This window comes from Dendropsophus ebraccatus, chromosome 3 (assembly GCF_027789765.1).
Source record: "Dendropsophus ebraccatus isolate aDenEbr1 chromosome 3, aDenEbr1.pat, whole genome shotgun sequence".
NCBI lineage: Eukaryota > Metazoa > Chordata > Amphibia > Anura > Hylidae > Dendropsophus > Dendropsophus ebraccatus.
Window position 1 is genome coordinate 5,871,315 of NC_091456.1, and position 288,358 is coordinate 6,159,672.

A 288,358-nucleotide genomic window follows, 5' to 3' on the forward strand; every position below is an offset into this window, starting at 1 on the left:
TTTTAAGAAACTTTGTAATTGGGTTTATTAGCCAAATCTGCCATTATCTGCATTCAAAAAGCCTTTTCCTAGGTCCCCCCCCCTCTTTCTCATTCACTGCTCATTATCAGGAAATCTCGACTCTTTTACATCAGTCGGGCCCTGTGTAACCTATGGAGAGGGGAGGGGGGAGGAGGGTGATTAGTCATCACCATAGAGCAGAGAACAAAGCATTACACAGCGGGACCTGTATGAAAGACGGTATTCAGAGGTCAGAGAGGTCAGTGCTGACTTCAGAGGAGATGGCCCAGTGATGTAGCTGTAAATTAACTCTTTGTTGTCCTGTTTTGGTGCCTCATCTCCCTCCACCCCTCCCCTCTCCATAGAGAACAATGAAGACAGGGGGGAGAGCTTCAAACTGCTTTTTCATGATAAAAATGCATTTTTTGGCTAATAAACCCCATTACAAAGTTTCTTAAAATCACCTGTACTATTGATTTCTGCAAAAAAAAAAAAAAAAAATTAAACAACAGTGACACGTTAATAACTTAGTTGTTTGAGAAGAGCCCAACCAGAATCCTTTGTCGCAGGTCCTGATAAATCTCTTCGGACTTAATTCACTGAAGTTGCTTTTATAAACCGGATTGGATTTCTGTTCGGCTTCTTCTATTAGGCCGCAGTTGACGCCCCGTGTTTGTGTATTTGTCATTTATTATGTCCTTTCATTACGATGCTTTTCATATCATAACAATCCCGATGTTCTTCCCAGACGGCGCGGGTCGCACAGGTTAATTTTTCCTCTTAGTGGAGTCCTTGAAGCGCTCGGCCCGATGGCTTCCGTGAGCGCAGGGTTCAGCAATTTCTTTCCTCTCATCTACAGGGATTTCTTAGCATCTCACACCGCCAGCTTCCCGCAATGTTGGAGACTTTTGAACGGTTTCAAAGATTGTGTTATATAAAAAAGAAATATCATCACAAAAATTATTACAATGCTTAATAGTGGAAGGTGATATGGAAGGCAGGAGAGATGGAGGACGTTATATGCCTCATAGCACATAGGAAATCCTGATATAATAACGCACCGGAGAACGTAATAACAAACATACAGTAGTCCAATAATCAGAGAAGATAGAAAGATAGAAGAGAATGAGAGATGAGAGAATAACAAAGTGCAGCCCGATGTTATCTCTGCAATCCGCTCATAATCTGGCTGCCTTATAACTGACTGCCTTATAACTGGCTGCCTTATAACCGACTGCCTTATAACCGACTGCCTTATAACCGGCTGCCTTATAACCGACTGCCTTATAACCGGCTGCCTTATAACTGACTGCCTTATAACTGGCTGCCTTATAACCGACTGCCTTATAACCGGCTGCCTTATAACCGGCTGCCTTATAACCGACTGCCTTATAACCGGCTGCCTTATAATTGACAGCCTTATAACCGACTGCCTTATAACCGGCTGCCTTATAACTGACTGCCTTATAAATGGCTGCCTTATAACCGACTGCCTTATAACCGGCTGCCTTATAACCGGCTGCCTTATAACCAACTGCCTTATAACCGGCTGCCTTATAACCGACTGCCTTATAACCGGCTGCCTTATAACCGACTGCCTTATAACCGGCTGCCTTATAACCGGCTGCCTTATAACCGACTGCCTTATAACCGGCTGCCTTATAATTGACAGCCTTATAACTGGCTGCCTTATAACTGGCTGCCTTATAACTGGCTGCCTTATAACCGGCTGCCTTATAACCAACTGCCTTATAACCGGCTGCCTTATAATTGACTGCCTTATAACTGGCTGCCTTATAACCGGCTGCCTTATAACCGACTGCCTTATAACCGACTGCCTTATAACCGACTGCCTTATAACCGGCTGCCTTATAATTGACAGCCTTATAACTGGCTGCCTTATAACTGGCTGCCTTATAACTGGCTGCCTTATAACCGCCTGCCTTATAACCGACTGCCTTATAACCGGCTGCCTTATAATTGACTGCCTTATAACTGGCTGCCTTATAACCGGCTGCCTTATAACCGACTGCCTTATAACCGACTGCCTTATAACCGACTGCCTTATAACCGGCTGCCTTATAACCGACTGCCTTATAACTGACTGCCTTAAAACTGACTTCCGCTCCTTCCGGGGGCTGGGAAAAGCTGGATCCAGTCCTAGGAAACTCCTCATGGTTTCCCAGGATTGGATCCAGCTTCCTGGCAGCTTTCCTAATTCACACGTCCGCTGTTCTGTCTGCAATTGCGGACAGAACATAAAACCAATGTCGTTCAATGGCCGCGTTCACGCATCCGTACGTGTATACGGGGCTGCGATTCATGCTGCAAAAAATCTGGACATGTTGTACTGCGCACTGTTTTTTGCGGCACGAATCGCTAGGGTAAGGAAGTGGAAACATAGGGCTCCGTGAAGCACAGAGCACTACGGATGCACATTCGTAGTGTGGGCTGCGGGTCTGCGGTCGCGGACTGCACTACGGGTGTCTGGCCGCTCTGTGCAGCGGGTGGATACAGCGGGAGGACTATGGCTATGGCTGTATCCCAGTTTTCCAGGCGTTCCTCCCGCTGTATCCACCCTCTCCATGGAGCGGCCAGACAGCGGGAATCTGATGCCGAGCGTTCGGGTTCGTACGAACCCGAACCTCAGCAGGTTTGGACCATTCCTATTTTGTAGTAATCATGGCTGTTGTTGCTGATTTGCAACAACGGCCGTGATTACTACGGAACTTACATAGTGCCAGGGCCGTCTTAACCATTGGGCATGGTAGGCGGCTGCCCGGGGGCCCATGCGTCCTAGGGGGCCCCTGCCCTGTGACATATTCCCTGGCCCTTTAACTGGGAGTGCTCCTGATCAGCGCTGGTAGATAGGGGCTGTGCACAGCTCGCTCTTGTGGCCGGAAGCTGCATTCTGCTTCCGGTCACTAGAGGTCTCTCTCACCCCCTGCATTCCCGTGCGGAGCAGGAGAGTGACGTCACCAGCAGAGCCCTGAGAGGAAGGAGAAGCTGGAGGCCTGAAGCACAAAGCCTGAGTGAGTATGTGCTGATACCAGAGGGGGGAGGCTAGCTGGCAGGGAAGGGGTTAATCATGGGAGTGCTCTCTGCAGGGATGCAGACAGGGCCGTGGGTGAACTGGTAAACAGGGAGGGGGAGGGATCGGGGGTGTAACTCCTCTGAGTGTATATATATCTCCATTCAGTGTATACAGCAGTGTATTATATACTTATCCTCCTCCTGAGTGTGTATATATATCTCCATTCAGTGTATACAGCAATGTATTATATACTTATCCTCCTCCTGAGTGTGTATATATATCTCCATTCAGTGTATACAGCAGTGTATTATATACTTATCCTCCTCCTGAGTGTGTATATATATCTCCATTCAGTGTATACAGCAATGTATTATATACTTATCCTCCTCCTGAGTGTATATATATCTCCATTCAGTGTATACAGCAGTGTATTATATACTTATCCTCCTCCTGAGTGTGTGTATATATCTCCATTCAGTGTATACAGCAATGTATTATATACTTATCCTTCACCTATCGCTCCATTGTTGTCTCCCTGTATGTATACTGTATAATACAATATACAGGGAAACAACATGGTTCATATATAGAGAAGGGCAAAACAACATGTCTCATATATAATAGTCATGTTGTTGCCCCTCTGTATATATAAGACATGTTGTTGCCCCTCTGTATATATGAGACATGTTGTTTTGCCCTTCTCTATATATAAGCCGTGTTGTTTCCCTGTATACTGTATAATACAGTATACACAGACTCCCTGTATTATACAGTATACAGGGAGACAACATGGCGTATATGCAGAGGGACAGCAACATGTCTAATATATAGAGAGGGGCACCAATATATATTAATTAGGCTTTTACCCACCACCTGTATACCCCACATATACCTGTACCCCCCATATATATATTTGTACACATATATCACTATTATAGGCTATATAACCACCTACCTACTGCTCCACCCTTATACCTGTATCTATATGGTAGATAAATAGGTGGTAAGGTATATTGCCTGTAATAGTGATATACTGTATGTGTGCAACATATATGACAATCACTATTATAGGCAATATACAGTGGTGCCTTGGATTACGAGCATAATTCGTTCCAGGACCGTGCTTGTAATCCAAATCACTCTTAAACCAAAGCAAATTTTCCCATAAGAAATTATAGAAATGCAGACAATTGGTTCCACACCCAAAAAATAATGATTTATTATTCTGAATAACATGTAAAACAGATGAAACAAACATATTGTGATATTATAAGTTACTGTACAGTAATGGAGCGGATGGGAAACACAAGGGCTGATAGAGACTGCAGGGAGCATGAAGGAATGAGCAGGGCAGATGTGGGCACATACATGCAGCGCTCTCTGTCCGGGGAGAGAGGGGTTACAGCTATGGAGAGATTACCCCCACAGTCCTGTCCCCTGATGTAGGCCCCAGCCTGAAGTGGATCTGCTATGATTTGGCAGGTGAGGGAGACTTCCTGGGTCAGAGTACAGGGCTGTAGACACCGCTATTCAGACCATGTCCCTCCTCCACCCGCCCTCCCACCCAATACAGGGAGCTCTTAAACCAAAACAATGCTCTTAAACCAAGTCACAGTTTTGAAAAACTGTGATCTCTTAAACCAAGTTACTCTTAAACCAAGGTACCACTGTACCTTACCAGATAAGAGGGGCGGCGGCCGCTAGGGGGGGGGGTGTAATTCGCACCTCTGCCCAGGGGCCCATAATGCTGTTAAGACGGCCCTGCATAGTGCTGGCGTCTATGGAATCCCGGCCGGAGTGTATACACATAGTACATATATACATACACATGGTATGCACTCTGGCCAGGATCCCCAGTGGCACCGCAAAAAACTGACATGTCAGTGCGCAAAGCCTGTCAGTGCACACAATGGAGCGTGTGGCTCCGGGTGCACACTCCATTGTCAGCGGGGAATTCAGATGCGGGCGCACACTGATGTACCCATGTCTGCATTCAGCGCCAGTGATGATCATCCGTCTGGTACTGCAGTACAGAATGGCCGGTGTCTCACGTTGTGTGAAGATGGCTGCATCGTTCCTTTATTTGCTGAGATCAGATGGAGTAACCGATCGTTGTAACTAACGACTATCATTCTGTGTAATATGGGGAACGATTTCAGGTTAACGAGAAATAATCTTGTTTGCGATTGTTTATTATTAATCGTTAAAAATCGCTTTGTCTCATAGGACTCCTAGGTTGTTATTAGACGAAACAATTTTTAACGATTATAGGAAAGAGTTGTGTGAGCTAAACCCAAACTCATATGTACAGTATATGTTAAGTATAAACTCAGAATGCTAAACGATTAACGATCCCAAACGAGCTGTCATTAAATATCGGCCGTTATTTGGACTTAGGCTATGTTCACACTACGTATATGTCTGGCCGCATATTTTACGCGGCCGGACATATACGTGTGAAACTCCGGCCGGGATTTACGTAAGTTGTGGCCGGCTACGTACGGTCCGTGAACTTACGCCCGTAGTCTACTTACGCTTCCCGAGCGGCGTACGTAGCGATCTGACAGCGGTCTTGTACTTGGATATCTTCGGCTAGCCCCGGACACCCCACAGAACCTTTCGGATCGGCAAATCAAAGTGCAAAAATGAAGAAATCACCACTCCGTACGGGACCGCATGTCACGCTACGGGCGTAAGTTATGGCATTTCCTTCCTGAAACAATGGTTTGGTTCATATTTTACGGCGCTGCGTACGATCCGGGCGTAAGTTCGTACGCAGTGTGAACGGTGCAGCCGTAGACCCTATACTTTCCATTGTACGCAAACTACGTAAGTCTCCGGCCGCTTATTCACAGAGCGCGCTACGGCCGGAAACTTACGTAGTGTGAACATAGCCTTAAAATGTTTTGGACTAAAAATGATTGTGTCAAAAAACGGCCAAATAAGGTAAAATAAATATACAGTAGCGTATCTTTTATTTACAGGCATAAAAAAACAAAACATGCAGTGAAGGAAGGAAGGTGAATCGCTTGACAGCAGCTGCAGTGGAGATGTATGTGAAGCTGATCACCGGGGGGGTAGACGTTCAGTCCCTGATCAGCATCTAATAATAATAATAATAATAATAATGTAATAATAATAAATAATGTAATAATAATAATAATAATAAACAATGAATTAATAATAATAATAATAATAATAATGTAATAATAATAATAATAATAATAATAATAATAAACAATGAATTAATAATAATAATAATAATAATAATAATAATAATAATAATAATAATAATAATAATGTAGTAATAATAATAATAATAATAATAAACAATGAATTAATAATAATAATAATAATAATAATAATAATAATAATAATAATAATAATAATAATAATTGCTTCATTGTAGCGATATGTTTCACCTTTGTCACATTACTGTACAGTGTCTGGTGTGAGGACTATGCAGCCCAGAATGCTTTATTTTTCCGAGAAATAATAGTACAAGTTTTGAGACAGCAAGGAATGCTGGGAGATTTTTAGGTCTGAAGACAGAAGAACTGTTATACTGTATCCGTCACTTCAAATCAATCCATAGTACAAGTCAATATAAGAACCTCTGTTACAGAATCTTACTGTAGTCGTGAGGCTGTTGCCTCCCACCCGCCTTCTTCTCTGTTCATCAGTAAAGGAAAATCTTCCACAGTTTGAAGGAGTGTGAATACAGGCCCATACAAGTCTATGGAGGGGGGAGGGGCCAAGGGGGATGAGCGAGCAGGAGGTGCTGACAAGTCAGAGAGGATCCAGGGTCACAAAACACAGGTCAGATTGATGAATACTGGTCTGGAAACTTCTAAAAGTTTAATACAGTGAATAGTGTATAGGAGCCAGACATAGGCCAGTGTATATTACAGCTGAGCATAGGGGAAGCAGACACAGAGATGGTAACCAGGAGGGGACATGGTATACAAAATCAGTAGTCGGAAGAGCAGAAAGTAACAAAGAAGTAAACTCACCCATTCTCCTGCCTTGTAGCCCGCTCCCAGCAGCCGGGGTCCTTCAGTTATGATAGCTGCAACGTCACGTCCCTGGCTGAGTGATTTCCCGCCCAGCCAATCAGTGACTGGGGCGGGACACCATCATTCTTTGCAGCCGTTCTCCTAATATGCAGGAGAATAGGATTCTTGCCGCACCCCTCCCCCACCCTCCAGCTGCTGATTGACAGGTGACTGCCTATACACTGCATGGATAGATAACTGCCAATCAGCAGCTGGGGGGTGGAGTTTTCTGCTTCTCATGAATATCCAGGACTACTGAGCTCATGCACATAATGGAGAGGACTACTTATTGTCCATGTTACTCAGGAGGAGATCTCTGGATCAGCTGCACAGAACAATGTAAGTGATCCATCATTCTGTTCAGCCTCTCTGTCACTAGTTTATATAGGATAGGAGACCATATTAATATTAATCCTTCCCATAAGTCTTTGCTTTCATTCTACTGTCGGTTTGGACAATGTTTTCCTTTTGGCTCAAAACAAACTGAAATATCAGGAGGAAAATATCAATAGGAGGAAGCAGCAATTCAAACACAGAAACCACTAAAACAGCTCATAGTAAGACAATTATAGACCAGGGCTAGGGACCTCAGCTCTCCAGCTATTGTAAAACTACAACTCCCATCATGCCTGGACAGCCAACGCCTTATCTCCCCCCCCCCCATATATAACGGATATAGGCACAGGCCGATCAATAATCTGTATTGGAATAATCTGCTGTAATCCGGTATAGCTGATTAAGTTAACGAGCAATTACCAATGCTTGTCAATGGCTAATGATCTGATTTATTACAGGCCGGTGTCCAGGAATCAGCACTGTTCACCCACTTTATCCTTTTGCTGCCAGACAATTTCGCTCTTGATCGGCCACAGCGAAGTTATGTCCGTATTGCGTGTCAAACCATTAGACAACAGTTGTTATCTTCATACAGGTAATGTAGCCGATTCAGAATTTATTTTAAAGTGTTAAAGGGGTATTCCACTCAAACATAACTTTTGATATGTTGTTGCCCATGATGAGACTAACAATTCCTTCCATACTTGTTATTATCTATTCAGTCTCCTTCCCCCAGTTCTCAGCTGCTGATTTCTGCTGAAGACACAGAAATCTGTGTGTGAGCTTTTCTCCCTGTCTCCTCCTCCTCCCCCCTCCCTTCTGAGACAGATGATGTAAACAAGTCCCTGGCAGGCTGCTCTGGACAGTTCCTGACATGGACAGAGGTGGCAGCAGAGAGCACTGTGTCAGACTGGAGAGAATACACCACTTCCTGCAGGATATACAGCAGCTGATAAGTACTGGACTTGGGATTTTTTAAATAGAAGTAATATACATATCTATATAACTTTCTGAAACCAGTTGATTTGAAAGAAAAAGATTTTTGTCGGAGTGCCCCTTTAAAACTAAGGAAGATAATCGAAAATGTCTATGTAAGGTTGCAGGAAGGTTATTAGAGAAAAACCCTCTCATGTCAAATTTTGAGTTTGTCTTTAATTTCAAAAACATAAACTAGTGTGCGCATTGGCACCGTCCTGCACAGATGGTAGTAGTGTATGGTAGCAGGTAAATTCCCAGCCAAAAAATAATGTGCTTAATCTGCAATAGAAATGTCTGCCAAAGAGGCAGCCGTCCTGCAACCAGAACAATCGTCTGGAAGAGAACGCAAAAAATCCCTCTATACACCAAAAATACCGACTCCTATCCTGTCATCTGGTGGTGTAGTGACCCTCCCGGACTATCGGAACTGCCCCCCACAGGAAGGGGAAGTGTCCCTAGGATGTGGTGTGTGCTGTGTCGGTGTAAGGCGAAAGATCACAGAGTCTCTTTACTATAAATAAATTGGTCTTTACTAGGAAAGGTACTCGCTTGCAGTAGGTTACAAGGTTATGACGTTTCTCTTGATAAAGCTGGAGAATACACTTGATAACACTTGTAGACAAATACTTGATCACACAGCAACCAAATCTCCGATAGGAATGTAGTGTGAGATATAGTCGTGCCGACTGAGTAATTTGTGTGCTGATACAGAGAAGCAGCGAGGAGGATGTCATGAGAGTCTCAACCCAAGTAGTACCGTGCTCTGCCAGGATGTTGTAGGATGAGGTAGAATAGTGCTTTTTAAGAAGAATACCTGTGCCCGTGTATTAACCACCTAATGCCCACTAGATTTGGCTGAACCATCCTAGAGGGTGACACAAGCCCCAGACCTTGTTACCTGGGATGAGCAGAATGCTGACAACCGTGCTGCAAGATAGAGTTCCTAGGCTTACTGCAACTTTGCTCTATCTGGATCAGTTCCTAGCTTACTGCTGTCTTTGGATACTGTCCTGCTCTGTGACTCTCCTAGTCCACGGCGTGGGTTGAGGTTGTCTCTGACTTATCTTCTCCTGAAAGGGGTTTAACACTGCATAGTGTTGTGTAGCATCACTGAGAAGAAGCTGTTAGCCGTGTCCTGTCTGATGTCCTACCCATACGGGGCTCTGACTAAGACTGAACCTTGAGGGAATGGGGACCTGGCAGCTTGCCAGGGCCCAGATAGGACCACTGTAGAGAGCTGTCTAGCTTGAATACTTCCTCTGTAATGTCCAACACGAAAGACCCATGCACTTCCTCCACCTATGTGACTTCCTTCCTCCAGGGCATCTAAAGTGCGCTGTGAGTGGGTGAAAAGTGCAGAACAAAAGAAGTTAAGAGAGAGGTGATAGGAGAGAAGAAGTACAGATTCCTATTGGTTTGCAGATCCATGTGACATACAAATAAACAATAACCCTTTACACACTTCAGCTGTGCAGTATCTGAAAAGACATATCTAATACAGTGACATCTAGTGGCAAAACTTTATCACTACTTTTATCACCACATAAGTACAATAAGTACAGGCTTTTAGGAAGGGTGTATATAGTAGTAACACCCGTGGTAGGACACCACACATAAAGCCGGGCCACTGCACATGAACAAAACTACACCGAGTGCGGGAACCGGTCACCGGGTTTGAAAAAAGGACCATGCCCCCGGGGACCCTGCAACGGAATTTCCAGAAGGGCCACGAAGAAGGTGGCTAAATATAATAACATGCACCTACCCATGGAGGAGGGTCCACGGTTCCTGGTTCCACGGCCGCTTCCTGGTCTGAGCGGGGACCCGGGTTGTGACGTATATACTCCGCTTAGCCAGGCAGCGGCCGAGTCAGGACCAGGAACCGGAGCGGAGATCAGTGAACCCCAGCGCTGGAGCCAGGGAGGTAGGTGCATGTTGTTATGTTCAGCCCCTGCCACCTCCTCTGGCTCCAGTCTGAGCCCGGACTTCTCCTTTAAGAAAAGAGCTGGAGGGAGAATATGGAATGTTGTAATTCTCACATTTACACTCAGCATAAATAGTGATTATTCCTCGCTACTAAATCCCCGAGCCGTGGAAAGGACGAGGGGCTCCGGGAAGGCAGCCTGAGCATCCTGAGACGGATTAGCAAGGAGTGGAGCCGGTCCCCTTTATTTTGTGTGAAGGAGGAGATTGCTATGGGTGCTAGCTCCGCACACAGAAGGAAGCTTCATCCCAGCACAGTCCCCGTTCCACAGGCAGTAACGCAGCCACAGGACTCCCACTGAGTAATAAGCACTTAGGAACTCCAGATGGAAGAACGTCCCTGATAAAGGTGGGGGCAAAGAAGAGAGAGAGGACGTGAGCCATGGCCGGACAGAGTGATCGCATCAAAGAATCCTGAAAGTAAGCCTTTACCTCTTCTTTGTCTCTGCGGTCACATAGTCTGTGTGTTATATTGCATTGCCGCAAGTAACTTGTATTAGACGCCGAGATTACAAGTGACAGCAAAAGGTCGGCAAAAACAGCAACTTTCTTTGGAATCTAACATTTACATGAAGATGAAGATACAAGGATGTCCCGTTAGTTGAGTCATGGTGGCATTGAGGGATGCACGGGGAACGCTGCGTCCCCAGATATATGACCAGGTGGGGCAGGGTATACCTGGGATTGCATGCTGTAACTTGATGGATGGAAAGACAGGAGACAGGAGGTCACGGTGATGGATTTGTCCTTGTTCAGACCCCACCCATCCTCTTCCTGCTCCTACGCAGATGTCACCCTGACATTCGCTTTATGTGACATCACACCCAGGAATACTGTTACTCATATTAATGTAATTTTCCAGTTCTGTAATAAAATGCGACAATGCCCGTGTGTTACCGGCCGCCATCTACCTGGTCTCCAGGTACACAATGGTGTGCAGGGTTCCTATTAAAAAAAAAGAAGAGACGCTGGTTACTAAAAATTTTAATTCTTCCCCTGTATGTAAAACTGAGACCTGTAGCCGTCAGACAGTCAGCGCATTAGTCACTATAATAATGGAGAAGCAGAGACGTCTAGGAGTGGGATGAACCTTCCGGAACTTGCTTAGAACTCTGCGAGATCCTGACTATAGAACATGAGAAATGATCCAATCAGAAAGTTATTCATAGATTCGGCTTTATGAAATAAATGGTGACCAGGGTCTTAAAGTGAATGTACCTCTAAGTACAACGCTTTGTGTTCCCGAGCACTGGCCGGGCATGAAGCATTGGGGGCAGATCTGCCCTCTGGTACGCGGCTTCATTGATCTAATGGGGGAGGGGAGAGGGGAGGCCTTCCCCTTAGTGCTTCATGCACATGAGTCGCAACCAGGCGGCGGTTCAAAACAAGGACCACGGCACCGGCATCCTTGCACCGGCATCAGTCTGTAAGTATAAAAAACCCATATCAATGTATTTGGTGGTACATTGGCTTTACAGGGAATCTGTCAGCTGAAATTCTTGTTCCAAACTGCTGACACTGTTAGATGCTGGTAGGTCAAGGAGACACATGGTGCCCACATATATCTGTCTGTGCTTCCAGGATGTAGAAAAATGCTTTTATTGTTTAGTACACACAGTCAGAGAGGATTTCCTGAGCTCTTGGAGTGCAGCAAGCTGTAAAGCCTCTTTGACTCCTTGTAATAGAGAATGAAAACATTTCTCTACATCCTGGAAGCACAGACAGATATATGGAAGGTACCAGGTGTCTCTTGATGTAACAGCATCTAAAAGTAAAATACTGACAATGAGAGAAAGGAGCTGCTGCACCTCACACCTATGGCTGACACTAATGCCTCTCGGCTACATTTAAAAACCAACGCCAGGATGTTGGTATATAATTTGATCAAACCACATTGCCCCATGTACCACATGCAGGTCTCCTGGTTCACATGGGTCCCTCAACACTGTGTCGGTCTGTGATCGCCAACCATGCAAGGCGTGCACACACAGAGAAAAGGGGGGCCATGGAATGGACCCGCAACCCCAACGTCACAGGACCAAACCCCAAGGGCCCCCCCCAAAACCCTGCAGGCACCACCGGCGGAGTATAATTATGGTCTTGCTACTCACCATTACTCCTGCAGATAGAATGGGATGGATAGGAGGTACTTGCCATGTGTGCACAGGTGCTTCCTGCTAATTGGGGTCACATGGGTCTTACAAGGAGGAGTGCCAATTGCTCAGAAAAAAGAGAAAAGTAAAATGCGACATGGAGAGAAAGGAGCTAAAAGTGTCTGCGGTTTGGAACGTGAATTACATCTGACAGATTCCCTTTAAGATTGGGATATCTACTGGGCTGACAGGGGTAGTACTGACAGGAATACAATGAGGTCACCAGATCAAAGTAAGCATGCTTAATAAGAGATACCAAAGTTCTCTGAAAATAAGACCTACCTTCATTCTGCAGGCTTCTTGGAGTAGACGTGAAATATAATCCCTAGTTACAGTCAGCTGACCCGACCCCTGACACTGGGTACTGAGCGTCAGCCAATTGGGGCCAGACTTGTTATGCTCCACCCCCAACTGCTCAAGACAAGCTGCAGGGGAGGCAAGGGGTAAGGAGATGCACAGTATATTGAATATGGGAGTATGGAGGCCAATTATAGAGGGGGAAGGGCAGTAGCGTAGCTACCATAGAGGCAGGGAAGGCGGTTGCTATGGGGCCCGTGGAGGGAGGGGGCCCAGGGAAGATAAGAGCCTCCTCTGTCCTTCTGCTTAACCCCTTACGTACTGCAGTGTGTAAGTGACCTAGTGTTCTCTTACATGCTGCAACACAAAAAGGGTTAATATAAGCTCAAGACAATTAGCTCTCTGATAACCTCTGACCTCTGAGCTCCTGCAGAGGTTAGAGGTTATCAGTGCAGGAGTAGCAGGAGAGAGCTAATTGTCTCCTGCATTAACCCTTTGTTTGTGTTGCAGCATGTAAGAGAACACTGGGTCACTTACACACTGCAGTAAATAAGGGGTTAAGCAAAAGGTAGTCTGCTCCCGCACCTATGTATATAACCATGAGGCTCCTAATACGCTGTTATAGTTAAATACAGTGGATGGACAGAACAAGCAGACATTGGCTTTCTCCTCTGCCAGTCACTGTTGTGGCTGCACGCAGGATTCTGACTCTGGCCACAAGAGAATTTATATAACATACCGAGTATATATATAACATACAGTTTTTTTGCTATGGGGCCCCATGAATTCTAGCTACGCCCCTGGGGAAGGGGTAGACAGTATGGGGGAACAGCTTGGGGGGGGGGGGGGGGGGGGGTAGGAGGTAAACAGTATAGAGGCCTGACTACAGGGGGGAAGGAGGTATATAGTATGGGGCCTACCTTCAGGGGGGGTATGTATACAGAATGGGGGAACAACTACAGAGGGGGGGAGGTATACAGTATGGGGGGAACAACTACAGAGGGGGAGGGAGGTATACAGTATGGGGGAACAACTACAGAGGGGGGGAGGTATACAGTATGGGGGAACAACTACAGAGGGGGAGGGAGGTAAACAGTATGGGGGAGGGAGGTATACAGTATGGGGGAGGGAGGTATACAGTATGGGGGAATAACTACAGAGGGGGAGGGAGGTATACAGTATGGGGGAACAACTACAGAGGAGGGATGTATACAGTATGGGGGAACAGCTACGGGGGGGGGGGGGGGGTAGGAGCTAAACAGTATAGAGGCCTGACTACAGGGGGGAAGGGGGTATATAGTATGGGGCCTACCTTCAGGGGGGTATGTACACAGTATGGGGGAAACAACTACAGAGGAGGGAGGTATACAGTATGGGGGGGGGGACAACTACAGAGGGGGAGGTATACAGTATGAGGGAAACAACTACAGAGGAGGAAGGTATACAGTATGGGGGGGGGACAACTACAGAGGGGGAGGGAGGTATACAGTATGGGGGAACAACTACAGAGGGGGGAGGGGGGTATACAGTATGGGGGGAGAGAGATATACAGTATGGGGGGAGGTATACAGCATGGGAGGGACAACTACAGAGGAGGAAGGTATACAGTATGGGGGGGGGGACAACTACAGAGGGGGAGGTATACAGTATGAGGGAAACAACTACAGAGGAGGAAGGTATACAGTATGGGGGGGGGACAACTACAGAGGGGGAGGGGGGTATACAGTATGGGGGAACAACTACAGAGGGGGGGAGGTATACAGTATGGGGGAGCAACTACAGAGGGGGGGAGGTATACAGTATGGGGGGAGGTATACAGTATGGGGGAGCAACTACAGAGGGGGGGAGGTATACAGTATGGAAGCATGTTACACCTATGTGGCCTGGGCTATGGAGCTTCCCTGTGCTCGGCCATGTTAGGAGGCTCTGTAGAGAATGAATGGAGCAGGTCTTTCATTCTGGGGGCTAAGTCACATCCATCCTCATGTTCCCGGGGTCCCAGTGATCAGACCCCCCACTGATCAGCTTCTTATTCCCTAACCTGTGGATTGGGGATAACTTCTTGAGATGAGAATACCCCTTTCATATTTTCTTTCCATATTGGATCTCAAAACCAAGCAAATATTGGAAATAATATGTCCGTCACAGAACATGTAATATATGTAATGTAATATAAGCCTAATGTAATGTAATATAAGCCTATTGTAGTGTAATATAAGCCTAATGTAGTGTAATATAAGCCTATTGTAGTGTAATATAAGCCTAATGTAATGTAATATAAGCCTAATGTAGTGTAATATAAGCCTATTGTAGTGTAATATAAGCCTATCTGATTCTGTCATCTTTTGATTTTATGCTGTAAAACATTATTGGTTGGACTCAAAGCTCACCTCATTTCAGCCTCATTTACCAGTGTAATGTACAGGAGTTGGGGGTCTCAGTGTTGTGTACAGGAGTTGGGGGGTCTCAGTGTAATGTACAGGAGTTGGGGGGTCTCAGTGTAATGTACAGGAGTTGGGGGGTCTCAGTGTAATGTACAGGAGTTGGGGGGTCTCAGTGTTGTGTACAGGAGTTGAGGGTCTCAGTGTTGTGTACAGGAGTTGGGGGTCTCAGTGTTGTGTACAGGAGTTGGGGGGTCTCAGTGTAATGTACAGGAGTTGGGGGGTCTCAGTGTAATGTACAGGAGTTGGGGGGTCTCAGTGTAATGTACAGGAGTTGGGGGGTCTCAGTGTAATGTACAGGAGTTGGGGGTCTCAGTGTTGTGTACAGGAGTTGGGGGGTCTCAGTGTAATGTACAGGAGTTGGGGGGTCTCAGTGTAATGTACAGGAGTTGGGGGGTCTCAGTGTAATGTACAGGAGTTGGGGGTCTCAGTGTAATGTACAGGAGTTGGGGGGTCTCAGTGTTGTGTACAGGAGTTGGGGGTCTCAGTGTTGTGTACAGGAGTTGGGGGTCTCAGTGTTGTGTACAGGAGTTGGGGGTCTCAGTGTTGTGTACAGGAGTTGGGGGTCTCAGTGTAATGTACAGGAGTTGGGGGTCTCAGTGTTGTGTACAGGAGTTGGGGGGTCTCAGTGTTGTGTACAGGAGTTGGGGGTCTCAGTGTTGTGTACAGGAGTTAGGGGTCTCAGTGTAGTGTACAGGAGTTGGGGGGGGTCTCAGTGTAATGTACAGGAGTTGGGGGGTCTCAGTGTTGTGTATAGGAGTTGGGGGTCTCAGTGTAATGTACAGGAGTTGGGGGTCTCAGTGTTGTGTACAGGAGTTGGGGGTCTCACTGTTGTGTACAGGAGTTGGGGGTTTCAGTGTTGTGTACAGGAGTTGGGGGTCTCAGTGTTGTGTACAGGAGTTGGGGGTCTCAGTGTAATGTACAGGAGTTGGGGGTCTCAGTGTTGTGTACAGGAGTTGGGGGGTCTCAGTGTTGTGTACAGGAGTTGGGGGTCTCAGTGTTGTGTACAGGAGTTGGGGGTCTCAGTGTAATGTACAGGAGTTGGGGGTCTCAGTGTTGTGTACAGGAGTTGGGGGTCTCAGTGTAGTGTATAGGAGTTGGGGGGGGGGGTCTCAGTGTTGTATACAGGAGTTGGGGGTCTCAGTGTAATGTACAGGAGTTGGGGGTCTCAGTGTAATGTACAGGAGTTGGGGGTCTCAGTGTAATGTACAGGAGTTGGGGGGTCTCAGTGTAATGTACAGGAGTTGGGGGGTCTCAGTGTTGTGTACAGGAGTTGGGGGTCTCAGTGTAATGTACAGGAGTTGGGGGTCTCAGTGTAGTATACAGGAGTTGGGGGTCTCAGTGTAGTGTACAGGAGTTGGGGGTCTCAGTGTAATGTACAGGAGTTGGGGGTCTCAGTGCTGTGTACAGGAGTTGGGGGTCTTAGTGTAATGTACAGGAGTTGGGGGTCTCAGTGTTGTGTACAGGAGTTGGGGGTCTCAGTGTAGTGTATAGGAGTTGGGGGGGTCTCAGTGTTGTATACAGGAGTTGGGGGTCTCAGTGTAATGTACGGGAGTTGGGGGTCTCAGTGTAATGTACAGGAGTTGGGGGTCTCAGTGTAATGTACAGGAGTTGGGGGGTCTCAGTGTAATGTACAGGAGTTGGGGGGTCTCAGTGTTGTGTACAGGAGTTGGGGGTCTCAGTGTAATGTACAGGAGTTGGGGGTCTCAGTGTAGTATACAGGAGTTGGGGGTCTCAGTGTAGTGTACAGGAGTTGGGGGTCTCAGTGTAATGTACAGGAGTTGGGGGTCTCAGTGCTGTGTACAGGAGTTGGGGGTCTCAGTGTAATGTACAGGAGTTGGGGGTCTCAGTGTAATGTACAGGAGTTGGGGGTCTCAGTGCTGTGTACAGGAGTTGGGGGTCTCAGTGTTGTGTACAGGAGTTGGGGGTCTCAGTGTAGTGTACAGGAGTTGGGGGTCTCAGTGTTGTGTACAGGAGTTGGGGGGTCTCAGTGTTGTGTACAGGAGTTGGGGGTCTCAGTGTAATGTACAGGAGTTGGGGGTCTCAGTGTTGTGTACAGGAGTTGGGGGTCTCAGTGTTGTGTACCGGAGTTGGGGGTCTCAGTGTTGTGTACAGGAGTTGGGGGTCTCAGTGTTGTGTACAGGAGTTGGGGGGTCTCAGTGTTGTGTACAGGAGTTGGGGGTCTCAGTGTTGTGTACAGGAGTTGGGGGTCTCAGTGTTGTGTACAGGAGTTGGGGGTCTCAGTGTTGTGTACAGGAGTTGGGGGTCTCAGTGTTGTGTACAGGAGTTGGGGGTCTCAGTGTTGTGTACAGGAGTTGGGGGTCTCAGTGTAATGTACAGGAGTTGGGGGTCTCAGTATAATGTACAGGAGTTGGGGGTCTCAGTGTAATGTACAGGAGTTGGGGGTCTCAGTGTTGTGTACAGGAGTTGGGGGTCTCAGTGTAATGTACAGGAGTTGGGGGTCTCAGTGTAGTGTAAAGGAGTTGAAGGTCTCAGTGTTGTGTACAGGAGTTGGGGGTCTCAGTGTTGTGTACAGGAGTTGGGGGTCTCAGTGCAGGGCCGCCGATAGGGCAGTACAACCGGTACTGCCATATGGGGCCCGGACCCTAAGAGACATGGTGGGGGGCCCGGCGGCCGCCGCCCCCCCCCCGACCGCTACGCTAGGGGGGCCCGCACGGCCCCCCTTGCCACCTGGGGGGGGGTTGTGCCGCTTCGGTCCGGTGAGCTTCCGGCACACGCTGCCTCTATTAGTGGCCGGAAGCTCACAGCTGCAGCCCTGAGGTCCTTCTCTCCTGCTCGGCAGCGGCGCACGTGACGTCATCGCGCCGAGCAGGAGAGAAGTTCCTGGACCGCGGGGCTGCAGCTGTGAGCTTCCGGCCAGTGATAGAGGCAGCGTGTGCCGGGAGCTCACCGGACCGAAGCTGCATGGGAAGGGGGGACCTGCCTCACCTGCCTCACCTGCCTCTGCTCCCCCGGCCGCTCCCTCTTCCCCCAGCCTCTCCTCCTGTACCCCCTTCCAGCCTCTCCTCCTGTACCCCCTTCCAGCCTCTCCTCCTGTACCCCCCTCCAGCCTCTCCTCCTGTACCCCCCCTCCAGCCTCTCCTCCTGTACCCCCTTCCAGCCTCTCCTCCTGTACCCCCTTCCAGCCTCTCCTCCTGTACCCCCCTCCAGCCTCTCCTCCTGTACCCCCCCTCCAGCCTCTCCTCCTGTACCCCCCCTCCTGTACCCCCTCCTCTTGTACCCCCCCCCTCCAGCCTCTCCTCCTGTACCCCCCCCCTCCAGCCTCTCCTCCTGCACCCCCCTTCCAGCCTCTCCTCCTGTACCCCCTTCCAGCCTCTCCTCCTGTACCCCCTTCCAGCCTCTCCTCCTGTACCCCCCCTCCAGCCTCTCCTCCTGTACCCCCCCTCCAGCCTCTCCTCCTGTACCCCCCCTCCAGCCTCTCCTCCTGTCCCCCCCCCTCCAGCCTCTCCTCCTGTACCCCCCCCCTCCAGCCTCTCCTCCTGCACCCCCCTTCCAGCCTCTCCTCCTGTACCCCCTTCCAGCCTCTCCTCCTGTACCCCCCCTCCAGCCTCTCCTCCTGTACCCCCCCTCCAGCCTCTCCTCCTGTACCCCCCACTCCAGCTTCTCCTTCTGTACCCCCCTCCAGCCTCTCCTCCTGTACCCCCCCCCCTCCAGCCTCTCCTCCTGTACCCCCCCTCCAGCCTCTCCTCCTGCACCCCCCTTCCAGACTCTCCTCCTGTACCCCCTTCCAGCCTCTCCTCCTGTACCCCCCCTCCAGCCTCTCCTCCTGTACCCCCCCCCTCCAGCCTCTCCTCCTGTACCCCCCCACTCCAGCCTCTCCTCCTGTACCCCCCCTCCAGCCTCTCCTCCTGTACCCCCCCCCTCCAGCCTCTCCTCTTGTACCCCCCCTCCAGCCTCTCCTCCTGTACCCCCCCCTCCAGCCTCTCCTCCTGTACCCCCCTCCAGCCTCTCCTCCTGTACCCCCCCCCTCCAGCCTCTCCTCCTGTACCCCCCCTCCAGCCTCTCCTCCTGCACCCCCCTTCCAGACTTTCCTCCTGTACCCCCTTCCAGCCTCTCCTCCTGTACCCCCCCTCCAGCCTCTCCTCCTGTACCCCCCCTCCAGCCTCTCCTCCTGTACCCCCCCACTCCAGCCTCTCCTCCTGTACCCCCCTCCAGCCTCTCCTCCTGTACCCCCCCTCCAGCCTCTCCTCTTGTACCCCCCCTCCAGCCTCTCCTCCTGTACCCCCCCTCCAGCCTCTCCTCCTGTACCCCTCCTCCTGTACCCCCTCCAGCCTCTCCTCCTGTACCCCCCCTCCAGCCTCTCCTCCTGTACCCCCCCCTCCAGCCTCTCCTCCTGTACCCCCCCTCCAGCCTCTCCTCTTGTACCCCCCCTCCAGCCTCTCCTCCTGTACCCCCCCTCCAGCCTCTCCTCCTGTACCCCCCCTCCAGCCTCTCCTCCTGTACCCCCCCTCCTGTACCCCCTCCTCTTGTACCCCCCTGCCTCTCCTCCTGCACCCCCAGCCTCTCCTCCTGCACCCCACAGCCTCTCCTCCTGCACACCACAGCCTCTCCTCCTGTACCCCTCAGCCTCACCCCTTGCACCCCACAGCCTCTCCCAAGCCTCTCCTCCTCTACCCCCCCTCCAGCCTCTCCTCCTGCACCCCCCTTCCAGCCTCTCCTCCTGTACCCCCTTCCAGCCTCTCCTCCTGTACCCCCCTCCTGTACCCCCTACAGCCTCTCCTCTTGTACCCCCTCCGCCTCTCCTCCTGCACCCCCCAGCCTCTCCTCCTGCACCCCCCAGCCTCTCCTCCTGCAACCCCCAGCCTCTCCCCCAGCCTCTCCTCCTGCACCCCCCAGCCTCTCCTCCTGCACCCCCAGCCTCTCCTCCTGCACCCCACAGCCTCTCCCCCAGCCTCTTCTCCTGCACCCCCCAGCCTCTCCTCCTGCACCCCACAGCCTCACCCAGCCTCTTCTCCTGCACCCCACAGCCTCTCCCACAGCCTCTTCTCCTGCACCCCCCAGCCTCTCCCCCAGCCTCTTCTCCTGCACCCCCAGCCTCTCCTCCAGCCTCTCCTCCTGCACCCCACAGCCTCTCCTCCTGCACCCCACAGCCTCTCCTCCTGCACCCCAAAGCCTCTCCTCCTGCACCCCACAACCTCTCCCCCTAGCCTACCCTCCTGCACCCCCAGCCTCTCCCCCAGCCTTTCCGTCAGCACCCCCCCAGCCTCTCTGTCAGCACCCCCCAGCCTCTCTGTCAGCACCCCCCAGCCTCTCCTCCTGCACCCCCTAGCCTCTCCACCAGCACCCCCAGCTGCTCTCCCTGCCCCCCAGCTGCTCCTCCTGCCCCCCATCTTCTCCCCCTGCCCCATCTGCTCCTCCGCCTGTCCCCCATCTTCTCCCCCTGCCACCCCAGCTGCCCAATCTTCTCCCTGCCACCCTAGCTGCCCCCTATCTGCTCCCCCTGCCTGCCACCCCAGCTGCTCCTCCTGCCCCCCATCTACTCCCCCTGCCACCCCAGCTGCTGCCCCCGAGCTGATCCCTCTGCCCCACATTGCTCCCTCTGCCCCCCCAGCTGCTCCCCCTGCCCCTCTCACCCCAGCTGCTCCCCCTGCCCCCATCTACTACCCCTGCCCCTCTCACCCCAGCTGCTGCCCCTGCCCCCCATCTGCTCCTCCTCCAGCCCCCATCTACTCCCCCTGCCCCCAGCTGCTCCCTCTGCCTCCCCAGATTCTCCCCCTGCCACCCCTAGCTGCTCCCCCTCCCCGTCACCCCAGCTGCTCTCCTTCCCCCTGTCACCCCAGCTTCTCCCCTTCACCCCAGCGGCTTCCCCTGCCACCCCCAGCTGCCTCCCTTCCCCAGTCACCCCCAGCTGCCTCCCTTCCCCAGTCACCCCCAGCTGCCTCCCTTCCCCAGTCACCCCCAGCTGCCTCCCTTCCCCAGTCACCCCCAGCTGCCTCCCTTCCCCAGTCACCCCCAGCTGCCTTCCTTCCCCAGTCACCCCCAGCTGCCCGCTTGCAGACTAGTTGTGGTCGGAGAAGTCTTCTTGATCGCTGCGCCAGATGGAGAAAGCAAGAAGCGACGGCAATCGGAGAAGACGTCACCTGTGAGTCATTAGTAACTGCACTGTAATCACTTCTATAGTGTGCAGAGCCTGTGTACCATTGGGGTCTAAATGGGTCAGTGTATTGTTTGCGGTAGTGTACTGACACAGCCCCGCGGTCACTACAGTACACTAGTGCAAACTTTTAAACTAGGACCCAACTACAACAGCCGCAGGCACTACAACTCCCAGCATATGCTGAGGGCTGCAGACTGTCAGTAAATGCTGGGAGTTGTAGTGCCTGCAGCTGTTGTAGTTGGGTCCTAGGTGCATTATACACTGGATGCTTTGTAGCATATAAGAATACATAGATCTGTGGGGGCTCAGTGCAGGGAAGTGACCCCAGAACATCACTCATAGGGGATAGGGGGAGATGTTGTTGTTCTATCCCCTATTAGTGATGTTCTGGGGTCACTTCCCTGCACTGAGCCCCCACAGATCTATGTATTCTTATATGCTACAAAGCATCCAGTGTATAATGCACCTAGGACCCAACTACAACAGCTGCAGGCACTACAACTCCCAGCATTTACTGACAGTCTGCAGCCCTCAGCATATGCTGGGAGTTGTAGTGCCTGCAGCTGTTGTAGTTGGGTCCTGGAGGCGTTGTGGGAGATCAGAATACATAGATCTGTGGGGGCTCAGTGCAGGGAAGTGACCCCAGAACATCACTAATAGGGGATAGGGGGAGATGTTGTTGTTCTATCCCCTATTAGTGATGTTCTGGGGTCACTTCCCTGCACTGAGCCCCCACAGATCTTTGTATTCTTATATGCTACAAAGCATCCAGTGTATAGGACCCAACTACAACAGCTGCAGGCACTACAACTCCCAGCATGTATTGACAGTCTGCAGCCCTCAGAGTATGCTGGGAGTTGTAGTACAGTGTAGACAGATGTATTGCTGGACCTTCAGGGCTGATGGTTGTCACCCACAGATTGCAGCCACCAGGAGCCTCTGCACACAGTGATTTATTACAGGGTTGTCCTCTCAGAGACTACAACTCCCAGCATACCCTGAGAGCTGTATAAATGTAGGGATTTGTCACAGATACAGATGAATTCAGGAAAGGAGCGGGTCAGCATGTCGTGTCTCACTGGTTCTATATTGGTGGGCCCCAGGTCCCCCAGTCCGACACTGGACAGAAGCGGCCCCCAAACTAAGACGTCCCCGGCCTCCTTCCTTCCTCCATCACATTATGGGGGCATCACAGTGTATGGGGGCACCTCTGGGGGCATTATTAGTATATGGGGGCACCTCTGGGGGCATTATTAGCTCATGGGGGCACCTCTGGGGGCATTATTAGTGTATGTGGGCACCTCTGGGGGCATTATTAGTATATGGGGGCACCTCTGGGGGCATTATTAGTGTATGGGGGCACCTCTGGGGGCATTATTAGTGTATGGGGGCACCTCTGGGGGCATTATTATTGGTGAACATATACAAATCAAACAGCCCCCCAGACCCTCGAAATTCAATAACCCCAAACGGGGCATTGCCTAGTACTCAACAGCATTCTGAATACAGGGGAACCCCTACCCCACTCTTGTATAAGTTTTAGTCTCCATCATAATGAGCCCCGCTGGGCTTGTAGACGCGCTATAAATTGTACGTTGCAGGGGTGAATATAATGCACTGCATACAGAGCACAAGAGGCAGCTATACAAGTAAGTGTCTGTATGGTGACATTTAAATTGCACCTTGTTCACATTTAGTTTCTACAATTTTATAACTGTATAACAGAGGTTACATTTTAAGCCACTGGGGAAAATGGGATATATGAGCCAGTTCTCTAGAATTGATCGGAACCAAATTATACCTCCCAGCAAGGCGTGGGGCGAACACACTATTTTTTTTTTTATTAATGTGGGGGGCCCAGACACTTTGGTTGTATGGGGCCCCGAAATTCCTGATGGCGGCCCTGTCTCAGTGTAATGTACAGGAGTTGGGGGTCTCAGTGTTGTGTACAGGAGTTGGGGGGGTCTCAGTGTTGTGTACAGGAGTTGGGGGTCTCAGTGTAATGTACAGGAGTTGGGGGTCTCAGTGTAATGTACAGGAGTTGGGGGGGGGCTCAGTATAATGTACAGGAGTTGGGGGTCTCAGTGTTGTGTACAGGAGTTGGGGGTCTCCCTAAGGTCGGGCAGAGAATGGACCCTGTATTATACTGACATAGATTTATTAATATATTGGTTATTCTTTATTGTATTATAGAGAGGAGCCATGCTGGAGATGGGTCACCATAGATATACAGTGGGATTTGTATATACGTGTGTGGTTGACTCTTGATTTAGATCTGACCCTAAAATCGTTAATCGTTCAGTGTATTTGCATAACTCGCCTTAAAGGGGTTATTCAGCATTAGAAAAACATGGCCACTTTCTTCCAGAGACAGCACCGCTCTTGTCTCTAGTTCAGGTGTGGTTCGTACTTAAAGAAGAAATCCATTTATAAAACACGGCAGGGGCAGAGTGGAATTTGATACCGAGTAGGGACTTACCTGTCGCCGTGCCCTGTCGGTGGCGGGACCCCTCTGGACCCCTGCCAGGCTCCGGGATCTCGGGCGCTGCACACATCACGACCTGGCTGATGGACTGTCTGCTCTGCCAGCAGGGATTAGGGCGGGACGCCATTCCAGTCACTGATTGGCTGAGCAGCTGTCCATCAGCCAGGACAGGCCTTTTCCCCCAAGTCGTGAAGTCATCACAACTCGGGGAAATATGCCTTCTGGTGGGGGTCCCGAGGCCGGTCCATCTGCTCACCACATACATGGGGAGAGGTAAGTGCCTACTCATTATTTCCACCCTGCCAGGTTTTATAAATGACCTGAATTCACGATAACTTCAATGGAAATGAATTGCAAAAGCTTCATCCAAACAGGAGACAAGAGTGGAGCGGTCTCTGGAAGAAAGTGGCCATGTTTTTGTAACGCTGGGGATTCCCTTTAAAAAGTCAAGTTCTAAAAGGAGGTTCTGGTAATAAGAAGCAATCGGTGCGAACTTTCCCTCTAAGCACAGAAAGCCGCGGCCTTTAGGGCATGTTACAAATATCTGCAGCTTGTTCTGTTATTGGTTGTAATTCACCCGCTCTCATTGTATCATATCCACATCTAGTTAAAGTGTCACTGTTGTATTATTATTTTTTTTTTTTTTGCAGAAATCAATAGTCCAGGCGATTTTAAGTAACTTTGTAATTGGGTTTATTAGGCAAATATGCCATTATCTGCATTCACTGCTCATTATCAGGAAATCTCCACTCTTTTACATCAGTCAGACCCTGTGTAACCTATAGAGAGGGGAGGGGGGAGGAGGGAGATTAGTCGGCAGAAGAGAACAAAGGATTACGCAGGGGGATCTGTGTGAAAGCCAGTATTCAGAGGTCAGAGAGCTCAGTGCTGACTGTCAGAGGCAGGGCCGGCGTCAGCACCCGGCTTACTCGGGCAAGTGCCGGGGCCCCCCGTGCCTCCAGGGGCCCACCCCGGCCGCCCGGTGCTGCGCCTGGCTGTCAAATTTTGAGCGCTCATAAGGAGCACTCACAGTTATCTAATACAGCACTAGGGATCGTCGCAGCATCAGTGCCGCCGTCCCCCCCTTCCCCCAGCGCTCTGTCACTTTAAAGGTCCCGCTATTGGCAGCAGACATACCTCAGCGTGGCTACCAGTAGCGGGACTTTTAAAATGCCTTGACTGCTGCAGAGAGGAGAGGGATGTGGCAGCGCTGCGTGCTGGAGGAGAGAGCTTCCGGTTCAGACAGCTGTGTGTCGGGCCGTCTGCACCGGAACCTCTGAATAGATGCTGCAGATCAAAGGAGACAGAGACTGCACGGGAAAGAGGTGAGTAAACTTTTTTTTATTGTTTTGTCTTACTCAGCAGGGGCCACAGTGGGGGATTATACACAATAGGGATGAATGCTGCAGGGGGGGAGATATACTCTATAAGGAATGCTGTAGGGGGGCTATACAATACATGGGGGATGCTGTAGGGGGGGCTATACAATATATGGGGAATGCTGAAGAAGGGGGGGCTATACAATACATGGGGAATGCTGTAGGGGGGGGGCTATACAATACATGGGGAATGCTGAAGAAGGGGGGGCTATACAATACATGGGGAATGCTGAAGAAGGGGGGGCTATACAATACATGGGGAATGCTGTAGGGGGGGCTATACAATATATGGGGAATGCTGAAGAAGGGGGGGCTATACAATACATGGGGAATGCTGTAGGGGGGGGCTATACAATATATGGGGAATGCTGAAGAAGGGGGGGCTATACAATACATGGGGAATGCTGTAGGGGGGGGGGCTATACAATACATGGGGAATGCTGAAGAAGGGGGGGCTATACAATACATGGGGAATGCTGAAGAAGGGGGGGCTATACAATACATGGGGAATGCTGAAGAAGGGGGGGCTATACAATATATGGGGAATGCTGAAGAAGGGGGGGCTATACAATACATGGGGAATGCTGAAGAAGGGGGGGGCTATACAATACATGGGGAATGCTGAAGAAGGGGGGGCTATATAATGTATGGGGGATGCTGTAGAGAGGGACTATATAATGTATGGGGGATGCTGTAGAGAGGGACTATATAATGTATGGGGGATGCTGTAGAGAGGGGACTATATAATGTATGGGGGATGCTGTAGAGAGGGGACTATATAATGTATGGGGGATGCTGTAGAGAGGGGACTATATAATGTATGGGGGATGCTGTAGAGAGGGACTATATAATGTATGGGGGATGCTGTAGAGGGGGGCTATACAATATATGAGGGATGCTGTAGAGAGGGGACTATATAATGTATGGGGGATGCTGTAGAGAGGGACTATATAATGTATGGGGGATGCTGTAGAGAGGGGACTATATAATGTATGGGGGATGCTGTAGATGGGGACTATATAATGTATGGGGGATGCTGTAGAGGGGGGGCTATACAATATATGGAGATGCTGAAGAAGGGGAAGCTATACTATAGGGGGGATGCTGTTGGGGGGCTATACAATTTATGGGAGATGTTGTAGAGGGGGGACTATATAATGTATGGTGGATGCTGTAGAGAGGGGAACTATACTATAAGGGGGATGCTGTAGAGGGGAGCTATAAAATATATGGGGAATGCTAAAGAAGGGGGAGCTATACTATAGGGGGGATGCTGTAGAGGGGGGCTATACAATATATGGGGGATGCTGTACTATATTGGAATACAGAAGAGGTCTAACTATTATATGGAAGCTCAGAGGTATCTAACTACTATATGGGAGCACACAGGGGATGAACTTATTAAATGGAAGCACAGAGGGCCGTTATTACTATATGGGGGCACAGATGTGCTGGAGCAAAGAACCTAAACTGTTGCTCTTGCAGATTCTGGAGAGAAGAGTTGTGGTTCGGGCCGGATGGAAAGAAAAAGAAAAGTGAGCAACTCCGATCAGAGAAGACGTCACCTGTAAGTCACTGGATATAAGTCTAAAACATTTTTCAAGCATGCCAGAGGGGGCCTAACGACAAGATGGGGGCATGCAAAATATTTTGATCTCTGTAGTACTTACTGTAGCCACGTTATTTGCTCCACAAATGGGGCCCGCTGAGGCTCTGTCGCCCCAGGGCCCACAGAAACCTGGAGCCGGCCCTGGTCAGAGGAGATAGCCGGTGATAGAGCTGTGAATTAACTCTTTGTTGTCCTGTTTTGGTGCCTCATCTCCCTCCACCCCTCCCCTCTCCATAGAGAACCATGAAGACAGGGGGAGAGCTTCAAACTGCTTTCTCATGATAAAAATGCATTTTTCGGCTAATAAACCCAATTACAAAGTTTCTTAAAATTGCCTGTACTATTGATTTCTGCAAAAAATAAAATAAAATAAAAATTAAACGACAGGTACACTTTAAGTAGTGAAAGATCTTTACTTGTTATGTGTAAGATGGAAACATCCATTGGGAGACTGTTACCTGTTCTGACCCGCTCCTGCTCACAGCTGAGGGTTTCCTATAATGTGTCAGCATAGTATTTCCTTTATGAGCTAAAAGGTAAAAAAAGAAAAGAAAAAAAAAAAGCAAAAGCTACATCTCTGTTCTGTCCTGGAGTGCAGAGTGATGTCTCTTCTTCCCCTCCCTGATAGATTGGAGCTGCTGTGTTTAGCTTACAGAGGATTACTATACACATTCATTGTAGTGAACCTGCCAGAAAAAGACCAGATCAGGTTCTCATCCCGGGACTACTGACTGCAAAACCCTTGTATGACGTCACGGACAACTGTGACCCTCGGTGTGTAATATAGTAAATATAATAACCGTTATATATAACACAATACATCTGAAAAGGTTTGATTTACATAAACCCAACAAACACCAATATGCCGGACAAATAATGATGTATGTGCTGTATATATTCACCTAGCATCATATGTAACATTGCTACTCCATTGCCGTATACTGATTGTGTTATAGGTGCCTGATTATACATACATATATATACTTTCTAGGATTGTAGTGTAATACGGCTGCCAACAACGTCCATGATGTACATCCCCCCACCCCCCACCATCCACTGCCAGGAAAAAGACACAGACACCAATATAAGGTTTATTTCGGGTCATGATCGGCCATACAAATAACCAGACACGTAGCGCCAAAGTCTTAGACCGAGGGGTGTGAGCAAATTGCCGTACGACAGACTCCTGCCATGCACGTCAAGCCTTGGGTCCTATTAAACGAAGTGATTGTTAACGAGAAACGATCGCAAATTGGATAATTTAGGATTAACCTGAAATCGTTCCCCATATTACACAGAACGATAGTCGTTACTACGATCGTTTCCTGAATAACATGGACAATAAGTAGTCCTCTCCATTATGTGCATGAGCCCAGTAGTCCTGGATATTCATGAGAAGCAGAAAACTCCGCCCACCAGCCGCTGATTGGCAGTTATCTACCCATGCTGTGTATAGGCAGTCACCTTTCTAAGGGGTGTGGCCAGAATCCTATTCTCCTGCATATTAGGAGAACGGCTGTACAGAATGATGTAATACACCAATCTGTCCAGCATTTCTGTTACTAGTTTCTGCTGCCCTCATTTAAGGTGGCATAAACCTAGTGACAGATTCCCTTTAAGACATTACTGTCATTGTTCCAGTCGATAGTTGAATGGGCAGTGCTGGCATTATGCTTTCCTATGTTGATAGTATTCTAGAGAGCTGAAATACAAGCGATAGCACTGTGGAGATGCGGCAAATATTACAAGCTATTCTGTGACTCACACGTCAGCTGCCAACACGTCCTGAATTAGTCTCGTCATGTCGGAGCTGTTAGTGTGGATAATGGTCTTCAAACCAATGTAGCAAATTGTGCATCCGTCTCTGCTTCTGCCCGGCGCTGCCAGAGTCCGCGTCCCCAGTGTAACACAGCCTGAGTGTCGGGTGTTACATCTCTTCTGACACCTCTTCGTGCATTAAGTTGTTTCTTTTTTCCCTCATATTTTTATAATAATTTTTCATTAATCTTGGTTGAACTTGTCATAACGTTCAGGCGTTCCTGGAGAGACATGATTTATTTCTGTGCTTATTTATAGAATTTACTATAGAATTCATCACTTACTGTATGTAGTAGGTACCGATTGATAGGAGGTATACAGGAATGGAGATGCAACAAGAAAATCTCTTAGATATTGCAGGATTTTTATACCATTTAATGTAGACGTATATACAATGAGGTTACAATTCTACAATTCTCCCCGGTTGCCTTTCAGATCTGTTGAACAATGGATTGATGATCACAGATCTAAAGGGGTACTCCGGCGAAAATCTTTTTTTTTTTTTTTTTTTAATAAACTGATTTCAGAAAGTTATATGGATTTGTAATTTGCTTCTATTTAAAAATCTCCAGTCTTCCAGTACTTATCAGCTGCTGTATGTCCTGCAGGAAGTGGTGCATTCTCTCCAGTCGGACACAGGGCTCTCTGCTGCCACCTCTGTCCATGTCAGGAACTGTCCAGAGCAGGAGAGGTTTTCTATGGGGATTTACTGCTGCTCAGGGAAATGGAGCATCTGGGCTGCACAATCGATCACTATTTGCGCGGCATTAACATTCATTGTTATCGGCCGCATGTTTATACAGGGAGATGTGCGGACGATAATGCTAGATTTTACAAAAGACGCGATCAGCTGATGAGCGGGTGTTTTCTTGCTGATCGCTGACACTCATACCCAGGCAGATTATCAGCTGAATGAGCCTCTCTAGGAACTCTGGGCTGATAATCGGCCGGTGTAAAAGGCCCCTTACATTTCAAAGTATTTTACGATTTTATTTCTCGTGGGGTTTCTTTAATCTCGGGTAAAATAAAGCTGCACAATACTCTGTATTACTGATCAGCATTATAGAAGAGCCCAATGCGGTGTTCATGTTTCTGAAGATTTCAGAGCACAAGAGCAGTAACTTCATTGAAAAACTTTTCCTCTTGAACATGTCATTCACCTGCAGGCAGACTTTATAACTTAGCTCCATATTGTGTGTATACAGTATATAAAGATAGAGAGAGAATACTGAGAGTGTTAGTAGTGTGCACATACAGTACCCCTGAAAAGGAACTCACAAGAACACTAAAATTCGGCAGGGAAAATATTGCAAAATGTAAAACAAGCAACCATTTTGACACTAGAGGATACATACGGTTAAATTATATCCCAATGTTTTTGTACCCAGGTTAAAGGGAATCTGTCACCATGATAATGCTCCCTAATCTATCTCCATCATGTTATAGGGCAGGAGGAGCCGAGCGGAGTGATATATATCTGTATGGGAAAAGATTCAGTATAACCTGTAATTTATTGTTTGAAATCTCTGATGTTTCCAGGCTAAAGAGTCCAGTCTACTGAGTGACTCCGCCCACTGGACTCCTTACCACAGAATGATCAGGGATTCAATCAACATGTTACAAGTTATACTAAATCTTTTCCCACAATGATATATATCAATCTGCTCAGCTCTTCCTGCTCTATAACATGATGGCGATACATTAGATAACATTGTCTGGTCGACAGTTTCCCTTTAAGATAGATGGCTGTCTGCTGACAAAATGACCCTCAGATATCAAAGACTACAAAACGGTTAAAAAAAAGTTTTTTTTACCAGGAAAAAGTTTTTAACACTGATCTAGCCGACATACAGAGCTGCACGATACGATATAGAACTCGGTTTGTAAAGTAATATTCTATGCAAAACAGAGAGAAAATTGTGTGCGCCAGTTCAGTGCATTGCAAATGATAGAACAAGAAAACAAACAAAAAAAAAAACAGCTGTATTCTGAACTCATCCAACAAATTATGTAGAAAAAAATAATTGCCGATCCAGGGAACGTCCGCAGGGCTCATTAAGCAGCGATGAACATTGCACTTTTGTCGTAACTACTTTTAAAGTCTGGACTCTTCCTGCCGGGCTGCGCGCTCTCCGTACAAATCATTTGTCTCTCACCAAATGGAGATATATATTATGGAGAGGTAATTATTTTCCTGCATGTACATTTATATAATAGGAGGTGGATGGCGGGGAGGGGGGAGGGGAGGGGGTGTCGTTGTCGAGAGGCCACAGAATTATATGGCAAGGCACATGGCGAGTTTGAATTTATTTTTTTCAAGTTCAGAGGAAAACTTTACCTTTTGATTTCGCTTTGATCAGTCGGGGATGAACAGCAATTTGATCAACAAAGGTAAAAATTGTGGTTACTGGAAAAATGTCATCAGAAAATAAAGGTTTTATGTTGAACATATTTTACAGACTTTTTGTTGATTAAAAAAAAATATATATATATATAAACTGTATATTTTATAAAATCTTCATGAAATATTGCAGTTTTTCATTCTGGCTGTTAGGCTTAAGGCTATGTTCACACTCAGTATAACAGCGGCTTAGCAACGGCCGTTGTTATACTGGCTTAACACCGTCCGGTGTTTGTATGTTCCCGTGGCCGTCAGAGCTCTGACAGCCGCAGGAACGTTTATTTCCATACAGCCCATTCAGGGTGTGTATTCATTAACCACTGATTTCCATACACACCACTGATAAACAGACTGCGTCCGTGTACGTGGAAGATTATTAACCACCACTGTTCGTGAAACAGCGGCTGTTATTAATGGACATGGTCGTTCTTTTGCACGGCCGCAACAAACAACGGCTGTCGTTAGTGCGGCATGTGCATGGAACAGGAGGCATTGCTTTCATTTCAATGCAATGCCGCCCAGGCTGAAAAGAACGGACACTGTTTTTATTGAAAACAGTGGCTGTTCTTTTAAAAAACAATACATTGTGTGAACATGGCCTAAAAGGGTATTCCCATCTGGCCGTGTTATTCCCTATCCATAGGACAGGGGAGAACAAGCTGGCTTCTGGAGGTCTGACTGCTCGCCCCCCATTGGTCCTCCGTCCTGAGACTGGGGACTCCTTCGCCTTACAATCAGTGGAGTGTTGAGTGCGTCTGTGCGGCCTTCGCTCCATTCATTCTCTGTAGAGCTGCCGGAAGCTTCTGAGAGCTGAACTTGGAAGCGTTTGGCGGCTCCATAGAGAATGAATGGCGCGGTGGCTGCACTGGCGTCTGAGCGCGTCATTCATTGGGGCAGTCGTGTTTGCGTTCTCGGGATTGGTGGGGTCCGGGCAGTTGGACCCTTAGGGATCAGTTTGTTATCCTCTATCCTATGGTAGCGTCAGAGGATATCCTGAGCTCCGCGAGTGCTGAGGGCTATGCCGCGCGGAATTGGAAAAAAATGAATGAATTTGATTGAATGAAAAATGAATTTGCGTGGAATTCCACCAGAGGTGATTCCGGGCGGAACAATTTCCTTGCAGATTCCAGGCACAATTCCATGAGAATTCCACGAGAACACTTTCCTCGCTGATTCCGCAGTGATTCCTCAGTGTGAACTGGCCCTAAAAGTGGAAAAATGAAAAAAAAATATATAAAAAAGTAAAAATAAAAAGTAAAAGTGAAAAGTATGGTGGCATCATCAGCAAATCAGCTGCACTGCTGTGGTTGTATCCACCATTTTCTATCCCTTCTATATCCAATTTACCCCATTAAAGGTCTAGTGAAAGAAGCTGTGAAGGAGCCAGGAAGGGATTTTTCTCCCTGTGATGGGGCCAGGGCTGTGGAGACGGTGAGCTGCAGCTCCAACTCCGACTCCGACTCCTGAATTTTAACAGAACCGACTCCGACTCATGGCCGGTCATATACCAGGGGAGTTCTCTATCACACTGGCTCAGCAGCTTCTCCCTAATGTCCTACAGGATCCTGGGGCGACTTCTGAGGGAATATATACTGTATATACAGCAGCTTCTCCTGTGTGTGCAGTGGATGCAGCCAGTCTCCAGCCTCCATGTCCTGAACTACTCACAACTAGACTAGATGGAGCAGGTGGTCTTTTCCTGCTGACATCTTCTATGTTTCTTACTAATATTCACCATACAAAACACAGTAATCACTGAACTCAAGGAGAACAGCGAAAGGGGCCACCCTGTTGTTTCCCTGTCTATGTTCCAATACTCGCAACCGAGTGGGACTTAAGGGGCTATCTATCAGGGTGGTGTGGTGCTCTCCCCATCATGGAGGCACCCCGTTGGCAACAGGCTAGAGATATCTGGCTATCCCGTGTTTTGAGACTCGTACCTGAGGCTCCACGGACTCTTGTTTTGCATAATATTCACCATACACACAGACACACTGCTAACACTGCCAGATCCCTGTGATATAGAGGTCAGCCATAGTGATATACAGGGGGTCACATATAGTGATATAGAGGGGTCACACATAGTGATATAGAGAGGGGTCACACATAGTGATATACAGAGGGGTCACACATAGTGATATAGAGAGGGGTCACACATAGTGATATAGAGGTCACACATAGTGATATAGAGAGGGGGTCACACATAGTGATATAGAGGGGTCACACATAGTGATATAGAGAGGGGTCACACATAGTGATATACAGAGGGGTCACACATAGTGATATAGAGAGGGGTCACACATAGTGATATACAGAGGGGTCACACATAGTGATATAGAGGGGTCACACATAGTGATATACAGGGGGGTCACACATAGTGATATAGAGGGGTCACACATAGTGATATAGAGAGGGGTCACACATAGTGATATAGAGAGGGGTCACACATAGTGATATACAGAGGGGTCACACATAGTGATATAGAGAGGGGTCACACATAGTGATATAGAGGGGTCACACATAGTGATATAGAGAGGGGTCACACATAGTGATATAGAGGGGTCACACATAGTGATATAGAGGGGTCACACATAGTGATATAGAGAGGGGTCACACATAGTGATATAGAAGGGTCATACAGTGATATAGAGAGGGGGGTCACACATAGTGATATAGAGAGGGGTCACACACAGTGATATAGAGGGGTCACACATAGTGATATAGAGGGGTCACACATAGTGATATACAGAGGGGTCACACATAGTGATATAGAGAGGGGTCACACATAGTGATATACAGGGGGTCACACATAGTGATATACAGAGGGGTCACACATAGTGATATAGAGAGGGGTCACACATAGTGATATACAGAGGGGTCACACATAGTGATATAGAGAGGGGTCACACATAGTGATATAGAGGGGTCACACATAGTGATATAGAGAGGGGTCACACATAGTGATATAGAGGGGTCACACATAGTGATATAGAGGGGTCACACATAGTGATATAGAGAGGGGTCACACATAGTGATATACAGGGGGTCACACATAGTGATATACAGGGGGTCACACATAGTGATATAGAGAGGGGTCACACATAGTGATATAGAGGGGTCACACATAGTGATATAGAGGGGTCACACATAGTGATATAGAGGGGTCACACATAGTGATATAGAGAGGGGTCACACATAGTGATATAGAGAGGGGTCACACATAGTGATATAGAGAGGTCACACACAGTGATATAGAGAGGTCACACATAGTGATATAGAGGGGTCACACATAGTGATATAGAGAGGGGTCACACATAGTGATATAGAGAGGGGTCACACATAGTGATATAGAGAGGGGTCACACATAGTGATATAGAGAGGGGTCACACATAGTGATATAGAGGTCACACATAGTGATATAGAGAGGGGTCACACATAGTGATATAGAGGTCACACATAGTGATATAGAGGTCACACAGTGATATAGAGAGGGGTCACACATAGTGATATAGAGGTCACACATAGTGATATAGAGAGGGGTCACACATAGTGATATAGAGGTCACACATAGTGATATAGAGAGGGGTCACACATAGTGATATAGAGAGGGGTCACACATAGTGATATAGAGGGGTCACACATAGTGATATAGAGGGGTCACACATAGTGATATAGAGGGGTCACACATAGTGATATAGAGGTCACACAGTGATATAGAGAGGGGTCACACATAGTGATATAGAGAGGGGTCACACATAGTGATATAGAGGTCACACATAGTGATATAGAGGTCACACAGTGATATAGAAGGTCACTGTGGGAGCACGCAATAGCATGCACACCCACACCCACACAGCCTGCTGCAGCCATAGCACACACACACACACAGCCTGCTGCGGCCATAGCACACACACACACACACACAGCCTGCTGCAGCCATAGCACACACACACACACACACACACAGCCTGCTGCAGCCATAGCACACACACAGCCTGCTGCGGCCATAGTGTGCCCACACACACACACACAGCTTGCTGCAGCCATAGCGCACATACACACAGCCTGCTGCAGCCATAGCACACACACATAGCCTGCTTTAGTCATAGCATACACACACAGCCTACTGCAGCCATAGCACACACACACACACAGCCTGCTGTAGTCATGACACACACACAGCCTGCTGTAGTCATAGCACACACACACACACACACACACACACACACACAGCTGCAGCCATAGAACACTGAAGAAAAACACACAATCTTCTTCCAGAGAGAAAACTGCACACTGAGGACAGAGGTTACAGCTACACTACTTATGTCTTCTCCTCCACTATATTACACAGGATATCTCCATATTACACTGCTGCTCATATACAGTCATCCAGCATCCAGGGAGAGAACAGCACAGATCTCCCCCCACACAATGGACTCTTCCAGCTCAGAAACAAGCTGCCAAATAGTGACCGACAACTTTTCCCCGACCACCCTCATCTAATAGGGCCAGTGTCCTATTACTGATCTATCCCCCGACCACCCTTATCTAATAGGGCCAGTGTCCTATTACTGATATATTCCCCGACCACCCTTATGTAATAGGGCCAGTGTCCTATTACTGATATTTTCCCCAACCACCCTTATGTAATAGGGCCAGTGTCCTATTACTGATATATTCCCCGACCACCCTTATCTAATAGGGCCAGTGTCCTATTACTGATATATTCCCCGACCACCCTTATGTAATAGGGCCAGTGTCCTATTACTGATATATTCCCCAACCACCCTTATGTAATAGGGCCAGTGTCCTATTACTGATATATTCCCCGACCACCCTTATGTAATAGGGCCAGTGTCCTATTACTGATATATTCCCCGACCACCTTTATGTAATAGGGCCAGTGTCCTATTACTGATATATTCCCCGACCACCCTTATCTAATAGGGCCAGTATCCTATTACTGATATATTCCCCGACCACCCTTATGTAATAGGGCCAGTGTCCTATTACTGATATATTCCCCGACCACCCTTATGTAATAGGGCCAGTGTCCTATATCTGATATATTCCCCGACCACCCTTATGTAATCGGGCCAGTGTCCTATTACTGATATATTTCCCGACCACCCTTATGTAATAGGGCCAGTGTCCTATTACTGATATATTCCCCGACCACCCTTATCTAATAGGGCCAGTGTCCTATTACTGATATATTCCCCGACCACCCTTATGTAATAGGGCCAGTGTCCTATTACTTATATATTCCCCGACCACCCTTATGTAATAGGGCCAGTGTCCTATTAGAATGTTGCTCATAATATATATTCATGAGCAAAACTTGTAAAATTCATATCAAAACTCAATTCTACATTTTTTTAAAGCTGGAGTCGGAGTCGGTACATTTTTTTTCGACTCCAACCCCAACTCCGACTCCAGTCAATGCTAGCTCCAAATCCATGACTCTGACTCCGACTCGACAGCCCTGGATGGGGCAATTGGCATCTGCCTCATAAGGGTTTTTGCCTCCTCTGGGTCAGCACAGTAGGGTTATAGGGGGAACTTAGAGAGAAAAGTTGACAAAAAGAGTCAACTGTCTCCCCCTCCTCCCCCCCTCCCTTCCAAGACAGCCCATATAAAAAGTCCCTGGCAGGCTTTATCTGCAACATTGTAGCTTTTTTGTAAGGCCGGGAGGGTAATTTTGAGGTCAAGTTGCTGATGAACTCACTGTGATTAATTCTCCCAGCATTACAACTACAATGTTGAAGATACAGCCAGTCAGGGACCTATTTACATCAGCCGTCTCAAAAGGGAGGGGGGAAGGAGGAGGAGACAGTGAGAAAAGCCCTCACACAGATTTTTGTGTTTTCAGCAGAAAGCAGCAGCTAAGAACTGGGGGAAGGAGACTGAATAGATAATAACAAGTATGGAAGGAATTGTTAGTCTCACCATGGGCAGCAACATATCAAAAGTTATGTATGAGTGGAATACCCCTTTAAATGGTTTTGAAGTTTTGACTACTTTCATAACTTTTTCTTTATTTATTGGTTTATTATTCCTTTTCACCTGTTCATATCTTATTTTTCAGAGGTTTACTTAGCTTAACAAGAATCTGATCTTCAGGGCATGGGAATTGATCTTTTTCTGAGTTTCCAGATTGTATAGTCAGCGAAAACCTCACCGATGGTTTGTGGTTCATTCTCTTTGTTATTTTTTAAGGCTTTTTATTTCTTATTTGTAATATTTTTTATTACATTTCCTTATTCTTGTTATCATGGCAATATTATCAGAGCTGTTACCTGTAGTCCTGTCCACATTTGCTTGCTAGATCTGTTAGTTACTGCTCTTTGTCAGATTCAAGGTCTCTGATTGCTGTGAATGAATAGGAACCTGCTTGCTTGTATTTGACTCATAGAGATGATAAAGGACGTGAGCACATTAGATGCAGCGTTGTCAGGTTTACCACAAATGATTAATATATTGCTCATACTGTTCTCTTTATTCTTCCTGCACATATACATATTATGGGCTCATGCTGTACAGGGCCACAATAGGGCAACTACAGACCTGCATTCTGCTCTACTGTATGACTCTGTATGCATGTTTTATTTTTTTAAAGGGGTACTCCAGGTAAAAAAAAAAAAAAAAGGCAAAAACCATTCAAATCAACTGGTTTCAGAAAGTTATATAGATTTGTAATTTACTTTTATTTAAAAATCTCCAGTCTTCCAGTACTTATCAGCTGCTGTATGTCCTGCAGGAAGTGGTATATTCTCTCCAGTATGACACAGTGCTCTCTGCTGCCACCTCTGTCCATGTCAGGAACTGTCCAGAGCAGCAGCAAATCCCCATAGAAAACCTCTCCTGCTCTGGACAGTTCCTGACATGGACAGAATATAAATTTAGTGGTAGAAATTATATATTATTTTATAAAGCTATACATAGGTATTATTATAACTTCATAATAGTTATTTTTTCTTACACTATGTACTGTAGTAGCATTTCCAGCTATTCTCTACTATATATCAGTTACTCCCTTTGTTTGGTTAGTAGGGGTCATTTAAAGGGAATTTGTAAGCTGTAATTCACATTCACAACTGCTGACACTGTTATATGCTGCGAGGACAAGGAGACACATGGCACCTTTCATATATCTGTCTCTGCTTCCAGAATGTAAAATTTTTTTTCCTTATTTTCCTAATTTATTTAAAAAATATTTTTTAGCGATAGGCTGCCAATATAACTGAATGGCTGGCAATGGACTCCTACCTGTTCCACGTCCTGATACAGTATGTTACAGTAACCCAGCACGGCCATACTTAGCTATGACGCTGGGGCTCCACACTCCCTGGCTTTGCTCATGTCGGCCGTCGTAGACATAACTGCTGTCACACGATCATTTTTGTGCTTGATATATATGTACTTACATGAGCGCAGCAGTCACAGACCATGCTCATATACCACTGACTGTTTACTTTGGCAGACGGGTGAATGAGGCCATCTGGATTTGATATTTTATGTATAAAAATTTAAGTAGTAAAATATTTCTTGACATAAACAGGCAATAAATTCTGCTGAAAAGAAAAAACTTCCATAGTCTTATGTGTTATATGTTTAGAAATCATTTTAGTCTGTAGCTAACTGTGTCAGAGAGAATAAAAAAAGGTTAATACGATAGAGGTTAAAGGGGTATTCCACTTAAACATAACTTTTGATAAGTTGCTGCCCATGGTGAGACTAACAATTCCTTCCATACTTGTTATTATCTATTCAGTCTCCTTCCCCCAGTTCTGAGCTGCTGCTTTCTGATGAAAACATAAAAATGTGTGTGAGCTTTTCTCTCTGTCTCCCCCTCATCCCCTCTCCCTTCTGAGACGGCTGATGTAAACACGTACCTGGCAGGCTGTATCTGCAACATTGTAGCTTCTTTAGGAGTATTAATTCTAAGGTCAAGTTGCTAATAAACTCACTGTGATTAACCCTCTCAGCATTACAAAGAAGCTACAATGTTGCAGATAAAGCCGGTCAGGGACTTGGTTACATCAGCTGTCTCAGAAGGGAGAAGGGGGAGACAGACAGAAAAGCTCACACACAGATTTTTTTGTATTCAGCAGAAAGCATCAGCTGAGAACTGAGGGAAGGAGACTGAATAGATAATAACAAGTATGGAAGGAATTGTTACTCTCACCACGGGCAGCAACATAGCAAAAGTTATGTTTGAGTGGAATATTCCTATTAATATAATATAAGAAAATACACCTAGATTAATTGGTCACTTAGAAAACATTCATTGGGTTACGACTGCCAGATGGGCAACTAGGCTGCTAAAAACTACATGTGTTATGGACCTCTTTTCTTCTAGTATTTCCTCTTTCCTTAGATTTCTCTTATGGCCATTGGTACTGTCCGTGTTCCAGAGATTTTTTTCTTATGACCTAGTGGTGGCCCCCAGTAATGGGAGAAGATATGCAGTGATAAAGGCCAGTCATCCTTCTGTGGTGTACCCGCGGTTTGGTGTTATATCGGAGGAGCGGCCGGTTACCTGCCAGATGGTGAGGTGTGCCGGAGGTGGTTGGCCAAGATACAGCCAGACCTTGGAGTGTTACTTCGTGACGCCATACCGGTTGGGCACACAGGTGTGATGGCACGCCTGCTTTAAGTTGACAAGGTCGGTTGTACCTTTTTCCCCTGTGGACAGTGTCCTGCTGGGCTGCTATGGGTTCCCTTGGGTGAGTGTGTTCACAGCTGGCCAGAGTGGTGTAGTGACCCTCCCCGACTATCGGAACCGCAACCCACAAAAAGGGGAAGTGTCCCAAGGTTATGGTGTATACTGTGTCGGTGAAAGGCGAAAGATCACAGAGTCTCTTTAACTTAAATAAGCTTGTTTTTACTGAAGAGTACGTGCTTGAGGCAAGGTTACAGGATTATGATGTCTCTCCTGATAAAGCACTCGATAATACACTTGACAATACTTCTAGACTAATACTTGATAATACAGCAACTGAATCTGCACTAGGGATGTAGTGTTGATACAAGAAGTAAAGAAGCTGAGAGGAGGATGTCACGAGAGTCACAAGAGAGTACAAGTAGTACTGCGCTCTGCCGGGATGTTGAAGGATGAGGTAGAGTACTAAGAAGAAGGAGAAGAACACCTGTGCCCGTGTATTGACCTTTGACTTTAGTCTTCACACCACCTTATGCCCACGAGACTCAGCTGAACCTTCCTAGAGGGTGACACAGGCCCCAGACCTTGTTACCTGGGATGAGCGAAATGCTGAGGGTTCCCTGCTGACACCTGACCTGCGAGTTCCTGGGCTTATGGCAACTTTGCTCTATCCGGATCAGTTCCTAGCTCTTTGGCTTTGTTGTGGATACTGTCCTGCTCTGTTACTCTCCTTGTCCCTGACGTGGGTTGAGGTTGTCTCTGGCTTGTCCTCTCTTAAGAAGGGTTCAACAGTGCATAGTGCGTTGTAGCATTGCTAGTAAGAAAGTTGTCAGAGGTGTACTGTCTTACATCCTCTTGAGGGGTATAGGGACCTGGCAGAGAGGACCACTGTAGAGAGCTATCTAGCTTGCGTCCTTCCTCTACAATGTCCAACACGAAAGACCTTCACACTTCCTCTACCCATGTGACTTCCTATCTCCCAGCATGTGGGTGCGCTGTGAGTGGGTGAAGAGTGCAAACAGAAGAAGTAGAAGAGAGAGATGATAGGAGAGAAAAAGAACAGGTTTCCATTGGTCTACAGATTTGTGTAACACAGAGAAACAATAACCCTTAATACACTTTAGCTGTGCGTCTTCCAAATACACATAACTAATACAGTGACATCTAGTGGCGAAAATTTAGCACCACTTTCATCACCACACAAGTACAATAAGTACATACTTTTGCGAAGGGTGTATGTAACTGTAATACCCGTGGTAGGACACCACACATAGTCCTACAGAGCCAGGTGTAGTCATGAATGAGCAATCGGCAGTGGACGGTGAAGCACAGAGATCATGCACAGATGTGACCAAACAAAGGTCAAGCTGTAAACAGGAATACAAGGTACCATGGTTCAGAGGAAGGTGAAATGAGATTGGTCAGATGTAAATCAAGGGTCAAGGGTTATTTACAGACATGCCATAAAGTCTAATATTAGCAGCACATCACTATATTGGGGACGTATTTATAGGCCAGGGTTGGAGTTCTGAAGTAGTGTATGTTGGGCATCTAGAGCCATTCCAGAGTTCTTCTTACTTCCTGCAGTAACCAATACCCCTGGTTCTACAGACCGTATTACACCAAACGATTATCATCCGTGCTTGGCTGACTACCGCCTGTTCCGGCCGATAATCATTTGGTGTTAAAGGGTAACGCTCATATGTAGCGCTGACACCAGGAACTTCTGCCGATCAACTGATCAGCACATTGCACCCTATCGATCGACTATTCAGGACCGTGGATAGATCATCAATAACATTTGCCTGGAAAATCTTTTTAGGGTAGCCTCACACGTTCCGGGTTCGCAGCGGATTTCACGCTGCGAGTTTGAAACGAAATCTGATGCAGATCCTGGTGCTGTGAGCTTCAATGGGGTTACATACCTGCAGCCGGCCCCTTTAACCCCCCGCCGCCCACAACCTACAGCAAACATTACCTGCTTGGCGCAGCGGCTGCATGTAGGCTCACGGCTCCCGTTGGTCCGGCTCAGCCAATCGGTGACTGTGGCGGGGTCGCGCACTGATATGCATGCGGGCGGCAGGGGGTTAAAGGGGCCGGGTTACATACGTGCAGTGGAATGAAAGTTCCGCTGCGGGTATGTAACCCCATTGAAGTTTACAGTACCAGGATTCGCTGCGGAATTCGCTACAAACTCGCTACAAATTCGCTGCGAATCCGGTACGTGTGAAGCTACCCTTAATTTGTATAAAGAATAACAGGACTTTATTTAGCTACGATCAGCAGTTGTATAAATGTTTTAAATCCCTTGAAGACAGCAAACAGCGCTCTCCCTCCCATGTTTCCGTCCCACCGTCCCTGCGCGCTCTCCCCACCTTGTAAATAATAGTGGATACACTTTAATAAAGGGGTTACCAGGGAAGTGACATAGCTAAATACCAGCCCGGCCCCGCTAGGCTTTCTTTATCACAATCGACTTTCCTTGTTAAAAGGGAAAAAAAATCCGTAATGAAGCAAAAAGAAAATGTCATTACTGCTATTTCCAGTGGATTTAATGAGGTATTGCTGTTCCACTCGGCGATGACATTAGGATTTAATGTAGTCTACAGTGTTTTACTTAGAGGAGTGGAGAGTAGAAGTCACGGCTTCCCGATGCACGCTACATTAATTAGATATTATTTGTATTTAAGACGTCTTAGTCGCCGGCATCTACCGACCAAGGACTATGAGGACAGGTGATCCAAAGTAAATGGCAGCATTAATCTACAGATACCAAGCGGTTCACTTCAGGGTATTCCCATTTTTTAAAAAAAAGCAAATTTGGAGCCGCAATGTTTTTTTTTGGCTAGTGATATATTCCTTTTGAAATAGAAAAAAACAACAATCTTACAAAACAAGCAGGCGTACATGTTATATCCTATAGAGCAGCTTGACCTGCTTATTTATTTTCCCCTCTTCTCTGTAAATGTTGTTTTTTCTCTATAACTGTGCTGGGTGGGCTGACACTTCTTGGTGTGTTGTGTACCATAAAGGCAGACCACGCCACTGCTATGGGGCCCGTGCACTAAGGGACCCCACAGATTCCTGGCCTTTTATCTGTGGGAATTTGTAAAGGAGTTAAATGCTGCTGCCCTCTGCTGACAAAGAAAGAAGCCATTGGATTCCTGCCCTACCAGTTTCCAAGTCACAAGGGGGGCGCCCCCCCCCCCCCCCCATACACATACTCACCTGTCCTGGCACAGTCCCCGGCAATTGTTTTTTTTTGCTCCCAGCTTGGAGATCAAAGGAATGGCAGGGGACTGTACGGGTCAGATGAGTATGTCTGTATTTGTATGTGTATGTGTGTGTGTGTGGGGGGGGGGGGGATCATAGCAAAAAACTGCATGGCTCCCTAGGAACCCCAGCTATGCCTCTGGCCTGGACCAATCTGCTGGCTGCCCTTACAGTTTTCCCTCTTCTTCCAGCATGTATTTGTGTGCAGACTGAGGCATCACTTACGCAGCATCTCCTCCATCCGCTTCCTACTTGACCTTGCTCCTTGTCTAGTCTATTCACTATACTGGTATGCAATGAACATTTCCTAGATCAGAACCTAATGACATGTTTATAATTGACGGCCGTTCTTTATATCTCTATCAACCATTATCCTTCACTTTTATCTTAGCTCATGAAAAAAAGTAGAAAAGAGGAATCCGCACACCCAGACTACACACAGCGCTAACTGAGCAGTTTATAATTTTACCGATGAACATATTCGCGTCCCACCGTCCTGTCACTGGGATTTCCTCTGATTCTGATGGAAACGTCTTCCAAGCAATTACATCCAATTTATAAGAAGTCCTGCATTCTGGTGTTATATCTTCTCACATTTATGAGAATAAACTTTTCTATAAAGCGAATGTATCGCTCAATTAGTGTTTATCACATGAACAGACCGCCCATGCACAGGACTGTATTATTCCCGAGCACCGGCCCAGTATGAAGCACTGGGGACAGCCCCGGCGGCCCCCTGTGTGATTATCTCCCCTCTGTGATGCGGCTCCATGCATTCTAATGGAGCAGTATCACCGAGGGGAGGGGGTTTCATCACACTGGGGGCCAACGGGCCTGTGCCCAGTGCTTCATACTGGGCCGGTGCTCGGGAATAAACCGGCCCTGTGAGTGGAAACTGGGAGGCGGTTCAAAAAAATGGTCCGAGCCACTGGCCTCCTTGTGCCGAGACTGGTCTATTATAAAGAAAACACAAAGAGGTGTATCAAGAGATGAACAGTTCGGCCTCTCCGCTCAGCACCAGTCATTAGCCTTATCCTACAGTCCCCAAACCTGCACCCGCTCAGCGCTCCTCCACCATAACCCCTTCTCCCGTTATTAGTGATGAAAGCTCCAAACCATCTCATGTGCAGGTGACCCCCGTCCCATCCCATTTCACCCCTAACCTTACTACTGTCTTCATCTTGGTTAAACTTGCAACCATCACACTCGTCCTCAAAAGGTGCCCCGTGACCTGTCCTCTTTGTCACCATCCCATCTCACCTCGAAACTTATTGAACAACATGTCTACCTCGGGCTGTTTTTCCAACCCTCATCCAACAAACCTTCTGTGCGGCTTTATTCCGGCTTCCACCCCCAGCACTCCTTTGAAACCCCCCTAACCAAAGTAGCCGACCATCTGCTGACCACCAGGCCTCCCACCACGACTCTCCTCGGCCACCCCCTCTGGTGTCACAGACCTCGTCCTCTTCTGGATCTTCTCAGACCTCTACAATCGCACAGTCAGTGTCAGCCACTCGCAGACCACCTTCTCATAGGACCCCATGGCTTCCATGGAGTCCTTCACTCCTAGCCATGGACCTGCATGGATATGGCAGGACTAGCAGTGTCCTATATAGTTTCTTATACAGCCCTAGACTACACAGGACACAAAATAGTAGAAGACAAAGCAGCAGCCGCCACCACAGACCCTCGCTCCTCCTGCAGGCGTTGGTATCCGGCCAGCCTTGCCAGGTGCTGACAGTGGTCTTGCATAGAGGCATATGGCAGTACCCAGCTGGCACCATAGACCACAATTACAAACTACCATTGCACTCTATTTTGTTACATACTCATCATAAGATGTACAGGAACGTGATGCGTCATTTTCTCATGGATTCCGAACGCCAGGTTACTTTTATGTAAAATATAATATAGTCATAAATAATTATTTGGATCCTAAATGTAATTGCACGCATGGGATCTAATAACTGGGATTTAAAGGGGTTATCTGGTGTTACACAACTTTTAATATACTGTTGCTGCTATATGGAAAACAATAAAGAGCCCATACTTATCTGTCCGTGCTCAAGTCTTCCAGTGCTTATCAGCTGCTGTATGTCCTGCAGGAAGTGTTGTATTTTCTCCAGTCTGGGGAGCAGGAGAGGTTTTCTATGAGGATTTGCTACTGCTCCGGACAGTTCCTGACATGGACAGAGGTGGCAGCAGAGAGCACTGTGTCAGACTGGAGAGAATACACCATTTCCTGCAGGACATACAGCAGCTGATAAGTACTGTAAGACTGGAGAAGTAAATTACAAATCTCTGGCACCAGTTTATTTGTTTTAGTGAACTATCCCTTTAATAACAGATGTATATTAGAGAATTGATGCCTATGCAGTTCCCTAATATACAAGTGTAGGACCCTGGACCTATACTGGTAGTCAGTGGAAGATCCGATGAGGTAAGCCAAGCGTAGAGACGTGGAGAGTGAGCAGTCCATGTGTGTTACTGTTGACTCACCCTGTAATTTCTCTGTGTGGTGGCAGAAAGCTTTAGTCATTATAATTAGCTTCGCCTTCACAATCAACTAGTTATTACAATTACGTTTGTTTGTGTTTTTATTCTCCGGTTTATTCATCTGATTTATGATTTATATTGAATTTAAGCTGAGGTGAAGTTCTCCGCAGAACGTTTCCTCAGGGTGGTAGCAGTAGGGGGTTTAATATCACCTCTATATTAGTAATTAAACTGTATAAAACTGTAATAAAAAAGATATTCAAGCCTTTGTAGTCTATTGTAAAGGTGTACTAGATGTATTAAGAGATTGTATGTGCGGTGTCCCGGTACAGGTGTGCCACTTAGTCCTGTATTCCACCTGTAATAAGGTATCTCCGTCAGGTGCCACACTCTGAGGTGGTGGGTGTCATTCCACACCATCACCACTTGGTGTCCCACTCTCCCTAGTTTACTATGCACAGCTGAAGGAAAAGGGTTAACTTGTTTGGTATACTGGGGTTTCTGTTTGCCAATCACTAGCTTGGGTGCCCCACACTGTTCCGTACACCTCACTCTTTCTAGCACTTTCCCCACCAATAGGGGGTTAGTCAGGGCCCACAGCACCTCGAGGGGCCCAGTGTTCTGATGTCCAGCCTGATCACTGTAGTGCAGGGTGAGCGCTGAACATCAGAAAACAGAGAAAGAGCAGGACCTGCCAGCATCCTGGAGAGAGAGAGATATGAAGGATCTGATCACATGACCCACAGGTCCTCAACCTAATTACAGTGTGGAGATCGGCCCAGCAGAGAGGAAGAGGAAGAAGACTGAGCTGTAGATGCTGTGTGTGTGTATGTGTGTGTGTCAGTCAGTAATGTGTGTGTCAGTCAGTGTGTGTGTCACTCAGTGATTTGTGTGTCAGTTAGTGTGTGTGTCAGTCAGTAATGCGTGTGTCAGTAATGTGTCAGTCAGTAATGTGTGTGTCAGTCAGTGTGTGTCAGTCAGTAATGCGTGTGTCAGTAATGTGTCAGTCAGTGTCTGTGTCAGTCATTAATGTGTGCGGCAGTCAGTATGTGTGTCAGTCAGTAATGCGTGCGGCAGTCAGTGTGTGTGGCAGTCAGTAATGTGTGCGGCAGTCAGCGTGTGTGGCAGTCAGTAATGTGTGTGTCAGTCAGTAACATTTGTGTGTGTCAGTAATGTGTGTGTCAGTCAGTAATATGTGTGTGTGTGTGTGTCAGTAATGTGTGTGTCAGTCTGTAATATGTGTGTGTGTGTCAGTGTGTGTCAGTCAGCAATGTGTGCAGCAGTCAGTAATATGTGTGTGTGTCAGTAATGTGTGTGTCAGTCAGTAATATGTGTGTGTGTGTGTGTGTGTGTCAGTAATGTGTGTGTCAGTAATGTGTGTGTCAGTCTGTAATATGTGTGTGTGTGTCAGTCAGTAATGTGTGCAGCAGTCAGTGTAATGTGTGTGTGTGTGTCAGTAATGTGTGTGTCAGTCTGTAATATGTGTGTGTGTCAGTAGTGTATTTGTCAGTAATGTGTGTGTCAGTGGTGTATTTGTCAGTAATGTGTGTGTCAGTAGTGTATTTGTCAGTAATGTGTGTGTCAGTGGTGTATTTGTCAGTAATGTGTGTGTCAGTAGTGTATTTGTCAGTAATGTGTGTGTCAGTAATGTGTGTGTCAGTAGTGTATTTGTCAGTAATGTGTGTGTCAGTAATGTGTGTGTCAGTCTGTAATATGTGTGTGTGTCAGTAATGTGTGTGACAGTAATATGTGTGTGTGTCAGTAGTGTATTTGTCAGTAATGTGTGTGTCAGTAATGTGTGTGACAGTAAGTGTGTGTTTTTGTATGTTAGTGGTGTCTCAAGTCATTGTGCATAGTGGATGGATGAGGGGCCCGCTGAATCTCTGCCTGAATCTCTGCCAGTCCTGGGGTTGGTCCCAGTCACCTCTATTTAGGATGGTGGTTCTTGGTGGGGGGATTCTTCTTTAGGGGATGGTGAAGGAGAGAGTCAGAGTTCCTGATGAAGTGTATGCCTGGGCCTGGCCTGAGGGCCGGAGCCTTTGTCAGTAACAGATTCTTATGAGAGACTTGTAGAAGAAACTATGCAGTGCTCAACCCAAAGGTGAGGTAACTTTGACCTGGGTTCAGCCTACGCCTGGGATTCCTACAGTCAGGACAGTCCACCAGGGAGGGATTGATCCACAGTGGAGCAAATAGCATAAGCTGAAGTACTCCATTGGACCTTACCTGGCCTACTGCTGCAGCTGCACATCCCCCGTTTCCTCTTTGCTTAATTTTATTCTAGATGGTATTTTGAGAAAATGTTCAGACTCTGTTTGTTTTGAAGCTCTTACAGGCCTTGTTCACATAGGATACAGCCTAAGGTATTAAAAGACCGGCCCGCCCCCCAGTGGGAGACAAACCCGCCCCTCTGTGATGCGGCTCCATTGATTCTAATGGGTTTCCTCCTATTGGGAGCGTGCTGGCCCACCTCCAGTGCTTCACCAGTGGTTCAGAAGAAGGACCGCTGCACCGGCTTCCCTGCACCGCCGTCTATACATGGGTAAAACGTAAAGCCAATGTACCTGATGGTACATTCGCTTTAAGCCTTGTTCAAATAGGATAGGGTTGGAACTAGAGATGAGCGAACCTCGAGCATGCTGGAGTCCATCCGGACCCGAACGTTCGACATTTGATGAGCAGTGGCTGCTGAAGTTGGATAAAGCTCTAAGGTTGCCCGGGTGATAACAACATGCAGCAGCTGAGAAGTACCGGAATACTTGAGATTTTTAAATAGAAAGTAAAAACAAATCTATATAACTTTTTGAAACCAGTTGATTTCAAAGTAAAAGATTTTTGCCGGAGTACCCCTTTATGGCTGTTGTTTTGCTCACAGTGGGTTTTTTCCGACCTGTTCTTTGCATTAAAGTCAATGGAATTTTAGTTCAGGACCACAATCAATATTAAGCTTAAATAATGTTCCAATGGCTGATATTACAATGTCAGCCATAGCAACATGCTATACAACGGCCGTTGTTATTACATTGTGTGAAAATAGCCTAAGTCCAGAAATTATCCAAAAAACCCTTTTCCAGAAACTTAATACACCTGTCATGTGTAGAAGGATTCATCGTGATAGGAGACAATGTATTTGTCCGTCGGTAATGAAGCGGACCCCAGCGCACTGACTCCCACCCCAGCGCACTGACTCCCACCCCACCGCACTGACTCCCACCCCACCGCACTGACTCCCACCCCACCGCGCTGATTCTGGCAGGACTTCAGATATTTGTTAGACCCTGGGATATGTGAGGATTGCATAGAGAGTAATAAATAAGGTCAGATACAGTATACAGTATACAATCCATGATATACAGCACGGCCAGGGACAAGTGTGCTACTTCCCAGATCCTTGCCTGGGATGATGGACGGGATGTCGTGTCGGTATATACAGACAGCGCTGTACATGTGACTAGCACATAGCACATTGCAGCCTATGAGCATCAAACAGAATGGCTGAATAAACAGTGATTATATGGCCAATGATAGCATTGAAGGTGATTTATAGCTCTCTATAAGATTTTATATATTTATTTTTCACCCATAATTTTCTATTGTAACAGATGATAATGCTGTCATAGAATCTGTCTCCCCCTCCTCCCCCTCCCTTCTGAGACGGCTGATGTAAACAAGTCCCTGACTGGCTGTATCTGTAACATTGTAGCTTCTTTGTAATGCCGTGAGGGTTATTTTGAGGTCAAGTTGCCTATGAACTCTCTGTCATTAACCCTCCCTGCACTACAATGTTGCAGATAAAGCCTGCCAGGGACTTGTTTACATCAGCTGTCTCATAAGGGAGGGGGGAGGAGGGGTAGACAGGAGAGAAAAGCTCACACGCAGGTTTTTGTGTCTTCAGCAGAAAGCAGCAGCTGAAAACTGGGGGAAGGAGACTGAATAGATAATAAGAAGTATGGAAGGAATTGTTAGTCTCCCCTTGGGCAGAAACATATTAAAAGTTATGTGTGAGCGGAGTACCCCTTTTGGGTAGCTTCTGAAAACACCGTATCGCAGCGGATTTAATCTAATTAACTGAACACAGCATCAAATCTGCTGCGGATCCGGTGTGTAAACGCAACCTTAGGCTGGGTTCACACTACGTATATTTCAGTCAGTATTGTGGTCCTCATAGCAACCAAAACCAGGAGTGGATTGAAAACACAGAAAGGATCTGTTCACACAATGTTGTAATTGAGTGGATGGCCGCCATATAACAGTAAATAACGGCCAATATTTCAATATAACAGCCGTTGTTCTAAAATACTAGCAAATATCTGCCATTAAATGACGGCCATTCACTCAATTACAACATTATGTGGACAGAGCCTTTCTGTGTTTTCAATCCACTCCTGGTTTTGGTTGCTATACAGCCTCAAATATACGTAGTGTGAACATAGCTCAATCTGTATTGCAGGTTTACTAAGACGATTTAGTTGTAGATTTCAAGTGACTACCCCTTTAGTGATTGCCCTTTCAGGGTATATGATGTCATAGCGGGGGGCACTTTAGCTCTCAGCCCATTCACATGGTCGGGCAATAATATTGAACAGCTGGAATATATCGCCACATTTCCCGTCCAGCGACTGTTTCTCTCCGTTATAACAGCTGAGAGTTCACACTGTGTTTTATGTTTGCAGGATAGTATTTTATTATGTCTTTTTCCGGCATAGAACAGCATTGTAGTCTGCGCTATTGTGTCCAGCAGAAAATAATGTATAGGTTGTAATGCAGGACAGATCAGGAGCAGCCTTCTGCCGTCTGGTGTTTACTATCTGTATATCCATTTTTATCCTTTTTACATACATTAAAGCTTCACACAGGAGCTCAGCGACTTCAGACTCAGATTTACAGCGATCGCTTAATTTCTGGACTTCAATCAGAAAAATGAGTTGCCGTCATGAGATATCCACTTTAATGGACTAAAAGGCTTCTATATACTGACCGGCCATAACATTAATCCCTAGGGGACGTATAGTCAGTAGGCAGATTGGAGTTTTATACATTTTGCAGCCTTGGGTTTCCTGATTATATTGTTTTTATTTTGTTGCCATCCCCCTCCCCACATTTCCTGAAATCTGTTACTATTCGGGTGACTTCCTTCATTTTTCTTTGAATAGTCAGATGGGGGGGGGGGGGGGGCAACTTAAAGGGGTTATCCGGAGAGCAGAAAGGGTCCTACACCTCTTGTGCCCTCCAATGTTCCACTTCCTCCCCTGCTCATCCGTGCTGACACTTCCTCCCTCTGTCCGTCCACGATGACACTTCTTGCCCTGCTTGTCCGTGCTGACACTTCCTCCCCTGCCCGTGCTGGCACTTCCTCCCCCTGCCTGTCTGTGCTGACACTTGCTCCCCTGCTGACACTTCCCCCCCTTCCCATCCATTCTGACACTTCCTCCCCTGCCGGTGCTGGCACTTCCTCCCCCTGCTTGTCCGTGCTGACACTTCCTCCCCTGCGCATGCTGACACTTCCTCCCCCTGCCTGTCTGTGCTGACACTTCCTCCCCTGCTGACATTTCCTCCCCTGCCCATGCTGACACTTCCTCCCCTGCCCGTGCTGGCACTTCCCCCCCTGCCTGTCCGTTCTGACACTTCCTCCCTCTGCCCGTCCGTGCTGACACTTCCTCCCCTGCCCGTGCCGACACTTGCTCCCCTGCTGACACTTCTTCCCCTGCCGGTGCTGACACTTCCTCCCCTGCCCATGTTGACACTTCCTCCCCTGCCAGTCCGTTCTGACACTTCCTCCCCTGCCCATGTTGACACTTCCTCCCCTGCCCGTCCGTTCTGACCCTTCCTCCCCTGCCAGTCCGTTCTGACCCTTCCTCCCCTGCCAGTCCGTTCTGACCCTTCCTCCCCTGCCAGTCCGTTCTGACACTTCCTCCCCTGCCAGTCCGTTCTGACACTTCCTCCCCTGCCCGTCTGTGCTGACACTTCCTCCCCTGCCCGTGCTGACACTTCCTCCCCTGCCCGTGCTGACACTTCCTCCCCTGCCCATGCTGACACTTCCTCCCTCTGTCCGTCTGTGCTGACACTTCCTCCCCTGCCCGTCCATTCTGACACTTCCTCCCCTGCCCGTCCGTTCTGACCCTTCCTCCCCTGCCAGTCCGTTCTGACCCTTCCTCCCCTGCCAGTCCGTTCTGACCCTTCCTCCCCTGCCAGTCCGTTCTGACCCTTCCTCCCCTGCCAGTCCGTTCTGACACTTCCTCCCCTGCCAGTCCGTTCTGACACTTCCTCCCCTGCCCGTCTGTGCTGACACTTCCTCCCCTGCCCGTGCTGACACTTCCTCCCCTGCCCGTGCTGACACTTCCTCCCCTGCCCATGCTGACACTTCCTCCCTCTGTCCGTCTGTGCTGACACTTCCTCCCCTGCCCGTCCATTCTGACACTTCCTCCCCTGCCCGTGCTGACACTTCCCGCCCTCTGTCCGTCCGTTCTGACACTTCCTCCCCTGCCCGTGCTGACACTTCCTCCCCTGCCCGTCTGTGCTGACACTTCCTCCCCTGCCCGTGCTGACACTTCCTCCCCTGCCCGTCCGTTCTGACACTTCCTCCCCTGCCCGTGCTGACACTTCCTCCCTCTGTCCGTCCATTATGACACTTCCTCCCTCTGTCCGTCTGTGCTGACACTTCCTCCCATGCTGACACAAGAAAATATTACTTTACCGAAAGAGTAGTAGATGCTTGGAACAAACTTCCAGCAGATGTGGTTGGTAAATCTACAGTAACAGAATGTAACCTGTGTGGTATATATATATATATATATATATATATATATATATATATATATATATATATATATCCTAAGATAATAAGAAGGGGAATACTAATAGGGCGACTAGATGGACCAGGATTTTTTTTTTCTGTTGACAATCTTCTATGTTTGTAAAGTCTTGTTTATTCCTTTGAGTTCCCTGGGATCCAGCTAGTGCAGGGATAGGAACCTTTAGCTTTAGCTGTGCAGGCATGATGGGAGTTGTAGTTTTGACACAGGTGGAGGGTCAGAGGTTCCCTATCCCTGCACTAGTGCTCTGCAGCATGGGGCACTATCCTTCTGGAAGATACAGCTGGTCCTAGGACTATAGCAGTGCACACAAGCTACATTGTCTGCCTGCAGGAGCATCTATGCATCATTGCAAGTAGTGATCTCCAGGGTCGCCTCTCGGGGGCCACTTTGAAGCTCGAAGCTTATTACAAAAGGAGATGCATCAAGCATTACTGCAATTAAACCACATGACACCTTTAATGGAGTTAATTGATTGGAAAAGGAAAAGGCTCAGCAAAGAAGTTTTCTAAACATATAGGTGAATCCTTGAACTACTGATGATACAGAACTCATGGCAACCTTAAGGGTGCATTCACACACACCTGATCTGCAGCAGATTTGATGCTGTGTTCATTTATTTAGAAGTAATCTTCTGCGGATCTGCTGCGGATGTGCAGCAGAAAATCCGCTGCGATACAATGTGTGTGAAGCTACCCTAAAGGGGTATTCTGTGCCTGCCTGTGTCTGAGTCTTTCTCTCTGTCTCCCCCTCCCTTCTGAGAGGGATGATGTAAACAAATCACTGGTTGGCTGTATCTGCAACTTTGTAGCTTCTCTGTAATGCTGGGAGTGTTATTCTGAGGTCAAGTTGCTGATGAACTCACTGTGATTAATCCTCTTAGCATTACAAAGAAGCTACAATGTTGCAGATACAGCCTGCCAGGGACTTGTTTACATCAGCCATCTCAGAAGGGAGGGGGGAGACAGAGAGAAAGGGTCACACACAGATTTTTGTGTCTTCAGCAGAAAGAAGCAGTTGAGAACTGGGGGAAGGAGACTGAATAGATAATAACAAGAATGGAAGGAAATGTTAGTTTCACAATGGGCAGCAACATATCAGAAGTTATGTATGAGCGGAATACCCCTTTAATAGTGCACTGATATCTTTAGAAATGAAGAACATGTCATATTTATTTGGCGCGCGGCAGAAATTGTATTTAATATTGTGATGGAACTGGCAGATTGTCCCTGGTACAATGCTCCGGCTCCTGCCAATATAACCACAGCCAAGCCCTGTGGGCGGCATGAGAAGCCAAGGAGCCATAAAAAATGTATAATGAAAAAGGCAGCACTTCCCTAACACTGTATCAAACCGGCTTCTGTGACCGTTGTATCACGTCCACTATAACAGTTTATGGCGTTTGCTTTTATCTCACCCGTCAGCTTCAGTGTTGTATCTGGTCACTGTATATATTGTACATTATACGGCTGGAGCATTGGGTTAGTTACACTGTATATATTGTACATTATACGGCTGGAGCGTTGGATTAGTTACACTGTATATATTACACGTTATACGGATACGGCATTGGGTTAGTTACACTGTATATATTGTACATTATACGGATACGGCATTGGGTTAGTTACACTGTATATATTGCACATTATACGGCTGTGGCATTGGGTTAGTTACACTGTATATACTGCACATTATACGGCTGCAGCATTGGGTTAGTTACACTGTATATATTGTACATTATACGGATACGGCATTGGGTTAGTTACACTGTATATATTGTACATTATACGGCTGCGGCATTGGGTTAGTTACACTGTATATATTGTACATTATACGGATACGGCATTGGATTAGTTACACTGTATATATTGCACATTATACGGATACGGCATTGGGTTAGTTACACTGTATATATTATACATTATACGGCTGCGGCATTGGGTTAGTTACACTGTATATACTGCACATTATACGGCTGCGGCATTGGGTTAGTTACACTGTATATATTGTACATTATACGGCTGCAGCATTGGGTTAGTTACACTGTATATATTGTACATTATACAGATACAGCATTGGGTTAGTTACACTGTATATATTGCACATTATATGGATACAGCATTGGGTTAGTTACACTGTATATATTACACATTATACGAATACAGCATTGGGTTAGTTACACTGTATATATTGTACATTATACGGATACGGCATTGGGTTAGTTACACTGTATATATTGTACATTATACAGATACGGCATTGGGTTAGTTACACTGTATATATTACACATTATACGGCTGCGGCATTGGGTTAGTTACACTGTATATATTGCACATTATACGGCTGCGGCATTGGGTTAGTTACACTGTATATATTGTACATTATATGGATACGGCATTGGGTTAGTTACACTGTATATATTACACGTTATACGGATACGGCATTGGGTTAGTCACACTGTATATATTACACGTTATACGGCTGCGGCATTGGGTTAGTTACACTGTATATATTGTACATTATACGGCTGGAGCATTGGGTTAGTTACACTGTATATATTGCACATTATACGGCTGCAGCATTGGGTTAGTTACACTGTATATATTGTACATTATACGGATACGGCATTAGGTTAGTTACACTGTATATATTGTACATTATACGGCTGCGGCATTGGGTTAGTTGCACTGTATATATTGTACATTATACGGATACGGCATTGGGTTAGTTACACTGTATATATTGTACATTATACGGCTGCGGCATTGGGTTAGTTGCACTGTATATATTGTACATTATACGGATACGGCATTGGGTTAGTTACACTGTATATATTGCACATTATATGGATACGGCATTGGGTTAGTTACACTGTATATATTGCACATTATACGGATACAGCATTGGGTTAGTTACACTGTATATATTACACGTTATACGGCTGCGGCATTGGGTTAGTTACACTGTATATATTGCACATTATACGGATACGGCATTGGGTTAGTTACACTGTATATATTGCACATTATACGGATACGGCATTGGGTTAGTTACACTGTATATATTGTACATTATACGGATACGGCATTGGGTTAGTTACACTGTATATACTGCACATTATACGGATACGGCATTGGGTTAGTTACACTGTATATATTGCACATTATACGGCTGCTGCATTGGGTTAGTTACACTGTATATATTGCACATTATACGGCTGCGGCATTGGGTTAGTTACACTATATATTGCACATTATACGGATACAGCATTGGGTTAGTTACACTGTATATATTGTACATTATACGGCTGCGGCATTGGGTTAGTTACACTGTATATATTGCACATTATACGGATACAGTGATAACATCCGCTCGCCGTATCCTGTGCCGTCAGAGGAAGCTGCCAGACATAGCAGAGAAGGTACTGCTAAGTGAACAGAAGTCCCCATAGAAAACCTCTCCTGCTCTGGACAGTTCCTGACATGGACAGAGGTGGCAGCAGAGAGCACTGTGTCCGACTGGAGAGAATACACCACTTCCTGTAGGACATACAGCAGCTGATAAGTACTGGAAGACTGGAGATTTTTGAATGTGTTAGCAGCTCCCAAAGCAAGCCAAGGTATTGCGCCCCCTCCAGGATGCCCGTAGTATTGTAGCCATAAAGAGACAGAAAAGGGAGGCTTTGTGGTCAGGGTGGGACACTGGCGACACCAGAGGAGGACACAGGGAGCACGGACAGGTGTTTATTGTTTTTCATGCACCAGCAGCAATTTGTTAAAAAAAAGCCGACTGCCGGACTACCCCTTTAATATTCTTGGAGGATTTTTTGCCTTTCCTTATCAGGCTGGGTCCACCCTATGTTTTTTTTCATCTGTTTTACGTATTTGTGTGCATCCGTTCTCATCCGTTTTCCATTTACTTCCATTATAAAAAAAGGACTCAAATGTATCCGTTTTTTTAACGTACACAATACTGTGGTCAAAACACTGATGTGTTTTGATCCATTTTTTTTTTATAATAGTCAATGGAAAAACTGATGAAAATGGATGTACACAAATGTATCCGGTTTTCCATCAGTTTTTTGCAAAAATGGATGAGAAAAAGGTAGTGTGAACCCGGCCTTACATTTTATTGACTCTATGGGGGGGATTTATCAAACTGTTGTAAACTAGAACTGTCTTAATTGCCCCTAGCAACCAATCAGATTCCACTTTTTGTTCTGTGGTGGACCCCCGAATGATGTTATAGCGGTGGGATGGCCGGTCACTTGCTAGGTGGATGGCCGAGATACAGCCAGAACTTAAGGTTTTGTCACGTGACGCCAGTGCCTGGTAGGCACACAGGTGTGAGGGCACGTCTGCTTTTAAGGTAGAAGGGCCGTTGTACCCTTCTCCCCTGTGGTCGGTGTCCTGTCGGGTTGCTGCCGGGTCCCTTGGGATAGTGTAGTCACAGGTGGCCAGAGCGGGGTAATGATCCTACCGGATAGTAGTACCCGCCCCCCACAGAAAGGGGAGAGGTCCCAAGGTTGCGGTGTGTATGCTGTGCAGGTGGTGGCGAATAATCACAGACTCAGGTGATAACTTTGACTTGATTTACTATCGGCAAATGTGCAGCAGGTGATACAGATGAGCTCGGATATACACTTGATACAGTTCCAATAAATACTTGAACATAGAACAAACAGATATGTGTGATAAGTGCTGATATGGTGTAGTAGAGTTGGTAGAACTGTACTGAGGTAGAGTAGTAGAGAGGAGGGTGCCGTGAGAGTCTCAACCCAAGTAGTAATGTGCTCTGCCGGGATGTTGGAGTAGAGAGAATACTTTTAGAAGAAGAAGAATGAAACCTGTGCCTGCGTATTGACCTTTATAGAGTCTTCACCCCACTTTATGCCCACTAGCTTTGGCTGAACCGTATTAATGGGTGACACAGGCCCCAGACCATGTTACCTGGGACGAGCAGAGTGCTGAGGGCTCCCTGGCTGACACTCGTGCTGCGAGATGGAGTTCCTAGACTTTACAGTAACTTTGCTCCACCCGGATCAGTTCCTAGCTCTTTAGTTCTTTAGTGGATACTGTCCTGCACTGTTGTAACTCCTAGTCCTCAGTGTAGATTGAGACGATCTGTTGGCTAGTCCTCTCCTGAGGCGTTTAACACTGCATCATGCACAGTTTAGGCACTGAAGAAGAAGTTTGTAAGAGGACATTGTCCTGCGTCCTTCCCACTGACTAAGACTACGACTACTCCTCTTCCTGTCTCTCGTGTGACTCACTTCCTATCCAGCGTGTAAGGCGCGCTGTGGTTGGGTGGAAAGAGTGCAACAGAAGAGCAGAAAGGGAAGAGATGATAGGACAGAAGAAAGTAAAGATCCTACTGGTTCACAGATTCTGGTGCACATAAACACAATAACCCTTTAAGACACTTCAGCTGTGCAGCTTCCATACTTCAATACATAACAGAGTGACATCTAGTGGTCATCTCTTAATACTACTTTGGCTGCAATAAGACCACAAAAAGTACAGACTTTTGCGAAGGGTGTGAACAACAGTAACCACCCTAGTGGGACACCACAATTCCTTACAGACTCTTTGGAAAATAAGAGGTGCAATCTGATTGGTTGCCAGGGGCAACTGAGACAATTCTACTTAACACCAGTTTGATAAATCTCTCCCCATGTGTTTACAGCATCACGTGCTTTTATTATTATGTCTAATGCTGCCACATTATATTATATATGCCACCATAGCAAGCCCTGACTCTCTGCCCTCTATCAGGGTATATAGAGACCGTTCAGTTGTTGTAGTTGTAGAGGAATATCTTTCGCTCTTTCTCGTGTCTCCAGCGCTGACTCATTTTCATTCGAGAAGGAATAAAAGCTTTTACAGTATAAAATCCCAAGGACGCAGAGAGACAAAAACACTCAGGATTTACATGGTTTCAAGGGGTCGCAGTTAAATGACAGAACAGATGGTATAAGCTTAGCTTAGATATGTCCGTTTAAAATTCCCGGTGCCAGTGAGAGATTTCCGCACCACGAAGAAATGTCGCTCTCCCTGAGAGATAGTGTATGTAGTGGCTGCGGCTGCCGAGCTCTCACACCGTGCCAACACGCTCGCAGGCTTTGTTAGTGTAGAGAGAGTACAGGACGCTGCCACCTGGTTCTCTTCTCACACTACCCCCAGAGCTGCGCTCGGCTTGGCCATGCGTTGGCCGGTGCCGGTCTCCAGGATGTTTACTGTACCGAACCCATCCAGCAAATGAGAGGACCATGTTCTCTCCGGAGAACCGGAACCGAGAAACGGAACCCGAGCCAGTCCGTCATACTGATCCTGCACAGGTAAGAGGACTGAGATCTACAGTCACCTGTATGCATGTGCTTCTGTACTACTGATTCTTTGCATTATCTGTGTACTTGTGGCTGCTGGATTATACCCGTATGTATAGCTATATGTGAGCGGAAACGTCGCTCGGCACCTGATAGAATAAATCCATCTGTTCCCCAGTGCCCATAATACAATATGCAGCCAGTATATACTCCTTTATGATGTAATATCTAATCTGAGCTACAAATAACACATATAAAAGTATACATAAGTCATAGTAAATATTTATACGTAGTATGTTTATAGGAATACGTTGTTCGTATGTAGAGGGTATGTAATAGGATTATATTATAGGATGCATGTGTGCAGAATAGGTGTATGTAGGCAGTGTACTGTATTTATAGAGACTCTCAGTAAGATTATGGCGTTCTATCTCAGGGTGGCATAAACTAGTGGCAGAGAAGCTGAACAGGATGATGTATCACTTACATTGTTCTGTGCAGCTGATCCAGAGATCTCCTCCTGAATAACATGGACAATAAGTAGTCCTCTCCATTATGTGCATGAGCCCAGTAGTCCTGGATATTCATGAGAAGCAGAAAACTCCTCCCACCAGCTGCTGATTGGCAGTTATCTATCCATGCTGTGTATAGGCAGTCACCTGTCACTCAGCAGCTGGAGGGCGGGGGAGGGGTGTGGCAAGAATCCTATTCTCCTGCATATTAGGAGAACTGCTGAACAGAATGATGTAAGTAATACACTGATCTGTTTAGCATTTCTGTCACTAGTTTATGCTGCCCTCATTTAAGGTGGAATATACCTAGTGACAGATTCCCTTTAAATAGTAGAATTTACATAACATACATATGCAGTTAATGCTCACCTATTTGTGTAGGGAAAATATTAGAAAAGATGAATACAGATAATAAAGACATTTATATATATATATATGTGATATTTTATTGTTATATGAAGAACTCAGCACTGAACCTGTAACTGCTAACCGGACCATTGTATATAGAGGGGGACAATGGTTTAGCTGACCAATCACATACTGGCATCATCTGCAAAGAAATTGGCTTTGAAATGTTCAGCTTATGGCTATGTTCACACAACATATTTTTTATGACAAGAACGTCCGTTGAAACGGTGAAAAAAGAGAAAAACTGTGTGTGAAGAACTAAAAAATAACGTCCACTGTTTGCAAAAGACCGAAATTATTGTTGTGAACATTATTTGATTTCAAATATGTCAAAGATGTCCGTCATTAAATACACTGTGTGCGAATGACGTCCGTTATTCCATAGACTTCAATGCAACTTCAGTGAACAGAGCCTGGGAAAGAATATACTCAGAAAGTCAATGTTCCTGCAGCACCTCGAGCTCTGGTACAGATTGGTTTTGCTGGTTGGATTACTCAGGACTATGCAGCAGTATGAGAGCTCTTAAGTAGACGTTACAGAATTGGACGTTTTATGCTGCTCAAATCCCCAGAAAATGATTTTTTTTTGGTGGGAAGAGAAAATGACATTTGATGGTGGATGTTTTACTCGCCGAGGAATGGGTTACTTAGAAATTTTGATCTTTTGTTGTATATATAAAACTGCTGTTCCTTAGCCAGTCGCTGACTAAGCGGATTCTGCAGCGCTTGCTTCACACTATGTGGCTTCAGTATACATCGGCATTAGATTACAGCACAGTGGGATGGGAAGTAACCCGAGGCAGATGGAAGGGATTGCTGACAAAAGTTGTGCACATAGCGTCTTCCTGGGAGACTGTAAACTGTCCTGACCAATAAAGAGGAGGAAAAGAAAAGTCAGGCTGGGTTCACACTGTTGCAATCTGTTTTTTTTTTTTCATCCATTTTTTCCAAAAATTGATCTGTTTTTCCATTGACTTCCATTCAAAAAATCAAGCAAAACCAAAGCTCAATATGCATCCTTTTTTTGCGTATGCAAAAGTATAGTCGACCACATTTTTGTGTACGCTAAAAAAAGAAAAAAGAAAAAAAAAAGATGCATTTTGATCCTTTTTTTAAATAATGGAAGTCAATGGAAAAATGGAACCAAACGCATGCATTCAATTGCACCAGTTTTTTTTATCCCCCTTTCTTTGTGTGCATAAAACGGATGTAAAAAAGTGGATTGCAAAAACACAGTGTGAACCCGGCCTGACTCGGTTCTCTCTCACCCTGTAATCTCCTGGAATTTCCACTTACGCTGAGAAGTTTAAGAATCCAGAATGTGAAAAAGCACAAAGGTATTGCGTTTAGGCTGGCTTAGAGTATTGCGTCTAGGCTGGCTAAGATTATTGCGTCTAGGCTGGCTTAGAGTATTGCGTCTAGGCTGGCTAAGATTATTGCGTCTAGGCTGGCTAAGAGTATTGTGTCTAGGCTGGCTAAGAGTATTGCGTCTAGGCTGGCTAAGATTATTGCGTCTAGGCTGGCTAAGAGTATTGCGTCTAGGCTGGCTAAGAGTATTGCGTCTAGGCTGGCTAAGATTATTGCGTCTAGGCTGGCTTAGAGTATTGCGTGTAGGCTGGCTAAGAGTATTGCGTCTAGGCTGGCTAAGAGTATTGCGTCTAGGCTGGCTAAGAGTATTGCGTCTAGGCTGGCTAAGATTATTGCGTCTAGGCTGGCTAAGAGTATTGCGTCTAGGCTGGCTAAGATTATTGCGTCTAGGCTGGCTAAGAGTATTGCGTCTAGGCTGGCTAAGAGTATTGCGTCTAGGCTGGCTAAGATTATTGCGTCTAGGCTGGCTAAGATTATTGCGTCTAGGCTGGCTAAGAGTATTGCGTCTAGGCTGGCTAAGAGTATTGCGTCTAGGCTGGCTAAGAGTATTGCGTCTAGGCTGGCTAAGAGTATTGCGTCTAGGCTGGCTAAGATTATTGCGTCTAGGCTGGCTAAGATTATTGCGTCTAGGCTGGCTAAGAGTATTGCGTCTAGGCTGGCTAAGAGTATTGCGTCTAGGCTGGCTAAGAGTATTGCGTCTAGGCTGGCTAAGAGTATTGCGTCTAGGCTGGCTAAGAGTATTGCGTCTAGGCTGGCTAAGATTATTGCATCTAGGCTGGCTAAGAGTATTGTGTCTAGGCTGGCTAAGAGTATTGTGTCTAGGCTGGCTAAGAGTATTGCGTCTACGTTGGCTTAAAGTATTGCGTCTAGGCTGGCTAAAAGTATTGCGTCTAGGCTGGCTAAGAGTATTGGGTCTAGGCTGGCTTAGAGGGGATCCATTCAGTTACTATGTGCTGACTATAGCAGAACCGTCAGCGCCCTGAGGCTACGGACACAATATTATAATTCTGACCAAATCTCCAGTTAGCCAGTAATACGGTGCGGAGGATAAGAATCACTCGGTAAATGCAGAATGGCCTTGAACAGGGAATGGGAAAGGAAACACGTGGACTTCCCTTAATTGTTCAAATAGGACTAGTATTTCTATGGGCAAACAATGGTCAGAGTTATAGAGCAGCTAGTATACAGAGTATATAGAAGTGATCAGCTGACATTTGTCTATTCAGTCTGCGCTGTATGCACGGGCGAAATGTGACCTCATGACCCTGCGGGGATTGCTGGGCTCAGCCAATCACTGATGGAGGTGATTCCTGCATAATGTCACAGGAAGAAGTACTGGGGAAGTGGGATGAGTATAACCCCCCTCCATTACTCCCACCCGCCTATGCAAAATCTGTTTACTGTGGAGCTTAAAAGAGAACTCCGCAATCTCAAGAAAAAATAAAATGCACAAAAAGCATATAGTTGCACTTACCGATTCCCCACTGATCATTTAACACATCTCCAGTCTGTCTTTGCTGCTCCTAGCCTCGCTAATGATCCCAGTTTTACATCATGGCACCCAGTCCAGAAACTACATCTCCCAGCATGCATTGCACCTTTAGAGCCAATGGCAAAGTATGTTCCTCATCTTGTAGTATATGCCCACCAATGGCTCAAGCTGCTTCTGCTTTACACTATGCAAATAAAAAATAAAATAAAAACAGAGGTACTAGTGGTCAGCACTGCCGTCAGTTGAAATAACAGATACGATTTATTCATGAAAAGCAGTGACATGACGCGTTTTGGAAACAAACAGGCTTCCTTTCTCAAAATAAAGTGCATGGCAATGATAGTGACAGTACAAGTGTAAAAGCAGGTTTCGCATAATGGCTGCTTCTTCAGGGGACGTCATGTATAAAATACTAGTGTTTATTTGAACATCATTTAAAAAAAAAAAGAAAACCCTTCATTAACAAAGGCCTCTCATATTGATGTAAAAGACCTCTACTTTTTATTAAATTTTTTTTCTTATATACTATTTTAAAAATCAACCCAAAAAGAAAAGAAAAAAAAAGATTTTTTTTTATATACTTTTATTTTTATAATGGGAAAGGGGAAGGGGGCCTTATCTGTTAGGGTACATTACACAGAACGATAATCGGCCGAATTGGGCCGATTTGGACGATTATCGCTCCGTGTAATAAATACAACGATTGGCCGATGACAACAATCATCGGCTGATTGTTGATATAGGTTTGAACCTATAATTGCCGGGCACCAACCGCACATCGCTATATATAATAGCGGATTTACATTACCTATCCAGGCTGCAGGGCTCCTCTTGCGCTCTGCTTCTCCCCGGGTCCCGCTCGCTGCAGCTTCAGAGCAGCCTGTCTCAACTGACAGGCCGCTCAGCCAATCATTGGCTGGGACCACCGCAGTCAGTGATTGGATGAGCGGCCTGTCAGTTGAGACAGGCTGCTCTGAAGCTGCAGCGAGCGGGATCCGGGGAGAAGACTGCAAAGGAGCCCTGCAGCATGGACAGGTAATGTGTAAAGTAAGCAAGGGCTGCAAGGACATCGGTAACAATGTCCCTGCAGCCCTTGTTAAACGATAATCGGGCAGTGTAATAGGCCCAGTAAGCGAGCGCTGATCTAGCAGATCGGTGCTCGTTTACAGGTATTATCGGGCCTTGTGTAATAACACTCTTAGACTAGGAACTGCACAATTTTACTGACCTTTATTGACACTGTTGATCGGTTATTATTATCGTTGCTATTTTTAGAATCCCGAGCACTTACATACCCCGGCTAGCATTGGGCGGTCGCCTGGTGGAGAAAATCATTAAAAAGTATTTTATAGAATGCAAGAATTTGCTGAGGTGGAAGAGGGGACGACTCCGAAATAAGGCATAGAGAATAGTCTGCAGAGCTGCGCTCCTCCAAGATGCGTATCACCCGTTCACCACGAATAATGTGACTACCTGACTCCACCGCAATGAAATATAGAAACTCCGGCAGGCTTATCTGTCACCACATGGCCAGGAGCTGTCCGTCATTATTATTTTATCCTGGAATAGCTCTGTCAGTGCCCATTCAGATATAAAGCAGGGTGCAGATCCTCGGCGCGTTCACTCATCCCTGTTCTCAGCCAGGGAAGGGGGCAAAGGTCATATGCATAAGGCACCCACATCTTTTTCTGGTTTAAAGGTCAGTGTCGCAAACAGCAATATGTCTGCTTATCAAAGCTGATGCCAGTCATAAATAAGAAATGGAAAATTCTTATTTTTGTTAAAGGTGAACTGAGTGCTCAGTCTCCTTCTTACTAGCAGAGCTGTGATGGTGAAGGGACGTGTCAGGGACTGGCCAGAATAGCTGATCTAGTCACCGCTCTCTCCCTCCTGGTGATGATGGGCGACATTAGTGCGGCACACTGACTCTGACCGTCGTGCACTAGGCTTTGGAGATGGAAGCAGATGGGATCGGCCGTTCTTTATGTCACTTGATTGGGCAGCTGCAGATATTTTTAGCATCAATCTTGTGTCAGATACAAAGCCTGCTTTATGCTTTATGGCTTTCCTGGCCTCTTAACCCTTCGATGCTGACCTGGAGGATAAGCAGTTTAGTCAGATTAGGTGAGGAGCGACCTATGCTCTTCATGGAAGTGACACTAGGATAGTAGAGAGTCCGTCATTTGTACATGTGGCCGTATTACTGCATTGTTTGTTTGCATACATTTATTCATAATGAGATCTACAGGGAACCTTCATTCTACATATACGTTTATTTATTGTATTACATTATATTGGTTCATTGTTATGTCCCAAGATATTGGGAATTCTAATTCTATGGAATATCTAAGATATTTAACATAATTTATTGTTTTTATATATACATGTATTTAAAGGGGTATTCCACTCAAACATAACTTTTAACATGTTTCTGCCCATGGTGAGACTAACAATTCCTTCCATACTAGTTATTATCTATTCAGTCTCCTCCCCCCAGTTCTGAGCTGCTGCTTTCTACTGAAGACACAAAAATCTGTGTGTGAGTTTTTTTTCTCTGTCTCCCCCTCCTCCCCCCTCCCTTCTGAGACGGCTGATGTAAACAACTCCCTGGCAGGCTTTATCTGCCACAGTGTAGCTTCTTTGTAAGGGCCCTTGCACACTGAGGAAATCATGCAGATAACTTGCAGCGGATTCTGTTGCTCCCCCTCCCCCCCAACACACGCAAGGGCCCTTGTGCTGGAAAGGTTAATCACAGTTCTTCAGCAATTTGACCTCAGATTAACCCTCCCAGCATTACAAAGAAGCTACAATGTTGCAGATAAAGCCTGCCAGGGACTTGTTTACATCAGCTGTCTCAGAAGGGAGGGGGGAGGAGGGGAGACAGAGAGAAAAGATTACACAGATTTTAGTGTCGTCAGCAGAAAACAGCAGCTGAGAACTGGGGAAGGGAGACTGAATAGATAATAACAATTGTGGAAGTAATTGATAGTCTTACCATGGGTAGCAACTTATCAATAGTTATGTATGGATGGAATACCCCTTTAATGTTTACTTCTATATTGTGTTCTGGTTAAACTAAATTACTATGGTCATCTATCCCGATCATGTGACTCCCCTGAATCACCCAACTGTAAAATGCTAACTAGTTTTTTTGTTTTTTTTTACTGTAATTTGCAATTATTATTTTATATCTTTATTTATGATTAGATTTGGTTTTATATTTAAATGTTTGTTTTTTTCATGATTTTTTTAGGTTCTGATCATGTGACATGCTAAGTGTCAAATCAAGTGATTGCTAATTGTCAACATCCGACTCTATCTGATGATCTAATTGATATTTATGTTATCAAACAAACAAATCAAACTGTAGGAATAAGGTTTGTTTAAACCACAGATGTTATTTCACCAATAACGACCATTGTTTTAAAATAAGGGCTGTTGATTTTTGTGGAAATGACGGCCATAAAAAAAACAAACAAAAAAAACAACAGCCAAAAAAGATGCTGTGTGCTCATGGCCAAAGTCTGTAAAATAGCAATATATACCAAATATATAGCAATAGCAAAATATAATATATGGTGTAATATAGCAGAACATGGTCGCACAATGACACATCTTGCTCTGGGTTATACAGCTATACCGCCACTCACTACTCACATTAGATTTTTATGTTGTTGGTTTCAATTATTTACACGTTTCTTATATAGTAAGTTGATTTTCTAAACACAAAAACTTAAAGAAGTGAGATGTAGCAATTGTTTACTTCGGATTAGCTCATGTATATACAGGAGCATTAGGAGGTAAGTGCTCTGCGTCTAATCCCCACAGGATTTCTATCAGACTGACTCATTGTAACAGAATGAGAGCGTCTGTAAACCGTACTTAACCCCAACCTATTGGACTATCTGTCTGATTGTGTAAGATCAGTAGATTCAATTACATTGATCAACAAAAAAGGATGATTTAAAAAGACTCTGTCAGCAGGGTTATGGCGTCCTATCTCAGGGTCAGTAGGTTTATGGCGTCCTATCTCAGGGTCAGCAGGGTTATGGCGTCCTATCTCAGGGTGGCATAAACTAGTGACAGAGAAGCTGAGCAGAATGATATATCACTTATATTGTTCTGTGCAGTTGATCCAGAGATCTCCTCCTGAATAACATGGACAATAAGTAGTCCTCTCCATTATGCGCAAGAGCTCAGTAGTCCTGGATATTCATGAGAAGCAGCAAACTCCGCCCCCAGCTGCTGATTGGCAGTTATCTATCCATGCTGTGTATAGGCAGTCACCTGTCAATCAGCAGCTGGAGGGCGGGGGGAGGGGTGTGGCCAGAATCCTATTCTCTTGCATATTAGGAGAACGGCTAAACAGAATGATGTAAGTAATACACCTATCTGTTCAGCATTTCTGTCACTAGTTTATGCTGCCCTCATTTAAGGCGGTATATACCTAGTGACAGATTCCCTTTAAAGTGGCAGTAACAATGACTAATACACAATAGTGTTCGTGAGCTTGTCAATGCAGAATCCCATCTTCACATCTCAAGGATATCATCATATAAACCACATAACGTTACACACAGCACTTAACTAGGACAACATTATCACATGAACCAATTGAACTTGCAATGCAGCATGTTATATTTATGGTGCTCATATACAGTTTTACGAAAGTCGGCCAAACCTGATGGCAGCAGCGGCTTCGGCTGGCAGTATAAGGTGCATGACGGCATTCTGACTCTCCACCGACATATAATGTTGCTGAAGACAACAACACGTGACAACAATATGTGTGTATATGTAACAGAGGATAATATAGGCTAGTACTTGAAACCTGTTGAAATCTTATACTATAAACAGACAATGGGGGAGATTTATCAAACATGGTGTAAAGTGAGACTGGCTCAGTCGCCCCCGGCAACCAATCAGATTCCACCTTTCATTCCTCACAGACTCTTTGGAAAATGAAAGGTGGAATCTGATTGGTTGCCGGGGGCGACTAGGCCAGTGTCACTTTACACCATGTTTGATAAATCTTCCCCCATGTCCCGTATACATTGACTATATTCTGATAGATACGAGTGCTTAATATTCTTTGCATATCGGGACTTATATCCAGTGACTTAAAGATGATGTCTTCTCAGAGTCGCTCACTTTTCTCTTCCTTTTCCATCTTCCCCAAGCCATGAATCCTCACTAACATAAGTTTAGGTGATGAGATGACCCATTTTGAAGGGATAGGCGCCGCACCCGGTGGCCCTCGGTGGCCCTGGTAACCAGCCCAGGATTTATGGCATGGTCAGCAGCATGTCCGGGCCTAAGATTTTTTTCGCCCTCCCCCCAGAAGGTTATTAAAAGAAAGCAGCACCTGGGGGATTTCCCATTATAGGAAATGCTTGTACATTTGGAATATGTTTCATTTAACACAATGCAGCTGCAGCTTATCTCTCTTTGAACAAAGGGGTGACCCATGATTTTCCATCACCGCTGACCCCCTACCACATCATCTGCCGGTAGTTGTTTAGGGGAGCCCCATAGCTCTACGGCTGGTTGGCTTTGGCTTCTACAAAAAGAACAGTTGATTGTCGTGATTTTAGGAGTGCGTTCTTTTAATGAAACGCCCCTTTAACAAATATAAAATCTGTAAATTTCTGAATGTCTAGAATTACAATAATTCACAGGAAGACATAGAAGTGTTCTGGAGCTGTTTTGATCACTTTGACCGCATGGCGAGCAAATGAAAAGATTTTTTTTCAGCAGCATTTGCAATATGTTTATACACAGTCTATCTGCAATATTCTGCTGCTTATTCCAGAAAGTACATCTCCTGTTCTATAGGAACATTACATAGATGAAGCCGGCTGCTAGAGGACTCATCAGGGCACTATGTATACACTCCAGCAGTGAGGATAGACTGGGACTCATCAGGGCACTATATATACACTCCAGCAGTGAGGATAGATTGGGACTCGTCAGGGCACTATATATACACTCCCATAGTGAGGATAGACTGGGACTCATCAGGGCACTATATATACACTCCAGCAGTGAGGATAGACTGGGACTCATCAGGGCACTATGTATACACTCCCATAGTGAGGATAGACTGGGACTCATCAGGGCACTATATATACACTCCAGCAGTGAGGATAGACTGGGACTCATCAGGGCACTATGTATACACTCCAGCAGTGAGGATAGACTGGGACTTGTCAGGGCACTATATATACACTCCCATAGTGAGGATAGACTGGGACTCATCAGGGCACTATATATACACTCCAGCAGTGAGGATAGACTGGGACTTGTCAGGGCACTATGTATACACTCCAGCAGGGACTTGTCAGGGCACTATGTATACACTCCGCAGTGAGGATAGACTGGGACTCATCAGGGCACTATATATACACTCCAGCAGTGAGGATAGACTGGGACTCATCAGGGCACTATATATACACTCCAGCAGTGAGGATAGACTGGGACTTGTCAGGCACTATATATACACTCCAGCAGTGAGGATAGACTGGGACTCATCAGGGCACTATGTATACACTCCAGCAGTGAGGATAGACTGGGACTTGTCAGGGCACTATATATACACTCCAGCAGGGACTTGTCAGGGCACTATGTATACACTCCGCAGTGAGGATAGACTGGGACTTGTCAGGGCACATGTATTGTAGACATGTCACTGGAAAAGTGTTCGAGGGGAGGTACATCTCACCTAGGTTACTGCATAGTGTGAGATGGTGAGTCCAGGAGAGATCTGTTACTCAGCAGTGTTATGCTGCGTTTACACGAAACAATAATTGGCCTGATCGTATGATTAACGATGTCGGAGTAACGATTTTTTTCCATAACGATCAGCATTTCGACGGTACGATATATCGTACGGAAAAATTGTTTTGCAATTTCGCGTCCGCAGCCCGGCCCGCCCACAGCCCGGCCCTCTGCTCGCAGCCCGGTCCCCCGCTCATCCACAGCCCGGCCCTCTGCTCGCAGCCCGGTCCCCCGCTCATCCACAGCCCGGCCCCACGGTCAACCGCAGCCCCCCTGCGCTACTCTGATCGCCACCCCCGCTGCCCTGATCGCCACCCCCATCCCCCCCGCCGTCGCTCCGATCGCCACTCCGATCGCCCCTGCCGGCCCGGCCGCGAGCTCACGTTACCTGCTCCGCGTAGCGGGTCTTCGACATCCCCGGCTCCCCTCTTCAGTGCACTGATTGGCTGAAGAGGAGCCATTTGAAATTCCCGACTCCCCTCTTCAGCCAATCATTGCACTGAAGAGGGGAGCCGGGGATGTCGAAGACAGGTAACGTATGGTCGCGGCGGGGGCGATCGGAGCGGCGGCGGGGGTGGCGATCAGAGTGTCGGCGGGGTGGCGATCAGAGCGGCGGCGGCAGCGGGGATGGCGATCAGAGCGGCGGGGGTAGCGATCGAGCCGGCGAAGAGGGCTGCGGATGAGCGGGGGGCCGGGCTGCGAGCGGGGGGCCGGGCGGCGGGCGGGGCTGCGGGCGACCATCGTGCGACGACTGTTTACACGGATTGATCGGTGAATTTTTTGCGAACGACGAACTACAATTTGATAACATGTTGAAAGATCAAAATGAACGATTTCTCGTTCGTCGTTTGATCGTTTGCTGCGTTTACACGTACGATTATCGTTCGAATTCGATCGTTATCACGCAAATTCGCACGATAATCGTTACATGTAAACGCACCATTATGCTGCTGAGTTGTTCTTTTTTCCGGGCCTGGACTTACTGGAATGGCGGGTAGGTTGGTAGTGGGACTTGCCATTCCCTCCCCCCGATCCAGTTCAGGTTTTGCGATCAGGTGAGCAATCAGCCTGAGAAGGTAAAAGCTCACACAGTGTGCAGATGGTTGCTCTAAGCCAGGAGTGATCAGCCTGGGTGTCTGTTAGGGAGCAACCTGGGGATAAAGCCTCTGCTGGAGCTTGTGTATACCCTGCGGTATCCAGGTGAAAGACGCACTGTGATAAGTGTTAGATAGGTGAGCCAACCTGTTAGTATGCGCCCAGACGGGCAAGACCTTTTTGTTTGTTTTATTCTTAAAGCACGGTGCTGCTGTATTTTGTTTGATGGACTGTTTATGCTGCAAATAAACGCCAAGCTGTTATTTTACAAGTCCAAGTCTGCTGTGAACTGTGTCCAAACACACCATCCCCCGGGAAGATCCCTACAGTATACACTCCCATAGTGAGGATAGACTGGGACTCATCAGGGCACTATATATACACTCCAGCAGTGAGGATAGACTGGGACTCATCAGGGCACTATGTATACACTCCAGCAGTGAGGATAGACTGGGACTCATCAGGGCACTATATATACACTCCCATAGTGAGGATAGACTGGGACTCATCAGGGCACTATGTATACACTCCAGCAGTGAGGATAGACTGGGACTCATCAGGGCACTATGTATACACTCCAGCAGTGAGGATAGACTGGGACTCATCAGGGCACTATGTATACACTCCAGCAGTGAGGATAGGCTTGGACTTGTCAGGGCACTATGTATACAGTCCCACAGTGAGGATAGATTGGGACTTGTCAGGGCACTATGTACAGGGCCGGGACAAAGGGTAGGCGATGGCCTAGGGCGCCATCTAGTGGTAAGTTACAGGGGCGCAATTTCAATTTCTTAAAAAAAAAATATTAAAAAAATCATTGACCTGCCAGGACCTGCAGAGGCTCCGCCCCCTCCTCACCATGTGACCTTGTCTCTGTCTGACTGCTGGGGCTGCTGTCTGGTGAGTTCACTGACTGACTCTCATCATCCTGTAGGTGTAGGGAGGCTGGGAGTGCTGGGAGAGGGAGGTCACCTAGGTCACAGGGCTGCCCCATATAACACTGCCCCATATCCCTGCACTGCTCCTCTATACACAGCACTTCCCATATTGTTCCCCAACCTGTGGGTCACCAGCTGCTCCAAAACTACAACAGTCACAGCATGATAGGAGTTGTAGTCCTGCCACAGGTTGGTGAACACTTATATTCTGTTTATTGTGTACAGGCTAATCCCCCTGACACCAGTGATTAACAGTCAGGGGGTACAGTATACACGGTCCTGTTACAGTCAGGGGGTACAGTATACATGGTCCTGTTACATTCAGGGGGTACAGTATACACGGTCCTGTTATATTCAGGGGGTACAGTATACATGGCCCTGTTACAGTCAGGGGGTACAGTATACATATGGTCCTGTTACAGTCAGGGGGTACAGTATACACGGTCCTGTTACAGTCAGGGGGTACAGTATACACGGTCCTGTTACAGTCAGGGGGTACAGTATACATGGTCCTGTTACAGTCGGGGTACATTATACACGGTCCTGTTATATTCAGGGGGTACAGTATACACGGTCCTGTTACAGTCAGGGGGTACAGTATACAGGTCCTGTTACAGTCAGGGGGTACAGTATACATGGTCCTGTTACAGTCAGGGGGTACAGTATACACGGTCCTGTTACAGTCAGGGGGTACAGTATACAGGGTCCTGTTACAGTCAGGGGGTACAGTATACAGGTCCTGTTACAGTCAGGGGGTACAGTATACATGGTCCTGTTACAGTCAGGGGGTACAGTATACACGGTCCTGTTACAGTCAGGGGGTACAGTATACACGGTCCTGTTACAGTCAGGGGGTACAGTATACAGGGTCCTGTTACAGTCAGGGGGTACAGTATACAGGGTCCTGTTACAGTCAGGGGGTACAGTATACACGGTCCTGTTACAGTTAGGGGGTACAGTATACATGGTCCTGTTACAGTCAGGGGGTACAGTATACACAGTCCTGTTACAGTCAGGGGGTACAGTATACATGACCCTGTTACAGTAAGGGGGTACAGTATACATGGTCCTGTTACAGTCAGGGGGTACAGTATACACGGTCCTGTTACAGTCAGGGGGTACAGTATACATGGTCCTGTTACAGTCAGGGGGTACAGTATACACGGTCCTGTTACAGTCAGGGGGTACAGTATACATGGTCCTGTTACAGTCAGGGGGTACAGTATACATGTCCTGTTACAGTCAGTATATACAGTATATACATATAGTCTGCAGTGTGGTAATACTCTGCAGAGCCTGTGGTGACCAAGTATCAGCCCCCACATACAGTATAGCCTCCTGGCTGTCCCCGCATAGTGTACAGTCTACACTGGGGGGGGGGGGGGGGGGGCGCCATTTGCCTTCTCTGCCTAGGGCACCAAAACTCCTTGTCCCAGCCCTGACTATGTATACACTCCCATAGTGAGGATAGATTGGGACTTGTCAGGGCACTATATATACACTCCCATAGTGAGGATAGATTGGAAATTGTCAGGGAACTATATATACACTCCCATAGTGAGGATAGATTGGGACTTGTCAGGGAACTATATATACACTCCCATAGTGAGGATAGATTGGGACTTGTCAGAGCACTATGTATACACTCCAGCAGTGAGGATAGACTGGGACTTGTCAGAGCACTATGTATACACTCCCATAGTGGGGATAGATTGGGACTTGTCAGGGCACTATGTATATACTACCGCAGTGAGGATAGACTGGGACTTGTTTGGGCACCATGTATACATGTAGTATCCCACCACTGGTGTGTCTGTTTTGAAAACCCCTCGCAAAAGCCTGATACTTCAAAAGTAAAGTGGTGATGAAGTATTGTATAAGTTTTGCCACTAGATGTCACTATGTATATTTATGTATATATGCTGCACAGCTGTAGCCACCTAAGGGTTACTGTATTGTATTTTGGGGTCCTGTACACCAATGAGAGATGCTGTTCTTTCTCTGCCTATCCCTGTCCTTTTCTCTTTTATGCAATCTCTTCGCCACCACTCACAGAGGTTGTTACATACACCCTCTAGTAAGTAGTCACATGGGTAGAGGAACAGTTCTTCTCTGATTCTCAGAGGAGTAGCACACACAGATCAGGCATCCCTGCTGAGCTCAGCCAGGACCCTGGCTCTGCCAGGTTCCCTGTCCGAGACAGACTGGCTGTAGTGTACAGACACGTATGGAGAACACAGACATTCTGTCTTAAAGCAACACTTCCACTAACGATGTAGTGCTAAATACTAAAGAGAGGACAAGTCAGAGAACACCCCAACCCAGGCCGTGAACATATCTACACAGTGCAGGACAGTATCCTAAAGTAGAGGAACTGATCCGGAAAGAGCAAAGCTACCGCAATGGTCTACGTACTCTATCTCGCAGCACAGGTGACATCGGATAATTTCAGACACTTTGCTCAACTCAGGTAACTAGGACTGGGGCTTGTGTCACCCTGGCAGGACTGGTAACTTGACACTACAGGGCAGAAGGTAGTATAGCGACAAAGGTCGAAACACGGGCACAAGTATTCTTCTTCTCTCAAGTATTCACTTCTCAAGTATTCTCCTTCTTCTAAAGTTGTGGCAGAGCACAGTACTACATTGGGTTGGGACTCTCACGGCAAACTCCTCTCCACTTTTCTGAACTCTCTACTCTTCTAAGCACGTAACCCAGTCAGCACTGCTATCTTACTCTCTACCTCAGCAACTTTCAGCACAGATCCAAGTCTGTATTAGTCACGTATTATTGGGACATTATATATACACTCCCGCAGTGAGAATAGATTGCGGCTCGGCCTTTCATTAGACTGAGCTGGTCCACAGTTCTTATCGCAGATAACAGCAGATTTGTTTGCACATTTGTTGTTTTGTTAATCCTTCTAGATACCCGTCTGCCTAATGAAACAAATTACCTTCCTGATGGGTTAGCTGGTAAGCGGCGGACGGCTAGGAATAACCCCGCACTCATCTCACACTGTGCTAAATGCTTCCGTTATACACACTCACCGGGAAGAGTCCTTCACAGATTTGTTTAACAGAATAACTCTGCAGAGGCTGTACGGGGCGTCAGTCACCTATATGCTTACAAATAAAAAAAAAGAATGTCTCACAATATACAGCACATAATGTGTAATACGGTAGATGCCTCTGTATGGGTAAAAGAGGTCTCTGTGGTGTGTTCCCTAAGTTCTTATACCACCAAGGAAAAGCATCATCAAGTGCTGTGAGCTGTGATTTCCACTCCAGCCACTAGGTGTCTCACTCCCCTTGTGCACAGCTGCAGTGTATGTATTAAAGGAGAAGTTCGGCAAAAAAAATTATTTAAAGGACAACTCCCGCGGGACCCCAAAAAAAAAAAAAACACAGACACACACACACAGACACCATACTCACCATCTCTCCGGTGACGATCGCCACTCGATTCGCCCGCCGTCCGCCTCTCCGTCGCCGCCTTCCGCCATCCAGCGATGTCTCCAACTTCCGGGTCCAGGGGATGGAAAAGGCTGCCAGTGCGCTTGCGCACCGGCAGCCTTTTCATTGGCTGGAGCGCATCACATGGCTTCCAGCAAGCTCAGCCAATCAGGGCTGAGCAAGCTGGAAGCCATATGATGCGCTCCAGCCAATGAAAAGGCTGCTGGTGCGCATGTGCACCAGCAGCCTTTTCATCCCCATTCACTTTGCATGAAGACGCCGAGGAGGAAGAAGACCCGGACCGCCCCTCGGCTCTGACGTCGTCGTCACCAGATGCCGCCCCGGAGAAGAGGACCGTGACGATCGTAATAGGTAATGTATACATTCCTTAACTTCCGGGGTGGGGGGTCGGGGGTCCGAAAGTGGGGGAAGGGGGCCAGGCCGGGTATTTAACCACATTACAAAGTTATATAACTTTGTAATGTGTGTTAAATGAGCAAAAAAAAATTTTTGTGGGAGTTGTCCTTTAAGTATTGTATTGACCCCCAAAAGTTATACAAATCCCCAATATACACTCATTACAGGAAATGCTTATAAAGTGCTTTTCTCCCTGCACTTACTACTGCATCAAGGCTTCACTTCCTGGATAAAATGGTGATGTCACTTCCTGGATAACATGGTGATGTCACTTCCTGGATAACATGGTGATGTCACTTCCTGGATAACATAGTGATGTCACTTCCTGGATAACATGGTGATGTCACTTTCTGGATAACATAGTGATGTCACTTCCTGGATAACATGGTGATGTCCCAACCCGACTCCCAGAGCTGTACAGGCTGTGGCTGCTGGAGAGGATGATGGCAGAGGGATGCTCAGTGCCCCTCCAGTGCCCTGTGTCCCTCATCCTCATCAGCAGCCACAGCCCGCACAGCTCTGGGAGTCGGCTCGTGACATCACCATGTTATCCAGGAAGTGACATCACCATGTTATCAAGGAATTGACATCACCATGTTATCCAGAAAGTGACATCACCATGTTATCCAGGAAGTGACATCACCATGTTATCCAGGAAGTGACATCACCATGTTATCCAGGAAGTGACATCACCATGTTATCCAGGAAGTGAAATCACCATGTTATCCAGGAAGTGACATCACCATGCTATCCAAGAAGTGACATCACCATGTTATCCAGGAAATTACATCCCCATGTTATCCAGGAAGTGACATCACCATGCTATCCAAGAAGTGACAGTGACATCACCATGTTATCCAGGAAGTGAAGCTTTGATGCAGTAGTAAGGGCAGGTAAAAAAGCCCTTTATAAGCATTTCCTGTAATAAGTGTATATTGGTGATTTGTATAACTTTTGGGGGACAATACAATACTTAAATAAAAATTTTCGCCGGACTTCTCCTTTAAGGTTAAGCTAACTGTGTTTACACTCTGTTCATCATTTTCTCTCTTACCCACACTTCCTGTCACATGACCCTACATAGGATAGGGGTTTCCTGTGAAGAGCAGTGTATTTCCAGTCAGGAGTCAGTTGTGGTCTAGTTCCACACAGGTAAGAGACAACCTTGGTTCTTCACCAGAGAGAGAGAGACTAACAGCAGTTATTGCGCTGCTAGACCTTACCAGCGGGGTAACCGGGAAACCACCCTTGTCTATGCCGTGGATTCTTCAAGTCAGGATAGTCCCCCCCTCCCCCCAGGAAAGGAAGAGGGACTGATCTCCAGTAAAGCTAAAAATGCGCTAAGACATAGCTCAGTGCTTCTCAAACTATGAGGGGGGCCTCACCAGTGAGGCGCCCCCTAGTTGTTGGTGAGGCCCAGCTGGGGAGCCAGTCGTTTTGCTGTTTGCAGAAATCTCCATTTTCACAACATTATTAATTTATTTTGTACTTAATTTATTAGCATATAGAGCATATAGATACTTAGACAAGGGCTCCTCTCCGGCCCTTACACTACCCTTACCATCAAGTTCTTCGTTCTGCTTACTTCTACCGTTTACATGAAGTGATAATTCGCCAAATGGATCTTTTAACGATTTTGAAGCCACAATTTGGTTTTTATAACGATCAGCGTTTAGACGAATAAATCGTTAGAAAAATCGTATTGCGATCGTTTTTAAGATTGCTTAAGCCTATCCCACACACAGGGTGAATCGGTGAAAGACTGTTTACACAAAGCGATCTGCGAATTTTTAGCGAACGACCAACGACGATTTGAGAACATGTTGAAAGATCACAATGAGCGATTTCTCACTCGTCGCTGGATCGTTCGCTGTGTTTACTCGAGCCAATAATCGCTCAAATGCGATTGTTATTGCGAAAATTCAAACGATAATCGTTCCGTGTAAATGCACCATTACTCCATCTGATCCCAGCAAAACAGTGAACAATGTGCAATTACACTGAACGATTAGTGAAAAATTTGGAACTTGAACGAACGTGGAATTACAGCGAACGATTAATGATAATTTTAGGTTCAGATCTAAATCAACGATCAACGACATATGAACGATTTTTCGATCGTTGCCTGCAATTTTCCAGAACAATCATTGTTTAAATTTGAACGATATAACGATTTTTCGCAGGATAATCGGCCCGTGTAATAGGGCCCTAACTCTGAGGACTCCTCCCCCTCTAATCCCAACACTACTCCGCAATAAAAGAGAGAGGGAGGGTGGACAACTCGCCCATCCCACGAGGATTATTGTTCTTTTCTCTCCTATTTATATGCTCCTCCACCCCATCTAACTCCTCCCCCTCGGTGGCGCCACCCCAGGGCACCTCCCCTCTCATGCAGGCCTCCCCTCGGCCATAGCTCCGGCCCTCCTTGCACATACAGTACTGACTCTGCTCGGCTAAGCGTGCCCGGTTCTTTCAGTGGGAGGGGGATCAGCTGGCAGCAGAAGCGTTCTCACACAGTCCTCATACATATACTGTCAGCAGGACCATGATCTACTGACACTAATCTTTCATGTAATATGTATCAGCAGCTTAAGCTTCCCAGCCTTAACCCTCTTACAATAGGTAGAGCTCTACATGGGCAGCTTACAAGGCTGCATTGCTTATTCCTCTGTGATTATTGTGCTGGGATAAGGAACGAGTTAATGCTGCGATTACCGAAGCTAAAAAAACAATGGTCACCACAAGGCTGCGACACCACCATACTTCACAGCGACAAAATGTGGATGTTTTCAACATGAAAGTCCATAGACTATAGTTATAGAGATTTCTAATTTACTTCTACTTAAAAATCTCCAGTCTTCCAGTACTTATCAGCTGCTGTATGTCCTGCAGGAAGTGGTGTATTCTCTCCAGTCTGACACAGTGCTCTCTGCTGCCACCTCTGTCCATGCCAGGAACTGTCCAGAGCAGCAGCTAATCCCCATAGAAAACCTCTCCTGCTCTGGACATGTTTTATGTAAAAAAATCTTTTTTTGTTGTTGTTGCAAAAACAGGTGGTAAATGAGTTTGTTATTTTATACTGTGTGTGCACTGCCGCTCAATTTCCTTATGACTTCAATGGAATGAATTACATTGAAAAAACAGCTGTATTTATAGTTCGTAATGATGGCCGTATTATTATTTTACTGTATGTTAACATAGCCGGAACGATCACATTGAATGTTCAACCAAACAGGAGGTGTGACTACTATTTTATTACATTTAGCTACAATAATAAGATTTCTTTGGAATGGACAAGATGAAATCAAGACAGGACAAGACAAAAAAAATTAACCCAAAAAGGGGAGGGGGAGGTATTAGTTGAAATTTGTATAAAAATATTACGCATGAGAGACTGTATACGGAAATAGAGAGGTGTAGGTTTGCCAGTATGTCCAAATTCTTCCAAAATTGTCCCACTTATCTAACACTGAGCAATTCTCGAGGAATTGTAGCTGAAAGATTTCTGCTTGAAATTCCTCGCCTATTCTGCTCTGGCAGAATTTGAGCGGAATTTGGGCGGAATCCGCGTGGAAATCAAGCGGAATGCAAGCGGCATTACCAGCAGAATTCAAACCCCATTGACTTCTATAGGATTCCTCTAGCGGAATCCGCCCAAAGAATTGACATGTACATTCTTTGGGCGGAATGCGGATTCTGCACGGAATTCCGGACGGAAATTTACTCTGTGTGCACGGGCAGTCGGAAATCCCATTGTTCTCTATGGAAGGAGCAATGTTGCATTTATACGGGTGGAATTCCACGCTGATTCCGCACGCTTTTTATGGCGGAATTCGGGCGGAATTCCGCGAGAATTGCTCAGTGTGCATATACCCCAAGAGTAGCATAACCTAGTGACAGAGAAGCTGAGCAGAATGATATATCACTTACATTGCTCTGTGCAGCTGATCCAGAGATCTCCTCCTTAATAACATGGACAATAAGTAGTCCTCTCCATTATGTGCATGAGCCCAGTAGTCCTGGATATTCATGAGAAGCAGAAAACTCCGCCCACCAGCCGCTGATTGGCAGTTATCTCGCGATGCTGTGTATAGGCAGTCAGCTGTCAATCAGCATCTAGAGGGCCGGGGGAGGGGTGTGGCAAGAATCCTATTCTCCTGCATATTAGGAGAACGGTTGAGCAGAATGATGGAAGTAATACACCGATCTGAGCAGCATTTCTCATTAAAGATGGAATAAACCTAATGACAGATTCCCTTCAAAATAACTATATATATTATATATATATATACAGACTGTACGGGCACAGCTCCTTCCACCTTCTATGTTTCTGATACATTTGGAGCGGTCTCTGTGTATTCCTACATTGCTGTAATAGATGAGGTGGACGCTTCGTCTCACATTATCCTTCTGCCGAGTTCCCAATCATAATCATGTGAAGGTGTCTCTCCTAGCGGCTGATTTACAGCCAGACGATCAGTTTAAGTACAGATCCCTCTTCATATTTCCCACAAACTCCATTCATCTCACACACAGATCCATTTATCTCCTTTTAATGACTTCTCCCCAAAGCCTCTCTCTATAATGTCATCTTCATTAATCATCATAGGACGATGTTACCTTAATGGTCAATATGGACGCAGGAATATTCCGGATCGATCGAGGGAGGGGAGATTAACCTTTATGGAAATGTTTTCCTATTCTTTGGGTTTTATAGCTGGCAATCATTAACCCTTGTGTCATCATTTCATTATGGGACATAAACAACAAGTATCATTTGTAGATTTAAAGTTCAGCCGTGAATCTAATGAAGTGAGACTGTAAAGTGCGACGCGCAGCTAGAAACATCAGGACGTTACGTTTTTTTTCTGCATAAGGATAAGAAGAAGGCGACCAAAGCAAAGGATCAGCATGCAGATCCCATCATACACACACTAGCCTATGGAGCTCACAATCTATATAACATACACAGAAATACCTGGTTTGCTGCTGAGTAAAGCAGGTGTCATATGATAGTGTGGTGAGCCCCCCGCAGGTGTTATAGCGGTGGGACGGAGGGTCACTTTCTAGGTGTTGTAGTGTGACGCCAATACTGTGGTGGATGGCCGAGATACAGCCGGACCTTAATATGTTGTCACGTGACCCCATTGCCTGGTGGGCACACAGATGTGATGGCACGCCTGCTTTTAGTGTGTAAGGTCGGTGTACCCTTCTCCCCTGTGGTCGGTGTCCTGCCGCGTTGCTACCCGGTCCCTTGGGCGAATGTCACAGATGATGTAGTCACAGGTGGCCAGAGTGGTGTAATGACCCTCCCGGATAGTAGGACCCACCACCCACAGAAAGGGGAAGTGTCCTAAGGTTGTGGTGTATATACTGTGCAGGTGGTGATGAATAATCAGAGAGTCTTGAAGTAAAGTTGAGTTTGTTACTACTTGTTAATGTGCAGCAGGTAATACAGAAGGTCTTTGATATACACTTGACATAGGATGACCAGATCTGTAGGATAAGTGCAGGTAGGAGATAGTCTTGTTGGGAGAATTGTGCTGAGGTAGAGTAGTAGAGAGGAGGATGCCGTGAGAGTCTCAACCCAAGTAGTACTGTGCTCTGCCGGGAGGTTGGAGGATAAAATTGAATACTTGTAGAAGAATAAGAAGAAGAAGACAACCTGTGCATGTGTATTGACCTTTGATTTTAGTCTTCACACCACCTTATGCCCACTAACGTTGGCCGAACCGTACTAATGGGTAACACGGGTCCCAGACCTTGTTAGCTGGGTTGAGCGGAGTGCTGAGGGTTTCCTGCTGACACTCGCTCTGTGAGATGGAGTTCATAGCCTTACTGCAACTTTGCTCTGTCCGGATCAGTTCCTGGCTCTGGGGCTCTATAGTGGATACTGTCCTGCATTGTGACTTCTCCTTGTCCATGGCGTGGGTTGAGGTTATCTGTTGGCTGGTCCTCTCCTAAAAGGTTTAACACTGCATAGTGCTTTAAGTAGTTACTTGTAAGCAGGTTGGTAACAGTGTGCTGTCTTGGCTAAGACTGACCTGTCCTTCCTGTCTCCCGCGTGACTCACTTTATCTACAGCGTGTAAGGTGCGCTGTGATTGGGTGAAAAGAGTGCAATAGAAGAACAGAGAGGACAGGTGTTAGGAAAGAAGAAAGCAGAAATCCTACTGGTCTACAGATTCTGGTAATAAACACAATAACCTTTTGTGATCCTTCAGCTGTGCAGCTTCCATATACTAATACACAATACAGCAACATCAAGTGGCCAACTCTTAATACTACTTTCATCATAATAAGACCACAAAAAATACAGACTTTTGCGAAGGGTGTATGTAACAGTAACACCCCTAGTGGGACACCACAACAGTACCTTCTCTACAATGTGTTCTAATCCTTATGTGAGTCAGAATAGATCATGTGTTGGTTGTTATGTGCATACAGTGAAATCTCTGCTGCCACCTCTGGTGAACTTTGTGTATGCTTGAAAGATGTAGGTCTCCACTTAATGCAAAGTAAAACTTTGAACTTAAGTTCAGTCTGTAACTACCTTCATAGGGTAGACTAACTTTATAAGTATCCTGCCTAGTTATGCACAGCCAATCGCGGATGAGCAGCTGATGACACGGTGGGGGGAGGGCCGGCATTAAAGGGAACCTGTCACCCCCCGTGCCGGGGTGACAGGCTCCTGACCCCCCACTACAGCCCCCTATACTCACCTGATCCTGCTGGGTCCCGCTTCTGGATCCGGTCGGGTCACAGAGATCTCAGCCGCTGCAGCCCGGCGCGCGCGCTGAGAGATGAGTCCAACGCTCATAGAGAATGACGGAGCGCTGGCCTCTCCTGTCATTCTCTATGAGCCTTGGACTCATCTCTCAGCGCGCGCGCCGGGCTGCAGCGGCTGAGATCTCCTTGACCCGACCGGATCCAGAAGCTGAACCCGGCGGGATCAGGTGAGTATAGGGGGCTGTAGCGGGGGGTCAGGAGCCTGTCACCCCGGCACGGGGGGTGACAGGTTCCCTTTAATGCCGGCCCTCCCCCCAGCGTGTCATCAGCTGCTCATCCGTGATTGGCTGAGCATAACTAGGCAGGATACTTATAAAGTTAGTCTACCCTACACCACGGGTGGTGACAGGTTCCCTTTAAGGAATGGCCGAAGCGGTCCGGCCTCCTAAAGATTACGTCATTGTCCCAAGATGGCGTCCGGGGTAGACAGTAATTCGGTGTGTATACTGCACCACACTTCCTGGGTGGAGGGAACACAGGGAAGGGGGGCATTCACTTAAATAACACAAATTACAAAGTTGTATAACTTTGTAATGTGTGTTATTTAGCGAATAAATGTGTAGCACCGCACTTCCCTTTTAAGCATTTATGCAATATTGAATACTTATGCTTCCGACACTACTGACATTATACATGGTGTAGAGCCTAAAGTACAAATACATGGCTGGAATCTGTGTGTCATCCCATTAGGCCCTGTGTAGAGCATAGCACAGTCTCGGTTTTCCTGGAGTGTTCCTTTAAATACATGCATCTCTAAAAAAAAAAAAAAGACGTGACATTTTCTAGTGTGGGTTAAACCGAACACGGCAGCACAATAAGAATCTTCCTGCTCCTTCCCCCCCTTGAAGTGTGCCTGCCAGACACCTGCACTCCTGCTACAACCTGGGCCTTTGTACCTGTACACAGAGCGCTGGGACTTTTCTCTCGGCTCCTGGCGGCTTTGTTATGGAGTGCCCTCAGGAAAGTTCCCTCCAGTTCCTCCCGTCCCTGAGATGTGAGAAGATTATGTGCATTCGCTGGGTAAGCAGCCTCTTCTGTCTCTGAAGCTTTGCAGGTGCTCCCTACACACTCACACACCCGTCACAACATCCACTCCAGCAGACTTGATACCTCTCTGTTTTTCGCCTCTTTGTATGCACAGTCAGACTAGAATGAACAAGTCCTTATGCAAAACATCAATTAAACTTATTTTTACCTCTCTAGGATTTTTTTTGCCTCCGGTATTTTAACTCCATATATTTGCATAACTTTTCTTTTTAAACAGTTTTCCGGATTTGTTTCCCTGGAAAAAAAAAAAAAAAAATCAACGTATAATAAAATTGAAACTTTCTTTTCTTTCTTCATTTCTCAGTCTATTTAACTTAAGAACACTGTGTTCTATGAGGATGAAACAATGGAACAGCTTGAGGAGAATGAGCTGCATTCTGCATGGTGTCATTCAGGTTGTTCAGCTCTTTACATTACTTAAAGGGAATCTGTCAGCACCGGACAGTGCTGGCGGTGAAGTGTAGGTGGCTGCTTCATGTGAGCACGGTATCTTATGTTAATGCGTCCATGCAGTAGACTCTATACAATCTTGGGTCCTGTACTGTAATGAAGAGTCAAAGAGGAGTTGTGGCTCAGACAGTGGTATAGCTACCATGGAGGCAGACCACGCAACTGCTATGGGGCCTGTGTGGCAGACAGTGGCCTGTATTCATGGTACAGTGCTCAGAGTGGCTCTCACCAAGCAATCACCCGAGCCTCCCCCCCATGGAATCCCTCAGGGTGCATCAATCACACCAGCCCCCCCCCTCAATAAACCCTCACTGCACATCAATCACCCAAGCCCCTTCCTGGATTGAGCTCACAGACCACTCCTACTCCACGGACGATCTTCAGAGCGTCCTTACAGAGATGCTCTGTGAGAGACAATCTTAGTGATGTCCTCTGGCACCCCTTACCTCTCTTTTCTCCTCCCTCTTCTTTATAAATACGTCCAGCTGGCCGACCCTCTGCTCACTCTCGTCATCCTCGCTGTGTGCACATGCAACGCACCATCTTTGTGCACGCGCTGGTGATCTCTAAGGCGGCGGTGCAATTCCTAATGGTGCAGTTCACTCAGGCAGTGTAGACCACATGCTCGCTGGGGAACCAAACCCAGTGCCCTCAGTTGGGACACGCAACGCTCATGTGTCCTTCAGTCGGCCACAGTTGCACGAACAGCAATTACAATGTGCAACCTGGCACACAGTGATATTGATGAGAGCGAGCATGAGGCCGGACAGCTTGAAATATTCATGGCAAAGAGGAAGGAGGAAGCAGTGGTGAGATGTGCCAAAGCGGAGCACAAATTCTGAGCCACAACTCCTCTTTGACTCTTCATTAAAGTACAGTAACCAAGATTGTACAGCATCTACTCCACAAAAGCATTTACAGAAGGCACCATATTCAGAAGTGGCGGCCACCTACACTACACCGCCAGCATCTCAGGTAGAGTCCAGATGCTGACAGGTTCCCTTTAACTTATAAAACAATATACATGCAGACATTTTCACATCAAGCATTACTGATACACCGGGTACATCTGGCACTTTCTGAGATCTTGGTACAGGAAAGATTACAGATCTTATAGCCTTGTTGCTATATACAATTTCTGCCTCACTGAATGTGTGAGATAATGCAAAAGTTCCAATGCTATCAATGTTCAATTTCTTATTTGAAAGGAAGTGGAAATGTTTCTTTCGGCTCTGCTGGCACTAGTCAGAATTCTATAAAATAAGAGAAATCAGGATAGAAGCTGCTGCATAAACGTCCACAAGTCTCTGAAATACAGATACTGCAGCTCTCGATAAGAGTTTCTGATACAAAGAGTTATTGACAGCCGAGTATTCTGCTTCCCCCAAACTAGACAAAGCTGAGGAAATATTTCTGTATCCTGCATGCCTGCATATTTGCGTTTTATGGCTGCGTTCACACTACGTATATTTCAGTCAGTATATGTATATTTCAGTCAGTATATTTCAGTCAGTATTGTGGTCCTCATATTGCAACCAAAACCAGGTTGGATTAAAAACACAGAAAGGATCTGTTCCCACAATGTTGAAATTGAGTGGATGGCCGCCACTTAATGGCAAATATTTGCTGTTATTTTAGAACAACGGCTGTTATATTGAAATAATGGCCGTTATTTACCGTTATATGGCGGCCATCCACTCAATTTCAACATTGTGTGAACAGATCCTTTCTGTGTTTTTAATCCAACCTGGTTTTGGTTGCAATATGAGGACCACAATACTGACTGAAATATACGTAGTGTGAACCCAGCCTAAAGGAGATTTATGAGCTTATAAATATATAGAAAAGTATCTACATACAGTATGTCGAATGTGAACGCTCAGCGCATGATGTCACCATAAAAGCAGGTATTTTCTTTTCTGATATTTTGCCTAGTTCTGGGCTGCACCTTTGTTGTAATGCGGCCGCTCTGTGCTGCACCTTTGTTGTAATGCTCCCGCTCTGTGCTGCACCTTTGTTGTAATGCCAGTGTGCTGTGCTGCACCTTTGTTGTAATGCCGCTGCTCTGTGCTACACCTTTGTTGTAATGCTGCCGCTCTGTGCTACACCTTTGTTGTAATGCTGCCGCTCTGTGCTACACCTTTGTTGTAATGCTGCCGCTCTGTGCTACACCTTTGTTGTAATGCTGCCGCTCTGTACTGCACCTTTGTTGTAATGCTGCCATTCTGTGCTGCACCTTTGTTGTAATGCTGCCGCTCTGTGTTACACCTTTGTTGTAATGCTGCCATTCTGTGCTGCACCTTTGTTGTAATGCTGCCATTCTGTGCTGCACCTTTGTTGTAATACCACCGCTCTGTGCTACACCTTTGTCGTAATGCTGCCGCTCTGTGCTACACCTTTGTTGTAATGCTGCCGCTCTGTGCTGCACCTTTGTCGTAATGCCGCTGCTCTGTACTGCACCTTTGTTGTAATGCTGCCATTCTGTGCTGCACCTTTGTTGTAATGCTGCCATTCTGTGCTGCACCTTTGTTGTAATGCTGCCATTCTGTGCTGCACCTTTGTTGTAATGCTACAAATAAGAATGTAATGTTGTAATGAGCAGATAAGAAGTAAATTTGCACATCCAGGTTTCTGTTCTTTTTTGTGCTCTCTTCTTGACTGTGTCTTAATTGCTGCTTGCCATTATAATTTATTCTGATGCAGTAACCTTACCAGATCTAAGCCCCATTCTCACTCTATTTACAGCTGACTGAACACCCCTCTGTTACCAGGTATAGGGATGGACTGTAGGACCTCACTATTCTCACTCATAGCACCTCTCTGCTGTTCTCTTGCTTACTGACTCTGCGTTATCTGCTGCACAGTGTGTGCCCAGAAGCATTGGTCGTGTGACTGGTTTAAGGTTGGCTTACAGCTTACAGATTAGTAAACTCTCTTACATGGGTCAATGGGCTTCAGATAATGAGTACCAATCTTGCTGATCGACACTTGGTTTTTGAGCCTCTACAAGGCTAGATCATTGGCCGGATCACATGAATGAGCACCAGATAGTTTGTGGCCCATTAAATTCTTCCCTAAATTCTTTCAAATCAGTTGGTTTTAGAAAGATATAGATTTGTAATTTACTTCTATTTAAAAATCTCCATTCTTCCAGTACTTATCAGCTGCTGTATGTCCTGCAGGAATTGGTGTATTCTCTCCAGTCTGACACAGTGCTCTCTGCTGCCACCTCTGTCCATGTCAGGAACTGTCCAGAGCAGGAGAGGTTTTCTATGGGGATTTGCTGCAGCTCAGGACAGTTCCTGACTGTCAGACTGGAAAGAATACATCACTTCCTTCAGGACATACAGCAGCTGATAACTCCTGTAAGACTGGAGAAAATACACCATTCCTGCAGGCCTGGAAAACATGGATACAGCCTATGGCCATGTTCACATTGCATAAAACATCGGCCGTTCTGTGACCCGTTCTGCGTCCAGAGCCGCACGCTCCATTGTGTGAACTGACATGTCTCAATAAATAGCCGCCGCAGAAATGTGACATGTCAGTTTTTCGTGCGGCCGTATTGGAATCCTGGCCGGAGAGTATACTGTGTGTATGTATATATGTACTGTGTGTATACACTCCGGCCGGGATTCCATTCTCTTAAATACAACGTATGTTTAGCATAAATCACGGCTGTTTTTGCAAATTGCTAAACTGATTGTGTGAACATGGTCTATTACTGTTTCCACCAGGACTCCAACCTCTTCAGCCACCGCGAATCAAATGCAGAGCGCTCGGGTTCTTTGGTCTCAGGTAGCCAACCGTATTAATGCTATGAACAATACTAAGAAATACTACGAGAAATCTGCTGCGGATCCGCCCCGTGTGTTTGTTCCCTTACTGGGAATGTTATAATAACGAGATGTAAGATCGTCTGACCCCTGACCCCTGCGGACTATAATGAAGTAATTATGACGTCAGCAATTATTCCTACAGTTACCGATTGTAATGTATATAGATGCCCCCTCAAAACATCCTTCAGCTGGATCCACCTAACAATGAAGGATGACTGCCACCTATGGGGCGGACCTGGGATCTGTGCAGGGAGAAGCACGTGAGGAAGCTCAGGCCAGGTGTTCTTCTTACTATGGAGAGATAGATGACACTGATGTTTGTGCAGTCAGGAAATATTACTCATACTATTTATAAGAGAGTATAAGTGTCTGGTTAGGGACAGCACCAAAGAGATTCCCTCCGGGTTATTCCCTATTATTATGTTATTTAATCTGGAAAGATGGAAAGTAGATGAAAAATATTTAGCAAGAAAAATCATAAAAAAGCGTTTGTGTGTGTGTGTGAATAATAAATAAATAATGATAGTAGAGGAGAAATCTTAAGAGATATACATAGATGCAACATTTGTTAATTGCGCCAAAACATTCTTAAAGGGATACTCCGGTAAATTGTTTTCATTAAAATCAACTGGTGTCAGGAAGATCTGTTCAAGTGGTACCTTGGTTTAAGAGTAACTTGGATTAAGAGCATTTGCAAGAAGAGATGACAATTTTACAAAACTGTGACTTGGTGTAAGAGCATTGCTTTGGTGTAAGAGCTCCCTGTACTGGGTGGGAGGGGGAGTGGGGGAGCGGCATGGTCTGCATAGTGGGGTCTACAGCCCTGTACTCTGACCCAGGAAGTCTCCCTCACCTTCCAAATCATAACAGATCCACTTCAGGCTGGGGCTTACATCAGAGGACAGGACTGTGGAGGTAATCTCTCCATAGCTGTAACCCTTCACTCCCCGGACAGAGAGTGCGCATGTATGTGCCCACATCTGCCCTGCTCATTCCTCCATGCTCCCTGCAGTGTCTGTCAGTCCTTGTGTTTCCCATCCTCTCTATTCCAGCTATAATGTGCCTGCACTTACACTCAGCTATATACACTGCTGCTATAATGTGCCTGCACTCACACTCAGCTATACACACTGTTGTATAGAAAGGTTTCTGTCACTGTCCTCCTGCAAGGCTCTGTGATTCTCACTTCCTGATTGGTCCATACTGAACACACCCCTTCCCCATTGCTGTCATGTGACCACACAGATCTCTGACAGCAGCCCTGCTTCTCTATTCTAGCCTGTTGTACTACGCTTACTATACATTATATACCACATGCTGCTATACTGTACAGTAATTTATAATATCACATATCCAGCTGCTGTGTTATCAGGGTTATGCAGTTACTATACATTATACACCACATGCTGCTATACTGTACAGTAACTTATATATCACATATCCAGCTGCAGTGTTATCAGGGTTATACAGTTACTATACATTTTACACCACATGCTGATTGCTATACTGTACAATAACTTATATATCACATATACAGCTGCTGTGTTATCAGGGTTATACAGTTACTATACATTATATACCACATGCTGCTATACTGTACAGTAACTTATATATCACATATCCAGCTGCTGTGTTATCAGGGTTATACAGTTACTATATATTATATACCACATGCTGATAGCTATACTGTACAGTAACTTATATATCACATATACAGCTGCTGTGTTATCATGGTTATACAGTTACTATACATTTTATACCACATGCTGATTGCTATACTGTACAGTAACTTATATATCACATATCCAGCTGCTGCTGTGTTATCAGGGTTATACAGTTACTATACATTATATACCACATGCTGCTATACTGTACAGTAACTTATATATTACATATCCAGCTGCTGTGTTATCAGGGTTATACAGTTACTATATATTATATACCACATGCTGATTGCTATACTGTACAGTAACTTATATATCACATATCCTGCTGCTGCTGTGTTATCAGGGTTATGCAGTTACTATACATTACATACCACATGCTGCTATACTGTACAGTAACTTATATATCACATATCTAGCTGCTGATGAGTTATCAGGGTTATACAGTTACTATACAGTATACACCACATGCTGATTGCTATACTGTACTTTAACTTATATATCACATATCCAGCTGCTGCTGTGTTATCAGGGTTATACAGTTACTATACATTATATACCACATGCTGCTATACTGTACAGTAACTTATATATCACATCCAGCTGCTGCTGTGTAATCAGGGTTATACAGTTACTATACATTGTATACCACATGCTGATTGCTATACTGTACAGTAACTTATATATCACATATCCAGCTGCTGCTGTGATATCAGGGTTATACAGTTACTATACATTATATACCACATGCCGCTATACTGTACAGTAACTTATATATCACATATCCAGCTGCTGCTGTGTTATCAGGGTTATACAGTTACTATACATTATGTACCACATGCTGCTATACTGTACAGTAACTTATATATCACATCCAGCTGCTGCTGTGTAATCAGGGTTATACAGTTACTATACATTATATACCACATGCTGATTGCTATACTGTACAGTAACTTATATATCACATATCCAGCTGCTGTGATATCAGGGTTATACAGTTACTATACATTATATACCACATGCTGCTATACTGTACAGTAACTTATATATCACATATCCAGCTGCTGCTGTGTTATCAGGGTTATACAGTTACTATACATTATATACCACATGCTGATTGCTATACTATACAGTAACTTATATATCACATATCCAGCTGCTGCTGTGTTATCAGGGTTATGCAGTTACTATACATTATATACCACATGCTGCTATACTGTACAGTTACTTATATATCACATATCCAGCTGCTGTGTTATCAGGGTTATACAGTTACTATACATTATACACCACATGCTGCTATACTGTACAGTAACTTATATATCACATATCCAGCTGCAGTGTTATCAGGGTTATACAGTTACTATACATTATATACCACATGCTACTATACTGTACAGTAACTTATATATCACATATCCAGCTGTTGTGTTATCAGGGTTATACAGTTACTATAGATTATATACCACATGCTGATTGCTATACTATACAGTAACTTATATATCACATATCCAACTGCTGTGTTATCAGGGTTATGCAGTTACTATACATTATATACCACATGCTGCTATACTGTACAGTAACTTATATATCACATATCCAGCTGCTGTGTTATCAGGGTTATGCAGTTACTATACATTATACACCACATGCTGATTGCTATACTGTACAGTAAGTTATATATCACATATCCAGCTGCTGTGTTATCAGGGTTATACAGTTACTGTACATTATATACCACATGCTGCTATACTGTACAGTAACTTATATATCACATATCCAGCTGCTGCCGTGTTATCAGGGTTATACAGTTACTATACATTATATACCACATGCTGCTATACTGTACAGTAACTTATATAACATATCCAGCTGCAGTGTTATCAAGGTTATACAGTTACTATACATTATATACCACATGCTGCTATACTGTACAGTAACTTATATATCACATATCCAGCTGCTGTGTTATCAGGGTTATACAGTTACTATACATTATATACCACATGCTGATTGCTATACTATACAGTAACTTATATATCACATATCCAGCTGCTGCTGTGTTATCAGGGTTATACAGTTACTATACATTATATACCACATGCTGATTGCTATACTGTACAGTAACTTATATATCACATATCCAGCTGCTGTGTTATCAGAGTTATGCAGTTACTATACATTATATACCAAATGCTGCTATACTGTACAGTAACTTATATATCACATATCCAGCTGCTGTGTTATCAGGGTTATGCAGTTACTATACATTATACACCACATGCTGATTGCTATACTGTACAGTAAGTTATATATCACATATCCAGCTGCCGTGTTATCAGGGTTAAACAGTTACTATACATTATATACCACATGCTGCTATACTGTACAGTAACTTATATATCACATATCCAGCTGCTGCTGTGTTATCAGGGTTATACAGTTACTATACATTATATACCACATGCTGCTATACTGTACAGTAACTTATATATCACATATTCAGCTGCTGTGTTATCAGGGTTATACAGTTACTATACATTATATACCACATGCTGATTGCTATACTGTATAGTAACTTATATATCACATATCCAGCTGCTGCTGTGTGATCAGGGTTATACAGTTACTATACATTATATACCACATGCTGATTGCTATACTGTACAGTAACTTATATATCACATATCCAGCTGCTGTGTTATCAGGGTTATACAGTTACTATACATTATACACTACATGCTGATTGCTATACTGTACAGTAACTGATATATCACATATCCAGCTGCTGTGTTATCAGGGTTATACAGTTACTATACATTATACACCACATGCTGCTATACTGTACAGTAACTTATATATCACATATTCAGCTGCTGTGTTATCAGGGTTATACAGTTACTATACATTATATACCACATGCTGATTGCTATACTGTACAGTAACTTATATATCACATATCCAGCTGCTGCTGTGTTATCAGGGTTATGCAGTTACTATACATTATACACCACATGCTGCTATACTGTACAGTAACTTATATATCACATATCCAGCTGCTGCTGTGTTATCAGGGTTATGCAGTTACTATATATTATATACCACATGCTGCTATATTGTACAGTAACTTATATATCACATATCCAGCTGCTGTGTTATCAGGGTTATACAGTTACTATACATTATACACCACATGCTGATTGCTATACTGTACAGTAACTTATATATCACATATCCAGCTGCTGTGTTATCAGGGTTATACAGTTACTATACATTATACACCACATGCTGCTATACTGTACAGTAACTTATATATCACATATCCAGCTGCAGTGTTATCAGGGTTATACAGTTACTATACATTATATACCACATGCTACTATACTGTACAGTAACTTATATATCACATATCCAGCTGCTGTGTTATCAGGGTTATACAGTTACTATAGATTATATACCACATGCTGATTGCTATACTATACAGTAACTTATATATCACATATCCAACTGCTGTGTTATCAGGGTTATGCAGTTACTATACATTATATACCACATGCTGCTATACTGTACAGTAACTTATATATCACATATCCAGCTGCTGTGTTATCAGGGTTATGCAGTTACTATACATTATACACCACATGCTGATTGCTATACTGTACAGTAAGTTATATATCACATATCCAGCTGCTGTGTTATCAGGGTTATACAGTTACTATACATTATTTACCACATGCTGCTATACTGTACAGTAACTTATATATCACATATCCAGCTGCTGTGTTATCAGGGTTATACAGTTACTATACATTATATACCACATACAGATTGCTATACTGTACAGTAACTTATATATCACATATGCAGCTGCTGTGTTATCAGGGTTATACAGTTACTATACATTATATACACCACATGCTGCTATACTGTACAGTAACTTATATATCACATATCCAGCTGCTGTGTTATCAGGGTTATACAGTTACTATACATTATACACCACATGCTGATTGCTATACTGTACAGTAACTTATATATCACATATCCAGCTGCTGTGTTATCAGGGTTATACAGTTACTATACATTATACACCACATGCTGCTATACTGTATCCAGCTGCTGTGTTATCAGGGTTATACAGTTACTATACATTATACACCACATGCTGATTGCTATACTGTACAGTAAGTTATATATCACATATTCTGCTGTTTCTGAATGTTTGTTTCATTTGTTTTTCATGTTATTCAGAATAATAAATCATTATTTTGGGGTGTGGAACCAATTGTCTGCATATCAGTGATTTTTTAATGGGAAAATTTGCTTTGTTTTAAGAGTGATTTGGATTACAAGCGCCGCCCCGGAACAAATTATGCTCGTAATCCAAGACACCACTGTAATTCTATTTACCTTTATATAAAAATCTCTAGTCTTCCAGTACTTATCAGCTGCTGTATGTCCTGCAGGAGTGGTACTGATTTTTTATACAGTTATACAGATTTTTAAATTACTTCTATTTAAAAATATCCCCTTTTCAGTACTTATCAGCTGATGTATGTGCTGCAGAAAGTGATGTATTCTTTCCAGTCTGACACAGTGCTCCCTGCTGCCACCTCTGTCCATGTCAGGAACTGTCCAGAGCAGAAGAGGTTTACTACAGGGATTTGTTGTGTCAGACTGGAAAGAATACACAAATTCTTGCAGGACATACAGCAGCTGATAAGTACTGGGAGACTGGAAATTTTCAAATAAAAGTAAATTTCAAATCTATATAACTTTCTGAAACCAGTTGATTAGAAATAAATAAATAAAAATTTGCCGGATTGCCCCTTTAACTGCCGAGTGAAGGGCGCCTGGTTGAATACTTGAGTCTCCCATTGTTTTTAAAGGGGATCTGGTTACATGATCAGAGCTCATCTCTAGCAGTGATCGTTACATTCTTCCATAAGATTCATGTCCCTTTAATGTAAAACACATGAACTGAAATCAATGCCAGGCTGTGTTGCAACAACTTTTCTTACAAGTCTAAATATGCAGTAAGTGTCCCAGTAGCCGGAGTGGCTTAGGCCCAGCCTGTATCTCATCTGCTTCCACTTGTTTATAAGTCTGACTAAAGGCAACATCTGCATCCAGTTTGTATGTTCTCCTGATGTTCCTGCAGATTCTTTCATTTACATTGTGGGACTGTTATGAATAAGGACTCTCTGTACAGCACTGCAGAATAGGTTGGTGCTATAGAAATTAACTATGACTTTTGTTTGTTTATTTTAAAATATTTTTATGAAAGTATTCACTATTGTACTGACATGATATGCAAGACAGGTAGTCACCATCCAATGTTAAGTATTGCTAATAATGCATTAGTCATTTACAGTTACAATAGATCACTGTACTTAAAGGGGTACTCCACTCACACATAACTTTTGATATGTTGCTGCCTATGGTGAGACTAACAATGCCTTCCATACTTGTTATTATATATTCAGTCTCCTTCCCCCAATTCTCATCTGCTGCTTTCTGCTGAAAACACAAAAATCTGTGTGTGAGCTTTTCTCTGTGTCTCCCCCCTCCCTTCTGAGAAGGCTGATATAAACAAGTGCCTGACTGGCTGTATCTGCAACATTGTAGCTTCTTTTTAATGCTGTGAGGGTTAATCACAGTGTATTCCTAACCAACTTTACCTCTGAATAACCCTCTCAGCATTACAAAGAAACTACAATGTTGCAGATAAAGCTAGTCAGGGAGCTGTTTACATCAGCTGTCTCTGAAGGGAGGGGGGAGGAGGGGGAGACAGAGAGAAAAGCTCACACACAGATGTTTGTGCCTTCAGCAGAATGCAGCAGCTAAAAACTGGGGGAAGGAAACTGAATAGATAATAACAAGTATGGAAGGAATTGTTCGTCCAACCATGGGCAGCAACATATCAAAAGCTGTATATCTCTGAGTGGAATACCCCTTTAAGCGGAAAGGAAGGGAAAGAGGAATGGAAGGGGTAAAGGGCAGCAAAATGGGGGGGGGGGGGGTTTGTAAGGGTGGTAAAGGGGAAAAGGCAGTGGGGGCAAGGTGGGAGGGAGAAAAAAGAGCAAAGGGAGGGGATATGACCTTTATTCTTTCAGTGCATTTGTTTCTGTTATTGGAGACCGACCATTGTGAGATGCAACATTGTTACTTATTGAGGACTCCCATTAATGTAGGTCCTACCCTCCCGTTCAATATCCTTCTCACTTCAGGAATTAATTGTAGCTGCCCCTGTCGGTGGTAAACCTTGCATTGTTTATGTCTTATATGTGAGATAAGAGGAAACCAATCCATCGGGGATCGGGATCTTCCATCCTGCAGCAGACAGTAGGGAGCGCGGCTGTATAGTAAGCAGCAGAGATGTTGTTATCAGGAGGATTCAGCAAATAGCAGCTGCCTGTCACTTATTCCCACTGTGATTGGGATCTATAGGATGAAGCTGATTTATGTATTTCCCATCCTCATTGATCCACATCATAAAGTTTTTTTTTCCTTTATGAAAGTCTATGTATCCGATTGTCACATATGTATCAGCTACAATGATAACTGTGCAGGATTCATCATAGGACCTGATAGATTTATGTAACTGGCTTCAGCATTTCGTGTGCATACACTAGTATTTATTATTATGCCGGGGCACACATAACCACATAGACATAACAGTGCTAATCTATGGTCAATGCAAACATAAACCAAGATATCATTTTTACACCACCTTGTAGCCTTGGGTTCCCTGATTCCATTGGTGTTTTCATTTTCCTGTTAGGCACCGAGATACAAGGGATTTTACCATTTGGTTAAAAGGGTACTCCAGCAAAAAATAAAAATATTTTCAAATTAACCGATGCCAGAAATTTACTTCTTTTAAAAAATCTCCAGTCTTCCAGTACTTATCAGCTGCTGTATATCCTGCAGGAAGTGCTGTATTCTTTCCAGTCTGACACGGTGCTCTCTGCTGCCACCTCTGTCCATTTCAGGAACTGTCCAGAAGAGGAGAGGTTTTCTATGGGGATTTGCTGCTGCTCTGGACAGTTCCTGACATGGACAGAGGTGGCAGCAGAGAGCACTGTGTCAGACTGGAGAGAATACACCACTTCCTGCAGGACAAACAGCAGCTGATAAGTACTGGAAGACTGGAGACTTTTTTTTAATAGATAAAAATAAATATAATATCTCTCTCTCTCTCTCTGTGGTGTGGTACTGAGTGATGGCATTACTGCCAATGATGTTAGTGTTGTGATGCCAGTGCTAGTCCAGCACACAGGTGTGATGTTGGTACCTGCTTTAGCGTAGCCAGTCTGTAGTGTTCCCTAAGTGGTCGGTGACCTGCTGGGCTGTGATGGGTCCCTTGGGCTGTTGTCATGGTAGTTCTGAGTGGAAAGTGACCCACCCAGACTATCAGTACCGCCACACACAGAAAGGGAAAAAATGACCCAAGGTGTGCGGCTAGTGTGTATAGGTGCTGGTGCTGATGAAAAGATGACTAAGTCCCAGTGATATAAAAATAGAACAGCTTTACTGTACAGTCTCTTGGTAATACAATGCACTTTGACAGCAAATAGATAAATCTTTGTACAGACTTTAGTGCTTAAACTCATTTGTGCTAAGAAGATGTTTGAAGAAGTAGAGTAGAGGTAGTTGTAGCGGTGCTTGAAGAGCTTAGAGTAGAGCAGAACAGTGTAGAGGAGTTTGTCAAGGGGTTCCTAACCCAATGTAGCACTGTGCTCTGACGGAACTTGTGAGTAGGAGATACTTGTACCCGTGTATAGACTATAGTCTGACCACCTTCTGCCCTACAGTTTTGAGCTTCCCATCCTGGTCCTAGGGTGATAGAAGCCCTAGTCGTGGTTATCTGGGTGAAGCTGAGCTTCCGAGGCTTCCCGGTTACCTGCACTGTGAGATAGAATACGTAGACCTTCTTGTTAGCTTTGTTCTATCCAGGCTTGTTCCTCTTGTGTATCAGGATACTGCCCTGCACTTTTAGACTGGTTCACGGCGTGGGCTAGGATGTTCCCCGACTCTTCTCCCTTGGTAGTGTCTAGCACTGCATAATAGATATAGTAGATGGACTGAAAGAACTGAGTGTCTCTAGTTTCAGCTGCATACACGTGTGTCTTAGACTTAGACCAGACTAGACTGAACACTGACTGAACTAAATTTGTCCTGGACAAGGGTCCTGGCAGATCCAGGCCCTGGCTTGGCTACAGCAGGGACGTCTGTTCTGTGTGTCCTTCTCCCCCAAGAATCTGGGTAAGACTGACGCTACACCTCCTCTCACCAAGTGACTTCCTACAGGGGCTATGTAAGAGACCCTGAGGGTGGTGGAAAGGAATGTGTGCAAGGAAAAGAAGAAGAGTGATAGGCTAGAAAGAAAGAGCATCCCCTAAAGGTTAGGGAAAACTTGTGGTACACACAAAACAGTAACCCCTTGTTAGCTTCAGCAGTGCAACACATAAGAGCATACATATAAAATACTGACATCTTGTGGTGAAACTCTAAAATACCTTCAGCACCACTTAACTTGGAGTAAGGAGCTTTTGCGACAGGTGTACATGAAAAAGAACACCCGTGGTGGGAGACCACATCTCTCTATCTCGGTACATCATAAGTTTTCATACAGAAAATGAAGAACTCTTAGGACTAGAGATGAAGAAACTAATTAGACTGTGTCGATGTTTTCCAGGTATTTCCAGGGCTGCATCCATCTTCTTCAGCCAGTGGTAATCAAATGCCCTGCATTTAGGGTTTCACAAACCCGAATTACTGTAGCTTCACTCACCTCTATTTAGGACCCTAAGCCTATGTGTCATTTTTATATGAAATCTACAAGTGATAGTGAAAGTGATAACGAAATGCAATAATAGAATTTTCCTTAGGACATTCTGCTGTCACCATCCAACTCAACTGATTCCCGCCGATACTTTCGTTGCCCCTTTTCTGCAGACGGCCAAACGTACATACAATATTCAATGTGTAAAAAGGCAAAGCCATGCTATTGTTGTATACATCCACTCCTTTTTGTGATACATAATATAATTGTATCTGCCTCAGCAGCAGCTACCAGAGAAAAGCAAGGTTTCCAAAAGTTGAGTTTGGAAGGGTTAACGGAAGTTTTGAGCAAAATTTGGTTCCCAGCATTACAGAGTGCAGAGACAGCTGTCCAGGGACGCTGTTTACATGAGCCATCTAAAATATATGTATTTTTATATAACCAGAAAACCCCTTTAAGTTTACTTCCCAGTTGAATTCCCAAATGTTTTTCAGTGGCAGTATTACCAAGTTCTTTTTACTAGAGCAAGTCCATACACTTATAAGCTATGTTCACACTACGTATGAGACCGGCCGTTCCGTGATACCGGCCAGGTCACGGAATGGCCGGATCATCTCGGCCGGTACTTAATTACCGGCCAGGTGATCTTTCTATCAGCACGCGCCCGCATCAGAGCTTCTCACAGCACACAGTGAAGCAACCGGCCGGAGCCGCTCGCTTCACTGTGTGAACTGACAGGGCTTTCTGCGGCCTGTTTCAGTTTTTTCCGGCGCCGCACGGGATCCGGGCCGGGATCCCATTGTGTCTATGTGTGTACGCTCCGGCCGGGATCCCATTGCACAAAAACCCGTAGTTTTTACGTTGTGTGAACATAGCCATAGGCTACATTCGTACAATGTCCTGTACCTTTTAAGAAAAGAACGGACGTTGTTTTAATTTTACACAAGGGTTGTTCTTTTCATAATGCGCCGATTTGCATTGAAGTCAATGCAAGCAATGGACGCCGTTTCACACAATGTATTGAACAACGGCCGTCAAAATAATGATCATGTCAATTATTTCCGGCCACTGTCCATAAATTTCAATGCACTTTTCATTTAAAACAACGGCCATTGTTTATACAATGTTTGAACCATATACATTAATCTTCACGTCTGGTTTCTTCCCACTGGCCTCCAGTCTCTGAATCCTCCTCGGAGCTGAGTATGTTACGGAGCTTAGTATCATTACCAAATACTCAAATGTAAGACATATACCAGGTCAATAATAAACAATAAAGTCTATAGCCGACCCCTGTGGTGCCCCCCACTATGACGGTGACCCATTCTGAGTATGCCCCATTAATATCCATCTTCTCTGTTCTATCATTGTACCAATTATTTACCCAATTACCCGATCTTCCCCCAAACCAACATATCCATTAACATAATGCAAACAGAAGATATTAGCAGGCGCATTCGGGCAGGGTACAGTATACTGATGGAGCGCCGCATTACAGGATACAGGAATAAATGTGAGGACAGGCCGAGCAACGTGTGATGAATCTGACGGGACACGGCCATTAGTCAAAATAGTCATTAAAGTGAACGATATGCAACAGGTCTATAGGCAATTGTACACATTGCAGAAATGACTCCTCCGATCGCTTACACATGGATCCACAGATTGATGATTCATAATAAATCAGCCGCTTCCTTAAGAAGGAAAAGCAGTTTTGTCAGGGTCAATATCGAGGACGGCATTTTTCCTGAGATAGGTTATTAGTGTCATAGAATGAGAAATTGTGCAAAAAAAATCAGGTAAAATATTTGTAATCTCGGCGCAGTTGAACCTGTTCGTTACTCAGAAATTGTTATTGATTACTGCAGGGGGATTGGGTTCAATCTGACTATTGGGATTGTATTCATTCCATTTGTATTTAAATTGTAGTGTTATTCTTGCCGGCTGCACTTGTGGTCTTGTGCATAGAGAAATGCAGGTAAGGCGCACCTGGAGTACAATCCTATGTCTTCATATAGCTGCAGTATATAACTATACTCTATGGAAGGGGGAGGGAACCTCGGCCTTCCAGCTGTTGCCAAACTACAACTCCCATCATGCTTGGACAGCCAAAGCTAGGCATGCTTGGCATTGTAGTTTAGCACGGTTCCCTTGCCCTGCTCTTCACCTTGTGAAGCTAGTCCTGATAACTAGTACCTTACTATTACAAATAATTACATCCATTTCTATGGAAACTAGATAAGAAGCACGTTCACATAAACTGTGCATGTAAACCAAAGGGCAGCTTATCCAGAAGTGGCTTTATAAGAAACCATAAGATGACTAGAAACAGGGCGGTCATAGACCTGTGCACTGCTATGAGTAGATGGCACCGAATATCCACCGAATGGAAGGGGTCTGGCCATTGGGCTGAAGACTGGGCACTGCCTTACCACAGCTTCCAGAACTGTCAGGAGTGGCTGTCATGTCCGTGCCTGTTCAGACCTCAGTCTACCAAGAAAACACAGTCCAGACTTTGCTTTCGGCTACGATTCAGTGCCTGAATTGTTTCCTTTGCACCAGTCTTATTCTAGCTGTGAGTGTAGTGATTGACAGGCTCCACCACACCCGTCTTGTTTCTTCTTATAGCCTAGTCCTGGGCTGCAAGATAACATTTACATCGGCCATTTCAGAAGGGAGGGGGGAGGAGGGGGAGACAGAGAGAAAAGCTCACACACCTATTTTTGTGTCTTCAGCAGAAAGCAGCAGCTGAGAACTGGGGGAAGGAGACTGAATAGATAATACCAAGTATGGAAGGAATTTTTAGTCTCACCATGGGCAGCAACATATCAAAAGTTATGTTTGAGCAGAATACCCCTTTAAAAATACATATAAAGTAGAAGACCATGCATAGCTGTTTAAGTTGATAAATGGAGCTGAAGGGTGACAGTGGTCTGAACGCTTGTGTCTTCTCTTTTCTATGTAATCCATCGGGGTCTCATATACACAAACACAGCAAAATCTATGGAAATGCTGCTCAGTTTCAAAGACTTCAGAGAACAGGATATAGGATGTCTGTTCATTCTTAAGAACTTACATGTACTTCTTAGCGCTGTATATACATCCAGCCGTTTTATGGATCATAACGTGATGTGGAAGGTTCAAAGCCGAGAAGATCAAGGTGAGCGAAACAGCGATTTCCTGCACGTGGAATAATGAGATTATTATTAACATTTTCTGCGCAATGTAAAAACAATATGTGACAAGTCAATCGAATGTAACCAAAGTAACCTACAGCTTCTACAATGTAACCAAAGTAACCTACAGCTTCTACAATGTAACCAATGTAACCTACAGCTTCTACAATGTAACCAATGTAACCTACAGCTTCTACAATGTAACCAATGTAACCTACAGCTTCTACAATGTAACCAATGTAACCTACAGCTTCTACAATGTAACCAATGTAACCTACAGCTTCTACAATGTAACCAATGTAACCTACAGCTTCTACAATGTAACCTACAGCTTCTACAATGTAACCAATGTAACCTACAGCTTCTACAATTTAACCTACAGCTTATACAATGTAACTAATGTAGCCTACAGCTTCTACAATAACATACTGTACAGCTTCTACAATAACATACTGCTTCTACAATATAACTAATGTAGCCTACAGCTTCTACAATAACATACAGCTTTTACAATGTAACCAATGTAACCTACAGCTTCTACAATGTAACCAATGTAACCTACAGCTTCTACAATGTAACTAATGTAGCCTACAGCTTCTACAATAACATACAGCTTTTACAATGTAACCAATGTAACCTACAGCTTCTACAATGTAACCAATGTAACCTACAGCTTCTACAATGTAACCAATGTAACCTACAGCTTCTACAATGTAACCTACAGCTTCTACAATGTAACCAATGTAACCTACAGCTTCTACAATGTAACCAATGTAACCTACAGCTTCTACAATTTAACCTACAGCTTATACAATGTAACCAATGTAACCTACAGCTTCTACAATTTAACCTACAGCTTATACAATGTAACCAATGTAACCTACAGCTTCTACAATGTAACTAATGTAGCCTACAGCTTCTACAATAACATACTGTACAGCTTCTACAATAACATACAGCTTCTACAATGTAACTAATGTAGCCTACAGCTTCTACAATAACATACTGTACAGCTTCTACAATAACATACAGCTTCTACAATGTAACTAATGTAGCCTACAGCTTCTACAATAACATACAGCTTTTACAATGTAACCAATGTAACCTACAGCTTCTACAATGTAACCAATGTAACCTACACCTTATACAATAACATACAGCTTCTACAATGTAACCAATGTAACCTACAGCTTCTACAATGTAACCAATGTAACCTACAGCTTCTACAATGTAACTAATGTAGCCTACAGCTTCTACAATAACATACTGTACAGCTTCTACAATAACATACAGCTTCTACAATGTAACTAATGTAACCTACACCTTATACAATAACATACAGCTTCTACAAGTAACCAATGTAACCTACAGTTCCTACAATGTAACCTACAGCTTCTACAATGTGGCCAATGTAACCTACAGCTTCTACAATGTGACCAATGTAATGTTCAGCTTCTACAATACGGCTAATGTAACGTACAGCTTCTACAATGTAGCTAATGCTATTTATAAGTGATCGCTAGGTGAGATGGAGCTATAGATGGAGCGTAACCTCTTACACTAGCGGGAGATTTACTTTACAATCTGGAAATGATGTTTAACTCTGATGAATATCAGTACAATCAGTTAGAATTATTTCTTGGTTGTTGCTATGGGGACGCGGAGTCTTTCCCAAGCCTAATTGGCAATGTCACAAGTTGGTGTTGACAGTATATGATACATTCCTGGGATTGATAGGTGAAAAGGAACTGCTGCCGCCCCCTCCTTCATAGAGAACCCGCATTGTTCAGGTACATGTGAAATCCAAGAACTCTTTTATTGTCACGCTTGTATAGTGTGTAGTGTCAACCTCTTTTATAGGTAAGCCAAGTCGTATTACAGTCGTTTTATATCAGCCAGTAATCCTGTACATTTACGACTCCAACCTGTAGTGCCTGGCCTGAGATGCTGGTAATAGAAATTAATTCTGCTTGTAAATGTGGCTTTAGGCCAGGTTCACACCTGTGTTTTAGCAATCCGTTTTTTTCATCTGTTTTATGCAAAAAAAATGATGAAAAAACGGATGCATTTGTGTGCATTCATTTTTCAATTGATTTCAATTATTAAAATAGGAACAAAAAAGTGGATCCTAAATAATGCATCTGTTTTTTTTTGTGTAGACAAAAAACGTGGTCGACCATGATTTGATCTTTTTTTTTTTTAAATAATGGGAATAAATAGAAAAATGGTTTAAACGGGCGCACTCAAATACACCTGTTTTTTCATCAGCTTTTTGCATAAAACAGATAAAAAAAAACGGATTGCAGACACACAGTGTGAAACCCCCAGCCATAGTAACATTATGGCTATGTTCACACAACATATGAGACCGGCCGTTCCGTGACCCGGGCCGGGTCACGGAACGGCCGGATCATCTTGGCCGGTACTTAAGTACCGGCCGGGTGATCTTTCCGGCCGCAGAACTCTGATGCGGGCGCATCAGCGTGCGCCCGCATCAGAGCTTACCATAGTACACAGTGAAGCAAGCGGCCGGAGCCGCCCGCTTCACTGTGTGAACTGACAGGTCTTTCTGCGGCCGGAATTCACTGAATTCCGGCCGCAGAAAAGTGACATGTCAGTTATTTGCGGGGCCGCACAGATCCCAGCCGGAGCGTATACGATGTGTGTACGCTCCGGCCGAGATCCCATTGCTTAATAGGCTGTATTCCGCTGCACAAAAACTACGGCCGTTGTTGCCATCGGCAACAACGGCCGTAGTTTTACGTAGTGTGAACATAGCCTAAAGGTAAAAAAATATACTAAATTAATTCTTTGCTCCTATATTTAGAATTGATACAAAAGATTACATTGAGTTTTCTGCTCTAGCATAATAGCATGTTTTGTGGAATATCTTCATGTGACTAAAAACAGCTTTACACATTCCTAGTTTTGCTCCATTAAAGGGGTACTCCAGAAGGGGGAATCTCTAGTTTTCCAGTACTTATCAGCTGCTGTATGTCCTGCAGACAGTGGTGTATTCTCTCCAGTCTGACACAGTGCTCTCTGCTGCCACCTCTGTCCATGTCAGGAACTGTCCAGAGCAGCAGCAAATCCCCATAGAAAACCTCTCCTGCTCTGGACAGTTCCTGACATGGACAGAGGTGGCAGCAGAGAGCACTGTGTCAGACTGGAGAGAATACGCCACTTCCTGGAGGACATACAGCAGCTGATAAGTACTGGAAGGATTGAGGTTTTTTTTAATTGAAGTAATTTACAAATCTGTATAAGATTCTGATATCAGTTGATTTAAAAAAAAAAACAATTTTTATTCTCTGGAGTACCCCCTTAACCCCCCATATTGTACTGATAAGGATAAAAGATTTTCAAGAAAAAATGGCACAGCACAGTTCATGGAGCCTCATGGGGCCTCATATGGAAAATGACGCTGGGACACTGGACCACAGAACTAAGCTTCATCTTTAGCAGCTATTTTTCCCTGTTCCTAACATTGTCTTCCGGCACTCAGATACACTCAGGACTTATAGTAGAGCAGAATTCTTAGATCCACCAGCAAAAATCCAGAAAGTAATCCTACTGCAGAAATTGTCAGTTAAAAGACCGTGGCAGATGACATGGCGGGACTGGTCCCATAAAGCATAAGAATATGATGTCTGCCACAAAGGAGGTGCAATATAAGCCAATAATAGGTTAAGGGCTCCTTAGTATAAAATATGTTATAAGGCTGTATGCAGGAGCCCAAATTAAAGGGGTATTCCTGTGGGAGGCACGGAGGGAGGGGCCAGTGACTGGGGCAGCTGAGTGGGTGAGAAGAGCAAAGAAGTGTTAATCTGTGAAAGGAAGAGAGTGGAGTAGTGGAGCGTCTTGAGGGCCCTGTCCAAGGTAGCAGTGTACTCTGCCTGGGATTGTGTAGCTGGGTGTTGTAGCAAAGAAGAAGGGAAGATCCTTGTACTCACTTTTACTGAAGCACCTGATGCCCTACAGTGTTGAGGTACCCGTCCTGTGAGGGTAGTATGAGGTCCCAGGTCCCTGCGCTCGGTTGAGCAGACTTCGCAAAACTTTACAGGAAACTTTACACAGTGGAATACGTCGGCTAAGTGCAGCTTTGTTCCACTGGGGTCAGTGCCTAACTGGATCCAGGTCACTGCTTTGTACTCTGTAGCTAGTATCTGTACCGTGGGCAAGGTGTTCCTCGGAGGACTTTCTTTTCCTCCTGAGGGGGTCTAACACTGCATGCTAGTGATTGCTTGCTTTGGAGAAGAAATAATTAAGTCTCTGGGTCCCTGTAAAGGGTCCTTGCTGGAGTCAGGCCCTGGCTTGACTGCAGCAGGAACTGTGTCTTGTCGTCTTGCTCTCTCCCTGAACTGACTAGGACTAGACTGAACATGTCCCACCAGGAACTAGACTCCTTTTCTAGGGGCATACTAAGCTTCCCTGTGATTGGTGGGGGCGGTGTGAGAGAAAAGGGACCGGAGTGAGTAGAAAAAGGAGGGAAATAGTCTGCACCCGTAACTGGACATAAGATCAACATGTGACAAAGGCAGCAAACCCAATACTTTCTTCAGCTGTGCACAAAACAGATCACAAAAAAACAGCCAAAAAAAACACAAAATACACAGTAGTGACTTGTGGGGGGAAAAACAGAATACACTTAGACCATCTCCCACAATGTGAACCTGATAGAGAACTTTACAAAGATGCATAAGAAACTTGCAATACCTTGTGCTGGGGCACTACATTCCATGTTGCTGCCCATGGTGAGACTAATAATTCCTTCCATACTTGTTATTATCTATTCAGTCTCCTTCCCCCAGTTCTCAGCTGCTGCTTTCCGCTGAAGACACAAAAATCTGTGTGTGAGCTTTCCTCTCTGTCTCCCCCTCCCTTCTGAGACAGCTGATGTAAACAAGTCCCTGGCAGGCTGTATCTGCAACATTGTAGATTCTTTGTAATGCCAGAAGGGTTAATCACAGTGCGTTCATCAGCAACTTGACCTCAGATGATCCCTCCCAGCATTACGAAGAAGCTACAATGTTGCGGGTAAAGCCTGCCAGGGACTTGTTTATATCAGCCATCTCAGAAAGGAGGGGGAGACCGAGAGAGAAAAGCTTACATACAGATTTTTGTGTCTTCAGCAGAAAGCGGCAGCTGAGAAGTGGGGGAAGGAGACGGAACAGATAATAACAATTATGGAAGGAATTGTTAGTCTCATCAAAAGTTATGTTTGAGTGGAATGCCCCTTTAATTTTTTTCCTGACTTGGTTATTATTTTCGCATATGTGAAAGATTGATCCATGAATCGACTGGTTAATGTATTAAATTCCCTATATAACGTCCTTATTGTTGAAACCATAAAATAATAGATGATTCAATCGCTGGTTTTATGACGCCCAGAGCCCTTTAGTCAATTATCCGGATAAATACATTTTACTAACTAACAAACACTTTACCAGCTGCACAGATCAGCGGCTTCTTTGGTGCGCGGGATAATTTCACCGACTTCTACCCAACTATTATCTTTCAAAAGCGAGCGGAATTTTTCTGCACACCAAAGATTCCCTCAGATCCATTGCCAAGGAGTGTAGAAGTGAGAGCGCAGTGATTATAAGTGCCGGGCGCGGAGTGTGGATGTAATGAGCCGTCATACGGGGCAGATTAGCAGAGAGATTGCTTTATGGCATCGCATCCACCTCAGCTTGTGTATAAACAGCAAAGAATATTAAAAGCCGATTCATCACTTTTACCAAACCTTGTCTGTACCGGCATTCCCTGCATAAGAAAGGGCAGATCTGTGGGGCACTATGCCAGTGAAAGCTGATAAGAATGTACAGTACATATTAAAGGGGTACTCCGGTGAAAATATTTTTCTTTTAAATCAACTGGTTTCAGAAAGTGGCAGAGATTTGTAATATACTTCTATGTAAAAAATGTCCAGTCTTTCAGTACTTATCAGCTGCTATACGTCCTGCAGGAAGTGGTGTATTCTTTCCAGTGTGAGGCTATGTTCACACTACGTAAGTTCCGCAGAAATCACAGCCGTTGTTACAATGGCCGTTATTTCTGCGGTAGTTACGTAGTGCTGAAGGCTGAGGGAATCCCGGCCGGAGTGTATACACATAGTATTCACTCCATCCGGGATCCCTAGCGGCGCCGTAGAAAACTGACACGTCAGTTTTCTGCAGCCACTATTCAGTGAATAGCGGCCGCAGAAAACCTTGTCAGTTCACACAATGGAGTGAGTGGTTCCAGCCGCACACTCTATTGTGTGCAGTGGGAAGTTCTGACGCGCGGCACTAAAGGTCATCCGTCCAATCTTTTCTGAGACCAGCTGTTCCGTCACCCGCCCAGTCACGGAACGGCCGGTCTTATACAGCGTGTGAACATAGCCTGACACAGTGCTCTCTGCTGCCCCCTCTGTCCATGTCAGGAACTGTCCAGAGCAGGTGAGGTTTTCTATGGGGATTTGCTGCTGCTCTGAACAGTTCCTGATATGGACAGAGGTGGCAGCAGAGAGCACTGTGTCAGACTGGAGAGAATACACCACTTCCTGCAGGACATACAGCAGCTGATAAGTACGGGAAGACTGGATATTTTTACGTAAATTAGAAGTAAATCTTTGGCGCTTTTTGATATCTGTTGATTTAAAAAAAAAAATTCCCCTGGAGAACCCCTTTAAGAGAACTCTGCACTGTTATAGAATCCACTTTCACTTTTATTAAATATGCAGCCCATTACAATACATGACATAGAGATTACTTTCACTGTTTCTTCCTGCCGTCTCCGGCCCAGGTCCCAGATGGTTGGGCTCAGAGGTCACTTTTGGTTTGATGACCCAGTATATAAAAGCAATTGTTGGCTTGTATTGGAGTTGGCTAGTATATATGTATCACACTGGGATCCTGCTCTTGCACATATTACAGGCGGCGTCTTTCATCTCATTGTTGGGTCCTTATGGTGGATATGGCAGCAGGTGTTATGGAGCCCTCCGCTCGGCTATGACCATCTCCTCACCTCTGCCCGACAATTACATATATAAAACCAGGTATATACAGTGTAATATCATATGCATCCATGACCCACAGTGCGGCTATATATACGGGACGTTCACCACTTTATTGCATTATTAAAGGGGTTTGTTGAATGTCTCGTCCTTTCCCCTTTGGATGATCAGAACATTCATTCTTTGCTATACAGACATGTCTCACATTACTTTTATATCATTTTAAAAAGAGTAAAAATAAAATATTTGATGATTTCAAGGTCGTTTCTTAATGTTATGTTTACAGGATTATGGATTATGGGATTACAATCACGTTCTTTCATTGCCTCATGCCATGTAATTTACTTAGCGGATGCAGCTTCCTATCCGTGGCGGCCACAATTCCCCGGGCTGGGTGGGACTTGTTATATACTACTTCCACTATTATGGAGCACTTCATGTTTCTTAGGATTATTTTACTGCTAAAAACATATAATACGTCCGTTTACAGCATCATCTAAATTGTCAGTAAAGATATGTAGTAATTCACATCGTTCTATAGCTCATCTCTTGGCTGGGGAGGATGAAAGACGTAAGATGCGCTCACCTCTCCCACTCCAGCACTGGGATGGAGTTCATCCTCCCCTGCCAAAAATCACGCCAGCCCGGAGTTCTCCTTTAAATGTTCACTAATATTTTAACACATTTATCAGGATAAACTGTTATGTTTGTGTACAGTGCATGAGGAATAGTACTGTGGCCGTTTCATAGCTTTTAGGTCATGTTCACACGTTGTATAACACCGGCCGTTCTGTGACTCAGCCGGGTCACAGAACAGCCGGAGTTACTGAAGATCATCCAGGCTGGTACTTCAGTGCCGGCCGGATGATCTTCATTTGTGCTGAATTTGGATGCAGGCGCACACAGGTGCATCCCAATTCACCATTGCACACAATGGAGAGTGCGGCCGGAGCCACACTCTCCATTGTGTGAACTGACATGTCTGTGCGGCCACTATTCAATGAATAGTGGCCGCACAATACTGACATGTGAGTTTTCCGTGCGGCTGGTTGGAATCCCGGCCGAAGCGTATACCATGGGATATTTATGAAAACGGGCCTTATATTAGGCCCCACCCCCTTTTCCCCGCCATGATTCACTAAAAGGTGCACGCCTCTAAATGAATCTGGCCGGCCGGGCACCTGAACCTGCACCCGGCATACGAAATCTACACCTGCTTCCAGCAGGTGTAGATTTGGATCATGATTTATGCCTGCGAGCAAGGAGGGGCAGGAGGAGGCCACACCTCCTCCCCGCATTGTTAAGCTCCCCCAGCGAGCAGGGCGTACAGGAGGCGTATGCCAGGGAGAAGGGAGAAAACCTGCACCTTCTCCCTGGCATACGCCTCGGGCGGACGCTTCGTAAATGTCCCCCTTTGTGTATAAGCTCTGGCCAGGATTCCATTCATTCAAATAAAATGTATGTTTCATAACGTAGCTTTAGGCTATGTTCACACTGCGTACGAATCCGGCCGCATTTCGTATGCCGCCGTACATGTGCGGCTGAAACTACGGGCGTGGGAAAAATCGACATGTGGCCGGATGCGTATGCACCGCGAACATACGCCCGTAGTAGAGTTATGCTTCCCTAGCTTGTTTCGAAGCGATCTGAGGCAGGTCATTTACTTGGAAATCTTCGTCCAGCCCAATAAAACTCACAGAACCTTTTGGATCGAAAAATCAAGTTCAATTTGGCTGAAATAAGTTCTCCGTACGGGACCGCATGGAAATCCACGGCCGTGAGTTGGAACATTTCCGTCCTCAAACAATGGTCTTGTTCATTTTTCACGGTGGCGTATACGATCCGGCCGTAAGCTCATACGTAGTGTGCATTGTGCGGGCGTACATCGTATACTTTCAAGCGAACGCATCAACCTCAAAACTACGTGCGTATATTTGCGGTTCGCACTACGGACGGATTCATACACAGTGTGAACATAGCCTAAGGGTAGTTTCACACGTAATGCAATGCTGTGATTCCCCTCCTGTCACTTTCTGTAGGATTAGATGCAGCGGAACTTTCATCCCTTTCCGATAATGAAAGCGGCAGACCCCTTAACCCTCCGTGGCCCGATGCACACATTACTGGGTCTGTGCTCTGTCCTGCCTCTGTGGCTTCCTGCGTCCTGAACAGCCAATCAATGCCCTGTCCTGCCGCACCCACTGATTGGCTGAGAGGGACGTCCAGACGCCAGGAGCCACAGAACAAGCCGGAGCGTGGACTGGGTAATGTATGTACCGGGCCGCAGGGGGCAAACTCACAGCTTAAAATCCGCTACAATTCCATTACGTGTGAAGCTGCCCCGAATCACTTTTCATTTTGAATTTATGGAACAGTACAGAGTAGTGTAAGCTGTGGATTCAGCACTGTCACTCTGCACCTCCCCCTCATCGTCCTCTTCTGTGTACTTTCATAAGGAATCATGTAACTCAATAGGTTAATAATCCATATCATCTATCCAGGCAGGCTTTTGGCAATTTCTGAGAGTGAATAATGCGTTTAAAAAGGTTGCGGATTTTGTCCGGCAAATAAAAATTTTCTTTCAAATCAACTGGTGTCAGAAACTTATATAGATTTATAATTTATTTCTATTTAAAAATCTCAAGTCTTCCCATACTTATAAACTGTTGTATGTCCTGCAGGAAGTGTTGTTTATTTACATTCAGAAACAGAGCTCTCTGCTGCCACCTCTGTCCATGTCAGGTACTGTCCAGAGCAGGAGAGCTTTTCTATGGGGATTTGTTGCAGCTCTGGACAGTTCCCGACATGGACAGAGGTGGCAGCAGAGAGCACTGTGTCAGACTGGAGAGAATACACCACTTCCTGCAGGACATACAGCAGCTGATAAGTACTGGAAGACTTATGATTTTTAAATAGAAGTAAATTACAAATCTATATAACTTTCTGATACCAGTTGATTTGAAATAAAAAAAAATTTGCTGGACAACCCCTTTAATATTATATCTTGTTATATTCCGAATCTTTTAATGTTTGTTTCTACAGTTGATTTTTGCCAGGAGCTTTACTAGAATCTGAAAAGATCAGGGGCGGACACTCCAAAGACTATTTTCTCCTCCACCTAATACCACCAGAAAATACATGGAAATATAGTTATAAAACAATATATGTATAACAGCGTGTCTATAAATACTGCAGTACTGCACTGTCCAATAATTCCTGCACACTAAGATCACATATATCCACCACAAAGATTAACGCACCCAATATTATCCCAATACATACTCTGCCTGCAGTCATCTCACTGTAGACACAGAATACACTATTAGGCCATGTTCACACAACTTAAGTTCAGTACTAATCAGTTGTAGCCAATTTTAAACAGCGGCCGTGATTAATACTGAAATTACATTGTGCTGCGTCTGAGGGAATCTCGGCCGGAGTGTATACACATTGTCTATATGTATATACACATAGTACACACATACACTCCGGCAGGGATCGCTAGCTGCGCTGCGAGACAATGACATGTCAGTTTTCTGCAGCCACTATCCATTGAATAGCGGCCGCAGAGAAGCTGTCAGTGCACGCTATGGAGGGTGCGGCTCCGGCCACACGCTCCATTGTTTGCAGCAGGGAATTTGCACCCGCATCCTAATTCAGTAGAAGTGAAGATCATCCGGTTAGTACTGCAGTAGTGGCCGTGATGATCTTCTTTGACACTGGCCACAGAACGGCCAGTGTCTTACGCCATGTGAACATGGCCTTACAGTGCAGTTACACCCAGTGACTTACAGACCATGTCTTCTCTGTTTAGTCATGTACTTTCCTTTTTCTTTTCCAGACATCCTTGACATTTTCTCCCAGCTAGGACTCTGAAGAGTTTGGTGTCTGCCCTAAGGATACCACATAGTAGTAGTGTCTTCCTCAGTGGCCCACACTAAAAATAAAGGCTCCTTACTGCCCTTCGTAATAGTAGTGCCCGCCTTGTGTACTACATAAGGCTATGTTCACACGGGGTAAGAGACCGGCCGTTCCGTGACCCCGGCCGGGTCACGGGACGGCTGGTCTCTTCCCGGATCATCCCGTCCGGTACTTAAGTACCAGCCGGATGATCTTTCCAGCCGCAGTGTTCTGATGCAGGTCCATCAGCGCGCCCGCATCAGAACTTCCCACAGCACACAATGAAGCAAGCGGCCGGATCCGCTCGCTTCATTGTGTGAACTGACAGGGTTTCCTATCCGCAGACAACTGACATGTCATTTATTTGCAGCGCTGCACGGGATCCCATAGAAATGTAGGCAATGTTCCACACTGCATAAAGTACGGCCATTGTTGCTGATGGCAACAACGGCCGTACTTTTACATAGTGTGAACATAGCCTAAAAGTGATACCCCATAATTTCCCTAAAGAAGTGTGCACTGACACACAGTAAAAGTGCCTCCCCCATTCTTAGTGCCAACCGACTGCCCTCCACAGAGTAATTAAACTAACCACAATAATGCCCCTTAGGCCCCGTTCCCACTGAGCAAAACTAGTGGAATTCCGCCGCTGAAAGCCGTTAGCCTCCCGCTCATAATGGGAGTCTATGGGAGGCGCGTGCTCCTGCTCTCCCTAGCGCTAGTTTTGCTCAGTGTGAACGGGGCCTTAAGTCCCCCCACTCAGTAATATTGGCCAATAATGACTCCAATTATCCTATAGATTCCCGAACTGACATTTGTTCCTAACTTTGCAAGCAGGTCAGATCAGTACGGAACAAGTTCAGAAAGATGGGGGCTGCACATCTTAAAGGAAAAAAGAGGGTTTTTTTCTCACCTGTCTGTGCACCCTCGGTGTCCTCCAACAGGTCTCTGGTTTCTCCAACCACCTCCAGTCCATTCAAGGCAAGAGTGACAGCCCGGTCTTAAAGGTTTTTTTTTTTCCCAAAAAGCTCTGGAGTAATACACACCACAATTCTAACACTAGCCATGTGGTGTAATTTTTACACTTATTCATCTCTTTGCTAACTCCTCTGCAGCTCTCAGTCTCTTCACCAGGGTTAGAGCGGTTGTTTACCAAAAATATTTTTCTTTCAAATCAACTGGTGTCAGAGATTTGTAATTGACTTCTATTTAAAAAATCTCCGGTCTTTCGGTACTTATCAGCTGCTGCATGTCCTGCAGGAAGTGGTGTATTCTCTCCAGTCTCACACAGTGCTCTCTGCTGCTGTGGTGCCCCACCACGGGTGTTGCTATTAGTTACACCCTTCGTAAAAGCCTGAATTTTTGTGTGTAAGTGGTGATGTAGTAGTGTTAAAGTTTCGCCACAAGATGTCGCTATTGCAAGTATGTGTATTGAGTATTGGACAGCTGTGGAATTGAAAAGGGTTAGTTTTTGTTTATATGCCACATGGATCTGTGGACCAATGGGAGTACACTCTTCTTCTAGCCTATCATTTCTCTTTACTTCTCACATATGCACTCCTCAACCACTCACAGCACACCTTACAGAGGCTATATATAGGAAGTCAAATGTAGGGTCTTTTGTCACTAGACCTTGTAGAGGTAGGACACAAGCCAGAACACTCTCTACAGCGGTCCAGTTGGGCCCTGGCCCTCTGCCAGGTCCCCAGTCTCGGTGTGCAGACCTAGGCACATGCAACCTACAGTTTCTTCTCAAGTAACTCCACTCAACACTATGCAGTATTAAGCTTCCACTAGAGAGGACAATTCGGAGATCATCTCAACCGACGCCGTGGACAAGGAGAGACACAGTGCAGGACAGTATCCATAAAGCATGGCAAGGAACTGATCCGGATAGAGCAAAGTTGCTAGAAGCCTATGAACTCTATCGCAGCGTGGATGTCAGCAGTGAACCCTCAGCATTCCAAGGTAACAAGGTCTGGGGCTTGTGTCACCCTCTAGGACTTATCCCCCGACACTGGTAGGGCAATAGGTGGTGCAGAGACCAAGGAGTCAAAACACGAGCACAAATATTCTCTATCTTCTCAAGTATTCTTCTATTTCTACCTCCAACCTCCCGGCAGAGCACAGTACTACTTGGGTTCGGACTCTCACGACATTCTCCTCTCTGCTCTTCTGATTCTCTACTCTCAGCACGCAACCCAGTCAGCATGACTGTACCTCTCTCTTTACTACAGATCTGGATCCTAAACTATCAAGTGTCTTATCAAGTATAACATATTCTATCAATGCAAAGCTGTATGACCTGCTGCATTCAAGTATCTTCAGAGTAAACCAGATTCTATTTATGATAAAGAGACTCTGTGATTCCTCATCAAGTACCAGCACAGCACACACACACTCCTTGGGTCATCTCCCCTTTCTGTGGGTGGCAGTACAAATAGTCCGGGTGGGTCACTATTCCACTCCGGACCACCGTGATAAGTACCCAAGGGACCCCGCAACAACCCAGCAGGACACTGTCCACAGGGGAACAAGGTATAACCAGCCCTTTAAAATAAAAGCAGGTGTGCCACCATACCTGTTTGCCCAACCGGCACTGGCGTCACGACACAACATCACTGGGCCCCGGTTGTATCTCGGGCAACCACCACTGGAGTGGCGTCACACCTCACCATCTAGTAAGTTACCGGCCGTACCTCTGCCATAGCACTGCAGACGCTCACGACACTAGGTAAACCCAACCCCCAGTTCCTGTGTTCTGTCTTTGTGTTTCTGTTACTAGAGAAGTACTGAACCTAACAATAGGGAGTGGACAGCAGACTGTAGGGAAGCCTTCAGGACTTTTTTTTTCTTGTGTAATCGTGTATGGAAAATTAAGTGTCTTAAAAATCACATAGACTACCAAATGAAGTTTTATGAAATAATAGTTACCCAGCTTTAGTAGAGTGCAAATTTGATATACCTCATACAAGTTCCAACCTCTAAAACTTGTTCTTTTATTCCAATCTGTTTCTATTTTGTGACTGTAATTTTTTTTGTTTCACTTTTTGTACATTGTTATAGGGGCGGCCATTTTGCCTGAGCTGTTTGTAATGACATTCAGTGACATGTTTTACAGCAAGCCTCATGGACATAGACAACAATAGACAGACTCTGTCCCTATGAGATGAATATGAGACATTACTGAGCGCGCTCTGTGACCTGTTAAGAGTTCACTCCACAGGGAGCTGCTATTGTCTCCTCTATCTACTGGTGTCACATGACGCTGCAATGCTGTACAGATCACTTTACTGCAGCCTCTTCTTATCACCACAGACACAACAAGAAGGCTCAGCTTAGTTTTAGCCCCAGTGGTGAGATATCAGGATTATTTTATAATATAGATAGAAAAGTCACCAAAAAATTCCAAGAAAAAAAATCTGATTAACATATAAACATTATCTACACAATTATCATTTTCTGATGACACATTCCCTTTAAATATACATTAAATGATATTGAATAATGAACTTAAATACAGTTAATAATCACAGTATTATATAGAGGCCGCGCGTCCCTGACAGGTCAAACAACGGCGTGTGCAGCTCCTGCCGCACTCTTCATTGTGTTCAATGGTGAATTGGATGCTGTGTGCGCCTGCATCCCAATTCAACAGAAATGAAGATCTTTAGGACAGTACTGCAGTACCTGCCGGGATGATCTTTACTGACATCGGCTGTTCTGTAAAACACGGCCGGGTCACAGAATGGTCAGTGACTTACATAGTGTGAACCCGGCCTAAAACTGCATTTAGCTTATTTTTCTTGTATATTCACAACAGGAGCATAGTTTGTTACTGTGGGATATTACTGTATATATATGTATGTGCTGTATGTATATTGTATGTATATTGTATGTGTATTACTGTGTATATATGTATGTATGTGTATTATTGTGTATATATGTATGTATATTGTATGTGTATTACTGTGTATATATGTATGTATATTGTATGTGTATTACTGTGTATATATGTCTGTATGTATGTGTATTACTGTATATATATGTCTGTATGTATGTGTATTACTGTGTATATATGTCTGTCTGTATGTATATGTATTACTGTGTATATATGTCTGTCTGTATGTATATGTATTACTGTGTATATATGTATATTGTATGTGTATTATTGTGTATATATGTCTGTCTGTATGTATATGTATTACTGTGTATATATGTATATTGTATGTGTATTATTGTGTATATATGTCTGTCTGTATATATGTATGTATGTATGTGTATTACTGTGTATATATGTATATTGTATGTGTATTACTGTGTATATATGTATGTATGTATGTGTATTATTGTGTATATATGTCTGTATGTATGTGTATTACTGTGTATATATGTCTGTATGTATGTGTATTACTGTGTATATATGTTTGTATGTATGTTAATATATCACAGCTAATATTATCCATTTCTGGACGCCCAGATTCCTCCCATTCCCTCCATGTAGTATCAGGATCTCTCTGGATCACATCTGGGAAGATTCTGTATTTTCCCTTAAACTGTGAAACCTTCTGAAAGTCTCTTCTCTGAGATGTAACTTCCAAATCAATCCCTGATTAGAAGATCAATAGTAGAACAATGACACTGCTCGCCGGCATTAATCTAAATAACGGCCCCGGGTCAGAGATGTAAGGAACCTAGAAAGGTCATTGACTCCTAACCAGGAATCAATATCTCCGTGCTGGATTTAACCCCTGTCCAGGGTTAGTAATAGCTTGTTGGTGGATGTCATCTGGACAACAGACCAAACGGAAAATAATTGCTGCGAGCCCTGAATCAATCACATATTATATGACAGGTGACAAGACGAGGAGTTTTCTTGAATTATCCCACAAAAGGCTTTTATAATAGAAAACCTGCTGCGGTTTGTGCTTGCTGTCAGTGAATGGGAATTCTTGTGTACATCTAGAGGCTGGAAATTCCCCCCGACCCTTAGAGGACGGAGCAGGCAGCATTATTATTGTTACCGCTAATAAATTTAGCACTAAATATTATTAAACGGTGTCTCCGGCCGTGCATTGTCTATTCGTGCAAAGCTCGTGGGGGGGATGTTTCCTGCAATGTTCTAAATAAAGCCGACCCTGGCTGATGGGTTGATCTGTTAGTTGGGAAAATGAGATTTAAGTGCAGTGTTATGCATTATGTAAGCATCCAAATATACAGAGGTTTGTAATGTAAAGCTATGATATAGACACTAAACTTACAGAACGTATGGGGATGCAGTTTATATGTTACTACAAAATGTGCAAACACACACAGATACATACACACAAATACACATAGATACATATACACACACAGATACATATACACAAATACACATAGATACATATACACACACACACACAGATACGTACACACAAATACACATAGATACATATACACACACAGATACATACACACAAATACACATAGATACATATACACACACACACACACACACACACACAGATACGTACACACAAATACACATAGATACATACACACTAGAGATGAGCGAACCTGGAGCATGCTGGAGTCGATCCGAACCCGAACTTTCGGCATTTGATTAGCGGTGGCTGCTGAAGTTGGATAAAGCCCTAAGGCTATGAGGAAAACATGGATATAGTCATTGGCTGTATCTATGTTTTCCAGACAACCTTAGAGCTTTATCCAAGTTCAGCAGCCCCAGCTAATCACATGCCGAACGTTCGGGTTCGGATGGACTCGAACCCAAACCCGGTTCGCTCATCTCTAATACACACAAATACACATAGATACATACATACATACACACACACCGATAGATAGATAGATAGATAGATAGATAGATAGATACAGTACATACATACATACATACACACACAGATACATGCATATACACAAATATACATAGATACATACACACAGACAGACATACATACATACACACACACATATACATGCATGTACGTACGTACATACACACACACACACACACACACACACAAGGACACATACATACAACAGTTACTTTCTCCCTAATTAGTCAGTAATGGCTTCCAGACATGACTCCTCTCTGTAGAATCTACTTCCCCTTTTCCCACCGATAATATCTCAAACAATAATGACGTCCATTTAGACCCCACAGAGTAAATGTGCCAACGCAGCAAGTGCACAGTGGTTAGAAACCCCCCTTTGTGCCTAATATCGTACATTTGGGCCCCTTTTTTCCCCCCACACAGTAGTCAGACCCCCACTGGGCCCGCACACAGTTGTGATCCTTTATGCCCCCATATAGTAGTTAGTCCCCTACTTTTCTGCTCCCAATCAATAGTTAAGTCCCCCTATGTGCCTCCCCACTATAGTCAGGCCCCCCCATGTATGCTCCTTTTATTCCAATAAATATTAATAATGCCTCCTTTGTGCCCCTACACAAAAACAATTCTGCCTTTTATGTCACCCATGATAAAGCCCTCTTTGCACCAATAGGAATAAAATCCTAAGACTCCCCTTTCCCCAGTCCCACACCATGCGGCTGGGCAATGACTCTCTGCTCCAGAATAGTTTTTACATTATTAAGGTAGAAGGTTGACAGGGCTATTTCCCGCTCATGGCCCCATAGTAAATGTGTTAACAACCTATGTGATGGCACTAAATCTTATACCTTTTATTGCTGGCTGAGTATGTTACAGCTGCTCTTCAGATCCTGTATAATATATGGACAGACCACAACTGCCCGAACAAGACTAACACTTTTGAACACCTACAACCCCCCCCCCCCCCAAAAGAAATACAAAATAAAAATGATAATAAATAAATAATCTTTATTGTGAAACATGATTACCCCCCCCCCCCCCCCCCCCCCAAAAAAAATAAAAAAAATAAAAATAAATAAACATTATAGTATGGTTCCTTCCATTCCCCATATCTTAATAGTGGTTACATCATGTTGGCAGCAGCAACTTCATCAATATAAGGTGCAATAATAAGATATGGTGGATGAGCAACAATGAATTCACTAAAAATATATAGCAGCTATTATAGAGAAACTTGTTGTAAACATACAGATATATAGTGGCAACACACACATTACATGTAATCTAATATCAGTATATATATATATATATATATATATATATATATATATATATATATATATAATATAGATGCCCATAAATTGCAGAGAATAATAATAGGAGCATGTAAGCCCCAAATAGATGCTGTCTTTTATGTATACCGCGGAATAGGGGGGACCCCACCTCAGACCTCAACGTACATTTCGCCCCACCAGCTTCCTCGGGAGGTCACTAACACTTTGTTATTGGCTGAGAACTCTGGTTAACAGAGAAGGATCCCAACCAGTACATAGAACCTAACACAACTACTTTAAACCTTCAGATATGTCCACATAGCACACAGGCCTGCCTTATGTACAGTATACTACTCCGACGCAACGCAGAGCACTGGATAAATATTCATTAGAAGGACCGTCTGGCTTGGGTGGACCGGTGCATCATGGGTAGTAGTGCTGCCGCCAGTGCACCAAACCACCTAATTAGCATATGGATTAAAGGAGGATTTTGGGCAGAGGTCTTTTTTGCCAAAGTGCCAGGGAGGGGGAGGATGAGAGAAATAACATGCACTCACCTCCCCGGCTCCAGCACTGGTGGTCGCATCACCGCCGCTCCAGTCCCCAGACCCTTCCTGGTCAGAGAGAGGACCTGAGATGTGATGTGTCAGGCCCACTCATCCAGTCAGCAGCCAAAGCAGGACCCCCCCTTGCTGAGCAGGTCTGACACATCACGTCCCAGGTCTCCTCTCTGACCAGGAAGGGTCTGTGGACCGGAGGACTAGAGCGGCAGTATGCGGCCACCTGCATAGGAGCCGGGGAGGTGAGTGCTTATTATTTTTTCATCCTCTCCCTCTCCCTGTCTGGAATTCTCCTTTAGGGTACGTTCACACGTACCTGATCCGCAGTGGATTTCATCTAAATAACTGAACACAGCATTAAATCTGCTGCAGATCCTGTACGTGTGAACGCACCCTCAGGCTATGTTCACACTGCGTATGATTCCGGCCGTATACGCAAGTTTTGAGGTTGATGCGTTCGCTTGGAAGTATACGATATACGCCCGCACAGTGCACACTACGTATGAGCTTACGGCCGGATCGTATACGACGCCTTGAAAAATTAACAAGACCATTGTTTGAGGACGGAAATGTTCCAACTCACGGCCGTGGATTCCCATGCGGTCCCGTACGGAGAACTTATTTCAACCAAATTGAACTTGATTTTTCGATCCAAAAGGTTCTGTGAGTTTTATTGGGCTGGACGAAGATTTCCAAGTAAATGACCTGCCTCAGATCGCTTCGAAACAAGCTAGGGAAGCAGAACTGTACTACGGGCGTATGTTCGCGGTGCGTACACATCCGGCCGCATGTCGATTTCTCCCACGCCCGTAGTTTCAGCCACACATGTACAACGGCGTACGAAATGCGGCCATACTCATACGCAGTGTGAACATAGCCTTAAACTGTAAAGTAACCGAACTATAGGGACATATCAGCAGGTTAGATGTTTCCCTTTGAGGAATAAAAGTGCAGGTGAGTACAGAGCTCCTGTCAGTCCTGCACAATGGAGAACACTTCATACTGTAATCTACCTATGTTATGGTGGTGATCCTGTACATGCACTAAGCCTGGGCCAAATAACACAGAATACACTCATGCACTCAGCTTTCATTTCATCCTCAAGTGGACTCAGCGACTCTATTCATTTTAATTATTTCATTTCCCAGAAAAGCTTTCTAATGAGAATTTACAGGGACTCTTCCTCCCCGGCCTCTATAGCGGTAAGAGGAAAACCTGGAGGATTGTCAGCAGGTAGAGAGGAGCAATAATTCATAGAAACCCTATTAGTTTTTCCCTTCTTATTGTCTTAGGATAGATATATGTATACACCAGGAAGGTTACATTCTGTTGTTGTAGATTTACCAACCATATCTGCTGGAAGTTTGTTCCAAGCATCTACTACTCTTTCAGTACAGTAATATTTTCTCACGTTGCTTCTGATCTTTCCCCCAGTAACCTCTCACTGTCTCCTCTTGTTCTAAACTCTTCCCTCCTGAACCCTATTTAGTCGTCTAACATATATAAAGGTTTCCATCCTGTCCTCCTTTCCCTTCTTCCTCCTGTAACATATATAAAGGTTTCCATCCTGTCCTCCTTTCCCTTCTTCCTCCTGTAACATATATAAAGGTTTCCATCATGTCCTCCCTTTCCCTTCTTCCTCCTGTAACACATATAAAGGTTTCCATCATGTCCTCCCTTTCCCTTCTTCCCCCTGTAACATATATAAAGGTTTCCATCATGTCCCCCTTTCCCTTCTTCCTCCTGTAACATGTATAAAGGTTTCCATCATGTCCCCCTTTCCCTTCTTCCTCCTGTAACATATATAAAGGTTTCCATCATGTCCCTCCTTTCCCTTCTTCCTCCTGTAACATATATAAAGGTTTCCATCATGTCCCTCCTTTCCCTTCTTCCTCCTGTAACATATATAAAGGTTTCCATCATGTCCCTCCTTTCCCTTCTTCCTCCTGTAACATATATAAAGGTTTCCATCATGTCCCTCCTTTCCCTTCTTCCTCCTGTAACATATATAAAGGTTTCCATCATGTCCCTTTCCTTTCTTCCTCCTGTAACATATATAAAGGTTTCCATCATGTCCTCACATTCCCTTCTTCCTCCTGTAACATATATAAAGGTTTCCATCATGTCCTCACATTCCCTTCTTCCTCCTGTAACATATATAAAGGTTTCCATCATGTCCCTCCTTTCCTTTCTTCCTCCTGTAACATATATAAAGGTTTCCATCATGTCCTCCTTTCCCTTCTTCCTCCTGTAACATATATAAAGGTTTCCATCATGTCCTCACATTCCCTTCTTCCTCCTGTAACATATATAAAGGTTTCCATCATGTCCCCCTTTCCTTTCTTCCTCCTGTAACATATATAAAGGTTTCCATCATGTCCTCCCTTTCCCTTCTTCCTCCTGTAACATATATAAAGGTTTCCATCATGTCCTCCCTTTCCCTTCTTCCCTCCTGTAACATATATAAAGGTTTCCATCATGTCCTCCCTTTCCCTTCTTCCTCCTGTAACATATATAAAGGTTTCCATCATGTCCTCCCTTTCCCTTCTTCCTCCTGTAACATATATAAAGGTTTCCATCATGTCCTCCCTTTCCCTTCTTCCCCCTGTAATATATATAAAGGTTTCCATCATGTCCCTCCCTTTCCCTTCTTCCTCCTGTTACATGTATAAAGGTTTCCATCATGTCCCCCCTTTCCCTTCTTCCTCCTGTAACATATATAAAGGTTTCCATCATGTCCTCCCTTTCCCTTCTTCCTCCTGTAACATATATAAAGGTTTCCATCATGTCCCCCCCTTTCCTTTCTTCCTCCTGTAACATATATAAAGGTTTCCATCATGTCCTCCCTTTCCCTTCTTCCTCCTGTAACATATATAAAGGTTTCCATCATGTCCTCCCTTTCCCTTCTTCCTCCTGTAACATATATAAAGGTTTCCATCATGTCCCCCCTTTCCCTTCTTCCCTCCTGTAACATATATAAAGGTTTCCATCATGTCCTCCCTTTCCCTTCTTCCTCCTGTAACATATATAAAGGTTTCCATCATGTCCTCCTTTCCCTTCTTCCTCCTGTAACATATATAAAGTTTTCCATCATGTCCTCCCTTTCCCTTCTTCCTCCTGTAACATATATAAAGTTTTCCATCATGTCCTCCCTTTCCCTTCTTCCTCCTGTAACATATATAAAGTTTTCCATCATGTTCTCTAGTGATGAGCGAGTACTAAAATGCTCGGGTGCTCGTTACTCGAAACGAATATCTCCCGATATTTGAGTGGTTGTTTCGAGTAACGAACCCCATTGAAGTCAATGGGAGACTCGAGCATTTTTGCAGGGGACTCAAGTTCGGCAGAGGGAAGGTCGTGTGAAAACCTGTCAACCTCAGAAATTGATGTTAACACAACGAAAATGGACAGGAAACAGCAGGGGCAGCATGTATGGATGCCTCTGAGGCTGCCTAATGGCACCATTATGCCTAATTCTGTGCAACAGAGGTAAGCATAGGGACCACCCAAAAACTCAGCCTGACACAGCATGGCTACTGGCAAAAGGCCTGGTCAATCCTGCCTTCAAAACGGCTAAAACATCCAAGGAAGGTAGAAGGTGCTGTTCAGCAGTTTGAGCACCGCCTGTTGGCGCTTACCCACGGCAGTGCTGCTGCGCCTAAAACTAAAATAGCCGGATTATGGCTAGATTTAGCCTCACATCCTCATGCAGTTGTGCGTAAGAGGCATCTCTTTGGAGGTAGGGACGAAGAATAACAATACAGTCTTCTTAAGAGGCCAAGGAATTTGATTTGAATGAATACACTTTCAATCCTTTAAAGAGTCTCTAATAGAGGGCAAGTGTCTATTAAAAAGACCTGGTCAATCCTGCCTTCGAGAAGGCTTCAACATCCAAGGAAGGTAGACGGTACTGGTGAAAGGATGGCAGAGGACACCCCTAAGATAAGATGACATCCACAGATAATATGGTTCGAAATGGACAAGACAAGGAAGGTAAATTGAATTTGACTATGAATTTGACTCTAGTAGTTGGGGTAACATTCCCTGCATCATGTGACTCCCCACTTCGCCCCCCACCGTTGTTTTGAGTTTCAATTTGACTTTGAATTTGACTGTAGCAGTTGGGGTTAGTTTAACTGGTTGACTTGCGGAAATGCGCACAGATGCGGTGCAGAGCCGCCACCAGGTTCCGCCCCTTGTCACACGCAACCAAGCTCACTGCTAATTACACACAAACCCGGGTGCTGACAGCTAACTGGCTAGGCCAGCTGTCAGTGACCATCAAGGGTACACCTGATGCCTCTCGACCGGGGGTGGTGAGGCCACGGCTAGACCAAAAAAAAATTAAATAAAACCGCTGGCTGGTTGGCATGGGCACGATCGGCGGGCCCCCAGCAACCAGTCCCGCTCCTCCGCAGAAGTAGTGTGACATCAGAGCATGGCAGTGAGGACACAGAGAACCATTAGGAGTGAGGAAGCAATTGAGCCTCCCAATAATTAGGCCAGACCCTGCATGGCAGAAGAAGACTTGGCTGTTGGCTAAGAATTAAAGGAAGAGGAGGAGGAGGAGAGGAGATAACAAGAATCTTCATGTTGAGGCAACAAGGAGGCAAGGGCAGGCACACCAGTAGTCAACATGGATGCCAGTTAAGGCCCAGCAACAAGGAGGCAAGGGCAGGCACACCAGTAGTCAACATGGATGCCAGTTAAGGCCCAGCAACAAGGAGGCAAGGGCAGGCACACCAGTAGTCAACATGGATGCCAGTTAAGGCCCAGCAGCAGCCAACAAGTAGCCATCTACCCCCAGCACCCTTTCGATTTTCAATTTGACTGTAGCAGTTGGGGTAACATTCCCTGCATAATGTAACTACTGACTTCTACCCCCGCCACCACCCTTTCGATTTTCAATTTAACTGCATTCCCTGCATAATGTGACTCACCACCTCTCCCCCCACCGCTGTTTTGATTTTGAATTTGACTTTGATTCTTGAGGATCTGGCAATTGTCTCATGCAAAGGGATCATCACTTGAGGGGTAGTGTACTACAAATCCCAGCAATACAATGTAGTACCGACTAGTTTTGGGGGGCTGTGCGGTACAATCTGGTAGTGGTTAGACCTATACACACTCTGTGACACCCCCTTTACTCTGTGCAAGCAGTTGCGAACTTAGAAAGGCCTTGCATATGAAATACAGAAATCAGTAAAAATACTTGTGGTCCCACTAGTTTTGGGGGGCTGTGCGATACAATGTGGTAGTGGCTGGACCTATAAACACTCTGTTACACCCCATTACAATGAGCAGTGAAGTTCTATGCAGGTGTACTACAAATCCCAGCAATACAGTTTAGTACCCACGAGTTTTGGGGGGGCTGTATGGTACAATCTGGCTAGGCCAGCTGTCAGTCACCATCAAGGGTACAACTGATGCCTCTCGACCGGGGGTGGTGAGGCCACGGCTAGACAAAAAAAAAAATAAATAAATAAATAAAACAGCTGGCTAATTGGCAGGGGCGCGATCGGCAGGCCCCAGGCAACCAGTCCCGCTCCTTCACAGACGTAGGGCTGTGCGATACAATGTGGTAGTGGACCAATACACACTCCGTCACACCCCATTACAATGAGCAGTGAAGTTCTATGCAGGTGTACTACAAATCCCAGCAATACAGTGTAGTACCCACTAGTTTAGGGGGGGCTGTATGGTACAATCTGGTATTGGCCGGAACTATACACACGCTGTGATACCCCCTTAAAATGAGCAGTGAAGTTCTATGCAGGTGTACTACAAATCCCAGCAATACAATGTAGTACAGCAGCACCACCAGCCCCAAAATCAAAAAGGAGTACACTGAGCACTTCTTAGGGGTGTGTATGCAACACCTAATGCCCCCTTTCTGCCAGCAGCCGGTCACCACAGTGTGCTGGTTAAATCGTGGTAGCAGCACTGCAACTCCCAGCCAGCAGTCTGTAGTAATAGTATTAATAAAGGATTTTAAGCCCTGAAAAGGTCTGTTTATTTGTATTGCTAGTATATACCCTGCCTACTGGAAGGCTATATCCTACACTGACTCTCTCCCTGACCAGCAGCAGCTCTGTCCCTGATCTCTCACAGCATGCGTCTGAAGCGAGTACTGCCGGGGCCGAGTTTTATATGGCAGGGTCATCTGATCTGGCCAACCAATCGCTGCTATCAACATGTATGGGTCCCACGTGATCGCAGGATGTACCAAAGAGTCTCCTGCATGTTTATTGGCTGAGAAATAGCGCCCAAACTTACAGGAAACGGATGATGAGATTTCCTCGAATATCACAAGATGCTCGTCCGAGTAACGAGTACCATCGAGTAGCCTAATACTAGATCGAGTACCAAGCTCGGATCAGCATGCTCGCTCATCACTAATGTTCTCCCTTTCCCTTCTTCCTCTTGTAACATATATAAAGGTTTCCATCATGTCCCCCCTTTCCCTTCTTCCTCTTGTAACATATATAAAGGTTTCCATCATGTCCCTCCTTTCCCTTCTTCCTCCTGTAACATATATAAAGATTTCCATCATGTCTTCCCTTTCCCTTCTTCCTCCTGTAACATATATAAAGGTTTCCATCATGTCCCCCCTTTCCCTTCTTCCCCCTGTAACATATATAAAGGTTTCATCATGTCCCTCCTTTCCCTTCTTCCTCCTGTAACATATATAAAGGTTTCCATCATGTCCCCCCCTTTCCCTTCTTCCTCCTGTAACATATATAAAGGTTTCCATCATGTCCTCCCTTTCCCTTCTTCCTCCTGTAACATATATAAAGGTTTCCATCATGTCCCTCCTTTCCCTTCTTCCTCCTGTAACATATATAAAGGTTTCCACCATGTCCTCCTTTCCCTTCTTCCTCCTGTAACATATATAAAGGTTTCCATCGTGTCCCCATTTCCCTTCTTCCCTCCTGTAACATAAATATAGCCCAGCATACCATATATATATATATATATATATATATATATACAGCCCAGCATACCATTATATATACAGCCCAGCATACCATTATATATATACAGCCCAGCATACCATTATATATATACACAGCCCAGCATACCATTATATATATACAGCCCAGCATACCATTATATATATACAGCCCAGAATGCCATTATATATATAAATACAACCCATCATACCATTATATATATACAGCCCAGCATACCATTATATATACAGCCCAGCACACCATTATATATATATATATATATATATATATATATAAATACAACCCAGCATACCATTATATATATACAGCCCAGCACACCATTATATATATATATATATATATATATATATATATATATATATAAATACAACCCATCATACCATTATATATATACAGCCCAGCATACCATTATATATATACAGTCCAGCATACCATTATATATACAGCCCAGCATACCATTATATATACAGCCCAGCATACCATTACATATACACAGCCCAGCATGCCATTATATATATATATATATATAAATACAACCCAGCATACCATTATATATATATACAGCCCAGCACACCATTATATATATAAATACAACCCAGCATACCATTATATATATACAGCCCAGCATACCATTACCATTATATATATATGTATATATACATATATACAGCCCAGCATACTATTATATATATATATATATATATATATATATATATATGCAGCCCAGCATACCATTATATATACTGCCCAGCATACCTATATATATATATATATATATATATATATATATATATATATATATATCCCAGCGTACAATTATATATATATACAGCGGGATCACAATCTCCCTCTTCCTACTGGTTATACCTCTAGCTATACAGTAATATAATTCCTTATGTTTTCTTCTAAATAAGTGACTGACTGAAGGTATATCTATATCTATATATCTATATCTCTCTATCCATATGTATGTATCTGCTGTTGAGATGTGGAGAATTAAGTTATGTAACAGATGCCTGATGTATTCCGTCTGCTGGTTTCTGGTAATGAGGGCTGTTTGCTTTCTCTCCACACCCATAAAACTCTGGTTGGATGTCAATGTTAATTTGTTTCAATGATGATAGGGTAAAGATGGTCTATTAGGCAATAAATTCCTCCTCACTCTCCCGCTCTCAGCTGTTGGCTCCTTCCATATTTATAGTGCCTTCCCATCTCCTCTATGAGTGGTAGAAGGGTGGAGAGTAAGTAAGAGGGAGGGCGGAAGGAAAGGGCTGGGAGAGTAGGATCCCCCATTGTGTATACTGAAGAAGAGAAGAGACATTTAAAACTCTTTCTGAAGAAGGAAAGCCGGCAGGAGGTGAGTACCACCACTGCGTCTGGTGTTTACATTGCACAAGGGCGTCCAGCTACAAATGTGAGTATCTCTTTGCTTCATCTAAGGAGTTACTAAAACATGACTATGGCTGCAAGTTAAAGTTTGTTGCACTAAGGGAACTTGGAGGGATTACCATGAGATGCCTGTGTGATTCTTCTGCAAATATATAGGTGCATGGTTTAAAAGTGCTGCAGCATCTGTTAGTGCTATACAAATAAATATTATTATTATTATTATTATTATTATTATTATTATTATTACTACTGTTATTATTATTATTTATTTATTATTATGATTATGGTTATTATTATTATTTTTATTTTCATGATGATGATGATGATGATTAATATGGAACAAAGGTGTGCATTTCCCTTTTTTTAGTTAGGGTGACCAACTTACAGAGCAGAACGTCAGGTCCGATAGCAGAATATTTGGCTTTTGTTAAAAAACACAAAAATACAAAACAAAACAATCCGCACAAGCATGCTACATTGCATCCACTCTAAATGCTAATGACAGTCATTTGGAAAATAAGAGAGAACACAAAGCAACTATATCCAAGTCTAATATTCTCCGGACCTATTGTTTTCTAACATTGAGTCTTCTAATCATCCAGCCTAGAATTCCATATAACCAGGTCAGCATGTGACCTCCTGTACGGAGAGACCTGGCCATTATTGTTGTTTACATCTCGCCAGTAGTATGAAGCCTAATGTAACTCCATCACATGGACTGGGAAACTTATTATACCCAGCTGTGAGAGGGGACTGACAATAGGAAAGCTGCGAGATACAGCCTCTCATTCACAGAAGACAAATCCACCTCCTTATTCCATAGCATTAAATGACGCCTTAAGCTCTGATAATATTTGCAGATAAGCTGAAGAGATGACCGGACTTAGCTGTGTGCTCGGTGCTGCTGGCTGAAAAGGTTTCTTTTACAAATGTTGTTTAGGATTCACATGGTAGAAGAGAGAACTATTGCTCTATATCAGGGGTGGGGAACCTTGGCTCTCCAGCTGTTGCAAAACTACAACTCCCATCATGCCTGGACAGCCAAAGCTTTAGCTTTGGCTGTCCAGGCATGATGGGAGGTGTAGTTTTTCAACAGCTGGAGAGCCAAGGTTCCCTACCCATGGTCTATATACTAGGAGTCTATGCTATGAGTGCACATGAAGACATGATGGGGGTTGTAGTTTTGCAACAGCTGGAGAGCCAAGGTTCCCTACCCATGGTCTATATACTAGGGGTCTATGCTATGAGTGCACATGAAGACATGATGGGGGTTGTAGTTTTGCAACAGCTGGAGAGCCAAGGTCTATGCTGTGAGTGCACATGAAGACGTGATGGGGGTAGTAGGTCATTGCCCCCTACCCTGGGCACTGGGATCTAGAGAGTCTCCAGCCCCCTGGCTTTATCATACACTTTATCCTCATAGCCGGTGTTCTATGTTTAGCTGCTTAATTGCAGATTTCAGGCTATGTATGAAGATGGACACAGATAAATACTGGCAGACAATCACAAATCTGGTGCAGTGTAAGGAGATGATATGTTCATGATTTTCATAGATTGTGTGGAAATATGACAACCCTTATGTTTACTATGGGACTGACAACCCCATAGAGCTAGATGAGCTTATTAAACAGTCTCTATCCCATTCATTAGTACAGTCGACGGCTTGGATACTATTGCTGTAAAGTAGCTGCCCCCCTCCCTTTAGATCAGGGCTAGAAAACATTGGTCCTATGATGCTTTGGCTGTTCAGGCATGATGGGAGTTGTAGTTTTGCAACAGCTGGAGAGCCAAGGTTCCCTACCTCTGCTTTAGTATTAGTAATATGAGACAATATGTATCTATATGTATTATGCTATTGTATATGCAGCGCCATACCTACAGTCGCTTGCCTTTGTATACCAGCCTTATATCTGCGAGTCGCTTTGCAGTCCGCCGCATAATAACCCGTTATACTATATTCCACGATGTTCCAAAACTTGGCAGCAATTATCTCCGTATTGCCGGAGTTTGATAGACAAAATATATTGATCAGCAGCAAACAGCTGTTTAGTCAGTGTCCTCTATAGATTGCCTATCCCATCTGCCCCTTACCTGATAACTGTGGTTATTTGTCTATGTAGTAAGCAGATAGGACTGTGCAGAAGTTACAGAGCCAGAGAACAATGTGACATCAAGTATTAGAATGTATGAAAGTCCATATAAATGTCATTGCTATTATATCCAATAGAAAGAAGCAAGACTATGCCATGGCTGCAGCCCATTATCCCTGTATAGAAGGATCAGGAAGGGTAGGGGCCAGGTGAAGCATGCTGCTGCTTATTGATGTGTAAAAGCCTTTTCGTTACCCCTAAGAGCTTTGGTTACGTCCCATAGGTTTGCACTGTTGGAGATATTATTTGGTTGTAGTGAAGATATAGAATCCTGCGCTCCGTCTCCAGCTGTAGTTTCCTCAAAGGCTGAGAAGCTTAATAGAAATCAAGTCATGACGGCTTGTAGTGAAGACTGCTACAAAGTACAGGAAAGCTGATCTAGTTCTAGGCTAGCTAAAACGTAGAGGAAAGGCTGAAAGCCAATGCTGTGGACGTTAGCTCATTGACACTTGTATATTGGAATCCATATGCGCAGACGTGCCTTAGTATGCAGAGGGCAGGTACATTAGCTATATAACAAGAGCACATTGTCAGGAGGCTTTGAATTGCCAGTGAAGGAGGTGCAGCTGCACAGTACTCTACAGAGTGCTCAGTGCTGAACGGACAGCTCCGCGGGCAGCCAGCGCTGCCATTCCTACAGCCTGAGCGCTCTCCAAGGTGCTGAAGGGGATCTGAAGATACAGCATGCCCAGCTGCCTGCCCAGGGGAGAAGCGCACAAGCAGGGTAGGTAACCTGCCTCTAAGCTGCCGCCTGCCATGCCTCATGTCTTTGGTTAGAAGAGATGGTATTAATTCTAGGTTTTCAACAATCAGACTCAATTACTGACATAAAAGAAGATAGAAGTGAGTAGAAAGAAGAGTACATTGGGCTGCAGCAAGTATTAGGTATTTAATGGAAGGGTAATGGAAGGGCAGCTTTCTAAATGACATGAATAGAGCTATCCTAATAATAGCAGTAATCCTGCCGTCCACAATGTAACATCATAGAAAACCTGAGATGTATTCCATCAAGGAGAAGAGCACATGTCCCTTATACTAGATGCAACTATAAATCTACTTTGTGTTACTTTGTGGGACCCGTATACTTTGTCTTTGCTTTCTGATACTGATTGCTGATCCTATAGACTGTTACATATGTATACGCCATGTATCTGTATATACCATCTATCTATCTGGCACAATGAACCTCTCCGATAATCTACAAGAATACTAGTGATTGTAATATTATAACTTCTCTTCTATTGTATTTTCCCACTATTGTTGTTATGTTTATAAACAGGATTCTATACGTCCTCTGTATAAATGTCCTTTTCTTCTCTTGGAGCCGGTTCCCCACTTCCCCATATCAGTTTATATAAGTTTATTCTTCACTTTCTGCCTTTAAACTCCAATGTTTTTTTAGTCTCAGGTTCAGAACATAAATCTTAAGTCCATTAGATTCATCTGATTTCTGGGAGACCAAAGTTTTTTCTAAGCCTAAGTGCAATGTGCCAGACGCCATTATTAAGGGGTAAGAAACCTTGGCTCTGCAGCTGTGGCAAAACTACAAATCCCATCATGTTGGTAGAGCTAAAGCTTTTACTGTCCAGGCATGATGGGAGTTGTAGTTTTGCCACAGCTGGAGAGCCGAGGTTCCCTACCCGTGCCATAAATACTGAATGAAATACATCTCCGTAGAGCCGGATGAACTGTGTGGTCTGCAGTCTGACCAATAACACTTAGTATAATGTATGTAACAAATCTAAGGTAACAGAATGTAGATTTACTTTAAAGTTACACCACCGCGTCCCCTAGGATGAGTGAATTTTCCTGTGTTTTTTTTTTTTTTTTTGCTCGGGTAAATGTCAGCAGGAAACCTACACCGAGCAGAACATTTGTATAACATAAATGGAATATTCTGGGTATTGTTCTCCAGACAATAGTCACTTGTTGAGATTTAATCTGGAGTGTAGGAGATAAGGTAGACTGCGCATTTACATTAAACATAGAACTGCCACTTCGCTTAGTTACCAATAAAACATGGATTTTTTTTTCTTTTTTTTTTGCCACAGAATGTTGTCTTTCTTGTTACCAAGAATAAAATTAGCAACATGAGTCATCTGGTTCCATGTAAACTAGTGGTGAATTGCTACAGGATCTCAGAATTATTTTGCTCTCTGACTTGTTGCATTGTATCACCCACTGACTGTTACATCAAAATGAACATTGGCAGAATCTAATTGTATCAGAATGAGAGGGATGTGGGCATTAAGTTAGTGAGTGAAGGGTGGTGGGCACATGACCCCCCTCCCCTTATTACTCCATTACAATAAATGGCTATAGAATGCACCATGGGAGTCATGTAATAACATTGTAACATACTTTGTGCCTAGTTGTTTCCATTCTCCTTTATGTAGTGCATAGTCCCCACCATAGTAGTTGTAAATCTGTAGGTAACTGGACCCAGCTTGTTATCAGTATACAAATAATAGCGGACATCCAGCCAATCTTATTCTAAGGGATGATAATAATGAGTTGTGCCATATAAGATGCTTAGCACTGCTACATCTCACAAACTCAACTCTGCTACACATGGGGATGTAGCTGCCTCAGGGATTACAGTGAGTTCACATACATCCAATGGTCGAGAAAAATTTCCCTCTGGCACAGATCAAAAAACATAGGATCCACTATATCTGGGAGGGTCTGACAGTCACTAGATCCTATGGAGAAGGGGAGAGCAGGTGCAATGGGTCCATCTTCTTATATCCAGCATTCCCATCTGTGGGGACCTCACATCTCAGACATAGGTGGACGAAGCCTTAGAAGAGGGACGTAAAACCAAGAGGGTTATAGTGTAAGTCCTTAGGGAATAATATACTGACTATATACTGATCCCATCCAATCACTTTGCATAGAACAGAGAAGAACACATAGGATTGTATCTCCGGCAGCTCTTGACTTCTTATACACCTTGATTCCCCGGGGACGATTGAAGTTTCCTATTTTCTTACTGTTTAACCTGTTTGTGTTGATGCTGATATATATATATATATATATATATATATATATATATATATATATATATTATTGTAGGACAACTCTTCATAATACAATGATCTTAGTATATAGCTGTGGTTATAAGGTAGTCAGCTCTTCTGCCGGGAGACTTACAAGGTTCACAGAAGATCATGAGATGCTTTATAACTCAGGGGACTTAGGTTTTATAATAAAGGAGCAGGTCACCTCTGCTACATCTATATTCTCTCCATGACGTTCATTACCATGATTAGTATATTAGGGCTCAGAATAGTACAGTAGTACAGTATAATATTTTTGACCCTTCCCCAGCACGAGGCTTTCTCTCTTTTCGGTCATTCACTTATAATAACATTTTTCTTATTATGAACAATGGACACACCACCTTTGGTTTTTCCTATCATCCTACATAGATTCAATGCTTAAAAGTAGGTGGCGTTACACCAAAGATATCGCTATAGCCCCAGGATACACATCACTGGGTGCAGAATACTCAGCAGCCCGGCAGTATAGGCAGGATCTGGTGTAGTGGTGACAGCTGCCTTACAGCCTGGGGGTCCTAGGGTCATATCCATCAATGTCTGCACAGAGTCTGTATGTTCTCATCATATTTCCATGGGTTTCTCCCCAGACTCCAAAATTTAGATTGTGAGCCCAGTTGGACACCGGAAGCAATGTGAGTATACTGAAAGAGTAGTGGAAGCTTGGAACAACTTTCCAGCAGATGTGGTTGATAAATCTACAATAACAGGATGTAACCTGCCTGGTATATACATATATCTAAGATAATAAGAAGGGGAATAGTAATAGGGCCGACTAGATGGACCGGGGGCTTTATATTCTGACAATCTTCTATGTTTCTATATTTGATAAGCAGTGTGTGATGATGCGGAATATGTTGCTATATAAACTAATAAATTATTATTATTATTTTAATAAGCCTACGTATACAACTATAAAGTATACAATGCTATAGATCAAGGTATCATTGACTCTTATCTGCAGCCCAGGTTTATTCCTTGGATATTCCAATCCCTCCTGTCTGAAGCCTTCCCACCAGACCTGCTCTCCATACATACTGGTCTGTGTAGGCAGAAGGCTAGACCGTCCCAGTTCCAGTATCCAGTATATATTGGGATGGGGGGGGGGGGAGGGACTGTATAAGTAACTGGTAACAGCTCAGCTCAGCCAATTGTGACTATTTATTATCTAGTAATGTAGCTGTATAGAAACCTTTTGTGTCCTTCCATAAATTTTGTATTATGTCATCACTTTTGTTGTACAAAACATATAAGAATTATCCAAAAGTCAGACATGGGGTCTAGACTTAAATCCCTTCATCTGAACCTAAAATACTCTAAGAGCTCAGAACCAACAAACAAGACATCTAAGTAGTATTAGTAATAGGATACAGTATACACAGCGGCGTCCCAGTCTAGGAGAGACAACACTGTCATATCGCTATATGTCCGATGTGCGCAGGTAAATCTACTGAGTGATCTACTGAAATCATTTGGTCATTATAGTCTATACAGAACGGTTTATTTCTACTTCATTCTATATAAGATGGCGCTATCCCGCCGATCTTCACTATCAATCACGCATCGGCTTAGTCACAAATGCATATTAATCTTCATGGAGGCAAAAAAGAAGAATGCTGCTATGTAATATATATGGCTTAGACATGGCAAATCCTTAGCTTTCTACTGTTTTTTTTTTTTTAGATGAGTATACAAGTCGCTTCTATATGAGACGATCCAATATTTCAGCCCTTATACAATGTAGGTTTCCTGTCTCATTCTATTATACCTCCTCCACCCCACCCCCGACATACAAACAAGAAGCAGGTTCAGGCAAGCTGCTCAGTATATGAGTAAAACTCAGCCAAGATACATTCAAACTCATGTTCTCACATTGGAAATATTCAGAATATTCTCAGCTTTGACAATTCCGATGGTTATAAATGATACGACCGGACTACTAACCGCGAAGAGTGCCGATAAGGCCCAGAAGAGGTTACACGTTATATATCTCTGAGCAGTGGGGCCGTTCTCCTATAGACAATGAAAGAGACTGTTTCCATGTGTAACAGCAGAAAAGAATGGGAAAGTCTTTATAATAGTGCAGGTAAATGTGGCCATAGGGCGGCTATGTGGTCGATCAATTATCTGTGGGATCATTCACATCAATGATCCAATCAGCAACCAGCCGATCCTGTAATCCATTTATTTCATCCCCCGGCGAAAGAATCCACCAGTGCCCATTGGCCACTCATTGGTAGTCACCTAGGATGGTAGCCATGATGTCTGATTATAGAGCATCCCGTATCTCATGGAGATGGCCTGGTGGACTGACTGTAGCCCTATATATAATAGGTAGTAATTGGTCTAAGATTTGGGGTGTAAGAACCTATCAGGACTAGTAGAGGAACGTGAGCCGTGAGATTTCATTGATACTTTCTACTTTGTATATTTCCAACTGTAACCTCAGACAGAATGGACGGGATCTATTGTTATCCGCCGAACGTAATGTACACGATGAATCGCATTGTTCAGACCTAGACGCATCCAAAGCTACAAACTCCAGGGAAATGACAGATCTTTGAGATGAGCAACAGAAGATATACGGAGCGTTCAAGGCTTTATACCTGAACAAGGCCCAGACACAATGTACATAATATACCGTATACAACATGGAAGATAAATGATTCTCCACTCAAACAAGTTTGTTACATATTGTTACATAGCCGACACTGCACGAGCTGTAAAAGTCACAGGAACACAGGGAAAATCTTACATTGTACCGGATAAGACGCCTACATCTTAGCAGTGGTTTTACGGTTACTTTTTTCACAATGGCCGGGGAGGGGGTGGATGAAAGCAACGACGTCCACTTACCTTCCCGGTTCCAGCACTGGGTCCCACGTCATGTAGCTCTTGTTTCTGGTCCTCGGCCGCTTTCTGGTCTATGACGCGGCTTGAGATGTGACGTTTCCAGCCCACTAAGCCATTCAGCTCCTGTAGTGGGGTCCCTCCTCTGCCGCTGAATGGCTGAACGGGCTGGAAACGTCACATCTAAAGCCGCGTCATAGACCAGAAAGCGTCTGGGGACCGGAGACCAGAGCAACACAACGTGGGACCCAGAGCTGGAACCGGGAAGGTAAGTGGACGTTGTTGCTTTCATCCACCCCCTCCCCGGTCATTGTGAAAAAAGCCCTCCCACCCGGAGTACCTCTTTAAGCATTTTCTTCATGCCTACTGAACAAAAGGCAATGACCAGCATTTTTATAAACTTTTACTCCGTATGGCGATGATCACACACGGTACTTTAGTCAGTCTTTTCTTCAACCAAAACCAGGAGTGGGTTGAAAACACAGAAACTTTGCAAATCTTTCTATTATAATTTTGCCCTGTCAGTCCCACCCACTGCAAACAGCAATTCCTTCAAAAGTAACGGACACCAGATGGAAACTCAACGGTCCGAGTTGAAGTCAATGGGATCTCTCGAGTATCCGTCTGTGTCAGTGTACTTAAAGGTTATCCAGGAATAGACAAACTTGGCTGATTCCTTCCAGAAAAAGCACCATTCTTGTCCTTAGTTTGTGTATGGTACAGTAGTTCACTTCTATTAAAGTAAATGGAGCTGAGTTGAAATTCCACATACAACTTGAGGACAAGGGTGGTGCTGTTTTTGATAGAAAGCAGGGTTTTTTCCCCCTAATCCTGGATAACCCATTTAGGCTGCCTTCACACACACTGGAATCACAGCAGATTTGATACTGTGTTCAGTTTTTTAGATCAAATCCGCTGCGAATCCGCAGCAGAAAATCTGCTGCAATACGGTGTGTGTGAAGCTACCCTTAAAAAGACTATCTAGCTCGGTTTTGTGGCACAGAATGGATTTTCTTTTTTACAGAATGACCCCCCTGCACACACACACACACACACACACACACTTCTTATCTGCTCATTATCAGGCAAAGTTGTCTACAGCAAAGTGAAGAAGGGTTTGCTGAGTCCATTATATCCTATGGAGGGGGTTGAGCTGGGCAGGGCGGCCTTTTCTCCTCTCTGTGCTCACTCATCCCCCTCAGCCCCTCCCCTCTCCATAGAGAAAAATGGACACAAAAAATCCTGCTTCTTCTGAAGTTAGGGGAGAGGGGGCACTGGAAAACCGCTTTTTGACTACAAAAGGAAACTCATTTGCTTAATAAAACCTATTACAGAGTTTCCTAAAATCGCTTGTACTACTGATATTTATTGATTTAAAAAAAATCCCATATAATTGACAGTTACTTTTTAAAGAGAACCTGTGAGCTGGCATGGGGGGCCGAACACACCCTACCACATGATACAGTGCCGGATACTCACCCTCTCCTCTGACGCTCTGGATGCCGCTCCTGACGCTGAGAAATTGCCGCCACTCGTCTTATGCCAATGAGCAGAGAGGAGTCCGATGTCCATAGGAAATCACTGCGCATCACTCTCCCAGCTGACAGGTTCCCTTTAAAACCGGCCACACATGATGGGATACAGCAGTAATATATAGGACTGTCTCTCTATCTCCGCACAAATGTATATCATTGGAATCAGTCGGTCAGATAGCGACCCGTGCCAACATAGAGAATCCCTTTAAGAGGTCTGATAGCAGCTGAGATTGACACCTAGGGACTAATGAAAACAATTGATCTAATGACAACGATTCTTGACATTTTTATTCAGGGCCATACTTATTTATAAAGCCTCCCGAGTCGTCTGCGCTCATGCGACGCATTGTATAACACCAGCGCCTCGCCGTCAGATCAGTAAATTATGTCACATATGAAACACAATGGTTATTTCGGATGTTTCGGTGTTTCCTTTGAATGGCTTGTGTTTAATCACAGCACTTTGTAATCAGAGCAGAAGACATACTTCTTAATACCTTCATTGCTGGGACATTCAGAGATAATTCAAAAAAACTTCTCTTCTGCAAGTAAACACATGCGTTCAAAAATAAACATAAAAGGCTTTGAAGTAAAAAAAAAAAAAACACTAACAAGCAGAATAAAAATAACATTTGCTTTGCTGCTTGAAAGAAGATATACAAAAAGCTGCCATTCTCCTTCATATCATATAAATAGAAGACATAGAGAGCGGCATATGCAGACGGAAATATCGGAGATGTGCAAAGATTAACCTGTTGGCTGCCAGGAACGCCTCGTTTTCTGTCCCTAGCAATTACTATAAAGCAGGTATGGGGAACCTTTGGCCCCTCAGCTGTTGCGCAACTACAACTCCCATCATGCCTGGAGAGAGAGTTTATTTGAAAAATTTTTTTACGGAGTTGCCCTTTAAAGTGTCACTTCTCACCAAGAGACATGTCAAAAGTTTTGATTAGTCAGGGTTTAGGTGTTCAGACTCCCACAGATCATTGGATAGGGCCAAGAGAAGCGCTCAGCTAGATGCTTCTCTCCTTAAGAGATCGTCTGCAAGGACTTACAATGGAGACTTTTCAGCAGCAAGACAGAAAGGGCAAAGGAGCCAAGTGTTTAGCCAAGTGCTTCTCCTGGCTCCATCTAAATCATTGGGAGCCTCCACACCCAGAGCTGGTGCAGTGACACCTTTCGGCACGTCTATAGGACACTTCATACCTTTATGCCTTACTATGGTTTCCTGTTTCTAGAACTAAAGTCCATTGGAATCATTTTTTCTCAAACTCATTTAAAAACGTTGCAAAGTCTTGATTTATAATACTCTACAGTTTATACGCAGCCATCCGTTATACACAACAAACAAGCACTGAACTTAAAGGGAATCTGTCAGCTGCATTAGACAGCTGTTAGGTTACAAACACAAACTGTACTGTCCCCGGAGCTGATGGTAGATGCTAAACAGATGAGATTGCTGTTTAATTTTTCAGCCAAGTATCAGGGAGGCGGGGACGAGCTGCTGAAGTGTCACAACCCAGCACTCACCTCCCAGCACCTCCTTAAAGTGTCACTTTTTTTTGCAGAAATCAATAGTACAGGCAATTTAAAGAAACTTTGTAATTGGGTTTATTAGCCGAAAAATGAATTTTTATCATGAAAAAGCAATTTGAAGCTCTCCCCCCTGTCTTGATAGTTCTCTTATGGAGAGGGGAGGGGTTGAGGGAGATGAGGCACCAAAACAGGACAACAAAGAGTTAATTTACAGCTACATCTCCGGGCTGTCTCCTCTGAAGTCAGCACTGACCTCTGAATACCGGCTTTCATACAGCTCCCACTGTGTAATCCTTTGTTCTCTGCTCTCTGCTGGTTACTAATCTCCCTCCCCCCTCCCCTCTCCATAGAACAGACAATGCATGACTGATGTAAAAGAGCCGGGATTTCCTGATAATGAGCAGTGGATGAGGGAGAGGGGGGGGGAAGGCTTTTTGAATGCAGATAATGGCATATTTGGCTAATAAACCCAATTACCAAGTTTCTTAAAATCTCCTGTAGTATTGATTTCTGCAAAAATAAAAAATAAATAATAATACGACAGTGACACTTTAACTGATATACAGTGCTCTGTATGTCAATCAGGGAATGGTTGTAAGGTGAGGGCATACGAGGAGGAGTACTGGGTTGTGACTCTTCAGCAGCTCGGCCCCACCTCTCTGACACTTGGCTGGGAAATTAAAGGCAATGTCATCTGTTTAGCAACCACAACCAGCTCCAGGATCTGTCCAGTTTGTTTTATACCCAAACAACTACCCAACAATGTCTGCAGCAGTAGAAAGAGATGACACAAAATCCTCTGTCCTCTCTTCTCCCTCACCTGCAGACATTAGACAGGACAGGTGCAAGGGATTCATTATACTGGAGATAAGATGGCGTCCAAGGAGATGCACAGGTCTGCACGGGAGCCGAGGACACAGGACAGCAGGATATTCCCAACCAACCCCATCCATGACTAATACAAAGGGTTACAGAGTGTACGTCCCCATAACCAAGGTCTTATCACCAATGTATCCCGTGTGTACCTATATATACTTAGGCTATGCTCACACACAGGATTATGCTCAGTATTTTTAGAAACTGGCAAAAATAATAATGGAAAGATTTGCAGAGTCAGTTCCATTCCTGGTTTTTGTTGAAAAAATATTGCGCAAAAGACTGATGGGAATACCAGGTGTGAACATGGCCTAATAGTGAGTGGGCAGGTTTGCCATGTTGTGGGGGGCACAGAGGTTAGCCATGTTGTGGGGGGACAGAGGATAGCCATGCTGTGGGGGGCACAGAGGTTAGCCATGTTGTGGGGGGACAGAGGATAGCCATGTTGTGGGGGGCACAGAGGATAGCCTTGCTGTGGGAGGCACAGAGGATAGCCATGTTATGGGGGACAGAGGATAGCCATGCTGTGGGGGGCACAGAGGTTAGCCATGTTGTGGGGGGCACAGAGGATAGCCATGTTGTGGGGGGCACAGAGGTTAGCCATGTTGTAGGAGGCACAGAGGATAGCCATGTTGTGGGGTCACAGAGGTTAGCCATGTTGTGGGGGGCACAGAGGTTAGCCATGTTGTGGGGGGCACAGAGGTTAGCCATGTTGTGGAGGGCACAGAGGTTAGCCATGTTGTGGGGGGCACATAGGTTAGCCATGTTGTGGGGGGCACATAGGTTAGCCATGTTGTGGGGGGCACATAGGTTAGCCATGTTGTGGTGGGCACAGAGGTTAGCCATGTTGTGGGGGGCACAGAGGTTAGCCATGTTGCTTTGTAGTGTTGGGGTCCTGAGCTGCATGTATGCCCCCCGATCTCTGCATGGATGTTATCCCACACTCCATATATATAAAGGAACTATAGGGGTGATTTATCAGAACCTGCGCAGAGGAGCAGGGAAACAGTCGCCCATAGCAACCAGTCACATAGCAACCAGCAGCATAGCAACCAGTCAGATTCTAGGCTTTATTTTTAGAGGCCTTTTTAAAAATCAAAAACACAATCTGATTCCCCCCCCCCCCCCCCCCCCCCCCGCACACTGTGATACATCTCTCTCTATAGTGTTATCGGTGTCGGACTGGGGTACCTTGGGCCCACCAGGGAATATTTTATTCTAGGGGCCCACCCTACATACACCAGATATACCCAGCGCCAAACCTTTCACATTACTATAGCGACTTTGCCCAGTGCTGTGTATGTGACCGGCAATGCTCGCTCACTGTTAGTAACTGGTCAGACACTATATGCCAGAAATGGGGAACCTTCGGCCATCCAGCTGTTGCAAAACTACAACTCCCATCATGCCTGGACAGCCTTGGGCCCCTAGGTTCTCCATCCCTGTTCTAGTGTATAGGAGCTGTCCAGGCATGATGGGAGTTGTGCAACTGCTGGAGGGTCGAAGATTCCCCATCCCTGCTCTATGCAAACAGCACAGCCGTCCACTTAAGTTTCTTGAAAGGTGAAGTCCCATTAAACTAACTGGGGGATTATATGTCATCCTGAAGCTGCTAAACAGGGATACAGACCTCCTGCTCAGGGGCCCCTCAATGGGTAGGGCCCACCGGGGGATTCCCCTGCTCTTCTGTGGGCCAGTCCGAGCCTGAGTGTTATTATTGTACAGCGTGAGGGCAGCGCTGCTGTGTAATATGGAGAGGAGAGAGGCTGCAGTGTGTAATATGGAGAGGAGAGAGACTGCTGTGTAATATGGAGAGGAGAGAGGCTGCTGCTGTGTAATATGGAGAGGAGAGAGGCTGCTGTGTGTAATATGGAGAGGAGAGAGGCTGCTGCTGTGTGTAATATGGAGAGGAGAGAGGCTGCTGTGTAATATGGAGAGGAGAGAGGCTGCTGCTGTGTGTAATATGGAGAGGAGAGAGGCTGCTGCTGTGTGTAATATGGAGAGGAGAGAGGCTGCTGCTATGTGTAATATGGAGAGGAGAGAGGCTGCTGTGTAATATGGAGAGGAGAGGCTGCTGTGTGTAATATGGAGAGGAGAGAGGCTGCTGTGTAATATGGAGAGGAGAGAGGCTGCTGTGTGTAATATGGAGAGGAGAGAGGCTGCTGCTGTGTGTAATATGGAGAGGAGAGAGGCTGCTGCTGTGTAATATGGAGAGGAGAGAGGCTGCTGTGTGTAATATGGAGAGGAGAGAGGCTGCTGTGTGTAATATGGAGAGGAGAGAGGCTGCTGCTGTGTGTAATATGGAGAGGAGAGGCTGCTGCTGTGTGTAATATGGAGAGGAGAGAGGCTGCTGCTGTGTGTAATATGGAGAGGCGAGAGGCTGCTGTGTGTAATATGGAGAGGAGAGAGGCTGCTGCTGTGTGTAATATGGAGAGGAGAGAGGCTGCTGCTGTGTGTAATATGGAGAGGAGAGAGGCTGCTGTGTGTAATATGGAGAGGAGAGAGGCTGCTGTGTAATATGGAGAGGAGAGAGGCTGCTGTGTAATATGGAGAGGAGAGGCTGCTGTGTGTAATATGGAGAGGAGAGAGGCTGCTGTGTAATATGGAGAGGAGAGAGGCTGCTGTGTGTAATATGGAGAGGAGAGAGGCTGCTGCTGTGTGTAATATGGAGAGGAGAGGCTGCTGCTGTGTGTAATATGGAGAGGAGAGAGGCTGCTGCTGTGTGTAATATGGAGAGGCGAGAGGCTGCTGTGTGTAATATGGAGAGGAGAGAGGCTGCTGCTGTGTGTAATATGGAGAGGAGAGAGGCTGCTGTGTAATATGGAGAGGAGAGAGGCTGCTGCTGTGTAATATGGAGAGGAGAGAGGCTGCTGCTGTGTAATATGGAGAGGAGAGAGGCTGCTGCTGTGTAATATGGAGAGGAGAGAGGCTGCTGCTGTGTAATATGAAGAGGAGAGAGGCTGCTGCTGTGTAATATGGAGAGGAGAGAGGCTGCTGCTGTGTAATATGGAGAGGAGAGAGGCTGCTGTGTAATATGGAGAGGAGAGAGGCTGCTGTGTGTAATATGGAGAGGAGAGAGGCTGCTGCTGTGTAATATGGAGAGGAGAGAGGCTGCTGTGTGTAATATGGAGAGGAGAGAGGCTGCTGTGTGTAATATGGAGAGGAGAGAGGCTGCTGTGTGTAATATGGAGAGGAGAGAGGCTGCTGCTGTGTGTAATATGGAGAGGAGAGAGAGGCTGCTGTGTGTGTAATATGGAGAGGAGAGAGGCTGCTGTGTAATATGGAGAGGAGAGAGGCTGCTGTGTGTAATATGGAGAGGAGAGAGGCTGCTGTGTGTAATATGGAGAGGAGAGAGGCTGCTGCTGTGTGTAATATGGAGAGGAGAGAGGCTGCTGTGTGTAATATGGAGAGGAGAGAGGCTGCTGTGTGTAATATGGAGAGGAGAGAGGCTGCTGTGTGTAATATGGAGAGGAGAGAGAGGCTGCTGTGTGTGTAATATGGAGAGGAGAGAGGCTGCTGTGTAATATGGAGAGGAGAGAGGCTGCTGTGTAATATGGAGAGGAGAGAGGCTGCTGTGTGTAATATGGAGAGGAGAGAGGCTGCTGTGTAATATGGAGAGGAGAGAGGCTGCTGTGTAATATGGAGAGGAGAGAGGCTGCTGTGTGTAATATGGAGAGGAGAGAGGCTGCTGTGTAATATGGAGAGGAGAGAGGCTGCTGCTGTGTAATATGGAGAGGAGAGAGGCTGCTGCTGTGTGTAATATGGAGAGGAGAGAGGCTGCTGCTGTGTAATATGGAGAGGAGAGAGGCTGCTGCTGTGTAATATGGAGAGGAGAGAGGCTGCTGTGTGTAATATGGAGAGGAGAGAGGCTGCTGCTGTGTAATATGGAGAGGAGAGAGGCTGCTGTGTGTAATATGGAGAGGAGAGAGGCTGCTGCTGTGTAATATGGAGAGGAGAGAGGCTGCTGTGTGTAATATGGAGAGGAGAGAGGCTGCTGTGTGTAATATGGAGAGGAGAGAGGCTGCTGCTGTGTAATATGGAGAAGAGAGAGGCTGCTGTGTGTAATATGGAGAGGAGAGAGGCTGCTGCTGTGTGTAATATGGAGAGGAGAGAGGATGCTGTGTGTAATATGGAGAGGAGAGAGGCTGCTGCTGTGTGTAATATGGAGAGGAGAGAGGAGACTTTACCTCATGTCAGTCACCATTCTATCTATTGCTGAGGTATCACAATCCTGGCTCATTGACCCCCCCCCCCCCCACACACACACCTGTAGGATGGCTGCTCTGGGCCCTGGTTCTCTTCCACGTCCCCCTTCCTTCCAGGTCCACATATGGGTAGGAAGCAGGACAAGACACAGCTAATAGTTTCTTCTTAGTCTACTCTATACAACAATATGCAGTGTTAAACTCCTACAGGAGAGGACAAGTCAGAGATAACCCCAACCCCCGCCGTGGACTAGGAGAGTCACAGAGCAGGACTGTATCCACAGACAGCAGTAAGCTAGGAACTGATCTGGATAAAGCAAAGTTGCTAAGAGTCTATGAACTCTATCTTGCAGCACGGTTGTCAGCAGGGAACCCTCAGCATTTCGCTCATCCCAGGTAACAAGGTCTGGGGCCTTGTGTCACCTTCATAGGACGGGTCACCCAGTAGGGTATTAGGTGGTGTGAAGACCCAAAGGTCAATCCACGGGCACAAGTATTCTTTTCTTCTTCTAAGTATTCTACCTCACCCTCCAACATCCTGGCAGAGCACAGTACTACTTGGGTTGGGACTCTCACGACATCCTCCTCTCTGCTACTCTGATTCTTTGTAACTCTCAACACGCTACTCAGTCTGCACAACTGTACTTCTCGCTGTATTCCCATCACAGATCTGGATCCTGTTTTGTCAAGTGTCTTATCAAGGGAACTATCGAGTGTATCGCACCCTGTCAGAGCAAAGCTGTATAACTTGCTGCACACTGCAAGTACTTTTCAAGTAAAAACAAGATTATTTATGATTAAGAGACTCTGTGATTCTTCGTCTCACACCGACACAGTGTACAATACAGCCTTGGGACACTTCTCCTTTCTGTGGGTGGCGGTTCCAATAGTCCGGGAGGGTCACTACACCACTATGGCCATCCGTGATATCATCCCTAGGGACCTCGAACCAACCCAGCAGGACACTGTCCACAGGGGAACAAGGTACAATCTGCGTGTGACACTACTTCTGTGGTGGTTGGCTGAGATACAGCTGGGATGTTGTCACATAACGCCAGTGCCGGTTGGGCACACAGGTGTGATGGCACGCCTGCTTTTATTTTACATGGCCGGTTGTACCCTTTTCCCCTGTGGTCAGTGTCCTGCCGGGTTGTTACGGGGTCCCTTGGAGTTATGTCACGGATGGCCAGAGTGGTGTAATGACCCTCCCGGATAGTAGGACCGGGAGTGTCGGTGGTGGCGAATAATCACACAGTCTTGCAGATATAGTTGAGTCGGTTTCCTACTTGTAAATGTGCAGCAGGTAATACAGGTTCCACAATAGAAGGTTCCTTTAGATAAAGTCTCTGAAACACTTGACAAAGTTCCAATAAACACTTGATAAGAGAACAACCAGATCTGTAGTATAAGTGCGGTGTAGGATATAGTCATGTTGGTTGCGTTGTGCTTAGTAATACAAGAAATAGAGTAGCAGAGAGGAGGATGCCGTGAGAGTCTCAACCCATGTAGTAATGTGCTCTGCCAGGATGTTGGAGGATGAGGTAGAATACTTAGAAGAATAAGAAAAATAAGGATAAGAAGAACACCTGTGCCTGTGTATTGACCTTTGACTTCAGTCTTTACATCCCCTTATGCCTACTAGACTCGGCTGAACCTTCCTAATGGGTGACACAGGCCCCAGACCTTGTTACCTGGGATGAGCGGAATGCTGAGGCTTCCCTACTGACACCCGTGCTGCTGCAACTTTGCTCTGTTGGGATCATTTCCTGGCTCTGTGGCTCTGAATGGATACTGTCCTGCTCTGTTACTTCTCCTAGTCCACGGTGTGGGTTGAGGTTGTCTCTGGCTTGTCCTCTCTTATGAGGAGTTTAGCAGTGCATAGTGCTTTGGAGTGTTACTAGTAAAGAAGTTGTAAGAGACGTGCTGTCTTGCGTCCTTCACATGTGGGGTACTGACTAAGACTGAACTTTGGGGTACAGGGACCTGGCAGAGGGCCAGGGCCCAGATAGGACCACTGTGGAGAGCTATCTAGCCTGTGTCCTTCCTCCATAATGTCCAGAAAAATACTCTATGCTCCTCCTCCACCTATGTGAATTACTTCCTCTCTGGTGTGTAAGATGCGCTGTGAGTGGGTAAAAGAGTGCAACAGAAAATGAGAGGAGGGAGATGATAGGAAAGAAGAAAACAGAACTCCTACTGGTCTACAGATTCAGGTGACACATAGAAAACAATAACGCTTTGCAATCCTTCAGCTGTGCAGCTTCCATATACACATACATAATATAGCGACATCTAGTGGCGAAGTTTAGTACTACTTTCATAACAATAATAAACACAATGGGCCACATGTATCATCCGGCGGACGGATGATTTTTGGCGGAAAGTGCCGATTTGCGTATTATTTTATACGCAAATGGCCGATTTGCGAATAAAATAATCGCAAATCGGCACTTTCCGCCGAGTACGCCAGGGGGCGGAAAGGGGGCGGAAAGTAGGCGGGAAGTGGGCGGAACGGAGGGCGCGGACTCAGAGTCCGCGCGATTTATCATCCGCCCAATTCTACGCCGAAAACCTACTCCAGTACTCAGCTGGCGTAGGTTTTCGGCGGTGCGCACCGGCGCGCACAGGATTTATGTACAGGCAGTCCGCCTCTACATAAATCTCCGTACCGCCGGAGCTGCGGGGGCATTTTTAAGTCCGGCGTAAAAAACGCCGGACTTAATAAATGCCTCCCAATAAGTACAGACTTTTGCGACGGGTGTAATACAACTGCAACACCCCTAGTGGGACACCCCACTGGAAGACTGGAGATTTTGTAATAGAAGTAAATTACAAATCTATATAACTTTCTGGCACCAGCTGATTTGAATGAAAAAAAAAATCAGAGAAATGGTTCTAATCTTGAAGTGGTCCTAAATATTTATAATAACTAGTATTCGGTGTGAGTGCTTGCAGGGTGCCCAGTAGTTGGTATGCGAGGCAGCCGTCACATCTAATACCGCCTGCCACTACACGTAAATAAACACGCTGAATGAAAGGCGTAGAGTGGATCTTCATCTGTAGTCCCTGTAGTCCCGTCTTCTGGCTGACCTTGGGAGCCGGGATAAATCAGTACGTCAGCCTCAGATCCTGCAGATTTATAAATGCCGCTAAGTAAAACCACCTTACATTTCCATCCTGCTCCAAAAAGCCTGAAAGCTGAAGCCGGGTCTTATTTTTGGGGTAGGAATGATTCTTGGAGAAGGACGGTATGTAATGTATCTAGTAAAGACATTCCTGAGCAGCGCTGGTTCCATCAGATGTCGGGTGTCGGTCGGGAGGTCTGTCAGAAATTAAGGGGGAGGGGGGGGGGGATAAGATGGCATCACACAAAAAAATGAATAAAAAACAGTTGGAAAAAAATGGATGTATTTGTGTGCACCCGTTTTGATCCGCTTTTCTATTATTTCTTCCATGCTTTAAAAAGCGAATCAAAAAACGTCTCAAAACATATCCTTTTTGTGTATGTTTAAAGCTCTGGAATGTAAGATTAAAGACGATGGATCATTCATTCCTCTTTGCTCTTCTCCGTTCTGTTACCTCACTTGTCTTTAGTTGTACCATGGGGGAAATGAAAAGTTTACAATTAGTTCATCCTGGTCGGCTCTCCCGGCTTCATCCGGACGTCCTTAGAAGCGAGATGGTATCGCTGCCGCCGTTGATTCAATCTCCTATTTATATTACTGCTCTTATCTCCGCAGATTGTTTGAGTGGTTTAATTCTCTGCTGCGTCCGTCATCCTGAAGACCTCGGGAACAGGTCATTGTGAAGTCACCTGAGCTGCTGTACATTATAACAAGGGTGCTGTGCATTATAATGGGTGCTGTACATTATACCATGGGTGCTGTACATTATACCATGGGTGCTGTGCATTATAATGGGTGCTGTACATTATACCATGGGTGCTGTGCATTATAATGGGTGCTGTACATTATACCATGGGTGCTGTGCATTATAATGGGTGCTGTACATTATACCATGGGTGCTGTGCATTATAATGGGTGCTGTACATTATACCATGGATGCTGTGCATTATAATGGGTGCTGTACATTATACCATGGGTGCTGTACTTTATACCATGGGCGCTGTGCATTATAATGGGTGCTGTGCATTATACCATGGATGCTGTACATTATACCATGGGCGCTGTACTTTATACCATGGATGCTGTGCATTATACCATGGGTGCTGTGCATTATACCATGGGTGCTGTACATTATACCATGGGTGCTGTGCATTATACCATGGATGCTGTACATTATACCATGGGTGCTGTGCATTATACCATGGGTGCTGTACATTATACCATGGGTGCTGTGCATTATACCATGGATGCTGTACATTATACCATGGGTGCTGTGCATTATAATGGGTGCTGTACATTATACCATGGGTGCTGTGCATTATACCATGGGTGCTGTACATTATACCATGGGTGCTGTGTATTATAATGGGTGCTGTACATTATACCATGGGTGCTGTGCATTATACCATGGGTGCTGTACATTATACCATGGGTGCTGTGCATTATAATGGGTGCTGTACATTATACCATGGGTGCTGTGCATTATAATGGGTGCTGTACATTATACCATGGGTGCTGTGCTTTATACCATGGGCGCTGAACATTATATCATGGGTGATGTGCATTATACACACTAGGAGGACTGGGGGGACACAAGAGATTACACACTAGAAGGACTGGGGGGACACAAGAGCTTACACACTAGGAGGACTGGGGGGACACAAGAGCTTACACACTAGGAGGACTGGGGGGGCACAGGAGCTTACACACTGGGAGGACTGGGGGGACACTAGAGCTTACACACTAGGGGGACTGGGGGGACACAAGAGCTTACACACTAGGAGGACTGGGGGGGCACAAGCTTACACACTAGGAGGTCTGGGGGGGGGACACAAAAACTTACACACTAGGAGGACTGGGGGGACACAAAAACTTACACACTAGGAGGACTGGGGGAACCCGGGCTTACACACTAGGAGGAGTGGGGGTGACACAAGAGCTTACACACTAGGAGGACTGGGGGGCACAAGAGCTTACACACTAGGAGGTCTGGGGGGGGGGGACACAAAAACTTACACACTAGGAGGACTGGGGGGACACAAAAACTTACACACTAGGAGGACTGGGGGAACCCGGGCTTACACACTAGGAGGAGTGGGGGTGACACAAGAGCTTACACACTAGGAGGACTGGGGGGCACAAGAGCTTACACACTAAGAGGACTGGGGGGGACACAAGAGCTTACACACTAGGAGGACTGGGGTGACACAAGAGCTTACACACTAAGAGGACTGGGGGGACACAAGAGCTTACACACTAGGAGGACTGGGGGGCACAAGAGCTTAAACACTAGGAGGACTGGGGGGACACAAGAGCTTACACACTAGGAGGACTGGGGGGGCACAAGCTTACACACTAGGAGGTCTGGGGGGGGGGACACAAAAACTTACACACTAGGAGGACTGGGGGGACACAAAAACTTACACACTAGGAGGACTGGGGGGGACAAGAGCTTACACACTAGGAGGAGTGGGGGTGACACAAGAGCTTACACACTAGGAGGACAGGGGGGACACAAGAGCTTACACACTAGGAGGACTGGGGTGACACAAGAGCTTACACACTAAGAGGACTGGGGGGACACAAGAGCTTACACACTAGGAGGACTGGGGGGCACAAGAGCTTAAACACTAGGAGGACTGGGGGGACACAAAAACTTACACACTAGGAGGACTGGGGGGACACAAAAACTTACACACTAGGGGGACTGGGGGGACAAGAGCTTACACACTAGGAGGACAGGGGGGGACACAAGAGCTTACACACTAGGAGGAAAGGGAAGGAAACAAGAAACAGTAAGAGCTTTATTTACCGATGGTCCAGTCATTGTACATACAATCGGAAAATACCTATATAAGTGTAGAACCGTCAAAGATGGCCATGTTCACACTAAGTAAAAAAAAAAACAAAGAAAAGGCGTCTACTTTTACTATTCAAAAAAGTCGTCAGTTTTTGCAGTGATTTAATTGACTTCAATGGAATTCATTGAAGTCAGTGGAATGATGGACGTACAGTGTACACAGTGTGTAAAATGACGGATGTTGTCAGCGCGGACATCAAAATAATGATCTTGACAATTATTTTTGGCCGTCCTTTGCAAACAGCGGACGTTATTTTTTCAATTAAAGACAAACAGCAATCAGTCCACCTGACCTTGAATTATGGACCAACAGCCAGCATTGTACGGGCGCTGAAAAAAACATCATATGAACATAGCCATATAGAGGGGATTGGACAGCAGAAGGGGAGACAAGTTTAGGGAATGATATAAGCCTGAAGAGAGTATGTAGGACGCTAGAAGCTGTGAGTGTTGGGGATGAGTCTGAGGTCTTTGGGTAGGGCGTTGCAGAGAACTGGTGAAGCACGAGAGAAGAGGTTCTGCTTATGGAAGATGTTAGTGTGAGATCATTAGAGTGCGAGTAGGATAGTAGGTGGAGATGAGGGAGGAGATGTATGGAGGGGCAGAAATGAGAGCTTTATGGGTGAGGGTGAGGAGTTTGAACAGAATTTGAATCTAATAGGCAATCAGTGTAGTGACTGACACAGGGGGGAGACGTCAGTGTAGTGACTGGCACAGGGGGGAGACGTCAGTGTAGTGACTGGCACAGGGGGGAGACGTCAGTATAGTGACTGGCACAGGGGGGAGACGTCAATGCAGTGACTGACACAGGGGGGAGACGTCAGTGTAGTGACTGGCACAGGGGGGAGACGTCAGTGTAGTGACTGGCACAGGGGGGAAGTCAGTGTAGTGACTGGCACAGGGGGGAAGTCAGTGTAGTGACTGGCACAGGGGGGATGTCAGTGTAGTGACTGGCACAGGGGGGGATGTCAGTGTAGTGACTGGCACAGGGGGGGATGTCAGTGTAGTGACTGGCACAGGGGGGATGTCAGTGTAGTGACTGGCACAGGGGGGATGTCAGTGTAGTGACTGGCACAGGGGGGGTGTCAGTGTAGTGACTGGCACAGGGGGGGTGTCAGTGTAGTGACTGGCACAGGGGAGATGTCAGTGTAGTGACTGGCACAGGGGAGATGTCAGTGTAGTGACTGGCACAGGGGGGGATGTCATTGTAGTGACTGGCACAGGGGGGGATGTCAGTGTAGTGACTGGCACAGGGGGGGATGTCAGTGTAGTGACTGGCACAGGGGGGATGTCAGTGTAGTTACTAGCACAGGGGGGATGTCAGTGTAATGACTGGCACAGGGGAGATATCAGTGTAGTGACTGGCACAGGGGGGATGTCAGTGTAGTGACTGGCACAGGGGGGATGTCAGTGTAGTGACTGGCACAGGGGAGATATCAGTGTAGTGACTGGCACAGGGGAGATATCAGTGTAGTGACTGGCACAGGGGGGATGTCAGTGTAGTGACTGGCACAGGGGGGATGTCAGTGTAGTGACTGGCACAGGGGAGATATCAGTGTAGTGACTGGCACAGGGGAGATATCAGTGTAGTGACTGGCACAGGGGGGGATGTCAGTGTAGTGACTGGCACAGGGGGGGATGTCAGTGTAGTGACTAGCACAGGGGGGATGTCAGTGTAGTGACTGGCACAGGGGGGGATGTCAGTGTAGTGACTAGCACAGGGGGGATGTCAGTGTAATGACTGGCACAGGGGGGGATGTCAGTGTAGTGACTGGCACAGGGGGGGATGTCAGTGTAGTGACTGGAACAGGGGGGATGTCAGTGTAGAGACTGGCACAGGGGGGATATCAGTGTAGTGACTGGCACAGGGGAGATGTCAGTGTAGTGACTGGCACAGGGGAGATATCAGTGTAGTGACTGGCACAGGGGGGATGTCAGTGTAGTGACTGGCACAGGGGGGATGTCAGTGTAGTGACTGGCACAGGGGGGGATGTCAGTGTAGTGACTGGCACAGGGGGGATGTCAGTGTAGTGACTGGTACAGGGGGGGATGTCAGTGTAGTGACTGGCACAGGGGGGAGACGTCAGTGTAGTGACTGGCACAGGGGGGGATGTCAGTGTAGTGACTAGCACAGGGGAGATGTCAGTGTAGTGACTAGCACAGGGGGGATGTCAGTGTAGTGACTGGCACAGGGGGGAGACGTCAGTGTAGTGACTGGCACAGGGGGGGATGTCAGTGTAACAGCTGGAGAGGAAGATGAGCCTGGCTGCTGCGTTGAGGATACATTTATAGTTTCATAAAGTTTCTCTCCCAGTAAACCCTCTTTAGTCTAGATTTTGCAAATTTGATTTGGCTCACATCTTACCTCCAAAAAGTTTGCAAAACAAATCATCAGAATTTAAACTTTTGGTGATTCACAAAACAGCAGCTGAGAAGTATGTGGTGATGCTGTATGTACCTGAGCCTCCTCTCACAACATTTGTAGGGCCACACGTTAGAGCCCCTCCCCCTTCCTGCACGGTGAACAGCGTAAATGAAAAGAGGAGAAAAAAAAAACTAATAAAAATTAGAGATCATGGAGCAAAAAATTACACCCCAAACAGCACTGTGGGTGAAAAAAACAAAAGCGCTATGGCTCTTAGAAGGTGAGGCCCGGTCCTTAAGGCCTAAATAGGCAGCAGAGATGAAGGCTCAGGAAGATTCCAGTGCGGCAGCAATGAGTCACTAGGAGATCGACAAAGAAGAAGAAGACGAAAATAATATGTAAGGACAATTCATGGAATTTTTTATTTTGTCCATTTTGGACAGTCAGTAATACATTGAGCCACAAAAAAAAAGAAGAAAAAAGCATATACACAAAAAGGTAGCACATCAAAATCAATAGAAAAAATACACAAAGCACAGGAGCAATAAAACTAGGGAGACAAGCCCAAGGTAACAAGGGGGTCAGGTGGGAGCGGAAAACATCCCTTAGGAAGTCGTTGGACGGGGGAACACCTGACCCCCTTCTTACTTTGGACCACACATAGTAAGGTTTCTCTGATTTCTTTATTACTTTTTTTGTTTTTTGCTATTTTTTTTTTTTTTGCCTGTGCACTGCATTGTTTATTATTTAGGATTCGGTAATCGAGTCTATTTTGTTACTTTTGTCCATGTTTGTGGTCCGGAGCCAGGTTACTGATGGGTCCCAGCCAGAACACTGGTGGGCCGAGAGTCGACATTTTAGTGTTTTTAATGTAGAGTGGTACCTGGGGCTTGTCTCTCTAGTTTTATTGCTCCTGTGCTTTGTGCAACTAATAAAGATTTGTTTTTGATGTGCTACCTTTTTGTGCATATGCTTTTTTTTTTTCCCTTTGTGGTATTGTGTACTTATATGCATTGGTTTAGCACTCCTATAGGATACTGGTGGTGCCCACCGTCTTCTTTTGAGTAATACATTGAGGACTACACAGATGATCACAGGGATTACCGCTGCTGGGACTCTTAAAGGGATTATCCAGCGTTAGAAAAACATGGCCACTTTCTTCCAGGGATATCATCACTTATGTCTCCAGTTTGGCTGCAGGTTTTGCAACCCAGTTCCATTGATGTGAATGGAGCTTAATTGCAAACCGCACATGACCTGGAGACAAGAGTCTGGAAGAAACAGGCCATGTTTTTCTGACACTGGATAACCCCTTTAAAGGACAAGCTGCAGGGTGATCTGGCAGCAGCTTAGTTCCCCTACAGCTCCACCAAATCAAACCTTACACGGTCAATAAATGGGCTGCCCCTGTGCGGTAATGCTTGGGGCACACTCTGGGAGGCATTTATTAAGTCCGGCGTTTTTTACGCCGGACGTAAAAATGCCCCCGCAGCTCCGGCGCTACGGAGATTTATGTAGAGGCGGACTGCCTGTACATAAATCCCGTGCGCGCCGTTGCGCACCGCCGAAAACCTACGCCAGCTGAGGACTGGAGTAGGTTTTCGGCGTACTATTTGGCGGAACGGACGATAAATCGCGCGGACTCTGAGTCCGCGCCCTCCGTTCCGCCCACTTTCCGCCCCTTTTCCGCCCCCTTTCCACCCCCTGGCGTACTCGGCGGAAAGTGCCGATTTGCGAATATTTTATTCGCAAATCGGCCATTTGCGTATAAAAAAATATGCAAATCGGCACTTTCCGCCAAAAATCATCCGTTCACCGGATGATACATGTGGCCCTCTGTGTCCAGAGTAGATAAAGTGAGTTTTCTAAACCAAGTGCTGCAAGGCTTCTGTGCTAACCACTGAGCCACCATGCTGCCATCTGGGGCAGCAATTTAACCCCCTCCCTCCGCTGCACAGTAAATTAATGTTGCTGCTGCCTATGCCTGATGCTGCAGCGATGTTAGTTTATGCTGCAGGATGCCACAGGCGTAGAAACTGCGCCTGTGTCATCCGCGGCGGGTCCCGGCTATCGGTGATAGCCAGGGACCCGCCGCAACTCTCAGCAACGGAGCCACGCTCCAGTGCTGAGAGTTAACCCTATAGATACTACGGTCAGCAAGACCTCAGCATCTATAGGGCTCCTGACAGAGAATTCTCCCTCTACAGATTCTGTCCGGTGTCCATTGGGCTCTGAGAAGTGATCGCAGAGCCCTGATAATAGCCATGGACACCGGAAGCCTCAGGCGGTGGGGGGAGGGAGTAAAGGCAGGGCGTGCGCCGGGGGAAGGGAGGGAAAGCAGGGCGTGCGGACGTGCGCTCTGCCCCCTCCCCTCTCTCCCCTGCCGCTGTCACAAGACAGAGGAGAGGGGGCAGACATAGGGACATCAGCTTATGGGATCATTATGATCCCATAAGCTGATGTTTAAGAACGACCTGGGCATTGAGGAATCAATGACCCATGGTTGTGAAAGGGTTAAAGTGACCATATTTTTCTTTATGGAAAACCATTAGGCACATCCAAATGTCATTTTTGCAGGAAGACTTTTTGACTTTATTCTGTAGATATGTGATTATCCCTCAATAGACCAATGCCCACCAGTCTTCATAGAGCGTAGTCCACCATTGCCTGAAGATGGACATCTTAGGAGATCCCTTATCTGTACAGAGAGGATAAATATTTCACACAACAATTCCCCGGGAGATAGGAAATGTTTTGAAGGGAATTGTATTGATGGAAGTTATTTCCCTGTGAGAATATAGTCTGAGCTTCAGGGAAGGCGTGCAGCAACTGGGTTACGATAAGATGACAGTGTTACAGTCTCCGCGCACTAGGAAATACTCCGAGGTGCTGAAGAAATAAAACCACCTCAGATCTCGCCAAGAAACCGAGGATTCTTTTACAAATCAAACGCTTATTTCTTATTAGGAAGAAACCCCCAATGAGACAAACATGGGATGAAGCACAACAGCCCGGCACAGGGACATGTCGGAAAGTTGTGTAAAGGACGAACAAAGACCTTCACGTAAACTGGAGCACGCCAAAACGGCGGCAAATGTCAATGTGCCTGAATTTTATGGTCGGTAGCAACGTATTCAACATGTATCTTTGAAAAAAAAATAAACTAAGAATTGAACTAGAAAACCCCAAACTACATGACGTTGAGTTTTCTTAAAGGACTAAATATTAACTGTGAAAATATAGAAACATAGGGGGAGATTTATCACACATGGTGTAAAGTGAAACTGGCTCAGTTGCCCCCGGGAACCAATCAGATCCCACCTTTCATTCCTCACAGACTCCTTGGAAAATGAAAGGTGGAATATGATTGGTTGCCGGGGGCAACTGAGCCAGTTTCACTTTACACCCTGTTTGATAACTCTCCCCCATAGAAGGTAGAAGAAAACACCTGCTCCATGTAGTCGGCCCTTATATTATTTCCCTTCTTATTATCTTAGGATAGATATATGTATACACCAGGCAGGTTACGTTCTGTTATTGTAGATTTACCAACCACATCTGCTGGAAGTTTGTTCAAAGCATCTACTACTCTTTCAGTAAAGTAATATTTTCTCATGCTTCTTCTGATCTTTTCCCCCAGTAACCTCTCACTGTCTCCTCTTCTTCTTGTGTTTTTTTTTTCTAAAAACTTCCCTCCTGACCCTTATTTAGTCCTGTAACATATATAAAGGTTTCCATCATGCCCCCCTCCCTTTCCCTTCTTCCTCCTGTAACATATATAAAGGTTTCCATCATGTCCTCCCTTTCCCAGGATGGGAGATGGTGGTGCACTGACTGTACTACTACTGTACTGTATATGCACTCCAGCAGTCTTATACTGTACAGGATGGGAGATGGTGGTGCACTGCCTGTACTACTACTGTGCTGTATATGCACTCCAGCAGTCTTATACAGTACAGGATGGGAGATGGTGGTGCACTGACTGTACTACTACTGTGCTGTATATGCACTCCAGCAGTCTTATACAGTACAGGATGGGAGATGGCGGTGCACTGACTGTACTACTACTGTACTGTATATGCACTCCAGCAGTCTTATACAGTACAGGGGGGGGAGATGGTGGTGCACTGCCTGTACTACTACTGTACTGTATATGCACTCCAGCAGTCTCATACAGTACAGGATGGGAGATGGCGGTGCACTGACTGTACTACTACTGTACTGTATATGCACTCCAGCAGTCTTATACAGTACAGGGGGGGGAGATGGTGGTGCACTGCCTGTACTACTACTGTACTGTATATGCACTCCAGCAGTCTTATACAGTACAGGATGGGAGATGGTGGTGCACTGACTGTACTACTACTGTACTGTATATGCACTCCAGCAGTCTTATACAGTACAGGATGGGAGATGGTGGTGCACTGACTGTACTACTACTGTACTGTATATGCACTCCAGCAGTCTTATACAGTACAGGATGGGAGATGGTGGTGCACTGACTGTACTACTACTGTACTGTATATGCACTCCAGCAGTCTTATACAGTACAGGATGGGAGATGGTGGTGCACTGACTGTACTACTCCTGTACTGTATATGCACTCCAGCAGTCTTATACAGTACAGGATGGGAGATGGCGGTGCACTGACTGTACTACTACTGTACTGTATATGCACTCCAGCAGTCTTATACAGCACTGTACCACAGTCCACATTTATGCAAAAATGTTCATGTACGGAGCAAAGTTCAAATTCCAAACATTACTTCCAGGTAAGTTTTCATTCGAATACAGGAAGTGTTCGAACATTGAGGTATTACTGCAAGTACAATATTCTTGTCTGCATGAAGCCTTATATGAAATATTTTTGGCATTTTTTGCTATCAATTTTAAAACAAGACCAAAGAATACAGCACGGTGGCTCAGTGGTTAGCACTGTAGCCTTGCAGCGCTGGGGTCCTGGGTTCAAATCCCACCAAGGGTGACATCTGCAAAGAGTTTGTATGTTCTCTCCGTGTTTGTGTGGGTTTCCTCCTGTTTCCTCCCACACCCAACACATACAGATGGGTGGATTTAGATTGTGAGCCCTAATGGGACAGGGAGCAATAATTGGCAAAACTATGTAAAGTGCTGCGGAATCTGTGTGCGCTATACAAATAAAAGCATTACATTACATTACAGTAACTTATAATCTGTATGTTGTATTGTGGCTATTCTATGTCTAGAACACATTATACACTACAACCTACATTAGTGTAATGATAAATGCATTGGTGGTGTCTTTGGATGATGCAGATGACATACATGAGCCTCAGGCTATTATACCAGTCTGTGATCTGCCGTATACTCTGATATAAAAGATTATAAAATCCACGCAGGAATGTGATTAATAAAAACTCTGTTTGTTTTGTTTTTTTTACAGCTGCAAAGAATACAGGTGGCGACTGGACACACGATTTCAAGGATGCCTGAGAATTAGGAAAATGTTAAGCTCCCCGTAAGTGAACTGTTATTAAAAGCCGAGCAGACTGGCGAAAAGATCCGAGGTTTGTTTGGATTCCGTGTTACCTGGGAAACCTCAGAATTATAGGCTGCTTGCACAGCAAGTTTCCTGAAAATAGGACCAGAAGCATGAGATAGGTGAAGTACAGCGCCATTCCGCTCACATCCAGAGGCAATTTTTTCCTATCTGAAAACCACTGATCTAGGGTTCATTAAACATCTGAGGAACCTGCGTGTCTGCCTCCTCCGACTCAGAAACCCTCGCGCGTTGCCCTTCTTACTTTAGGACAAGGAGACCGATATAACCTCCCGACACAGTCCCCGATTTCCAACAGACTTTGAAGAGCTTTGTCATGGAGGAATATGAATTTAGTGTTAAACAGCTCCAACCCAATGTCATATCGGTGCGACTCTACAAGAGAAAAGTGGGGGGCCTGGGGTTCCTGGTCAAGCAAAGAAGAAACAAACCCCCGGTGATAATTTCTGACTTAATTCGAGGTGGGGCGGCCGAGCAAAGTGGCCTGGTCCAGGTAGGTGACATTATATTGGCGGTTAATGATCGGCCATTGGTTGATGCCAGTTATGAGACCGCCCTGGAAATACTGCGTAGCATCGCCTCCGAGACGTTTGTGGTGCTCATTCTCAGAGGACCTGAAGGCTTCACCACTCATCTGGAGACCACCTTCACCGGGGATGGAACACCCAAGACCATTCGAGTTACCCGACCTCTGTGCCCAAAGTCAAAGTCAAGCGACTTGTCAAGTCAAAGCCTGTACAGTAAAGACCAACAGGATATGGTGGACAGTGCCACGAGTTCGGCTGGTTCTTCGTGGCAGGAAGTCCACCAGCTTCTTCACTTGAATGGGCTTGATGGAGTCAAAGGAGATGACATCAGTATAAGTCCTTGCCTTAATGGGGGAGCGGAGAGCAATGATATCATGAAAGAGATCGAGCCCGTGGTCAACTTGCTACAAAATGCGCGTAAAGAGTTAAACGGAGGCGGTCACCTAGCGGAGAGGAAGGATGCCGAAGTTCAAGTTGAAAGGTAAGTCATCCCTTAGGCTTCACCTTATCCCTGCTCCGCCATTGTACGCTAAATTACATAAGCTAGCATATCCGTCTATGTAATTATATTCATTCACCGAAAGGAATAGTCACATATTATACCTGTGAAATGTAATCAGGACGGAGCCGGCAGCTTTATCTCCAGAGTGCGGAGAACGTCCGCACGGATTCCGCTATTATTGCACCATTCTACATTCTATATCCACTTTAACATGAACGCTTAATATCCACTGTGTAAAAGAGTCAAAATACTGGAGGTCGTCAGTGGAAATTACTGCTCCTTTAGAGGATAGAGAAAATACGTCGTTTCACACTTGAAGATGAGAATATTTGCCTTGTTCTATGGAAATGGCAGATACCACCTCTGGGTTGTTTAAAGTGTATTTTTTAAAGAAATCTACAGGGGTTGTGATCACAAGCAGTTTTGTAATATACTCGCTTTATTTTTTTTATTTTTTATTTTTTATTATTATTTTTTTATTATTATTATTATTATTATTATTATTATTATTATTATATTTATATGTTTAAATCAACATTATACACACGGCCAAGCTGTGCTCTATGCTCCCTCCATGCTGATATTTGGACCAAACACAGGACACCTGTTCTTCATGCAGGTTGTATATCAGCTGAGGGCAATTACCTTACACTAATTATATTTTTAACTTTTGCTAATTATATTATCAGCTCTGCATCTCACCAGGAGACAATGCTCTTTGTTATGTAGCAATTTAGTCAGTATAATGTCACTGTGTGGTTACAGAGGTGACAGGAGAGCCGACCATACAATGCGAGCATCGCCAGGATTCTCTGAATGTGGACACACAGCGGCTGTACACATGTAGAGTGAAGGGAGACACTTAGTGGACATATGTATAATGTTGATTTAAACATTGAAAACGGAAAAAAAAGTATATTGTAAAACTGCTTGATTGTAACCCCTGTTGATTTTTATTTTTAAAAAATGATCGCCTCAGTGCCTCTTTTATTTCTAGCAAAAATGATCAATAAACTATTAAGTTTTGTGTCAGCAAATACAGAAAACCTACATTTACACAAAAATCACAATAATTACATTCAAAGCAAAAAAATTTCTGCATTTACACTTTTTATTTCTCTTTGTATTATAGCTTCCAGCTTTTCCACAGATTTACTTTTACTGTTAAGAAAAACTCTGCAGAGATATTTTTAAAATCTGTGCGTGGGGTGGGGGAGGGGTGGGTGCCCCAGCCCTGCAGCCTTCATAAATGCCCCCCCCCCCAATATCTTTAACCCTCTGATGGCCTCCATGTCATTGTGTTATCATTTCGATGCAGTTTCCCTCTTTTTGTCTTGTTATCACTAATGGCCCAGTAAGAAGTTTTATTTGTATAATAAGTTGATTCCGTCTCGATGAGTCCTTAGTGGCAGCCATCATCTAGCCCCATCTCTGCAGACACGCTGCCCGCTCTGCTCTTCCAATGTTCTTTTATTTTATCTAAAAAATTCATAGAAAAACAAGAAGAAAGAGGGTTTTTCTCAAAGTTGAAAAAGCTTTATGGTTCTGTATGTAGGAAAAATCTACATTACTGGTCTAAGTACAGATGTATAGATCCTTATAACTACATAACTAAGAGAGAGGGAGCATTATAGGCAGTTGGTTGTGGGGGGGGGGTTTGTGTCATAGGGAGTTGGTTGTTGGGGGTGGTGTTTACATCATAGGCATTTGGCTGTTGGGTGGGTTGTGTCATAGGCAGTTGGTTGTTGGGGGGTTGTGTCATAGGCAGTTGGTTGTTGGGGGGTTGTGTCATAGGCAGTTGGTTGTTGGGGGGTTGTGTCATAGGCAGTTGGTTGTTGGGGGGTTGTGTCATAGGCAGTTGGTTGTTGGGGGTTGAGTCATCGGCAGTTGGTTGTTGGGGAGTTGTGTCATAGGCAGTTGGTTGTTGGGGGGTTGTGTCATAGGGAGTTGGTTGTTGGGGGGGTGGTTGGGTCATAGGCAGTTGGTTGTTGGGGCAGTTGTGTCATAGGCAGTTGGTTGTTGGGGGGGGTTGTGTCATAGGCAGTTGGTTGTTGGGGGGGGTTGTGTCATAGGGAGTTGGTTGTTGGGGGGGTGGTTGTGCCATAGGCAGTTGGTTGTTGGGGGGGTGGTTGGGTCATAGGCAGTTGGTTGTTGGGGGGTGGTTGTGTCATAGGGAGTTGGTTGTTGGGGGGGGTTGTGTCATAGGCAGTTGGTTGTTGGGGTGGTGGTTGTGTCATAGGCAGTTGGTTGTTCCCGGGGTCCTGGATTTAAAATCTTTTCTACCGTCGTAAGTAATATGTAATAATGGGGCGCGTCGTAGCTCCCCCAAAACTTAACAAAAATAAAGAGCTAAGCTTAATTTTCATTTGAAGTATTTGGAGAACCCGGGCTGGATACAGGACGGAAAACTGATTTACAAAAATACAATGTCTACAATTGTGTTCAACCTGATCAGGTGCTGAATAATTACAGTCATGTCAAGTATCAGGAAACCCTAAAATTACCGATGAATGGAATCACATGTAATATCTGAGGAAGATAAGTGCAGGAAAGCAGTTTGGAGGAAAAAGACCGCCATATGTTATACATTATAGCTATAGTGGCTTTATGTTGTGTTCTTCTCAAGGTAAGGGCCCTATTCCACCAGACGATTATCGTTCAGATTATCGTTAAATCGTTCGAATCTAAACGATAATCGTTCGGTTGAAATGCAGTTAACGATTAACGACCGAACGAGAAATCGTTGATCGCTTTATAAGACCTGGACCTATTTTTATCATTGCTCGTTCGCAAAACGTTCACAAATCGTTCGCATTGAATAAGACGTCGTTCGGTCGTTTGCAATAGATACGAACGCAATAGCGAATAAATAGCGAAGAAAAACTATCGCAAATACGATCATAAGTAACGATTATCGTTCCATGGAAATGAGTGAATGTTTTCAGGTCTTTCGCAATAGCGGTCGTTTGAGATTGTTAATCGTTAACGATTATGCAAACGATAACCGTCCGGTGGAATAGGGCCCTAAGGCAGGCTTCACACAGAGCTTTTTCAGTCCGTTTTGTGTTGTTTTGTGTGCACCCATTTTGATCCGTTTTTCCATCGACTTTCATGATGAATAAAAAAAAAATTCAAAAAGTATTTTTTTTAGCATACACAAAAATGTGGTCAACCTCATTTTTGTGTACGTTAAAAAAAAATCATACATTTTCATCCTTTTTTAGATTTCTTTTATGATAGAAGTCAATGGAAAAATAGATCAAAATGCATGCACACAAATGTATGTTTTTTCATCCGTTTTTCATCCCTTCTTTTGCAAAAAGCGCAGTGTGAACCAAGCCTAAGGCATCCTTTTCACCCAGTTAGTGGCATTTCTTTTCCCACAGACCTCAGTAGGTTTTTTCCTGCATAAAAAAAGGAATATGTAAATGAGTGTTTTGTGTATGTGTGTGTGTGTGTGTGTGTATGTGTGTATGTGTGTGTGTGTGTGTGTATGTGTGTGTGGGTGTGTGTGTGTGTGGGTGTGTGGGGGGGGGGGGGGGGGAGTTAGCATATTTCTCATGAAATTTTTAACATGACAGAAATAATGCAACAAAAAACACACTAAAATACAAGCACACCATAAAAAAACAACAACCCAAGAAACACTAAATAAAACGTCACTGTACTTTAAATTGTTTAAAAAAAAGCCACAAATAACCTGTGTCCAGGGGATGAGTGTTGGCATGTGAAAGTAAAGCTCTGTTCAGTGTGAACATAGTCTAAGTCTGTGTGCAGCTCGTAGGGAATCTCTCAGCTGCAATTCACGTTCCATATGCAAAAAATAAAGAGAAAAAGATACAGCTCACTCACCTATGTATAGTTAGTGGTAACAGTAGGTAGCCTAGTTAATCCCCCCAGTCATGTCCCTGGTAGCCTAGTTAATCCCCCCAGTCATGTCCCTGGTAGCCTAGTTAATCCCCCCAGTCATGTCCCTGGTGGCCTAGTTAACCCCCCCAGTCATGTCCCTGGTGGCCTAGTTAGCCCCCCAGTCATGTCCCTGGTAGCCTAGCTAACCCCCCCAGTCATGTCCCTGGTAGCCTAGTTAGCCCCCCAGTCATGACCCTGGTAGGCTAGTTAACCCCCCAGTCATGTCCCTGGTAGGCTAGTTAACCCCCCCAGTCATGTCCCTGGTAGCCTAATTACCCCCCCCCCCCCCAGTGATGCCTCTGGTAGGCCTAGTTAACCCCCCAGTCATGTCCCTGGTAGCCTAGTTAACCCCCCAGTCATGTCCCTGGTAGGCCTAGTTAATCCCCCCAGTCATGTCCCTGGTAGCCTAGTTAACCCCCAGTCATGTCCCTGGTGGCCTAGTTAGCCCCCCAGTCATGTCCCTGGTAGCCTAGTTAGCCCCCCAGTCATGTCCCTGGTGGCCTAGTTAGCCCCCCAGTCATGTCCCTGGTGGCCTAGTTTACCCCCCAGTCATGTCCCTGGTGGCCTAGTTAACCCCCCAGTCATGTCCCTGGTAGCCTAGTTAACCCCGCAGTCATGTCCCTGGTAGCCTAGTTAACCCGCAGTCATGTCCCTGGTAGTCTAGTTAACCCCCCAGTCATGTCCCTGGTAGTCTAGTTAGCCCCCCAGTCATGTCCCTGGTGTCCTTCTTAATCCCCTCAGTCATGTCCCTGGTGGCCTAGTTGACCCCCCAGTCAGGTCCCTGGTGGCCTTCTTAACACCCCCCCCCACACACACACACACACACACAGTCATGTCCCTGGTGGCCTAGTTAACCCACAGTGCCTGCCCCAAATAAAAAAAAATAAACATCCCACTCACCCTTCCTCCGCTCCCACGCTGTCCAGGTCCTTTTCTCCCTCCTCTATTCTCTGCCGGTCTTCTCCTGTAGGCGGCGCTTGATGAAATGATGTCATCGCGTGCGGCCGGCAGGAGTCAGAAGACGTGCGCCGCTCTGCTGGGGAAGGAGCCTGCACAGACACAGGAAGATGTTGTGTATGCCGGCTCCTGCCTCACCAGCGCGGCGCACATCATAGGAGAGCCGCAAACCGCAGAAGACGTGTGCCGCTCTGGAGGAGAAGGAGCCGGCACTCACAGCATCCTCCTGTGTCTGGTAACTGTCACAGACACAGGAGGATGCTGTGAATGCCGGCTCCTTCCCCTCCAGAGCGGCGCATGTCACAGGGGAGCCGCGGGCCGCATCCGGAGGTGTCAGGGGCCGGATGCGGCCCGCGGGCGGGAGGTTCCCCACCCCTGCTGTACAATCTCTGAATAGTACAAAACACTTTGGCAGCAAATAGATAAATCTTTATACAGACTTTAGTGCTTAAACTCGGTTGTGCTGCAGAGATGCTTGCAGAAGTACAGTAGAGTAGAGGTAGTTGTAGCGGTGCTTGAAGAGTTGGAAACAGAGCAGAGCAGCGTAGAGGAGAGGACTTTGTCAAGGGAATCCCAACCCAATGTAGTACTGTGCTCTGCTGGAACTTGAAGAGATACTTAAGAGTAAGAAGTTTACCTGTGTATAGCCTATAGTCTGACCACCTTCTGCCCTACAGTGTCGAGCTTCCCGTCCTAATAGGGTGATACAAGCCGCAGACATGGTTATCTGGGTAATGCTAAGTGTCCGAAACTTCCTGGTTACCTGCACTGCGAGATACGGAAACCTTCTTGGTAGCGTTGTTCTATTCAGGCTAGTTCCTTTTGTATGTCAGGATACTGCCCTGCACTTTTTAGACTAGTTCATGGCGTGGGTTAGGATGATCCCTGACTCTTCTCCCTTGGTAGTGTCTAGCACTGCATAATATAGTAGGAAGACTGAAAGAACTGAGTGTCTCTGGTTGCTTCTGCATACACGTGTGTCTTAGACCAGACTAGACTGAACTCAACTTGTCCCGGACAAGAGTCCTGGCAGAGCCAGGCCCTGGCTTGGCTACAGCAGGGTTGCCTGCTCTGTGTGTCCTTCTCCCACAAGAATCTGAGTAAGACTGACGCTACACCTCCTCCCACCATGTAACTTCCTACGGGGGCGATGTAAGGGACCCTGTGAGTGGTGGAAAGAAATGAAGAAGAGTGATAGGCTAGAAAGAAAGAAAATCTCACATAGGTAACCCTTTGTTGGCTTCAGCTGTGCAATACATAGGAATATATATATAAAATACTGACATCTTGTGGTGAAACTCTAAAATACCTTCATGACCACTTGACCTGGAGAAAAAGCTTTTGCGACAGGTGTAAGAGAGAAAGAACACCCGTGGTGGGACACCACAATGGTATATGGTATCTGGTGTATGGTATATGGTGTTTGGTGTAAGGTGTCGGGAGTATGGTATATGGAGTCTGGTGTCTGGTATATGGTGTCCGGTATATGGAGTCTGGTATCTGGTGTCTGGTATCTGGTGTCTGGTATATGGTGTCTGGTATCTGGTGTATGGTATATGGTGTCTGGTATATGGTGTCTGGTATATGGTGTCTGGTATCTGGTGTATGGTATATGGTGTCTGGTATATGGTGTATGGTATCTGGTATCTGGTGTATGGTATATGGTGTCTGGTATCTGGTATCTGGTGTCTGGTATATGGTGTCTGGTATATGGTGTCTGGTATATGGTGTCTGGTATATGGTGTCTGGTATCTGGTGTATGGTATATGGTGTCTGGTATCTGGTGTCTGGTATATGGTGTCTGGTATATGGTGTCTGGTATCTGGTGTATGGTATATGGTGTCTGGTATATGGTGTATGGTATCTGGTATCTGGTGTATGGTATATGGTGTCTGGTATCTGGTATCTGGTGTATGGTATATGGTGTCTGGTATATGGTGTCTGGTATCTGGTGTATGGTATATGGTGTCTGGTATATGGTGTCTGGTATATGGTGTCTGGTATCTGGTGTCTGGTATCTGGTGTCTGGTATATGGTGTCTGGTATCTGGTGTATGGTATATGGTGTCTGGTATCTGGTGTCTGGTATCTGGTGTCTGGTATCTGGTGTCTGGTATATGGTGTCTGGTATATGGTGTCTGGTATATGGTGTCTGGTATATGGTATGGTGTCTGGTATCTGGTGTATGGTATATGGTGTATGGGCAGGCAGTAGAGGGTAGTCGCTCAGAAACCCCTTGCAAGATAGGACAGCCTGAGAGCCAACTTGGCGAGGACTTCTGCCCAGCTTGTGGTCCCCGACCCCTGATAAAAGTTCTAGGGTCTGTGCCATTCTGAGAAGCCCCCCCCCCCCCCCCCCCTACAAGTGCTGCGTCATCTGAAAAATATTTAAGTAGTCGCAATGACCAGTTGGAGTTCACTTTCCCTCTATGTTCTACAGTGATAGACAACAAATTATTTCTAATATTAAAGGGAACGTGTCACCTTGTTTATGCGGCAGTATATGACAGCAGGATAACATGGTGACAGCCATGATGTGTCAGCACTCCGTCTATTTCCTATGAATTTAAGTGGCAGCTTCCTGATGCTGACTGACATTACTGTGTAAGAAGAAAGCTGTCAGTAAGCGTCAGGACAGCGAGGCGGCCACATCTCATGAATATCTGACATCACAGCCCTCTCCGCACACACTGTGAGTCTACATATCTGATATCAGCACGTCCGCCACTACGGCCCTCAGAACCTAATGACACATTCCCTTTAAGGATCCTGCAGTGACACGGTCTGATCCACACGACTGGCACAAAGCAAACGCCGAGCCGATATTCAAGAGTGATTCTAGAAAGTGTATAAATGTATAACGCTGTATCAGCATTGGTGTCCGAGGGATCCGCTCTATCTGACTAATGTGAGACGCTTCCGGCAGGACTGGAACAGGGGAGATCATTGATTTATTTTATTTTTTTTTTTCATATAGAAGGATAGTAAAATATCAGCTTTTTCAGATGCTTCTGGAATAGTGTAAAGGACAATGAATGACAGAATATTGGTTAGCAATGGATCGCCAGCTATTGGAGCTTTGGCACACTCTGCAACTTTTTGTAGCGCTACAAGATTGATTTTAACTAGAGATGAGTGAACCCCAAGCATGCTGGAGTCGATCTGAACCCGAACTTTCGGCATTTGATTAGCAGTCGCTGCTAAAGTTGGATAAAGCCCGAAGGCTATATGGAAAACATGGATATAGTCATTGGCTGTATTCATGTTTTCCAGACAACCTTAGAGCTTTATCCAAGTTCAGCAGCCCCCGCTAATCACATGCCGAACGTTCGGGTTCGGATCGACTCAAACCCAAACCCGGTTCGCTCATCTCTAATTTTAAATAGTGAGTAATAACTGCAGTCCACAGCAATGCATGGAGTTACATGTAGAGATGAGCTCCAGCATGCTTAACCCCTTAGCGACCCATGACGTACCTGGTACGATCACGGGGGGGAGATCCGTTCTTCTGCCCGTGTCGGGCCTCAGTGTCGCAATGACGCTGATCCCGGCTCGGCAATAGATTGCTATGGCCTGCAGCAGGCCAAAGCAATCTATGACCGATCTAATTAATCTTTGCTGTGTATATACAAGTCTCCCAGGGGGGCTTCTAGTTTATGTTAAAAAAAAAAAGTAAAAAAGTGTTTTTATTAATAAAAAATCCCCTCCCCTAATAAAAGTCCAAATCACCCCCCTTTTCCTATTTTATAAATATAAATTAATAAATAAACAAATAAATAAACATATTTGGTATCTCCACGCACGTTATCGCCCGAGCTATTAATTAATCACATTCCTGATCTCGCACGGTAAACGGCGTCAGCGCAAAAAAATTCCAAAGTGCAAAATTGCGCATTTTTGGTCGCATCAAATCCAGAAAAAATGTAATAAAAAGTGATCAAAAAGTTGCATATGTGCAATCAAGGTACCGATAGAAAGATCACATCATGGCGCAAAAAATCACACCTGACACAGCCCCATAGACCAAAGGATAAAAGCGCTATAAGCCTGGGAATGGAGCGGTTTAAGGAACATATATTTGTTAACAATGGTTTGAATTTTTTAAAAGCCATCACATAATATAAAAGTTATACATGTTATATATAGTTGTAATCGTAACAACTTGAGGAACATGCATAACAAGTCAGTTTTAACATAGGGCGAACATCGTAAATGCAAAACTCCCCGAAACACAAATTTGTTTTTTGTTTTTTTCAATTTAACAGCGCAAATGATTTTTTTCCGGTTTTGCAGCATATTTTATGGAAAAATAATGCCTGTCATTGCAAAGTACAATTGGTTTCGCAAAAAATAAGGGCTCCTGTGGGTCTCTAGGTGGAAAAATGCAAGTGCTATGGACTTTTTCCTACCTCCCCCCTCATTTCAGAAGAAGCACGATTTCTGTGTCCATTATGCTCTATGGAGGGGGGAGGGGCAGAGGGGATGAGTGAGCACAGAGAGGAGAAAAGGCAGCCCTGCACAGCACAACACCCTGCAATCTTCTCTCACCAAGATCCCAGATAAGCACTGACCTTTCTGACCTGGTAATTCAGCAGTTTATGTGCCCAGACAGTCTCCAAACTGTACGGCTGCTTCTCGGCTCTCCCTGCTCACTCATCCCCCTCGCCCCTCCACCCTCCTGAGGTTATAATGGACTCAGCAAACCCGTCTTCACTTTGCTTCTCTGTAATGTAGATGACTTTGCCTGATAATGCACAGATAAGAAGTGTGTGTGTACAGAAAGAGGCTTTTTTGTCTAATAAAACCTATTATAGAGTTTCTTAAAATCGCTTGTACTGTTGATTTCTGTAAAAAAAAAGAAGTTGGATGCCGCCCAGTTGCGCTCATCTCTAGTTACATGTAATCTTGTGGACTGCTGCTGTCACTTAATAGTTAAAAACACACTTGTAGTGCTACAAAAAGTCACAGTGTAGCCTCGGCCTAAGGGCTCGTTCCCACTGAGCAAAAGCAGCTGAATTTCTGCACTGAATCAGCGCTGAAATTTCAGCCGTTAAAAAAATAGGTGCAGAGCTAATTTCCATTGTGTTGAATGGAAATTCTGCTCTGCAGTTCACACAGTGGAATTTCCGCACTGAACTAATCCGCTTTCCGCCAGAAGAATGAACATGTTGATTCTTCCGCTAGCAGAAGCCTATACAAACCAATGGGGCTCTGATTTTCTGTTTCAGCGCGGAATACAAGCGTAATACAAGCGGAAATTACTCGCTGAATCAGCGCGGAAATGGGGAAAAGGGGGGGGGAGGAGGATTCTAGTATATGTTCTGGTATAGTCTAGTTTACTCACCAAATACTCGCTGAATTTAAGCGCTGAATGCATGCGGATTCAGCGCGGATTCCTCGAGTATTCCGCGCTGAATTTGTCAAGAGCGGATTACAAGCTGAACACTTTCCTAGCAGAATACGCAGGGATTCTGCTTACATTCTGCTTATATTCTGCTCGGAATTCAGCGTCAGTTGATTTCAGGCGGAAATATTTCCTTGCGTAATCCGCTCCTTTTGCTCTGTGTGAACGTAGCCTAACACTGAGAAATGTGAAATTATGCCCATAAGGAGGGGAATAGCTTAAAGAGGTACTCCAGCGAAAATATTTTTCTTTCAAATCAACTGGTTTCAGTAAGTTATATAGATTTGTAATTTACTTTTATTTGAAAATCTCCAGTCTTTCAGTACTTATCAGCTGCTGCATGCCCTGCTGGAAGTGGTGTATTCTCTCCAGGCTGACACAGTGCTCTCTGCTGCCACCTCTGTCCATGTCAGGAACTGTCCAGAGCAGGAGAGGTTTCCTATGGGGATTTGCTGCTGCTCTGGACAGTTCCTGACATGGACATAAGCTTTAAAAAATGTAACGTCTCTATGTGTTTAGGTCAGTGCCATATTGTTATGACTTTACTAAATATACAAAATATGACATGAGCAAAAAGTTTGAATCAGAAAACACAAGACTACAAATAATATTGATTAGGACTTTTTTCTGGGCGGACTACTGATGCTGATCAGCAAATACTGAATCCTTTGCAACCCATTAATTCCTCTGGTGCTGTTCATACATCCTGTAAACTTGCAGATCTGCGACACAAAAAAAATAGTACTGGATGTAATGCGGTCTGCAATTGCAGTACGGACACTTCAATAGAAGTCTATGGGAGCCTCACCTAAGCATGTTCTATGGAAACACCTAAGCACTCCACAAAACCATCCTGTGACATCACCATTTAGGCTCCTCCTGGCTGGTTGGGACAGACAGTGACATCATTTTATGACATTCTCCCCCCCCCCCCCCCCCCCCACACACACTTTTTTTGTAAAAAATTCGGAACACTATACAGATGATATTTTGCTGATTGCAGAGAAAAAAAAAGCTGATTGCGAATTTCATCCTTAAAAATTTACTAAGGTGTGAATGTAGCCTTAGGGTCCTATTACACGGAACAATTATCGCTTGTTTCCAAAACTCTATACATTACCTATCCATGCTGCAGGGCTCCTCTTGCGATCTCTTTCTCCCCGAGTCTTGTGCGCTCCAGCTTCAGCCAATTACAGACCGGGACCGCCACACCCAGTGATTGGCTGAGTGGCCTGTCAGCTAAGACCGCTCTGAAGCTGGAGCGCCCGGACCCGGGGAGAAGCAGAGCGCAAGAGGAGCCCTGCAGCATGGATAGATAATGTATAAAGTTAAGCAAGGGCTGCAAGGACATCGGTAACGATGTCCCTGCAGCCCTTGTTAAACGATAATCGGGCCATGTAATAGGTCCAGTAAACGAGCGCCGATCTAGCAGATTGGCGCTCGTTTACCGTTATTATCGGGCCCCCATCGGCCTGTGTAATAACACCCTTAGTATTCTTGTCTTGTATGTACACGTCTTATGTCTCAGATAGCAGCAGTACATGCTGCAGTAGAATTTAGGCTCTGTTCCCACAAGTATTTTCGAGTAAAAAAAAACCAAAACAGCCCTTTTTATAATAATGATGGTTGTAAATAACAATCACGATTATTATTAACGGCCGTTATGAGAAAAAAAGTCAGTTGTTTTCACCTATAAAAGATGTTGGAGGAGTGAAGCCTTGAAGGGTCTGATACGTCTCCTTCTGCTCACTTTAAGGGATGGTGGCTAAACCCATCATCATCACCAGCGAGAATTGCGCGGACAGATTTTCCCATTGTTACTCAGCCTGTGACGACCTTTCTGTGTTAACTATTAGTTCCAATTAAGCGACTCTGTGTCCCCCCCGAGGAGCCGCTGTCATCGCTCACAACATTTAACCCGAGTCCAGAAAAGAAAAGGACGTCGCTGTTCACACGGCGGGCTGACATATAATAGCTTCAGGTGGGGGATGACACTTTGACACTTTGCCGCCTAAAACGCTTTGTAATTTAATTGCTCAACTTGCCAGTTGTTCTCTATGACAAGATCATACGTGCTTAACTGCATCTTATCTTACTTTAAAGGGGAACTCCGGCGAAAGTCTTTTTCTTTTAAATAAACTGGTTTCAGAAAGTTATATAGATTTGTAATTTACTTCTATTTAAAAATCTCCAGTCTTCCAGTACCTATCAGCTGCTGTATGTCCTGCAGGAAGTAGTGTATTCTCTCCAGTCTGACACAGTACTCTCTGCTGCCACCTCTGTCCATGTCGGGAATTGTCCCAGAGCAGCAGCAAATCCCCATAGTTCCCCATGGATAGTTCCTGACATGGACAGAGATGGCAGCAGAGAGCACTGTGTCAGACTGGAGAGAATACACCACTTCCTGCAGGACATACATCAGCTGATAAGTACTGGAATTATGGAGATTGTGTTCTGGCATCAGTTGATTTGAAGGAAAAAGGGTTTTACCCCTTTAATGTACTGGTTGTTTTTATAGTTGTTTATGGTCGTGTTCCCACAACGTATTTTTAAGTATAAAAAAAAGGCTTTCTCCTTATAATGAGGGTCGTAAATAATAATAATCATGATCTTTATTAACCGCCATTATTATTAGAGCAAATCGCTTTGTTATCTTGGAAATCCGCTCCTCACCCGGCTGCCTTATAACTCCCTGCTGCTCTGTGCCGCTCCTCCCTGGGTTTTGGGAAAAGCTGGATCCAGTAGAGAAGTTTCCCAGGACTGGATCCAGCTTGCATCCATACCATCCACTGTTGATGCGCAGTTACTTATATTATAACGGGTGAATTGCCGTCTGATTTTATTATTTCAGATGACAATGGAGAATCGCATGTCCTAATACTGACCTCCTATCCTTTAGCCTTCATTGTATGATCTTGAGGTTCTGATTCCCGGTCTCTCTATAGATCAGCAGATTGAAGGATCACTGTGGCGGCCAGTGCCGCAATATCTTCTGCTTCTCTTGATTCAAGTGAAATGAGCAAAAAAAATGAGACATACGCCCCGTTCTTGGGTCTATTTGGGGGTATATGGCAGAACCGTGTCAGGATGGGAACACGAGGCTTGTATTACCACAACCTGCTCATTTACCCAGTTACAATTTTTAAAAATCATCTTACAAAAATGCTCCTAGACCTCATTAGTCATGTTCACACTGTTTAAATCTGTCTCTAATTCAAGCAGTTTCAGCATCATGGCGGACGGGGAAACGATCCATTACAAGGCTTCCCCCTCCATAGGGTCCGCAAAGGACGAGGGAATAAGCCCCAATACCCAAACTCCCTTATGGTTTTGTATCTGGGGTGATATTCACTGGGAGAATGGGCTCATCCAAATAAGACCCAACTCGTTTTCCAACTAAAAATATCTTTTAAGAAACAGTAAAAGGACAAGGATGGACGTTAGGTAACGGAAACAAGATGAGGCCAGCAGATATTGCCGGAGGTGTTGTGGAGGTTGCTATTAGAGATGAGCGAACCTCAAGCGCGCTCACGTAAACCTGAGCATTGGGCATTGGATTAGTGGTGGCTGAAGAGGTGCGATGCCGCCCTTGGGAGTCTTGGTAGATACAGCTATAGGCCTATGGCCGTATCCAGGCTTTTCCAGGACTCCTTAGGGTGGCATCCAACTTCTTCAGCCACCGGTACTCCGATGCTCGAGGTTCGCTCATCTCCTGTTGCTATAATAATTACCATTCTCATTTAGCATTAGAATTATTGGATGAATATAATGAACTTCATGAGCAGAAATAACCTAGCAACAACATAGCGGCTGACTGTCTCCTATGAATCACGCCTGTTACATATAAATATTAAAGAGGACCCGTCATCTCTCCTGACACCTCTATTTCGGTAAATACTTGTATTTCTTATAGAATAACAATTACAGAACATGCCCGATCTGCTAGATTGGCGCTCGTTTACTGGGCCTATTCCACGGCCCGACAATCGTCTAGCGAGGGCTGCAGGGACATTGTTACCGATGTCCTTGCAGCCCTATTGCAATACTTTACCTGTCCAGACTGCAGGTCTTCTCCTTCTCCCGGTCCCGCGCCGCAGCAGCTTCGGAGCGTCCTGTCGGAGCTGACAGACCGCTCAGCCAATCACTGGCCGGAACCGCTGCTGCTGCGGCGCCGGACCGGGAGAAGGAGAAGACCTGCAGCCTGGACAGGTAAAGTGTGATGTTTGTGAAATCGACCGAGAAAATCGCACTAAGCGCTTCCTCCCTCCACTCCAGAAAAAAGAGTCGGGCTCCATTATAAGTCAATTCTTTTTTTTTTCTAACTCTGAGTGGAGAGTGGACGTGCTTACTGCGGTCTTCTCCCGGCTCGTTCTCCTGATCAGTACAGGTGTGACCGCGACTGATCAAAACTTTTGTCATGTCTCTATGATGTCTCTATGACATGTAACATTTTCAGAGCACTGGTCTCTCCAATCACGGCCCATAATAATCAGCTGAGATCCATCTGCTTGTATAACAATGCTGCTTTCTTCTACGTGATGGGAAAAACAAAGGCTGGAAGAATAAATAAGGGGCCGTAGGTCAATAACGTAAGGAATATGTATAGTGACGGGTAAGTGTTGGATTGTGCTTAGCCTATCAGATAGGCGATGGCCGTCGTGGCCGTGTTCCAGAGTGGTGCCCCAGGATCCTACGCCACAGGATCGGGAATGGATAAATGGAGGAAGGGCGTCAGATCCGCTGAGCTCACCGGGGACCATAGCAACCAGAAAGACGTCCCTTCACCGCTTCAGTAAACGGGTTCGGTAAAATAATAATTTATTGGTCTCATAAACAACGCGTTTCGGGGCAATATACCCCTTTTAAGTTTAAAAGAGACAACTGATCGAAGAACGTGATCAAACCTAAAGATAAGTGGATGGTTTCAATGATAAGTTATCGGGGTCCCTCCATATATCCGTAATATGGACAGATAATATTCAGTGGTAAATATTCTATAAATCACCTATTTGGTTATTGATGTTCATAGGGTACGCTAAACAATGTTTTTCTCCAATTTTTTTTTTCCTTGTTTGCCCTGGCGGAGGGGGAAGGGGATAGATTTAAGGAGAAATTTGGTAAATTATGTTAAAGAGGTACTCCACTCGTACATAACTTTTGATATGTTGCTGCCCCTGGTGAGACTAACAATTCCTTCCATACTTGTTATTATTTATTCAGTCTCCTTCCCCCAGTTCTCAGCTGAAGACACAGAAAAATCTGTGTGTGAGCTTTTCTTTATGTCTCCCCTCCTCCCCCCTCCCTTCTGAGACAGCTGATGTAATCAAGACTGTGGCAGGCTGTATCTGCAACATTGTAGCTTCTTTGTAATGCTAGGGGGGGGAGAATTACACTTGACCGCAGAAAAACCCTTTCAGCGTTACAAAGAATCTACAATGTTGCAGATACAGCCTGCCAGGGACTTGCTTACATAAGTCGTCTCAGAAGGAAAGGGGGAGGAGGGGGAGACAGAGAGAAAAGCTCACAGATTTTTGTGTCTTCAGCAGAAATCAGCAGCTGAGAACTGGGGGAAGGAGACTGAATAAATAATAACAAGTAGGGAAGGAATTGTTACTCTCACCATGGGTAGCGACATATCAAAAGTTATGTTTGAGTGGAATACTCCTTTAAAATTTATATATATACACTATATATATAGACTATAATACATTTTGAAATGAAAATGTCATATATGTTAACAACTTATGTATCGCTTTATAATTGGCTGAAAGAAAAAAATTAAGATTTTTTTTTCTTAAATGACAATTTTTTTTTAATTTTCAGCAAACTCCAAAAAGGAGGCGGCAATGAGGCAGCTTTAAATGATTTATGGAGAAGCAACAATAACATGCCGGTGGTGTTAAACAACCCTTACCTAGAATGTGAGCAGGTATGTCCGTCCATTACCATTCACTGTTGTCTCCGTGTTATCAAGATTCGGCAGATCCTTTACTTGTCATATCTGTTTGGGATATCCAATAATGTCTGCCAATCACCCGCGCGCTATCACTTATTGACGAGTGTCATCCCGGGGATAAACGTTCAGTATTGACTAAACTAAAAGGTTGTCAGCTATTTCTGGCCGTCTCTTCTCATCACTGACGTATATGAAATGTCGCATTGTACATGCAGGATGCACCAGATAACCAGGTTGTGAACCAGAGCTCAGAGGATCTTCTGTTGCTGGAGTCTATTAAAAGGAGATATTTAAAAAAAAAAAAAAAAAAAAAAAAAAATTATTTTACTTCTATTAAAAAATCTTCAGTCTTCCAGTACTTATCTGATGCTGTATGTCCTGCAGGAAGTGGTGTATTCTCTCCAGTCTGACACAGTGCTCTCTGCTGCCACCTCTGTCCATGTCAGGAACTGTCCAGAGCAGCAGCAAATCCCCATAGAAAACCTCTCCTGCGCCGGACAGTTCCTGACATGGACAGAGGTGGCCGCAGAGAGCACTGTGTTACACTGGAGAGAATACACTACTGATTTCTATTTAAAAATCTCCAGTCTTTCAGTTCCTATTAGCTGCTATATGTCCTGCAGGACATACAGCAGCTGATAAGTACTGGAAGTCTGGAGAAAATACACCACTTCCTGCAGGACAAACAGCAGCTGATAAGTGCTGAAAGACTGGAGAGAATATACCACTTCCTGTAGAACATACAGCAGCTGATAAGTACTGTAAGACTGAATATTTTAAAATAGAAATCATTTATAAATCTATATAACTTTTGCTTTACTTCCCCTTTAAGAGTAGATTATAAAATTAGCAGTCAGCCACTACATGATTCTTCTGTTGCGGGTTTAGGAAGTTTAGGAAGCAGAAATGAGAATGTAGCGGAGTGTAAAACACCGAACCCAATGCAAAGCATCTAATATATTATTGGTACCAGATTAGAAGAACGTCCGTCACACGGACGCAGAGCACATCGCCTTCGGCACACGGGCGGCTTATTGCACTCAGTACGCCTCCTCGCTGGGTTTCATACCTATTTTTCAATTAAATCTGAAAATCTGAGGTGCCGCAGGGTGAAAATAGAAGAATGAGATGAGCCGCCTCCATGGTCAGGGGGAGGACGTTGTGCAGGGACGTTACTATAGATCACGAATAGAAATCTGCTCTCTGTCATTGTCTATTACTTAAAGGGGAACTTTAAGGACATTTTTTTTTCTTTTAAATCAACTGATGTTGCAAAGTTATACAGATTTGTAAATTACTTTTATTTAAAAATCTCCAGTCTTCCAGTACTTATCAGCTGCTGTATGTCCTGCAGAAAAAGGAGTATTCTCTCCGGTCTGACACAGTGCTCTCTGCTGCCACCTCTGTCCATGTCAGGAACTGTGCAGAGCAGGAGAGGTTTTCTATGGGGATTTGCTGGACAGTTCCTGACATGGACAGAGGTGGCAGCAGAGAGCACTCTGTCAGACTGGAGAGAATACACCACTTCCTGCAGGACATACAGCTGCTGATAAGTACTGGAAGACTGGAGGATTTTAAATAAAAGTAATATACAAATCTGTATAACTTTCTGCCACCAGTTGATTTAAGATTAAAAAAATAAAAAATCCCTGCGGTTTCCACAAGATGGGCCATAAATGCAGAGACAATAGACAATATAGATACTGTATACCAATATATGCTGTATACTATAGATACTGTATACCATAGATACTGTATACCAATATATGCTGTATACTATAGATACTATATACCATAGATACTGTATACCAATATATGCTGTATACTATAGATACTATATACCATAGATACTGTATACCAATATATGCTGTATACTATAGATACTGTATACCATTTATGCTAAATACCATAGATACTGTATACCAATATATACTGTACTGTATACCATACATGCTGAATACCATAGATACTGTATACCAATATATGCTGTATACTATAGATACTGTATACCATTTATGCTAAATACCATAGATACTGTATACCAATATATACTGTACTGTATACCATACATGCTGAATACCATAGATACTGTATACCAATATATGCTGTATACTATAGATACTGTATACCAATATATGCTGTATACTATAGATACTGTATACCATTTATGCTAAATACCATAGATACTGTATACCAATATATACTGTACTGTATACTATACATGCTGAATACCATAGATACTGTATACCAATATATGCTGTATACTATAGATACTGTATACCATATATGCTGTATACTTTAGATACTGTATACCATATATGCTGTATATACTATAGATACTGTATACTATATATGCTGTATACTATAGATACTGTATACCATATATGCTGAATACCATAGATACTGTATACCATATATATACACTCTACACCATATATGCTGTATACCATAGATACTGTATACCATACATGCTGAATACCATAGATACTGTATACCATATATATATATACACTGTACACCATATATGCTGTATAGTATAGATACTGTATACCATATATGCTGTATACCATAAATACTGTATACCATATATATACACTGTACACCATATATGCTGTATACTATAGATACTATATACCATATATGCTGTATACTATAGATACTGTATACCATAGATGCTGTATACTATAGATACTGTATACCATATATATACACTGTACACCATATATGCTGTATACCATAGATACTGTATACCATATATGCTGTATACTATAGATACTGTATACTATAGATACTATATACCATATATGCTGTATACTATATATGCTGTATACTATAGATACTGTACACCATATATGCTGTATACCATATATATACACTGTACACCATATATGCTGTATACCATAGATACTGTATACCATATATGCTGTATACTATAGATACTGTATACTATAGATACTATATACCATATATGCTGTATACTATATATGCTGTATACTATAGATACTATATACCATATATGCTGTATACTATATATGCTGTATACTATAGATACTATATACCATATATGCTGTATACCATTTATGCTGAATACCATAGATACTGTACACCATATATGCTGTATACCATATATATACACTGTACACCATATATGCTGTATACTATAGATACTGTATACTATAGATACTATATACCATATATGCTGTATACTATAGATACTGTACATCATATATGCTGTATACCATTTATGCTGAATACCATAGATACTGTATACTATATATGCTGTATACTATCGATATTATATGCAACAGAGAAAGTAATGCTGACATTTTCAGACCAATCCTGACAGAGACGTTCGGGCAGCGTCTGGGATTTCCTGTCAGTGTTGGCTGCAGATTATGGGATTCCCCGGCCACATTTAGCTGAATCTTTCTTTCTTTAAAGCTTCATTTTAATCCCTGTTGCCGTATTTTCTACCGCCACCCGTACCGCTTAATCTGCTTTTAACTTATATTTCTGACATAAATGCAGGATTTCCCCACTAGTCTTATCCACAGCGAATACCCCTGAGAGCAGACGCCGGAGCCTAATCCCAGCTCTCCAGTATCATCCATTCAGCAATATACTGTGTATACAGAGCTCCCGGGAGCAGATGTGTCAGGTGCCCATTGATACACAAGGCCAGCATAACGTACTAGCATAGCCTACTAGCATAGCGTACTAGCATAGCCTACTAGCATAGCGTACTAGCATAGCATACTAGCATAGGGTACTACCATCATACTTCGGGTCCCACAGGTATATAGACATACAGGTACTGTATATAGACATAGAGCTCAGCATTCTCCGATTCTATACGTAACATTAGACTTGGGAACAAACATCTACCAATGTGTCAGAGAATGTGTGCCAATGGCTTCCCGAGGTCACTGGTGGTGATTGTAAACTAATCCTACAGAGGTCTTGTGTATCCCCAAGATGTGAATTTCTGGATGATGGGTGATTCAAGTGAAATTTTTTATTAAAGTATTGTATTGCTCCCCAAAAGTTATACAAATCACCAATATACACTTATTACGGGAAATAAGTGCTTTTTCCCTGCACTTACTACTGCATCAAGGCTTCACTTCCTGGATAACATGCTGATGTCACTTCCTGGATAACATGGTGATGTCACTTCCTGGATAACATGGTGATGTCACTTCCTGGATAACATGGGGATGTCACTTCCTGGATAACATGGGGATGTCACTTCCTGGATAACATGGTGATGTCACTTCCTGGATAACATGGTGATGTCACTTCCTGTATAACATAGTGATGTCACTTCCTAGATAACGCGGTGATGTCACTTCCTGGATAACATGGTGATGTCACTTCCTGGATAACATGGATATGTCACTTCCTTATGTCACAACCCGACTCCCAGAGCTGTGCGGGCTGTGGCTGCTGGAGAGGATGATGGCAGGGGGACACAGGGCACTGGAAGGACACTGAGCATCCCTCTGCCATCATCCTCTCCAGCAGCCACAGCCCGCACAGCTCTGGGAGTCGGGTTGTGACATCACCATGTTATCCAGGAAGTGACATCACCATGTTATCCAGGAAGTGACATCACCATGTTATCCAGGAAGTGACATCACCATGTTATCCAGGAAGCGACATCACCATGTTATCCAGGAAGTGACATCACCATGTTATCCAGGAAGTGACATCACTAGAGATGAGCGAACGTTCGGCATGTGATTAGCGGTGGCTGCTGAACTTGGATAAAGCCCTAAGGTTGTCTGGAAAACATGGATACAGCCAATGACTATATCCATGATTTCCACATAACCTTAGGCCTTTATCCAACTTCAGCAGTCACCGCTAATCAAATGCCGAAAGTTCGGGTTCGGATCGACTCCAGCATGCTCCGGGTTCGCTCATCTCTAGTCATCACCATTTTATCCAGGAAGTGAAGCCTTGATGTAGTAGTAAGTACAGGGGAAAAAAAGCACTTTATGTGCATTTCAGGGGCAATACAATACTTTAAATACTAATAAAAATTTTCCCCAGACTTCTCCTTTAAAGTGACCGATACGTAACCTATTGTCTGCCTACTAACTATACGTAACCTATTCCAGCACTGCACCCGGCCTGTATCAGGACTCCTTCTTTGCTGCTTTGCCCCAGTGTCCCCAGTCCGTGGGGAAGGTGGAGACAGTCCAAAACAGTCCAAGTCCCACCTGGAAAACATAAGACTGGATACAGTCTATGTCCTAGGCTGTATCCATGTTTTCCCCTGTCACCACCTTCCCCACGGATTCGGAAGACAGCGAGATTCAAATGCCAATGGCTTGGTCGAACCTTGTCCCAGCTCGCTCATCTCTACCAGCGGGGCCAGCTTAAAACTATTCAAGCTCCTTGAGGTAGCGATCTGGTGGTCCCTGCAAACATTTTGCATACTTTTTATACTTTTAATTGTGCGACTTGAAAGACTAATTTGATTCCATGACGCCCCCCCCCCCCCCAGTTCCGCTGTGTTCCGGCTCTGTGGGCAGCCACTTTTGATGCTCATACCTTCTGATGCACACCCCAGCCTGTCCACTTAGGCTTTCTCAAGGGAGAAGTCTGGGGTCTGACATTTTTTCAAAAAGAGTCGGGGAGAAGGTGGCTGAACATATCAACAGGCGCCCAGAACGTGACGTCACGCCCGCTCAGCCAGTCAGCAGCCGTAGTGAGGTGCGGCCTTTGTCACTGACTGGCTGAGTGGAGATGAAACATCATAACCCGGGTCCCCGCTCAGACCAGGAAGCACCCAGGGGACCGTGAACCAGAGGACAGCGGACCCCAGTGCTGGAGTCTGGGAGGTAAGTGCATGTTGTTATATTCAGCCACCTTCTCCTTTACGCATCAGTAGTCCTTATTACCGAAGGTGCCAGGTGGTGGGTGGCCAAGCAGCACATATTTTTATAAGATTTAATTTGTCAAAAACAGCGGAACTTAAAGAAATGAGAAGAAAGAGGAGGTAAGCGGCTACCAGGACTGTCCGCCGGTTCCTATGCACAAACCTGCTGATGGTTTCCTTTAATACATATACATAGTATTGTGTCTGCTCTGTAATCTGGGTTAATAATGTCGTCTGCTGCTGCCTGAGCCGTCCAAGAGAGTTCATTATGAAATGATGTCGATTTGTGGAGAATTATTTATTTCTTGGCTTCAGGTCTGAGCTTCATTCGGCTGCCAACCAGATATATACAACTTAAGACTTTCTCCTCTCTCCTCCCCCTTGGGCGCTGGCATTCGTCCTCTGCCCTAATTCCAGGTTTCAGCCTCGGGAAGGCAGTCCCCTGCAAAGAGCCAGGTGAATGGAAGTCCTTCCAAATGTCCTCGATATCTAAAAGTGAAGAATTGGGACACGAACACGGTTCTGCATGACGTACTGCACTTCAAGGCTTCGATGGTAAGTTACACGTTATTAGCGGTTACAGCAATACCCAGTACTTGGTAAATAGCAATCACATTATGCCGTGACCCGGGGCGCTGGTGCAGGTGTTGTACACAGCTGGTGGGCTCTGGTGTTTGGGGGCGACTTATCACAGTGGCCAGAAGTGGTAGGAATACACAAGGGTTGGTCCTAGTGTCCGGTCACCCCACTTCTAGGGTGTAGCACTGCATACTGGCTGTCTTGGACTCCACACAAGAACTAACTAACCCTCCAACTAACTCACTAACCAACCATCTCACTTCCTCCCCTGACAGGAAGACCCCTCCCCTACATACAGAAGTGTGACAGGAAGCAGGGGTGAGAGAGTGTAAGAAGGGCAGAGTGGGGGCACTTGTGATTGGTTTAATGTAACACATTATAGCCCAGTTCACACTAAGCACATACGGCAGAATTCCACCGCTTAATCCCGCCGTGCTCAGTGTCCTGCAGTGAGAGAATGGGAGGGCGCGCGCATCCGCTTCCTCCCCTCTCCGCTCATTTCTTTGAGCAGAGAGCGGTGGGAGCGGACACCTGTGCGCCCTCCCATTCTCTCACTGCAGGACACTGAGCACGGCGGGATTCCGCAGTGGAATTCCACCTTGTTTGCTCAGTGTGAACTGGGCCTAAGGGCCTTATTACATGGAGCGATAATCGGCCGAATCGGTATAATAAAGACAATGATCATCAGCTGATCGTTTCTTTAGGCCCAAACTTAAAATCATCGGGCACTGACCGTGCATCGATACCTGTAATAGAGATGTGTGGCCGGCAGCTCACGATTCTACAAACAGTAGACATATCCATTCACGCTCCAGGGCTCCTTCTGTGCTCTGCTTCCTCCCCGGTCCCACTTGCTGCAGCTTCAGAGCAGCCCGGCTGAGCTGACAGGCCACTCAGCCAATCAATGGCTGCGGCGGTTCCGGCCAGAAAGGCCGCTCTGAAGCTGCAGCGCATGGAACCAGGGAGGAAGCAGGAGGAACCCTGGAGTGTGAATGGGAAATGTCTACTGTTTAGGCAAGGGCTGCAAGGACATCGGTAACGATGTCCATGCAGCCCTTGCTAAACGATTATCGGGCTGTGTAACAGGCCCAGTAAACGAGAGCTGATCTAGCAGCTTACTGTATTCAACGAGCCCCTGTCAGCTGGTGTAATAGGACCCTTAGGCTGAACATTTGTAGGACTGCAGCTGTGCACAGGGGAGAGTGAGACACCTAGTGGCTGGTGTGGAAAACACAGCTGCCAGCCTTGGTGTGACACCTGAGAGAGTTACATTCTGACAGGTAGCAAAAAGCTTAGGGACCCCTGTACCGGGACACTACAATTACATACACAGGGCTATACAACAAGGAGACTATTACAAGAAACCCCTATACATTTTTAACCATTTACAACATACATGAATGTACCTGTAGGCGTGCGGGGTAATACAGGGGGTGCACGTCATGTATATTATAAGATGGAGAAGACACACGCACATTTATTACATTCATCATCTATCTTGAATCTTGGACAATAAGGTCTGTTTGATTTTTTTAGCCCACCACTTGCACGCCGCAGATGTGTATGGGCGCTGTCATGACTCCTCCACAATACGTCCGTAAGCCAGAAGACGTCCGCACTAAAGAGCAGCTTCTCCCCCTCGCCAAGGAGTTCATTGACCAATATTACACTTCAATCAAAAGGTACAGTACATAGGTAGTGTGATGTGCTGCAGTGTTCAGTACATAGGTAGTGTGATGTGCTGCAGTGTACAGTATGGTACAGTACATAGGTAGTGTGATGTGCTGCAGTGTACAGTACACAGGTAGTGTGATGTGCTGCAGTGTACAGTATATAGGTAGTGTGATGTGCTGCAGTGTACAGTACATAGGTAGTGTGATGTGCTGCAGTGTACAGTATGGTACAGTACATAGGTAGTGTGATGTGCTGCAGTGTACAGTACACAGGTAGTGTGATGTGCTGCAGTGTACAGTATGGTACAGTACATGGGTAGTAGTGTCATGTGCTGCAGTGTACAGTATGGTACAGTACATACTGTAGGTGGTGTGATGTGCTGCAGTGTACAGTATGGTACAGTACATAGGTGGTGTGATGTGCTGCAGTGTACAGTACATAGGTAGTGTGATGTGCTGCAGTGTACAGTATGGTACAGTACATAGGTGGTGTGATGTGCTGCAGTGTACAGTATGGTACAGTACATAGGTGGTGTGATGTGCTGCAGTGTACAGTACATAGGTGGTGTGATGTGCTGCAGTATACAGTATGGTACAGTACATAGGTGGTGTGATGTGCTGCAGTGTACAGTACATAGGTGGTGTGATGTGCTGCAGTGTACAGTACATAGGTAGTGTGATGTGCTGCAGTGTACAGTATGGTACAGTACATGGGTGGTGAGATGTGCTGCAGTGTACAGTATGGTACAGTACATGGGTAGTGTGATGTGCTGCAGTGTACAGTATGGTACAGTACATAGGTGGTGTGATGTGCTGCAGTGTACAGTATGGTACAGTACATGAGTGGTGTGATGTGCTGCAGTGTACAGTATGGTACAGTACATAGGTGGTGTGATGTGCTGCAGTGTACAGTATGGTACAGTACATAGGTGGTGTGATGTGCTGCAGTGTACAGTATGGTACAGTACATAGGTGGTGTGATGTGCTGCAGTGTACAGTATGGTACAGTACATAGGTGGTGTGATGTGCTGCAGTATACAGTATGGTACAGTACATGGGTAGTGTGATGTGCTGCAGTGTACAGTATGGTACAGTACATAGGTGGTGTGATGTGCTGCAGTGTACAGTACATAGGTGGTGTGATGTGCTGCAGTGTACAGTATGGTACAGTACATAGGTGGTGTGATGTGCTGCAGTGTACAGTATGGTATAGTACATAGGTGGTGTGATGTGCTGCAGTGTACAGTATGGTACAGTACATAGGTGGTGTGATGTGCTGCAGTGTACAGTATGGTACAGTACATAGGTGGTGTGATGTGCTGCAGTGTACAGTATGGTACAGTACATAGGTGGTGTGATGTGCTGCAGTGTACAGTACATAGGTAGTGTGATGTGCTGCAGTGTACAGTATGGTACAGTACATAGGTGGTGTGATGTGCTGCAGTGTACAGTACATAGGTAGTGTGATGTGCTGCAGTGAACAGTATGGTACAGTACATAGGTAGTGTGATGTGCTGCAGTGTACAGTATGGTACAGTACATACTGTAGGTGGTGTGATGTGCTGCAGTGTACAGTACATAGGTAGCGTGATGTGCTGCAGTGTACAGTATGGTACAGTACATAGGTGGTGTGATGTGCTGCAGTGTACAGTATGGTACAGTACATACTGTAGGTGGTGTGATGTGCTACAGTGTACAGTATATAGGTAGTGTGATGTGCTTCAGTGTACAGTACATAGGTAGCGTGATGTGCTGCAGTGTACAGTATGGTACAGTACATAGGTGGTGTGATGTGCTGCAGTGTACAGTATGGTACAGTACATAGGTGGTGTGATGTGCTGCAGTGTACAGTATGGTACAGTACATAGGTGGTGTGATGTGCTGCAGTGTACAGTATGGTACAGTACATAGGTGGTGTGATGTGCTGCAGTGTACAGTATGGTACAGTACATAGGTGGTGTGATGTGCTGCAGTGTACAGTACATAGGTAGTGTGATGTGCTGCAGTGTACAGTATGGTACAGTACATAGGTGGTGTGATGTGCTGCAGTGTACAGTACATAGGTAGTGTGATGTGCTGCAGTGAACAGTATGGTACAGTACATAGGTAGTGTGATGTGCTGCAGTGTACAGTATGGTACAGTACATACTGTAGGTGGTGTGATGTGCTGCAGTGTACAGTACATAGGTAGCGTGATGTGCTGCAGTGTACAGTATGGTACAGTACATAGGTGGTGTGATGTGCTGCAGTGTACAGTATGGTACAGTACATACTGTAGGTGGTGTGATGTGCTACAGTGTACAGTATATAGGTAGTGTGATGTGCTGCAGTGTACAGTACATAGGTGGTGTGATGTGCTGCAGTGTACAGTACATAGGTAGTGTGATGTGCTGCAGTGTACAGTATGGTACAGTACATAGGTGGTGTGATGTGCTGCAGTATACAGTATGGTACAGTACATAGGTGGTGTGATGTGCTGCAGTGTACAGTACATAGGTAGTGTGATGTGCTGCAGTGTACAGTATGGTACAGTACATAGGTGGTGTGATGTGCTGCAGTGTACAGTACATAGGTAGTGTGATGTGCTGCAGTGTACAGTATGGTACAGTACATAGGTGGTGTGATGTGCTGCAGTGTACAGTATGGTACAGTACATGGGTGGTGTGATGTGCTGCAGTGTACAGTATGGTACAGTACATAGGTGGTGTGATGTGCTGCAGTGTACAGTATGGTACAGTACATAGGTGGTGTGATGTGCTGCAGTATACAGTATGGTACAGTACATGGGTAGTGTGATGTGCTGCAGTGTACAGTATGGTACAGTACATAGGTGGTGTGATGTGCTGCAGTGTACAGTACATAGGTAGTGTGATGTGCTGCAGTGTACAGTATGGTACAGTACATAGGTGGTGTGATGTGCTGCAGTGTACAGTATGGTACAGTACATGGGTGGTGTGATGTGCTGCAGTGTACAGTATGGTACAGTACATAGGTGGTGTGATGTGCTGCAGTGTACAGTATGGTACAGTACATGGGTGGTGTGATGTGCTGCAGTGTACAGTATGGTACAGTACATAGGTGGTGTGATGTGCTGCAGTGTACAGTATGGTACAGTACATAGGTGGTGTGATGTGCTGCAGTGTACAGTATGGTACAGTACATAGGTGGTGTGATGTGCTGCAGTGTACAGTACATAGGTAGTGTGATGTGCTGCAGTGTACAGTATGGTACAGTACATAGGTGGTGTGATGTGCTGCAGTGTACAGTACATAGGTTGTGTGATGTGCTGCAGTGTACAGTATGGTACAGTACATAGGTGGTGTGATGTGCTGCAGTGTACAGTACATAGGTAGTGTGATGTGCTGCAGTGTACAGTATGGTACAGTACATAGGTGGTGTGATGTGCTGCAGTATACAGTATGGTACAGTACATAGGTGGTGTGATGTGCTGCAGTGTACAGTACATAGGTAGTGTGATGTGCTGCAGTGTACAGTATGGTACAGTACATAGGTGGTGTGATGTGCTGCAGTGTACAGTACATAGGTAGTGTGATGTGCTGCAGTGTACAGTATGGTACAGTACATGGGTGGTGTGATGTGCTGCAGTGTACAGTATGGTACAGTACATAGGTGGTGTGATGTGCTGCAGTGTACAGTATGGTACAGTACATATGTGGTGTGATGTGCTGCAGTATACAGTATGGTACAGTACATGGGTAGTGTGATGTGCTGCAGTGTACAGTATGGTACAGTACATAGGTGGTGTGATGTGCTGCAGTGTACAGTATGGTACAGTACATAGGTAGTGTGATGTGCTGCAGTGTACAGTACATAGGTGGTGTGATGTGCTGCAGTGTACAGTACATAGGTAGTGTGATGTGCTGCAGTGTACAGTATGGCTGCACTTCCTTATCATGCACCGGTATGCATTTTGCTTATTATTCACTGAGCTGACGTCTGATGACTATAAGTAATATACTATAAGTAATATATATATATATATATATATATATATATATACACATAATTCCACCAGAGAACTGTCAGGGGTGTAGCTTTTTTTAGGACAAGTAGCTGGATATCTTATTGCAGGAAAGAAGGTTCCAGTATTCCCAGCCTTGGCTTAAAACGGCAAAAAAATAGAACCTCTCTATAGAGATCAACTAGTGATTTGTATTATGAATTATACAGTAATCTGATGTGGTATAAAACCAATAAATGAATATTTATTCTCGTACAATAAAGGGGTACGCCGGTTATCTTTTTCTTTCAAATAAACTGGTATCAAAGTTTTACAGATTTGTAATTTATTCTATTAAAAAAAAAATCTCCAGACTTCCAGTACTTATCAGCTGCTGTATATCCTGCAGGAAGGGGTGTATTCTCTCCAGTCTGACACAGTGCTCTCTGCTGCCACCTCTGTCCATGTCAGGAACTGTCCAGAGCAGCAGCAAATCCCCATAGAAAACCTCTCCTGCTCTGGACAGTTCCTGACATGGACAAAGGTGGCAGCAGAGAGCACTGTGTCAGACTGGAGAGAATACACCACATCCTGCAGGGCATACAGCAGCTCATAAGTACTGGAAGATTTGAGATTTTTTTTTTTTTAATAGAAATAAATTACAATTCTCTGTCACTTTCTGACACCAGTTGATTTGAAAGAAAACATTTTTTGGTGTACAGCCCCTTCAATACATAAATGGAGTCTGGACTATGACTAATGATGTTACAGGTCATCTCATCTCTGACCTTTATCATTACAGATTTGGCTCTAAGGCTCACCTAGACAGACTGGAAGAAGTAAGGAAAGAGATTGAGACCACGGACACCTACCAGCTCCGTGATACTGAGCTGATATATGGAGCTAAACATGCCTGGCGCAATGCAGCTCGCTGTGTGGGGAGAATCCAGTGGTCCAAGCTGCAGGTGGGCGCTCCTCTCTGTCTCCTGACTGTGTCGATCAGTCGATCAGTCCATACCGATCTGTATGACAGAGATCACACATTGCTTTTTCATGCCTATACACAGTGCGGAGGTCCTATGGGTCCGTACTATAGATCAGTAATCCATCTGCCATTGTGCTGGGTCTGTGCATGGGTCTTTGCAGTGTGTACAGGCTCCTATAGGATTCAGAGTTCTATACCAGACTCTAATGTGCAGATACAGCGGTCACACTCGGGATAGTAGATATAACATATCCTTTGGACAATGATAATATTCTCTTTATTGTTTCTTAGGTCTTTGATGCTCGAGACTGTACGACTGCACACGGAATGTTTAACTCCATCTGCAACCACATCAAGTACGCCACCAACAAGGGCAACCTCAGGTGAGACCATGCCATAGAGGTCAGGAAAACCATCCAGGTTCTAGGAATTGTAAAATATTCATTGGACTATTGCAATGTCACTTAGCTATTCGATGGTTTCTTATCTAGCTAGAGGGCTTAAAGGGGTATTCCGCTCCAACATTCCGCTTAAAAAATGTTGCTACTCATGATAAGACTAACAATTCCTTCCATACTTGTTATTATCTATTCAGTCTCCTTCCCCCAGTTCTCAGCTGCTGCTTTCTGCTGAAGACACAAAAATCTGTATGTGATCTTTTCTGTCTGTCTTCCTTTCCTCACCCCTCCCTTCTGAGACGGCTGATGTAAACAAGTCCCTAGCTGCAACTTTGTAATGCTGAGAGATTAATCCATTCAGTCCATCATAAACTTGACCTCAGATTAACCCTCCCAGCGAAGAAGCTACAAAGTTGCAGATAAAGCCTGCCAGGGCCGTCTCAGAAAGGAGTGGGGAGGAGGGGAGATAGAGTGAAAGGCTCACACACAGATTTTTGTGTCTTAAGCAGAAAGCAACAGCTGAGAACTGGGGGAAGGAGACTGAATAGATAATAACAAGTTTGAAAGGAATTGTTAGTCTCACCATGGGTGAAAACATGTTATGTTATGTTGGAGTGGAATATCCCTTTAAGGCAAAGACAACAGGAGGCAAACTTGCAGTGGATCTGCACATTATCTGCTTTAGCCATATAAATAATGACTAAATACGGTACTATATATGTATACAGTAGTATATATGTAGTATACGGTACTATATATGTATACAGTAGTATATATGTAGTATACGGTACTATATATGTATACAGTAGTATATACGTAGTATACAATACTATATATGTATACAGTAGTATATATGTAGTATACGGTACTATATATGTATACAGTAGTATATATGTAGTATACGGTACTATATATGTATACAGTAGTATATATGTAGTATACGGTACTATATATGTATACAGTAGTATATATGTAGTATACGGTACTATATATGTATACAGTAGTAAATATGTAGTATACGGTACTATATATGTATACAGTAGTATATTTGTAGTATACGGTACTATATATGTATACAGTAGTATATTTGTAGTATACGGTACTATATATGTATATATGTAGTATACGGTACTATATATGTATACAGTAGTATATATGTAGTATACAATACTATATATGTATACAGTAGTATATATGTAGTATACGGTACTATATATGTATACAGTAGTATATATGTATACAGTAGTATATATGTAGTATATAGTAGTATATATGTATACAGTAGTAAATATGTAGTATACGGTACTATATATGTATACAGTAGTATATATGTAGTATACGGTACCTTACTATACACTGGATGTCATCCACCCTTTAATTGAAGCTTGTCCGATGTCTCTTTACAGATCAGCAATCACCATTTTCCCCCAAAGGACGGATGGAAAACATGACTTCAGGGTGTGGAACGCTCAGCTTATCCGCTACGCAGGATACAAGCAGCCTGATGGCTCGGTGCTCGGGGACCCGGCCAATGTGGAGCTGACTGAGGTAATGACATCATTAAGATAATCACCGATCTATAATCTGAGGAATGACTGATCACACAGGGATCCAAACATCTGACTATTTCTCTGGGCAGATTTGCATTCAGCAAGGCTGGAAAGCTCCACGAGGCCGATTCGACGTCCTCCCTCTCGTCCTTCAGGCGGACGGCAATGACCCGGAACTGTTCGAGATCCCACCAGAACTGATTATCGAGATCCAAATCCGGCATCCTAAGTACGAGAACTCAGGGGCTTGGGTGGATTTAAGGCTAGGTTCACATCACGATTTTGCTATCCGTTTAATGTATCCGCTCGATGAAAAAAAACGGATGGTAAAAACAGATGCTGTTGCATGCCATGCGTTTTGATCCGTTTTCCATTGACTTACATTATAAAGAAAAAAAAACGGATCAAAACGGATCCGTTTTTTTTTTACATTTTGAAACGTACAGAAAAATATGGTTCACCACGTTTTTCTGTACGGATACAGGGAGACGGATTGCAAAATCGTGATGTGAACCTAGCCTTATAATTCTGATAAGTTTTGTTGTAGGGCTGGGTTCACACTGCATTTTTGCAATCCATTCAATGTATCCGTTTTTAATTGGTTACTTCTAATGGACAGAAAAATTTAGTCAACACTACTCTTGTGTCCGTTAAAAAAAAAACATCCGTTTTGATCAATTTTTTTATAATGGAAAAGCGGATCCAAACGGATGACACACAATTGCATCCGTTTTTTCCATAAAAATGTATACGTTAAACGGATTGCAAAAATGCAGTGTAAACCTAGCCTTAATATTTATTAATGACCTAAAAGAGATGTTATATTAAAGTATAAAAGGCGATATTTTGTTTCAAACAAGAGCCAGTGTGTGCTTAAAAGGCTGGGTTCACACTGCGTTTTTACAGTCCGTTTTCTTTCATTCGTTTTTGCAAAAAAAACAGATGGAAAAATGGCAAAAAAAACCCCTGCAATTGTGTCCAATCCGTTTGGATCGGTTTTCCCATTATAAAAAAAAAAAAAAAAAAACAGATCAAAATGGATGTGGTTTTTTTTTTGGCGTACACAAAAAAGTCGTCAACTGAAAAAAAAAACGGACTGGAAAAATGTAGTGTGGCCCTAGCCTAAGGCCGGGTTCATGCAGCATTTGTGCAATCCATTCTTTTAATCCATTTTATGCCAAAAAAGATAAAAGCATCCATTATAGAAAAACGGATTTAAAAACGGATTAAAACGCATCCTTTTTTATAAGCGTACACAAAAAACGTGATCAACCACATTTTTGTGTACGCTAAAAACACATGCGTTTTGATCCTTTTTTTATCAGGTTTTTTTTTGTAATGGAAGTCAATGGAAAAACCAATGCACACAAATGTATTCGTTTTTGCATCTGTTTCCATCCATTTTTTTTTTTTGTATGAAATGGTTGGAAAAAAACCAGATTACAAAAACGCAGTGTGAACCCAGCCCGATTCCTCATTGTATTACTACGTCTTCTCTGATTCTAACGTTCAGGTTTGAATGGTTTAAAGATCTGGATCTGAAGTGGTACGGCTTACCGGCTGTGTCCAGTCTGTTACTCGAGGTCGGAGGCCTGGAGTTCACTGCCTGCCCTTTCAGTGGATGGTACATGGGGACTGAAATCGGAGTGCGAGATTACTGTGATAACTCCCGCTATAACATACTGGAGGTACTGTGGCCTGGTAAAGAGCTCCACCTTTTGGTAGCATTAGATAATGCAATGTCACTTTAAATGAATTGGTCAGAATATTGTCCCCTGCAATAACATAAATATACAGAATATAAATGAATTGGTCAGAATATTGTCCCCTGCAATAACATAAATATACAGAATATAAATGAATTGGTCAAACGTGCAGAATGTTTTACACTTCCATAAATATACAGAATATGACATTGTGCAGTTCACATACCATCTATATATATATTCTATATATATATTTATAGACTATATATAGACAGTAACTGAACTGCACATTTTGTCAACTTGAACCAAGATCTTGAAGATGTAACAGTAAAACTTCTACATTTATATAAACTCAAATTTATTGTCATCTTGTTGGCAAAAAATGGACAATGGACGTAAATAATTACTCAATACATTGTGTGAAACAACGGCCATTCTTTGCATTGACTTCAATGGAAATAATTGCATTATGAAAAGAACGTCCGTTATGTAATTTGAGTCTGACACACTGCTCTCTGCTGCCACCTCTTTCCTCTGTTGTACTGGAAAGCGTAGATCTGTCCCATGGATGTTTACAGTATACAGTATGTGTGCATAGCGTCGCGATGTGTATACGCCAAATGTAATTACCAATGGGATGTGAACTATATATGTAGATGGACTGTAAAATCCACAATCATTATCATTAGAATTCAGATTTTTCTGGGTGAAGCGATGGAGTAAGAGGCGATGTTATTGTTGGCGGCTTCTAGAATAGTCCGGGCTCATTGTGCTGAATACCTTGTCGTTCATCATTCAGACAGATATTATTTAGTAAAACTGTTTCCTGCAGGAAGTTGCCAAAAAAATGAACTTGGACACAAGAAAAACGTCCTCGCTGTGGAAAGACCAAGCGCTGGTGGAGATTAACATTGCCGTTCTGTACAGTTTTCAGGTAGGTCCTGTGCTTTATAGTTATGATACAAGAGAGATACTGTGACGACGGTTGTGCACGTTCTCTGATATATAAGTGCGGTGGATATATAGATCCATCAGTCATCTGGGTGCAAACACAATGAGCTGAAGATCGGCTCCATTGTCTTCACTGTTCTTGTTGCAGAAACAGGGTCATTCCTGTTCATTCCCTTGAGTTAGGTAAAGGGGTATTCCGGCCAGATAAAATACATTTTAAATAATCCCCCCACCTGGAGACTAACAATTCCTACTATACTTGTTATTAAGTTTTCTCTCTCCTTCCCCCAGTTCTGAGCTTCTGTTTGTGCTGATGACAGAAAACTGTGTGTGAGCTTTTCTCTCTGTCTCCCCCTGCCCCTCCCTTCTAAGACGGCTCTTGTAAAGAAGTTCCTGGCCGGCTGTTTCTGCAACACTGTAACTTCTTTGTAATACTGGAAGGGTTATTCTGAGGTCAAGTTGCTGATGATCTCACTGTGATTATTCCTCCCAGCATTACAAAGTGCAGAGACAGCAGGCCAGGGACGCTGTTTACATTTGCTTACATGAGCCCTCTCAAAAGGGAGGAGGAAGGAGGGCGAGACAGACAGAAAGGCTCACACACAGATTTCTGTGTCTTCAGCAGAAAGCAGCAGCTTAGAATTAGGGGAAGGAGACTGATAAGGTAATGACATGTATGGAAGGAATTTTTAGTCTCCAAGAGTGGGATGACTCAGCATGTATTTTACCTGACGGCAATACCTCTTTAGGGTACGTTCACACTTACCGGATCTGTAGCGGATTTCATGTTGCGAGTTTGCAGCGAAATCCGCTGCGGATCCAGTAATGTGAAGGTGAATGGGTCCCATACACACAGCGAATCCGCTGCGTGTATAGGGCCCAGCCTCTTTAACCCCGCCGCCGGCCACCCACAGTCCGCAGCCCCGGCCCCCGAGTATACATTACCTGCTCGGCGCCGCGGCTGTGTGACTCTCCCGACTCCCCTCGCTCCCCAGCAGCCAATCAGTGCACAGCAGCACTGATTGGCTGAAGAGGAGCAAGGGAAGCTGGGAGCCTGAAAAAAGCCGCGGCACCGAGCTGGTAATATATACTCGGGGCTGCGGGTGGCCGGCGGGGTTTAAGGGGGTCCCATACATGCAGCGGATTCGCCAATTACCTTCACACTACTGGATCTGCAGAGGATTTCGCTGCAAACTCGCAACATGAAATCCGCTGCGGATCCGGTACGTGTGAAGCTGCCCTTAAGCTACTCTTCTAGACATAGGCAGTGGACAAGTGTGGCAGATGGGGATATTCCTTAATCATAATCTTAATAATATTTTTTTTTTCCCTCAGAACGATAAAGTAACAATTGTAGATCATCACTCCGCCACAGAGTCATTCATTAAGCATATGGAAAATGAATACCGGTGTCGCGGAGGTTGTCCTGCCGACTGGGTCTGGATAGTACCCCCAATGTCCGGAAGTATTACGCCCGTATTTCACCAGGAAATGCTCAACTATCGTCTCTCACCGTCCTTCGAATACCAGGTAATGTGATCCACCTGCTTTTAATAGTACAGAGGAAAAGTGGGAACAGGACCCTGGGAACTCCAGGCTCCTACCTTACAGGGGAACTCCAGGCTCCTACCTTAAAGGGGAACTCCAGGCTCCTACCTTACAGGGGAACTCCAGGCTCCTACCTTACAGGGGAACTCCAGGCTCCTACCTTACAGGGGAACTCCAGGCTCCTACCTTAAAGGGGAACTCCAGGCTCCTACCTTACAGGGGAACTCCAGGCTCCTACCTTACAGGGGAACTCCAGGCTCCTACCTTACAGGGGAACTCCAGGCTCCTACCTTAAAGGGGAACTCCAGGCTCCTACCTTACAGGGGAACTCCAGGCTCCTACCTTAAAGGGGAACTCCAGGCTCCTACCTTACAGGGGAACTCCAGGCTCCTACCTTAAAGGGGAACTCCAGGCTCCTATCTTAAAGGGGAACTCCAGGCTCCTACCTTACAGGGGAACTCCAGGCAGCCCTGTTAAAAAACAAAAATTCCAAACAATGAAATGTTCTTACCTATGTCCCCCGACTCTCATCATGTGGTTGTACAGTAGTTCTGCAGTTCTCGTTCTCCTCCATCTCTCCTGCTGTTCCTCTTCCCATGTGCTGCTGTCAGGCTAGATCTCCCAGTAACCTTCATGGTTCTTGCTCAGAACGCCCTGTTTCTCTCACTCCTATAATCCCGCCCCTTCCTGTCCATACTCCACCCCCCCATCAGGTCTGGATCCTCAGTCTGTGCTCATAAAACAAACTGAACGTGAGACGGTGGTCACATGATCTCTGTCTCCCCTTCAAAGGAAGGGAGGGGAGCACAGGAAGCAGGAGAGAGAGTGGATTGCAGGGTATAGGGTATAAAGGGTAATAAGAAAATAATAAAGATGTAGTTATACTTATCTCTCCACCCCCTCCTTCCAGTGTCCTCCTGCCTTTTCCCCGCTGACCGCAGCCGTCAATTGTGACAGTATGCTCAGCCAATCACTGGCTGTGACGTTGTCCCATCTTGCTCACTGATTGGCTGATTGGGCTGTCAATGAGACAAGTGGGGAATGCAGGGAAAAGGCAGGAGGACACCGGAGGAGCAGGGAGAGGTGAGTATACTTATATCTTTATTATTTTCTATATAAAGCACTAATGATGTCTGTGCAGCCCCGTGCACAATTATCGAGCTGTGTATATCTAGAAGATGGGCGCTCGCTTACAGAGCGGGGGTCGAGGCGTCTAATACGGCCTCTAGGGCCTCATCTCCTCTCTGCAAACTTGTTGATGTCTCGGAGCTCACAAACACAAGCATTTTTTATGAATGAAGATATGAAAGAAAAGGGACTTGCTGATTTTTAGCAAAATTTTATGACAATAAATGACGGGACAATTGATTTAACAATCACTTAAATAACGGCAATATGGCACATCAACAGGTGATGATTCTCCATTGACCACAATGGAACGACCTGATTCTACTGCCTGTGACCTCAGCCTTAGGTTTTTGTTTCCACATTGTAATAAAATAGTTTTATATGTTTTTAATTGCTTGAAATATAATTAGAATAGTCTGTGTGTGTGGTCTGAGGCAATTACCACCAATCCCGGTCACTGCAACAACCTAATTGCTGCTAATTGTTTCAGAGAATCCACAGACTATTCTAATCACCGATTCATTGTGCAAGTTTGTTATATTATAAGCAATTATAAAAATGTATCAAAAATGAGACAATGCTAGAAGCAACAAACAACGACGATAATAAATAACGTGATGAGGTGGCGGCTTCAAGGGAATCTGTCAGCTGTAATTCATGTTCCAAACTGCTGGCACTGATAGACACTGTTAGGTCAAGGAGACACCTGGTACCTTCCATATATCTGTCTGTGCTTCCAGAACGTAGAAAGATGCTTCTATTCTCTAGTGTTCCCAAGCCCTTGAAGTACCGAGGGATTGAACCCCTCCTTGCTCCCCTTCAGTCCTGCTTCCAAACCTTGCACCTGCACACAATTCCTATGCACGGTGCAGGAATGACATTTGGAATGAGGACTTGAATGTTGAAATTTAAGGGTCAATCAAGCAGGAATATGTGCCGAGGCCCGGGGTGCTGGTTGCAGGTGTTGTGCGCAGCCATTGGGCTCTGGTGTTTTGTGGGTAACTTGTCATGGTAGTACCCACCGCCGGACACATGGGCACCCGACCTACCGGAAGTACTTGTACAAATACTTGACAATACTTGGATGAGAATTTGAGATAGACCTGAGTAGAAGAAGAAAGTGGAGACTTGTGTGTGAGGGTGGTATAGGGGCCGGGTAGGAGCCCTTGTCTAATCAGTAACAGTGACGGGATGTGGGTAGGAATATAGTATCTTGAAGATCTTCCCATACTCACATAAAACATAGAAGATTGTCGGCAGAAAAAGACCACTGGGTCCATCTAGTCTGCCCTTTTAGTATTTTCTTTCTTATTATCTTAGGATAGATGTATGTTTATCCCAGGCGTGTTTAAATTCTGTTATTGTAGATTTACCAACCACCTCTGCTGGAAGTTTGTTCCAGGTATCTACTACTCTTTCACGTGTAGATAAAGCTTTGACATCTGACTGCCTTCTGCCTACACAATATCAGAGACCGCCTTGTGAGTCCTTTCCTTTGGGGGTGACTGTCCTGGCTGAAGAAATCCTCGGCATAGACAAGGGTGGTCCTAGGGTCCAGTTACCCCACCTCTAGGGTTTAGCACTGGCTGTGAACTGGGAATGACTCCTTTTCCTAATAGCACTCCTGAACTAACTGAACTGCACAGGAAGCCCCTACGTTATAAAGGGTGGTGGGACAGAAAGTGAGAGTAAGAGAGAAGAAGTATATAGAGTGTCTGAATACGGCTAAACCTTTATACTTAGACTGCAGCTGTGCACAAGGGGAGTGAGACACCTAATGGCTGGAGTTGGAATCACAACTGCCAGTACTTGATGTGACACCTGACAGAGTTACTTTACCTGGGTGGTATAAAACTTAGGGAATCACCTGTGGTGGGATAATACATATGGAAGGGGAGAGAAGAGCTCGGCAAAACCTCTTTGACACTTTACATCAGAGAATAAAAGCATTTTTCTATATTATGGAAGAACAGACAGATATATGAAAGGTATCATGTGTTTCCTTGACCTATGTTTTTAGATGACTATCTTTTTGAGGCTAAATAATAAATTGCATTTGCATAATATGGACGTTATTTAGCCTGAAAAAGATGTCTGTTAAAAGTCCAAAAAGAAACATTGTGGGACAGTACCCTAAATATCCCATATTATAGCACAGCATAGTAAGTTATAGTAAACCAAAAACGTTTATTTCACAGCCGGATCCCTGGAACACTCATGTTTGGAAAGGAGTAAATGGGACGCCGACTAAGAAACGAGCCATTGGATTCAAGAAGTTGGCCAAGTAAGTGATGTATTTGGGTTTTGTATCTGAGAACCGGGGCGCATCCTCCCCCCCATGTAAACACCTGCCATCTTCTTTTCACAGGGCAGTTAAATTTTCAGCTAAACTTATGGGGCAAGCAATGGCGAAAAGAGTTAAAGCTACAATTCTATATGCGACCGAAACTGGCAAATCAGAAATCTATGCAAAAACACTATGTGAAATATTCAAGCACGCCTTCGATGCAAAGGTAATAGCCGCCAATGTATTGTGCTAAGCCTCCTCTATTTCCTGGGTTAATAATCCTCTCCTAACATGTAATGTCGTTGGAGCTTAAAGGGGTACTCCAGCAAAAAAACCTTCCAAATCAACTGGTGTCAAAAAGTTATATTTGTATTTAAAAATCTCCAGTCTTCCAGTACTTATCAGCTGCTGTATGTCCTGCAGGAAGTGATGTATTCTTTCCAGTCTGACAAAGTGCTCTCTGCTGCCACCTCTGTCTATGTCAGGAACTGTCCAGAGCAGCAGCAAAGCAAATGCCCATAGAAAACCTCTCCTGCTCTGAACAGTTCCTGACATGGACAGAGGTGGCAGGCAGGAGAGACTATACCATTTCCTGCAGGACATACAGCAGCTGTTAAGTACTAGAAGACTGGATTTTTTTTTTTTTTATAAAAGTAAATTACAAATCTGTATAAATTTCTGAAACAAGTTGGTTTGAAAGAAAAACATTTTCATAGAGTGCCCCTTTAAAGTACAAATTGAGCAATTTAGTTTGTCTAGAAGACTACCATTTCTCTCCAGGTGCCTCGATTCCCTCTAAAATTCTATTATGACTTGCAAAGGGCAACTACGTTTACTAGACTAATACAATCGGCTGGCAGAGCTTGATATTTGGATCTTTCTATGCATATTTTGCTTAAAGGGGATATCTAGCGCTATAAAAGCATGGGCACTTTCTTCCAGACACAGCACCACTCTTGTTTCCAGTTCAGTTGTGGTTTGCAAGTAAGTTCCATTCACTTCAATGGGACTGAGTTGCAAAAACTGCACCCAACCTTGAGACAAGAGCGATGCTGTCTCTGGGGGAAAAAATGTTGTTGTTGTTGTTAGTAAACGGAAACCTTTTCTCTCCAGGCCATGTCGATGGAAGAGTATGACATTGTGCATTTGGAGCATGAAGCCCTTGTCTTGGTGGTGACCAGCACCTTTGGGAATGGAGACCCGCCAGAAAAAGGAGAGGTATGAGGCTCCCGCATGGAATAATTATTATGGGGGACTGATACAGGAACAATATAAAGAATCTATACTTACCTGTCCTCGTGCCCCCGCAGCACCACGTCACAGGCTCACTGACCGCTGCTGGGCTCCTGGGTTCCGGTGAAAGATCCCGCTCAGCCAGTCATTGACAGCAGCAGTGTCCCACCCTAGTCGCTGACTGGCTGAGCGGACATTCCTGAGCCGGGTCACAGTGCTGTGGAGGCACGGGGACAGGTAAGTATATCGTTTTTACATTCCTGTCAGATCTGGATTTTTCCATATGACCAGACTTCTCCTTTGAGGCTTATCCTCTTCAGGACCAAAACATCCGCTCAGGCTTCTTTATAAGAAACATAATTCTTCTTTCTCTTTTACAGAAATTTGGCTGCGCCATGATGGAGATGAGGCATCCGAATTCCAACATAGAGGAGAGAACGTGAGTTACCGTCACAGTATCTCCACTGGTGCGGGGGCAGATTTGTGGCGCAGTACTGATCATTTTCATATCTTTCGGACGTCTCCTTCAAAATGGGATAAAAAAACGTCCGTTTTCTGTCATTAATAAGATTACAGCTCCTGACACTAATAGCAACATCCTAACTACTACGGAGAGGAACATTTGCATTGAGAAAACACCTCCTATGTACATGATGTGTTCACACCTAGGAAGAACATTCATCTTAGGTTCAGTGTTCTCCAGTCCGTTCTATATGATGAGAGTGACGGCCGATTCCCTCGGGCCACTATAGGACGAGCTGTCAGACTGTGATGTGACGGCGAGGAGACAGCCCCCTGATCTGTGTATCACAAATCATCTTAATTAGGTTTCATACATAATTCATCTTAATGAATGTAAATGTGACAAGGCGGCGACTGAAGCCTGCGCCAATAATAATAATAATAATAATAATAATAATAACACAAAAGCTCCAGCTGAGTGTAATAAAACTATATAATACTATGAGGGATCTTTATGTGTTAGGTGGCATCTGTTTACTGACTGTATTGCAAACTCCACATTGATTTGATATGATTGTAAGGGTAGTTCACCAATTTTTTTCTAGTGCCAGAGATTTGTAATCTCAAGTCTTCCAGTACTTATCAGCTGCTGTATGTCCAGTCAAGAGAGCAGGAGAGGTTTTCTTTTTTTTTTTTTTTTTTTTTTTTTTTTTTAAAGATATTTTATTAAAGGTTTTCAGGAGAGGTTTTCTATGGGGATTTGCTGCTGCTCTGGACAGTTCCTGACATGGACAGAGGTGGCAGCAGAGAGCACTGTGTCAGACTGGAGAGAATACACCACTTCCTGCAGGAAATACAGCAGCTGATAAGTACTGGAAGACTGGAGATATTTAATTAGAAGTAAATAACAAATTTTTGGCACTTTCTGGCACCAGTTGATTTGAAAGAACTTCCCCTTTAAGATGCTATGTTATGTTTTGTCTTTAGTAGCTACAAGGTGCGTTTTAATAGCGTGTCGTCTTCTGCTGATGCTCGAAAGTCGTCCGGAGATGAGACGGGGCCTGGAGATAATTTTGGGAGCGCCGGTCCCTTAGCCAATGTTAGGTAAGGTTTGGATATATCTGTACAGTAACCCATCTCCTCAGTACGATCACCCGCTCCTGTGTGTCCTGATTCACCAATCCAATAACCAATCGAGCAGATTTATCAACGGAGAAATGTGTCGTCGTTTTCCCAAACAAATTAAAACATATAGCGGGAGATTTATCAGACATGGTGTAAAGTGAGACTGGCTCAGTCGCCCCCGGCAACCAATCAGATTCCACCTTTTATTTTCCAAAGAGTCTGTGAGGAATGAGAGGTGGAATCTGATTGGTTGCCGGGGGCAACTGAGCCAGTTTCACTTTGATCCTGAGACTGCCCAGACCCCCACTGATCCTGAGACTGCCCAGACCCCCACTGATCCTGAGACTGCCCAGACCCCCACTGATCCTGAGACTGCCCAGACCCCCACTGATCCTGAGACTGCCCAGACCCCCACTGATCCTGAGACCGCCCAGACCCCACTGATCCTGAGACCGCCCAGACCCCACTGATCCTGAGACCGCTCAGACCCCCACTGATCCTGAGACCGCTCAGACCCCCACTGATCCTGAGACCGCTCAGACCCCCACTGATCCTGAGACTGCCCAGACCCCCACTGATCCTGAGACCGCTCAGACCCCCACTGATCCTGAGAACCGGAACACAATTGCGCAAACAATTTAAGGCTATGTTCACACTACGTAAAACTACGGCCGTTGTTGCTGATGGCAACAACGGCCGTAGTTTTTGTGCAGTGGAAGACAGCCTATTAAGCAATGGCATCCCGGCCGGAGCGTACACACATCGTTTGCGCTCTGGCCGGGATCTGTACGGCCCCGCATATAACTGACATGTCAGTTTTCTGCGGCCGGAATTCAGTGAATTTCCAGCCACAGATAGACTTGTCAGTTCACACAGTGCTCTGATGCGGGCGCACACTGATGGAACGGAACGGCCGGTCTCATACGTAGTGTGAACATAGCCTAAAGGGGAAGATCGCAGTACACAGCGCCAAGAGAAATCAATGGGCACTCTGTTCTTCCATCCTAAGGGTACTATTCCACCAACAGATCTGACGACAGATTATCTGCCAAAGATTTGAAGCCAAAGCCAGGAACAGACTATAATCAGAGAACAGGTCATAAAGGAAAGACTGAGATTTCTCCTCTTTTCAAATCCACTCCTGGGTTTGGCTTCAAATCTTTGGCAGATAATCTGTCGTCAGATCTGTTGGTGTAATAGTACCCTAATGGGCCTATTACACTGGTCGTTTAGAGGAGCGAACAAGTGCTCTCAGCGCTCGTTTGCTCCTCGTTCCCCGCTCGCTGCCGCCGCTATTCAGCGTGGCTGCAGCGAGCGGGTGAGTGCGGGAGGGGGCGGCGGGGAGCTGCGGGGGGGGGGGCTGCTCGGAGGATCGCTGATCGTCCGGGCAGCCCATAGGATATAGCAGCGTCTGCTGCCGACGCCCCTATTCAACGGAGAGACGGCAGCAGATCGCTGCTATATCAGTCGCTTGTTTTTCAACATGTTGAAAAACAAGCGACTGCAACGATCAGCCGACATGAACGATGTCGGCTGATCGTTGCACTCTATTCCACGGGACGATTATCGTCCGTAGCGGCCGATATCGGCCGAATACAAACGATAATCGTTCCGTGGAATAGGGCCTTAAGGCTATGTTCACACTACGTATGAGACCGGCCGTTCCGTGACCCCGGCTGCAGAGCTCTGATGCGGGCGCATCAGTGTGCGCCCGCATCAGAGCTTCCCATAGCCCACAGTGAAGCAAGCGGCCGGAGCCGCTCGCTTCACTGTGTGAACTGACAGGTCTTTCTGCGGCCGGAATTCACTGAATTCCGGCCGCAGAAAACTGACCTGTCAGTTATTTGCGGGGCCGCACAGATCCCGGCCGGAGCGTATACGATGTGTGTACGCTCCGGCCGGGATCCCATTGCTTAATAGGCTGTGTTCCGCTGCACAAAAACTACGGCCGTTGTTGCCATCGGCAACAACGGCTGTAGTTTTATGTAGTGTGAACATAGCCTAATAGTCTAAAGATCTTCCATTTCAAGGTGATGTCTTAGGATAGATATTGCTATAGCTTTCTTGTTTGAGGGGTATTCCTGTCAAACATAAGTTTTGATATGTTGCTGCCCATGGTGAGACTAACAATTACTTCTATGCTTGTTATTATCTATTCAGTCTCTCCCTCCCCCAGTTCTGATCCTGCTTATTTCTGCTGAAGACAAAGAAATCTGTTTCTGAGTTGTTCTCTCTGTTGCCCCCCCCCAACCCCCCATCCGTTTCCAGATAGCTCATGTAAACAAGTCCCTGGTAGGCTGTATCTGCAACTGTGTAATGCTGGGAAGATTAATTTGAGGTCAGGTAGCTAATGAACGCACTGTGATTGGAAAGTTGCAGATAAAGCCTGCCAGGGACTTGTTTACATCAGCTGTCTCAGAAGGGAGGGGGAAGGAGGGGGACACATAGAGAAAAGCTCACACTCAGATTTCTTTGTCTTCAGCAGAAAGCAGCAGCTCAGACCTGTGGGAAGGAGACTGAATAGATAATAACAAGTATGGAAGGAATTGTTAGTCTCACCATGGGCAGCAACATATCAAAAGCTATGTGTGAGTGGAATACCCCTTTAAGATCTGCAGACAATGTTGAATAGCCCAGCATTGATCACTAGGATATTCCATCTGTGTCAGGATATGGATTTTGTTTGGTTTCCTTTGTTTTCTTTGCTCTGTAGCTTTTGCCATATAACGATATAACGTGGTTCATATAATGTGGATAACGTTTCCTCTCATTTGTCCGTATTTGTCGGCCGTATAACACACAGCACATTCTCTCTTCTTCACTAGATTCTCAGTCTTTGGACTCGGTTCCAGGGCTTACCCGCATTTCTGTGCCTTCGCCCGAGCGGTGGATACTCTGCTAGAAGAGATGGGGGGAGAGCGGATCCTAAAAATGGGGGAGGGCGATGAATTATGTGGACAAGAGGAATCTTTCCGTGTGTGGGCCAAAAAAGTGTTTAAGGTGAATCTATTGATATTGGGCCGTCAGTATAATAGTATCAGCAGTGTAATAGTATCAGCGGTATAATAGTATCAGCAGTATAATAGTATCAGCAGTGTAATAGTATCAGCGGTATAATAGTATCAGCAGTGTAATAGTATCAGCGGTATAATGGTATCAGCGGTGTAATAGTATCAGCAGTGTAATAGTATCAGCGGTATAATAGTATCAGCAGTATAATAGTATCAGCAGTGTAATAGTATCAGCAGTATAATAGTATCAGCGGTATAATAGTATCAGCAGTGTAATAGTATCAGCGGTGTAATAGTATCAGCAGTGTAATAGTATCAGCGGTATAATAGTATCAGCAGTGTAATAGTATCAGCGGTGTAATAGTATCAGCAGTATAATAGTATCAGCGGTATAATGGTATCAGCGGTATAATAGTATCAGCAGTATAATAGTATCAGCAGTATAATAGTATCAGCAGTGTAATAGTATCAGCGGTATAATAGTATCAGCAGTGTAATAGTATCAGCAGTGTAATAGTATCAGCGGTGTAATAGTATCAGCGGTGTAATAGTATCAGCAGTGTAATAGTATCAGCAGTGTAATAGTATCAGCAGTATAATAGTATCAGCAGTGTAATAGTATCAGCAGTGTAATAGTATCAGCAGTATAATAGTATCGGCAGTGTAATAGTATCAGCGGTGTAATAGTATCAGTGGTATAATAGTATCAGCAGTGTAATAGTATCAGCAGTATAATAGTATAATAGTATCAGCAGTGTAATAGTATCAGCAGTGTAATGGTATCAGCAGTATAATAGTATCAGCGGTATAATAGTAGCAGCGGTATAATAGTAGCAGCGGTATAATAGTATCAGCAGTATAATAGTATCAGCGGTATAATAGTATCAGCGGTATAATAGTATCATCGGTATAATAGTATCAGCGGTATAATAGTATCAGCATTATAATAGTATCAGCGGTATAATAGTATCAGCATTATAATAGTATCAGCGGTATAATAGTATCAGCAGTGTAATAGTATCAGCAGTGTAATAGTATCAGCAGTGTAATAGTATCAGCGGTATAATAGTATCAGCAGTGTAATAGTATCAGCAGTGTAATAGTATCAGCAGTATAATAGTATCGGCAGTGTAATAGTATCAGCGGTGTAATAGTATCAGCGGTATAATAGTATCAGCAGTGTAATAGTATCAGCAGTGTAATAGTATCGGCAGTGTAATAGTATCAGCGGTATAATAGTATCAGCGGTATAATAGTATCAGCGGTATAATAGTAGCAGCAGTGTAATAGTAGCAGCAGTGTAATAGTATCAGCGGTATAATAGTATCAGCGGTATAATAGTATCAGCGGTAGAATAGTATCAGCTGTATAATAGTATCAGCAGTATAATAGTAGCAGCAGTGTAATAGTATCAGGGATGTAATAGTATCAGCAGTGTAATAGTATCAGCGGTATAATAGTATCAGCAGTATAATAGTATCAGCAGTATAATAGTATCAGCCCTATAATAGTATCAGCAGTGTAATAGTATCAGCGGTATAATAGTATCAGCGGTATAATAGTATCATCAGTGTAATAGTATCAGCAGTAATAGTATCAGCAGTATAATTTAATAGTATCAGCAGTGTAATAGTATCAGCGGTATAATAGTATCAGCGGTATAATAGTATCAGCACTGTAATAGTATCAGCGGTATAATAGTATCAGCAGTATAATAGTATCAGCAGTGTAATAGTATCAGCAGTGTAATAGTATCAGCGGTATAATAGTATCAGCAGTGTAATAGTATCAGCAGTGTAATAGTATCAGCGGTATAATAGTATCAGCAGTGTAATAGTATCAGCAGTGTAATAGTATCAGCGGTATAATAGTATCAGCAGTATAATAGTATCAGCGGTATAATAGTATCAGCAGTATAATAGTAGCAGCAGTGTAATAGTATCAGCGGTATAATAGTATCAGCAGTATAATAGTATCAGCAGTATAATAGTATCAGGGATGTAATAGTATCAGCGGTATAATAGTATCAGCGGTGTAATAGTATAATAGTATCAGCAGTGTAATAGTATCAGCAGTGTAATAGTATCAGCGGTATAATAGTATCAGCAGTGTAATAGTATCAGCAGTGTAATAGTATCAGCGGTATAATAGTATCAGCAGTATAATAGTATCAGCGGTATAATAGTATCAGCAGTATAATAGTAGCAGCAGTGTAATAGTATCAGCGGTATAATAGTATCAGCAGTATAATAGTATCAGCAGTATAATAGTATCAGGGATGTAATAGTATCAGCGGTATAATAGTATCAGCGGTGTAATAGTATAATAGTATCATCAGTGTAATAGTGTTTCTATAGTTGGTGTATTTGCATCTTGCAGTGACTTAGTTGCTTTCGCTCTGTGTTATACTCAGGCGGCCTGTGATGTCTTCTGTGTGGGGGATGATGTGAATATTGAAAAAGCGCACGATTCATTGATCAGTAATGACCGCAGCTGGAAGAGAAGCAAGTACCGGATCAGCTTTGTGGCCGAGGCCCCGGAGCTCACACAAGGTATGTAGTCACACTATACTTTCTCATGTCCAGTTTCTTCTTTTATTAAGTTTTTCATAACATTTCATAAAAACCAAACTGCTGCTGGCGATCCCTGTGATGGTACAGAGAGAAGTATAACAAACGTATACAGCAACGTAATACAACGTCCCCTATCATATTACCCATATACAGCCCCGGGAAGGTCACAGAAGGGGGGGGGGGGGGGGTGACAGGAGGTTATAGGAAGGGAAGGTCTGGGAAATATAACAGCTGGGGTTTCAGCCAATGAGAGCAGGTGTGCAGAATGCGTCAGTGTGTATTGATATATAATAGAAGGAAAGAGCTTTGAGAGCTGATAATAACCAGGTCATATGGCGGTAACTCAGCCAGGGTCGCCATATACGCCATATACCTGCCAGAGATTTGCAATTTTCTTCTATTAAAAAATCTCCAGTCTTTGGCTATGTTCACACTACGTAAAATAACGGCCGTTGTTTTCAACTGCCGTTATTTTGCGACCAAAACTACGGCCATAGAATTACGATCGTACGGGCTAGTCGTGAAACTACGGCCGTTGTTTAATTTTTGATTCCTAGCATGTTTATAAACGGGATGACACAGTTCATTTACTTTAAATACTGCGCCCAGCCCGAGAAACCACTCAGAAAATTTTTTTACATCAAAATCAAGTTTAATCCGTCAGATAGGAAGTTTTACGTTTGCGGCCGCATTGTAATCCATGGCCGTTGTTACAGTATTACCGGCCGGAAATAATTGACATGTTCATTTTTCACGGGGCCGTATAACGGCCGTTATCTGATACGTAGTGTGAATTCAACGCCCATAGTTACATTGCATTGCAGTCATTATAGGAACCTCAAAACAACGTAGTGTGAACATAGCCTTATAGTACTTATCAGCTGCTGTATGTTATGGCTCTTAGAAGGCGGGGAGGACAAAACGAAAACGCAAAACTGAAAATTGGTGCCTAATCATTAAAGGGGAACTCCGGATAAGAAAAACTTGTTTTCTATTAAAAGTTATATAGATGTTTATCTGTGCGGTTCTGCCACACTGGTAGCTGATAGAAATCCAGGAAGTGAAAAAAATGGCCTCTGTGCCAATCCACATTGTCTCCTGCTCCTTCTGCTCTCCCCCCCCCCCCAGGAGACAAATCTTCCATGCCTCTGTCTCACATTGTGTGTGTTTGCTGAGCACAGGCTGATGATGCAGACAGGGGGCTAAGCGTGATGTCACAGGAGGCGGGACTGGATCCTCCAATCCCCTAAGTGATTCACCATCTCTGACCGGCCAGAAGCAGATACTGCACTAATTTTACTGATTGTGATGGGTGGGGGACTGTGATAATCAGCTGAGGGAAAGCATTGCATTCTGGGAACGGCTCAACCAGGAAGGACAGAAACACAATACAGAGCAAAAAAAAAAAAAAATGGTAGTTTCAAAACTGGTAGTTTGGTAGTTTCAAAACTGGGATAGACAGGTAAGTAGTGCTATATGCTTCTGCAGAAGTTTCATTTTTTTTTTAACCTCTACCTGGAGTTCCCCTTTAAGGTCATTTTGGGCTATGTCCTTAAGGGGTTAAATTGGACAGGAGCTGAAGTATCAAAAATGTGAAAAGTGTGATTGTATATTTATAATATTGTGCTGAGGGGGTTAATACTGCAGTTTATATTCCTTTCTATCTAATAATTACATTACATACTTTCCGTCTCCTATTTTCTCTACTTTTGTCCTGACAGCTCTTTACAGTATTCACAAGAAGAAGGTGTATGGTGCGCGGCTGTTAGGGCGACAGAATCTACAAAGCGCAAAATCCAGGTACAATAAGTTATATAAGTCCTCATTCACATAAGCACATTGCATGTTTGAAATGAATGAAAAGAATTGTGGTCATCAGCAGAATGAGACACCATGAAGAAACATAGCAAAGCTTGTAAACAGGCCTCAGGCTGCTATGACCATCAGCAGCACCTTAAAGGGGTACTCCGCTCAAACATAACTTCTGATATGTTGCTGCCCATGGTGAGACTAACAATTCCTTCCATAATTGTTATTATCTTTTCAGTCCCCTCCCCCAGTTCTCATCAGCTGCTGTCTGCTGAAAATACAAAAATCTGTGTATGAGCTTTTCTCTCTGTCTCCCCCTCCCTTCTTAGACGGCTGATGTAAACAAGTTCCTGGCAGGCTGTATCTGCAACATTGTAGCTTCTTTGTAATGTTGGGAGGATTATTCTGAAGGCAAGTTGCTAATGAACTCAGTGATTAACCCTCTGCAAACCTATGGAACCTTAGCACTGCAAAGAAGCTACAGTGTTGCAGGTGAAGCCTGCCAGGGACTTATTTACATCAGCCATCTTAGAATGAAGGGGGAGAGCAAAGTTCACACACAGGTTTTTGCTTTTTCAGCAGAAAGCAGCAGCTGAGAACTGGGGGAAGGAGACGGAATAGATAAAAAGTATGGAAGGAATTGTAAGTCTCATCATGGGCAGCAACATATCAGAAGTTATGTGTGAGTAGTATCCCCCAGAGAAAGCACCTGTTTTTGTTGCTCTGCTATTTATTTAGTGTTGATGTCCTTATTCTCGCTTCCCATGGGTGATGTGAACCTTTGTGTAGTCCCAATATCCACAGCAACTGCTACCTAAGTAATAAATGAGGAGCCGGCACAGGGAATCCGGCAGAGAAGGGTACATCATTAGGCTATGTTCACACAAAATAAGTAAAGTAGTAATCACGGCCGTTGTTGCCGATTTGCAACACGGCCGTGATTAATACTTTACCTACATTGTGCTGCAGCTGAGGGAATCCCGGTCGGAATGTATACACATAGGGGGAGATTTATCAAACATGGTGTACAGTGAAACAGGCTCAGTCGCCCCCGGCAACCAATCAGATTCCACCTTTCATCCCTCACAGACTCTTTGGAAAATGAAAGGTGGAATCTGATTGGTTGCCGGGGGCGACTGAGCCAGTCTCACTTTACACCGTGGTTGATAAATCAACCCCATAACCAGATATAATCACCATAATACACAGCCAATACCCCCCATACCGTGCCCATATAGTGGTGGATACAGCTCAGGACGGTTCCTCCAGCCACAGCTCCTATTCTCGGGTACCCTGCCTGTATCTGCATTTATATTCACATTCTGATACTGACTAGCACGCTTTCCTTCCTGCAGTCGATCGACCATATTCCTTCGAATTCACACAAATGGTCACCAAGAGCTGAAGTACAAACCAGGAGACCACTTGGGAATATTTCCTGGCAACCATGATGACCTTGTCAATGCTCTGATAGAACGGCTGGAAGACGCCCCTCCTGTAAATCAGCTGGTCAGGGTAGAACTCTTAGAGGAAAGAAATACAGCCCTAGGTAAGAACTTTACCATTCCCACCCATAACACACATATAAGTTCACTGCCATCTCTGTCCATGTCAGGAACTGTCCAGAGCAGGAGAGGTTTTCTATGAGGATTTGCTGCTGCTCTGGACAGTTCCTGACATGGACAGAGGTGGCAGCAGAGAGCACTGTGTCAGACTGGAGAGAATACACCACTTCCTGCAGGACATACAGCAGCTGATAAGTACAGGAAACAGGAAGACTTGAGAATTTTTAACAGAAGTAAATGACAAATCTTGGGCACTTTCTGGCACCAGTTGATCTTTACATTCTTCAGCTCTCAGTTCTTTATAAGATACAAACAGCTTTAATGATATGACGCGTTCTTATCTGTACAGGTGTCATCAGTAACTGGACCGAGGTGGAGAGGATCCCGCCATGCACCATATTCCAAGCCTTCAAATATTTCATGGACATCACGACGCCCCCCACCCCCATCCTTATGCAGCAGATCGCATGTCTCGCTACTAACGAGAAAGAGAAAAAACGACTAGAGATTCTGAGCAAGGTGACACGCTAAACTGATACCGTCACATATACACGATTACTGCAGATATGGGATATTACTAGAGACTAGAGCTAATAAGCTGATACAGTTACATATACATGATTACTGCAGATATAGTATATTACTAGAGACTAGAGTCAATAAGCTGATACCGTCACATATACACGATTACTGCAGATATGGTATATTACTAGAGACTAGAGCTAATAAGCTGATACAGTTACATATACATGATTACTGCAGATATAGTATATTACTAGAGACTCGAGTATATAAGCTGATAACGTCACATATACACGATTACTGCAGATATGGGATATTACTAGAGACTAGAGCTATAAGCTGATAACGTCACATATACACGATTACTGCAGATATGGGATATTACTAGAGACTAGAGCTATAAGCTGATACTGTTACATATACACGATTACTGCAGATATGGGATATTACTAGAGACTAGAGCTATAAGCTGATACCGTCACATATACACGATTACTACAGATATAGTATATTACTAGAGACTAGAGTATATAAGCTGATAACGTCACATATACACGATTACTGCAGATATGGGATATTATAACACTAGAGCTATAAGCTGATACTGTTACATATACACGATTACTGCAGATATGGGATATTACTAGACACTAGAGCTATAAGCTGATACCGTCACATATACATGATTACTGCAGATATGGGATATTACTAGACACTAGAGCTATAAGCTGATAACGTCACATATACACGATTACTGCAGATATAGTATATTACTAGAGACTAGAGCTATAAGCTGATACCGTCACATATACATGATTAATGCGAATATAATATATTACTAGAGACTAGAGCTAATAAGTTGCTATGTGCTACATATAGCTATTGATTATTGCCATGTCATTAGCGTATAGCGGCAGGCGTGCTGATGCCAGCTGAGCGCCATGCGGAAATGTGTTATACTGAGGCCAAACTTACACTAGTTCTAGTATGAATAAGGAGCCAGGTGTATGTCTGCGCTGTGAGCTCTCCTGCCCACCTGATGATTGATGCTTTCTTTCTATATACAGTAATGGGGAGAAAGCTGTTGTATAGTGGCAGGAGAGCACGGGGGGGCCTGTGGCTTATGACTATGGCAGACCCCTAAATCACAGCAGCATGCTGCAACTAAAGCCAAAGTGCAACTTATTTCCAAACAAAACATGGCTGAAAGCAGCATGTCTGTCACTACTGGTGCCGTATCTCCTATCAGTACTGGTGCCGCATCTCCTATCAGTACTGGTGCTGCATCTCCTATCACTATTGCTGCATCTCCTATCACTATTGCTGCATCTCCTATCAGTACTGGTGCCGCATCTCCTATCAGTACTGCTGCTGCATCTCCTATAAGTACTGCTGCATCTCCTATCACTATTGCTGCATCTCCTATCAGTACTGGTGCATCTCCTATCACTACTGCTGCTGCATCTCCTATCACTACTGCTGCTGCATCTCCTACCACTACTGCTGCTGCATCTCCTATCAGTACTGGTGCATCCCCTATCACTGCTGCTGCATCTACTATCACTACTGCTGCTGCATCTCCTATCACTACTGCTGCTGCATCTCCTATCACTACTGCTGCTGCATCTCCTATCACTACTGCTGCTGCATCTCCTATCACTACTGCTGCTGCATCTCCTATCACTACTGCTGCTGTATCTCCTATCACTACTGCTGCTGCATCTCCTACCACTACTGCTGCTGCATCTCCTATCACTACTGCTGCTGCATCTCCTATCACTACTGCTGCTGCATCTCCTATCACTACTGCTGCTGCATCTCCTATTACTACTGCTGCTGCATCTCCTACCACCACTACTGCTGCTGCATCTACTATCACTACTGCTGCTGTATCTCCTATCACTACTGCTGCTGCATCTCCTATTACTACTGCTGCTGCATCTCCTATTACTACTGGTGCTGCATCTCCTATCACTACTGCTGCTGTATCTCCTATCACTACTGCTGCTGCATCTCCTATTACTACTGCTGCTGCATCTCCTATTACTACTGGTGCTGCATCTCCTATCACTACTGCTGCTGTATCTCCTATCACTACTGCTGCTGCATCTCCTATCACTACTGCTGCTGCATCTCCTACCACTACTGCTGCTGCATCTCCTATCACTACTGCTGCTGCATCTCCTATCACTACTAGTGCTGCATCTCCTATCACTACTGGTGCTGCATCTCCTATCACTACTGCTGCTGCTGCACCTACTATCACTACTGCTACTGCATCTCCTATCACTGCTGCTGCATCTCCTATCACTACTGCTGCTGCATCTCCTATCACTACTGCTGCTGCATCTCCTATCACTACTGCTGCTGCATCTCCTATCACTACTGCTGCTGCATCTCCTATCACTGCTGCTGCATCTCCTATCATACTGCTGCTGCATCTCCTATCACTACTGCTGCTGCATCTCCTATCACTACTGCTGCTGCATCTCCTATCACTACTAGTGCTGCATCTCCTATCACTACTAGTGCTGCATCTCCTATCATACTGCTGCTGCATCTCCTATCACTACTGCTGCTGCATCTCCTATCACTACTGCTGCTGCATCTCCTATCACTACTAGTGCTGCATCTCCTATCACTACTAGTGCTGCATCTCCTATCATACTGCTGCTGCATCTCCTATCACTACTGCTGCTGCATCTCCTATCACTACTGCTGCTGCATCTCCTATCACTACTACTACTGCGTCTCCTATCACTACTAGTGCTGCATCTCCTATCACTACTGCTGCTGCATCTCCTATCACTACTGCTGCTGCATCTCCTATCACTACTACTACTGCGTCTCCTATCACTACTAGTGCTGCATCTCCTATCACTTCTAGTGCTGCATCTCCTATCACTACTAGTGCTGCATCTCCTATCACTACTAGTGCTGCATCTCTTATCACTACTGGTGCTGCATCTCCTATCACTACTGCTGCTGCATCTCCTATCACTACTGCTGCTGCATCTCCTATCACTGCTGCTGCTGCATCTCCTATCACTACTGCTGCTGCATCTCCTATCACTACTGCTGCTGCATCTCCTATCACTACTAGTGCTGCATCTCCTATCACTGCTGCTGCATCTCCTATCACTACTGCTGCTGCATCTCCTATCACTACTGCTGCATCTCCTATCAATACTGCTGCTGCATCTCCTATCACTACTGCTGCTGCTGCACCTACTATCACTACTGCTACTGCATCTCCTATCACTACTAGTGCTGCATCTCCTATCACTGCTGCTGCATCTCCTATCACTACTGCTGCTGCATCTCCTATCACTACTAGTGCTGCATCTCCTATCACTGCTGCTGCATCTCCTATCACTACTGGTGCTGCATCTCCTATCACTACTAGTGCTGCATCTCCTATCACTACTAGTGCTGCATCTCCTATCACTACTGGTGCTGCATCTCCTATCACTACTAGTGCTGCATCCCCTTGGCTGCAGAAACATGCTGACAGTTGTGGTATCCTACCACGGGTGTTACCGTTGTATACACCCTTCACAAAAGTCTGTACTTATTGTACTATTGTGGTGATGAAAGTAGTTTCAAAGTTTCGCCACTAGATGTCACTGTATTGTATACGTATATGTGGGAGCTGCACAGCTGAAGGATGTAAAGGGTTACTATTTCCTTGTGTGTCACCAGAATCTGTAGACCAGTAGGATTCTTGTTTTCTTCTCTCCTATCATCTCTCCTCTTATTTCTTCTGTAACTAAGAAATAATTTATGGATACGAATCACTTATTGACTATCACTATCTGACTTTCTCCTGCTGTGAAGGGCTTACAAGAGTACGAGCAGTGGAAGTGGTACAAGAACCCGACCATTGTGGAGGTGCTCCAGGAGTTCCCGTCCGTTCAGATGCCGTCCTCTCTCCTGCTCACCCAGCTACCCCTGCTGCAGCCCCGATACTACTCCATCAGCTCCTCTCCGGACATGTATCCCGATGAGGTGCACCTCACTGTCGCTGTTGTGTCCTATCGTACAAGAGGTAACACTTCCCTTCCCCTACAACTCCAAATATTTATTTTAATCAATTTCAGCTGCAGCGTCACATACCCGTGTGATCCATTGCCAGCTCAGCCAATCAGTGACTGGGGTGGAACACACGACTGGCTGAGCAGCCAATATTAATGACAGTAATGCTGCGTTTACAAGGAGCGATAATTCGCCCAATCGATCGTTTAACCATTTTGAAGCAACGATTTGGTTTTTATAACGATCAGCGTTTAGACGAATAAATCGCTAGAAAAATCGTTTGAAAATTCGTAGGAAAAATCGTTATTGCGATCGTTTTTAGGATCACTTAAGCCCATCTTTTACATAGGGTAAATCGGTGAAAGACTCTTTACACCAAGCGATCTGCGAATTTTCAGCGAACAACGAATGACGATTTAAGAACATGTTGAAAGATCAAAATGAACGATTTCTCGCTCATCGTTTGATCGTTTGCTGTGTTTACACGAGCCGATTATCGCTTAAATGCGATCGTTTATGCGAAAATTTGAACAATAATCGTTCTGTGTAAACGCAGCATAACGCTGTAACATTGATTATAGAACCTTTGCACACCTACAGATCTCACATGAATACTTTTTATGATAGAAAAATCAGATTTTGTCTTTTTCAAAACCCTCAAAGTTTGATGAAAAAAAAAATTTTGGAGCGAATTTCAATCTTTTCTACTTTGTCTGCTATGTAACCTGTTAAAGAGGTACTTTTTATTCTTTCAAATCAGCTGATTTCAGAAAATTATATAGATTTGTAATTTACTTCTATGTAAAAATCTCTAGTCTTCCAGTACTTACCAGCTGCTGTTTGTCCTGCGGGAAGTGGTGTATTCTCTCCGGTCTGACAGTGCTCTCTGCTGCCACCTCTGTCCATGTCAGGAACTGTCCAGAGCAGCAGCAAATCTCCATAGAAAAACTTCTCCTGCTCTGTATGCAGGGCAAACAGCAGCTGATAGGTGCTGGAAGACTTGAGATTTATAAATAGAAGTAAATGACAAGTCTATATAACTTCCTGACATCAGTTGATTTGAAAGAAAACAAATTTTGGTGGAGTACCCCTTTAAGCTTTAGATGTTAATACCTTCTCTTTATTTGGTCTTTATCTTTCATAGATGGCGATGGTCCCATCCATCATGGCGTCTGCTCCTCTTGGCTGAATAGGATACAGACGGATGAAGTGGTACCATGCTTTGTCAGAGGGTTAGTTCCATAATATTTATTAGTTTCTCCCTATTTGTATAATTCCAGACAATTCCGCAGCTGTATACAAATACTGTCCTTCCAAGTGTTGGTTGATCTGGGTCCCTGTGCCGACACCGTTACCGATCCCTATATGTATATGGGAGAAGCATGCCGCTGTGCGCTTCACTCCCTGGCTTGCTGCTCCATCTGATTTATTGCAGACAACAGGCTTTATAGATTTATTACAGTGACCAACTTAACAGGAAACTAAACTGAAATGTGCTTTATTAGGTTAGCGTGAACATTTATACCATAGAGCTCTGATAAAGTTTTTACTATGGAGATCAGCTATAAAAGGGGCGAATATATTTTACTTTCAAATCAACTGATTTCAAAAAGATATAGAGATTTGTCATTTACTTCAATGTGAAAATCTCCAGTCTTCGAGTACTTATCAGCTGCTGTATGTCCTGCAGGAAGTGGGGTATTCTCTCCCCATAGAAAACCTCTCCTGCTCTGGACAGTTCCTGACAAGGACAGAGGTGGCAGCAGAGAGCACTGTGTCAGACTGGAGAGAATACACCACTTCCTGCAGGACATACAGCAGCTGATAAGTACTGGAAGAATGAAGATTTTTTTAATAGAAGTAAATTAAAAATCTCTGGCACTTTCTGGCACCGGTTGATTTGAAAGAAAAAAGTTTTGGTGAACTACCCCTTTAATTCCCTTTCACACGGTCTGGTGTAATACAACTATGGCATGATAATAAGATAAATGACCTTATATTTAATGTTCTCAATATTAATATGTTACTGGTAGGGCGGCCAGTTTCCATATGCCACAAGATCCACATGTGCCCTGCATACTGATTGGTCCTGGAACCGGCATTGCGCCTTTTAGAAGCTTCTGGCAACAGCGCCTCCATGATATGCAGCATAAAGGTGAGACTTTTATAGAGTAGCCTTACAGATCTACCTTCATTCCATATAGTGTATGGTATAGTATATGGTACAGTATATGGTATGGTATATGGTACAGTATATGGTATAGTATATGGTATAGTATATGGTACAGTATATGGTATAGTATATGGTATATGGTACAGTATATGGTATAGTATATGGTATGGTATATGGTACAGTATATGGTATAGTATATGGTACAGTATATGGTACAGTATATGGTATAGTATATGGTATAGTATATGGTACAGTATATGGTATAGTATATGGTATGGTATATGGTACAGTATATGGTATGGTATATGGTACAGTATATGGTACAGTACATGGTATAGTATATGGTACAGTATATGGTATAGTATATGGTATGGTATATGGTACAGTATATGGTATGGTATATGGTACAGTATATGGTACAGTATATGGTACAGTATATGGTATAGTATATGGTACAGTATATGGTACAGTATATGGTACAGTATATGGTACGGTATATGGTACAGTATATGGTACGGTATATGGTACACTATATGGTATGGTATATGGTACAGTATATGGTATAGTATATGGTACAGTATATGGTACAGTATATGGTACAGTATATGGTATAGTATATGGTACAGTATATGGTATAGTATATGGTATGGTATATGGTACAGTATATGGTATAGTATATGGTATATGGTACAGTATATGGTATAGTATATGGTATGGTATATGGTACAGTATATGGTATAGTATATGGTACGGTATATGGTAAAGTATATGGTACAGTATATGGTATAGTATATGGTATAGTATATGGTATGGTATATGGTACAGTATATGGTATGGTATATGGTACAGTATATGGTATAGTATATGGTACGGTATATGGTAAAGTATATGGTATAGTATATGGTATAGTATATGGTATGGTATATGGTACAGTATATGGTATGGTATATGGTACAGTATATGGTATAGTATATGGTACGGTATATGGTAAAGTATATGGTATAGTATATGGTATAGTATATGGTATGGTATATGGTACAGTATATGGTATGGTATAGTATATGGTACGGTATATGGTAAAGTATATGGTATAGTATATGGTATAGTATATGGTATAGTATATGGTATGGTATATATGGTACAGTATATGGTACAGTATATGGTACGGTATATGGTACAGTATATGGTACGGTATATGGTAAAGTATATGGTATAGTATATGGTATAGTATATGGTACAGTATATGGTATAGTATATGGTACAGTATATGGTATAGTATATGGTACAGTATATGGTATAGTATATGGTACGGTATATGGTAAAGTATATGGTAAAGTATATGGTATAGTATATGGTACAGTATATGGTATAGTATATGGTACAGTATATGGTATAGTATATGGTACAGTATATGGTATAGTATATGGTACGGTATATGGTAAAGTATATGGTATAGTATATGGTATGGTATATGGTACAGTATATGGTATAGTATATGGTATATGGTACAGTATATGGTACAGTATATGGTATGGTATATGGTACAGTATATGGTATAGTATATGGTATATGGTACAGTATATGGTATAGTATATGGTATGGTACAGTATATGGTATAGTATATGGTACGGTATATGGTAAAGTATATGGAATGGGTTCTATACGTTATTTATTTACAATGCCCATAATTTCTTGGAAAATAGATGAAAAACTGAACTTTACATAGAAACTCAGTATAACATAATCCTGGCTTTGCCTATAGAAAATGTTTCATTGAATTCTCACTGTGCGGTCTGTAAGCAGAGGGCTAAAAGCTGGAGCCTATATTGATTGTATGGGTTACCCATTGTGATTACTATTGTGAAGCTAAAGATCTCGCTGATCGTTGGCGGCCGACAAATCTCCTACTCCCCCAATAGTCATTGATTCTGACAGGACTTTCTGCATTGTCCTGTGGCTATCGGGGGAGAGAATAGTCTCCACCATGTTCTTAATGTTTAACTGAATTAGGCCGATTCACGCTGCGTTTTTGAAGTCCGTTTTTAAACTTTAACATACACAAAAATGTTAAAAATATACTCATATGGTTCTGTTAATTGATTTCTATATTGTAGGACTGAAACCTTGTCCAATGATTCTTGTGTTTGGATGTCGGGAATCAAAGATCGATCATATCTACAAGGAGGAGGCAATGCATGCAAAGAACAAAGGGGTGTTTAAAGAACTGTATACAGCATATTCCCGGGAACCGAATAAACCAAAGGTGATAAAGATTTACAGTATAACGTCTTTAGGGTGGGAGATATGTAACCACCAAATGTGTACAGAGCCTCAGAGCCTGTCATCTACTCACTGTTGTTTTAACTTTAAAAATCTAAATCAGCAGGGGATGTAATATAAAGCAAGTCTGTAATTTACATGAACTAGTTTTCATGCTATATAACAGCTATACTTACTGTATCCAGGCCCAGTCTCCTGAAGGCAGCTATATAACAGCTATACTTACTGTATACAGGTCCAGTCTCCTGAAGGCTGCTATATAACAGCTATACTTACTGTGTCCAGGTCCAGTCTCCTGAAGGCTGCTATATAACAGCTATACTTACTGTATCCAGGTCCAGTCTCCTGAAGGCAGCTATATAACAGCTATACTTACCGTATCCAGGTCCAGTCTCCTGAAGGCTGCTATATAACAGCTATACTTACTGTATCCAGGTCTAGTCTCCTGAAGGCAGCTATATAACAGCTATACTTACCGTATCCAGGTCCAGTCTCCTGAAGGCAGCTATATAACAGCTATACTTACTGTATCCAGGTCTAGTCTCCTGAAGGCAGCTATATAACAGCTATACTTACTGTATCCAGGTCCAGTCTCCTGAAGGCCGCTATATTACAGCTATACTTACTGTATCCAGGTCCAGTCTCCTGAAGGCTGCTATATAACAGCTATACTTACTGTATCCAGGTCCAGTCTCCTGAAGGCTGCTATATAACAGCTATACTTACCGTATCCAGGTCCAGTCTCCTGAAGGCTAAGTAAAGCATAACTTTTGTTTTTCTGTTTATTTAAGAAATATGTGCAGGACGTATTGTGTGAGCAGCTTTCTGAGGTGACCTTCAAAGCCCTGAAGGAGCAGGGAGGACACGTATATGTATGTGGTGACGTCACTATGGCAGGAGATGTTCTTAAAAGTCTTCAGCAGATTGTGAAACAACGTGGGAACATGAGTGCGGAGGAGGCCGGAGCCTTCGTCAGCAAACTGAGGGTGAGTGAGAGAATCTGCCAACGGTGTACACAGCTCCACTGCTGGGTGATACCGCTGTGGGAGGATTGTTCTTTATTTCTCTTTCCCAACATGGCTAGATATTCCTTTAAGGGGCTGTTCACCATTGTGTTAGTCTCTAATATGTCATTATCTTGTCCGCTGTTACTTTATATGACATTTACTATATCCTTTATTATGGTCAAAATCCTCTTCACAAACTAACAACACTTCTCAACTTGATAGAATAGGATCAATTAAAGGGGTTATCCAGTGCTTAAAAAACATGGCCGCTTTCTCCCAGAGACAGCACTACACTTGTCTCCAGGTCATGTCTGGTTTGCTATTAAGCTCCATTCACTTCAATGGAACTTCAATGAGTAGCAAAACCTACACCCAAGCTAGAGACAAGAGCGGTGCTGTCTCTGGGAGAAAGTGTCAATTTTTTTGTATCACTGGATAATCCCTTTCATGTCCTAAATATATAAAACATGTCTCTAACCTATAAAATCCTAAGAGGCCTAGTGCAGTAATCACAGACTGTGGTGCAAATCGTGACACCGACCCAGAGAAATAAAACAATAATGCAAAGTCACAGGCTAATAAAAAATATTGATACTATGTGATAGTATTTTACTACGTTAAAAAAAAAAATAGTTTTAGTTGTGACCAGTAGGGGGCAGTGTGACATAGCGTCTCTATTACATGAGCTAGCGCATATAATGGGGGGATTTACTTAGATTGGTGTCTTCTATTACACAAGACGTTTATCAGCTGTAACGGCCAATATCGGCCAAATGCAGTCTATAATCACTTTGTGTCATAGGACCTTTAGTTTTTATGACAGATACACTTTAAGGCCATGTTCACACAACGTATGTTTAGCATCAATCACGGCTGTTGTTGCAATCTGCAAAAAACGGACGTGATTTATGCTAAACATATGTTGCATTTGAACGAATGGAATCCTGGCCGTAGTGTATACACATAGTACATATATACATACACATAGTACAAGCTCCGGCTAGGATTCTATCCGGCCGCAAAGAAAAAAACCTGACACGTCATTGAATAACGGCCCCACAGACATGTCAGCTCACACGCTCCATTGTGTGCAACAGTGAATTGGGATGCAGGTGCACACGGGTGCCGGCCGGGATGATCTTTGGTAACACCGGCCGTTCTCCGGTCTTATACGCAGTGGGAACATGGCCTACGTGTGAAACATGTCAGACCCTCCTGCTGACACTTGACTTTTCATTTTTTTTTCAGGATGACAACAGATATCACGAAGACATCTTCGGGGTGACACTACGGACGTACGAAGTCACAAATCGTCTCCGATCTGAATCTATCGCATTTATTGAAGAAAGCAAAAAGGACTCAGATGAGTGAGTAGCGATCTAGGTTTGTAGCCATTTTCCCATTTGTTGTAGGTGATAGATGTGATGATAATGATCTGCATTATGCCTCCTATGTATCTATGTGACGTGTATCCGCGATCCATAAGAAGTACAATGTTTTTTCCTTTTTCTCTTTCAGGGTTTTCTGCCCATAACTGGAATATTTCATTGTACCCAGATGGCAAACTGGTCCTGCGGCATCGCCCACCCCATGCACATGGCATACCACACCTGCATGTACACTGTGGAGACATACATAAACTGTGTGTACTGCATGTATGACGACAGCCGATGACTCCGCACTCTTACGCCAATGTGGAGACTTGCTATACTAACTCACTTCACTTTCTCATGATGAAGCCTTCCTTACCAGATGGATTTTGTAACTTCAGAAACATTTTTTTTTAATGGGACTTTCAGCACTGATCTGCCTGCCGTGCCGTCCTTGTCCTTTGCTCATAACATATACTAATATATGTAATGTAAGAGACATATATATATATATATATATATATATATGATATCTCTTCCATTGTAACGATGGGATTCCAGTTGTTTTCAATATAAACTCACTATGATAATTTTGCTTGAGATTCCGCTGCTGCATCTTGAAACAAGATATTAAATGCAAGAAAAAACAAACAAACAAAAAAAACCACCATTCCCTGGTGCATGAACCTTGTCCTTGTCTCCAGCCCTTGCTGCTTTGTGTTTTTCAGACTGAACTCTATCCAGGTAATGAGATCTATGGGTTACATTGACATCATCATTTATGCAAATAGCAACATTGTTATAACCTTCAACCAGCAACTCTGTATTTTATTATTATTATTATGTTATCACCCGATACCATGTTACATATAGGATTCATCTATGTAACAATTTAAGCCCATTTGTGAATACATTTGCATTATGAACAGTTCTGCGGCTTCAGGGGGGAAATTTCCCATCATTCTATAATGGCTGAATGTCTGCACAGAGGCGGCGTTGTTATGAATGATGGGAATTGTAGTCTCCACACTGGACAGTGCAAATGTATACAGGAGGGAACTTTGTGCTGCTGCATTATATGGGCTCAGCTAAGCTATCTGATATATTTATAATAGCAGAATTGTGAATGCAGCTCCGTAACTCAGGATCAGTGCTAGATAGGTGATGTGATGTGTATGCAAATGTACTCAGCTTCTTATTTACAGTCATTCTGTATATTAAAGGGTTCTCTGGCATATTATTAAAGGAGAACTCTGGGTAAAAGTAAAAAAACAAACAAACAGAGAGGGCAGGGGGAGGTGAGTTCGTAATAATATAGTGATACTTACCCATCCAGGTGCCCCCCCTCAATGCATTGTCACAAGAGATGAGCGAACCTGGAGCATGCTGGAGTCGATCTGAACCCGAACTTTCGGCATTTGATTAGCGGTGGCTGCTGAAGTTGGATAAAGCCCTAAGGCTATGTGGAAATCATGGATATAGTCATTGGCTGTATCCACGTTTTCCAGACAACCTTAGAGCTTTATCCAACTTCAGCAGCCCCCGCTAATCAAATGCTGAACGTTCGGGTTCGGATCAACTCGAACCCGACCCTGGTTCGCTCATCTCTAATTGTCACCCTCTGGTCTCCTGGTCCTGTGATGTCACAGCCCCACTCAGCCAATCAGTGACTGGGGCGGGACACCTCTGCAGTCTCTGAATGGCTGAGCATATAGTTCCTGTTGGGTCGTAATGACTCTGGAGGGTGACAGTGAGTGGTGGTGCTGCACTGCGGGGGCGCCAGGATGGGTAAGTATAACTTTATTATTAAGTTTACACTACCCCCTGCCCTCCCTGGTGTTTTACCTTTGCCCAGAGTACCTCTTTAATTTTTTTTAGTGGTCAAGTAGGGTTAAAATAATAAAAAAAAAGGTATTACTCACCTGCCTAATCCCCTACTCCCTGCTGTTTTGAGATTACTAGGTCCCCACTGATCTCCACTTCCTGTTCTCTATCTTTATACACAAGAAATACCCGCTTCATCCATCAACAGCTGCAGCAGCAGCAATGACTCACGTCCAGCTGTGATTGGCTGAGCGGGCATTTGTGATAGGGTATCAGGCAGGTGAACCAGCCTCACCAATTAAACCAATGAAACGCTGTACGATTCCTTTAAGGTTCTCATACTATACTCATAGATTTCCCTCTCTGTAATGGCAAATAAGCTGCCGAATCTGCTACAGATCTGGAAAAACTGAGATGTGAAAATCTATCCAAACGTTCTCCTGCGTTGTGCTGCAGTTTGCATCCGGTGCAGAAAACCAGCCCTGTGTGAACACAGCATCACTGTACAATATATCATAGACACCAGCTCATATCCCTCTACAGCACAGCAGCAATGTCAGGACATACAGATTACATAGGAGCTTGGTGCAGGATTGTTTATATGCTGTATCCTATAGACCTGTTATTTTTGCCATTTGTAAATTGTGATGTTGCAATTGTTCCAGGAAATGGACATACTGTATAGTGATCACTCACAGCAGGACGCCATGCAGAAACCTTAATGCTGATCAAATCACAGAATATCATCAGAATGTTTTAAAGTGATACTCTAACCCCCTTCGGGTAGTTGCCATTGTCTGCCCCATCAGCTTCTGTGCCTGCTGGACATTCCTCAAATACCTCTGACTAAGGGGTCCTGGTCCTTAGGTGGGAGAAGAGGCTATTAATCATTGGTGGTAGGGAGAAGGCAGGGCCGGCTCCAGGGTTTGTGGGCCCTTGGGCAACAGGGCCTCAGCGGGCCCCTTTGTGAACCACTCATTTGGCGACAGTAAAACAGTAGGGCTCCCTCTGTGTAACCCTCTTATAGATGCCCCCTCTGTGTAACCCTCTTATAGATGCCCCCTCTGTGTAACCCTCTTATAGATGCCCCCTCTATGTAACCCTCTTATAGATGCCCCCTCTGTGTAACCCTCTTATAGATGCCCCCTCTATGTAACCCTCTTATAGATGCCCCCTCTGTGTAACCCTCTTATAGATGCCCCCTCTATGTAACCCTCTTATAGATGCCCCCTCTGTGTAACCCTCTTATAGATGCCCCCTCTATGTAACCCTCTTATAGATGCCCCCTCTGTGTAACCCTCTTATAGATGCCCCCTCTGTGTAACCCTCTTATAGATGCCCCCTCTATGTAACCCTCTTATAGATGCCCCCTCTGCCACACAAACATCTTAGACACTTCAACACCTTCCTCTATACAAGCTCCCAACATTATCGGGACCCTCTTTGTGCCTTTTATTTTTATTATTATTATTATTATTATTACTATTATTATTTATTTATTAAAGTTATTTCCTTTCTTTATGCCTTATTCTGTGGTTAGGATCCCATCTGTAGCTGATCCCCCTCTTTTTACCCTTATCTGTAGCTGTGCCCCTTCTTTTTACCCCTATCTGTAGCTGTGCCCCCTTTTAGTGCGCATATCCATAGTTAGGCCTCCTTTCTGCCCCTCATCTGTAGGTGAGCCATTTGGGCTTCAATCTATAGTAAGGCCTCTCTATGTGCAAAAAGAACTTTGTCCTTATGAACTGTGCCACTGCTCCCCCCACACACAATAATCTGTGCCACTGCTCCCCCCTCCCCAATAATCTGTGCCACTGCTCCCCCTCCCCAATAATCTGTGCTACTGCTCCCCCTCCCCAATAATCTGTGCCACTGCTCCCCCTCCCCAATAATCTGTGCCACTGCTCCTCCCTCCCCAATAATCTGTGCCACTGCTCCCTCACACACAATAATCTGTGCCACTGCTCCCCCCACACACAATAATCTGTGCCACTGCTCCCCCTCCCCTCCCCAATAATCTGTGCCACTGCTCCCCCTCCCCTCCCCAATAATCTGTGCCACTGCTCCCCCTCCCCTCCCCAATAATCTGTGCCACTGCTCCCCCTCCCCTCCCCAATAATCTGTGCCACTGCTCCCCCCTCCCCCTAATAATCTGTGCCACTGCTCCCCCTCCCCAATAATCTGTGCCACTGCTCCCCCCTCCCCCTAATAATCTGTGCCACTGCTCCCCCTCCCCAATAATCTGTGCCACTGCTCCCTCACACACAATAATCTGTGCCACTGCTCCCCCTCCCCTCCCCAATAATCTGTGCCACTGCTCCCCCTCCCCTCCCCAATAATCTGTGCCACTGCTCCCCCTCCCCTCCCCAATAATCTGTGCCACTGCTCCCCCTCCCCTCCCCAATAATCTGTGCCACTGCTCCCCCTCCCCTCCCCAATAATCTGTGCCACTGCTCCCTCACACACAATAATCTGTGCCACTGCTCCCCCCTCCCCACAATAATCTGTGCCACCTCTTCCCCTCCCCACAATAATCTGTGCCACCTCTTCCCCTCCCCACAATAATCTGTGCCACTGCTCCCCCCTCCCCACAATAATCTGTGCCACTGCTCCCCCTCCCCCCAATAATCTGTGCCACTGCTCCCCCCTCCCCCTAATAATCTGTGCCACCTCTTCCCCCACACACAATAATCTGTGCCACCTCTTCCCCTCCCCACAATAATCTGTGCCACTGCTCCCCCCTCCCCCTAATAATCTGTGCCACCTCTTCCCCTCCCCACAATAATCTGTGCCACTGCTCCCCCCCACACAATAATCTGTGCCACTGCTCCCCCTCCCCAATAATCTGTGCCACTGCTCCCCCTCCCCAATAATCTGTGCCACTGCTCCCCCTCCCCAATAAACTGTGTCACTGCCCCCCAGATAAATTGTGCCATCGTCCCCATAAATCACTGTTTCCCAACCAGTGGCTCGACAGTTGTTGCCAAAATACAACACCCATCATGTCCTGCCAGCAGTGGATGATGGAAGTTGTAGTTTTGCAGCAACTGGAGAGGCACATGTTGGAGAACACAGCACTATATAAACTCTCCTCCTAAATCGTTGTTTCCCAATCAGTGGCTTTTCAGCTGTTGCCAAACTACAACTCCCTTATGTCTTGCTAACAGTGCATGGTTGGAGTAGTAGTTTTTCAACAACTGGAAAGTCACATGTTAGAGAACACTGGACTAATAAACTGTCTCACAAGTCACTGTTTCCCAACAAGTGACTCTTCAGTTGTTGTCAAACTACAACTCCCATCATGTCCTATTAGCAGTGCATGGTGGGAGTAGTAGTTTTTCGGCAATTGGAGAGTCACATGGTCTCTAAACCCCCCACAAAACACTGATCCCCCACCCCTTTGTACACTCACCAGTCTCCTGGCCCGGGAGGAGACGCTGGCTGGCCGGGCAGGGAGGTGAAGGTTTCCGACCTCCAGCCAGTCTCAGTGAGGAAAGAAAGCAGCCCTGGTGGGACTGGGCCCCTAGGGATGCTGTGGGCCCTGACACTTGCCCAGGTAAGTCGGGTGCTGACGCCGGCTGCGAAGCTCCGCCTTGGTGACACTTTCCAGCAATGATTAAAAGCCTTTTCTCATTTAAAGGACCAGGACACCATTGTTAGAGGTCATCTAGAAATCTCCAGCAGGCACAGAAGCTGATGGTGCAGAAATGGCAACTACCCCAAGGCGGGCGACAGAATCACTTCCACATCATCAGATTAAATCCTACATTTCTACCAAAAATATAATTGTATATTGCTGCAAACAGCATCCTCCCCCCAAATGTAGTTTTCATATAGATATGGTAAGATGTCCCTTGTCATCTTGAAATTCATCTTAAAGGGGTACTCCGGAGGTGTCTGAATGCTAAACAGATTAATAATTTACTTCCAACTCAAACCTTCCAGTACTTATCAGCTGCTGTATGCCCTGCAGGAAGTGGTGTATTCTCTCTGCTGCCACCTCTGTCCATGTCAGGAACTGTACAGAGCAGGAAAGGTTTTCTATGAAGATTTACTACTGACATGGACAGAGGTGGCAGCAGAGAGCAGTGTGTCACACTGGAAAGAATACACCACTTCCTGCAGGACATGCAGCAGCTGATAAGTGCTGGAAGATTAGTTTTTTTTTTTTTTATGGAAGTAATTTGCAAATTTGTATTACTTTCTGACAACACTTTTTTTTCTCTCCGAAGTTCCCCTTTAAAAAGCTGACCGATCAGTCCAGTATGAACCTCTGTGCATCTCAATGTACATTATTGAACTTCTTGCATTATGAATCAGCATTGTGGTTTTCTGCACAAACAATGTACGATTGGATTATCCATCAGTATAAAGGCTTTTCTATTGTTCGTGGTCATTTACTACAGGAAATTATTATTTTTTTATTCCTTGGTATTTTGGTTAATGCATCGTATCATGAAATGGATGGAAGCTGTGTATAAAAGCCGGATTTGTCGTCTACAACCTATAGTGAACGTGCATAGTAAATGTATACGGCCAATATATTAACCCTTCAAAGTAACCCTTATTCCCCCAAAATATAAAAATGTATTGAAAGAATATTTATAATGTATTGAATGATATAGGAGCCTTGATGGTGACAGCATATCTGTCAGTTCTCCGGCCCTGATCCGATGACCCTCCTGCAGGGTCGTCTATGAGTCCGGACAGATTTGCTTTAAAAGGGGCAATAAATAAAATGCAACTTATGCTATTTATACCTGCTAAGAAAGTCAATGCACTCAGCCATACAAGAAGCGATGTCCATGCACTCAGCCATACAAGAAGCGACGTCCATGCACTCAGTCATGCAAGAAGCTATGTCCATGCACTCACCCATACAAGAAGCGATGTCCATGCACTCAGCCATACAAGAAGCGATGTCCATGCACTCAGCCATACAAGAAGCGATGTCCATGCACTCAGTCATGCAAGAAGTGATGTCCATGCACTCAGCCATACAAGAAGCGATGTCCATGCACTCAGTCATGCAAGAAGCGATGTCCATGCACTCACCCATACAAGAAGCTATGTCCATGAACTCAGTCATGCAAGAAGCGATGTCCATGCACTCACCCATACAAGAAGCGATGTCCATGCACTCAGTCATGCAAGAAGCGATGTCCATGCACTCACCCATACAAGAAGCTATGTCCATGCACTCACCCATACAAGAAGGCATGTAGGGCATTGAAAGTTAATGTCGATCTCTCGGTGGTCTAAGGCAGTAAGAGTTATTGTTAGAATCGTTGGTGGTCGGGGGCAGGAAATGAGTTTGTGTCCATATACAATATGGTGGAAGGCAGAGAGGAGGTTGATGTCAATATACGGTATTTGGTGGTCTACAGCGGTGAGGATTTAGTTACGGTATCCCTGGTGGGCTGAGGCACTAATGTAGGGATACCTGATATACTAGTTTAGTCATTTACTTCTGAGCTTTCAGGTGGAGGGCAAAGCAATTGTGGTGCTCTGTGCCTGATTATTAAAGTGACTGGACCATCAGGTACATCGCTGCTTTTTTTACCTTATTCGATCAGCGTCGGCCCTGGGATGCTGGTGGCGCGGTCCTTTTTTTTTTAAATTGCCACCTGGTTTCTAGGCTCAGCACCAGTCTTGTCCTGAGCACTGGCCCGCCCTGGAGCTGTGTGATGAAACCCCCTCTGTGACGCGATAACTTCTGATATGTCGCTGCCCACTGTGAGACTAACAATTCCTTCCATACTTGTTTTTACTTTTTATTCAGTCTCCTTCCCCCAGTTCTCAGCTGCTGCTTTCTGCTGAAGACACAAAAATCTGTGTCTGAGATTTTCTCTCAGTCTTCCCCTCCTCCCCCCTTCCTTCTGATACGGCTGATGTAAACAAATCCGTGGCGGGCTATATCTGCAACATTGTAGCCTCTTTGTAATGCTGGAGGGGTTATTCTGAGGTCATGGTGGTGATGAACTCACTGTGATTAATCCTCCCAGCATTACAAAGAAGCTACAATGTTGCAGATAAAGCCTGCCACAGACTTGTTTACATCAGTCGTCTCAGGAGGGAGGGGGGAGGAGGGGGAGACAGCAGAAAGCAGGAGCTGAGAACTGAATAGATAATAACAAGTATGGAAGGAATTGTTAGTCTCACCACGGGCAGCAACATATCAGAAGTTATGTTTGTGTGGAATACCTCTTTTACAATTCCTATCCTCACATTATTCTGCAGATATACTGTATACACACAGATACTATGTACTATTCTTAGTCCTCACTGACAGAGGTCAGCACTGACAGACTGGACCAATGGCACGGACCCACCGCAGCAGATTGTTGCTGTATCATTCGTTTGTCTTTCAACATGTTTGAAAGACAAACGACGCAACGATCAGCCGACATGAACAATGTCGGCTGATCGTTGCTTTCAATTCCACGGGACGATTATCGACTGTAACGGCTGATATCGGCCATATACGGCCGATAATCGTTCCGTGGAATAGGGCCTTAAGTTCAAACTTAGACTAGACAGTCTTTAAATGTACCGAATGTATCAGGCTGTTTGTTAAATCGGTGGCACTTAATAACTGTCTAGTTTTTTGGTGCAAAGTTTATACCATCTATTACATGGCTTGAACTCTGGTGCATTTTGGGGCAAAATAAACCACACCCCCTTTTTTGCATAAGATACGCCCCTTTTTTTCCTACCAGGAAAAAAAATTCCATTGAAAAGAATGGCCGTTGTTTATACATTGCGTGAAAATAGCCCAAATGTGGAGAAAAGTCCAGTGTGACATTAGTAAATCTGGGCAAATATATATATATGTGTGTGTATATATATATATATATATATATATATATATATATATATATACATATATATATATATATATAAATGCAAAACTCTCAAATCACAGAGTAAGTAGTGTATACTAACTACAGATTGGGCATATAATAAAGTGTGAGCTACATGTAAAAGGATCTGATTCACAAGAAAGCAAGAGCTCAGCTGAGAGCCATGAAGGTCTATATTATTCATAGATATTATACAGAGACGTCATCAATAATAGAAAGAATAAACTCTAAGATGCTGGAAGAAATGTGTCCAGAATTATTCATCATTTATTTGCATTCATCTATATATCTATCTCACTGTCCAATGTAAAGAGAGGAATATAAGATAGAGCAATTCTGGATGTGTGCATGAGGAGGCGCCATCACCCCCAGTATACACAACCAGCCTTACAGACTACACCGCATGGAAACAATGCTACAGGAGAACCCTAACCGCCCTGCAACATGGATATCCTGGACTGTTACTAGAGGATCAGTGTCCATCCCCCCCATCACTAGCAAGTTTCGTATGTTATCCCTCCACACTGACTGTAGTCAAAGCATGCACCCTTTGTGTATAGTCCCAAGCTAAAGTGCTATGGATCAGCATTGCATATGTTTGCTTGAAAGATCAAATAAATGATGAAATAAAACAACTCGAACCAGCGTTATTGTATCTTACTTATCTGAAACAGCCACCAAACTACAGGGAAGAAATGTGTGAATGGGGTTTATATTTGACTTAACCCTTTGAGGACCAGGCCCAAAATGACCCAGTGGACCGCGCAAATTTTAATCTTTCGTTTTTCCCTCCTCCCCTTCTTAGAGCTCTAGCACTTTCAGTTTTCTATCTACAGGCCATGTGGGGGCTTATTTGTTACAGGAATAGTTGTACTGTGTAATGGCGTCATTCATTTTACCATAACATGTATGATGGAATCCCAAATATATTATTTATGAAGATATAAATAGTTGAAATCGTAAAAAAGAGCAATATGGTAACGTTTGGGGGGTTCCTGTGTGTACGTAATGCACTATATGGTAACAGCGACATGATACCATTATTCTATAGGTCAGTACGAACACAACCATATGCAGGTTACACAGATTCTCTAATGTTATATATATTTTTTTAATAAAATCCTTTTGTTTGGCAATTAATTTTTAATAAAATGGGCCTATTGTGACGCTTATAACGGTTTTATTTTTAAAACCTACGGGGTCATATGGGGTGTCATTTATTCCGCCATGATCTCTAGTTTTTATTAATACCATATTTGTGAAGATCAGACGTTTTGATCACTTTTTATTAATTTTTTTTAATATATAATGTAGCATAAAATCGTTAATCCTCGCACTTTTTTCTCTCTTTTCGTTTATACCGTTCACCGTTCGCAATGATGCTTGTTATATTTTAATAGATCGGACAATTACGCACGCTACGGTATATTATATGTTTTTTTATTTATTTTTATGTTTTATCTATATAATGGGAAAGAGGGGTGATTTAAACTTTTGTTGGGGGAGGGGCTTTGGGGTAGTGTAGTGATTTGAACTTTTTTTTTTTTTTTACACTTTTTACGTTCTTTTGGGGGACTTGTACATAAATAACTTTGATTTCATACACTGATCACTGCTATGCCATAGGCATAGCATTGATCAGTGTGATAGGCGATCTGCTCATTGAGCCTCCCTGTGCAGGCTCACTGAGCAGATCGCCGATCGGACCGCACGGAGGCAGGTGAGAGACCTCCGGCGGTCTGTTTGAACGATCGGGATCCCCGCAGTCACACTACGGGGGTCCCGATCGGTAAGTGACAAGGGGACTCCCCCTGTCACACTTAAATGCCGCGTTGCGGCATTTAAGGAGTTGATGGCACGCTACATCGTGATCGCTGCAGCCTGTCAGTAACGGTGAGGTGTCGGCTGCACGCTGCAGCCGGCCCCTACCTGCTATGAAGCGCGCTCCACTTTGGCGCGCTTCATAGCAGGAGAAACACCCTGGACGTACAGTTTTGCCCAGGGTCCTCTGGTGACAGGAAATGCTTATAAAGTGCTTGTTTCCCTGCACTTACTACTGCATCAAGGCTTCACTTCCTGGATATCATGGTGATGTCACTTCCTGGATAACATGGTGATGTCACTTCCTGGATATCATGGTGATGTCACTTCCTGGATAACATGGTGATGTCACTTCCTGGATAACATGGTGATGTCACTTCCTGGATAACATGGTGATGTCACTTACTGGATAAAATGTCACGACTCCTAGAGCTGTGCGGGCTGTGGCTGCTGGAGAGGATGATGGCAGGAGGATGCTCAGTGTCCCTCCAGTGCCCTGTGTCCCGCAGTGTCCCCCTGCCGTCATCCTCTCCAGCAGCCACAGCCCGCACAGCTCTGGGAGTCGTGACATCACCATGTTATCCAGGAAGTGACATCACCATGTTATCCAGGAAGTGACATCACCATGTTATCCAGGAAGTGACATCACCATCTTATCCAGGAAGTGACATCACCATGCTATCCAGGAAGTGACATCACCATGCTATCCAGGAAGTGAAGCCTTGATGCAGTAATAAGTGCAGGGAAAAAAGCACTTTATGAGCATTTCCGGTTGAAGTGTATATTGGGGATTTGTATAACTATTGGGGGGCAATACAATACTTTAATGAAAATTTTCACCTGACTTTTGGATAGGGGAAAGCTAGAGATCATGAGGGGTCCGACCTCTATACTCCAGGCCATCTCCATATGAATACAGCGGTGGGTAGAGCACATGACCCTGGGCTCTATTAAATCCTATGGAACCGAGTACAACACTCTTCTGGCGTACTCAGCTCTGTCCGTTGCTCTATAGGAATGAATAAGCCGCAAATCACAAGGTGTACCCACGGCTCTATTCATAACACAGAAGCTGTGGGCCCATACAGAGATTGGTGGAGGGTATAGAGGTCAGTATATTAACCCCTTCAAGACCAAGCCTATTTGCACCTAAAAGACCAGGCTCATTTTTCAAAATCTGACCTGTCTCACTTTATGCGCTTATAGCTCAGTGGTGCTTTAACGTATGCTAGCAATTCTGAGATTGTTTTTACGTCACATATGGCACTTTATATTAGTGGCAAAATTTGGTCACTACTTTGTGTGTTTTTTGTGAAAAACATCAAAATATCATGAAAAATTAAAAAAATTAGCATTTTATGAACTTTGAAATTCTCTGCTTCTAAGAAAAGAAAGTCATATCACATAAATTAGTTACTAAGTCACATTACCAATATGTCCTCTTTATTCTGGCTTCATTTCATAAACATATTTTACTTTTTAGGGTGTTACGGGGCTTAGAAATGTATCAGCAAATTATCACATTTTCGTGAAAGTTTCCAAAACTGATTTTTTTAGGGACCAGTTCTTTTTTTAAGTTGATTTAGGAGGTTTGTATACTGGAAACCCCCATAAGTGACCCCATTTTGGAAACTACACACCTTAAAGAATTAATCTAGGGGTATAATGAGCATTTTAACCCTACAGGGGCTGGAGGAAAGTATTCACCATTAGGCCGTAAAAAAATGAAAAATTTAAATTTTCCAATAATATATACGTTTAGATTAAAGTTTCTCATTTTCAAAAGGAACATGAGAGAAAAAGTACCCCAAAATTTGTAACGCAGGTTCTCTTGAGTACTACGGTACCCCATATGTGGGCATAAACCACTGTATGGGCACACAGCCGGGCTCAGAAGGGAAGGAGCGCCAATTAGCTTTTTCAATGCAGATTTTGCTGAAGAAGTTTCCGAGCGCCAGGTGCGTTTGCAGCGCCCCTGTAGTGCCAGCGGAGTAAAATCTTGCCATAAGTCACCCCATTTTGGAAAGTGCCCCCCTCAAAGAATTCATTTTGGGGTGTGGTGACCATTTTGACCCCACAGGTATTAGAGGAAAGTATTCAAAATTGGCCAGTAAAAATGAAAAACTTGAATTTTTCCAATAATATGTTGGTTTAGTTTGAAATATCTAAATTTCACAAGGAACAGGGGAAAAAATGTACCCCAAAATCTGTAACGCAGGTTCTCCTGAGTACAACGGTACCCCATATGTGGGCATAAACCACTGTATGGGCACACAGCAGGGCTAAGAAGGGAAGGAGCGCCAATTTGCTGGAGCAAAACCGCAGCTAGTAATAGTTATTAGAATAGCGCAGTTACTAAAATAAAATAAAAAAAATGAGATTACAGGTAATGTGGGGTGGTTACGGACAGTCTGGGGTGGTTCTGGGTAATCTGGGGTGGATACGGTTAACATGGGGTGGTTATGGGTAATCTGGGGTGGTCACGGGCAACCTGCTGTGGTTACGGCAACCTGGGGTGATTACAGGCAACCTGGGGTGGTTAAGGGCAACGTGGGGTGGATACGGACAACCTGCTGTGGTTACAGACAATCTAGGGTGGTTACAGGCAACGTGGGGTGGTTACAGACAATCTGGGGTGGTTACGGACAATCTGGGGTGGTTACAGACAATCTGGGGTGGTTACAGACAATCTGGGGTGGTTACAGACAATTTGGGGTGGTTACAGGCAACCTGCTGTGGTTACGGATAAACTGAAGTGCTAATAGGTAATCTGAGGTGGATACCTGTAATTTGGCGTGGTTACGGGCAATCTGGAGGGGGTCACTGGCAATTTGGGGTGGTTAGAGTCAAGGTGCAGTGGTCAGAGGCAAGGTGCGGTGGTCATAGGCGACGTGCGGTGGTCAGAGGCGACGTGCGGTGGTCAGAGGCGACGTGCGGTGGTCAGAGGCGACGTGCGGTGGTTGCATGCAATCTGGGGGGTTACATGTAATCTGGCATGATTACGAGCAACCTGGGGTGGTTATGTGCAACCTGCGGTGGTTACGGGCAACCTGGAGGGGTTACAGACAATCTAGAATTGTTACAGATAGACTGAAGTGCTTATAGGTAATCTGGGGTTGGTACATGTAATTTGGGGTGGTTACAGGCAATCTGGGGTGATTACGGACAACCTGGTGTGGTTACGGGCAACCTGCGGTGGTTACGGGTAATTTGGGGGGGGTAAGGGGTTATTTGGGAGTACACTGCAATTATTACTATAATAAAAAGTGTGTGTTTTATTTTTTTGTATGTTTGTCACTTTTTGTACTTTGCACATTCATTTTCAGAGCTGGCTGGTTGTGGAGCGCATGCGCACTTCATAACCAGCCAGGACGTCAAGGAGGAAGGAGCTCCAGGATCTGGTGAGTATATGGGGTAGGGGAGGGTGACTGGGGGATGTGGGTGACAGGGGGGGTGGGGGGCGACTTGGGGGTGGGGGCACATCACTTTTTATCCCCTCTCACCAATCATTCATGGTGACAGGGGATAAAAAGTGCCGGGCTCCACATGGCACAAGCGATCAGCGGTATATAGTATATACCGCTGATCTCTTGTACCGGGACCCCACAGGGGGGTCCCCGATCACTGCCCCATGCTCTCCGCTACCTCCGGTGGCAGAGAGCATGGGGCTTTCATTAATTTTTACTTTAGATCACTGTGAACAGACAGGGGGGGGGTTAGATACCAGGGCACTAGGGGGCTGATCTAGGGTCTGATTTTACTTATTTCATCTCCCCCCACCGTGGATTCACGGTGGGGGGAGATGAAATACAGCGGCGGCACCGGCCCATTAGTGACTGCCGTTTCGGCGGTCACTAAGGGGTTAATGGGGGTCAGCTGCGGGATCGCAGCTGATTCTCATTATCTCCGGTGCTGTGCACAGATGAGAGCGGGATCGCTATCCCTGCAGCGATCCCGCTCTCATCATAAACCGCCGTCAAAGCAGGAACGTATATATACATTCCTACTGCACGGGGCATGTGCAATAGGAACGTATTTATACAGATTGCTGACGTGAAGGGGTTAATTTGACACCCTACTCCTTGCCGTGTCCTCCTTTAACTCTCAACAAATGCCTCTTTTTATCTGTCAGAGCACAAGAAGAAAGGAAACAAACATAAGAACAAGGAGGACAGGGTCATCACCATCCATTCTTCCCATTCACCCCTCCACATACCATTATATACCCTTTTTCTATATCACTTTTAGCCTCCTATTCATTTTTCACCTTCTTGACCCAGGTCAAAGTCTGAGGCCTCCCACCTGGACCTTCCTCGAACAATTGATGGACTAACTCTCCCCAGTCCACATGGATAAGGGCCCCACCGTTCTCCGCTTAATTGCGGCCCGCGTAGGGCACCTAACTGGATTTCCCCCTCAAGTCTACAGGTCCATATATATATAATGGAGGTCCCCAGTCCATCCAGTCTGGGGCTTCCCTGTCCTTGTGTTTAAATTATTATCATATTATTGCACACCAGCTATTAATCCCCTTCAGGTACCACCATCCATCATTCTTACGTCCAATCATTCACATTCTACCCTGTTCACCACTCCCCCCTTCTCTTTACATTACCTTCCTACTGCTACTTTCTACCTTTTTCTGCGTATAATTTCACCTATTAATTTCCCCTAGTTTATATTAACCCCTTAATGACACGGGGTGTACATTTACGTCCCCGCAGCCTGGGCCTTGGCGCAAACGTGCGTAAATGTACACCCTGCTGGGGTCCCGGGCTATGGATCGGGTTCAGGAGCTGAGCTCGCCCTATAGCTGGTGAGGACCGGCTGCTATCTGTAGCTGGGCTTTCACCCTCAATGGCAGGCCGCCACGATTGCGCGGCCACCCACCATTAACCCCTTAAACGCGACCGCAGTGTTTAAGTGTAAGTGACCGGAGCATCTGCCCGACTGCTGGAGGTATACTCCTTACCTCCATGTAGTCTGATCTTCAATCTTCTGATAGAGTTTGCCACAGGCCACAGGCAGGCTCTATTAGAAGATCGCAGATTACACTCATTCCTGCTATGCTATGGCATGGCAGTGATCAGTGTATACAATCTAATGTATGCATGTAATAGTTCCCTAAGGGGACTATAAAAGTGTTAAAAAAAACAAAACAATAAAAGTAAAAAAAAATGTCCCAAAGCCCCTCCCCCAATAAAATTGAAAATCACCCCCCCTTCCCATTTGATACATAAAACACATAAAAATAATAAAGCTAATTAACATATAATATATCGTAGCGTGCGTAATCGTCCAATCTTTTAAAATAAAACAATACTCTTCCCTCACGGTGAACGGCGTGAACAAAAAGCGGTAAAAAAAAGGAAAAATTGCTCTTTTTAATTACATTTTATGTATGAAAAAATTAATAAAAAGCGATCAATACGTTTGATCTAGAAAAAAATGTTACTAATAAAGACAAGAGATCATGGCGCAAAAAATGACACCCCATACGACCCTGTAGGTGAAAAAATAAAAGCGCTATAACAGTCACAATACGGCCATTTTAAATATACCTATTTGCAGAAAAAAAGTCTTACTGCTAATATAAATAGTGAAACGTTAGTAAACCATATGGCCGTGTTCAAACTGACCTGTAGAATCAGTTTTACCGTAAAGTGCAGTACGTAAACATGGAACCCCCCAAAAATTAGCGGAATCACATTTTTTGACTTAAATTCACCCCATAAATGATATTTTGAGGGTTCCATCATTCATTTTATGGCAGATTAAAAACAAGCCCTCACATGTCCCTGTAGGTGGAAAAGGGGCGAGGAAGGAAGGCGAGGAGGAAAAAACAAAAACGCAAACGTGACAATTGGCCCGGTCCTTAACCCCCAGACGACCCATGACGTAACTGTACGTCCTGGGTGTTTCTCCCGCTATGAAGCGCGCTCTGGAGCGGAGTGTGCTTCATAGCAGGTGGGGGCCGGCTACAGTGAGCAGCCGGGACCTCACCGGTAATGACACGCTGCAGCACGACCGCGGCGTTTAAGTGTAAGTGACAGGGGGAGTCCCCTGTCACTTACCGATCAGGACCCCCGCAGTGTGACTGCGGGGGTCCCGATCGTTGAAACGGACCGCCGGAGGTCTCTCACCTGCCTCCGTGGGGTTCCATCATACATGTTATGGTAAAATGAAAGACGCCATTACACAGTACAACTATTCCTGTAACAAACAAGCACTTACATGGCCTGTAGATAGAAAACTGAGAGTGCTAGAGCTCTTAGAAGGGGAGGAGGGAAAAACGAAAACACTAAGATCAAAATTTGCGCGGTCCACTGGGTCATTTTGGGCCTGGTCCTCAAAGGGTTAATAGATTAATGTATTGCTGCTTCCACCAATCCTGCCCTCTGTTTACATCTACTACTTTAACCTTAATTAATTCTTGTATTCATTTACCTTCTGATTTCTTTATTTCCTCAAACTAACCCCGCCCCTTCCCTCCCTATCCCACCCTGCCCCCATCCCACCCCACTGGCGGTCTGGGAACAAAAATAAATAAACAAGTACATACCTATATATAAATTCACCGAACCGCCTTATTACCTGACTAATAAAACACAGGATTTCAGGAAAATGAAGCTGAGGATGAAGGTAAGAAAAACAGCATCTGCCTCAGTGTCCCCCGTCCCCAGGAACCTACAGCTGAATGTTTTCTAACTTCTTATTTTCCCTTTAGGCTATATTCACACCGTTTACTTTTTTTTTTTTTTTTACAAAAACAGCCATTGCTAGCGATTTAAACAACGGCCGTTCTTGTAAAAAAATAATTCACTGTTTGGAATTCTATGAGGAACAGCGGCCACTGTGCACACAATTAATTGCACAACGGCCATTGCTCCCCTTTCCAGCCAGCAGACTGTGAACAGCGGCCGTTCACAGTCTGTTATCACGTTGTACGGCCAATGTACACCCAAATGTGCCCACAATCCAGATGAAAGGAAATTATGTCTATCTGGCCGATACCGCAGTATAGGCCGGGTGAACATGTAAGACAGCGGCCGTTGTTTGACACTGTCAATACATTGTGTGAACGTAGCCTTTGGCTTCATCCAATTCTGACACCATTATATATGTAATCAGGTTAATTATACATAAAGAACATTTATTGGAATAAGGTTCCAGAACAAATAACTTAAAGGGAACCCGTCTCTATGATAATGCTCCCTAATCTGTCACCTTCATGTTATAGAGCACAAAGAGCTGAGCGGATTGATATATATCTGTATAGGAAAAGATTCAGTATAATTAAGATCTCTGATGTTTCCAGGCTGAAGAGTCCAGTCCATTGAGTGACTCCACCCACTGGACTCCTTATGATCAAATGAGCAGGGATTTTAATCAACAAGTTATACTGAATTTTTTCCCATCAAGATATATATCAATCTGCCCGAAGCATACTTAACTGGTTCGCACTACGGCTGCATCTGAGGCTATCAGCCAATCAGTGCATGGCCCCGCCTCAGTTACTGATGGACGGGACCTACGGGAGCCTCAGATGCAGGTGGAGCCCGGACCAGGTAAAGTATGCTCCGGGCGGTGGTTGGTTAAAGGGGCCGGCATTTACATACTCCCACAGAAAGAAAATTCCATTGCAAGTATGTAATCCCATTAAAACTCACAGTAGCGGGAATCGCAGAGTGAAATCCTCTGCGATTCGCTACATGTGAAGCTGCCCTTAGGCTAGGTTCACACTATGTAAGTGTGCGGCTGTATTTGCGGCTGTAATTGTGCGGCGGTATTTTTGGTGGTTCATGCGTACGCTGGAAAGTATAGGATATACGGCTGCACAGTGCACACTATGTATGAATCTACGGCCCGATCGTAAACGGACCCGTAAAAAATGAACAAGACCATTGTTTGCGGCTGGACATGCGGCCGAGGATTGACAGGCGGTCCGTACGGAGTACTTCAAAAATAGCCGGCAATGATGCCGAATGCCGATGCCTCTAATAGTTAATATATTAAATTAATAAAACACATTTTCTTTGTAATAAAGTCCCTTTCGTTGTTCAATAATTTAATTCTAACGAATCCATCATTGTGCAATTAAATATACTGTTAAAATAAATATATATATAAATAAATGTATATTAATATTTAATTAATAAAACACATTTTCATTGAAATAAAATCAGTTTCGTTGTTCAATAATTTAATTCTAACGAATCCATCATTGTGCAATTAAATATACTGTCAAAAAATAAATATATATATAAATATACATTTATTTATATATATATTTATTTTAACAGTATATTTAATTGCAAAATGATGGATTCGTTAGAATTAAATTATTGAACAACGAAACTGATTTTATTTCAATGAAAATGTGTTTTATTATTTTAATAGATTAACCATGAGAGACATCGGCTATAGTGCAGAGGATCGCAAACCCCGGTAATAGCGATTCATGTAAACTGTTTCCCTGCTTTCCCAGATGCATCCAGAGGTGTTTGCATCACTTTCTTAAGATTTTATTTGTTATTTTTAGTTGAACCAGATTTCCAAGTAAATGACCGTATGTTTTCAGCCGCATGTCTATTTTTTCCCACGGCCGTAGTTTCATCTGCACATTTACAGCCGCATAAAAAATACAGCCGCACAGTTACATAGTGTGAACCTAGCCTAAAGGTGTATTCCCATCTTGACTGACAGCTGCTCCCTGTACTCACTGTATATACTTGTGGTGTCCCACTGTGGGTGTTCCTATCTTTTACACCCCTTGTAAAAGTCTGTACTTATCTGTGATTTTACTATAGCTGTTGTGTTACAAAAAATGTCCACTAGATGTCGCTATAGTGTATAACTAAAGTCTAGAAGCTGCACGGCTAGAGTATACTAAAGGGTTACTGTTTGTATATGTACCAGATTCTGTTATCCAGTGGGATTTCTCCTTTTTTCTGACCTATTCTCTCTTTTCTATTCTGTTTCCCTATTGCACTCTTTCCACCCAACCACAGCGCAGCACACATGCTGGTTAGGAAGTTAGTCCCTTGGGTGAGGAGAAGTCTTAGCTGAGCTCTGGAGGAGAAAGGACGCAGCTCAGATAGCTCTTGTCAGCGGTTCTACCTGGGCCCTGGCCCTCTGCCAGGTCCCCACTACAAGTCGGTTCTTAGTCAGTGCCCCGCATGGGTAGGAAGCAAAACACTCAGCTCCTACAGACCTCTTTCTAGAAGCACAACACACGCTGTTAAGCCCTTTAGGAGAGGACTAGCCTAAAGATAACCTCAACCCATGCCGAGGACTGGGAGTCACTACAGCGCAGGACAGTCTCCACAGAAAAGCCAAAGAGCAAGGAACTAATCCGAGTGGAGCAAAGTTACCTAAAGGTCAATGAACTCCATCTTGCAGCGCAGATGTACTTAGTAAATCTAACCATTCCACTCATCCCAGGTAACAGGGTCTGGGGCCTGTGTCACCCATCAGTACGGTTCAGCCAAAGCTAGTGGGCAGAAGGAAGTGTGAAGGCTATAGGAAAGGTCAAGACGCAGGAAAAGGTTGTTTCTTCTTCTTCTTATTATTCTATAAGTATTCTTCTAAGCACATTACTGATTGGGTTGAGACTCTCACGGCACCCTCCTCTCTACTACCTCAGTACAACCTTATCCACTCTACTACATCCTACTCAGCACTTATCCCACAGATCTGGTGGTTCTCTGTATATGTATTTATTGGAACTGTATTAAGTGTACCTGAAGATTTGCTGTATTACCTGCTGTGCATTTACAAAGAGTAAACCAAGTCAACGTTATTCCTGATTCTGTGATTACTGGCTACCACCTGCACAGCACTTACACCGCAACCTTGGGACAACTCCCCTTTCTGTGGGTGGCGGGTACTACTACTATTCGGGAGGGTTACTACACCGCTCTGACCGCCTGTGACTATTCCCTGCAGCAACCCGACCGGACACCGACCACAGGGGAGAAGGGTACAACCGGCCTTACACTCAAAACAGGCGTGCCATAACACCAGGCACTGGCGTCACGTGACAAAACCGATACTGACAGCAGCTCCCTGTGTACTCACTGTATATAGTGACAGCAGCTCCCTGTGTACTCACTGTATATACTGACAGCAGCTCCCTGTACTCACTGTATATAGTGACAGCAGCTCCCTGTGTACTCACTGTATATACTGACAGCAGCTCCCTGTACTTACTGTATATAGTGACAGCAGCTCCCTCTGTACTCACTGTATATACTGACAGCAGCTCCCTGTTGTACTCACTGTATATACTGACAGCAGCTCCCTATACTCACTGTATATACTGACAGCAGCTCCCTGTGTACTCACTGTATATAGTGACAGCAGCTCCCTCTGTACTCACTGTATATACTGACAGCAGCTACCTGTTGTACTCACTGTATATACTGACAGCAGCTCCCTGTACTCACTGTATATACCGACAGCAGCTCCCTGTGTACTCACTGTATATACTGACAGCAGCTCTCTGTGTACTCACTGTATATACTGACAGCAGCTCCCTGTGTACTCACTGTATATACTGACAGCAGCTCCCTGTGTACTCACTGTATATAGTGACAGCAGCCCCCTGTGTACTCACTGTATATACTGACAGCAGCTCCCTGTACTCACTGTATATACTGACAGCAGCTCCCTGTACTCACTGTATAAACTGACAGCAGCTCCCTGTGTACTCACTGTATATACTGACAGCAGCTCCCTGTGTACTCACTGTATATACTGACAGCAGCTCCCTGTACTCACTGTATAAACTGACAGCAGCTCCCTGTGTACTCACTGTATATACTGACAGCAGCTCCGTGTACTCACTGTATATACTGACAGCAGCTCCCTGTGTACTCACTGTATATACTGACAGCAGCTCCTTGTACTCACTGTATATACTGACAGCAGCTCCCTGTATACTAACTGTATATACTGACAGCAGCTCCCTGTGTACTCACTGTATATACTGACAGCAGCTCCCTGTACTCACTGTATATACTGACAGCAGCTCCCTGTGTACTCACTGTATATACTGACAGCAGCTCCCTGTGTACTCACTGTATATACTGACTGCAGCTCCCTGTGTACTCACTGTATATACTGACAGCAGCTCCCTGTGTACTCACTGTATATACTGACAGCAGCTCCTGTGTACTCACTGTATATACTGACTGCAGCTCCCTGTGTACTCACTGTATATACTGACAGCACCTCCCTGTGTACTCACTGTATATACTGACAGCAGCTCCATGTGTACTCACTGTATATACTGACAGCAGCTCCCTGTGTACTCACTGTATATACTGACAGCAGCTCCCTGTGTACTCACTGTATATACTGACAGCAGCTCCCTGTGTACTCACTGTATATACTGACAGCAGCTCCCTGTGTACTCACTGTATATACTGACAGCAGCTCCTGTGTACTCACTGTATACACTGACAACAGCTCCCTGTGTACTCACTGTATATACTGACAGCAGCTCCCTGTGTACTCACTGTATACACTGACAGCAGCTCCCTGTGTACTCACTGTATATACTGACAGCAGCTCCTGTGTACTCACTGTATATACTGACAGCAGTTACCTATAAGACTAGAGTGCCTATCAGAGCGGCCATGACTATGTGTCTTCCTGCTGCCTGTATACAGTAACCCGGCACTGCTGATAAGCCGTAGATTTCATTCCCTTTTCCCCTTGTCAGATCCTGTCACAGTCCGTGCATCGTTCCTTTGAGCTGCCATAGGCCCTAATACACTGAACAAATATCGGCCTTACTTGTCCGATTACCGACCGTTCATGATGAAAAGCAACAATCGGCCGACAGATCATCGCCTTTCATCATGTGCTATTACACTGAACAATTATCGGCCTGAACATATTCACAGATCAGCGATGATCTGCAGCTCGTTGCTCCGTGCAATAGTAGTGGTGGCTGCAGACTGCAATTGACTCCAACGGGGTGCCCAAACAATCTAAGGATTGTTCGTGTGGCCCTTCCTGCAGGGAACAAGGGGGAAGTGAGGGCCAACCTAAGAGGCCTCTAACACAACCAATCAGAGCTCTTCTATTTCTTCTATTTCCATGACATACGCTCCATACAGCACAACTGAGAGTTCCCGCCCACCGCAGCTGTCACAACAGGCCCCGCCTCCCTCGCGGTACACGTCATCACGGCGCGACTCCTCCCGGCGCTCTGATAACGCGTCACCCATGTAAACAGAACATGGCGGCTTCCCTGTCAGGTGACGGGAGTCCCGGCGCTGGAGGCGGCGGAGCGGGTTCCGCGGAGAGCAGCGAGTCTCCCGGCGATGAGCACCGGGTCCTGTGCCCGGGCCTCCTGTCTCTCCCCGGGGAGCTGCTGGAGCTCGTCCTGTGCTCCGGGGACCTGGACCATAAGGACATCGTCAGCGTGACGTGTAGCTGCCGGCGGCTGCGGGATGTGTGCGCCGCCCGGGGCAAGGTGTGGCGGAGGCAGCTGTATGCCCGGTGAGTGATAGGTCAGTATGAGGCGGTAGTGGGGTCCTGCCTCTCTGCTGGCCGGAAAGTGCGAACACCTCCCCCTCCTCCCGGACAGCCCTGTTATATGGCATCTGTGCCAGTCTTGGGGTGTATGGGGTAGTGCCCCCCTCTCCTCATGGACAGCCCTGTTATGTGGTGTCTGCTCCAGTCATGGGGTGTAGGGGTGTATGGGGTAGTGCCCCCCTCTCCTCCCGGACAGCCCTGTTATGTGGTGATGCCCCTCCCTCCCTCCTCTACCGTCGCCATGGTGAGGCCCCTCCCTCCTCTACCGTCGCCATGATGATGCCCCTCCCTCCCTCCTCTACCGTCGCCATGATGATGCCCCTCCCTCCTCTACCGTCGCCATGATGATGCCCCTCCCTCCTCTACCGTCGCCATGGTGATGCCCCTCCCTCCCTCTACCGTCGCCATGGTGATGCCCCTCCCTCTACCGTCGCCATGGTGATGCCCCTCCCTCTACCGTCGCCATGGTGATGCCCTTCCCTCCCTCTACCGTCGCCATGGTGATGCCCCTCCCTCTACCCTACCGTCGCCATGGTGATGCCCCTCCCTCCCTCTACCGTCGCCATGGTGATGCCCCTCCCTCTACCGTCGCCATGGTGATGCCCTTCCCTCCCTCTACCGTCGCCATGGTGATGCCCCTCCCGCCTCTACCGTTGCCATGGTGATGCCCCTCCCTCTTCTCTAACCCCTGAGACTTCTTTAGCGCATGATCCCATTCAGCAGGCTGGGGCATGTGTGTAGGTATTCAGGTGTCCACATTGTAGGATCCCAATAGTTTCTTTGCCAGGTTGGAGCCAGGTGGGTGCGGCAGCTTCTTGGCACCATACCTCTCCCCTATCCTGGTTTGAGATTTCGGCCCTTTCTGCATGTATATGTTATGTGTCGCTGTGCGTCCGCCTATGGATGCTGCTTCTCACTTTCTACCTTTTATACTAACCTTTTTATTCTCACCCTCTTGTATTTTTGGACTATTTTTTTATGGCTGTTTTTTCATATGATGTGTGCGATATCCAATGTCTACAAAGCTTTGAGTAGTCCTTGTACCTGCCTTTACATTCAGCTTCCATCCTAACTGCGCTGCCTGCCTGTTATTGTGGAGACTTTCAGGATACTTATCTAACAGTATTTCTCTTCTATCTCAGATGGCCGTCTATTATAAAGTATTACAACTATTTGGACCTTCTGGACTGGCGGGAAGAATTCAAGTCCAGATACATGGCTGGTATAGAGGCCCAGAGGATAGTGGCCACGTTCTCCAAGACACTCATCATCGAACATGTATGTGGCTTGCTGCCTGCTGCTTCTTTCACTTGGGGGACAATGGCCCCTCATTGTTGTGATCTGTGGGGGTCCCAGCTGTCAGACCACCACTAATCACATGGTTATTATCTGTCCTGGGGAGTGGTGATAAGTTTTCATCTTAGGATAATGTCTTTAATGTACATTTTAACATTAAGTAGCACCAGGTATAAAGCAGCAAGCCAATGTAATAATAATATAATTGTAATAAACACCTACAAATCTAATCTATAACATAATATCACGACCAGAAAAGATATTACATACCGGCTACACCTACATAAACACTCAATAAACGTCACCTGATGCATAGATGCAAGTGCCAGGACCTTTTTGCTCCTGAATTTTTTTTCACTCTGTCAGCATTACTCTGTTGCCTCCACATTCATTTGTTTTTAATGCTGATGATAATTATTATTATTATTTTTTTTTTTACATTGTTAGGAGTATGTCTAAGCTTTATAGGTTGGACCAGGCATAGTTGTAGTAGATGTGGACATTATAATAATTGTACCTGTCTTTCTGTTTATTCAGCGTATGCCATGTGAAGGTTTTAATGATTTGGACACTTCTGGTTACCCAGTACACTTCATTGAAGATGAGCTACTGTTGATCCTCAAAAGTGAGAATGGGTAAGGACCTGCAGTAATGTCATGCTGGGCCTCGGAGGTTGTAAAACTGTGTGGTCGCCCTTGTTTTTTTTTTTTTGCATTAGTATTTGATAACATATGGGAGAATATGAGCCTGTGATTGTGCCACGGTTATTAGGCTAAAGAACAGCAGATACAGATTATATATGTTGCAGTGAAATGATAGAATCAGGGATTTCATCAAATCCCGGGAAATGATGAAATGACCGCACCATGGAATGAACTCTATAATTTCCCCCTGTGACATAGAATTTGCTTACCGTATCGCCTCTCTGCTCCCCCCAGCCTGTCAGCTCTGCTCCCCGTTCCGCTAGTTTCCCCTGCTATGTGCCTCCTGCTCCCCCCGGCCTCTCTAGGGAATTGATGGAATGGCGCGGTCACTCCATCATTTCCCGGGATTTGATCAAATCCCTGGATTCTATCATTTCACTGCAACATATATAATCAGCAATCAATATTTATTTTGTTACACTATTTCTTAGTTGGTTAGTGCCCCTCTGATGATCACCATGTTGGTTATATGTAGACAGGATCTCCTATTGCAGAATAGATTCAGTACGCTGTTCTCAGATGACTGAACCAAACAGAAAGGGAAACCTTGTGTAACGGGACACGGGTTGTCCTCCGGCTTCCTTGTTACAGATGTGTCTGTGCTTATAGCTCCTGGCATATAGACCTCTGCTATAGTGGGCAGTGCTGCCGCTCAGGACTCCTCTCACTATTCTCTCCTCTGCATTTACGTTGTCATTCTCAAGATATACATCATAACTTGTCTTTCTGTCTTTAGGAAATGCTTGACACAGAAGTATTGTGCGAAAAAAATCCTTTATTTCATGCGTCAAGAGGCTACCATATGCAAGTTAAAGGAATTTCTTCAGAGACCTGTGGATAAACAAGACTTCTTGGAAGGTTTGTCAATGAGATTTTTAACTTTTTACCACGTTCTTAAGGGTATCGCGCTATTCGGACTGCAGGATATGATTTCAAAATAATGCCCATAGCCCACTGTTTGATATCAAACAGTCTACAGCCTTTAGTTTACTTTTAATCTATATACTGCCATCCATACAGCGTGATAGTTACACATTAGCATCAATTTTTCTAATATCTTAAAGAGTTACAATAAATAAATAAACTGATGTCAAAGTTTTATAGATTTGTAATTTCCTTCTATTAAAAATCTCCAGTCTTTTAGTACTTATCAGCATCTTTGATGTATACAAGATTAGGCAGCTAAGGGTCCTTCTAGACTTCAGGATTTTTCTTCAGCGGTGGCAAAAATGAGGGCGCTCGTGTGCACGGCACAACAAATCAAGAGGCCTGGGCTGCACAAACGATACAAGGCCCGGGAAACTGACAGCAAAGATTTGTATAAAGAATATACTGTACACATAGGATATGTATATATCTGTGTGTTTAGTTTAAAGATCATGAGTAGAAATGAGCAGATTTACGGTAATAGCGAAGCGCTTCGTTATCTCTGCAATCCTCTCATCAGCCGGCTGCCGTTTAACTCTGTGCTGCTTCTCCCCGGGAAAAACTGGATCCAGTCCTTGGATACTGGGAGAAGTTTCCCAGGACTGTGTCCAGCTTTTGCCAGCACCCGGGGAGGAGCGGCATAGAACAGCAGTCAGATAAGCGGCAGAGATAACAAAGCTCTTCCTTTATTACTGTAAATTTGCCCATCTTTAATCACAAGCAGTCTGTACTTAAATCTGCGCTGTCCTCCATCCAAATCTACAGGCCCTGCCTCCTCCGGCTGCCAATCATACTGGAAGAGGCGGAGTCTAAAGATAAAGCTGGAGGATCGATCACAAGCAGCGCTGATGGTAAGTATATACTGCTGCTTGTCATATTTAAACTGAAAGCACAGATATATACATATCCCAGACCCCAGTATATACATATCTGTGCTGTCAGTTTTCCTTTATTGATGCTGCCTTCACATCTTACGCAGGAAAATGTGCGGGTGGCAACAATAAATCTTGTTGCCTACTCTGAAGACCCGATGAGGCGTTTTCCCTGTCCTTGGCTCATTGCTGTCACTTTTACACGGGCCTGTTATCAGCTGCAGGAGGGTTTCTGGCACCACAACCTGCCCTGTCGATAATCTGCCCGTGTAAAAGGCCCTTTAACGTGACATTAGCCTTACCATGTGGTTGTAAGATTGAGTGAATACTTAATTTTTTTTTATTTTTTTTTTTAGCAGAGATCAATAGTCCAGGCGATTTTAAGAAACGTTGTAATTGGGTTTATTAGGCAAATATGCCATTATCTGCATTCAAAAGACTTTCCCCAGGTCCTCCCCTCTCTCTCATCCACTGCTCGTTATCAGGAAATCTCAACTCTTTTACATCAGTTGTGCCCTGTGTAACCTATGGAGGGGGGAGGGGGAGGAGGGAGATGTGTGAAAGCCGGTATTCAGAGGTCAGAGAGGTCAGTGCTGACTTCAGAGGAAATAGCCAGGTGATGTACCTGTAAATTAACTTTGTCCTGTTTTGGTGCCTCATCTCCCTTCACCCCTCCTCTCACCATAGACAATCATGAAGATGGGGGAGAGCTTCAAACTGCTTTTTTATAATAAAAAAAAGCATTTTTCGGTTAATAAACCGAATTACAAAGTTTCTTAAAATCGCCTGTGCTATTGATTTCTGAAAAAAAAAACGAAATTTAAACAGTGTAACTTTAATGTCTTTAAACAAATCCTGACAATCTTCTGTATTCAGCAACTAGATATGAAGTAGCCTGATATTAAGTACTTATTATCTAGCGCCTGTAGATGATTTTGCGTCTGCTTTTGTCTTCTCCCAGGCGCAGTTCTCATCGACCAGTATTGTAATCCTCTAGAAGACATCAGCCTTGAAAATATTCAAGTACAGATTGAAGACCTGATAAGGAGGGTGAAAGTTTACTTGAATGCAAAAAACAGCAGACATCCGAGTTTGTCCCTGCAGGCAGGTTTGTAGCAATATCCACGATTGTCATTGTCTGTCTTCCTGATAATGAAAATCAGTTTTATATAGGAAATGCTATAAGATGCACTGTGCATTATTGTATTTTATTATAAATTACAGTGTGTTACAGTGCAAAGAAACACCATTTGGAGGTAGATACTAAGGGAAACATCTGTTTTTAAAGGGGTTATACAGCGCTACAAAAACATGGGAACTTTCTTCAAGAGACAGCATCACTACTGTCTCCAGTTTGGGTGCAGGTTTGGTAACTCAGTTACATTTAAGTGAATGAAGCTTAGTCATAAGAGAAACAGATCGCTGATTTCGGGGAGACCAGCCAAACGATAAACTGCCGGCTGCTAGTGAAAGCGCTCAATGCAGTAAAATCCTAGGTGCATTCCCCCTGGGAAACATGAACATGCAAAAGAAGAGCTCGTGGAGCCCGGGAAGGACCCAGCCAAGGGGCGGCTCTGTAAGAAAACCACCATATTTAGTGGCCCCTATAAGTCAATGTAATTACGGGAAAAACCAAGGCCAGGTATCCATCCACATACAGCTGTTTCGGGGCATTGTCCCTGATCAGTGTGGAGCAGGATTCTGGCTAGGTGGGAGAAATGCCAAGTTTCCCAGGGGGCAATGCACCTAGGATTTCACTGCATTGACCGCTTTAACCAGCAGCCGGCAGTGTTATTGTTTGACTGGTCTCCCTGAGATCAGTGATCTGTTTCTCTTATGGCTCTACTAGGCATTGCTCCCACCTAGTCAGAATCCTGCTCCACACTGATGAGGGGCAACACCCCAAAACAGCTGTATGTGGATGGATATCTGGCCTTGGTTTTTCCCCTTATAGGGGCCACTTAATGTGGTGGTTTCCCTACAGGAGCCACCCCTTGGCTTGGCCCTTGCCGGAGAGATATCTGGCTAGTCCTGTGTTTTGAGACTCTTCAATGAGGCTCCACGGGCTCCTCTTTTGCATATTCTAGAGGAAAGTGACCATGGTTTTTGTACCACTGGATAACCCCTTTAAAGTGAATCTGTAGCTTTGGACACAGCCCTTAAACCACCGGTACAGTTTAGATGATCGCTTTAAGACAAGTCTGGTCCCGGGGGTCTGCCTGTCACCAGAGCCTAGAGGATCTGTGCCCTAGGCCAACACTCCTCTCTCCGCCTTCCTTCCTTTTTCGGCATGCCCGTGAGCTGGATATTCATTTTTGACGTGCAGAAGATCCAGCCCAGGTGCGTGCCGAAGAAGTGCTGCCGTCAGTGAAGTGCTGCAAGCCTACGGCACGGATGTTCAAGGCCTCGCCTCACTGACAAAGTGCTGCTGGAATCAAAGTTGATTTGACCCCCGAATACCGGACCCCCGGACTGGACATGTCTTGATGTGACCATCAAAACTATTCAGGTGCTTTGGAAGGCGGGTGCAAGGGTACAGATTAACTTTACTGGGAATCTGTTGTCTGCAATTCAAAGTGTTGACACTGTTAAGATGCTGTTAGGACAAGGACACATGGTGCCTCTCCTATATCTGTCTGTTCTTACAGAATGAAAAATCATTTGACTCTTACTCTTTGTAGCAGAGAATAAGAGGCTTTCCCATGCTCCTGAATAGCAACAAGCTGTAATGTAACCTCTCTCCCCTCCCTGTTTGATTGATGGGGGATGGAGGAGGTGTTATGGCTTGTTGCACTTCAGGAGCAGAAGAAAGACTCTGACTTCTTACTCTATAATAAAAGCATTCTCCTATGTTCTGGAAGCACAGACCGATGTATGAAAGGTAACGGGTGTCTCCCCGATCTAATGTCATCTTACAGTGTCAGCAGTTAGAAACATGAATTACTTTTGAGTTTTGACAGATTCCTTTTAAGGTCCTGTGGGGTTGAGGGGGCGGCTTCATTACATACTCGCAGCGGTCTGACAGACCGCCGCGAGTATGTAGTCACAGGACCTGCCAGGAAATTAACTTGTAGCAGATCTCGCTGCGAGTCGGTACGTGTGGACGTACCCTAAGACAGATGTTTTTGCACTTGAAATGTTTCCATTTTGTGACTTGTCTCTGATTTGGATGATGATGCTTACGCTTGAATATAATACTGGACATTCTGGTTAACACAGGCGACTCCTCTTACATAGAAGATCTTACTTTACAAGGACAAGCTCTGGCTGCTCTGAACCATGTGCTCTTCACTGAGATGAAGTTTAAAGGGAATGTGGCAGATTTTTATAATCCTCTAAATTCCTATATCCACCAGGTATGGTTGGAAGTAGCTTTGCATGTCAGGCTGTGTTTAGATCATGTTACATCATAAATAGATGTGGGTCTTATTGACCTGAGGCAGAGAGCAAATGACGTTTCCCTTGGCCTTTAATTGTATGGTGCTCGTCACAACACCTTGGCAGTGGCTGACACATATGCTGTAATGACTTTAAATGTATCTGGAGCAATGTGCTAGAAGAAATCTGCATTGGGTGAAAAGCCAGATTTTCTGTTGCACAGGTTTAATAATGCTTCACTAATGTGCCTTAGGGCCCTATTCCACAGTAACGATAATCGGCCCCATTCGGCCGATTTTTTTGTTCGGTGAAATAGAGAGAACGATCAGCCGATGATCGTGTCATCGGCTGATCGTTCATTTAGGGCCAGACCTAAAATTATTGTTCCCCCACCGCGCATCACTACGGTTGAATAGCGGTGCACGGCGGGCGACCGACGATTTGAGAAGGAGCAGCATACATTACCTGTCAGGTCTTCTGCTCCACTCTGTCTTCCTCCCTGGGTCCTGTGCGCTCTAGCTTCAGAATGGCCTGTCAGCTGACGGAGCGCTCAGCCAATCACATGCCGGGACCCCCGCGGCCTGTGATTGGCTGAGTGGCCTGTCAGCTGACAGGCCATTCTGAAGCTAGAGCGCGTGGGACCCGAGGAGGAAGACGGAGCGGAGCAGAAGACCTGACAGGTAATGTATGCAGCAAGGGCTGCAAGGACATCGGTAACGATGTCCCTGCAGCCCTCGCTTAACAATCATCGGGCCGTGGAATTGGCCCAGTAAACGAGCGGCGATCTAGCCCCTTACAGTTATACAACAAAAAAGTAGACTGAGCCTGTGGTAGTAGCTAGTAGACTGAGCCTGTGGTAGTAGCTAGCAGAAGGAGCCTGTAGTAGACGGAGCCTGTGGCAGTAGCTGGTAGACTGTTGAAGCGTCAAATATTTTCCATTGCAGTAGTTAAAAAAAATGTTACAATTAGAATACATATATGGACCGTACCTAGGCCCATAACTATATCAGGGGTCCACCCATTACATCTAGAGGAATAAAAGACAAGGCAGGGGCAATTGATCCAGGGATTTTGGCGTCCTTATGTTACTGTCACTACTGTCATAGAGACAAGCCAAAAGTTTTGCTTGAACAGAGTAGGGAGGTATTGAGACCCCCACCAATCACTAGAAGAAGCGTTCAGCTAAGTGCTTCCCCCTGTCTCTCTTCTTGCTGCAGGAGATGAATTTTATAGTTAAGCTAAGCTTGTACAGCGAGGAGAGACCCAGATAGAAGCGCCCGATAAAGCGATTAGTGGGGATCTTGGCACCAAGACCCCTCCTGATCAGAACTTATGGAACGTCTTTACATGATTGACATGTTTTTTTCTTCTTTTTTTTTAGTTTTTAAATACTTTCAGGCAATTGGCGTTTTTTCTTTGTACATTAACCCTGTAGAATGTAAACAATTGACCCTGGAAGTGTCTGCATCAGTAGTAATACTTCTATTCCACTATACAGCAGGCATATCTATAGTGTAAGAGAATGTATAGTAATTTGTATACTACGTGGATTCAGCAACGTCCACATGTATGTACGATTAGTCGCCTTTTGTTCTTTACGGCAGCAGGGATAAACAACAAAAAATTTCTTCCATATTTTTCTTCCTAGGTCCTGATCAATAGGACGGGCATCCCCATCAGCCTTTCTGTGCTGTATCTTACTCTGGCCAAACGTCTCGGAGTTTTCTTGGAGCCGGTCAATTTTCCTCATCACTTCATGCTTCGGTGGTGCCAAGGTGACCAGGGGTAGGCAGGAATTGCCTTAGTAACTTTATATGATGTGGAGACAATATATCTTTAATCCCCCAACTCATATTTATAGGTTTTCTCCACGGTATTATGGACACCAAAACAGAGGCAGAAAAACTACGTAATATGTATTAGCTTTATTATCCAGATTCTTTTTGTTAGAATGTTTGTGCTATTAACAACTGTAACCAACAGATGTCATGTTTCCCATTGTTTTTCATATAATATCTAAAGTCTTTTTTACATTAGCATCCTAATGGCAGAAAAGCTTACCCATCCCCCCCACCCCACCGCAATGTGGTTAAAAAAATACCCATTATTAAAGGGGCACTCTGGAGAATCAAAAATATATATTTTTCTTTGCTAATACATTGCTTTAAAGGGATCGTTTGTTTTCTTTCAAATCAACTGGTGCCAGAGATTTGTAATTTACTTCTGTTAAAAAAAAAATCTCATGTCTTCCAGTACTTATAAGCTTCTGTATCTCCTGCAGGAAGTGGTGTATTCTTTCCAGTCGGACACAGTGCTCTCTGCTGCCACCTCTGTCCATGTCAGGAACTGTCCAGAGCAGCAGAATACACCACTTCCTGTAGGACATACAGCAGCTGATAAGTACTGTAAGACTGGAGGTTTTTTTAATAGAAATAAATTACAAATCTCTGGCATTTTGGCAACAACCAATTTGAAGGAAAAAAAAATAGTGAACTACCCTTATAATTAGTAATATAACTTCTATGAAGTGTTTTTGTTATACATTCACTTCCATTGAGTAACAGCCGTAAAGGGCAACACCGCCCCTCTGCTGTTTGTGTCAGGAACTGCAGGGCTATCTATGCCACCCAGAGCTATAGAGAGCAGGGCTGTGTTATATACAGTGCCCAGGGGATGCTGCGTGACATGATCACTGTACAGCTAGTAGTGACAGCTATCACCACTCACTGTAGTAGAACCAGTAGCTGAGTGAGCGGTGATAAGTCACTGCCAGCTGTAGAGAAGCTGCCACACACAGCGATCCTGTCATACAGCCTGGGCACTAGATATAAGAACACGACTCTGTATAGTGCTGTGTGTCAAAGATAGGAGGACAGGAAAACCTTGTAGACCCCACTGCTGAGAAGTTCTGTGCCAGGATTGGTCTGATGACATCCCCGTACACTGAGCATGATCAGTCACTGTTTTTATTGATCACATACAATACACTAGAAAGTTATAGGCCGCCTCATTATATTATGATCAAACATTATTATAGTAAGGCAGCACAGTCCCTTCATCGTTTTTTAAATTTTTCACAGTGGTTCTAACATCACAGATTATGTATATGTGGATGCATTTGGATATGGGAAATGTCTTACTGTAAAGGAATGTGAATACATGATTGGCCAGCACGTTACTGAAGAGTTCTACGCAGCAGTCAGCACCAAGGAAGTCCTGCAGCGGATGGTGGGGAACCTCCTTAACCTGGGCAAGAGGTGAGAACACCAGGACGAACACATAGAAAAGCGTTATCTATCATTCTGGCTTCATAAATGTATACATACACATAAATAGCACAAAAATACAGTGAGATTTCCACACATCCAGTCACCAGGGTCCCACACTACTGATATTATACAGTATATAGCTGCTACTGGTACATGAACAATGGGGAGCACTGCTGACTGGTAGGGTGGGAATGGAGCAGGAGATAATGGTGGTTTGGGAATGGAGACGGAGACATTCTGTAGTACAAAGATGCTCAATTAGAGGAACTACTGCAAATGGAAGGGTTGATCTTAGAAGTAGGGACTTAAAAGGGTTATCCAGGTGTAGGGACGCTATGGCCACTTTCTTACAGAAATAGCACCACTCATGGTTTTGGTGTGGGTGTTTTGCTGCTCAGTTACATTTAGGTGAATGAAGCTGAATGGTAATACCACACATAGCCTGAGCACAGGGGTGGTGCTATTTTTGCAAGAAAGTAGCGGTATTATTTTTTTTTTTTAACCCTTTAAATGTTTGCTTTCTGGCTTGCACTAGAAAACTTGTCACATTTATTAAACTAATTTCAGACATATACAGAAGTAAGAAATGGCACAAGCTTTAGGATATGTTCAAACACAGTATTTTTGCTCAGTATTAAAAACGCAGAAAGGCTATGTTCACAGGTGCTGCAATTCAGTGGATGGCCGACATTTAATATCAAATAATTACTGTTATTTGAAAACATCGTTAAATGACGGCCATCCCCTAAATTTCAACAGTGGGTGAGGATAGTTTTTCTGTATTTTCAATCACTCCTGGTTTTGGTTACAAAATACCGAACAAAACTACTGTGTGTGAGCATAGCCTTATAAAGCAGGTGCATTGGGGTGGAGCAGAAATGAAAAGAAAGCTGCACAGCCTCCTCCCTGAGAGACCGCTGCTACATTGTGAGAAGGTTTCCCAAATAGCCGCACTTGGTAATTCTAATTAGTTGATCATATAACCTGTACAAACTGACCAGATTTTACTCTAATTTGCATTTTATATTTTTTAGAGAAAGGAAAGATCGGAGCTTTATGCTGCTGCGAGTGTCGCTGGATCTGTACCTGGCCATGTATCCTGACAGTGTGCAGCACTTACTGCTACAGGCCAGGCTGTATTTCCACCTGGGCATTTGGCCTGAAAAGGTATCATCCGCCAGGTGTTATAACGTCCCAGGAAATACCCGTATAGAATTAGAACAACAGCTGCATGTATGATTTATATGGTTTTACTATTCTAAACTATGAGAAAAAAATCAGCAAAACAAAAAGAGAAAAGTTTTAAGTCCATCTCTACTGCCATAGGGGACGGTGCAGGCGTTCTTCTAGATTGGTCATTTTAGTTCAGGAGGGAAGTGTTTTTTTTAGAATAAAACTGTACTCAAGAAAAGAGGAGACAGTGAGAGGTTATTAGGGGAAAGATTAGAAGCAACGTGAGAAAATATTACTTTACTGAAAGAGTAGTAGATGCTTGGAACAACCTTCCAGCAGATGTGGTTGGTAAATCTACAGTAACAGAATGTAACCTGCCTGGTATATACATATATCTATCCTAAGATAATAGGGGAAATACTAATAGGGCCGACTAGACGGACCCGGTGGTCTTTTTCTATCGACAATCTTCTATGTTTTGAATTCATCGGTGAAGTAGCTTTCAGATTGCCGGTTCTCCCTGCCTCCTATAATAATGTATTAGGAGACAGAGCTGCCACAATAGCATCGATGTACAGCACAGGACCTGGCACCATAGAATTATATTACACTGGTTCTCGGCTGGAGATGAAAGGGGAGCCCTCTCTCCCAGTGCATTGTTACATTCGGCCAGGAAACCGGCCGCTCAGACCAATGTTCTAGCAATGAATTGAAAATGACAGAGATACATTTTAATGTAAGAACCTGACTTACATAATAGTTGATTTTCTGATGACACTTTTTTTTTTTTTTTTTTTTTCCAAAGGGAATAAGTTGTTAGTCTGCAGGAGGAGGGATAATTCACCATGTGTTTTACCTGAGTGGAAAACCCCTTTAAATAAAATCTCCATAGCATATATATGTCTCATGTGTGTTTTGTAGCCTTTGCAAACAGTCGTATGAGAAGTGAAACCCTTGCAGTTACGGGTAGGGATTCGCCATGTGCCGCGTTCCAGTAACTTTTTGTTGTGCATTTTAGGTATTGGATATTCTGCAGAACATTCAAGCTTTGGACCCCTCTCAGCACGGTGCGGTGGCTTATCTAGTCCAGCACACTTTGGAGCATATAGAGAGACGCAAAGAAGACAGCGGGCCAAATGTGAAGCTGAGATCGAGTGAGAAGGACGTGTGTTATACTGTAGGACTTATTGTAAGGCACAGAAGGTAGGAAACCATTATATTGAACATCTAGCCCACACCTGCCTGCACGAGTGATATCAAATTCCATTATTATACTACATATTATTCACAATAAATGTAGAAAGTACAGTACAATCTTCACATGGTCTGTGACCAGTGCATGATCACTTATGCTTTATTTATTGCAATACTTGACATGCATGTTCTTCTACCAGAATTGGCAATTTTATCTTGTGAGCCCCGAAGAAAATGGAAAAGCATTGAACAGCATTCATACATGATTTCCTATGGAGGAGCATGAGACCTATATATCACTGTGCCTTCTCCATAGCAGTACACTACACTACACTCAAGCAGGGGGTGCTGTGGAGGAGACGGTGACATATTGTTAAGTGGTCCTCCATGAGCAGCCATGGATGGACAGAAGAGCTGCCTGGCTGCATTTAGGGTACATTCACACCATGATTGTGCCTTCTCAGGCACAGATACTTTGGCACCAACTTTTGAGAGGATGACAACATGTCTGTGACTGGACAGGCACAGACCCCTTACTTCTATGGCTCAAACTTGGTTAGCTAAGAACTATATTTAGGTTATTAGAAATGGGTCCATGTCTGTCTGTTCACAGACATGGGCACCAGATTTTGACAGTGTGCCAATGTGTTCCTGCCTGGGAGGGCACAATCATGGTGTGAATGCACCCAGGCATCTCCTCTGTCCATAGGTGTCTGCCTATGGAGGAGCACTTGCCAATAAACAGCACTGCCTCCTCTACTGCGGCAACATCGGAGGATACAATTGTAATGTGAACACTGCCTTAAAGCGTTACTGTCATTTGAAAAAACTTTTGACGTCATCAGACATGCGGAATCTGTTGGCGATTATACAAATATTATTATAATTTTACAGCCGAGAAGAAAGTGCGGCAACCTATGTCTTTCTGGCTGTCACTTATATCTGATTTTTTTTTTTTTTTTTGGTTTTGTTATTAGGCCATGTTCACATTGTGTCTAGTCATAATGCAAAGGTGTCCAACTCCTTTACTGAACCCATAAGAGTAAATCATTGTCATAGTAACAAGCTAGTCCTGCTAAATAATAGTTTTATGTGGAGACAGACAATGCAATGGGAAAATCCTGGTCAGTAATAATAGCACTGAGATTAATCAGACGCTTTTAGGTAGCATTAGGGGCTCCCAAAAACTGCTGGTAAGTTGTAGTACCGCTGCCTAGATTGTCTAAGAAGGTGTCTCTGAAAATGTCTTTTATTGACCGCTAATATCATTGAATGTTTTATGCTTGTGTTCACATCACACTGAGATTTCCTCTTTTTGTTCTATATTCTACAGGTATGATTATCGTGGTGTGATCTTTGGCTGGGATCCCGTCTGCATGATGCCTCCAGACTGGATCGAAAACTTGAGTGTCCATCAGCTCCCTCAGGGAGCAAACCAGCCATTTTACAGCATCCTGCTTGATGATGGGTCTTGCAGTTATGTTGCTCAGGGTACGTAGTGACTAGTTTTTATCTGTACGTCTTATAGTAGTGTGGGGTACACAAGTGCTGATTTTGATGGATATATGAATAGAATAGGATAAAAAACATAAAACATTAAGCCTAGAAAATGCACAACAAATGTAATGAAAGACAAATGGGCTTGTACAGGAGTCAATGGTGATGGCAAAACTGAATCTAATGGGATTTAGTAACACTAACACCTTAATACTTGCAGCTGAGTTAGACTTTGGCACAAAAGGGGCTACCCTGGTATTTCCTTATTTGTGTCCTAAGTCCAAGTGGGACTTAAGGGGCTACGTATCAGGGTGGGTTGGTGATCGCCCCTGTCATGTTGTATATTATATGACTACATAAACCTCTTAATTGTCTGTTTTCTCCTTCTCAGAAAATCTTGAACCGCATCCAGAACCAGGACCGATTCAGCACCCCGATATCGCCCTTTACTTCTCTGAGTTTGCAGGAGATCACTATATAGCAAATAAAGAATTACAGCTTCAATACCCAGAGGACACTGACTTCCAAACCGATCAAAGTTTACTTGGACAATCGGACGCTCCGCAGCCTGAACCATGAGCTGGGTCTTGGAAATGTATTTTTGGAGATTTTTGTTTTTTAATTTATAATTATTTATCTTCCTGTAGACAGATGCAAAATGCCGGAACGATCAAACACTGTTATATGGAATGCATTCCGACAATACATTCTATTATGCATATCCAGGTTTCAGCTTCCAAGACAGGTGCTCTCAGCATAAACTATAAAATGGAACTCAAGGTTTGTGAGCATCAAAAATCTTTGTACACCTGTATAACATAGCATGCAAAAGAAGTAGTGTAGCTTTAGGCTTACTATATAAATGTAGCGTTAGCTATAACATACATATTGCAAGACAAACCACTGAATATCTGTTTTACCTTTAGTTACCTCTCTCTACACCTCCAGGAAAGCGGAGCGAATATTTCATGCATCTTATTGCACTATACGTCATGGTTGTCATGTCACTACAGGGAAAAGCTTAAGTTATGTTCATCTAATACAGGGATGGGGAACCTTCAGCCCTCCAGCTGTTGCAAAACTACAATTCCTATCATACCTGGACAGCAAAAGCTTTAGCTCAGACATGATGGGAGTAGTAGTTTTGCAACAGCTGGAGGGCTGAAGGTTCCCCATCCCTGATCTAATACAACGTTTATGGATGGTCAGTTTTTTAGCTAATTCCATCTTGTTTTCTATGCAGTTCCATGTGGTACATACGTATTTGGCACAGCAGTAACCGCAAGGCTTACCCATGTAAATGGCGGCTGTCATAGATGCCATTCTACAGTTCTTCCAGAGACAACACCACTATTGTCTCCAGTTTGTTTGGGGTTTCCCAATTTGCTTTCATTGAAGTGAATGGAGCATAACTGACCTGAACTGGAGACAAAAGCGGTGCTGTCTCTGGAAGAAAGTGCATTGTGAAAGTGCAAGTGAAAGTGCATCCTATGTGCATTGCCCCCTAGGAAACACAGATATGCAAAAAGAGTCTCATTCAAGAGTCTTGAAACATTGATCTAACCAGATATCCCTCCAGGGAAGGGTCCAGCCAAGAGGTGGTTACTGTAAGGTCAGAGAAACAGGTGAAAAGCTTTGGTCGGCCCGAGATTGGAGTGTTTAGGCTCTGACCAATCAGGAGAGAGTCGGGAGTGTGCAGTGTATTCCTCTCCCTGTTCTGTGTCATGTGATGAGCCAGACTCGTAATGTAAGTCTATGAGCTCGACTGTTATCACTGACACAGAGTGGGTCGCAGCGTGATTGGTCGGGTTGTGAACACTCAGACCTGGACTGACCAAAGCTTTTGACACGACACACAAATGCACCCTTCCTGTGCTGTCTGTTTTTTTTTTGTTTTTTTTTAATTTATACTAAAGTTTTGCCTGTTGACCTGCCCCCCCCCCCCTCCTGTCCGCATCACTGATGCCACACTGGTAGCCTCCCCAGGTATCACTGGTATCTGAGGTCACGGAATAAAAAAACTTGATGTGTGGATGAGGCCTGAAGGTGATTTCACAGCCAGTGCTTATTGGAGGAAAACAAGCCATTAGAGTAAGAAATATAAAATAAGGATCCAAAGCCTGAAATGGATCCGGCGGGAAGGTAATGACCTTCTTTCCTGTTCTTTTTCAAACCACTTCTGGCTTTGGATGGAAGTAACCTGCATCTGCACAATACTGTGTGCAATACTAAGGGCGCCCGCACACACACTTTTTGTTTGGTGTTTTTCAGACCTCCGGCTTTAACATTTATCCGCTGGCGTTTTTCTTGGTCTTTTTCCGAGATTTTGAGGGAATTTGGAACAAACTAAACTAAACTTTTAGCAATGCGAATCTTCGTTTACACATCTGCTGCTATGATGTGTGTGTGTGTGTGGTCGGCCTAGTGTCGCTGCAGCGGGTTTGGATGTCATCCTGTAAGAAAGATCCCATTTCCTGTAGACGTCGCTCTGTCGGTGGGTTCCAGGTCTGTCCTGTATGTTAGGGGCCTGAGGTGACCCTGCAGTTTCTGTTAATTCATGATATCTTAGTAAATCTTTTTGTTTCTCTGTATTTCCCATTGTTACGCAGTCTGGCTAGCATAGGACGTGCATTTGTAACTACATTTCTATATTGCCAGGTAGGTTTTGTATCCTGTTCTCATCATATCCGGACGCTCCGGCACAGGTGCTACTTTTCATCTGTAGTATACACCATAGGATGTCCACATGGACCAACATGAATAAATATCGGGAAATCTCTGATTCCTACTATTACTATTGTCTTTTAGTTTTTTGTGTCTTTATTCTTTGTTTCATTCAAATTTTCCACTGTTAGGGTGGGTTCACACTACGGAACCCGAGCAGAGAATTTCCACCGCATTCCATAGCTCGTACCCGTTCACGGCCGCGCGCCTCTCCGCCAGTGCCATAAACACCATTCTATGCACGGGCTGATTCTGCATTCTGCCGAAAGAATTGACATGTGTCTGAAGCTGCAGCGCACGGGACCTGGGAAGAAGAGGAGCCCTGGACGATGGATAGGTAATATATATATTTTACAAATCCTCAGCCGCGCACCGCTATTACATGTAGCGGTGCACGGTCGGTGGCCAACAATTATAGGTTAGAACCTATATCAACGATCAGACGGAACGATAATCGGCCGGACAGGGCTGATTCGGCTGATTATCGTTCCGTGCAATAGTACCCTAATAGTGTAGTGCTGACATCCTGGGGGCAGAAGCTCCATTCAGGCTGGAAACACACTTGGCAGTTTTTGTTCCAAAACTAGAAGTGGATTCAAATGAGATAGAAAATATAAAGTGGGACGTATACTTCTCTTTTCTGTTGGTTTCTCTTCTGGTTTTGGCGCAAACACTCGGTGATACCAGCCTCATAGGGGGAACTTGACCAAAAATCAGTTCTGCTTTTTCTGCCTGTAAAGATCAGATGCATCCCTCTCCATAGACTTTAATGGGTATATTTCATTGGCAAAAAGGATTAAAATGTTGACGTGTTACACAGCCTTGTGAATAGCCCTATAGATTACCATAAGATCTGGATTACAAATAGGGACTAAATCTGCATTATATGTTTTTTCCCTATGTTCAATGTATTTTTTATGACAAGAACAGCCGTTGTTTGTATTTACAACAACGGCCGTTCTTGTAATAGAAAAATGTGTTGCATTGAAGTCAATGTAAACAACGGCTGTTGTTCCCATAATGTATTTAACGATGGCCATTGTTTGGTATAACCGTGAAATAATTCACATGTCATTTATTTCCAGCAATTTTACATTGAAATCAATGCAACTTTCAGTGCAACAATAGATGTTTGACACTCACTACAGCGGCCGTTGCTTTTGAGTGCCAAACAACGGCTGTTGTTTGTATGTTGTGCGAACTTAGCCTTAAAATATGCTTGTGTAAATTTTTGGGACCTAAAAATTCACTTTTAGATCTTTATTCACACGTTCTGTTGTTCATAATTGCACATTTACAGTTACGGACAAATTAAGGGCCCATTGATTTCTATTGTGTTATTCGCACATCTGTAGTTACTGATCTACAATCATGTCCTAGGACTGGCTGTAATTGCAGAAAGGATCGGCCAATAGAAGTTTATGGGATCCACATTTTTGGCAGACATTACGGATATAATGTCCACTAAAAAAAAAAATGATCATCTTAATGCAGATGCAAATCACCTTAAAGGTGAAGTCTGGCAAACATTTTTATTAAAGTATTGTATTGTCCACCAAAAGTTATACAAATCCCCAATATAAACTTATTACGGGAAATGCTTATAAAGTGCTTTTTTTCCTGCACTTACTACTGCATCAAGGCTTCACTTCCTGGATAACATGGTGATGTCACTTCCTGGATAACATGGTGATGTCACTTCCTGGATAACATGGTGATGTCACTTCCTGGATAACATGGCGATGCCACTTCCTGGATAACATGGCGATGCCACTTCCTGGATAACACGGCGATGTCACTTCCTGGATAACATGGCGATGTCACTTCCTGGATAACATGGTGATGTCACGACTCCCAGAGCTGTGCAAGCTGTGGCTGCTGGAGAGGATGATGGCAGAGGGATGCTCAGTGTCCTCCAGTGCCCTGTGTCCCTCAGTGTCCCTCTGCCATCATCCTCTCCAGCAGCCACAGCCCGCACAGCTCTGGGAGTCGTGACATCACCATGTTATCCAGGAAGTGACTTCACCGTGTTATCCAGGAAGTGACATCACCGTGTTATCCAGGAAGTGACATCACCATGTTATCCAGGAAGTGAAGCCTTGATGCAGTAGTAAGTGCAGGGAAAAAAGCACTTTATAAGCATTTCCTGTAATAGGTCTATATTGGTAATTTGTATAACTTTGGAGGGAAATATAGTACTTTAATAAAAAATATACACACAGTATTTCCATCAGTCTTTTGTGCAGTATTTTTTCAACGAAAACCAGAAATGGGACTGATGGGGCAAAATTATAATGGAAAGATTTGCACAGCTTCTGTGTTTTGGTTGAAAAAAGACTGACGGAAATACTATGTGTGACCATAGCCTAAAACTATCACCTTCCCATATTTTGTCTGCAAAAAATATGAATTGCGAATGCACTTTGGAAGAATTGTTTGCGGATTATGGACAAAGCTTACGGATGTAATATACGGTCCTGACAAATTCCTGAAGGTGCGATGAGGCCGATCCCCTGCAGGTGAACTTACTCTGACGCTGTAAACTTCTGAATTGACATGTCCGACCCCTTTAATGGAAAGTGAGTACATGAGAATTCTGCTCTGATTTGTTCTTTCTTTTAGCAGCTCATAGAAGATAGAGGTAACATTGGCAGAAAACCACCCGTCTGCTGAGCCAGGTCTGAGAAGGTGTCGTGTGAGTGATGTGCATGGAGGAGGTCACCAGTAGCGGCCACAGCCAGATATATGTACGTATAATGTAACCGATGTTAGCAGGGTAAAGCATGGAGCCAAAGAGAAGACTGCAGAGTAAACCGCAGTAATGTAAATGCCCATGCTAATACAAATAATCTTTAGGCTATGCTCCCACACAGTATTTTTGGTCAGTATTTTGCAACCAGAATCAGGAGTGGATTGAAAACACAAAAAGGCTATGTTCACACACAATTGAGTGGATGGCCGTCATTTAATGGCAAATAATTACCAATATTTTAAAACAATGGCCGTTAAATGGCAGCCAGTCGCTAAATTTCAGCAGCGTGTTGGAGCATAGCCTTTGGCTGCTTTCATCGTAAAGAACACCGGGCGCCAATGGCCAATTTTCCAATCACCCTGCACCATGTTGGGCTGTGAGCACAATAATCACCGGCATAAGTGCAGAAACGTCCACGATTGCTGATTTTTGGTCACATCCCAGAAAAAAAAGGTGATCAAAAAAATTCCATCAATGCAAAAATTATAAAATATATGGATCACAGCGCAAATGATGTTCTCTCACCCAGCTCCAATGCTGGAAAAATTATAAGGGTGAGAACAAGGTGTTTTTTGTTTTGTTTTTTTAAGTAAAGAAAAATTGGTATCTTGGGAATTCTCTTTTTTTACTGTACAGTAGCAAATCCGCATAGAAAACCTCTCCTGCTCTGGACAGTTCCTGACATGGACAGATGTGGCAGCAGAGAGCACTGTGTCAGACTGGAGAGAAAACGCCACCTCCTGCAGGACATACAGCAGATGATAAGTACTGGAAGACTGGAGATTTTTTTTTTTTATAGAAGTAAATTACAAATCTCTGGCACCAGTTGATTCCAAAGAAAAACGTTTTTGGTAAACAATCCCTTTAAGGTAAAATGTAAATTAACAGTTTCTATCTCTCCTGTTCAGTATAATTCATTGTATAAAATGTTTTTGTCCGTTGTTTCTGGCAGTGTATTGCAGCCTGGTTGTCTCATGCAGGACTGATGAGATTTATTGGACTTGTTAGTGTCCTCATTAGCAGGTCAGTAGACGTCCTGTGTCTCATCACTGTCTGGGCGGCAGGCGGGGGATTCTCCTGTAATGGGGCTGCAGCGGCCGAGCAATGCGATAAATGGATTTGGATTTGGAATATATATATATGCTGCGTAACAATTTATATGGAGCTGTATTTATTCCATTGTCCCTGGCTGCTTTATTCATGTGCCTGAACCCTATAGGACATCAGCAAGTTTAGCCGGACACATCTTCATAGTGCTCCTGACTGTAATATATTATCATTAGATTAAATGCATCTTCCCTATTCCTGCATTTATATAATAATTAAGTCATCGATATATGGGATAAAGTATGCTGGAGCACAATGAAACTGCAATGTGAATGCATCATTTAAAGGGGTAGTTCAGCATTAAACAACTGGTGCCAAAGATTTGTTATTTACTGCCATAAAATAGAAAAAAAATATTCAGTCTTCCAGTACTTATCAGCTGCTGTATGTCCTACAGGAAGTGGTGTATTCTCTCCAGTCTGGCACAGTGCTCTCTGCTGCCACCTCTGTCCATGTCAGGAACTGTGTAGAGCAGCAGAAAATCCCCATAGAAAACCTCTGCTGCTCTCCAGACTGGAAAGAATCCACCACATAATCATTCCACAGTAATCACTATGCTTGTGTGCAGGTGTGTAACTAGAAATGAGTCCCATACCAAAACTTTGGATTCCTTCCCCTAAAAATTACCCTTATTGGACCCTTATTCACATAGATAATACAATTCTTTATGCATTATAACACTGGACTGGAGCACCCACACTACATAATGCAGCAGAGCTGTCTGGGTTCTGGCAGGGGAGTGGAGCACCCACACTATACATAATGCAGCAGAGCTGTCTGGGAGGAGAACACTCTGTAATTAGTCTGTGTTGGCCGGGGATCAGATCTGCTGACTCAGCCGTGTTCAGTGTCTCAGTGTTCAGATGCTTCTAGGTTTATGCAGAATGCTTTCTCTTCTGATATCCACAACTCAGTGATCTAATAGAGCCGTCACCGAGATGTAATACCCAGCGCCAGGCCGAACCAGCTTAACATGCCATTGTTTCTAATGGAAAACATTTCTGCTCAAAACCTTGTGCAGCTTCCCCAGTGACATTATACAAGTGATATATATAGTAAGTGATGTTATACATATATTATATGACTGTGTATAGGTATATATATAATAATGGGGGGTAGTGTTAACCATTCTATAGGAGCTTACACTAGGCCCCAGCTTAGTAAAGGATCTCTCATCTATCAGTCGGCTTCCACTACTAAGCCTGTAAAGTAAACAAAACACACAATAGAAAATTTGTTTTATTGAAATAAAAAACACCCCACACGTCTCCTTGACCATTTTATTAAAAAGAAAAATCCACTGGTGATCAATGTAGTCTACTGAATCAGAAGTTGTCTTCAGGATACTAATATCTAAAAAACAAAAAAGAGAGACACAAAAAAAAGCATGAACGGAACGCCCATCATTTTGACAGTATCCAGCATCTACACAGATAACTGCTTACAGTCAGGCCCCCAAAAGGTTAAGTGGGTATGCTATGCCCTCTGGTTGCCAGACTGCCAGTTGCCAGACTGTGTTCCATCTGCTGTCCACTCCGCCTCCCCTAGCAAGGTAGGGGTCGACTTAACCCCTTGGGAGCTAGGCTGGAAAATTTAGCCGGCAGGTGGTTAAGTGGACATGCTATGGGACCCCATTTAACCACTTGGGAGCTAGAATGCTCAGCCATTGATTGGAATGGAATAGAAGAGAGAAGACACTGTCAGGAGTTCCGCACTGTAAAGTAACTTTGACACCCTCTCTTTGGCTAAGCAGGGGGAACCGTTACCAAATACGCAAGTCTCCTATTGATTTTAATGGGGCGCATTACTCAAGTTGAACAGTGCAAAATACTTCACACAAGTAACAAGCGCTTCAATATTTTAGTAGTAGCTTAACAAGAGTGGCTTTTGAAGGTGTGATGTGGTATCCCCCATTACTTAGACCTCATGTGTATCATGGATAGTTACGGAAAATTCATCTCAGCACATGTGTCTTGGTGTAAAATTAATCACAACACCTGGCACACAGTTACACGTTCACCGCGGTGTCAAGGCTGCAGCGGCCCATAGAATACAGAGCTGAGAGAGACACATAGAGGCAAACTAGTGAGTGTTATGTCTTACCCAATGCTCAAAGTACAGTTAAAGGGGTACTCCAGCGTGGGGGCACTTTTTCGCTGGGCCCGGGGAGGAGGTGGCCAAGGGGAAAGACGTCCACTCACCTCCCCGGTATCAGCGGCGCTCTGGTGCCCGGTTCCCGGCCGCTTCCAGGTGTCAGACGCGAGCCCGAGACGTGACGTCCACTCAGCCGCTCAGTGAAGGAGGCGGGATCCGTTTCAAGTCCGATCAGATCCCGCCTCCTTCACTGTGTGGCTGAGCCGACCTGAGACGTCATGTCTAGGGCCCGCGTCTGACACCCGGAAGCGTCCGGGAACCGGGCACTGGAGCGCCGCGATGTGGAACCGGCCGCTGGAACCGGGGAGGTGAGTGGACGTCTTTTCCCTCGGCTACCTTCTCCCCAGTCCCAGCGAAAAAGTCTCAAGTCTCATTCCACCCAGCATCTCCACTTCAGTATCACTACAACTCCCATCATTCAGCACGCTACTCTCACAGCCTATTGCAGCATCACCCATTACTCTGCCTTATTCCCGGTTGCATCCGGAGAGACTGTTACTACTAGTTACCACCGTTACAATAAATACACAACTACCGTTGTTTCTGAACCTTGGCATTGGTGTGATCATTGGTGCCCTGACTAAGAACAACGAAGAATCGCATGCCCAGTATTCCCGCATGGTCAGGAGCCCGGTTTCCAGCTGTAGCACCCTCGTGCCTACACCGTGACAATATTCTCCTACAGCTGCCCCGATTCCTGCACCCTCACAACATCTGTATACTGCGGAGTGGCCCCTAGGGGCCAGGGCATCGCACTTGTCAACCAGCTCAGAGTGGTATAAACCCGGCCTGGGTCCCAGCACACACCAGTTACAGGAGTAGTCGCTGTGTCGGATAAGGAAGCCACAGGGGGCAAAGCACAAGATAACAGTTCACTGAAGTTCTCTTAAAGGTGCAGTACACACAATTCAAAGTCTCCTTGTACACAAGGAGTAAAATAGTAGAAAGGATCCCTGGTAGAGATGAGCGAACCTGGAGCAGCTGGAGTCATCCGAACCCAAACTTTCGGCATGTGATTAGCGGTGGCTGCTGAAGTTGGATAAAGCCCTAAGGCTATGGGGAAAACATGGATATAGTCATTGGCTGTATCCATGTTTTCCAGACAACCTTAGAGCTTTATCCAAGTTCAGCTGCCACCGCTAATCAAATACAGAACGTTCGGGTTCGGATGGACTCCAGCATGCTCCAGGTTCGCTCTAATCCCTGGTAATACCTGGTAATAGTCCAGTGAAAATTTGTATTGCCCCCCCCAAAAGTTTTACAAATCCCCAGTGTACACTTATTACAGGAAATGCTTATATGTTATTCAGGAAGTGACATCACCATATTATCCAGGAAGTGACATCACCATATTATCCAGGAAGTGACATCATCATGTTATCCAGGAAGTGACATCACCGTGTTATCCAGGAAGTGAAGCCTTGATGCAGTAGTAAGTGCAGGGAAAAAAGCACTTTATGTGGATAGCTCTGAGGAGGTCTCGGATTCCGCTGAAAACTGTAAAACCTGCTCTCCTTTACTGCATTTACCAACATCATGTGAAAATTAGGGTGAGGGGGTAAATAAATAAACTACAACTCCCAGCACAGTATAACAATTGGTCATCATCAGACTAGTGCATCAAGGTCTATGTGACCTTGGTGAATTCCCCGGGTTGCCACAGACTTAGGGTCCATTTACACAGAAAGATTATCTGCCAAAGATTTGAAGCCAAAGCCAGAAACAGACTATAAACAGAGATCAGGTTATAAAGGAAAGTCTGAGATTTCTCCTCTTTTTAAATCCATTCCTGACTTTGTCTTTAAATCTTTGGCAGATAATCTTTCTGTGTAAATGGGCCCTTAGGCCTGAACTGAGGAGCTACGTCTAAAAGATTTCCCACTATACAGAGATCTTTACTGCAGGGAATCCCCAAGTTGTTTCCCTCCGAATAGTCTTCATTGATATCAGCTGACAATTGTAGGATGGAAATCACAGTATCCAAGTGGGAGAGGAGAAGGGCGATCAGACGGGCCAAGGTCGGGGTGGGCAGAAGTCACTGGCAGAAAGTCAGAACTGTCAAAATTCTCTCAATGATTTGCAGCCAAAAGGTTATGAGAGCCGGAAAAACAGACAAGGTCAAGAAACTAGAAGGGTTAGAGACTATGCTGGAGTGTAATACACATAGAATCGAATTATTCAGACAGGAAACAATAGGAGATGAATCCATAAATAGACTGGTGGGCCGGAGAAGAAGAACTCATAGTGGTCCTAGTAATGGGTCAGGAGTCAGTACATGCACTATACAGCATAAGAGGTCCCAGCAGAAGATGGGCGGTGGTGGGTACAGGATCCAAAGACGCACGGCCAGAGTAAGGAGAGCAACAGTGCTGGAGAGAGGGGAGTAATGGCAGACAGGACCCCTGAAATATAGTGGCAATCCAAGGGATTTAAAGGGGTTATGCAGGTAACAAAAACATATATACATGTATAACCTATCTACACCTTTTCCGTTTTTTCCCCTCATATTTATCCACTCTGGATGTCTAAATACAACTCCTCTGTGTACACACTGACCACACTCTGCCCCCTCTCCCTCCCAAGACATGTGACCTCCTCTCTGGGGGCCGGGGTAGCTGTCTACTGACTTGGTAACCCGACCCCCCAGGAGACATCATCTGCATCATCTCCATGCACCTGTGCTGCTTCAATAGACTTATATGTGACCCGAGGCTAAGTTTCTGTAACATGAAACATTATACTTCTATCTCTGCTTGCTGTCAGTGAATGCAGGCATATGTACCTGTCTGTGTCACAGCTCTGTATATTGTGTTATGGATGTTCTTAGAGTCTGGATGGAACTAGAATGTTTTCATTCACAGTCAGCAAGCAGAGATCTAAACCTACACTACATTACATATGCAACACATAGCTACACTGCGCGCGTCAGCTCAGCTATACTATGTGTGCGTCAGCTCTGCTATATCATCAGCTAGTATGGAATACATACTGGGGTGATGTGATGTAAAATCAGTAAAAAAAAAAAAAAGTCCTGTGTTTACTGTGCAATAGTAATTAGAGCAGGGCAGGAAAGAAAGCTAAGGGGGCGAGTACACAATCAGGGAGATGCATGATGGGAAATGTAGTTTCCTGGCCGGCGCCATATTGGATATAGATCGGCTTTTAGAAAAACATGTAACTCAGGAATAGCAGCAGCTAGAAAGACAGGAGACGGCTCAAAATACTCAGGGGAACTTGGTGAGTAAGAGCAGCTGGCATTTGACTTTTTGACTTCTTTTAACTCTGATTGCAAATATTACAAATACTGTAAACATTTTAGCAAAAACAAACAAGCAAAAAATGTAAATAAACTACTACGACTAATATAACAAATGGCGTCTCCGGATTCAACACAAAATGAGAATCTTAATGATTTCTGCAGTCTGTGGATGATGAAATCCTCTGATAAGATTCCCTCCTCTGTAAATGAGGTGTCTCTCAAGCATCAAGGGCCTCATTAGCTGCATCAGGTGCTGGAGATAAAACAGATACTTGACTGACATGTTAGAAATAAGGCAAGAGAGGGGTCCAAAAAGCCAAGAGCTTATTTCATTGCAGGAACATGACAAGGAATCCAAAAGGATAGTAGAGGTGCAGAATATTACCACGGATGGAGTTGGAAACTTGCAAAAATAGTTTGCAAGTTTAAAGCGAAAGGCGTACTGGCTGCATTACCTTGATGTGGCGGAGACAGGAAGTAATCACTGCAATCAGATTCCTAAGGGGGGCAGGTGGGGACAACCCCTCACATGACTGCACTGACCTGCAGCACTGAGATTACCATGAGCACAGTAAAGAGCATGGTAAACGCTAGAGATAAGTCAATCTCAAGCACATTCAGGTTCACGCACACCCAAACGTTCTGCATTTGACTATAAGTGGATAAAAAAGTTAGGTGCAGCCCAAAGGGGCCTATTCCACGGAGCGATAATCACCCGATTCGGCCGATTATCGCTCTGTGGAATAGAGAGAACAATCAGCCGATGATCGTGTCATCGGCTCATCGTTCATTTAGGTTCAAACTAAGGCTGGGCCATTAATCAAATTAATTTGATTAATTCGCCCAGAATGTCAGAATCGATTAGATTTTTTGTGAAAATAGTAATTGCAATTTTCACAAAAAATCATTGGGGGCAGAGCAGTGAGGTGAAAGGCGGGCTGCGGGGGGAGAGGTGCAAGGCGGCGGGGTGAAGTGCAGGGGAGAGGGCCTGGAGGGGAGAGGGATGCAGGTCAGCCGCGGCTCTGCCGTGTAAGAGGCGGGAGGCTGCCGGCGCCGAATCTCTCCGTACCGCCCGCCCGACAGACACTGTACTGCGCCAGTAGCCTCCAGCCTCTTACACGGCTGACCTGTGTTCCCCTCCCCTCCTGACCGCGCATGCAGGCCCTCCTTCTGTGGAGGAGGCTGCAGGGACTGTAGAATAAGGAGATAGCGTCGCTGCGGGTCCTGGAGCTGTACAGTGGGATCGGGGAGGGCAGATCCCGCTGTACAGCTCCAGAACCCGCAGCAACGCTATCTCCTTATTCTACAGTCCCTGCGGCCTCCTCCACAGACCGAGGACCTGCACGTGCAGTTGGGAGGGGAGCATTTGTGCCAGGGTGAGGAGGGCTGTGTGCAGTCACCCCCAGCTTCCCCTGACTCCCTCAGCTTCCCCAGTCCTCCTCAGTCACCCCCAGTCTGCCCCAGTCCCCCTCAGTCACCTCCAGCTGCCTCAGTGTCACCCCTAATCTATTCCTGTACTACTACCCCCTGATCTGTTCCTGTACTACTACACCCCTTATCCACTATACCTCCAATACTAGACCCTATCTAGAAGGAGGCACAAAGAAGATCTCCTATACTATATGGGGCACATATTTGGGAAAACTACTTATCACAGAGGGGGCTTGTCTACTACATGGGGGTACAGAGGAGCACTGTTACACTGGAAAGCAATACAGTTGTATCAAACGTCTTTAAGGTAAGGGCGTTCAGAACGGGGCCGCACGGTGACCCCGCTATGAACTGCCGTGGTCCCGGGTGCCGCATGTAGCCTGGGACCGCGGCTATTGGCTATCGCCGTGCCCTCTAATCAGGTGATCAGATGCAGCTTTCAAAGTTGACAGCTGCATCCGATTACCGTATCCAGCCGTTCCCTGGTGTCCAGTGGTGGAGATCCTAATCCTAACCCCAGGGGGGAACCACCCTTACCCCAGGGGAGAATAACCCTAACCCCAGGGGGGCTTCTAGTATAAGTGTAAAAGTTAAAAAAAAGTGATGTTTTCAATTAAAGTCAGAATCACCCCCCTTTTCCCATGTAATAAATAAACGTAAACAAATAAATAAACATGTTTGCTATCGCCGCGTGCGTAATCGCCCGAACTATTAATTAATCACATTCCTAATCTCGCACGGTAAACGGCGTAAGCGCAAAAAAAAACCAAAGTGCAAAATTGTGCATTTTTGGTCGCATCAAATCCAGAAAAAAATTTAATAAAAAGCTATCAAAAAGTGCGCAATCAAGGTACCGATAGAAAGATCACATCATGTCGCAAAGAATGACACCTGACACAGCCCCATAGACCAAAGGATAAAAGCGCTATAAGCCTGGGAATAGGGCGATTGTAAGGAACTTATATTTGTTTACAATGGTTTGAATTTTTTACAGGCCATCAGATAAAAGTTATACATGTTACATATCATTTTAATCTTAACGACTTGAGGAACATATATAACAAGTCAGTTTTACCCCAGGGCAAATGGCGTAAAAACAAATACCCCCCAAATAAATAAAATGCGTTTTGTTTTGTTTTTCACTTTCACCATACGTTTATTTTTTTCCTGGTTTCGCAGTGTATTTTTTTGAAAAAACTCAGCCTGCCATTCCAAAGTGCAATTAGTGACGCAAAAAATAAGGGCTCATGTGGGTCTCTAGGTGGAAAAATGCAAAAGCTATGGCCTTTTAACCCTTAGGGGACACAGCCAGTTTTCATTTTTGCGCTTTCGTTTTTTTCCTCCTCGTGTATATAAGGCCATAGCGCCTGCATTTTTCCACCTAGAGACCCAAATGAGCCCTTTTTTTTGCGCAACTAATTGTACTTTGCTATGGCAGATGTAATTTTTGCCTAAAATGTACCGGGAAACCAGAAAAAAATTATATGTGTGGTGAAATTGAAAAAAAAATGTTTTTTTTATTTTATTGGGGGGGGGGGGGGGGGGGCGGGGGTTGTTTTTACTCCGTTCGCCCTAGGGAAAAACTGACTTGTTATATATGTTCCTTAAGTTGTTACGATTACAACGATATGTAACATGTGTAACTTTTATTTGATTTGATGGCTTGTAAAAAATTAAAACCTTTTAAAGAAAATATATGTTCCTTAAAATCGCTCCATTCCCAGGCTTATAGCGCTTTTATCCTTTGGTCTATGGGGCTGTGTCAGGTGTCATTTTTTGCGGCTTAATATGATCTTTCTATCGGTACCTTGATTGCGCATATACAATTATTCTGGATTTGATGCGACCAAAAATGCGCAATTTTGCACTTTGGGATTTTTCGTGCCGACGCCGTTTACCGTGTGAGATCAGGAATGTGATTAATTAATAGTTCAGGCGATTACGCACGCGGCGATAGCAAACATGTTTGTTTATTTATTTATTTATTTTTATCTATAAAATGGGGAAAGGGGGGTGATTCAGACTTTTATTAGGGGAGGGGCTTTGTGTTATTAAAAATAAATTTTTCTTTTACTTTACACATATACTAGAAGCCCCCCTGGGGTTAGGGTTATTCCCCCTGGGGTTAGGGTTATTCCCCCTGGGGGACGTCTAGTATATGCACTCTGATCTCTCATAGAGATCCATGCAGTATAGTTATACTGCATAAATCCATGAGATCGGTGTTCTATTGCTTTAGGCTGCTGCAGCCGAAAGCAATAGAATGCCGAGTCGGGATCAGCGCCATTACGGCGCAGACCCCAGCCCGGGATGGATGCGGGGATCGCCCCCCCCCCCCCCACAATCGCGCCGCGGGGGGGGGGGGGGGACGATGCCCCCACTAGACCACCAGGGATGGAGATGAGCAAGTATTTAGAAGCAGCTGCTTCTAAGTACTTAATTAGCGGGCACGGCGATCGGACCGTGCCCGCTAATAGCCGTGATCCCGGGCTACATGCGGCACCCGGGACCGCGGCAGTTCAGGGGGGGGGGGGGGGGTCTGAACTTCCATAGCGGCAGGAGGACGTTCAGTAACGTCCTGGTGCAGCTATGGGTTAAGCACAAGGAGGAAAAAACAAAAACGCAAAAATCAAAATTGGCTCTGTCCTTAAGGGGTTAAAATAGTATCTGATGCTGCAAGGAGAAATATGTTCTGCATATTTAGCAAAAAGATAAAAATCGAGATTTAAATTGAGAATCGTCGAAAAACGTAAATAAAATCGAGATTTAATATTTTGGCCATATCGCCCAGCCCTAGTTCAAACCTAAAATCATTAGTCACTACCCACACATTGCTACTTGGAATAGCGGGCACGGCGGGCGACCTACTATTTAAAAACATCATACTTTACCTATCCAGACTGCCGGGCTTCTCCCGCACTCCTTCTCCCGGTCCCTCGTGCAGGAGCAGTTTCAGAGCGGCCTATCTAAGCTGACAGACCACTCAGCCAATCACTGGCCGGGACCGCCGCGGCCAGTGATTGGCTGAGCGGTCTGTCAGTTCAGACAGGCCGCACCGAAGCTGCTGCTGCGCGCGCGAACGGGAGAAGGAGTGCGGGAGAAGCCCGGCAGTCTGGATAGGTAAAGTATGAATCAAGGAGCTGCAAGGACATCGGTAACGATGTCCCTGCAGCCCTCGCTAAACGATTATCGGGCCGTGGAATAGGCCCAGTAAACGAGCGCTGATCTAGCAGATTGGCGCTTGTTTACATTGTTAATCGGGCCCCATCGGCTCGTGGAATAGGACCCTAAAGGTCCTATTACATAGAGTCATTTTTAACGATTAACGACTAATGTTAAGTGATCACAAACGAGATTGTTTATCGTTAACCTGAAATCGTTCACCATATTACACAGAACGATGGTCGTTAGTTACGATAGTTACTATGATCGTTTATTCCTTCTGATCTGTAACTGCTAAGCATCATTATATTATATTCTTTTACCACTTTTAGGTTTATTATATTCCGATCTGTCATAACTGGCTGACTACGTGGCACCATAGCGGTCAGGACACAGCGCTCATTTATCAGCCTTTCCAATCTTCTCTCCTTTCCCCTGATTGTATTTCTCTCATTTTACTATCTGTGACCCCGGTCTGATCTGAGTAATAAATCTGCGGTCCTCCTATAGATGAGTGACAGGCGGAGGGCTCTATGGCGGCAGCCGGAGGGACACGTGTCACCTGCCATTACCGATCCATCCCGTAATTGGAAAGGACACAATGACATGATGTCGATTTCTGATAAACTACCTAGAAATCCCGTCTGACCTCAGGACTAAGGAGGAATCTGCTACCAGTCTGATTTTCTTTTTTTAAGCAATATATATATATTAGAGATGAGCGAGTACGATTTGATCGAGATGGTATTCGATTGAATATTGCGGTATTCCAAAGATTCAAATTCAATCGAGTAGTGAGTCGAATACGCGGGAAACATTCGAAAGCCCTCCCATCGCAGTTGGCGCTTTTTTTAAATCCAATCACCATGCAGGGAGGCCGTGAGGGACCCTGGGAGTACGCACACAGCACGAAAACTGCATCTGCCCTCATTGGGTGGCTGAACCAGGGCCGTTTCTAGGGGCGGGCGAGCCGGGCCACCGCACGGGGCACCCACAGCTAGGGGGCACCAGGCGGCGCCCGACAGTACCCAGCCCGCAGCCCTCGCATTATCAGCACTGGCACGGGGATCTGGAATCTAAGTTCCTGATCCCCTGGCCAGAGTGACCTTTAGCTGTGCGTACAGCAAGGAAACAGTGCTGGGGCAGAGACAGGTGGCTGCCTGCACCGGAAGCCTGAGGAGGACGGAGGGGACAGAGGTGAGTATCTAATGGGGGCTATGAGGAGGGGGTGGGGGAAGCCTGCACCGAGGGAGCCCCAGATATGTCCCGATATGCCCCGCCCCCGCGATATGCCCCGCCCCCGGCGCCAATGTTCACAGTTTACCAGCTCTCCCAGCATCCTGTATGTCAGTGTAATGGAGGTCATCCAGCTTTCCCAGCATCCTGTATGTCAGTGTAATGGAGGTCACCCAGCTTTCCCAGCATCCTGTATGTCAGTGTAATGGAGGTCACCCAGCTTTCCCAGCATCCTGTATGTCAGTGTAATGGAGGTCATCCAGCTTTCCCAACATCCTGTATGTCAGTGTAATGGAGGTCACACAGCTTTCCCAGCATCCTGTATGTCAGTGTAATCGAGGTCATCCAGCTCTCCCAGTATCCTGTATGTCAGTGTAATGGAGGTCACACAGCTTTCCCAGCATCCTGTATGTCAGTGTAATGGAGGTCACACCATGCAGACTTTACTGCACCAAACAGCAGAATTACTACAGTTTGGGACCTTATAGGTGGGAAAAGGGAAGGAAGTTTCTGCAAGTGCGGAGCCTGAGATGTTTGTCTGGCAGGTTCTAAAGAGATGAAACGTAACTGCAAGAAATCATCATGGTGGTCTGGGCCAGATGGAGAGGAAAAGGGAAAGTGACGCCTCAGATCAAAGAAGACGTCACCTGTAAGTCACTGTATAATGATTTTGTATTGAGCAGAACATTATCTGTTAGGGGCTCTGCACCGTTCTATACTGCAATACACACACTGCTTCTTCCTAGTAACCCGAATCTTGATAAAAAGCCCCCCTTCCTTTCCCAGGGCTGAACTAAGAACTGGGGGGGGGGGGGGGGGGGCGCTTTTATCAAGATTCGCCCTGTTACCAAAATGACCTAGAAACTGCCCTGGGCTGAACCACATGACCTCGAATCTTAAATACTTGGCTCCCGCCTCTCGACCGCAGATGAGGGAAAGATCTTGGAGCAGGGAGAGAGAGGTTTTGGTTAGGCAGGATTACTACAGAACCCAAAGGTCCTTTTCAGGGCTAAGATCCAGCGAAAAAGTCATCTCTGCATCCAAAGCTTCTCAGTGCTAAGACATAGATGATATAACAGCATCAGCAGCTGTATTCATTCCAGTACCCTGTGTGTACAAGTGACTTATAGTGTCCCTGGTGCAGCCCACTAAGGGCACGTGATACATACTGTTCCAGTAGCCCAGTAAGGGCACGTGATACATACTGTTCCAGTAGCCCAGTAAGGGCACGTGATACATACTGTTCCAGTAGCCCAGTAAGGGCACGTGATACATACTGTTCCAGTAGCCCAGTAAGGGCACGTGATACATACTGTTCCAGTAGCCCAGTAAGGGCACGTGATACATACTGTTCCAGTAGCCCAGTAAGGGCACGTGATACATACTGTTCCAGTAGCCCAGTAACAGGCACGTGATACATACTGTTCCAGTAGGCCACTAAGGGCACGTGATACATACTGTTCCAGTAGGCCACTAAGGGCACCTGATATATACTGTTCCAGTAGCCCAGATAATGTAACGCTGCACAACAAATACGAACGAAATGTGTGAACATTGCCATAAACGTTCATAAAGCGTTCGCAAATATTTTCCTTCGCAACTGCGGAGAGTGGCATTATACTGCGATTTTGGGGTGTTGGGTGCACCCAGGCATGCTCCCCCTGATGTCCCAGTGTCATTCCGGAGGTGTTTGCATTGTTTAGGGAGGTTTCATGGGGACTTGGTGACCTCCAATTGGTCGAATTTGGATTTCCAAGTGCCGTGAATTTTTTTCCCATAGACTATAATGGGATCGAGTATTCGTTCGAATAGTTGAATCTTGGTGCCTATTCGATTCGAATTCTCGAAAGTCGAATATTTCACTACTTGCTCATCTCTAATATATATATTTGTGAAATTACTATGGGAGATAGAGCGGGTTGCACCTCTCTTAATCCCCAGCACCTGGATACACTTGTATGGATAAAGAGCAATGATAGGAAACCTCAGCCCTCCAGCTGTTGCAAAACTACAACTCCCATCATGCCTGGACAGCCAAAGCTTTAGCTGGAGAGCCAAGGTTCCCCATCCCTGATATAGATACTGTGAATTGAGGCTCCAGATAACTTGCAACTAGGTGGTGCTCACATACAGTTACAATGTTGCAATGTGGAAAAGAAAAGACACAAGCGCTCACCAACCTGATCACAGGAACTGAGGGTAGGCAGAGACCAGCTGAGGATAGAGAGTGTTGGCACAGCAGTTGCGGGGGACGGATGGAGGTGAGTATAGCATGCATAAAGGAGAAGTCTGGTGAAAATTTATATTAAAGTATTTGTATTAAATCCCCAATATACACTTATTACAGGAAATGCTTATAAAGGGCTTTTTCCCTGCACTTACTACTGCATCAAGGCTTCACTTCCTGGATAACATGGTGATGTCACTTCCTGGATAGCATGGTGATGTCACTTCCTGAATAACATGGTGATGTCACTTCCTGGATAACATGGTGATTTCACTTCCTGGATAACATGGTGATGTCACTTCCTGGATAACATGGTGATGTCACTTCCTGGATAACATGGTGATGTCACTTCCTGGATAGCATGGTGATGTCACTTCCTGGATAACGTGGTGATGTCACTTCCTGGATAGATAGCATGGTGATGTCACTTCCTGGATAACGTGGTGATGTCACTTCCTAGATAGCATGGTGATGTCACTTCCTGGATAACATGGTGATGTCACTTCCTGGATAACATGGGGATGTCACTCCCTGAATAACATGGTGATGTCACTCCCTGGATAACGTGGTGATGTCACTTCCTGGATAACATGGGGATGTCACTTCCTGGATAACATGGTGATGTTACTCCCTGGATAACATGGTGATGTCACTTCCTGGATAGCATGGTGATGTCACTTCCTGGATAGCATGGTGATGTCACTTCCTTCCGCGGCATCAGGAACTGATCTGTTAATGTAAAAACCCATAGCTGTGTACCTGTTGGCACATTTGTTTTAATAATTTTCTACTATCCCCAAGCATCGAGGAATGTTTTTTTTTTTTTTACCCTGGACAACCCCTTTAAGGAAACATATTTATTATGTTTGTATCAAGTAATTTCCCTATTGCTCCCTATTGCATTGGGGGAGAATTATCAAACATGGTGTAAAGTGAAACTGGCTCAGTTGCCCCTAGCAACCAATCAGATTCCACCTTTCATTTCTCACAGACTCTTTGGAAAATGAAAGGTGGAATCTGATTGGTTGCTAGGGGCGAGTGAGACAGTTTCACTTTACACCATGATTGATAAAGAAAAAGCTTTTCCAAATTTCTTTGGCCATTATGTTCTTATGTGGGCACGGTATATACTGAGAGAACCTGTATATACATCTATATAAACACTTAGCATAATTGTAAGTGATATACTGCCATAGTGGCGGATGCACAGGGAAGATAAGAGCCTCCTGTGTCCTTCTGCTTAACCCCTCATGTACTGCAGTGTGTAAGTGACCCAGTGTTCTCTTACATGCTGCAACACAAAAAAGGGTTAATAAGCTAACGACAATTAGCTCTCTGCCTCACTACTATGATAACTTCTGTTCTCTGAGCTCCTGCAGAGGTCAGAGGTTATCAGTGCAGGAGTAGTGAAGCAGAGAGCTAATTGTCTTTAGCTTAATAACCCCTTTTTTTGTGTTGCAGCATGTAAGAGAACATTGGGTCACTGCAGTAAATAAAGGGTTAAGCAAAAGGTAGTCTGCTCCCGCACCTATGTATATAAACATGAGGCTCCTAATAGGCTGTTATAGTTGCATACAGTGGATGGACAGAACAAGTGGACATTGACTTTCTGCTCTGCCAGTCACTGTTATATATATATATATATATATATATATATATATATATATATATATATTAGTGTGTAGGGGAGGGGGGCCTCATACAGTTTTTTGCTATGGGGCCCCATGAATCCTAGCAACGCCCCTGACTGCCGGTGTAGTATAATGTGATTGTCACCCGGTGGAGTATACTGTGACTGTCACCCGGTGGAGTATACTGTGACTGTCACCCGGTGTAGTATACTGTGATTGTCACCCGGTGGAGTATACTGTGACTGTCACCCGGTGGAGTATACTGTGACTGTCACCCGGTGGAGTATACTGTGATTGTCACCCGGTGGAGTATACTGTGATTGTCACCCGGTGGAGTATACTGTGAGTGTCACGCGGTGGAGTATACTGTGAGTGTCACGCGGTGGAGTATACTGTGAGTGTCACCCGGTGGAGTATACTGTGAGTGTCACACGGTGGAGTATACTGTGATTGTCACACGGTGGAGTATACTGTGATTGTCACCCGGTGGAGTATACTGTGATTGTCACCCGGTGGAGTATACTGTGATTGTCACCCGGTGGAGTATACTGTGAGTGTCACGCGGTGGAGTATACTGTGAGTGTCACACGGTGGAGTATACTGTGATTGTCACACGGTGGAGTATACTGTGACTGTCACATGGTGGAGTATACTGTGACTGTCACATGGTGGAGTATACTGTGACTGTCACATGGTGGAGTATACTGTGACTGTCTCCCTGTGGAGTATACTGTGACTGTCACACGGTGGAGTATACTGTGATTGTCACCCGGTGGAGTATACTGTGAGTGTCACACGGTGGAGTATACTGTGATTGTCACCCGGTGGAGTATACTGTGATTGTCACCCGGTGGAGTATACTGTGATTGTCACCCGGTGGAGTATACTGTGATTGTCACCCGGTGGAGTATACTGTGAGTGTCACCCGGTGGAGTATACTGTGAGTGTCACACGGTGGAGTATACTGTGATTGTCACCCGGTGGAGTATACTGTGAGTGTCACACGGTGGAGTATACTGTGAGTGTCACCCGGTGGAGTATACTGTGATTGTCACACGGTGGAGTATACTGTGATTGTCACACGGTGGAGTATACTGTGATTGTCACCTGGTGAAGTATACTGTGATTGTCACCCGGTGGAGTATACTGTGACTGTCACATGGTGGAGTATACTGTGAGTGTCACATGGTGGAGTATACTGTGACTGTCACATGGTGGAGTATACTGTGACTGTCACATGGTGGAGTATACTGTGACTGTCTCCCTGTGGAGTATACTGTGACTGTCTCCCTGTGGAGTATACTGTGACTGTCTCCCTGTGGAGTATACTGTGAGTGTCACACGGTGGAGTATACTGTGATTGTCACCTGGTGGAGTATACTGTGATTGTCACCTGGTGGACTATACTGTGATTGTCACCTGGTGGAGTATACTGTGATTGTCACCCGGTGGAGTATACTGTGATTGTCACCCGGTGGAGTATACTGTGAGTGTCACATGGTAGCGCTCCCTCTCACTTGCCGTCAGGGTATCATGACTTTCGTTATGAATTTCCTGGCTTTCGCTTCCTCACTTTGCCGTCTGTCAGGTTTGTGTCACAAGATGTTCTCACCGACACCAGGAAGACAACCGAGAACAACAACCTCAAGTAATGATGTAAAAACCTAAGAACCTATAATGTTCCTTACATCCCCCACTAATGGCAGCGTGATGTGTGATGAATGAGGAATGGCAGGGTGATGTGTGATGAATGATGAATGGCAGTGTGATGTGTGATGAATGATGAATGGCAGTGTGATGTGTGATGAATGATGAATGGCAGGGTGATGTGTGATGAATGATGAATGGCAGGGTGATGTGTGATGAATGGCAGGGTGCAGCACTATGGTAACTATTGTAGCTGTATTATTAGTAACATGTTGTTCTGCTTGTAGGACTGTTTGTTATATCTGGAAGGACAGGAATCAAACAAGAGCAGCCGGTTCTCTCTCCTCTCTTCTCTTCTCTCTCCTCTTCTCTCTCCTCTCTTCTCTTCTCTCTCCTCTTCTCTCTCCTCTTCTCTCTCCTCTTCTCTCTCCTCTTCTCTCTCCTCTTCTCTCTTCTTTGATGTCACTGAAGCCGCAGATAATGGGAGATCTGAGGTTTCCTTGTTGTTTATATTTCGGTTTCCTGTTTCGTACATTGTACATTGTTGCTGCATACGTGGGTGACGTTACCGGTGACTGGTAGACAGATGGATTGTGACAGCGGTGATGTAACCGAGCTGTGGTGGCAGCCGCAATACTCCGGAACTTACTGAAGTGTCACCAGAAGGAAATGCTACTGAGACTGAAGCTGCTTACAGAGCATTGCCCATCCATTAAGAGCATTGCCCATCCATTACAGAGCATTGCCCGTCCAGTATACAGCATTGCCCATCCAGTATACAGCATTGCCCATCCAGTATACAGCATTGCCCATCCATTACAGAGCATTGCCCATCCAGTACAGAGCATTGCCCATCCAGTATACAGCATTGCCCATCCATTACAGAGCATTGCCCATCCAGTACAGAGCATTGCCCGTCCAGTATACAGCATTGCCCATCCAGTATACAGCATTGCCCATCCAGTAAAGAGCATTGCCCATCCATTACAGAACATTGCCCATCCATTATAGAGCATTGCCCATCCAGTATACAGCATTGCCCATCCATTACAGAGCATTGCCCATCCAGGCTCCAACAGTGCAGCCAATGCTGAGTAGGGATCCACCGCGGATTCCGCCGCTCACCCCTGCTCGTCCTTGCGTGCATCTCCATCCATGCCTTAGACATGCCTTTAGAGAGTGGTGGTCAATGATTCCTACTCCGAATGGTCCCCGGTAATAAGTGGTGTACCCCAAGGGTCAGTACTGGGCCCTCTTCTGTTTAACTTGTTTATTAATGATATTGAGAATGGAATTAACAGCAATGTTTCTATCTTTGCAGATGACACCAAGCTTTGTAGTACAGTACAGTCTATGGAGGATGTGCAGATGTTACAGGCTTTGTAGTACAGTACAGTCTATGGAGGATGTGCAGATGTTACAGGATGACTTAGACACACTGAGTGTTTGGGGGTCCACTTGGCAAATGAGGTTCAATGTGGATAAATGTAAAGTTATGCACCTGGGTACTAATAACCCGCATGCATCATATGTCCTGGGGGGAGTTACACTGGGAGAGTCGCTGATGGAGAAGGATCTGGGTGTACTTGTAGATAATAGACTACAGAACAGCACACAATGTCAGTCAGCTGCTTCTAAAGCCAGCAGGATATTGTCATGCATTAAAACAGGCATGGACTCTGGGGACAGGGATATAATATTACCGCTTTATAAAGCTTTGGTGCGGCCCCATCTGGAGTATGCCGTCCAGTTTTGGAACCCGATTCATAAAAAGGACGTTCTAGAGCTGGAGAGGGTACAAAGACGGGCAACTAAACTAATAAGGGGAATGGAGCATCTTAGTTATGAGGAGAGATTAAAAGAATTACATTTGTTTAGTCTGGAGAAGAGACGTTTAAGGGGAGATATGATTAACTTATTTAAATATATAAATGGCCCCTACAAGAAATATGGGGAAAAGATGTTCCAGGTAAAACCCCCTCAAAGGACAAGAGGGCACTGCCTCCGCCTGGAGAGACAAGGGGGCGCTGCCTCCGCCTGGAGAGACAAGGGGGCGCTGCCTCCGCCTGGAGAGACAAGGGGGCACTGCCTCCGCCTGGAGAAAAAAAGGTTCAATCTCCGGAGGCGACAAGTCTTCTTTACCATGAGAACTGTGAATCTGTGGAACAGTCTACCACAGGATCTGGTCACAGCAAAAACAGTAGAGGGCTTCAAAACAGGGCTAGACAGGTTCTTAGACCAAAATAATATAAATGCAAATGTATAGAAGCTATCACCCCTCCCCCTTCCCTGTATCCATCCCCTCCTTGGTTGAACTTGATGGACATGTGTCTTTTTTCAACCGTATTAACTATGTAACTATGTAACTCCATTCTATGCACAGTCACTATATAACTCCACCTGTAAGGAGTCCAGGAATCAGTATATTTGCCGTCCTGTATGGGAGGTTCCATCACAGCTATTTGTAGAACCGTCAGACTCTTTAGTGCAGAGATTCTCAGTTTTTATAATTTTTTTTTAAAGATCTCCTGTTTGATACTTTGGTCTCTTTTCCGTCACATTGTTGGTCACATCTTGTGATTTATTAACCTTACAGTAACCGGCCCCCGTGGACGCCATTTATTTCCCGTCTTTATAGGATCACGCTTCTGTGCTGGTTGATTTCCTAATCGATATTTATAGCGGCCGGAGCTCCTCTTACCCTGTGCTTCCGTCCTGTAATCTCTGCTAGAAGGAACCTGGGACCTTATATTATAGATGCAGTAAGGTCCTTGAACCCCTGACCCAGGCTGGACCAGTCACCTTATATTATATAAGCAGTAAGGTCCATGAACCCCTGACCCCGGCTGGACCAGTCACCTTATATTATATAAGCAGTAAGGTCCATGAACCCCTGACCCGGGCTGGACCAGTCACCTTATATTATATATACAGTAAGGTCCATGAACCCCTGACCCGGGCTGGACCAGTCACCTTATATTATATATACAGTAAGGTCCATGAACCCCTGACCCGGGCTGGACCAGTCACCTTATATTATATAAGCAGTAAGGTCCATGAACCCCTGACCCGGGCTGGACCAGTCACCTTATATTATATATACAGTAAGGTCCATGAACCCCTGACCCGGGCTGGACCAGTCACCTTATATTATAGATGCAGTAAGGTCTATGAACCCCTGACCCGGGCTGGACAAGTCACCTTATATTATATATGCAGTAAGGTCCATGAACCTCTGACCCAGGCTGGACCAGTCACCTTATATTATATATACAGTAAGGTCCATGAACCTCTTCACCGGGGCTGGACCAGTCACCTTATATTTTATAAGCAGTAAGGTCCATGAACCCCTGACCCCGGCTGGACCAGTCACCTTATATTATATAAGCAGTAAGGTCCATGAACCCCTGACCCGGGCTGGACCAGTCACCTTATATTATATATACAGTAAGGTCCATGAACCCCTGACCCGGGCTGGACCAGTCACCTTATATTATAGATGCAGTAAGGTCTATGAACCCCTGACCCGGGCTGGACAAGTCACCTTATATTATATATGCAGTAAGGTCCATGAACCTCTGACCCAGGCTGGACCAGTCACCTTATATTATATATACAGTAAGGTCCATGAACCTCTGACCTGGGATGGACCAGTCACCTTATATTATATATGCAGTAAGGTCCATGAACCTCTGACCCAGGCTGGACCAGTCACCTTATATTATATATACAGTAAGGTCCATGAACCTCTTCACCGGGGCTGGACCAGTCACCTTATATTTTATAAGCAGTAAGGTCCATGAACCCCTGACCCCGGCTGGACCAGTCACCTTATATTATATATACAGTAAGGTCCATGAACCCCTGACCCGGGCTGGACCAGTCACCTTATATTATAGATGCAGTAAGGTCTATGAACCCCTGACCCGGGCTGGACAAGTCACCTTATATTATATATGCAGTAAGGTCCATAAACCTCTGACCCAGGCTGGACCAGTCACCTTATATTATATATACAGTAAGGTCCATGAACCTCTGACCTGGGCTGGACCAGTCACCTTATATTATATATGCAGTAAGGTCCATGAACCCCTGACCCGGGCTGGACCAGTCACCTTATAGATGCAGTAAGGTCCATGAACCCCTGACCCGGGCTGGACCAGTTACCTTATATTATAGATGCAGTAAGGTCCATGAACCCCTGACCCGGGCAGGACCAGTCACCTTATATTATATATGCAGTAAGGTCCATAAACCCCTGACCCGGGCTGGACCAGTCACCTTACATTATAGATGCAGTAAGGTCCATGAACCCCTGACCAGGGCTGGACCAGTCACCTTATATTATATATACAGTAAGGTCCATGAACCCCTGACCCGGGCTGGACCAGTCACCTTATATTATATATACAGTAGGGTCCATGAACCCCTGACCTGGGCTGGACCAGTCACCTTATATTATATAGGCATTAGGGTCCATGAACCCCTGACCTGGGCTGGACCAGTCACCTTATATTATATATGCAGTAGGGTCCATGAACCTCTTCACCGGGGCTGGACCAGTCATTCACACAAACCAGTATTAGAATTTTTTTTTTTTATTCCATCCCAGCTTAATGATAGTTTCCTGATTATATAACCTGAAAAAAAAACTGAACATCAAAATATTGAAAACAAAATCAAATACACCTACAGTATGTAATGCTTACTCCTTTTGTGTTCCCATTAAAGAAGAAAAGTTCTCCCTGATACAGACACCTGATACATGTCAGGAACTGTCCAGATCACTAGTAAATCCCCATAGAAAACCTCTCCTGCTCTGGACAGTTCCTGACATGGACAGAGGTGGCAGCAGAGAGCACTGTGTCAGACTGGTAAAAAAACACCCCTTCCTGCAGGACATACAGCAGCTGAAAAGTGCTGAAAGACTGGAGATTTTTAAGTAGAAGTAAATGACAAATCTATATAACTTTCTGACATCAGTTGATTTGAGAAGTTTCTTTTTCACCAGTTTGCCCCTTTAAGAGCACATCAATCATCAATCTAAGTCATTCTTCATAGTAAACACTGGCGTCTGGTAAGAATAGATCATCTGTCCACATCAATCTCATTGACTGGAATCTTTATCTTTATGTGACCTAAACTGACAACCATACTGACCAATCTACAATCAGTGACAACCATACTGACCAATCTACATCCAGTGACAACCATACTGACCAATATCTACATATAGTGACAACCATACTGACCACTCTACATATAGTGACAACCATACTGACCACTCTACATACAGTGACAACCATACTGACCAATCTACATACAGTGACAACCATACTGACCAATCTACAATCAGTGACAACCATACTGACCAATCTACAATCAGTGACAGCCATACTGACCACTCTACATACAGTGACAACCATACTGACCAATATCTACATATAGTGACAACCATACTGACCAATCTACATATAGTGACAACCATACTGACCACTCTACATACAGTGACAACCATACTGGCCAATCTACAATCAGTGACAACCATACTGACCAATCTACAATCAGTGACAACCATACTGACCACTCTACATATAGTGACAACCATACTGACCACTCTACATACAGTGACAACCATACTGACCAATCTACATACAGTGACAACCATACTGACCAATCTACAATCAGTGACAACCATACTGACCACTCTACATACAGTGACAACCATACTGACCACTCTACACACAGTGACAACCATACTGACCACTCTACATACAGTGACAACCATACTGACCACTCTACATACAGTGACAACCATACTGACCAATCTACATACAGTGACAACCATACTGACCACTCTACATACAGTGACAACCATACTGACCACTCTACACACAGTGACAACCATACTGACCACTCTACACACAGTGACAACCATACTGACCACTCTACACACAGTGACAACCATACTGACCAATCTACATACAGTGACAACCATACTGACAAATCTACATACAGTGACAACCATACTGACCAAAATCTACATATAGTGACAACCATACTGACCAAAATCTACATATAATGACAACCATACTGACCAATCTACAATCAGTGACAACCATACTGACCAATCTACAATCAGTGACAACCATACTGACCAATCTACATCCAGTGACAACCATACTGACCAAAATCTACATATAATGACAACCATACTGACCAATCTACATCCAGTGACAACCATACTGGCCAATCTACAATCAGTGACAACCATACTGACCAATCTACATCCAGTGACAACCATACTGACCAATCTACATCCAGTAACAACCATACTGGCCAATCTACAATCAGTGACAACCATACTGACCAATCTACAATCAGTGACAACCATACTGGCCAATCTACAATCAGTGACAACCATACTGACCAATCTACATCCAGTGACAACCATACTGGCCAATCTACAATCAGTGACAACCATACTGACCAATCTACATCCAGTGACAACCATACTGACCAATCTACATCCAGTGACAACCATACTGACCAATCTACATCCAGTGACAACCATACTGGCCAATCTACAATCAGTGACAACCATACTGACCAATCTACATCCAGTGACAACCATACTGACCAATCTACATCCAGTGACAACCATACTGACCAATCTACATCCAGTGACAA

At 44.7% G+C, this 288,358-nt stretch overlaps 2 protein-coding genes across 9 annotated transcripts; both read left to right on the forward strand.

Annotated features, from left to right (window-relative positions):
- The first annotated feature begins 10,648 nt into the window (after positions 1-10,648).
- Positions 10,649-222,360, forward strand: NOS1 (nitric oxide synthase 1). Of its 5 annotated transcripts, none has more exons than XM_069960742.1 (29): positions 10,649-10,806; positions 157,784-158,908; positions 175,021-175,126; positions 181,458-181,595; positions 183,156-183,301; positions 188,056-188,218; positions 188,530-188,621; positions 190,043-190,184; positions 190,276-190,415; positions 191,700-191,874; positions 192,725-192,826; positions 194,179-194,373; positions 197,718-197,803; positions 197,888-198,032; positions 198,920-199,024; positions 199,420-199,478; positions 200,489-200,605; positions 203,452-203,626; positions 206,051-206,189; positions 207,932-208,010; positions 209,375-209,568; positions 209,934-210,103; positions 213,944-214,154; positions 215,286-215,373; positions 216,175-216,296; positions 218,429-218,577; positions 219,386-219,580; positions 220,850-220,968; positions 221,120-222,360. In XM_069960742.1, exons 2-29 carry the CDS (start codon positions 158,217-158,219, stop codon positions 221,133-221,135), a joined length of 4,260 nt encoding a protein of 1,419 aa, XP_069816843.1. In that variant the 5' UTR covers positions 10,649-10,806; positions 157,784-158,216; the 3' UTR covers positions 221,136-222,360. The 5 variants fall into 5 exon arrangements, with proteins under 5 accessions (XP_069816843.1, XP_069816844.1, XP_069816846.1 ...); XM_069960743.1 differs by lacking the exon at positions 10,649-10,806 and adding an exon at positions 127,725-127,768; XM_069960745.1 differs by lacking the exon at positions 10,649-10,806 and adding an exon at positions 127,755-127,825 and having other exon boundaries at positions 220,850-220,984.
- A 21,351-nt stretch (positions 222,361-243,711) lies between these two features.
- On the forward strand, positions 243,712-261,129 carry FBXO21 (F-box protein 21). Of its 4 annotated transcripts, none has more exons than XR_011362077.1 (13): positions 243,712-243,992; positions 245,171-245,306; positions 245,862-245,959; positions 246,765-246,886; positions 248,789-248,935; positions 251,047-251,183; positions 252,854-252,990; positions 254,286-254,462; positions 255,509-255,641; positions 256,666-256,850; positions 258,175-258,332; positions 258,730-259,368; positions 259,506-261,129. XR_011362077.1 is itself a non-coding variant. In XM_069960747.1 (12 exons), exons 1-12 carry the CDS (start codon positions 243,730-243,732, stop codon positions 258,915-258,917), a joined length of 1,881 nt encoding a protein of 626 aa, XP_069816848.1. In that variant the 5' UTR covers positions 243,712-243,729; the 3' UTR covers positions 258,918-261,129. The 4 variants fall into 4 exon arrangements, 2 of the variants coding, with proteins under 2 accessions (XP_069816848.1, XP_069816849.1); XR_011362078.1 differs by having other exon boundaries at positions 258,730-259,118; positions 260,997-261,129; XM_069960747.1 differs by having other exon boundaries at positions 258,730-261,129.
- The last annotated feature ends 27,229 nt before the right edge of the window (positions 261,130-288,358 follow it).

Excerpts from the sequence above, each read along its gene's own strand:
- NOS1 (XM_069960742.1), top strand. The coding sequence starts at position 158,217 with ATGGAGGAATATGAATTTAGTGTTAAACAGCTCCAACCCAATGTCATA. Across the intron at positions 194,374-197,717 it reads CACCGTCCTTCGAATACCAG|CCGGATCCCTGGAACACTCA; the intron begins GTAATGTGATCC and ends TTTATTTCACAG. Across the intron at positions 199,479-200,488 it reads TCCAACATAGAGGAGAGAAC|TAGCTACAAGGTGCGTTTTA; the intron begins GTGAGTTACCGT and ends TTTTGTCTTTAG.
- FBXO21 (XM_069960747.1), top strand. The coding sequence starts at position 243,730 with ATGGCGGCTTCCCTGTCAGGTGACGGGAGTCCCGGCGCTGGAGGCGGC. Across the intron at positions 245,307-245,861 it reads AGACACTCATCATCGAACAT|CGTATGCCATGTGAAGGTTT; the intron begins GTATGTGGCTTG and ends CTGTTTATTCAG. Across the intron at positions 248,936-251,046 it reads GAGTTTGTCCCTGCAGGCAG|GCGACTCCTCTTACATAGAA; the intron begins GTTTGTAGCAAT and ends TGGTTAACACAG.